General features: G+C 47.9%; 7 protein-coding genes and 3 non-coding genes across 13 annotated transcripts; 7 read left to right on the plus strand and 3 right to left on the minus strand.

Moving 5' to 3' along the window:
- Positions 1-3,298: 3,298 nt before the first annotated feature.
- On the plus strand, positions 3,299-64,643 carry Nlrc5 (NLR family CARD domain containing 5). The gene is made up of 48 exons (XM_036188172.1): positions 3,299-3,350; positions 6,355-6,456; positions 11,991-12,294; positions 12,910-12,969; positions 13,646-13,714; positions 14,733-16,395; positions 18,190-18,273; positions 18,411-18,494; positions 20,105-20,188; positions 20,296-20,385; positions 21,078-21,137; positions 22,374-22,439; positions 22,858-22,941; positions 25,196-25,279; positions 26,148-26,237; positions 27,110-27,178; positions 28,043-28,111; positions 28,836-28,928; positions 29,285-29,368; positions 30,796-30,885; positions 31,612-31,656; positions 32,356-32,445; positions 33,487-33,570; positions 36,889-36,972; positions 39,829-39,918; positions 40,068-40,130; positions 41,769-41,852; positions 43,155-43,238; positions 43,954-44,043; positions 44,292-44,357; positions 45,385-45,468; positions 45,552-45,635; positions 50,201-50,287; positions 50,863-50,943; positions 51,681-51,764; positions 51,994-52,086; positions 53,843-53,926; positions 54,707-54,790; positions 57,799-57,882; positions 59,964-60,047; positions 60,319-60,402; positions 60,527-60,604; positions 61,245-61,328; positions 61,412-61,483; positions 61,739-61,822; positions 63,047-63,130; positions 63,452-63,535; positions 63,961-64,643. Exons 3-48 carry the CDS (start codon positions 12,003-12,005, stop codon positions 64,061-64,063), a joined length of 5,517 nt encoding a protein of 1,838 aa, XP_036044065.1. The 5' UTR covers positions 3,299-3,350; positions 6,355-6,456; positions 11,991-12,002; the 3' UTR covers positions 64,064-64,643.
- Positions 64,644-70,101: 5,458 nt separating this feature from the next.
- On the plus strand, positions 70,102-109,253 carry Cpne2 (copine 2). Its single transcript, XM_036189057.1, has 16 exons — positions 70,102-70,658; positions 86,678-86,892; positions 89,165-89,344; positions 89,725-89,799; positions 91,413-91,484; positions 92,681-92,764; positions 92,991-93,080; positions 93,554-93,652; positions 94,010-94,096; positions 95,218-95,277; positions 96,105-96,238; positions 97,748-97,802; positions 100,451-100,502; positions 101,614-101,747; positions 107,286-107,522; positions 108,706-109,253. The coding sequence occupies exons 2-16, from the start codon at positions 86,713-86,715 to the stop codon at positions 108,811-108,813; spliced, it is 1,647 nt and encodes a 548-aa protein (XP_036044950.1). The 5' UTR covers positions 70,102-70,658; positions 86,678-86,712; the 3' UTR covers positions 108,814-109,253.
- A 4,385-nt stretch (positions 109,254-113,638) lies between these two features.
- On the minus strand, positions 113,639-144,747 carry Psme3ip1 (proteasome activator subunit 3 interacting protein 1). 3 transcript variants are annotated; one of them, XM_036188780.1, is made up of 8 exons: positions 144,528-144,747; positions 132,160-132,243; positions 131,620-131,757; positions 130,855-130,953; positions 130,220-130,341; positions 124,268-124,398; positions 120,591-120,658; positions 113,639-114,507 (listed from the first exon to the last, which is right to left on the minus strand). In XM_036188780.1, the coding sequence occupies exons 3-8, from the start codon at positions 131,744-131,746 to the stop codon at positions 114,290-114,292; spliced, it is 765 nt and encodes a 254-aa protein (XP_036044673.1). In that variant the 5' UTR covers positions 131,747-131,757; positions 132,160-132,243; positions 144,528-144,747; the 3' UTR covers positions 113,639-114,289. The 3 variants fall into 3 exon arrangements, with proteins under 3 accessions (XP_036044673.1, XP_036044672.1, XP_036044674.1); XM_036188779.1 differs by having other exon boundaries at positions 144,524-144,747; XM_036188781.1 differs by lacking the exon at positions 144,528-144,747 and adding an exon at positions 144,224-144,442.
- Trnad-auc lies at positions 131,826-131,899 on the plus strand. The gene has a single exon. It is a non-coding gene; the product is annotated as a tRNA-Asp (tRNA).
- Positions 144,748-144,980: 233 nt separating the features above from the next.
- Positions 144,981-196,395, plus strand: Rspry1 (ring finger and SPRY domain containing 1). The gene is made up of 15 exons (XM_036188161.1): positions 144,981-145,468; positions 159,079-159,580; positions 164,816-164,868; positions 165,490-165,602; positions 169,032-169,158; positions 169,896-169,954; positions 172,011-172,077; positions 173,204-173,335; positions 174,901-175,016; positions 176,366-176,509; positions 182,600-182,711; positions 186,964-187,066; positions 187,352-187,504; positions 190,343-190,447; positions 194,786-196,395. Exons 2-15 carry the CDS (start codon positions 159,231-159,233, stop codon positions 194,880-194,882), a joined length of 1,731 nt encoding a protein of 576 aa, XP_036044054.1. The 5' UTR covers positions 144,981-145,468; positions 159,079-159,230; the 3' UTR covers positions 194,883-196,395.
- Positions 196,396-201,992: 5,597 nt separating this feature from the next.
- Positions 201,993-209,528, plus strand: LOC118583468 (ADP ribosylation factor like GTPase 2 binding protein). 2 transcript variants are annotated; one of them, XM_036186810.1, is made up of 7 exons: positions 202,221-202,290; positions 202,526-202,599; positions 202,963-203,024; positions 205,289-205,395; positions 206,268-206,353; positions 206,918-207,014; positions 208,013-209,528. In XM_036186810.1, exons 2-7 carry the CDS (start codon positions 202,595-202,597, stop codon positions 208,112-208,114), a joined length of 459 nt encoding a protein of 152 aa, XP_036042703.1. In that variant the 5' UTR covers positions 202,221-202,290; positions 202,526-202,594; the 3' UTR covers positions 208,115-209,528. The 2 variants fall into 2 exon arrangements, with proteins under 2 accessions (XP_036042702.1, XP_036042703.1); XM_036186809.1 differs by lacking the exon at positions 202,526-202,599 and having other exon boundaries at positions 201,993-202,290.
- An 865-nt stretch (positions 209,529-210,393) lies between these two features.
- On the minus strand, positions 210,394-230,014 carry LOC118583467 (plasmolipin). The gene is made up of 4 exons (XM_036186808.1): positions 229,767-230,014; positions 214,284-214,457; positions 212,156-212,278; positions 210,394-211,206 (listed from the first exon to the last, which is right to left on the minus strand). Exons 1-4 carry the CDS (start codon positions 229,899-229,901, stop codon positions 211,090-211,092), a joined length of 549 nt encoding a protein of 182 aa, XP_036042701.1. The 5' UTR covers positions 229,902-230,014; the 3' UTR covers positions 210,394-211,089.
- An 8,554-nt stretch (positions 230,015-238,568) lies between these two features.
- On the plus strand, positions 238,569-238,651 carry Trnal-cag. The gene has a single exon. It is a non-coding gene; the product is annotated as a tRNA-Leu (tRNA).
- Positions 238,652-238,927: 276 nt separating this feature from the next.
- Positions 238,928-239,010, minus strand: Trnal-cag. The gene has a single exon. It is a non-coding gene; the product is annotated as a tRNA-Leu (tRNA).
- A 33,291-nt stretch (positions 239,011-272,301) lies between these two features.
- On the plus strand, positions 272,302-276,654 carry Ccl22 (C-C motif chemokine ligand 22). The gene is made up of 3 exons (XM_036186841.1): positions 272,302-272,461; positions 273,532-273,655; positions 276,573-276,654. The coding sequence occupies exons 1-3, from the start codon at positions 272,389-272,391 to the stop codon at positions 276,652-276,654; spliced, it is 279 nt and encodes a 92-aa protein (XP_036042734.1). The 5' UTR covers positions 272,302-272,388.
- Positions 276,655-284,733: the final 8,079 nt, after the last annotated feature.

The raw sequence follows: 284,733 nt of genomic DNA on the forward strand, positions 1-284,733 counted from the left end.
AGTCTGTGATGCACACCTGTCTCCTCTCGCGTCCCCCCATTTCTTTTGCACTGGGCTGGGGGTGGGGCGGTAGCGAGGAAATAGCAGCAAAGCTAACAGTGAGAAGTTAGCAGGGGCATTATTCTCACACAGCAGGTACCATGTCAGACAGGACATACCTCACAGCAGCCTGACCAAGAGCCTGGAATGTGACCCAGGGGTAGAAACTACTGCCCACGCCTGCCACATCCATGGCACTGGGCTGCTCACGTCTGTACCTGTCTTCAAAAGGTGACCCTTAGCTGATGGTCTCACCTCACTAGAGAGACCTGATGCCTTGCCTTCCCTTAATAAGCCTGCCCAGAAACAGTGACTGACCTGGATGTCCACGAGCCTGTGTCTCCTGGCAGGAGACACCCCATATAGAGTCAGGCTTTCTCCCACTCTTTTGCCTAGCTTCTGTGGCCACCCCATCCTGTTTACCTCACCCTTTCATAAACAACTTCCATAAGGACCTGTCTTGGGCTCTGCTTCTAGGAATCTGACCTATAACATCCCCCAATTGGCAGAATAAGACATTGAGATTCCAAGAAGCTGAGGAACCCAGTCAGTCTCACAGCTGGTGCCGACCAGACAGAAGTCTAGGCCAGTACCAAATGAGCAAATCGTATAGCATAATATGAATAATTAAAATATCAATGAAAGATTATCTTTATGAACATAAGAAGTAGCAAGTACCACCATAATGAGAAAAGAACACAGCAAAGTTCACTGCGTTAAATGTGAAGGCTTGAAGTGATTCAGACTCACAGGAGCCATCAGCTTAGGAGGCTGAGACAGTGAGCTTGTGAGTGTGAGAATAGCCTGAGCTTCTTAATGAGAATGTCTCAAACAAAACAAAACAAAAAACTAAGTAAATAAAAGAAAAGGCAAAATTTTGAGAAAATGTCGCATACAACTGTGTACCATACTAATTTAAATATCCCGAAAAAATGAGCAATTATTAAAAAAACAGAAATTGCTGGACATTAATTGAAAATAAGTGGAAGACAACCAATACAAGGAGAGACGTTTTTATTTTGTTTTTGTTTTGTTTTTTTGGAGACAGGATTTCTCTGTGTAGTTTTGGAGCCTTTCCTGGAACTCACCCCGTAGTCCAGGCTGGCCTTGAACTCACAGAGATCCACCTGCCTCTGCTTCCCCAGTGCTGGGATTAAAGGCGTGTGCCACCACCGCCCAGTGAGACACATTTTTTAAAAAGTCGGTGTATTTATTTTATTGTGTATATGTGTGCGTGTCTGAGTGGTGCATCTGCATCCTGGTAAGAAGGTGCTGAATCAGTAGAAACTGGGGTTGCAGGTTAGTGTGAGCCACCTGCAGAGGGTGCTGGGAATTGAACCCAGGTCCTCTGGAAGAGTAACCAGTGCTCTTAACCACTGAGCCATCACTCCAGCCTCCAGTGTAGGCTTTTTGTTTTGTTTTGTCTTTTTGTTTCTACACAGGCTGTCCTGGAACTTGCTCTGTAGCCCAGGCTGGCCTCGAATTCAGAGGGATCCACCTGCCTCTGCCTCCCCAGTGCTGGAATTAAAGGCGTGTGCCACCACCTGGCTTCAGGGTAGTTTTAATTAGCATTTCTCTGCTGGTTAAGGATGTTGAACAATTTTTTCATGCTTATTGGCCATCTGAACCACATCTCTTGGTCGAAGTACATAATAGACTCAAAATAAATTACCTTCATGAGAAATAAATAATTTTAAATGGAATACTGAGAATTAAAAGAGGTAATCTCAAAGGACATTTGCCTGGTGTTCAGCAAATATTCCCATGTTGTTCATCTGCATTTGTCAACCTCATTTCCAATGAAATATAGTATTCTCTCTCTCTCTCTCTCTCTCTCTCTCTCTCTCTCTCTCTCTCTCACACACACACACACACACACACACACACACACACACACACACATTACAAGTAGAATAAAGTATTTTCTCAATAGGTTTGAATTATTTTTTGGTTTAAATATTCATTCCTAGTCAGTCCAAATTCTTATCTCCATCACTACCTTCATATATGCATTTTAAGACTTCCGTGTTTAGGGGACTTTTTGTTTTGTTTTATTTTCGAGACAGGGTTTCTCTGTATAGTTTTGGTGCCTGTCCTGGATCTTGCTCTGTAGACCAGGCTGGCCTCGAACTCACAAAGATCCGCCTGGCTCTGCCTTCCAGGTGCTGGGATTAAAGGTGTGTGCCACTGCTGCCAACCGGCCAACTCTCAGCATTTCTTAATTGCCTGCAGTTCTTCATCTGTGTCCCTGTGAGATCCTCCTTCCATGTTAGCATGTCTGTTGGTGGTGTGACTTGTTCAGGTCTTGTTTAGCGGCCATGTTGTTGAGATAGCATGGCTGTAGCGTCCCTGTCATTTCCAGGAGACACAGTCTCTTACAATCTTTCCTCCCCCTCTTAGTCACTGCTCTATTGCTGTGAGGACACACTGTGACCAAGGCAACTCCAGTTTCCTAGAGTTAGTCCATTATCATTATGGCGGAAAGCAGACCAGCATGCTGCTGGTGCTGAAGGGGGACCTGAGAGCTTTATATCCTGATCTACAGGCAGAGAGAGGGAGGGAGGGAGAGGAGAGAGAGAGAGAGAGAGAGAGAGAGAGAGAGAGAGAGAATGAATCTGGGATTGGCATAGGCTTTTGAAACGACAAAACCCACTCCACTCCCCCCCACAATGGCACACATACTCCAACAAGGCTGCACCTTGTAATCCTTTCCAAACAGTTCCACTAACTAGGGACCAAACATTCAAACATACAAGCCTCTGGGGGGGCTGTTCTTGTTCACCACAGCCTTCCTCCACAATGTTCCCAGAGCCTTAGGTGTGACAGTTGTGTTGCAGATGTATCAATTAAGTCTGGGCGCCGTACAATCAGTTGTTCTATACAGTTTGACCAGTTATGTAATGGTCTCTGTCTGCTGCAAAGAGAAGCTTCTTCCGGATGACAGCTACACTCGTCTGTGGGTATGAGGAGAAGTATTTAGAATGCAGGTAGGAGTTATGCTGGTTTAGTAGAGCATACATGAGGTCAAAGCTTTTTAAAAAATTTTTATTTCTTTAGCAGCCATGACTCATCCAGCGATGTCTTTCGGGTCACTGCTTTATATGCGTGCATCATAATTCATCTCCTGTTGATGGACGCTGGCCTTTCCCTCAGTTCTCAGATGCAGGAGAGCAATCACCATGCTTGTCGGTGTGTACTGGAATTCTGACAACCTGGACTCCAATCCTTTCGAATCGGGACCAGCTATTTAGCATCTTCCCCTGTTTCCAGCTGAATGACACGTTGTGAATATTCACCTTGAAGTCCAGCTGGTGAGCATTCTGTCCCTGTCCCTGTCCCTGTCCCTGTCCCTGAAAGTCCTGTTGCTATGTGCCAAGGACAGTTCAAACATTTTGCAGGACAGCCTGTGTGCCCTACTGCCTCCTAATAAGTGTAAGTCACTAGTGACGTTTTAATTTTTGCCCACCACACACACTATGTGTCTCACAGCGGCAGTGCTACAAAGCAAACGCTAAGTGGAGGAGAGTTTGGCTATCTGCGTTGCTATCCGAGTTCCTGTTCTGGTTTGGATTCCTTCATGAGCAAACCTGGAGACAAACACAGCTCATTCACTTAGGAGGTGGTCCCAGCAAGCACTCTGGGGACAGGAAATGGAGGCAGGGGAGGTCAGGCATCTCAGGGGCCTGTCATTGATCAAGTTCGCGCTATGGGTCATGGGAGCCTGCCCAATGAAGAGGAAGTTGGGTGTTTACACATCAACTCTCAGCATTTTTTTGCCTAAGGGAACAAATTAAATCCTCAGCCTCCAGCTGAGGCACACGTGTAGGTAGTCAGATGTGAATCAAGTACATGTGGGTGAAGCTGGGGGACTGGGAGGGGCCACAGGGTTTTTAGGACATCCTCCAAAGGAAGGAACCATAGACTCACCCATCAATGGAGGACAGGCAAGTTTGTCTCAGCCATCCACTTTAGAGAGTGTCAATAGCCCCTGGGGCCTGTGACCATGTGACTAGGGTAATTTACTTGTAATGACCACTTACAGACCTTTTCCCTGGAGTACTTTTAATAGGTCTCTATCCACAAACATAAAGCAATACTGTCATTGCTTGTCCTTGGCCGTATTCTTGATGTAGTTGTTAATCTTTTCCATGTTTTGCTAGTCATTGGTCTATTAGGAAAATCAGCTGATTCTCATATGTAACACCTTTTCCAGAGTTTTGCTTTCAGTTTATCATTGACTTTTTTCCCCACATAGAAAATTGTGGATGATAAAGAATGTATTATTGTAACACATTTTTTTGTATACATTGTTTTCAGTAACTTTATTCAGGTGCAGAGCACTTCATTATGAAAATAATCAGTCCTGGTCTGAGCATTCAGGGACCAGTTGTGTGGGGCAATATTTTCATATCTCTTGGGTCTAGACCTAGGAACGGCATACCAGGGTTTATGGTCAACTCCCAAACTGGTTTCCAAAGTATCATTCCTGCTAGCAATCTATGAGAGCTGCAGTTTCTCCAAATCCCCATCAACAGAGCCCATCTTTTTCCTTACAGCCAGCCTACATGGGTGTGAAATGCTGTGTTCCAGGCTTGTGAGCGCCAAGCAGTTTCTTAAATTATTATTTATTATTAGAGAGAGAGAGAGAGAGAGAGAGAGAGAGAGAGAGAGAGAGAGAGAGAATTTGACATGTGGGGCCATGGTGAGCACATGGAGCTCAGAGGACAACTTCGCAGAGTGGCTCGCTCTCTCTCTCTACCTTTATGTGGGCTCTGGAATCAAACCCAGGTACTTGGCAAGCACCTTTGCCTACTGAGCCATCTCCCCAGTCCTAAGCAAAACACTTAAAATTCACTTAATTAAAAATAATTATTTAGGAGCTAGCAATGGGTTCCATGTTTAAAAACATTTTTCGCTCTTATAGAAGATCTGAGTTAAGTTTCCAAAATTCATGTTGGGAAGCTCACTAATGCCTGTAACTCCAGCTCCAGGGGATCTGAAGCCCTTTTCTGACATTCAAGAGCACTCTACATACATGTACACACACACACACACACACACACACACACACACACACACACACACACAAATAAAAAGCAAAATAAATCTTTAATAATTGTTCTTTAATGGACTGTGGTGGCAAATACCATTGATCAGTGAGGTTTGTGTGAATAAGAAGCTCATTTGGGCTCTATGCCATTCCTTTGGTCATTGTTTTCTAGTTTTGACCCAAGTTCCTTACAGTGGTGACCACTCTAGAAGATGCTACACTATATTTGGAAGCTTTCCAAACATACCGGCTGCCTATCCCCCAAATGGCCCTTTGATAAAATTGCCTTAAGTTCTTCTGTCTTGTGTGTTCCTGTGAATTGACTCCAGGATCTTGTGTTTGCTAAATACACGCATACATGCTGCACACAGAGCTGCAGCCTGAGCCCTTCACTGTCCGGTTCTAACTGAAGGTGCCTTGCACCGTTGCATTTACACCCTATAGTCACATCCGGTTTGCCTTTTCAGTTTCCAAATGACTGTTCTTGTCATCTCATCAAGGACTCTGGTGTGGCCAGATGGACTTTAAGTTGCCTTCTGCCTGATGCAATGTAGAGATTTTTTTTTCCCTTCTACTTTCTGTGGTTATAGGCAGGTGTGTCTTAGTCACTTTGTGTGGCTGTAACAGAATATCACAGTCTGGGTATCAACTGTTGCTCACACTCTCAGAAGCCGGGAAGATCCCGATCTGCATGCCAGCACATCTGCTGTGTGGTGAGGGCTCCCAGCCACTTGCTGTGTTTTCCTGGGGAAGAAAGAGACAGTGGCTTCCTGCATCGTCTTACAGGGACATTTGAAGATCCACCTTACAACTTCCTTACATCTCAGTAGCCCCATCTCTGAGTCTCCTCCCAGGTGTTTTGACGGCACCCTGTGCATTGGAGAGAACATTAACTTTGTATCACAGTAAGGTATACTACCATGCTCAGGCTTCACCCTCCCGCTCTTCTTTTAGACAGGGTCTTATGTAGCCCAGGCTGACTTTAAACTCACTCTGAGGATAGTCTTGAACTCCTGACCCTGCTGCTTTCACCTTGCAAGTCTGGATCACACACATGCACACATCACCATGCTCAGGACTTTCTGATGATTAAAACCGTGAAAATAATAAGAAAGAAGGGTACAAATGCTGACCTCCTGGGGACTTTGTGGGCTGTGTCCTCAGAGATATCTCTAAGGCAGGGGCTGGGGCTGGAGTCCTCGACACAGCAGTGTTCCTCTTGGCTTTGGAAGAGGAGGAGAGCACCATGTCTTCTCTCCCCTTAGGACCTGCACTATGGAAACAGGCTATAAACGGAAGGGCAGAGGACAAGGCACAGACCTTCTGCATGGGGACACTAGACCATCTACCATGATCCAAGAAGTCAGGTAGGTGTTTTTCCTCCTCTTCTCTCCTTTCTTTCCCCCTTCTATCCATTCCTTCTCTCCCTTCCTGTGGCCAAAAGTGTCATGTCCCACATCCCTGTGTCAACAATCAGCTGTACCCTTTGGATGGTAACCAGGAGTGGGCTAGCAGTTCTGATAACGGGGGCAGTCCCAGGCCCTAGAGCGCCGGAGATCTCTGGACAGCGCTTAGAGCTCCAAGCCCCAAGAACTGGAGCATTAGGAGCCAGAGACTTAGAGTCTATGTGTTCAGAGTAGAGGCTTTGGCTCTGGGCTTGGGCGCCGGGTGCTAGGCAGCTGGCGTAGCCCTCAGCCCTCAGCAGCAGCTGGGAGCAAGTATAGTTGGTGTCAGTGTTAACAGTTCTGAAAGTGTCACCTGGCTTTCAGGCAATGTTATATATAGTCCCCGAGCCTCAGACGTAAGGACTCTTGGCCAGTGTTAGCATTCCCAATTAATCCAGAGCCAACAAACTTGCCCTTGGGCACCATTCAGCATGAGAATGAAAATTGTTGGCTCAGACTATATGGAGGAGCTTCCAGCTTCTAATCTACCCATTTAGAGATGCTTGGTAAACTTACTTTGAGTCAGAGGCGGGACACTATCTCACGCTGCCCCCCGTATAACATTAGGCTTCAATAAAGGCTTCCCCGGAGCGACCCTTTCTTGCCTACATGGTAGTCATTATCATCGGTAGAGAGATCCGAGCCAGTAGCACGGAGAGGAGATATGGCAGCCAGATAGACGTAGAGGTGGCAGCCGCTGCAGCCTTGGTGGACATCAGTGACAGCAGAAGTGTTAGAAGGCTACTGAAGAGTCCCAGGCAGAAGCTGGGTCAGAGACAGCAGGGTGCAGAGACGACAAAGGACCGTGGAAGCAGCTGTGGCTGGAGCAGGAGCTGGACTACACTGTCCTCCAGACGTCTGGGGAGTTTTCAAGCAACCAGGCTTCCATGATGGCAGTCCTGCTGGTCGCCAAGAGGACTGCTCAATAGACAGGTTCCAACGCAAAGCAACCAGGCCCTAGGAGGAGCCTGACAATCGAGGCTCTCCATCCACTCAGCTTTTTTTTTTTTTTTAAAACATTTATATCCCTTTCCCCTCCTTTTTAAAATTTTTTAAATTTATTTATTATGTATAGTGTTCTGCCTGCATATATGGCTGCAGGCCAGAAGAGGGCACCAGATCTCATTACAGATGGTTGTGAGCCACCATGTGGTTGCTGAGAATTGAACTCAGGACCTTTGGAAGAGCAGCCAGTACTCTTAACCACTGAGCCATCTCTTCAGCTCTCCCCTCCTTTTTTTTTTTTAATTTAATTTTTTTCATGTATATTTGATCATGTTTTTCCCTCCCCCAATTCCCCCCAAATCTTCCCCACCTCCCTACCCACCCAACTTTGTGTTCTTTCTCAAAAAGAAAAAAAGCCCACACAAATAAAATATCAAAATAAGCAAAGACCAATCAGACAAAAAAAAAAATTGCAAAAACAAAACAAAACCCCACTTAAAAAATACATAGAGTTCCTTTTGTGCTGGCCAACTACACTGGGGCAGGGGACTGCCCTGGGATGTGGTTGATATACTCAGTGACACTCCATGGGAGACAAGGGAGTCTTCCTTTGCCAGCAGACACCAATTGGAGATAGTTCTTGGTTAGGGATGGGAGCCTGTGTCCATTTCCCCTCTCAGTGCAGGGACCTTGTCTGGCTTGAGCCAGCACAGGCCCTGTGAGTTCATATAAGTACCAGTCCTGTTGTGTCTGGAAGACAGAGTTTCCTTGGAGTCATCCACCACCTCTGGCTCTTACCATCTTCCCACCCCCTCCCTTTTTGCATAGATCCCTGAGCCTTGAGGGGAGAGGTTTGATGATAACATTCCATCTAGGACCAAGTATTCCAAGTCTCTCATTCTCTACACATTGTTCAGTTGTGGAACATTATCATTCTTTTTTTTTGTTTGGTTGGTTTTTTCAAGTCATGGTTTCTCTGTGTAGCTCTGGCTGTCCTGGAACTCACTCTGTAGACCAGGCTGGCCTTGAACTCAGAGATCCACCTGGCTCTGCCTTTTAAGCGCTAAGATTAAAGGTGTGCGCAACCACCAAAGGCTGAACATTAACATTCTTACAATACTTAACAAAGTGTAACACCTGGCCAAGTACCCTTATGGAGAGTTGAGTACTGACTTCTGTCTGAACTGGGTTATCCAGACTCAACAAACTTGTCCTTGGGCACTATTTAGCATGAGAATGAAAAAATTACTGGCATAGAATATGAGCTTTGAGATTCTATTCTACCCATTTATAGATGGTATGACTGAGGCATACATTTTGCCATGTCTTGCACAGCTTGGTCCTGGAAACCTAGGGCAATGCAGGAATGAGGAAACCACAGACACATACACATAGAGAAGTCAGGATCTGATGGGCTATGCTTGCTCTGAGGGAGGGCACCTACTATGCAATCCAGAAACTTGGCTGTGTTTATAATGCATAGCACAAGAAGGAGAGGTTAACTAGTCTTAACGGGAGATCACTCTAGGGGTGTTATCTAAGTCTGTAAACATCCAGGAGGAAAGTGTGGTCTATGCTTTCATACCATCAACGTTTATATTCCCATCAGGAGGGAAGGCTTTGCCATTTCCCTGGGTCTCAGGATTGGGGTGCTTGCCATGTCCATGTTCATGTCAATAATACATATTCACCCAAGGCTTCCTCCACTCCCCCACAACAGACAAAAGAAACTAGATCAAAGTTGCAGTGTGAGTGTGTAAGCTAGGTTCTGCTGCGGTAACAAATAGCTTGCCCCAAAGCGGCATTTCCCACCCTTGCTTTCTGGCTGTTGTGAATGGAAGGGAGCTCTGGTCCACATTGTCCTCTAGCCCAGACTCAGGTTAAAGGAATAGCCATGATCTGAAATGGAACAGCAGAGCAGACATCAGGGCGAGTCACATATTGGCTCTTGAAACATCTATGCAAAATGTGACCTATGCCATTTTTAACATATTTTACCAGACAAATCGAGTTTCACAGCCACACCTAAATGCAAAGGGATAGTTTCCTATGATATCATCAAGGGCCCAGAAAGAGGGGAGCAGGGCATCTGTAAATGCCCCCAAGGCCTATCAGGGAGAATTAGTAGTAAGCTGGGCCAGTAATCATCTCCTGGCTCTGGACCATGGATCTTTGGACTGAAATCATGTCCCAAAGACCATTTCCCACAGAAGTCACCATGTCTATTAATGGTGAGATGAGCCCTGTTTCCCATCGAGGTTGCTTAAAGAGCTTGGTGTCTTATCTCAAGAGCTGGGACCCCTATAGCGAACAAAGTCTCCATGTCAGGCTGATGTGAGGACAAGGAACGGCCCCAGCGTCACCTGTCTAGCCCTTCTTCTCATCTGTCACCCACTGCCCTGGGTGATCCTTTCCCAGGCAGCATGACTGCTGGACAGGAAGGAAGCCATGCTCTTGTGTGGACACGTCCTTAGAACAAAAATCACACAAAGTCCTTGTCTCCTGCTACCGGAGGCTCCAAGCTTTGGAAGCTTACTGACCTGGGAGCCAAAAAAAAAAAAATCTTTGTTCTGATCCTGCCTCTGCCATGAACTTGACATTTGGCCTTGGGTACCTCCTCCTCTCTTCCTTGGCCTGAGTCATTCAGTCTCCAGAGACAATTGTCTCAGCCTAAGGATCATGGATGTAAGCACACTGCATGACTTGTAAGTTCTGGCACAAGTGATACAGGTCTAATGGAGGAGAGGAGCCTGGGAGGAGCTGGCACAAATGCCCAGCCAGCCCCTGCAAGTGCCCAGGATATACAGTGGATGTAGCAAGGCCAGCTCCTGGTTGGGCCTTCCACTCCTTCTGGAGTTAGAGGTGATATCTCAGCAAATGTGAGGATTAGCTAACCTATAGTACATCCAGAGAATATCATACCTAACACAGTATGTACTTTGTGAGTGTTGATGGAGAAATATGCCCCAAACAGCTTATTTCAACATATAGACCACCATTTAATTAACCCATCTGTTTGCTACTCATGTTACTTCTGATTTTTAATTATTATGAATAACCGTACCATGAACAGTTTTATAATTAAAAAAAAAAGTTGTGTATCCATGATGGCTTCCTACTGCATATGGAATTACTAGATCAGAACCATTGCTCATTATTTTAGGGTTCTGCTTTGTAAACACCCTTTGCCTGCTATTGGAACTCTTCCCAGCAGGCTTTCGTAAGCTTACATCTAGAGGGGGGAAATTGGGCTAGAGAGATGGTTCAGCAATTAAGAGTTCTTGCTGTTCTTCCACAAGACCCAGGTTAGATCCCAGCACCCACATCAGGCAGCTTGGAACTGCTTGTAATCCAAGGAACCCAATGACCTCTTCTGGCCTGTGCAGGCACCCACACACGTGTGGCATACAGTCACTCAGACACATAAATAAAAAATAAAATTTGATCTTTGGAAAGAGAGAATTAGCTGAGAGAGAGAGAGAGAGAGAGAGAGAGAGAGAGAGAGAGAGAGAGAGATGGTTTGTAGTAGCTAAGACTTGGGTCCACTATACGCAGAATTCCTTAAGTGACAGTATTTTGAACCAAGTAAAAATGATTTCTCAGTCACATAATAGAGGGCTAAAGGCACAGAGTCCTGGGAAGGTGAGCAACTTTAGCCACACATTCCTCAGCACTGGCTTTCCTACCTTGTGACCCAACATAGCTGCCCAAGGTCTAGCCATCCTGTTAACATTCCAGCCACCAGGAAGAAGCAAGAGAAGGCAGATAACATTCCACTTGACCCCACTGTCCAACCCTACCCCCATGATGCGGCTGTGTCTAACTATTAGGGGGCAGGAGGTGCAGTCTATTCTGGATAATCAGGGACTAGCAAGGAGTTTCTGGTACTAAGAGAGGAAGGAGAACAGAGTTAGTGATGGCTAGATGTCTCCGTCATGAAACTAATTCAGACTGAAACAGCACATATGGTCCATGGGAACAGCATCCTTAGAGCCCTGTATGCTTTAAAGAGCTGGTAGACCTGCTTAGCTGGGGTATAGTTACAGATGTGGGAGGGTATGGAAGCAGCCCTGTCTCTGAAGCTGATCTGCACAACGTGGAGAGGCCAGGTTGCTTTCTGTTGCTGTGATAAAAATACACCAACAACAAAGGTAAAATATGCTCACAGCCCAAGGGTACAGTCCATCACTGGCAGCAGGAGTGTGAAGTTGTGGGTTACAGTCACATCCACTGTCAGGAAGCAGGGAGTGACCAATGCCAGTGCTCGGCTCCCTCCCTTCACTCTCTACAGCCCAGGATCCCAGGGAATTGTTCCATCCACAGTCAAGATGGATCCTCCCTATCATGTAGTGCAGATAATCCTCCACAAGTATGGCCAGAGGCTCATCTCCCAGACGATTCTCAATTCTGTCAGGTTGCCAGTTAACACAAATCATCACAGACCACTTACTCCAGCCTGCTGCCCCCCACTCTCCTACCCTCAAACTCACCATTTCCCCTCATGTCCACAGGCCTGGCTTCTGATGGACCCTGAGAGCCTTCAACTGGGCACTGAGAACCTGTGGGCCTGGCTTGTGAGGCTGCTGAGTGAAAACTCAGAATGGCTGGACGCCCAGCTTAGGTTCTACCTCCCAACCACAGACCTGGACTCCAGCAGCAAGGCCCCCGATCCTGAGATCACTAGTCGTCAGCTCAGGAGGCTGTACACCCAGGGCCTGGCCACCTGGCAGTCTTTCATCTATAGTCTGTGCATGGAGCTTACTGTGCCTCTAGACCTGGAAGTACCACTGCTGAGCATCTGGGGCCAAAAAGATGGTAAGAGCCCACATGGGAGGTACGAGGCTGCCAGCACAGCCTTGTGACCTGCAGAGCTTCAGTGCCACCACCACCCCCCCGTGACCCATCTGGTCACACAGAGAGGACATAGAAGGGCCATACGTTCCAAATGCCTGCAATGACCAAGAGACTTCCTTCTACTGTTCAGTCAGAAGACCTCAGCCCCTACTAATAAGCAGGGGATTGAATATTCCATTCAGCATCTTCTTGAGCATAGCACTGAGGAGGAGCCCTTGGATAGAAAGTGGACATTCACCCATGAGCTCTACCAGTGTGGCGGTGGGGACACAAACTCGTGCACACACGAGAAGACTGCACATACACACATGTGAACACATACACACACACAGATATGTGTGCAGACATACATCCTCACTGACATGTGCACTTGTATATATACATGTATACATCTGTACATTGCTGCATGCAGAGTGCACCACCTGCTTCCCTGGCAGATGGCTTGAGTATCAGTTTTTCATCTCTGGAACCTACAGCTGTCCCCAGAGCAGACACCACTCAGAGCTAGCTACCCAGGCACCATCATGACACTGTATCCCACATCCCTAGTGGCATGCGTTCTGCTCTGTCTTACAGAATTCTCTAAGCAGATAGGAGCTGGTGAGGATAGCTATCCTGGACCTCTGCTGCACCATGGTAAGATCTGGGGCTAGGGTTTGGAGTGCCAGCTGATAGAGGCTTGGGGTGCCAGCGGATAGGGGCTTGGGGTGCCAGCTGGTAGGGGGTTGGGGTGCCAGCTGATATGCTCAGTCTTCACCTTAAGCTAGTGCTGGCTAGTGACCACCATTTCTTCCTCAGCACATAGACTGAATCCCACTTCCTCCTTCTCTGTGGCTTTCAAGACCTGCCCCACTGTCTTTTACCAGGGTTCTAGTTTGGGGCCCCAGAAGAGACTGAGTGTGGCTGACCTCAGCCCTATAGATCCGCTGTCAGGTGTCACCCAGGGAGCCTGTTCTCATGTCCCTGTCCCCACTTCATGAAATTATAGGAAGGCAGGGATCATGTCATGGTGTTGATGTGTATTAACAAGGACCAGCTGCAGGCTCAACCAAGCAGTTGAAAGCTTCACTGTCACAGAGCCTGCCCCTCCCCTAGTGGACATGGGGCTTAGAATGCCCTGCTGTGGGTCTACTCGCTTCATCCTGGACCAGAGCCTGAAGCTTGCTGGGGAAGCTATGGAAATGGCCTTCTCGTAATCCTAGGGTGTCTCGTTCTTCTCTGCCTGGGCCCACTTGCGGAATAGAGCACCCCAAAGGTGTTGCCTGGGTCCCCGTTTTCTCCCCCACCCATGCCCTTACTTCTCTCTTTGCAGGTGTCAAGCGCCCTTCTCAGAGTTGTGGGTCCTCGCCCCGCCGGAAGCAGTTCAGGAAACAGCAGCTAGGTAGGTTACAGGAGTAGGGAACCCCACATAAGACTGGGTTCCCCGAGGTTGATCACAGACAGATTCTGGGCCTTGCCCCTGGATGAGAAGCTTCTGAGGCCTGGTGGCTTATTTTCCAAGCCTCCAGGAGAGAAATACTAAAGGTCCTGAGTGAACAGGGGAGGAGACAGGGTATCTCAAGGACAGGTTTGTCACCTATGCTCATCCAGACTGTCCTCAAGGTTGTGCAAGCACCAGGGTGGTAACCAGTGTGACCTCAGGCCTGAGCCCTCAGTGGCCATGTTGGGGGTGAGTGAGGATGGAGGTGATGAAGGTGCCTGGGAGAACCCCCAGATAGAAGGTCCATGGAGACACGGGGCACTGGGGCTAGGCCATGGGGAAGAGGAGAGGGGAAATTTCCTTCATCCTCTACCAGTGGTCCGGAATAGTCCTTGGCCTAGCTCTCACATACACACATACAGTCCACCAGCTGTGGGCATAACTAGAAAATTCACATCTGCGCAAAATAGGCCACTACTTCAGTCCTTCCTGGAGTAGGGGTGGGGGGCTGAGTCTTCCCAACGATCCAGGAAGAAAGTAACACTTGGCATAGCAGGAGCCCAGTTCCCATGGTCTGATTGATGGTTACAAAGTCTGTAGTTTGTTGGTGCCCACTTACTCTCAAGGGAAAGATGCAGTTGCTTCTGCCATCTTAGAGCTGGTCCCCATAGATGTGGCAAAGTGAGCAACCTCCCCTAGTTGACTGAAAAAGACCTCACCTGTATTGCCCTGGAAGAGAGAGTTGTAACCCAAGGGCCCATCCCCACCTCCCTGGGTAAGTGGCTTCAGAGCTGGTGTTTCTGTGTATCCACTCCTTCTGGGAGTATGGATGGCCTAAAAACCTTCACTGTGCCCTTGACACTTGACCCCATGCACACATGGCTAGGGCTAAAGACAGTAACAGCCTGATCATGGGGTCCCAGGACATGTATCAAGTGTGAGAGATCCTGCCTTCATGCCATTACTGTGCCCCTTGCAGAGCTGGCTAAGAAGTACCTGAAACTCCTAAAGACCTCTACCCAACAGTACCATGGTGGTGTATGCACAGGAGCAGGGCATCCTCAGGCCTCCCCACTGGCCTACGTACCCCCAATTTTGCAGTGGAGCCGGGCTACAGCACCCTTGGATGCTCAGGAGGGAGCCACTATTGCAGACCCCGAGGCAGTAGATGATGTTGATGTGAGCATCGAAGATCTCTTCAATTTCAGGGCCCCCAAGGGACCTCGAGTGACAGTACTGCTGGGAAAGGCTGGGATGGGCAAGACCACTCTGGCCCATCGACTCTGCTGGAAGTGGGCTAACGGTCAGCTGGACCGCTTCCAGGCTCTGTTCCTTTTTGAGTTCCGCCAGCTCAATACAATCACACATTTGCTGACACTGCCCCAGCTCCTTTTTGATCTGTATCTGAGCCCAGAGTCAGAGCCTGATGCTGTTTTTCAGTACCTGGAGGAGAATGCCCATCAAGTGCTACTGATCTTTGATGGGCTGGATGAGGCACTCCATGCCGGTTCTATGGGTCCTGACAATGCAGGCTCGGTCCTCACCCTCTTCTCTGACCTCTGCCGTGGGACCCTTCTGCCAGGCTGCTGGGTGATGGCCACCTCTCGTCCTGGGAAACTGCCTGCCTGTGTGCCTACAGAGGCAGCCATGGTGTACATGTGGGGCTTTGATGGACTGCGGGTAGAGAAGTATGTCAGCCACTTCTTCAGTGATCTGCTGTCGCAGGAGTTGGCTCTGGCAGAAGTGAGAAGCAATGAGCGTCTCCGGGGTATGTGTGCGGTACCTGCACTGTGCAGAGTTGCCTGCTTCTGCCTCCGCCGTCTGCTTCCAGGAAGCCCCCCAGGCCAATCTATGGCCCCGCTGTCCACAGTAACCCAGCTGTACCTGCAGATGGTGGAGACTTTTAACCCCAGTGGGACTCTGCCTGCCGCATCCTTGTTGGACCTTGGAAAGGTGGCCCTTAGGGGACTGGACACTGGGAAGGTCATCTTCTCTATGGCAGACATCCCTCCTCCCCTGATGGCTTTTGGAGCTGTCCACAGCCTCCTGACCTCCTTCTGTATCCGTACCAGACCTGAGCACCAAAAAATAGGCTATGCCTTCGCCCACCTCAGCCTGCAAGAGTTCTTTGCTGCTCTGTATCTGATGGCCAGTGACTCAGTGGACAAAGACATGCTCGTCTACTATGTCACCCTCAATTCCCACTGGGTACTGCGGACCAAAGCTAGGCTGGGCCTCTCCGACCATCTCCCTACCTTCCTGGCAGGCCTGGCATCCCGCACTTGCCGTACATTCCTTTGCCACCTGGCTCGGCAGGACGAAGCCTGGGTGGGCTCCAGGCAGGCTGCTGTTGTTCAGGTGCTGAGGAAGTTGGCTAGCCGAAAGCTTACAGGGCCAAAGATGATAGAATTGTGTCACTGTGTGGCTGAGACCCGGGACCGGGAGCTGGCGAGGTTCGTTGCCCAAAGCCTCTCCTTCCAGCTTTCTTTCCACAATTTCCCACTGACCCGTGCAGACCTGGCTGCACTGGCCAATGTTCTGGAGCACAAGGCTGCCCCCATTCACCTGGATTTTGATGGCTGCCCACTGGAACCCCACTGCCCAGAGGCTCTGATAGGGTGTGGGCAGGTTGAGAATCTCAGGTGAGTCAAATCAGAAGGGAGGAGGTAGGGAAGGGTGGGGGAGGGCACTGTGCTCTGGGAAAGCGGGAGGCCAACTGGTCCCGAGAGACTGGATTCAAGTCTTGACTCTCTGAAAAGAATGTCCCATCTTCATCCAGGGTGTAATGCTGGTGGGGTAGCAGTGCACCTTGACCAGGCTTCTGGAGTCCAGGTGTACCTTTCTCTTGCTTGTGGCTCCTTGACTCTCATATCTCTCTGTCAGTCAGGGACTGGAGTGCTGGATCTGGGGTATGCTGCTCAAGGCTGTTTCACCTTGAGCAAGTTATATATTACCTCCCTTGATGGTGTTTCTCCATACCTGCAATGTGTACACAAGTCACAGGGATATGGGAGAATGGGATGGGATGATGTCCAACAGGCTTCTCAATACGGCATCTGGTCCAGAGCCAAGGCTCTGTATCTATCAGATAGAAAGAACAAAGGTGTAGTCCCAGTGCAAGCCTCCTTGGATACTATGGGGGTAGTCCTGTTAGAGTGTATGTCTCTGTGATGGACAAGTCAGAAGTAGGTGGTCCAAGTTGGTAGCTTGCTCTAGCCTATGTGGTCATGCAGAGACCCCGGTCCTTCTTCCAGCATCCCCTCAGACATACTAGCTGTAGGATCAATGCTGAACCATGGGTGTCCCTGTGCCCTGACTTGGAGGAAGGGAAACGGTGACCTTGGAGGGATGTGTTTAAAGGTCACCATGGAAATAGGACACATCCCTTGCAGTCACATTGCATCACTGAGAACCTAGCCATACAGTCACTTTGGCCTGCAAGAGAAGCTGGAAATGTCACTTCTGGCTGGTAAACTACTTCCTGCTAGAGCTCCATTTCTTGATTTCGTCCTTCAAATCAACACCAGGTTTCATTTACAAACATATTATATGTGTCAATAGACTGAAAACACTTTATACATTTCAGTATATAATAGTAACACTGTAACAAGGCAGTCCAGCCCTCTGAGTTACAGTTTTATCACTTAAAAATCTTTTAATACAAACCATATTTGAAACACTGAACACAAGAAAGAAACATGAACAGCATGGAAAACAAAATAATCAAGTAAAAGGATACCCCCCATTAAAAAACCTCACTAAATAATTTTTTTTTAAAGAAAGAGGCTAAAGAATGGTGATAATCTTGTTTTTGAAATAATATAAAATTGAATTTTTTAGACCCATTTGTGAGGTGAAATTGTAACTCTGCTAAAGTCTCTACCCATTTTGATAATTAACTCTTCGTTGTTGTTTCTTTTTTCTAAAGAAAGTTTCTTGGGTCTGGAGAAATAGCTCAGTATCGAAGAGGGCTTGTTTTAAAAGCAACAGGACCTGAGTTCAAGTCCCCAGCACCCATGTAAAAGCTGAGCATATCTTCTCATGTCTGTAGCAGTAGAGTTGAGGGGCAGAGACAGGTGGATCCCCAGAGCTCACCGTCAGCCAGCCCCCCCCCCCCAGGCTACAGTGAGTTTCTGGACCAGTGGGAGACAAACAAACAAAAAAGTGATAAGGACCTCTGACTGCCACATGTGCACATGAGCAAAACATGCACAATGTTTTCTTGCCATGATTTTAACTATATATGACTGTATTTCTATGGGTGAAGTGGAGAATTGATTTGGCAGATAGAGAAGCCAATGGTGTAAGCAGCTACTCCAACAACTACAGCGATGACTCATGCTACTATGATGCCCCCTCGGTCCCCATGGACACTGCCAATGACATCCTGCCAATCACTAAGCCCTGCCCAGCACTGACTTGCTTCTCTCCTGCAGCTTTAAAAGCAGGAAGTGTGGGGACGCCTTTGCAGAAGCCCTGGGCAGAAGCTTGCCTACTATAGGGAGCCTGAAGACCCTAGGGTAAGCCAAGGCTTGCAAGCAAGATATGCAACTAAGGATGTCTGGCACACTTTTGCCTGCTTAGTTCTGAACAGACAGATTCCTGGCCAGTCCTCTTCTCCATTCCCATTCCTCTACCATCTGTGCTTGTCCTGTAGGTTAACAGGAAGTAAGATCACAGCCCGAGGCATCAGCCACCTGGTACAGGCTTTGCCCCTCTGTTCCCAGCTGGAGGAAGTCAGGTGAGTGATCTCTGGAGGGCTATCTTGCCTGGGAGAAGGGTCATTTCCCAGCTCTTAGGACACCCCTGGGGCCTGCATATTCCATTGGGGATGACCAGAGAGAGAGCCGTCAGTCCAAGAATGAGGTGGGCCAAATCCAAAAGAACTCCTCCCAGACTCCAGCAGGGCACACATTTGGGGTTATCTTCCAGGATTATGAGTTTGGGGCTCCCTCCTCTCATTCTGTAACTCTAGGAAAGGGGATTGCAGTGTCTAGGCAGAAGGTAGGTATTATGGGGATACATTAATACATACAATGTACAATTTCACGTTCCTACACTTGGGTACACACTTGCACAGACATACACGCTCATCTAACTCAAGGGTGTGTCACATGCCTTTTCACAGATGGGTACATGTGTGGCACACACAGGCACACTGAGATACAGTACACACTGGCTGAGCACACCTGCACAATACACCACTTGCTTGTGTCTAGAATTGATTGCTTCAGGGAAAGTGGAGCCAGGGACCCTCTGCTACAATCTTTTAAAGAATATTTTTAAAAAAGAATATTTTTTATTTTATTTTTGAGATTATAACATAATTACATCATTTATCTCTTCCCTTCTGTCTCTCCAAACTCTCCTATACACCCCTCCTTGATCTCTTTCAGATTCATGGCATCTTTTTTTCATTAATTGTTACTGTATACACATAGGTATTCTTAAATACAACCCACTGAGTCTATAAATGTTACTTGAATGTATATTTCTAGGGCTGACCACTTTGTATTGGACAACCAGCTGATGTGCTCTTCCCTGGGGAAGACTATTTCTCCCACTCTTAGTATTCAGTTGTCTATAGTTCTTGGTGTAGGGTTTAGGTATCATGGGCTTTCTCCCATCCACTTTAACATGTCTGTTGATGCTGTCCTTGTTTAGCTCATGTTTAGGCAGTCATGTTGGTGAAACTTTATGGGTACAGCTTCTGACATTACTAGGAGACAGTCTCAGCAAAATCCTTGGTCTACTACAGTCTTATATAGCTCCTTCCTGAGATCCAGAAAGGCAACCACTGAATCTAAGAGGCTCACCCACAAAGTCGGATACAGCACTTCCAGGATGGAACACAAGCTGGCCAGCCCCTGCTGCTCCCACTGATGAGTGCCTTTGAGCAGTGGCCACTCTGGTTGAGATGAAGGTTTAAACCACTGATCTTATTAAAACTCTCTTTCTGGATTACTGAGCGATTTTAATCTTGGCCCCCATCACCCCTTTTATTTACTTATTTTTAATTTCCCCTGTTGCTCTCAACCATTCTCATCCCATATATCCATCTGTCCCTCCATCTGGGATTCCAGGTAGAGACAGTGAGGTCAGAGAGGTTGTCCTGGGCTCTGGGGAGCTGGGACCAGAGCTGAGACAGGAAGTAGAGTCTTGAGCCTCCCAGAGAGAGTTCACTAGTCCCCTGGGACATTAGTGAACCCAGGATGCAGGCACATTGTACATCTAAGCCCTGGGAGCAGCCTACTGGATCACCTCACCTCACTTCCTAAGACTGTTGCCCACCACCTGGGGCTTCCTAGCACCTGTCCCCACCTGAGGGATTGGGCCTTGATCTCCCTGCAGTTTGCATGACAACCAGCTCAAGGACGCAGAAGTACTGAGTCTTGTGGAGCTGCTCCCCTGCCTGCCGAGGCTCCAGAAGCTTGAGTAAGTGATCTTTACTCCCAGCCAAGCCCCTTTCCTGGCCCAAGTCACTTTTCTCTGCTGACCGTGTCCAGGGCATCCACCCCTGACACTTGGCCACCATTGTACAGCCTGAGCAGAAACAGCTTCTCCATGTCAACTCTACTGTCCTTGGTGAAGGTGGCCATCTCATGTCCCACTGTCAGGAAGCTGCAGGTCAGGTGAGCAGCTAGCTCTTCAAGGTCTGGGGAAAAGGGAAGGGGCAGGGAGTGAGGAGGAAGTCCCTAGCTCAAGAGATCTGTGTGTGCACTCCAGAGTCAGCTGAATTCACATCGAGACTCTTGCTCAGGTCTGGTGCTTAATAAGTAAATAAAGATGCATGCATGCATGGATGGATGGACAACACTGTGGAGCACCGGCATAGCCAAACAAATAAGCCGCGTGTCGCTCTCCATGGTTCTGAAACAGTGGTCCTTCATTGGCTCACATTGCAGGTTAGAGGACAGGCTTCCTAATCTGAATACCATTATAATTCTCATTTTTAAAAGCTCTCTGATTGCGTAGTGATGCACACCCACAACACCAGCACTTAGGAGGATTAGGAGCCCAAGGCTAGCCTCAGCCCCATAGTGAGTTCAAGGCCAGCCTGGTTTACATGATATCTTGTCTTAAAAACAAACAAACAAACAAACAAACAAAAAACCAGAACCAAAACAAAACTAAACAAAGACCCCTCTCAAGTTGTCTTCCTGACCTTACAAAAGCAGGCTCACTGAGTGGCAGAGGACTCTAGCCTGTACTGGGGCACTCTTTCCCTGGATGGTTGGGGCAGGTGGGGGTGATAGCTATACAAGTGGGGTGATGCGCTCATTTCCTGTTCCTGGATATCATGTCTTTGTGCCTGACCCTCTAGGGAATCAGACCTCATCTTCCTTCTGTGCCCAGTCACAGAGACAGCTGTGCAGCCATCAGGGTAAGTAGCTCAGGAGGCATGGCCCCAGCTAGTCCTGAGACGGTATCTAGACTGGGAAGGTGAGGGTGAGAACCTAGTGAGCGCTGACATGGGAAGACTCTCCTTACTGCTGTGTGAATCCCTGCTCAGGGTGGCAGAGTGTCCTCTCTTCCTCCCATGTGTCTGGACTATATCTGACCCCTGGCTAGAGAGCATCCCCAGGGCCTCAGAATGGGCCAGATCCGTAAGGAATGTGAAGATACCATGCACTGAAACTGAAAAATTCTCACACTGAAAGATAAAGGAGAGGTCGGTGATGGTCCCTACATCTTAGGGCTGCCTTGGGAATGGAAGGAGTAAATGCATCTAACATGCTTCAAACACTGGAACACCATCAGCACTCAGATGCTGACCACACATGGATTTCCACGTGACCCCTCATTGGTAGGCGAAGACATGGAAGCACTCCCTCTAAGAAAACACTCCTCCCACGTTCCCCACACTCCTCCCCGACTAAGCTCCCAGCTTCAATCTCCCCTTCTGTACCATGACCCAGTAGGGCCAATGTCACTCCCTGCCTACCCCCAAGATGTCTAAAGCTCCGACACCCAATGTGGTCATTATCAGTCACTGTGACAATGTAAATGAGGTAACTTTCGGTCTATGTGTTACATGTACCACCCTTCCAGGGCTCAGCAGTGGCCACTGGTGGCTCCCATGACAGATGACACAGTGGAAGAGCACTCTGTCATTGCAAAAGGTTCTGTTAGGCAATTCTAGTCTATAAGTTTATGGAAATTGGCTTATGGTATAGCCCAAGATTCTTTGAAGTCTCTGGCATTCTCCTCTCCTCTCCTCTCCTCTCCAGTCTGAAAAGGCTGTAGCTCCCCACTGCCTGGACCTGCCTATGACAATGCATGATCCCTGTCTTCTGGACCAAAGGTCACATCCAAGGGATACTATCATGGTGACCTTAGGAAGTAGAAACCAAAGAGTCTGATGGCTTATGTGACTTGCCAAAGACTGCACAGCCACATGTAGAGGAGACCACATTTGAATAAAGTCTCCCTTGGACCTCAAGCCCTTGCTCCCGCTGCTTCTCCAAGTTGTGTCTTGAGTGCCTTCCAGCACTCTCTTTGGACAAGCTCACCACGAGAGGTGCTGCAGGGTCTTCAGACTCTAGATGCCAGGCAAAGAGGTCCAGTCCATCTGGTCAGGCTCCTGAGCCCAAACTAGTGTGTCATCTGTTCTTTTCAGAACATCAAACCTACAGGACAAAGATAGCCTGAAGAAAGAAAGACAGAGCCGGAGCCTGGAACTCAGGTACCTCAGCAGGGCCCACTGCCTCCAGAAAATGGTAATAGAGGAAGGGTCTTTTCCCAAGGGAGGAAGAGCAGGCAGGAAGGAATACAGGGAAAGGAGATGGAGAGACAGGGGAAGGGCATGCATGAGCAACTGTGTCAACAAGAGATCCAGCAGAATGGACCCTTACTATATGTGGGACACTGCTCAGAAGTGGCTGGTGCCTTGTGGGAAGCCTTTTAGGACGACCCTCATGAATGATGCATATTACTCTACTTTGGTAGAGAAAGAAACTTAGTAACAGACAGAGTGAGTGCCTTGAACAAAACCATCCTACTACTTAGAGGACACGGATCCCAGGTCTGCACCCTCAGGACTCATCTGACTCAGGGCAGGAAGCACCGTGATTTTCCCCTGATCTCCTCCATTCCCATCCTAGGCTTCAGAAATGTCAGCTCAGGGTCCATGATGCAGAAACCCTCGTGGAGCTATTCCAAAAAGGCCCCAGGCTGGAGGAAGTGGAGTAAGTACCCTGGAAAGTGGGAGACTGGGGACAAGAACAGCTAGGGAGGCTGGGCAGGGCAGACAAGGTCTCACCTTCATGTGGGGGTGGGGCGTGGTGATAGTTGGCTGACTCCTCAAGAGTCTAGGGACATCCCAACAGTCAGAACATCCGCCACTGTGTAGTACTGTACTGTATCAAGTGCTTCGCTAGAAGCTGTTAGACATGTGTTTTTATCGTCTCCTCCTCGCTGCGATGTAACCACATTTTATAGAGAAAGAAATGAAGGCACAGAGTAAATTTGCTCAAGATCAAACAGGTAGGAACAGTCTAGTCTGAAGGTCCCAGCCCTTCCTCACGAGTCCTGCCACCACTTCCATAGCCATCAGTAGAGTGAGACTCCTCCTGTGCTTAGGATGACCCAAACTTTACAGGCTAACGAAGTTCCCATGATGCCTGGCTCCTGAGCAGGGCTGAAGAACTGGTGGTGGTCATTTCCTAGTGACAGGAAGGGAGCCCCCCCCCCCCACACACACACACAATCACAGGAAGTCCTCTAAGCGATGTGAAGGCAGAATGGTGGGGTACACCAGGTGGTGGTGGCAGCACACGCCTTTAATCCCAGCACTCCAGAGGCAGAGGCGGGCGGATCGCTAAGTTTGAGGCCAGCCTGGGCTACAGAGTGAGTTCCAGGACAGTCGGGGCTACACAGAGAAACCCTATCTTGAAAAAAAAACAAAAAAAAAAGAAAAAAATGGTGGAGTGCTATGAAGTATTTAGGGGTGAATTCACCCCACCTCAGGGTGTGGTACATACAGTGAGGGTTGACTGGGCGATCAACTGTTGGTCCATTACCTTGTTTCATTGGAAGACTTGAGGACAAGATTAACGCATAGCAATGAGGGCCAGCAAGGTAGCCCAGCAGGTAAGTGACAAGTTCACAGGGAGATGCACTTGTCACCACCTGGCCATCCAAGTCACTCTCTAGGACCCACGTGACGGAAGGAGCAAATCAGCTCCTGCAAGTTATCCTCTGACCTCCACGTGCGCCCCTCCCCACCACAAAAAATAAACATAATTTTAAAAACAACTCAAAGGTCTGGAGAAATGGCTTAGGGCTGAGTGCTTGCTGCCCTTCCAGCGGACCTGTCTTCAGTTTCCAGCGCCCATGTTGGCAGTTGCAACTGCCTGTAGCTTCACAGGGATCCAGAGCCTTCTGGCATTGGAGGGACACACACACATGGCAGACACTCACACAGATACACATTCACAACGGGATATTTCTAACCCTCTTGCCACCACTGAGCCTGCCCCTCCCCAGTGTCCTCACTTGTGACACAACGCCACCCCACCTAGTTAGAGGAATAAAACCTTCTGAGCTACCCAGCTTACCCTCATTGCCAGTCCAACTTAGACAGCCTCAAGCCTGTTTCTTCTCCAAGCTCTTCATCTACTTCCTCTGTTAGAACCTCCCACTTTTCACCTAGTGACCCCATTAGCTTCTGGTTCAGTTTTCTCAGCTTCCACCATGGCATTCTCTTCCTGGTAGGGTAGGCTGTGTTTCACCACTGCCTACACCCTTCACTCCCTCCCTCTGTTCAGGGTAAAACCCAAATCCTCAAACCTTGTGGGACCCAGAAGCCGACCTCAATCTCCCCAGCCCCTTTCACCCTGATACCCTAACTCAATTTCCAATCTAAACACACTGGCTTCCTCTGGATGCTGGTATGTGCTATGCCTCAGCGTCTTTGAATGTGCTGGTCACACTGCTAGGAACAATCTTCTCAAATCTCTCCCCGATCACTTACCTGTGGAACTCCTGGGATTTCCAGCAAGTAGTTAAAAAAAACAAAACAAAAAACAACAAACAAACAAACAAACAAAAAACAAGAAAGCCTCCCTGGCCCTACACTGAGTCAGATATCCTGGAATTATGGAGGTTATCACAAGAAGCGATTATGCACGTTGCAGCATACAGGAACAGGCATAGATGGGACCTTCCAGTCAGGCTGTCTGAGCTCAAATCCAAGCCCATCCTTGGTCAGGTCTCTAAGGACTCTGTGCCTTGGTTTACTCAATAATAAGATGAAAATATACTAGTCCCTGCTTTGTAGATTTATGAAATGTGCCACCAGTGTGGAAGTACCAATGCCATGGGCATGTATGGAGCTGGCAGCCTATCCCCTTTAGTTATTATTAAGGGCATTTACAGGAAAGATGCTCTGACTAGAGCTGGAGAGGACTGTGGAGTGTCTCCATGGTGTCTCTATCTTAGTCTTTCAGGGAACCATCTGGAAGATGAAGGCTGTCGACTTGTAGCAGAAGCTGCTTCACAGCTGCAAATTGCCCAGAAACTGGAGTGAGTTGCACCCCCCACTGCTGGGTAACAAGAGGGGCCATGGAGAGTCCCATCTGGTCCCTGCCTGCCCCGGTTCTCCATGTCCACAGTCAGCAAGAGTAGCACTGATCTGCCCAGCTTCCTCTCTCTCCAGCCAAGTTGGGCTGTTGACAATACCTTGCTCTTGCCTCTGCCCTGAACCTCCTTGCACATGGAAGGCATGTCCATGGCACATCTGACTCACGTGCCAGATAGTCCTTGCCACAGCTCTGGGAGGTAGGAGCCTTGCACTGAGCCAGTGGGTGAGTACTCTGCCACTGGGTCAAGGCTTTGGGGAACAAAGCAGTGTGTTTGCTTAGGGTGTAGGCATGGGTTGTTGGAGTGGTGACCCATGAAAGTAGGGTGTCTAATGGTGCAGCCCTGGGGCAGAAATGGTGTTTGGGTGGGTTGCGTTATGTCTTAGGGTCATTTGGGTTGGGTAAGGAGTGGCGAGTTATGGGAAAGTGGTTTGGGTTTCAGCTCTAAATGTGTCACCCCATAACTTTGAAACCCTAAAAAAGTAATAGAATGTCTCAGTTTCTCCATTTGTAAAATGGAGTTAAAGGAGACCATGTATGCCTAAAACCCTTGGTAAAGAGCCTACTAGTCAGCCCTCCATAGACTGCTGTTACTACATACACCACAAAACTGAGGCTCAGAGAGAGGAGAACCCAGGGGAAGTACTTAGGGCTTAAGCCAGAGAACTTGTTTCTCTGAGTGTGTGTATTTGGGGAGGGATGTGTAATACATCCCTTGACTCACAGAACTCTTTGAGGGACCCTGCTTGGGGACCCACTTGGGGGGCAGGAGCTGTCTGCCTGCTGACACCGCCTCCCTCTCCCCTCCACAGCCTCAGTGACAATGGCCTCTCCAGGACAGGGGTGATTTATGTGTTGAGAGCCATGAGCACGTGTGGGACCCTGGAAGAGCTGCACATCAGGTGGGCGCCACACAGGGCACCATCATCATACTTTCTGAAGTGCCCCATATTATTTCTGGCCTCATGCCTTAGGGACCCCCAGGAGCTGCTGCCTGAGCCCTGCCCAGCTGGCACAGTAGTGCAGCCACTGCCAGTGCTGTGGGCCTCCTCTGGAGAGGCGCCTGGAGCTGGTGGAGCCAGCTGGGTGTGGCAGTGTCAGAATGAGGGAATGACCCTGCGGCTCCTTGCTTCACTTGGTACCAACTATGCAGTGCCCTCTGTCCCCAGCTCCTGTGAGATCAGGCTGGCCTCTGCCCCTTCCAGCTTCTTCCTTCAGTCCCTTCCCAGCTTCTCCTGAGACCAATTTCCAAGTGACATGTGACCTCCTGTGCCCCTGGTCCAACCTCCATTCTCCATCAGTATGGGAAGCTGAGGACATGCGTGAGTGGAAGCCAATGCAGTTCCCACTTGGCTGCAAGCCTCGTTCTTGGTTCTCAGCTACATGGAGGGTCTCTGTTTTATGTACTCCTCCCCAAAAGGCTGGAGGGAACCCAGATCTCTCACAAGATAGATTAGGGTCCTCATTCACTATGATCACTGAGATGTGCTGCATATCATGGGAGACAGCACCCATATCCCAAAGCACTGCAAGTATCGGAGGAAACCCCCATCCTGTCCCACTGGAGCAGGCAGAGGGGCATACTACCACCTGACACACAAACAAGAGCAGAAGAGCCTGAAGCAGGCTGTAGCAGGAAGGCTTCCCACCTCATAGCCTCAGAGGAAGTCACAGGATGGGGCTTAGCTTGGGCAGGTGTGGAGTCTTGGTCCCACCAGGTCAGGGTTAGACAAGAGGTATAACTTCCCATCCCTTGCTTCTCTCTTGTCCATAGCCTGCTGAGCAACACTGTGGTTCTCACATTTGCCCAGGAGCCAAGGGAGCAGGAAAGGAGCTGCAAGAGGTAAGGACCCAGCATCCCTACATTCCTCCCTGGGATGGGACGGCACCCTCCCTGACCCAGGGAGACCTTGACAAGAACTCACAAAGCAGGGCTGGAGATGTAGCTTAGATAGTGGTGTTTGTCTAATATTGCATGAGACATCGGCTCAATTCCCAACATTGCACAAATCACACATGGCGCCTAAGATACATGAAACTCTATCTCAAAAAGTGAAAAAGAATTCACCAAGGGTCAGGCTGTGAGCAGCCTTGGCAGGAGACATAAGTCTGATGAGGAAGGAGCGGAGGGCAGACTACTGGGAGCCCAGTGATGTCGGATCTGGTGATATGCCAGGCTAGGCTGGGATAGCTAGACAATTATTCATGGGAAACTTGGGTTTTTAGCCTAAATATGGAGAGTAGCCTGGCACAGAGCTCTGATATGACCAGAACTTCTGTCGTCCTTTGGCACAAGGACCATTCAAAGGGGTGTCTGCATCCCTCCTTCAAGTGACTTCCAGGACATCGCTAAAGGCTTAGCTCTGTGCCATGTGTGTCTACCCACAAGCTATGGCACAGGGTCTGAACTCGGAATGTTGGTAGAAGGAGTGCTGCCGTCTCCAATGATGATAATGACAATGATATTAATGGTAGCAGTAACCAGGTGAACTGAACATTTCCTTATGTGTGCAGCAAGTGCTGGACTGATACAACTCACACATGCCAAATCAGTCCCAGAAAGAGGCCAGTCCCAGGTCACATATCAGGCTGAAGTCCCATCGACCCTGGCTAAGCACAGAGATTCAAAGCTGGACAGTGAGTTTGGGGATGGGTCCTGGAGCCAGAGGCAAGATGCTCAGCCTGGCCTCGCTATGTGTCCCTCCAGGAACACACCGCTTACCAGCTTTGTGTGTCCTGTGGCCTCTGAGATGTCCCGGAGCTCTCGAAGGATCAGGTCTGGTAATAGTCTCCTTTTCTTGTCCCCAAGCCTCAAGCCCATCTCATCGGCTTGCTGGAGGACACCACAACTTGCTGTGTCAAGGAGTAACAGCCTGGCAACTTCTTGCTCCTTACACAGCCCACCCCTCTGCCACCTCCCACTGTCTGGGCAGTCCCGCCTCATAGCTCCCTGAACCCTGGGCTGGGGAGACTCTGAATGGAGAAAAGAGGAGCCATGAGCCTCTGGTCCCCGATTCTGGGCCTCAGCCTGGGCTCACCTCAGCCCCGCATGTTCCCACCTACACTGTCTTCCTTTTGCTTTCCTGCCTGCCTGCCTGTCTGTCTCAGATTGTTTCTCTCTCTCTCTACAGCACTTAGTCTTATTTCTCATTTGTCTTTTCGCTTTGTCTCTCTGTCACTGTCTCTCTATCTGTCCCTCTCTCTGTCTCTGTCTCTGTCTCTACCTGTGTCTGTCTCTAACTATTTCTGTTGCTATCTCGACTTGTCTCTCTCTATCACTATCTCCACTTAGCTCTCTCTCTTTCCCTCTCCTCCCCAGCCCTATGCCGTGCTATTTTAGGCATGCCATGGTTCAGTCCTCCTGTCTATCCCAATGTCGTGTTCCACAATCCCTCCCTTCTGCCCACCCTCCTCTCTGCCTGGCTCTGGGGTTGGGGGACAGCGTTCTCCTGGGTCCAGTGTCTAGTGGTCACTGTGTCTGTGGGTCTGGCCCCTTGTAGGCTGACACACTGTGGCTTCCTGGCCAAGCACACAGAGAGGCTCTGCGGGGCACTGAAAGCCAACTGCCAGCTCCACCACCTGGATCACCTTGAGTGAGTTCCTGCATCCAGGAAGGCAGTGGTGGGGACAGCAAAGGCCGCTTGGTGACAGAATACCGGTGTCCTGTTTTGAAGTGTTTGGTTCATAGCTTTCCTTCTCCACTAACGTCAGAGACCTGGGGGAAAGTGACTTTCTTTCCAAGTATACAGCCCACACTGGTACCCTTTGCAGCCTCCCTGGCTCCCAGAAGACAATACTGGGGGGAGTGATGTGCCCCATGTATGATGTGCAAAAACATGACCTAGTGCTTAGGTTGGGGTCCCTGGTCCTGAGAACAGCTGGGTGACCACACTGTTACGAACGCAGAACCTGCTCCACCCCCCACTAATCTCTTCTCCTTCCTTTCCAGCCTATCAGACAACTCTCTGGGGGATGAAGGGGTGGCCCTACTAGCCCAGCTGCTCCCAGAACTGGGTCCCCTGCAGTCCTTGAAGTAAGCAACTAATCACCCCCCAGGCCTCTGGGTTGCCCTCAGTGGGAGGGTTTGTTCTGGGTTCAGTAAAAATGTAAGCAGGTGGTGCATATGAACGCCTTTCCTCCAGCACCACACAGGCAAATGCGCGGCAGGGGCCCAGCTGGTGTTCTGCTCACCCTGGCTCCACTAAGCTCTGACTGTCCTCACAGAGCTCGGTGCTCTAGCTTCTGCTTCCGGCCTTCTCCACGAAGTCCGCATGTCTCTCCATGGGCTCCCAAGGCACCTGGGCTATGCAGGCCCCTGTGGTAGCGGGGGACCGTGGGGTTCTATGGGAAGCATAGTGAAAGCAGGAGGAAGCCTTAAGTGACCACCAGCCACCAGCCAGCCGTTCTAGTACCTGGTCACCAAGAGAGCGGCTTGATGAAACTTGGTCTAAGTGGACAGGAAGGAGTTATGCTGGAGAAGACACCGAGCAAGGTGTCTAGGGCAGCCCAAGTGTTCTGACGACTTGATAGGGAGGTGCAAGGCATCTGGCGTGGGAGGAAGACCTTGGCAACAGGCCAAGATCCCCCCACACTCTGCTTACAGCCAACCACATTCCCGAACAAAGGCCTTGGGCATTCTTGGCTCTCATACTGCCCTCCTGTTCCCAAGCTTTCTTGGGCAGAAATAAAGGGATCCCGTGAAAGAAGCTGCAGACCCTGGGTTCTGGCTCTCTCTGCTGCCTTGGGAAGTTATGGCATAAACTGAAGCTTGGGTCAGTAAATGCATAAGAATCAGGTGTAGTCTCTGCCTGTGGCTATAGTCTCTGGGATGAGTCCTGTGGCCCAGGGCCTTTCTTGCTAGAATACTGTGTTCTGAGGAGGCTGGCAGAGAAAGAAGGTCGCCTCTGATCCTGGGGAGAGGGGGACAGCCAGGGGTGCTTACAGGCAGGAAGGGGGCCTTTCTTTTGCAGACAATGGCATGCAGGTTGAATTTGCTGGCAGATTCTTGCAGGTGTTCTTAACCTGGGTGACAAGGTACCTGTGAGGAGCATGCTGAGTCCAGTGGGACATTACATGGCAAATAAAAACCCCATGACAGGTGGACAGAGACTATGAGAGAAGAGAAATCTTTGTTCTTGCTTCAGGATGGGAGTCCCCTCCCCATTTTTACCTTACCCTGAACACCACCCTTCCTTCAACGGGTGGTGAAGTATAGCTCAGGGGTGCTCTGGGTTCCGATCTTAGCTCGGTCACCAACGCAGCTTGTCACTTGAGCCCTGCCTGTCTAGATCATCTCAGCTGTGTGGTGAAGTTGGAGGGTTACTAGCTGGTCACCTGGGGCTCAACAGGATCTGTCATCTGCTGTCAGAGACACTCCCATCCCTGGCCTTATGCTCTGACATGCAGAGGGCATGTCTGAGTCCATGATGGCTTCACCATTGTCGCCTGTATGATCTTCAGCCTCAGCAGGAATGGTGTGTCCCTGGATGCTGTGTTTGGCTTAATCCCGTGCATGTCTTCCGTTCAGTGGGTGTTCCACCTAGATGTCAGGTGAGTGACTGCCCTGTCCCCTCTCCCTCCCCTCATCAGTTCCCGCTGAGGCCCCTCTTTTACAGGTCACCCTGGGTCTTAGGTGACACCAGGTACAGTGAGCATGTGCTAGGAGCGCATAGAATGAATGAGTGAAAATTATGACCACATGGTCCCAGAAACAGACAAATTTCTCCAGGTTCTCCTTGGGACAAAAATCTTTCAATTCTTCCTTGCTCTCCAGATTGCCCTTAGACACTCCTAAGCAAGCTGGGAGCTGGCTGGTGGCCTTTGGGGCTCAGGGACTAGCCTAACTATGGCATCTCCAGAACTGATGAAGCTGGGAAGGAAGGCATCAGCCACCTCACAGCCCTGAATCCCTCCCCGCAGAAAGCCCATAGTCTGGGGAGCACTTTGCCCCATTCCTCCTTCTCCGGGAACCCTAAGAATAAAGGTGTGGTGGCAGGTGGACAAGCTTGGTGTAGGTCCTTAGCGTTCTTAGGGCCTTTAGCCCCCATTTGATTAGAGCACTGAAGCCTGCTTTCTCTCTCTCCTGGTTCACCACGAGAGGGCGCTGAAATAATGGGCCTTGAGCCCTACAAGAGTCTTGGATAACCATAGCGGTGATTTGATTCATTGTTATTATATTGTTATTCTCTGAGTGGCATCCCACCTCCAGGTCCCTAAACCCTTCTGGGGAGGGGACCCTTCGCCTTTCTCAACCGGCTGCCTCCTCTTCGCTTTCAGCCTTGAGAGTGACCACATCCTCCTTCGAGGAGCTGGGACTGGCAGGTAGGAGAAGTCTGGGCGGTCTGGCTTGTCTGTGGCTCTGATTCCTACTTTCTGTGGATGCCCCATCTCCATCCTGACACACACAGCCATGCCCAAGAATGACCCTCAGGACTGGTGTGATCTCTGGGGCAGCTGCACTATCTAATCTGCAAGTCCCTGAGAAGCCGGGCGAACTCCTTAAAATAAACCAATTTAGCACTTTGCGAGTGCTCCCAGCTGCCCCCTAGTGGCAAAAGGCGTCATGGCCTTGAACAGTGGGGCCTGTCCTCAGAGTGGGGCCTAAGGAAGGGCCAGCTGGATCTCACTACAGATCATGTGCCAGGCAGTCTGAAGCCAGGCTAGTCCTAGGCTAGATGCTCTTGGTTCCCAAACTACGATCTCTGTGGAGAGCCTCTGGAATCCAAAGACAAAAGAATTGAGAAACAGGGAGGCAGATTGTGCTCCTGTCAAGTTGGTGGTCAGGGGAGGGACTCTATTCTGGCTCCACTTACCTGGCAGCGGCCTGACCTGGACAGGTGTGAACTGCTGATTTTCTTTGCTCTAGCTTCCCTTTTGAGAGTCTCAGTTTCCCCACCTGAGCAATGAGGGGCCCAGCTGGGGTCAAATCTCCAGAATCCCATCCAGTTCTGCCTCTAGTACGGAAGTCCTGAGGGTATGGGAGTCACTCAGGTGTGGTTCAAGCTGTTTCCTCCCTCCAAGGGATGCACTAGCTGGCAGATGTGGACCAGAGTTCCCGGCTGGAGTCCCGGAACTGGAGTTCAGTCCGCGCCACCGCTCCAGGAGCTTCCGGTACTGTATCCCACTTTTGATCAGGGGTGAAGGAATGGGCAGAGCCAGGAGGTCAGGGCTATAAATTAAGGTGGACGGAAGAGAGTTTGAGAGATGGGGAAAGAAAGAGGCCAGTGCTGGGGGCTTCTGGGACTTTGGGTCACCTCAGTGGGGCCAAGGCCTGAGTTCTCCTTACAGAAGACGTCATATCTGTGAAACACACTGGAAACCCAGCCTTTCCCTGCCCTGGCTTGCCATCTGCTTTTGAGACTTTCATTTCTAGAAAAGTATGGTCTGGGTAACTCCCAACTGTACCACAAGGGGCTTAAGACCCTTCTATGGCCTGATATTGTCCCCGAGGAGACACCTAAGCCAGCGTCAACAGAGCTACTCAGAGAAAAGTTGTCATGCCCCAGGCAGGAGAGATAAGGAGCAAAAACCAGGGTGAGGGCATGTTTGGAAGCATTGCAGTGTAGCCGGAGAGCACAGCAGGGCATTCATCTTTGGCTTAAAGACCCTAGGGAGCCACTGAAGGTTTTAAGCAGTGGAGAGGCCCCGATAGATTGGAAATGTTGAAAATAAGACATGGACTGGAGAAATGACTCAGTGGTTAAGAGCACTTGCTGCTCCTGCAGAGGACCTGGGTTCAGTTCCCAGTGCCCACACGGTAGCTCACAACCATCAATAACTGCAGTTCTAGGGGACTGACACCCTCTTCCATGGGCACCAGGCCTGCACTTGGTGCATGTATATACATTAGAAAGATGAGACCCTTGGAGGGTGATGAAGGATCATGAGATCAAGAGTGGAAACCAGGAGGTAGTAAGTGATCCAAGCGAGTGAAGATGGCGTCTGGGCTCAGGCAGAGGCACTGGATGGAAAGGCCTTGATCCACATGGAGCAGCTTTAATGTGGATGTCATAATGGTGGGCACAGGAAGGGGTTATTGGAGAGGTTGGGGAGGGGAGTGTGCCCTGCAGTGCATAGGAGAGGAGCCTGAGGCCTGCAGTTCTGGGGGAGGGTACACTCTAATCCTCTACCCTGTCCCCTGTCCCTTCTCAGCCTTCAGGGGTGTCAGCTGGAACCCTGGAGCCTTGCCTGCCTCTGTGCCACTCTGGAGAAGTGCCCAGAGCCTCTGGGAGTCCAGTAAGTGACAAGACCCATCCCTGAGGGACAGTGTGGGTGGCTGTGTAGAAACCTGGCAGAGGGCTGGCAGGGGGACTTGAACCTTTCCTGGTCTTCTTTCACCAGACCCATCAGCCCCATTCTGGGAGTTATGAGGCCCACTGAAGGTCAGCCATCTCTCAGGAGCCCTAGCCTCAAGTACTGGGATGCCTGGGTCCTGTCCCAGAGCCCCACACGAGCTTCTCCCCCATCCTGCGTCTAGGGCTAAACTCGTCACCTTTGAGCCCCTCCCTTGTCCCTGGACTAGCTCACCCACTTCAGAACAGCCAAGTCTGTGGCCAGAGACCAATCCCATAACCAGGAGTTCCTCAGCCGCTGGAAGCCAGCTGACTCTGGCTTTTACATCCCCGGACCTCAGTTTCTGCTTCCGTGGAATGGACAGTGAGCCTTTCCTTGAGAATCAGTGTTGTGATTCTTATACAAAAATAACCTTTAAAAGACTCCAGGCTGGAGCCCCTCACTAAACAAACGTTCATCTCTCTGAATCATGATGCCATTTTGTCACAGTCCGGCCCTCTTCTTGCTCACTGTATGCTCTGTTTTTACTTTCTGATTGCATAGCTTTTATCCAGGATGCTCGGGTCTGGGAGGGTTTTGGATTTTGGAATTTTCTTTAGATTTTGGAATGTTTGCATATGCAGAACGAGGTACCTTGGAAAAGGGAATCGGTTCTAAACACAAAATTCATTTGTTTCATGTAAGCCCATAACCTTCAAGCCATAGTCAGTGTCTATAATGAGCCTGCACTTGGGGGCTGGGACCTGTCAGGACTGGAATTTTCCACTTGCAGTGTGGTGTCAGTGCTCCAACTCTTCCAGATTTTGGATTTGGGGTTTTCAGATTAGGGCCTCTCTGCCGAAGTCTGCAGTCTTAGGCAGGGGCAGCGTATAGTCTCAGCACGCTCACGTCTGCTTTCCCAGTTTGCAACAGTCTCATGTCCCCACTCTGGCTCCACCTCAAATCGGTATCAGCCCTTTGGACAATCCATGTAGAGCCCAGTGTGTGTTTCCTATGCTCTTCTCCATGGCCAACACACCAGGACGGAGGGGTTTGCATTGTCTGACAAGAGGAGATCTGGCCATGCGAGATCTCCCTGCATCTAGTCACTGTTCAGTGACAGTGACAGTGTGGCTTTCCCTGAGGGTCAAGTCACGTGAGGCCAATTCATTCTATTACATTTTGTTCATTTATGATGTGGGGAGGGAGTGTATGTATGTACATGCTACAGCATGTGTGTGGAAGTCAGCGGAGGAGTTTCAGGAGCCAATTCCCAGGGGTTGATTTCCGGCGTGATGACCAGGGCCTTTACCCTCTGAGCCATCCCACCCACCAGTCCTCGTTCATTTTTGAAAGGTTATTATGTTTAGTTTGTGTGCATATGTGGGTGTGCATGTCATGATGCTTCTGTGGAAGTCCGAGCAGCTCAGTTATCAATTCTCGCCTCACGGTGTAGATAGATCCCAGGGAGCTCCCATCTCACTGGCCCTCAATTTGTGAACAAACCCCTTTAGAATGATTTTAGACTATGTTGCAAAAAAGTTGCATAGGCCTGCAGAGAGTCAATGTCTCTTGTTACATAGTGTTTGTCACAGTGAGGACACCACACGTGACAGACAGCTGTTGACTGGAGCTTGATCGCTCTTTCCACCGAGACAGAACTCTGCACCACCAATGCGGTCCAGCGTTGCTCCTCAGTCTCCCCTCTCTTGGGAAGCTTGCGGTTCTTTCTCTGTTTTCTACATCCTCCTTGGTTTTGAGGGCTCCCAGGCAGGTATTTGCTGGTTGAGTTTGGCTGTTTTTCTCCAGGTCTGGACTTGGGGGAAGCATCCACCAGCCCAACTACCTCATGGTATCACTTTAGCGTGGCATGCTGTCATGCTTACATCGCCTTTGACGACCTGACCAAGGCAGTGTCTGTCACACTTCCTCACTGTGAGGATACTCTGTCATTTTAATAACTCTTTTATTCTAGAGAGTGCTGGTACATATAAAATTAGAGAAAATGAAGGACCTTAGGTCCTCCCCTCTCTCCCAGGAGTGATAGGCTCCTAACCCACCTCTTCTCCATACACCACAGCACACAGTGGAGCACAGTGGCACCTGCCTGCCATCCCAACACTCAGTACTGAGGCAGGAGTATTGGGAATATAAGGCCAGACTGGGCCACACAGCTAGTTCCAGACCAGTTAAGATTACACAATAGCACCCTGTCCCAAAACAAAACAACAAAAATTCTGATGCACACACATGTATGCATACATGCAGAAATACATGCATACATGCTCAATGATTTTGAAGTAGTTTCCAGACACTTTATAGTTTTATTTGTAAATATCTTGGTATGAAAAGCTATATTCTTTTATATTTATTTATTTATTTATTTACTTGCTTACTTACTTACTTAAATTTTTTAAGACAAAGTCTTACTGTGTAGCTCTAGCTGGTCTGAAACTCACTTTGTAGGCCAGAATGGCCTTGAAATCACTCTCAAGTACTAGGATTAAAGGTGAATCCCATCATGCCCCATGCTCTTATTTTTAATGTAACCATAAAATCTTATCAAACAAACCTCCTGCCCCTCCACTCCTCACCCACATCAATGCTGTCCTACCCTCTCCTCCCAGCCAACCAATGAGTACAGCAGGATTGAGGCCAGAAGCCTTCAGGCACAAAGGGAAAGAGACAGAGGAGAGAGTGTAGGGATGGATAGAGGGGTGAAGGCAGTTGGGAGATACAGCCCAAAGAGCTCTGGGGACAGCAAGTGATTCCAGACCTAGTGGAGGGCCCTGGGATTCTCCACATAGTCAGGATACACAGTGGTCCAATGGTAGGTGCTTGGACTGTCTCCTGTGTATGCTGGATTTGTCATATTATCTGTACCCTTGATGCGGTGATTGGTGGGTTTGGATGGGCCACAGAAACCCACATCTCTCCAGTGGGATGACAACCCACAGGTTCCACCTGCTTCATCACTGCTGTGGTGGAAGTAGTTGATGACCTCTCCATTCACAATTCTGCTAGTTCATGGAGTTTATAGAGAGAGTCTCCTAGATCAGGAGTACCTTGGAAATCCAAAATGCCCAGCAGCTTGTTAAAACCACACAGAACAATTTCATTTGCTCCATCTAATGTTTCTAAGATGCGTCCGACCTGTCCCAGTCTTGAGAGGGGATGCTGTCAGCAACACATCTCTTCATCTCCTGAGGGTTCCGGCTGTAAAGCTGTGCTGCCCACTTTCTAGAAGGTTCCCCAACCTCATTCAAATCCTTTGCTTCACAGCTTGTCCTGCAAGACCCTGAGTGATGAGAGCCTGAAGACCCTGCTAGAGTGGCTGCCCCAGCTGCCCCAGCTCAGCCTGCTACAGTAAGTCTGGATTTCCAGTCCTTCTGCCAGCTGACCATGTCCCCCAGGCTCTGTGTGACAGGGTTGTCCTTCTTATCCCCTCCTCCTCTCCTCTCTCCCACCACTACATCTATTCACCCCTCACATCTGAGACCCAGATCATCCAGGGTCACCCTGGTTCTTTGTCTCCTGGGGATCTCAGTTTTGTGTTCTGACAATGGGGTTCACATCACAGATCTTGCTCTAGGTTGGGACTCAAAGAGGCCATGTGCTCAGAAGCTCATGGAGCATGGGAGGGGTGTGGCCAAGAATCTGTCATGCTTCTGCTGCCTATGGGAAGGTCACCTACCCCTACAAAGGGCCCAAGCAGACGTATGTCACATGCGGTGTTTCTAAAGGTCACCCTCTAACTCTGTCAAAGGGGAGGAATTTAAGCCGTATCCGTCAAAGTATTTAAAACTCAGTTTTCTAATTTCAGTGCAGACTGGTTAGAATTTAAAAAGGATTTACTTTAAATATGCTTCTAGCAGAGGGGGTTGGGGAGAAACATCCACAGCTGAGATGGGAAAAAAAATACAACAGGAAATTAAATCATAGCATTAATAGCGGCACCAAGAGCACTGAGGCTGAGCTCTGGATGTGTCTAAGGCTGCTTACATTGCCTCTGGGCCCTGGCTTCTCTTCTGATCCTGTACGGAGTGGGGAGGGAGACATGCAGATGTGAGATGGTCAGAGACAGGATGATTAGTCACACAGCATCGGTCCTGATTCTGCATCTGCCTTTGGGCCCTTGTTCCATTTGACTCACCCTCACTGCTGTTGACTCGGCACAGTCTGGGGAGCTATGGGCATGGGAAATTAAAGCAAATGACTAGGCCCTTGCTTTCTTGGTGTTTGCCAAGCAAGGAGCACAGTGACATCAAATGATGCAGCCAGGTGGCATCAGACAGAACCCAAGCCCTGGGGAGGCTGAGGCAAGAGAATCTCAAGTTCTTGGTTAGCCTGGCCACAGAGTGAAATCCTGGAGAGAGAGTGAGAGAGAGAGAGACCTAAACCAAACAGTATGTGAATGTAATCGATGACAAGGTACTCTTCTCTGGGTGGTAAGGGGCTGGAGAGGCAACACAGGTGGTGGTAGGGGTCTTAGTCAGGGTTTCTATTGTTGTGAATAGACACTGTGACCACGACAACTCATAAAGAAAACATTTAATTGGGTGTCTCGCTTACAGTTTCAGAGGTTCAGTCCTTTATCATCACAAAGGGGAGCATGGCGGCGTGCAGGCAGCAGTAGCTGAGAGCTCCACCTCATGCAGGCAACAGGAAGTCAACCGAGACACTGGACAGTACCCTGAGCTTAGGAAACCTCAAAGCCCGCCCCCACAGTGACACACTTCCTCCAACAAAGCCACACCTCCTAATAGTGCCACTCCCTATGAGGTTATGGGGACCAGTTACATCCAGACACCACAGTGGGCATAGTCAGGACAGCTACAACCAAGATGACAGGGATCTGGCTTTGTGAGCTTGTCAAGGGCAGGGAACTACATTCCAGGAAGGGAACAGCATGTTTGCAGCCTCAAAGCACCACTAGCTTGATGGGGTACAGGAGCAGCCTGGATCCACATGAGAGCAGAGCCACAGGCTGACAGGAAGAAGCCAGGAGACAAGATGGAGGGAGAAGTCAGGGCTGGTCACAGGACCTGAGAGCCAGAGAGAGGGTTTGGGTTTTCACTCCCAGGAATTTGAAAGACAGATGAGCGGTTTGAATTTTCCAAAGCTAAGGATGGCTGCTGAGTAGAGATTCAGGGACAAGAGCAGCAACAGGTAGAGAGGGAACTGTGCCCAATGCAAGATGCACCCACATCCAGGTCTCAAGGCCCAAGTGTGCAGCATGTGGTAATTTTGCCCCTTGGGTTGTCACTAGAATGTCTGTCTCTCCTCACTTCTTGCTGCCTTGTGTGGAAAGAAGACAGGTGGCCAAGCTGACTAGTGAGACCAGCCATATTGGAGAGTTCTCGCTTTAATGGAGAGACTGCCTCAAAGAATACTGTGGGGTTGGGGATTTAGCTCAGTGGTAGAGCGCTTGCCTAGCAAGCACAAGGCCCTGGGTTCGATCCTCAGCTCTGGGGATTTGGGGGGAGGAATACTTTGGGAGACAGAGATCAAAGAAGATTTGTGGTAGCAATCATAGTGTGTGCAGACACACACACACACACACACACACACACACACACACACACACACACACACCTGCACCCACACACAAGAACATGCACACACCTGAGAACATGCATATGTATACACATGCATGAACACCACACACAGAAAAGAAATAAATGTAAGGGGCTAGAGATGGCTCTGTGGCTAAGAGAACTTCTTGCTCTTGCAAAGAACCAAGTTTGGTGGGTGGCACAGGAAATGGCTAACAACCACCTATGACTCCAGCTCCAGAGGATCCGATGTCTTCTTCTGCACACTTCGGGTACCCTGTCTCCTCCGTACACACAGGTGACAGACACCCACACAGACACACACTCAGAGACATATAAACACAAATAAATCTTTAAAAGAAAATTTAAACCATGGCAAGCCAGGCAGGGTGCCTGCTGGAGAGGAGAGAATACCACAATTAGTCCCGTTTGCCCCATAAGGAGCCTGGGACTCAGAGGCTTACTCAAGGTCACACCGCTAACAAACAGAACTGGAACTCAAACCTATCAGTCTGCTCCTACCCCTGCCCCCCACCCCCATGAGGCCCTGTTGTCTTCCATGTCACCTCACTGAGCTGGCAGCCAAGATATACTCCTCTTCCTGCCCCTCCAGCATAGTGGCTTCTTGACCAGTAGCCCTGCTTAGCCCCGCCCCTTTCTTTCGCAGGCTGAACAACACGGTCCTATCTTCACGGAGCCCCTTCCTGCTGGCCAATGTCTTCAACCTGTGCCCGTGGGTTCAGAAGGTCAATCTCAGGTGGGCATCATGCTGGGAGCCATAGGCCTAGTCTTGGAGGGTGGAACCTGGTGTTTAGAGGGTGTGGGTGAGCAGAAGTACCTTAGCCAAAGTCTGGGGGCTCCCTGAGGCAATGGCCAAGGGTGACTGAGTGTTTACTGTCACTACAGGTCCCTCTGCCATACTATCCTGCACTTTGGCTCCAAGGAGGAGCAAGAGGGTGTGTGCTTTGGGTAAGTCCCCTGAACCATCCTGGACATCCATGGGGACTAGGGATGAGCAGACCTGGGGCCAGGGGAAAGTGCAGGAAGCCTGCTGCCAAATGTGAGCTAGTTCCTCCAACAGGGAGAATCAAAGGCCCAGAGAGGGCTGGGCTGGGTCCAGAGGCTGACAGAGAGCCTGTGTCCAAATAGGCTGGATCTGCAGAAAGGGCCTCACAACCTGCCCACCATTCCTGCTATCAGACCCAGTGGCACCAGGGCCTGGGGCCTGGGGCAAGCTGCTTACCCTTTAACTCTTGGCTTCCTCAGACATAGTAGGAGCTACAGAACTGCAGAACATCTGCAAAGCTGCACAAACCAACATGTAAGGCACCAGGCATATCCAGAAACCAATGACCCTGCCCTGCTGACCCTGCCGTACTGAAGGGCAGGAGGACAGCCTTTGAAGGCAGAGGCAGATGAATGCCGCTCGCTCTCTGTGAGACCTTGGATCTATCCCTTTGGGTTGCCACCTTCTCTGCTGTGAAATGACAATCAGTGACTAGCTGGCACTTGCTGGGCACCGAAGTGCAGTCATAAAGTGGGAAGAAGTGGCGGGCTCTGAGCTCTGGCTGCTGACTGCTTCAAACCCAGAGGCAGACACAGTCTTTCTGCAAAGGGCTAGATAGTAAATAATGAGGTCACACGTGATGGCACATGCCTGTAATCCCAGCACTCAGGAGATGGAGGCAGGAAGATCATGAGTTCAAGGCCCCCTGGGCTATATAGAAAATCCATATCTTAAAAAAAAAAAAAGAATGTTTTGCCGGGCAATGGTGGTGCACACCTTTAATCTTAGCACTTGGGAGGCAGAGCCAGGTGGATCTCTATGAGTTCAAGGCCAGCCTGGTCTATAGAGCAAGATCCAGGACAGGCACCAAAACTACACAGAGAAACCCTGTCTCAAAATAAAAAAAAAAACTAATCAAGGATAGTAATAATGATTTTTAAAAATTAGGTAGCAATTTTATCAACTCACTTAAGAGCTTGTTTTTTTGTTTTTTTTGGGGGGGGTTGTTTTTTTGTTGTGTGTGTGTGTGTGTGTGTGTGTGTGTGTGTGTGTGTGTGTGTGTGTTTAAAGATTGCTGGATGACCATGGCCCTTTCATTTAACTATGAAATTTCACTGTAGGCCTTTTAAAAACAGACCGGCCTTTTAAAGTGACAGGCCAACTGTCACATCACATCCCAGCCTTGGCAAAAACAGATGTCACCCTTATTCTCCCTCCTCAGTCTGAGTTTTCTTACTGGAGGGAGAGAGTCCAGTTATTAGAATGATTTGGAGGTCTTGAACTTGAGTTAGGATCTCCTGACCTTGGTTTGGAGTTTCTGATCTGTAGATTTGGTGGGGGACCCAGGAGTCGCATTCCGAGTTCCCGAGTGACTCTGACTGGTTAGGAACCACTTGGAGAAGCGCCCCTCCCAGAGGGGTACATAGGCACCCAAACGGGCCGCAGGGAGCAGGAGAGACGGGTGCTGGGTGTATTCAAAGGGTTCCAGCTTTTGTAAGGACCGCTGGAGCTCAGAGACCAAATGCAGAGGAAGCTGATCCAGAAGTGTTCTGAGGATCTGAATGTTTCTTCTCTTTCTCGTCCCCAACCCAACCATGCAGGTTTCCAGGATGCAGCCTCAGCCAGGAGCACATGGAGCCACTGTGTGCTGCACTGAGCAGGTGCACAGTCCTCAGCCAGCTTGAGTAAGTTGAGAGGAGGAGGTGGAGTGGAGCACATCTGGATGGGGCTGGACAGGTGCAAGAACATGAGTCCTTAAGAGCAGGCACCCTCGTGTGCCCCACTTCAGCACTAGGGACTAGTTGTTGGGGGATGGGCGGGACTCTGGGCTTCCTCTCTGAGTCTCCCCAGTCTGTGTTTTCTCTTCTATGCTACTCCCACCAAAGCCAAGTTAGTTTCTTTTCTCATCACTGTGTGACAAATACCTCACTGAAGTAACTTAAGGAAGCAAGGGGCTTATTTTGGCTTATGGGCTATTTGGTTAATTGGCTTAGGTTTTAAGACAAAATCCAATGTAGCCCAGATCGGCCTCAAACTTGCTATGTAGCCAAGGATGGTGATGAACTTTGGATCCACCTGTCACTACCTCCAGGGTGCTAGGGTTACAGGTGGGCACTGCCCCACCTAGCCTCAGCTCCTGGTTTGAGTGAGATACACTCCCATGATGGAGAAGGCACAGTGGTGTGATGGGAGCATGAGGAAGCTTCTCTCCGCAGCTAAGCCTCTCTGGAAATGCCATCACAGACATGCCCAGGGGAGTGGCTCCTAGGTGATTCTAAATCCAGTCAGGTTGGCCATGAAGATTAACCATCGCATCCTGTAACTTGGGCGCTCTTAAGAGGAGGTGCCAGGACCCCCTCAGCCATGTGCTGGCCCAGTGCATCCAAGCTTGCAGTAGATGTTGAAGGGTAGGGTGGCTAATGGTTGTTAAGAGCACTTGCTGCTCTTGCAGAGAACCCAGATTGTGTTACCAGAACCCACATGGCATGGGAGTAGGGATGGGATTCAGGTAGTTTCTGATGATGTTGGATTCCTAAATCACAGGAGGACCTCCACTAGGTGATTACAACCTCCAAGCAGTTGTCCCTTCCTCTGCTCATTCTTGCTGGGAAATTGTGGATTCTAGCCGGCAGCAGCCAGGGGCAGGGGAAAACTCATCAGTTTTTCTCTAACTCCCAAAAGCCTGCTAGAGGAAGCTGAGCCCTGTGATGCCGCAGATAACGGAGGGAATGATGAGGGCACAGTGAACACAGGTTTACTGTGGTGCTGGTGAGGGGACCCGTGGGGATTGTAGGGCTGCTGGTGTAATGCTCACAGTGAGGTGATGGACACGGTAGCTCAGCATGGTGCTGGTGCCGCGGTGGTGGGGCTACTGGTGCCATGGTGATGACAAGCAGCTGTGGCAGCCAATTTAGTGGCTACGAGGACCGTGAGGAGAAGGCAAAGCTAGAGCTTGGACCGCTAACACTCTTCCTTACTTCTTATAGCCTCACGGCCAACCTGCTGAATGACAGTGGGCTCAGATGCCTTCTGGAATGCCTGCCGCAGCTCCCCATCTCTGGATGGCTTGAGTGAGTGAGCCTTGGGACAGCCAGGGTGTGCCCCGAGAACATCCGAGGAGGCTGCAGAAAGAGAGCCAGTGATGGGATGGGGTGGCTCTTACCTGGACCTGTCGCTGACAACCTTCTCCCTCATCCCCACCAAGGGCAGATCCTGTGTCAGACACTCAAGATAAGTTAGGGCTTGTGCTACAATAGACCTTCCCCTCCATCATGTACCCTGCAACAAGCTGGCTTGAGATGGGAAGCAAGGCCATGTCTACCACGTGATGTGGGGCTGCAGCGGCCAGCTGCTGGTTATCCCACTTCTGAAACCCCTCTAACTCCATCTGTGGGGCACGGGTGTGGAAAAGAACCTGCAGCAAGGGACAGTTCTCAGGGAGTCATCCACCCTCTCCATCTCCTCATACAGCCTGTTGCTAGGCAACTGAATTTGGTACTCTGGGAGTCTCTGGCCTTGCTAGGGATGGGGTGCCTGATCAGGCTTCTCAGTGTCCCATGCCATGGGAACTGCAGGCTCAGTAGGGGCATCTCTCAAGGACTCAGGGCCAGGTGCCTTTCCTGTGCAGGGTAGTATCCCTTCTGGGTCTCTCTCTCTCTCTCTCTCTCTCTCTCTCTCTCTCTCTCTCTCTCTCAATGAGAACATTTGGAGAATGGGTGCTTGGACGTTGAAATGGGAGGGGGAGACAGGAGGCAGGGACCCTGCTGAGCTTTGCTTCTCTCCTAGCCTCAGTCACAACAGTATCTCTCAGGAAGGGGTCCTGCGCCTGCTGGAGACCCTGCCTTCCTGCCCTCATGTCTGTGAGATCTCTGTGAGGTAAGCTGCTAACCACTGGCTGACGGTGGGGGTACAAGACCCCCACACTGCAGCTTTATGTTGTATGGTTTGAAACTGTCCCTGATGGGGTGCCACCAGGGTGGAGAAGGCCAGGTGTACAGAACCTAGTCCTTGTAGAATGTGTGGCTAAGACCTGCCCTGTTCCCTGTGCTGTCTCTTCTGCACCCACTCAGTGACCTGGGTGCCCAGAGTGCTAGCTGATGTCTCCCTGCCCTCTTTTCTCACAGTCTGGGCTCCAAACAGAGCTTCCGGATACGCATGTCCAAAGAGGAAGAAGCCAGGACAACACTGAGGTAATCCTAGGTGGGGTATTGAGCAGGACAAAGGCAGGGAACCCATGACTTCCTCAACTGGGTTCTCTCCTAAGATGTCCTGCTTCTGTCTTTCAACCCAGGTTTGGTCTCCTGATGAACACTATGTCCCCATTCCATCCCCAACATGACAGAAACTACATTATACCATATTATACAATACAGAAAGTACACACATGTACTAGATACACAAAATGCACATACCCTACACATACTATCTCACATATCACACAGACTATACACACAAAATATACACTACATACATATACACTCTCATGCAATGCATGTGCGTGCACGTGCGCAAGCGCGTGCACGTACACACACACACACACACACACACACACACACACACACACACAACCTTTGCTCTCTCTCCATCCACCAGCACTTCCTGTCTGATGAGGCTTTCCTGTACTGCTCATGACAGGCCCTGAGTCTGGCATTCTCTTCTCCCGCTGTTTCTCAGAGAAAATTCTCCTAACCCTTTAAGGCCAGCTTACATGGCAGCCCCTCCTGGTGGCGCCCTGAGGCAACAGTGGCCTGATATCAAAGTGAATGTTTTTGGGGGTCCTGCAGTCCCTTTTCAGGGACAACAGACTTAGCTTACCTGTAGGTGGTAGAGGGCAGGGCAACAGCCAGTGCCCAGGCTCACCCTCCACACAGGAAGCCTGAACTACCCCGTTAGTCACAGAGTCAGGCTGACCCTGCCAAAAGCCAGCTTTTCCTCCCCAGAAATAACCCAGCAGCTGTGTTCTGGGGTCAGTCAGTGGCTGCCTGTAATGTACCATGAGATCTAAATGAGCTTTGTAGCAGGCAGGCACCCTGTGCCTGGAGGCTGGTGCTGTGTGCCTGCAGCCAGGCTCCACAAGAGACTGACTCCCAGCTCCTAAGACAGTACCCAGCACCTGTGAGTTTGCATAAACCCCAACCCAGGCCTGTGTCCTCTGGGGAGCTGGAGAAGAGAGGCCAGCAGCTGCAGCCTCAGGTCTGCCCTGCCGTCTCCCCTCAGGCTATGTGAGTGCAGCTTCAGTCCAGAACACGTCTCCAGACTGGCTTCCAGCCTGAACCAGGCCCAGCAGCTGTCAGAGCTCTTGTGAGTGACAAGCCCAGCCGGTGGGGTCACTGATAGTGGGACACCCTGCCTGAGCCATACCAGTAACTGAATTCTGTCCCCAGGCTGACCAGGTGCCACTTGGACCTGCCACAGCTGACCAACCTCCTGAATCTGGTGAATCGACCAGCAGGGTTGCTGGGCCTCAGGTACCCTCCATCACCGGGAAGGGGAGTGGGGAATCTCAGGAAGATGGGCCCCCACAGTCACAGCCTGGCCATTCCCTGTACTCAAGAGCCTGCGTCTCTGCCCCAGAGCCATTCCAGGCACACAGGGAAACTGTCCCTGCGGGAAGGGAGGCTGTGCTTTGGGGTTTAAAAAAAAATAAATTATGCTTTTTGTGTATAGTTCAGTTGATAGAGTGCTTGTCTAGCATATACGAAGCCCTGGATTTCATCTCAAACACTACAAAGGAAGTAATTAAAATCAATTAAAAATAATTGAAGAAAGCTCTGAAGGACACCTAATGGAACATAAAATAAATATGCTTATATGTTTGCCATAATGTAAAAGCATTCAGAAAAATAACCTACTAAAAAGGAGAGAGAATAATCTTCAAAAATCCACATTCCATTTCCTGGGTCTGATAATTGCTCATTTTCTTCCATATTTACTTCACATTCGTTCGGCTAAAGTATTTTAAAGTAAAACACAGATCTCAAAAAACAAAACCTCTTCTAAACATCTCACTGTGAATCTCTTTAAAATTAAGGGTCGGGGACTGGGAGGTGGCTCGGTCGGTGAAATGCTTGCCTTGACGCACAAAGACCCGAGTTCAAACCCAGAACTGAAATCTCGTGAAAGAAAAGAGGGGTGCAATCCTGACATTGAGGAGATGGAGATGGGAGGACCCTTGGGGCTCCTTGGCCAGCCAGCCTAGCCTACTGGGCAAGCTTCAGACCAGTGAGACCCTGCCTCTAAAAACAAGATAGATGGTCCTAAGGATCAGCATCCAAGGTTGTCCTCTGGTCTCCAAATGCCGGTCTGCACATGTGCACATGCACTCACCCTCACACACAAATAGGCACACACTGGGACATGAACACACATGTGTTAGTTACTTTTCCTGTGGTAATGATAAAACATGACCAAAGGCAACTTTGAAGAAAGAGTTTATTTTGGCTCATGATTCCAGAGGAATAAGAGCTCATCATGAGCCAGGTGGTGGCAGCACATGCCTTTAATTCCAGTGCTCAAGAAGGCAGAGCACTGGATCTCTGTGAGTTCAAGGCCAGCCTGGTCAACAGAATGAGTTCCAGGACAGCCAGGGATACACAGAGAAACCCTGTCTCAAAAAAACAAAACCAAAAACTAAAAAGGAAAAAAAAAAAAAAAAAAAAAAAAAAACCAGTTCATCGTGTCGGGTACGCGTGGCAACAAGCTGCAGATGTGGTAGTTCCAGGAAGCTAAGATATCACATCTTGAACCACAAGTACAAAACAGAAAACAAGAACTTTGACCTCTCAAAGCCCACCTCCAATGACATCCTCTAACAACGTCATACCTCCTAAACCTTCCCAGTGCCAGCTGGAGATGAAGAGTTCAAATGCCTGAGCCTATGGGAGACACTTATTCAAGCCACCACACAGAGGAACATAAACACATACACTAATAAACAAGGACTGTAGTTCAGCCAGGACACCTAAGGAGTCTAGTGGCAATCCTTAGGGCCATGCATTATCTGGTTTAATGTGAAATTCTCACATGGTTCTCACATGGAACAGCTGACTGTGGGGTCCAAGTCCACACAGGCTCCTGGACACTCCTGGTCCATGGCTCTGGGCTGTGCCTACACATCACAGGCAGGGCTGTGCTTCTTCACTTCCTTATGTGCCCTGGGGCCAACCACCAACTTTCCTAGAGTGGTAGTTATGTCAAAAGACTTCATGAGATGAGCTAACAAATCTGTACCCCCAAACCTGGCTTCATGGGCAGCACTACACCTCACTGACTATAGCCCAAAGAAAGGCACATAAGAGCGGATTATTCTCTTTATCTTTTTTAAGATTTAAAAAAAAAATCACATTTCAGGGTTGAGGATTTAGCTCAGTGGTAGAGCGCTTGCCTAGCAAGTGCAAGGCCCAGGGTTCAATCCTCAGCTCAAAAAAAAAAATCACATTTCTTAAAATTATAGTAAAATATAGCCATGAGTCTGTAATTCCTGGATCAGAGGATCAAGGACAGCCTTGACTACCTAGAGTGTTCAAAGCCAGACTGGTCTACATGAGACCCTGTCGATAGATAGATAGATAGATAGATAGATAGATAGATAGATAGATAGATAGATAGATAGATAGATAGAAAGATAGATAGAAAGAAAGAAAAAGTGAAATACCAAAAAAAGTAAAAGTAAAGAAGAAATTGGCCACCATAACACAGTTAGGTGCACAGCTCAGTAGTACTAAGACTTTCGCCCTGATGTGCAGTCTCCATCCTGCAAAACTGAGGTTCTCTCTCCAGTGAACAATTCCTCATGTTCCACTTTCCCCAGCCTCTGGCAAGAACAGTCCGTGAACCGGACTCCCCCCTTGCTTCTTGTCAGTAGAATGTGACTGTTGTGTTTCACAGGGCGTGTCTTCCAGGTTCTCCCATGTTGTTGGCTGTGAGAACTTCCTTTGTAGGCTGAGTAGTAGCCCAGCCTATGGGTCTACCACAGTTTACTCCTTCATCTGCTGATGGACACTTGGGGTGCCTCTGCCTTCCAGCCAAGAGCTGTGATGTGGGTGCACAAATATGGCTTTGTGTCCCTGCGTTCAGTTCTTTTCTAGACCACCCAAATAACACCTTAAAATTAAACTTTCCAAGCCCAAAAGTAACGTTTTAAAAAATTGGCAGAAAATCCAGACTAGCATAAAGGAAAACAATGTTTAAAAAAATAATGCAACCGAAATGAAACAGGAATTTTGTTTTGTTTTGGTTTGGTTTTTTGTCTTGTTTTGTTTTTCAAGACAGGGTTTCTCTGTGTAGTTTTGGTGCCTGTCGTGGATCTCACTCTGTAGACCAGGCTGGCCTTGATCTCATAGAGATCCACCTGGGTCTGCTGCCTGAGTGCTGGGGATCAAAGACATGCACCACCACTGCCGCCGCCACCAGCAGGAATGTTTTAAACAACTCTTTTTCATACTACTAAATTCATTTGTGCATTTTGTACAAAGTTTAGAAAATGATCCAGGCAGTGGTGGCACACACCTTTAGTCCCAGCACTTAGGAGGTTGGAGGCGGGCGGATCTCTGAGTTCAAAGCCAGCCTGGTCTACAAAAACATAGAAAACCAAAATTGAGGGCTGGAGAGATTGTTCAGTGGTTAAGAGCACTGGCTGCTCTTCCATGGGACCTGGGTTCAATTCCCAGCACTCACATGACAGCTCACAACCATCCAGTTCTTGGAACCCAATGCCCTCACACAGACATTCATGTAAGCAAAACATCAATGCACATAAAATTAAAATAAATCATTAAAAAAGGAAAATCAAAATCGAAGTAAAATAGCTCATGAAAATTCTACCATCTATCCAATGCCAAGGATAGTCCATACATTTTCCTTGTGTCCAAATCCACCTCTTTCTCTTTATACGTATTTTCCCTCTTTTAAATACAAAATTGGAATTATAGTTTAGGTGTGTTTAGGTTTTGTTACCTTTACCCACATAACAACTTGTGTTAAATCTGAAAAACATTATTTCAAAAAAGTATTTGTGGGCTGGGGAGATGGCTTGTAAACATGAGGGCCTGCGTTCAGATCTCCAGATCTGTGTAAGGCTGGTGGTACTGTGCATCTGCAATCCCTGAAATCCCTTCCTAAAGAAGACGGGAGCTGGAGACCAGAGCATCCCTGAACACTCTGCTTAGCTAGCCTGGCGTATGGAGTGGGGAACACCAAAGAGGTCCTGTGTCACACAATCTAGAAAATGAGGACTGTTACCTGAGGTTGTCTGCTGACCATCACACCCCCCAATGTGTACTGTGGCATGCTCACAACACAAGAATACGCGCGCGCGTGCGCGCGCGCACACACACACACACAGAGAGAGAGAGACAGAGACAGAGACAGAGACAGAGGCAGAGACAGAGACAGAAAGAGAGAAGCTCATAAACAAATATTTTTGAGCCAGGCCCGGTGACAAGCACCTATAATCCTAGCACTTGGGAAGCTGGAACAGCAGGGAGGTTATTTCAGGTTTGAGTCCAACCTGATTTCCACAGAAAGACCATGTCTCAAAAGGAAAAAAATCATTATTAATTAAAAAAGAATTCTTAAATTAATCTTTTATGTTTTATTAGCATATATTAATTATTATAACAATAGGTTTCATTATAACATGTTTATAATGTTTTTATTCATACCCCCATTATCTGGGTTTTTTGTTTTGCTTAGTTTTCTAGACTGCATTTTATATATACCAGGATAACTTTTAACTCCTGATGCTCCTGCCTCCACCACCTGAGTGGTGAGATGACAGATGTGCACCACTACTCCTGGTTTTTGTGGTGCTGGGGACAGAACCCAAGGCCTTGTGCACTCTAAGCAGATACTCTACCAACTTAGTACATCCTCAGTCCCAATTTTATAATTTAAAAATCACACACACACACACACACACACACACACACACACTCCTCCAGGCTCCTGGTGGCACTACCTCCCCTCCCCCAGGTATTCCCCAGGTTTAGATTGATGCTCACCCCGTGGTCCTTGTCTGTCCCTTCCATGACAGGTTGGAGGAACCCTGGGTGGGCCATGTCAGCTTACCAGCTGTGATGGAAGTCTGTGCCCAGGCCTCAGGATGTCTCATTGAGTTAAGGTGAGTCCCGAGAAGAACCCCTAGGAATTTGCCTTCCTATGACCATTGAAACCTTCCCTTACCCTCAGTCTTCTAGACACTGGTGTCTTGTCCTGTAGATCAAGAGCTTTGTCACTGGCAAGGACTCCAGGGCATGTATGAAGAGCTACACACATTTGTATAATATATAATATTTGTATGGTACGTACATATGGCTATACATATTTGTATAGTCTTGTGCAGGCCACAATGGCTGAAGAAGGAAACTCAGGGTTCAAGGCCCAGGCAGGCATGGCTGGGAATCCATACTGGTTACCCAGAAGTGGCCCTGGGGTGCAGTAACGTGTCCTATAGATAACAGGGATGGGAGCAGTTGGGAGCAAGGTCTTGGTTGGATCGTGTGTGGTAACAGATTTCACCATGGTGCCAGCTGCTCTCAGAATCATGTCCCATTTTCAAGTGTTCTTGCCTTTGTTTGAGGCTGGAGGACCCACTGTACCATGATCCGAGTCAGAGAGCAGACAGACACAGGCTTACCCAAGCTGCCAAGATAAGCTGCTGCCATGTGTCTCACCCCACCTGTTCCTCTCCCTCAGCCTCTCTGAGACCCAGCAGCAGCTGAGGCTCCAGCTGGAATTTTGTCACCAAGAAGACAAATCTGAGGCCATGGCAAACAGGTGGGACCCAGCGGCAAGGAGCCTCGAGGGAGTGGCCCTGCTTGGGATCAGTGCTTCTCATGCCCCTGCTCAGCATCTTTTGATGTTTGGTCTTCCCACGTTCTGAGAGTCTGCTCCTTCACTCTCCATCCCCACTCCAAGCCAACAACCCAACTTATCCCCATCAACTTCCAATTCCTCAGACACCACCTTGCCCTGTCTGACCTCAGGCCCTTTGCATGGGCTCTTCTTTCTATCCAGAATGGCTTTTCCTTGCCTACTTTCTTCCTCTCTTATCTGGTTACACGTTTTCATACTTCACGTCTCAGCTTACATGCCTCATCTCAACTGGGACCCCTGGCAGCCAAGACTTGGCCAAGTCCTCCCACTTTCCACCCTGGGAGATGCCTAGATTTGTGACCTCTCCATCCAAATGTCATATTTTTGGAAATTAAAGTGCCACCTCTTTTGAGTGGACACAGCTCTCCATGCATACATTCTGAGGACTAGAGCATGTCTGTATCTCAGCTCTGAGTTACCTGCTTGTCTGCATGCCCATCCTCATGTAGTCCACGATCTGCCTGGACAGGCCAGCTGCCCACCTGGCCATCCTTCCCAGGGGTGATTATAACTGGATCGTAAACTCGGACTTTCTTTAATCAACATGTATTTACCCTATGCCATGAGTGTGAAGGCAGGGATGGGACCCCATGGTGAGCCAGGAGCTCAGAAACTGCAGCTGCCCTCTCTGCTTCCAGGTTGGCTCACTGTGACCTGGGGACTGACCACAGTCTTCTTATGACACAGTTGATGGAGACGTGTGCCAGACTGCAACAGCTCAGGTTGGCACTGCCACCACTTGTGGTGGCTTCAAGCTCACTAGTTACTCCAATGTCTTCTCCGGGCCATGTTCTCACTTTCCTGGGGTTGGGACTCATACTTGGGCCAAGGGCCAGAGACTCAGGGTTGTCCAGGAAAGCCCTTAGAGGGTCCTTCTCTCTCCCTCAAAGTGTTGGACCCTCAAAGTGTGTCCAACCTACAGTCTTCTGGAATATTCTTGGCCCTTTTTAGCTTGTCTCAGGTTAACTTCAGTGATGATGACGACACCAGGTCCAGGCTGCTGCAGAACCTCCTGCTGTCCAGCTGTGAGCTCAAGAGCTTCCGGTATGTGGACTTGTACTTGCATGGAGCCCCCTCTTGCCTGCCCACCCTACCTGATCCTAAGCTCCCGACCCAGAGGATGCTGGTCCCACCCTGTGCTCAGGCCCCAGGGTCCTGGACATGATACCAGGGCTATGAGGTCCTAACTGTGACCTTAGGGACACAGCCATACATCCCAAAATGTACTCCCTTCTCCATAATCTGTTTTTTTTTTTTCTGTTTCCTTCTGGAATAATTGCAAATAAAAGGTTGCAAAGCACTTGGAAGGCTGAGGCAGCCTGGAAATCTTGTCTCAAAAAGAAAGTTGTAGGGTTGGGAATTTACCCTAAATCTCTGTTAATATTTCCACTTTGTTCACTCCCCTCTCCTCCTTTTATCCTTTTTTCTTTGTAACCATTAGAGGTGGTTCAGTGAATCTCCCAAGAATGAGAGCGTCGTTTGCTATAATCTAGCGAAAGTATGAACTTCAGGAATTTAAACACTGAATACCAGCTACTATCTTCTTTCTAAAAAATGAGTGTGTGTGTGTGTGTGTGTGTGTGTGTGTGTGTGTGTGTGTGATTCCTCCCACTGCCTTTCTAGACACTGTCTTTGACATCTACAGGCAGGCATCTCTTTAAGCCTGTGTCTTAGCTCTAGAGCCTGCATTGATCACAGGAACATCACCTCAGAGGCAAACAATGGATGGGCCTTTTTATTTCGGACACTGTGTCACCTGGTAAAGGTGGTGTCTGCCATGTTCCTTCAATTGCAAAATTATTGTTTCTCTTTGGGACTGACACACGCCTTGTAGAAAGATCACTTCAGACTGTCAATATCCAGTTCTCCAGACTTTCATCCACAGATTTTAGCCTCCATTGGTAAATCTTGCCTGAGTTAACTATCAGAATGAAGACTGCAGAATGGAGCTTTGGTCTGGTTGGGTTGGGTTTGATTTTGAGACAGGGTCTCAATATGTAACCCAGGCTAGCTCCAAACTCTCCATCCTCCTGAACCAACCTCAGATTACATCAAGAAACTCTCAGCTGGTGAGACAGGTCAGTGAGTAAAGGCCAGGCCTGAGTGAGGAGTTCAATCGCCAGGAGCCACATGGAGGAAGGGAAGAACTCCCCAAAACTGTATTCTCACGTCCATGTTCACACACCATGGCATGTGCATGCATACACACAGACACATCCACACACTAAATAAATCAATAAGTCATAGTTTTGAAACAGTAGAGAAACTTGGTATTCCTCCCCTGGAGCCTCCCCCATTCTCAGGGGGTTTCCTTACTGGCCCATAATAATTTTTGTAAATAAATACATAGAATGACAGGAAAACATTTCAAGTGGAGGAAATTTTTAAAACAAGTAAAAAAACGTCATGAACTTGAGCTCAGGTCTGTGGCTTACGCCTTTAATCCCAGCACTCAGGATGCAGATGCAGGTTGATCTTTGTGAGTTCGAGGCCAGCCTGGTCTACACTGTGAGTTCAGGACATCCATTGAAAGACCCTGTCTCAGAAAAGCAAAAACAAACAAAGCCTCTTTGGAGCTCTTAGACTTGGACATTGTCAGCTGGTTATTCCCATGGCAACCAACTGTGGCTAAGGGGGACTGGAGGACAGCCTACTGCCTCCAGCACATCCTGATTTAGTTAGTCCAGGGCAGGTGTCCCCTACCCACTGTCCCCAAGAGCCACTCCCAGCCTCTGTCATCAGTTGCAGACCTCCTGAGGCCTGGGCTCTGCCTAACCTGCCTCTCTTTGGTCCCCAACAGGCTGACCTCCAGCTTTGTCAGCACAGAGAGCCTCACCCACCTGGCATCTGGTCTGGGGCACTGCCAGCATCTGGAAGAGCTGGAGTAAGTTGGGATGGCTGGCCATGGGCAGGACTGAGAGGACAGCTCTGCCTCTGGCAGGGAGACAGAGGCTCCTCCACCTGTCTCTGCTCTCCTCAACCAAGCCTAGCAGGCCCCAGGCTGAACACTGTGTTCCTAGTCTTGCCTTTACCCTGGACCCATGGCGTATCTCTGGCTAGATTTTTCTTCTTCCCTGGGTTGGGACTGCACATCTGTCAAAAATGGGACTTGAGGGGCTGGAGAGATGGCTCAGAGGTTAAAAGCACCAACTGCGCCTCCGGAGGTCCTGAGTTCAATTCCCAGAACCCATGTGGTGGCTCACAACCATCTGTAATGAGATCTGGCGCCCTCTTCTGTATACAAAATAAATAAATAAAATCAGAAGAAGAAGGAGAAGGAGAAGGAGAAGAAGGGTTCAAAAAATGGGACTTGAATCTGCCCCTGCCTCAGCTGGTGATGAGTGCCAGGGCACAGAAAGCAGAGAGGGGAAGCAGAGTCCTTGTATGTTTGCATGTCCCTCAGCCTCTCTGGAGCCTTCACCTGGCATCCTCCTTATCCGATCCAGCCACCCCTCCTGCAGGGACCCTAGAGCTTGGCCTTTGGGGGCAGGAATGCCCCCGGGGCAGAGGCTCCACAGAAAACCTAGCCTATTATCTGCAACCCCAATCAGCCTCCCCAGGGGCAAGGGGCAAGGGACAGGTAGAATGGTGTCTCTCCAAGGCCTGGGGAAAGGGCCTGTGGAGGGCTCTTGACTGAATGGAATCTTCTGCTTGGTCCCCACAGCTTCTCTAACAACCATCTCTGTGAGGAGAACGTGGAGCTGCTGATGGGAACCCTTCAGGGGACCTGCAGGCTAAGGAAGCTACAGTGAGTGAGAGGAGAGTGAATGGGCCTTCACGGGGTGGGGGGGAGTGGGGTCCATGCAGAGGAGTACATGAAACATGCTCAGGACTCACTGCCCCCCCCCCCCCGCCCCGAATGTACCTGTGAGTCCCTGGATGACTTCCTCCCATCTTTTGCTTCCCTGTCCAGCTGAGTGTCATCAGGATGTTTGGTCTGTGGAAGCAAAATCCCCAAACCAAAGCAGCCAAGGCAGGAGCTGGCTGGCTTCCTTGTTTTTTTTTGTTTTTTGTTGTTGTTGTTTTTAAGAAAACTACAAGGCAATTAACTAGAGGTGTGGCTGGATCCATTGGCTAGTTACTTACTGGTCTGTGTTCTCCCACACAGCACCCTTTCTTCTCTCTTAGTGGAAAGGGCGCCCATTACTCCCCGTGCTCAGTTGGAGATGTACTGAGTGAGCTCAGGTCACATGCCTGCCCCTAAATTCTTAGTGGACTCATTGGCTAAATGAGACCTAAGGCCTGCCCTGTCCTCTGGACTTAGAGAGAGTGACAACTTAGATTCTGTTACAGAAGAGAGGACGCAAAGAGAGGAGCCCCTTCCTGTGCTCCTGGTATCAGCACGGTCCCTTCCTCCCTTCCTTCCTTCCTTCCTTCCTTCCTTCCTTCCTTCCTTCCTTCCCTCCCTCCCTCCCTTTCTCCTTTCCCTCCAGTGTGTGTGTGTGTGTGTGTGTGTGTGTGTGTGTGTGTGTGTGTGTGTGGTCATATGCCATGATGAAGGTTCAGAGGCTGAAGAACAACTTTAGGGAGTAGCTCTTTCTTTCCACCATGGAATTCAAGGACCAAATTCAGGTCCTCAGGCTTGGCAGCAAGCACCTTTGCCTACTGAGCCATTTTGCCAGCCACAGTAGCTCACTACTTTTACTTTCCCTAGTAATTTGCAATCATTAAATTCATAGAGATGCCAGAAACAGCCCAACCCCCGTCCAAAAAAAAAAAAAAAAAAAAAAGCCCCATCCTGTGTAGACCCGGCTTAGGCAATATCTTATGAGCACATTTAAAATTCATTCTCTGCTTTGAATCTGTTTTTCTGATGACCCAAAATACACCCTGGCTATAAAAAGCTCCATAATTTCAAAAATATGTAACAAAGAGGGTGAAATCCCCTGGAGATGAGCTCCTTTAGAAAACTTCCCAGAAAAGTCAGTCTGTGAACTGTTTTCCAGACTTTTCTCCACATATGTGCTGCACATAGTTGAAAAACATCCCCTGTCTTTCATCTCATAGCTATGATGTGCCCCCAGTCTGTCCCTCCTAGCTCATCTAGGGGGAAATGGTGAGGATGGGAGACACTAGGAAACCTTGGACCATTAGGAAACCAAGCCCTGCCACCACACACCTCCATCTTTCCATGGAGCTACTGCTTGGGATTTCCCAGGTCCTCTCTGATTGCTCAGCCTTCTGGAATCTTTCAGAAGCTTTATCTGAGGAGTTAAAGACCCAATAAGGTTAAAGGTTAAAGATCGTCCATTGGATCACTCATCTGTGTGGCCCTGAAGCCTTGGCCAGGGCTAGAGGGTTGGTGGTTCTGCAGGATGGACCATCCTGCCCATCATCCTTGGTCTTGAGTCCCAGACACTCAGGCTTCTTCTTACCATGTCTTTCCTTATTGTCTGGAAGAAGGGGATGGGTCCTCAATGTACAGATCTATCAGTTCCATGTTTTCTTTCACTGGAAGCTGCCCTCAAACCCAGCCAACTTCTTCCAGCGGTCTTCACTGCCTTCTCAGGTTAGGGGAGTGGACCCTGGGCAGGCCACACCATCAAGTACGGTGGATAGGCTCTAAGTGGACCCTGGGCAGGCCACACCATCAGGTACGGTGGATAGGCTCTAAGTGGACCCTGGGCAGGCCACACCATCAGGTATGGTGGATAGGCTCTAAGTGGACCCTGGGCAGGCCACACCATCAGGTACAGTGGATAGGCTCTAAGTAGACCCTGGGCAGGCCACACCATCTGGGTTCAGTGGATAGGCTCTAAGTGGACCCTGGGCAGGCCACACCATCAGGTACAGTGGATAGGCTCTAAGTGGACCCTGGGCAGGCCACACCATCAGGTACGGTGGATAGGCTCTAAGTGGACCCTGGGCAGGCCACACCACCAGGTACTGTGGATAGGCTCTAAGTGGACCCTGGGCAGGCCACACCATCAGGTACGGTGGATAGGCTCTAAGTGGACCCTGGGCAGGCCACACCATCCGGGTACAGTGGAGAGGCTCTAAGTGGACTGTTGACTGTCTTTTTTGGCTGAGGATCTGTCAGCTTCAGCACTGATTATGCGCCTTAATAACCCTGGCTCTAGGAAACCAAGGCAGTCGGCCAAGTCCTGCTGCCACGTTGCCATGCTGGTTTGGGCACGCTCTTCACCTCTCTAGGCTAAGTCCTCTTTCCGAGCTTTGATTTTCAGGGATCATGAGGATTAAGTGAAATGATGCGTGCTGAGTGCTGTGAGCAGAGGCTGGCTGCATTCATTTGGTGGAAGCCTGGCTGAGATTGCCACTCTTCCCCTCTGAGCTCAGGCTGGAGGCCTTGGAATCACCAGCCAGTGGGTAACACATGGCTGGGCCCCTCAAAAGGGGTCCTGAGGTTCTATCTTGCTGCTGCTGCTGCTGCTGCTGCTGCTGCTGCTACTGCTGCTTCTTTATCCTGTGACCCCAAGTAGGCCCCCTTCCTCTCTGAGCCTTAGTGCTTCTCATCTGTAGAATGGGGATGGTAGTGTACCCACCTTTCGAGAAGGCCTGAGTCCAGTCTTTGGCCACTGTTGTGGGATCTCTTTTATTGCTCAGTCTAAGCATGTGGTTGAGAACACAGAACCACTGGCTGTGTGACTCAGTGATCCATACACAATTTCTGGGCGCCATTTCCTTTACATTGAAGGGCTGTGGGTATGCTAACCACGGAGGCCTCACGCATCTGTCTAGACGGTGCCTCTGTCTGCATCCCAGGGATGCTAAGTTCACCCGGCCTCCTCTTTCTAGCCTCGGTCACTTTCCACTGGAAGCCTCCTCTCTGGCCTTGCTCATTCAAGGACTAAGCCACATGACCTTACTGCAGCACCTGAGGTGAGTAATTAGTGACCACTGCTCAGCTATGTTGGGACACCAGGGAAATGCTGGGCACCTCCTCTGGAACCTGGTTGACTCCCTCTGGGGTCATCCCTGTGCTCTTTGGGGTTAGCGCTCATTGTCCTTGCCTCCCAGTGCCACCAGAGTCCTCCTGGATACAAAGGTGACCTGGCAGGGTGGGCTTGGAGTCCCACAAAAGCCCTGCACATGCATAGGATTCTCTGTAGACTTGTGTTAAAAAAGGGGATGGGAACTGCACAGGTCCAGGTGCCCAGATTGTGTTTCCAATGAGCACTGTAGTGATGACAGCCAGAGACCACACTTTGTGAAGTGAGGGGCTGGACTAGATCTCACTTGTGACTCCAGCCCCTGCTGCCTTGTCGAGAGCATGCCACACTCTCTTGTGACATGGTTTTCCCCAAATACAAAATCTTGTGACTAAAACAAACCCCGGCTATGCCACGGGCATTTGGTTCTGTCACAGAACCACCTGGCTCTGGCAGGACCTGCAGTTAGCATGCAGAGAAGGATGTGGCAAACGGGATCCCAAATCAATCTACTGCAAGGTAGTTGGCTGAACTTCAGTGTGTGAAAGAAAATGGCCCTCATAACAAGAGGGCAAAGCATTTCCCTGGACAGTGCAGTTTACACTTAGTTTAGCTCAGCTCTTGCCTCTCACACAGCAAGACCAGTCAAGTGCAAAAAAGGCAGCAGTGGTGGAGGTGGTGGTGGTGTGGTGGTGGTGGTGATGGTGGTGGTGGTGGTGGTGGTGGTGGTGGTGGTGGTGGTGGTGATGGTGGTGGTGGTGGTGGTGGTGGTGGTGGTGGTGGTGGTGTGGTGGTGGTGGTGGTGGTGATGGTGGTGGTGGTGGTGGAGGTGGTAGAGGTGGTGGTGGTGGTGTGGTGGAGGTGGTGGTGGTGGAGGTGGTGATGGTGGTGATGGTGGTGGTGGTGGTGGTGGTGGTGGTGGTGGTGGTGGTGGTGGTGGTGGTGGTGATGGTGATGGTGGTGGTGGTGGTGGTGGTGGTGGTGATGGTGATGGTGGTGGTGGTGATGGTGGTGGTGGTGGTGTGGTGGTGGTGGTGGTGGTGGTGGTGGTGGTGGTGGTGATGGTGGTGGTGGTGGTGGTGGTGGTGGTGGTGGTGTGGTGGTGGTGGTGGTGGTGGTGGTGGTGTGGTGGTGGTGGTGGTGGTGGTGGTGGTGGTGGTGGTGGTGGTGGTGATGGTGGTGGTGGTGGTGGTGGTGGTGGTGGTGGTGGTGGTAGCAGTAATAATATCAGAGAAAGCCTGCGTTCAGTTCAGATGCCTTTAACTGGGAACCCCCACGAGCTTGTCATCCTGCCAGACTCGCCTGGGGAACTGTTGATGAGGTCAGGCAAACACGGCAAAGCTGAGGAGTGTATGTCTGTTGCAGGCCAGGAGCTGCAAAGCATCACCCCTTGCCTACAGTCACTGGGAGTCTCTAGCAGCTCCGTTTTCTTACCTGGGATACTGGGAGCAGGCATTGCCACTCTGCTTGCTTTCCTCCAGAGGCTTTATGAGTGACATACAAGCTTCTGGAATAGTTTTGGCAGTCTGCAGGGTTCTGCACACAGCATCTGCAGAAGCCCTTGTGCTCCGCTGGGCCTGTGCTCGGTCTCCAGGCTGAGCAGGTATCGGTGATGAGGGCTGATTGATGCCTTTCCGACACTTCAGAGCTGCTGACAGCGAGGAGGAGCTGGGACAAGTTGCCTGCCCTTCCCCCGGATTCCAAACAACTCCGTTGGGGAACAGTGATGGGGAGAGGGGTCTCTTCAAGAAAGCCCTTCACTTCTTAGTGTGTCCTCTTCACACACTTCCATACTCTAGGGAGAGCCTTGGACTCCCAAAGATGGTGTGCAAGAGTATCAGGAAAGATTTTAGGAAACAGCAAGGGACTATCCTAAACAGACACAAGGAAGGATTGGGATCCCATCCAAATGTGGGGTGATGAAACTCGTACAAACTGTGGCCTTTCTCTGTGTGTCTTAATCAGGAGGGGTGTGGGCAAGGTGAGATGGCGGCAAGCTGATGGCACTTCATCTTTGCTTTTCTCCCCAAGCTTGAGGCACAACCAGATTGGAGACGTGGGTGCCCAGAACTTGGCTGCCATCTTGCCAAGGCTTCCAGGCCTCAGGAAATTAGAGTGAGTCGTGGCCCTACTGAAAAGAGCCTGCAGGGACCACACCATGCTCCCGGGAGACATAGACCCCTGACCCAGGCCAGCACTGGAAAAGGGGAATCTCTCCCAGCCTTGGTGCCCAGGAGGGGAATTTGTGATCTCCTAGGACCTGTTCTCTGGGTCTTGGTGTTCCATCAGGAGGGAGGCACGGCTGCATCTCTTGTACAAATGTAGTGTACAAATGTAGTGGGGGAGGGGGAGGGAGAAGAGGGTCCAATAACCTCGCCTTCCACAGCCTGTCAGGGAACAGCATTGGCCCAGCTGGGGGAGTACCACTGGCAAAGTCTCTCACCCACTGCAGGTGCTTGGAGGAGATCATGTGAGTATCTACCCAGGTGGGGTACCCCAAAGGCCCCCTGGCCCACTTGTCTCTTCAGAACAGGGCAGCGTGGGGATCCTGAGCAGGCTGCCCATACTCATGACTCCACCCTTTCTTCTTTCAGACTGGGCAACAATGCTCTGGGGGATCCCACAGCCCTGGGGCTGGCTCAGAGATTACCTCCACAACTGAGGGTTCTGTGGTGAGTGTCCTCCTGCCAATCGTGCATACAAAGCGGTGGAGAAGGGACCCAGGAGCAGTGGGAGCCAAGCCAGCCATGGGTTGAGCAGCCCAGCCTGAGATCAGCATGGCCCCTCTGCTGCCTGCCACCACCCGCCCCAAGTCCCCAGATTAAACTTGCTATTGACCCTGCACATTGTCTTTGGAACCCCTCGTCATGTTTCTGCCCCTTCTGAGCCTCAGTTCCCTCATTTGTAAAAAGATGTCACCAAGCCAAGCTGTCCTGCTAGAAAGCAAGTCTCTGAGCGTGTTCAGATAAATGTCAGTAAAAGGCCACACAAAACTGCAAGTGCATTGTTCCATTCTCTCCAGGTCAAGTCCATGGCTTCCCACGGAGCCTTGGGGAAGAGAGCAAAGACTAGGAACAGTATGGAAAACTTGACTTCCTAATACACAAAGAAGCCAAGGCTGGGACTTAGCGTCTCAGACCCCTAGGTCAGGGAGGGCCCTTGGCATCCACTGGGTCCTTTTTGGGCAGGGACAGGGTCCAAGGCCAGCTAAGGTTGCTGCTATAGTCTGAGGCGCAGTTAAGAATGTGAGGCTTAGGGAAGGCTCCCAGCCGCCAGAGCTGATCCAGGCCCCTCTCACCTTTTCCTTCCCAGTCTGCCATCCAGCCATCTGGGTCCAGAGGGGGCCCTGTGCCTGGCCCAGGCCCTGGAACAATGCCCACACATAGAAGAGTTCAGGTGAGGGGAGGCCCTGCCTGGACTGAAGAACAGGATGGGGAGGGTCTGGGGCAGTTCTGACTTGTATCTACCTTATCCCACAGCTTGGCAGAGAATAACTTGGCTGGAAAGGTCCCACATTTCTGCAAGAGTCTCCCACTGCTCAGAAAAATTGAGTAAGTAGCCTTCCCCGGTTGTCTGGGGCCCTGCTTTTGAAAAAGAGCACAGCTCTTATTCAGGGAAGTCTTATACCCAGGAGAGTTATTAAGTCCCAGACGGGACTTAGGGCTGGGGGGCGGGAGGATGGTTTTCTAAGACTTACCCCCTGGTCCTGGTCAGGCCACTCTGGTTCTTCCTGCTCTCACTATGGGAAAGGGGGTTCTGCTAGTGGTGGCCCCTGTCTCAGAGGGCCATCACCCTTCCTGTCCCAGCCTGATTTCCTGCAAAATTGATGACCAAGCTGCCAAGCACCTTGCCACCAGCCTCATGTTCTGCCCAGCCCTGGAAGAAATCTTGTGAGTGCTTGGGAGGGCCCTGAGTTGGGAAGAGCAGATGTCTCTGGGGCTGGCCCTGCTACTGTGTGCTGGAGCTGTCCCTGCCTCTCAGCTGGTCCTCCGCTCTGGAGATGGGAAGCCCTTTCTTGCCCCACAGTCTTAATCCCATGTGCAGAACCACTCCCAGGACAGAGTCGCTGGTCCTACCCTGCCAGTCTCTCTCCACCTGTGGGGTGGAAGGGAGGTGGGCCACATGGTCTGCAAAGGGTTTTTGTCTTTCACCTTCTCTTCTGGGTACTTTTCATGGTTTATGGAGACTACTTGTGAATAGCTGTTGATAATGCAGACAATAGACAGACAGACAGACAGACACACACACACACACACACACACACACACACACACACACCCCACACCGGCTGTGACCTCTTAGACCATCCCACTGCCTCAGACCTCAGATTCCGGCAGCACTGTGAAGGTGTCAGACCTGACTGCTGGCACTTGAGGCCCTGGGCATTGAAAAGAAGAAAATTCGAACTCCCCAAGTACCAGGCACAGAATGCAAGAGGATTTCTAGATCTGCATCCTAAAGAGTTTGGGGACATTTGTTTTTTCTATCTTGGGGACAGAACTCATGCACATCAGGTGAGAATCATGCCACTGAGTGACACCATCAGTCCTCACCATCCTCAGCTCTTAATCTGCCTCCCTGTGCCACTCACTGATTTTGACCCTCCACTTTTAACCGGTGGGAACAGAGCAAGGAGCTGAACACCCTGGGTCCCCACTGGAAATTCTGCCTTCAGCACCACGGTCTTCACTGTCTTCAATATTTTCCCTTCCTTCCCATGGAGCTTCCACAGACAGTAGAGACATATGCTTCTATTGAAGATTAAGTTCTTAAAGCAAAAACAATGAAGGGGAGGTTTAAAAATACGACACACACTATCCCATGGGAAGCGGACGTTCATGGGGAAGCGGACGTTGCAGCGAGGTGCTTGCTTGGTGCACATTGCATCATGTTGTGGTTTCTGAGGAACATGTTGTTCAGGAATGGTGAGAGGGTGGGGCCAGGTAGGAGGAAGGAGCTGCCTGCGCCCTGAGAACTCTTCAGGGGTAGGTACTGAAGCACCTGGCGGGTAACACCTCTTGTACCTGATGCTGCTGGCACCTGGTGCTACCTCCTGCTGTCCTTTGGCCTCGGTGCCTTCCTGCCTCTGAGTCTGCCCCTCTTCCACTTTGCAGGCTGTCCTGGAACCTCCTTGGGGATGAGGTGGCTGCTGAGCTGGCCCAGGTCCTGCCGCAGATGGGACAGCTGAAGAGAGTGGAGTATGACACCCTTGGGTGGGGATGCAGAAGGGACCCTCCTCCTAAATAAGCCCAGAGGTTACTGGGCTATCCTTGCCTCCCAGAAATCTGTCCAGTGTGTCGGAGCACTCTGGCTGGTGCTAAGCCCCTGCCAATCTTAGTTCTTCCCGTGCTCAGGTCCTCAGCCTTTCTAGTGTCCTGCCAGGACTCAGAGTCCACTGCCATGTGCTGGCAGTGCAGGAGGAGGCGACCTTGTCTTGCTAGCATGGGATGGAGAGAAGGAGCCCCCAGGCTCATTCTTGCCTCTCTTCTCCTCTTCCCCTGCCACTGTCCACTGCAAAGCTTGGAGAAGAACCGGATCACAGCATGTGGAGCCCAACTCCTGGCACACGGGCTGGTCCAGGGCTCCCGTGTTCCAGTCATTCGGTAATGCGGCAGAAGGCCATATAGACCCCACAGTTTGAATCAGCCTCCTGTGGGCAGAGGCAGGGCCTGGGCTAAGGGTTACCCAGGGAGACTATTCCACTAGGAATTTAGTAGCCAGTGGACCTGGATCAAATCCCAGCTCTGCTGTTTGCCAACTGCATTAACTTGGCATCTGTAACTTCATGTCTCTGAACCCCAACTTCCCTGCCTGGGAGGGTGGAGAGGACTAAATAGTGGATGGGGTACAAAGCCTGGGGTGCAGCTGACTCCCGTTTGGGGGCCTCATGCTCTGGTGTCTGCACTGGTGTGTACTGCCTCCACTGGGTGACATGGATGCCTCTTCAGCTTTAGGCCTTGATCTTTGACCCTGAGGGTAGGGAGATGAGGGGCAATTCTGGAGCCGAGGCCCATGTCTATACCCACAGCCTCTGGAACAACCCCATTCCTGCCGATGTGGCCCAGAGTCTACAGAGCCAGGAGTCCAGGCTGGACTTCAACTTCTTTGACCAGCAACCCCAGGCTCTCTGAGGAACCTGGTGGGCTTCTCAAGACTCTTGGGTCCAGCCCAGTGATGACCACACCACCCACCGGGAAAGTGGGCTCAGAAGAAGAACCTTCAGTTGGTGCCCAGCATCCTGTGAATGCCCCAGGAGGAAGAGGGAATTTGTCTTGTCACAGTCCTTAGGGAGAGCTTTCCTGGGAACTGAGTGCTTTGTTTGGCCAAAAGAGGATCATACATCATACATGACATGTGTTACCAGTGGGACACTGGCACAATGGGAGTACTATGATGTGTGATATATGACAAGGAAGGCTATGTATGGTGCGCTAGGACTTTGGCGTAGGAAGGTCATGACAGAATAGGTCATATGTGGCATTATATGGAACTTATAGTGTGACACCTGGTCAGTGGCTCTTAGCACTGTAAATGGCAGTATATGGGATCAGGAATCCACCCATGACATGCTGTCCATATCACATAACACTCAGCTTGCCAAGGGACCACAGGCAAGTCCAAGACCTAATTTATTACTATTTTAAAAATATGAAGCTAGACTAATAGTATAGGCCTCATAACTGTTCGGAAATCTGAGGCAGAGGGATTGCAAGTTCAAGACCAGCCTGGGTAATTTAATAAGAGCCTGTCTCAAAAGGTCAAAAAGGGCTGGGGATACAGCTTAGTGGTAGAGTGCTTGCCAGCATGTGTGAAACCCTGTGCTGAATGCTCAGTACCTTTCTCAAAAGTATTTATAATAATATCTGGAGCAGCTAAGCCAGGGCATATTTCTGCCCTGGACTGGGATGGGAGAGCACTGACTGGCCCGGTAGCCTAATGGTCAGGGCTGTGGGACATACCGAGGACTCAACATGAGAGCCTCAGTTCTCCCCTGTTAATTAGGTAGCCCTCCCTTCCAAGAACTTTCAGCCCAGGCTTAGGAGCTAGTTTGATCCCGGACAGTTCAGGCTCATCTGTTCTTTCCTGGTATAAGGAATGAAGCCACGCCTATGGGCTCAGGGATGGGTACTTCAGGACATTAGGCCAGGCCACTGGGCCACCCACTACCTCAGCAGGACTCTGAAACCCCTTGAGACTCCATGGCTTTTGTGACTTCCAAGAGGGGAAGGATAGCCTTACACTCTAAGCCAAGTGATCAATAAATGGAGACGGTCCTCCTGCCTGCGGCTGGTATCTGATGCATTGCTTGCTACTCCTCTAGGTCAGAAGTGCCCCGCCTCTGCACTGTGGCCTGGAGAAGTGGGGAGGTGACAGAGGTGTGCTAGGATGGACAGTGGAAGCTGGAAGCCACTGGTCACGTGACCACGGGCAACCTGCCACGTGCAGCTGTTATCAAAGAGGTGATAGAAACACGTTTGTTTGACCCACATAATACTTCACCTCTTTTCTGAATTAATGATCAGTATTTAAATTTGGGAACTTGTACATAAAAAAAATCCCAACTCTGACTTCTAAAGCCAGACATGGTAGCTCATGCTTGTAACCACAGCCCTTGAGCTACACAGGGAGGAGAATCAGAAGTTCAAGGTCCTTCTCTGTTACATTTAGAATTCCAGGGAAGCCTGGGCTATGAGAGACTCCATTGGGTGGAGGGAGGGGCTAGCCCAGCCCTCCCACTTGAATGTACAAGGTTACTTTGATGGAGCCACATGGATGTGACCTTTAGATGGGGCACACATCTCTGGGGCTGCTACAATGCCTCCCCTGTCCTCTTGACACCATACCAACCATCCTCCTTCGCTTTTTGCCTGGCCAAGCGTGTGGCCCATGTGCAACATGGTTGAGAATGAAACGTGACTTGTTCTCTTGCTACCTATCTTGGAAGGTGTGAACTATTTCTTCGGGTTACACACACACACACACACACACACACACACACACACACACACAATGTATGCACCTGTATGGACACAAGGTCAGGAAAGCAAGGTGAGCAAAGTAAGTACTGATTACATGATAGCTCCCTTTCTCTTTTAGAGTTGAGTGTGGTTAAGGGTGCAGAAATGCCCCAAGAGACCGAAGGCACCTACTCTCAGTGTGTACAAGTCCTTCCTTCCACTACATTGTGAAAAGCCAGGCCAGGAGGGTGCAGTTATGGCTCGGGGCCACTAGAGGGCAGGCTGGCCCACCAGAGATTTCCCGATGGCTCTCACCAGGAAGAAGGCCGTGCCACCTATAGGAGGTTAGGTGATGCTGGAGGCAGTGCCCATTTGGAGCTTGGGATATCAAAGCGTACTTGTGGCTTACCAGGGTGACTTGGCCCTGACCTTTTGGGCCCTCCACGTTGTCTCCGGCATCCCGCCAAGTAGGAGGAGAAAGTCCTCCCATCGAGTGCCAAACACCCATCCATCGTACCAGGACACCCTTATCGGGCTGGAATCAGGGCACACCTGTCACCACCCATCATGACCATGGGCAGGAAGATAGCAGGTAGAGGATTCAAGAAGTTTACCAAGAAATCCTGGGTCTGCATTCTGTTTCCCTTTCCTGGGACGTTGCCAGGTCAGCAAGCAGTAGTTGTGCTGACCCCTGTCTGACCCAGACTGAAGACAGAACAGTTAAATCTGAGAAAGAACCGGGTACACCCACCAAGAGTGCCAGGCCAAGTGACATGCCAAGGGTGGTCCCCAAGGACATGGAGCCCAGAGCACGGGGACACGCTTCCCTTTTCAGCTCATTCTTTTGCGGTTGGCTTTCTCTCTTTGACTCTGCCCAAATTCTAAACTCCAAAAACCTCACAACAGTGGCCCCAAGACACACCACGGGCCGATCGGCAATGCAGAGAGCCAGTTAGGCACACCTCAAGCCTGTATGCCAATTCCTTGTTCTTTTCCTTGAGAAACTTCCTTTCCTGCCGCCTACCTGCTTGAGAGCCTTGGCAGGTTTTCATCTCAAGCTAGTGGGGCCCCATGTCCCTGACAGTTTCTTCCCAGAGTAGGCTCAGTTTAAAAATACAGAGAGAAGCAAATGTAATCCAAAGAGGTGGTAGGCCAGTGAGGAGTGTGAGGGCCTTCTCTGGGATGTGAGGATTGAGGCCCGGCCTGGAAGCACCTACAGGCCTGCTTGGCCCTTGCTCATCATCGTAGGGGTTCAGATGGAATGGATGTCTACCCTCCTGATGGGAATCATAGCTACTCTTTCTGTCTTAGACCTGAAGCTCTCCTGCTTTGTCTGTCTCCCAGCACACACAGCTGTCTGGAAGCCAATGTTCCAAACTGCCTTGGGGAATTGATGAGAAAGCTCCCTAGAAAGGTCCAGTTACATTTGAGGAAAAAAAAAAAAAGCCTCCGTATGCAGTGAATGTGAGGGTTCAGCTTCAGCAAGCCTGGGCCTCCTGCATTTCTAAGAAGCCAAAAGAGAATCTGGGAGTAGTCCTAGGCTGGGGATTGAAATAGCTGGCTGCTCCGGGTATTCTCCAGACAAGGGTCCCCCCAGGAAGTGAAATGGTCCTGCATCCCTCTTGGGTTCTGTTTTGACCAGCCAGATCAGGTCTCACCCAGAGTTTACAGGAAAGACTTCTCAGTGGCCAGTGTGCTGAAGATTACCAGGCAGCCTAGGTCAAACCTCTAGTCACCAGTGGGTCACACCTCGAGTCAGTCACCAGTGGGTGGGCAGCTGTCATCAACAGTGGAGGAAAGCCCTCCTTTGCCCATGGCCACACCAGCCTGAATGTTCCTGATCTCACCTGAGCTTGAGAAACTTTCCCTGTGACTCTGACCTGAACGGTTGGAGAACCCAGGCAAAAACTGCCCTCACTGAGCCCAGGTGATCTCAGAACTTCAGGGTAGTGGTGCACACATTAAAATCACAGCTCCCTCAGTCCCCTCCCTTCACACACCTGAGGCCCAGCCAGGTCCTGACAGCAGGATGCCTTTGACTCACAAGCACAGGGAAGGGAAGGGTGTGAGCAACCTGGGTCACTCTGAGCAGCTGGTCCAAACAACCAGAAGCTGAGAAACAAACCCCAGGAGCATGTGCTGTTACCAGCACCCGCAGAGGCCCCTTAAGGGGCTCAGGCCTCCAACTGCACAGAAAACTCTCCAGGCTCCCTGTGCAAGGCAATTAATTCTTCACCCCCACGTTTCAGTCTCGCACCTTGCATGCGGTGTATGACGCTGAGCTGGGACAAACCCTTGACTTGCGTTTCCTGACCTTGGCTGGAAAGCAGCTTTATTGAGATCTAACCAATGTCTGACACTTGCCTTTTAAAGCATGCGTGTCCTTTGGGCTTATGTAGTAGCACAACTATTGTCAACTTTTCATCAATGGGACTAAATACTTGAGATCAGCAAAAAGAGGGACTTCCTCTGGCTTGTGGTTTTGGCTCACGGTATGCTGGTCCCATTGCTACTGGACATTCTAGGAGGCAAAAATGTCACACCTCATGATGGTGAGAGAAGAGCAGCATGGTGGGGAAGCCATTGCACCAGGGACAAAGGGAGAAGACACCCTCAAGGGCGTGACGGGGTGACCTTCCTCAAACCAGGCCCCACCTCCTAAACTTTCTATCACTTCTCAATAGGGAAATGATTTACAGACTAAGTTTTCAACATACAAGCCTCCGGGGACATTCCAGATCCAAATCATATTCTAATTTTGAAACTTTTTTTTTGTCCCTCTAAGAAACCCTGTATCAAATAGCAACCACCCCTGTTCTCCCCCTAAGGCCCTTTCTGCCTCTGTGGAGATGTATCTTCTGGACACTCCCTTATACAGCCTGTGGCCTTTTATGGTGGACTTCCTTTGAAACCATCCCTACCTACTGCAATGTTTCAATACTTTCCCTGGGTGAGTAATATTCCACCCTGTGGCCTGTACACTGAACTTTCCCTTTCCAGCAGTTGATACACACTGGATCCTGGCTCTTGTGAACCATGTTGCTACAAACATTCATGCTCAACTTTCTGTGTGCATATACATTTTCATTTCTCTTGGGACCTAGGAATGGAATTGCTGTGACCCCTGACCTTGATACTCTGTCCTCCCCACCACGGCCTAGTGACCCGCCACACACACACACACACACACACACACACACACACACACACACACACACACACACACACACACACTCCGATTCCCTTATTCTTCCGGGTTTAGAAGCATGCTGGTCAAGTGCCAAGGCTGAGTTGGGTCTCTATACTACTTGCCTTTACCCTGAACTTTTCATCCATCTGTTTGTCTCCCTGGACCTGGCATTTCTTCCCAGAGTCCAGCAGCTTGAGAAGATTATCCAGTCCCCACTTTCTACCCCAGTGCCTAAAGGCCAGTGAGGTGCCAGGGACTAACCAGGACAATCAAGGAAGGCTCCCTGGAGGAAGTCCGGCTGGAGTGGGCTCTAAGAGGCCCCACAGGTTGCTTTGTCCCAGAGCTGAGCAGAGAGCATCAAGGACCTTGGGGACAAGAAAGCTGAGGAGCTTCTGGAGAAAGGCAGGATGCTCCAGGGACAAGCAGACAGAGAACAAAGCTCTATGCCCTGGGGCTGCTTGGTGGGGGCCCTTCTAAGGCTGCAAAGTGCCTGTGACTCAGACCTAGAGAGAGTTCATAGCTGCAGCGTGAGTCTCCGAGTTAACCCTCCTCTGTCTGGAATAGAAAAACCTACAACCCAAGCACCAGGCTTTAACCCTTAGCCGCGCAGTCTGTCCTGCACACCAGGGCCAAGGGCTTTAGCCATGCCTATGAGATCTCCGGACGACCGTGCCCCCTCCACCCCCGTCATGGATTCTGGTAAAAAGAGCTTGGGCCCTGATGTCCAGTGGTTAACATGCTCGGAGGGTACAAAATACCACTGAGTGGCCACCAGCTGCCCAGCGACAGAATAGTCCCTTCAGAACTTGTGCCTCTTCTGGGTCAAAAGCGGACTGCACAGAGGGGAGGCCTCAGCTCCACGGAACTGCTCTCCCGTTGAGCCCAAACCCCACTCCAAACGTCTTTATCTCGTCGTCTTTGTCACGGGAATATGTGTCATCTTCCCAGTCTCTGGCGGCAAGAAAACGCTATTGAAAGGAAAAAAAATAATAAAATAAAAAAAGAAGAAAAACACTGCGGTTCTAGTGCAGCCCCAACAGCTCGGAAGCAAGCCCTGGGCGTCTCCCCGAGGGCTCCGAGCTACGCCCCGCACGCTCTGGGGTGGAAGCCGCGGGCGGTGCCCCGGGGTCCGGCGGGCCGGACGATCGCACCACGGGTTCCCGCGTCTTTGGCCCGAGAACAGCGCGCGCAGCTCCGCCGTGCCTGACGCCCAGAACGGCGGGCCCGGGGCTGGGTGCGAACCCGCGGCGTCGCGCCGAGTGGCAGCCTGCTGCGTCCAGGTCCTCGCGGGCCCCAAGCCGGGAGCGGGACAGGTTCCCGTGCAGCCCGGAGAGCCGCCCCCTCCAGGAAGCGCCCGCCTCGCGCCCGCTTCCCGCCCACATCCTCCCTCGACAGGAGGGAGGAGCCCGCGCCGCAGCCGCGGCCCGAGGAGGGCCGGCCCCAGCCCGGGCGAGCGCACGAGTGGGCACGGCCGCGCGGGCAGCGCCCTGAGCCTGTCCGGCGTCGCCGCCCGGCCGACAGCACAGCGCGCGGGGATGCCCCGGCGGCCCGGAGCACGCTGAGGCTGCGGGACGCGCGGTGAGTGGGGCCCGTGGTGGGCGCGGCGAGGGCGGGCCGGGCACTGCGTGCGCCCAAGTTCGGCCTGGGGCTCCGAGGGAAGCGGGTTCTGCCGGAGGGACTCCGAACGTCCGTGGCCGCCGCCCCCCGCAGCACGCCCGGGTGACTCAGCTACCACCCGACCACGCGGGGGCGCCCGTCTTCGGGGGGCCGGTGACTGGGCGGCCTCGAGAACACTGGCTAGCTGTTTGGGGAGGACCCTCTGCCTCCGTTAGATGTCCGGAGGGCGTCTGGGGATGGCATCCCACTGCCACCAGCACAGCCGCGGGAGGCGAGCGGGCCGGCGGGCTCTAGAAGGGCGCACCCCTTGACCCCACCCTGACCCTGACCCGAGCCCTGCTCAGATCGGCCCTAGGGCCGACTTCCTGCTCCAGCCGGAGAGAAGAGATGGGGAATTGTGCTGGGCGGCTTTCCAGAAGTCGGAGTGTGTTTGCAAACTAGTTTTTGCGCAAAAGCTGTCTGGCACCTGTGTGTTTCAAGGGGTGGAAGAGGAAGCGAGAAGCCTTCTTCTTCCTTCCCTCCCATCCCCGCAGCGATGCTTCTGGGAAAAATAAAGGAGACTAATGCTCTTCTTTCCTTTTCCTCCCCTCCCCTCCCGGATCCTCATCCTACCTTTGGTAGGCAAGCTAGTCTTTGGATAAGGGGCTACCTCAAGGAGTGGGGGCTGGGAGTGCCCAAGGTCACAGGTGCAATAGCACTCCCGAAGTGGGTGGCCCTCCAAAGATCTGCCTTGCATTCTGATTCTTCCTGACCCATAAATATTCCGGGGGAAAGGTAAAGATCTTTGAGGATTAGCCCGGCTGCTCTTTGTTTTGCCTGACCATAGATCTCCATCATGTAGGGGTGTGGATCTGGCACCCAGAGGTGGGAAGGGGTATTATTCTGCCCTCTGAGGCATCTCCAGCTTCTGTGGTTAGTCGCATTGTTGTCAGGGCAGGGTTTCTGCTGAGAAGTCCCTAGTCCAGGGTCAGGGTCCTGCCTGCCTGGGAGATGATTCCCTCCCTCTGCCTTCTTCCAGGCTGCTGAGGTAGTAATATAACTTCCAGAAGAGAGCTCCCTCACCTGGAGAGCATGGCCTCAGAGGGGACTTTGTGTGGCCTGGTCAGGGCTTGGTCATCCTGCTATCTTGACAGGGTAGCTGGAGAGGGTAACCATCCAGACATGCTGTCCAGGTGACTCAATGTAAGGTCCCCAATGCTTGAGGATTGAGCCAGGGCCCAGAGGTGCCTCCTGGCTCCTGGTCCTATGTTCTCTGCCCTCTGGTCACCTGGCTGTAACTCCTCCCCTTGTGAGGTCAAGAACACTGCTGTCTGAATTGGAAGAGAGCCCTTCCCTCACAGGAAGAGAGGCATTTTGGTTGTCTGTCATGTCTGGTGGCCAGTGGACAGCCCCGATAAGGGAGTTTCGAGAGACCTGGCCTTGAACACCTGTTTGTGAGGAGAAGTGGGATGGTGGCCTCACCTCTCCGTGCCTCCAGTTCATCTGTAAAGTGGGTTCATCTCCAGGGCCCCTTGGAAGCTGACCAGGCACAAACAGGAAGGAATGAGTTTATTTATTGCCACCCTGGCAGGGGGCCCAATGAATTCTGGGGCTGTCCCGAGGTGGTGATCCAGCCTGCTGGAGTGGGAGGGTTCATCAGATGCATTTCTGCATGGAAAAACCAGGACAAAGGCTGTGGGTGCTTGAGTTCTCCTGGCTTATGTCGCTTCCTGACTTCATGCCTTCACACACACACACACACACACACACACACACACACACACACACACATGCCCCTTTGGGCCTGGGTGTTTTTCCATCTGTGAAATGAGGCAAACTGCAGTATCAGCCCATTTTTGGAGCTGTAGGGAGGCTAGGGCCAGGAAGGGGCCTAGGACTCCTGAGTCCTTACAAGGTGGGGGGACCCTTCAGGAGGGTCTCTGGTTATTTTTCAACCCTCCCCCAATGGCGTGAGCTTTAAAAACTCAAGGGGACTACATGACAAAGAGGGTCAAAATGGGGCCTCAGTTTCTCTATCTGCGTAATAGTGAGGTGTGCACCCTCTGTGGTCTCTTTTCTTTCTGGGTAGTTGTGTGTTTCCTTAAAGAGAGTTGTGAGGATCAGTTTAGGTGGCAGAGGGCTGTGTGCCAGCCTGTGGCTGGTACGGGAGGCCCTGGGGGACAGCTGTCACCCCCATTGTTCCTGGGAATATTAGTACACTTGATTCACATAACTGCATCCAGGATCCCTTTGTGGGGAAGGGGGGGAGAGGGGGCTTAACCACTTCTCTATGCAGAGGCCAGTCCTGGAATCCAGACATTGTTGGCTCTTCTGGGCTGTTCTGGGGGCACAGGCCTGGGTCAGAAGGTTCTGCCCTGCCAAAGTGTGAAGAACACTGTTTGAGGTGGTGCATACCGTGTGGGTTCCCCATTTCCCACCTGGAACTGACCTCACTGGGCTCTGAGGCTTGGACAGAAGCTCTCTCTAGTCACTGCACTCCCGTCTAGAGAGGTAGCGTCTCTGCCTGCTGAGAAGCTCCTTGCTGTTCCTTCCTTCCGGCCTTAGGCCCTCTCCTCCCCTGCAGCCTGAGGCCACAGAGGCAGGAGCAGAACCCCTCTAGAAAACAGCCATGCTCCTTTGCAGCACATGGCTTCAGAAAGGTCAGTGCGGAAGCAGGAGGCTGGGTCACCCTGCCATCCAGGCAGGGCGGCTGGAACCGGTGACCATCCGACCATGTTCCATCCCTTGCCATCCAGGAGAGACAGTTTAAGGTTCCCAGTGCTTGAAGCCTGAGCCAGGGCTGGAGGTGCCTCCTCTGTCCTCTGCTGTCCTTTGCCTCCTGAACCTGGCTCCTGTGGAGGTCAAGGAGGCGACTGTGTAGTGTGTTGGAGTGCTCTCTGCCTGTCACCTACAGCCACACTGCTGTCACCTGGAACAGGAAAGGAAGAGACTAGAAGGAGAGGCGTATCCCTGTCCCTTTACCTCACTCTGTTTTCCCTAGGGTGTTTGTATTTGTGCATCAGCTCCTACCTACCCCTTCCTCCAGTGGGCACTGAATAGGCTGTGCCTCCATACTTGAACAGTGTGCCTGGAACATAGTAGGTGACCAGCAAAATGCTGTGTGGGGAATCGGAGACTACCTTTATCCCAAATGAGGTCCTGAGTGTTGGTTGACAACCTGGAAGAATTATGAGCTTGCCACTCTGAGTCCCTGGAGGGACACTGGGTGCCAGGGATTTGATGTGGAGGAGGGGGTGTGGAAAGGTGTTTGTCAGAACAGGGCAGGACTTCCTGGCACAGAAATCTGGGAGTTGTGGGTAGCCACTATTACTACTTGCTACCATTGCCTGCCTGCCGGTGGACTGAGGGATGCTGGGAAGTGTCCCCATTCCCCACTTAACCTAGACTGCTCAATCAACTGCTCTACCACTGAACTCTAACCTCAACCCCTGACCTCAGTTTCTTCATCTAAGAAATGGGCAACCTAAGGGCAGAAACTCGCTCTCCCCTGCACACAGTTAGCTGTTCGGCTACTTAGCAAATGTGTCCCAAACAGTTCATCTGGTAAGGGACTACCATATGTCAGTGGTATAACCGTGGTCGAGCCAAGCTCTGCCCTGAGCTGGAGAGCTTAGGAAGGATAAAGGGGCATCTGTAGCCACACCCCCAAGACTCAAAGGAGGCTTGGCCATACCTTGCTTACTCCACAGTCAAAGAAACAGGTACAGAGAGGAGAGAGTCACACACAATTAGGCAGTGCCTAGTTGCCCCATGACACTGCCCTGGTGGGTGTGAGCGCCATAGTGGGGGCCAAAGGTTGAGCCTAATCTCGGAGTGAAACTCTCCATTAGTCAAGGTTCTCCCTCTGGCCAGACTCACTCCTGAGGTCCCCTAAGTGCTCAGAGCACAGAGCACTCAGCAGCTTGGAGAACAATGTGTCCATTCCTCAGCTTCCAGAGAGGCAGGCGAGAGGCATGGTACCCAAGCCTACTTTGCAGATGAAGTGCAGAGACCCAGAAGGGTGGAGCCGTAAGAGAAGAACCTGACAGGAAAGGCTACCACCTTGCTACCTGATGACCACTTGGCCAGCCCCTATAGTAACCCTGGGAAGACCCTAGGTAGCTGAGTTGCACATGGAGCCTGTGGGTCCTGAAGATGGCCTCCCCAAGAGCCAGAGCTTAGTTGAGACTTAACCAGCCTCCTTCCCAGTATGGCCTGGCCCAGTGTAGGGTCCCAGGAGAGCATCAGTGCCAAGCCCTGTCACAGCCCTTGCCTGGCTGTCTTCATCTATATTTATCCCTGTAATGGCCTGGTTGCCTGGCAGAGTGTGGTGTCTTTTAAGCACAGCACCCGGTGCCATAGCCAAAGTAGAAAGTGGTTTGTGTGCAGAGCTCCCCAACCCTGTCGCCTTATCCAGAGTGAGTGCCAGCCTACTCCTGGGGGCTCCATGCCACTTGGCAGGAGCCCCACAGCCACAATGCACAAGAAGGGCTCCTGGGAGTAGGAGTCTTGGCTTTGAACCTCTCCTTCCCCAACAAGCAGGGATGTTGAGGTGGTGGGACTGAGGTCGGCATTCTTATATGGCTGGAAGGTGAGACGTACTGCAGCCTTTTAGCCCAGAGTATCAAAGGACTTGTCACACTAAAATCCCAGAGTTCAGCTAGGTGTGGTGGCACACATCTTTGATCCCAGTTCTCGGGGGACAGAGACAAGGTAGATCTCTGGAGTTCCAGGCCAGCCTGGCCTACATGCATTCAGGTTAGGCCAGCCGGAGTTGCATAGTGAGACTCTGTCTCAAAAAACCAAGAGCAGGGCTCAACAGTTAAGAGCACCTGTTGCTCTTGCAGAGGACCTGGGTTCGATTCCCAGCAGCTCACAACACCCATAATTCTAGTTCTGCGGGATCTGTGGGCACCAGACACACATGGTGTACATACATACATGAAGGCAAAACACATAAAATAAATAAATAATAAAAAGAAACTCCAAGAATTCCCAGGCCCAGGAACTTTGTGAATCTGTGGTCCTAGGCTTCTGTGATTCCATTTTCCTCTTCCTGTCATGTTCCTTAATTTGCTCAGCTCCTGTTCCATACAAGTCATCCATACAACGGGGATGATAATGAGGCTGAGTGTGGTGGTGTATGCCTATATCCCAGCACTCAAGAGTCTGGGGCAAGAGGATCTCGGAAAGTTTACAGCCAGCCTTGTCTCCATAGCAAGACCCGCTGCAGCACTCCACAGCGGAGAAAAAAATGATATCATTGGCCGCTCAAGCCAGTGGTTTCAGTTTGGTGATATCAGACTGGTTCTCCTTAGTGACCGGCAGGCAGCCAGGGCCTTGTAGAGGCGCGCGCGCGCGCGCGCGTGTGTGTGTGTGTGTGTGTGTGTGTGTGTATTATTGTGCTGCCCCCCACACACACCTGCTTAAACACTGTATTGTGAGTTCCTAGTCTGCCTGGTTTATATAGCAAGACCCTGTCTCCACATCAAGAGGGCTGAGTGCGTGGCTTGGTGTCAGTGAACAGGGCCCTCAGTTCAGTCCCCAGCACCTCAAAATTGAAAGAGAATCACCCCCAACATAGGATACCATGACAGAGCCGTGCATCTGGGCTAACAGCAGTTGGGTCCAGAAGTGGGAACGGGCAACCGCAGCCTCCTGCTGTCCCTTCTCACCCGTGTCATGTCGCTGGCTTCCTGTCACACCACTGCCATCACCTTCAACAGCACAGGTTTCTTTTGTCCACACTTAACCTCACGTAAGGAGACCCGTGGGGGTGGGGTTAGATCCTCTATCGTGCTCCTTCAACCAGTGGTCCGTTCCTGTTGCTGACACACTGATCCCTGATCCTGGATCAGGGCGGCGGCTCATTCAGTGCTGCGGTGGGCATCCTCACATGTGTCTTTTGGTGAGCGATTATGTCGAAAGTTAGCTTGCAGGCGCTGCCAAGTAATTCTCCTGAGTGGTTTGCATGAAACACCGCTGCCTCTGGCAAACTGTAAGAGTTCTGGTTGCTCTGCATTCTTACCAACCTGCCGTGCGTCAGCTTTCTACAGTTTTGACCATCCTAAGGATCGTGATGGTTGCGTTTTGGTTTTACTGAAGCTGAATGTGAAGAATCAAAGGAGCCAAGTCAAGAAAGAAAGTGCATTCCAGGCAGCTGGGACAGCAGGTGCAAAGTCAGAGATACACAAAACAGTACCATTTGAACCTCATGTAGTGAAGAGCACAGTAGAGCCATGGTGGCGAGGGAGAGGACCATGGAAGCCCTACCGGGGGACTAGGGAAGGGAGCCTCCAAGAGACGCTTATTATTGTGATACAGAGCTTTCAGTGTGTCCTGGCGTTTCTATGAGTGAGAAAGCAGATGTAGGAGGCTGGGGAGAGGGATCAGTCAATATCGTGCTTACATGGCGAGCACCAGAACCCAAGTTCAGGTCCTAGAATCCATGTAAAAGTAACCCCAGCTGGGAAGACAGAGAGGTGAATCCATCCCTGGGCTCAAGGACAGCCAGCTTGGTCTTGCCTGGGAAATTCCAGGCCGGCAAGAAACACTGATGAGCTGCAAGATGGTGCTGCAGCCTTTAATCCCATCACTCAGGAGGCAGAGGCAGGCAGATCTCTGTGAGTTCAAGACCAGCCTTGTCTGCAGAGTGAGTTCCAGGACTACCAGAGCTACACAGAGAAACCCTGTCTCGGGGGAAAGAAGAAGGAGGAGGAGGAGGAGGAGAGGAAGGAAGGAAGAAAAAGAAAGAAAGAAAGAAAGAAAGAAAGAAAGAAAGAAAGAAAGAAAGAAAGCCGGGCGGTGGTGGCGCACGACTTTAATCCCAGCACTCGGGAGGCAGAGTCAGGCAGTTTTCTGTGAGTTCGAGGCCAGCCTGGGGTACAGAGTGAGTTCCAGGAAAGGCACAAAGCTACACAGAGAAACTCTGTCCCGAAAAACCAAAAAAAGAAAGAAAGAAACCCTGAGGAATGACATCTGAGGTCCTCTCACCTCTATTCTCTCTTTCTCTCCCTCTCTCTCATGTGTGCGTGCACACACGTACACACTCGTACATTAGAAAGAAAGAGAGAACAGATACAGAAGTAGATAGGTAGCTTGTCCAGGGTCCCATCAGTCTGGAAGGAGGATCCTGTCTGAGACCCAGAGAATGATATCAAGAGCATTTATCAGCCTGAGAGCCAGAAGACAAGAATGGTTTAGGCAGTCAGCCAACCTCCACTGACAGTGGGTGTGGTCACCTGGTCACAAGGCCTTGAGCAGAGGTGTCTGGAAGGTAAAGCTCATGGTGCACTCAGAATGGGATCGGGCCTTGCTGTGACTTTCCTTTATTCCAGTTTTGCCTCTGTTAGGGTGGCCATACCCACCTTCCCTTTCCATTCCAGTTGACAGGTGGTCTGGAGCTCTGTGTGAGAAGTCAGAGCCCCACACAGGTACCCCAAACCTGCCCATCCAAACTTACTGTCTCTGTGAATTTGGCTGGGCTATGGTGACCAGTTGTTTGGCCAAATACCACCGGTCTCGATGTTTCTGTGAAGGTATGTTTAAGATGAGATTAACATTTAAATCAGGCTTTGGGCAAAGGTGATTAACCTCCGTGCATGGGCTCCATCCAGTTGGTAGCCAGCCTTCAGCCAAAGACTGAGCTTCCTACAAGATGAGGTCTTGGACCTCAAGACCACAACACAGAAAAACCCTTCTGTTTCCAGCCCATGCTGCCTTAGGATTACCCCTGTCATTGTCTTATGAACAGATTCTTTAAAAAACAAACAAACGAAAAAAGAAAACCTTCTTTAAAATTTACCTTATGTACACTGGTGCTTTGCCTGCATGTATGTCTGTGTGAGGGTGTCAGAAGCCCTGGAACTGGAGTTACAGACAAGAGTGAGCGGCTCTATGGGTGCAGGGAATTGAACCTGGGACCTCTGGAAAAACAGTCAGTGCGCTTAACCGCTGAGCCATCTCTCCAGCCCCCAGTCTCCCTTCCCCAACAGATTCTTTAAAAACCAGCCCCTTGCAATGCCAAGGCAGACATGCTACCATCTCAGTTTCTCTGGAGAGTCCTGATGATGTGTTTGCTCTCCATGTTCCTGGACTTTGTCATCTGATCAGTGGGGTGACCATGCCCTTTAAGTCCTGTCTCAGGGCCAGCAGGCAAAGGGTGACTGACCGTTTAGTTGAAGGTTCTAGGTAGCGGAGAATTTCTATCTAGACCAGGCAAGGTAGGGCTTGTATGGAAACCAAGTGTCACATCTGTTTGACTAGGCTATATGGAGGCCAAGCTAGAGCCATCCCCAAGGCGTGGCACTGGCCTCAGGTGTCTGCCTCCTTGTTCCCATCACGGTTAAAGGTAGGCTGCTTCAAGCTCCCTCTGGGGAGCGTGTCAGAAACCGCACCTGACTGCCAAACCCGTGGTTTGTGTGTGCTTGGCCTCTCTGCCTTGCCTGCAGGGCTTGTTCATACACGGGTGGTTAGGTGCCTCCCTAGGGCTTCTGATGGAGCAGGTCTGGGTGGGGCCAGATGGTAAACTTCTGATACTTTCTGGGAGCCATGCTTGGAGCAGGAAAACCCTGAGCTTAAAGCTACATGCCTTTGAAGGTGGTGCCCACTCATGTCCTGTGGCTTCTGTGACCCTCATGGTCTCAAGGCCAGAGTTGGCTGGAAACCTCAAGGATTGTCACCATGTCCCAGGTCGGTTACCTCCTCCCTGGCCCCATCCTCTACCATTGGCCTAACAGGCATGGTGCGTTATGCCCACAGCAGGAAAAGGCGGTAGAGAATCATGTGGCTCAGCCAGTCTTAGTCCCTGGCCCTCTTTGTTTGGCCACACATTCCGATGTTTTTGGGTCTGCTGTCTCCACCCTGGAGATTAAGAACCACGGGTAATAGCAAGTTTGCTTTATCTTAATCCTCACAACAACCCAGGAACAACATACTTTATTGCCTTCTTTTTACAGAGGGCAAAACTGAGAAAGAGAAGTTAAGTGTGTCACATGCCTGAGGTCACACAGCAGAGAAATGGCAGAACCAGAGGCTCACACTGGGTAGGATACTACATCCAGAGTCTGTGCATTTCACTACCACTCGGTACTGGCCGGAGGACCAAGTGTCCAGGCGACTGCCACTAGCAAGGCTTTGTAACACTTTGCTCCTTATAGTTTGCATTGAAAACAGAATTTTTTCATCTCCCAAATGTCAGGTTGGACATGCAGTTGTGTGGAGGTCAGAGGACAACTTCGGGTATTGGTCCTTCCTTCCGCCTTGCTGGAGGCAGGGTCTCTCTGTTGTTTGCCGCTGTGTACACCAGGCCAGCTGGCCTGTGAGCTTCTGGAGATGCTCCAGGCTCTGCCCACCATCTCACCACAGAAGCTCTGGGCTTACAGTCACACACCGCCACACCTGACCTTACCTGGGCTCTGGTGAGTCAAACTCAGGTCCTCATGCTTGTGGAACAAACCCTTTACCCTCTGAGCACCCTTGGGCATGCTGTTTTGACACTGCCTATGCCTCCTACTAAGAGTCCTTATTGGCGGTCCCACAGGCCCCCTGTCCCTAGAGTGGCCACGGCCAAGAATCTTGGGGCTGAGCTGCTGCCACTGGGCCACCTTATCTGCCTTGCCCACCTTCTACTCTGGGTCCCCAGGGCCTCCAGCAATCCATCGTCTACTAGGCCTGCCTCACTTGGCCTCTCCTGTCACTACAGTCTCAAAGTTGGGGTCCTGCCATCTGGCTGAGCTCCAGAGTCCCCTCAACTGCATCAAGTTCCTATGTCCAGAGTCAGTGGGCCTTGATTCCATCTATCCCTTGCCCCTTCCTGGGCCTCAGTTTCCTGGACTGTAGGACTGTTGCTTCTCTTTCTGATCTTTCAGAGGGTTATGAGAGTCCAAGGTTGGAGACGTGGCTTTCGCTCTTGAGTGATGGAGAGGAGCAGCCTGCTGCTGGGTTCCTGGCTCCTCATGCACTTATTACATTTGCTGGGTGTTCACAATATTCAGATCTGCATTCGTGTTGGGGGTCAGTGCAGGGGCCCCCTTGAGAACTCACGTTATGGGAGCTTGTGGAGGAGCATGTGAGGCGGTTATATGAGACAGTGATCACTGAAAGAGATGGCGTGGAGTAGACACAGATCAGGCTGACTTGAGTGGTTGTGGAAGGCCTCTGAGAATGCTAACAACTAGGACCCTTCAAGAGACGAAAGGCATCTGTGGTGAATGGGACAGCAGAGGGCTCAGTGCAGGTGAAGGGTGGGCGTGTTTGAAGCCTGTGAAGCTTGGCAGAGAACTGGGGAGGATGCCATGAGAAGGATCAGCTCTGCCGGGCAGTGCTGGCACACTCCTTTAATCCCAGCACTTGATCTCTGTGAGTTCGGGGTCAGCCTGGGCTACAGAGTGAGTTCCAGGAAAGGCACCAAAGCTACACAGAGAAACTCTGTCTTGGAGAGAGAGAGGGAGAGAGAGAGAGAGAGAGAGAGAGAGAGAGAGAGAGGGAGAGAGAGAATGAGAGAGAGAAGGATCAGCTCAGCCCGGCTCCTTCAGCGTGGAGTGGTGCAGGGGGTTGTGTGGTCTAGAAGGAAAGACATTAGAAGATTGTGTGGTAGCATTTGGACTTACACAATTAGAGTCCCTCTGCTCTGGCAGGGTAGGGCAGAGCTGCATGGGCTAGGCGTTGCTGAGCAGGAGATTTTGTAGCCTGCCCGGCCATGGCAGGGGAAGTGGAGGTATGAGGCTGATGGTGGCCTCAGGTGGGAAGAGGCTGCCCATGGGATGTGGGAGAGGGAGGGCAGGGAGTCATCGGCCATGGATTACCAGAGTTCTGGCCAAAGCCACAATACTCTAGGTGTGTAGCTTAGTATTAGTGTCATCAGAGTCCATTCTTCTATCAGGAGCAGGATGCCTGGTCCTGGCGGCAGTGGCCACAGTTCTGAATCATTTTTTTATGTTTTCTTTAGAGTCTCACTGTCTAGACCAGTCTGAACTTGAACTCATGATCCTCTTGCTTCTACTTCTGGGTACTGTGCCAACCACTACCTGCTCTTCAGTGCTAGGATATACACGGAATGTTTGTTGAGTGGATGTGTGACCAGTGACAGGTCCGTTTGCCTCTGCTCATCTGTAAACGGGACTACTAATTTTGCATGCCTGACTCCAAGCTCTTTCCCGGGGGCCTGTGCCCACCTGTGCCAGGAGTCAGGATCAACCTTGGAACAGGCTCTCGCTGCCTGCACCCCCTCTTCCCCCCAAACCCCAAATTACCTGCAGATGGAGCTGTCCTGGAGCTTTCCCATCTTGCCCAACGTGCACACAGACCCAACCCCCCCCTTAATGACACCTTGCTGCCTTCTGCTGAGGGAGGGGAGGGGGCTGGCCTAACCAGGCGGCGGTTTCTTTTTCCATTGCGTCAGGCCTCAGGGTCCGGATCCCTGCCCTGTTGCGGGGCTGCCACCAAGGGCCACTCTGATCCCCTGCCCATCCCAACCTCAGACACCATGTGCTCCCCATTTCGGGGATCCAGGAGCTTCCTGCCAGAGGGTGAGTTGGAGATGGGAGCCCTGCCCCTGGTTGGGGAGGAGTCCACTTCCCCGCCCACCATTCATAGAGCTCTGTTTTTCTTCAGCTGGAGCTGGAGCTGACCCAGGTGGAGTTGTAGTGGGCTTCCCTGGACCAGGCCCTCCTGGCGATGCCCTCCACTAGTTAGAGATGGGATGTTAGTGCAATAACAAAGGCAAGATTCTGGGTACGTGGACAGGTCGGTGACTGCTATGAGGGTGTGTCTTCAGAGTGTGGTCATATGAGCTTAGGCCTTTTTATTTGTCCGTTTGAGTGTGTGTGTGTGTGTGTGTGTGTGTGTGTGTGTGTGTGTAGGTGTGTAGCGTGTGTATATGTGACCACATGTGCTGCACCAGAAAGTGTATCTGACTCCTTCCAGGTAGGAACAGAACTCTGGGCTATCGGGGTCCATGCCTAGGATGCATGAAATCCATTGTAGTGGGCCGGTGTTGAAAACAGGAGGTGGGTGAGGCTGACATGTCAGTGTTGGGGGTGGGGGAAGACTATGAGGGTGTGGATAGGGTGACACGGGAGGAGCTAAGGACTTGGGTTCTGGGTTCTCATTAAAATGGGGAGTGGGGCCTGTGGTGATATTGTGTTCCCCAAAATATTGTGCACCCTAATAAACTTATCTGGGGTCAGAGAACAGAACAGCCACTAGATATAGAGGCCAGAAAATGGTGGCACACACACCTTTAGTCCTAGCATTCCAGAGGCAGAGATCTGTCTGGATCTCTGTGAGTTCAAGGCCACACTGGAAACAGCCAGGCATGATGACACATGCCTTTAATCCCAGGAAGTGATGGCAGGAAGCAGAAAGATATATAAGGCATGAGGACGAAGAACTAGAGCCTGGTTAAGCTTTTAGGCTTCTAGCAGCAGTTCAGCTAAGATCCATTCTGGATAAGGACTTAGAGGCTTCCAGTCTGAGGAAACAGGATCGGCTGAGGAATTGGCAAGGTGAGGAAGCTGTGGCTTGTTCTGCTTCTCTGATCTTCCAGCATTCACCCCAATATCTAACTCTGGGTTTGTTCTTATTAATAAGACCTTTAAAGATTCATGTTACAGGGGCCAGCCTATGGGCACAGGCTTGCCATTCCACCTACTTGGGAGACTGAGGCAGGGGATGGCAAGCTCAAGGCCTGCTGGGCTACAGAGTGAGTTCAAGGCCAGCCTGGGTGACTTAGTGAGACTATGCTCTCAAATTTTATTTGTTTGTTTGGTTTTTGAGACAGGGTTTCTCTGTGTAGCCCTGGCTGTCTTGGAACGCTATAGACCAGGCTAGCCTCAAACTCAGAGATCCACCTGCCTCGGCCTCCTGGATCTGTCTCAAAATTTAAAAAATACATTAAAAGAAAAAGAGAAAAAAGACTGGGAATGTAGTTCAGTAGAGCATTTAGCTCACATGTAGGGAGCCCCAGTTTTAAACCCCTATCACTACAAAATACATACAAACATACATTAAACGAGCTTGTCTTTGGCTCTCCCGCTCTGCTGCCTCTTGGTCCCAGGCTCCCTGGTCTCATAGGTTCCCAGGCTGTCCCCTCTTTGCCCCACTGTTCCCCAGGTGAGAAGGCCCAGCACTGGCTTGGGCATGAAGAGATGGTCTCACAAGCAGCCTCTGCTTGTGAGGATGGTGGCCCTGCGCAGTGCCTGGTCAGCTTCCACTTCCTGTTCCTCCATTTCCTGTCTGTAAAGTAGGATGATGATCCTGCCCATGCCCACCCCAGACAGAACAGGAGCCTTGGGTGCCCACTGGCCAGCTGAGGCTTTGCTCTCCATCCCCAGCTGCTTACACCACAAACATGGCTCCCTAGCCTTTTCTGCAGAAACTGATTTTTACTGACAAGAATAAATCCTACCGGCAAATTGCAGAGCTGTCCTGGTGCTTTGGGGACTGTGACTGTAATGAGGTTCTAGGGACAGCTTGTAGGAGGGGGGAGCTGAGGACTGGCTTCTTCACTCTCCATGTCCCCTCCCTGCCAAGAGGTCCCTGGGCAGGCAATGCATCCTGTCTGCAGTGTCCCTCAGGAAGCTGGCACTGGGGAGGGACTTCAGTCTTTCCTGGCCTGCTGTGGGTCAGCAGCTGCTGCTCCTTAACATGACAGCTGGCTCAGGCAAAGTGATCATTTGAGAAGACCGGAAGACAAATGTGTTGGTACATGTAATCCTAGCAGGCAGCAGACAGAAACAAGGATTATAAACTCAGGGGCAGCCTGGGCTACATAGTGAGATCCTACCTCAAAAAGGGAGGAGAGGATGATGGCTTAGTGGATGAAGTTCCTACTAGGCTTAACAACCTCCATTCTTCCCTGGGCTTCTCTCCTTCTAGGAAGGAGGGAACTGATTTACAGGTTGTTCCCTGACCTCCATGTACACAAGGATGTACACTCACCCATACCCGCAGATAGATATAAACATTTTAAAGGGCTAGGAGACGGCCCATGTGCAAGCATGAGGACCAGAGTTCAGTTCCCCAGCAACCGTGTAAATGGCAGACCTGTTGATGTGCGCATGGAACCCCAGTGCTGTGGGAGGCAGAGCAGGCAAATCCCTGGAACTCGCTAGCTAGCCAGTCTAGCTGGATAGGTGAGTTCCAGCTTCAACAAGAGACCCTGTCTCCAAAATTCAGAGAGGTGGCTAGGTAAGGAAGGGTGCTTGTTCTGTAAGCAGAAGGCTCTGAGGACTTGAGTTTGAAGGCCCAGAATCTGTGTAAAAAGTCAGGTATGACTGTGGGTGCCTATAACCCCAACATGGAGGGGAAGAGACAGGAAGATTCTCAGAGCTCACTGGACACCCAGCCAAAAAGCTAGACAACCTGAGTTCATTGAGAGGCCTTATCCAAGGGAGTAAGACAGAGAGATAGAGGAAAGACACCCGGCATCTTGTTCCGGCCTCTGCCTGTGTGGCCATTGCATGTGCACCCTTACGTTCATGCACACCTCACACACAGCGAAGTGGAGGGCTATTGAGGAAGATGCCGTGTCAACCCCTGGCCTTCACAAATGTACACGCGTGTGAATGCACACACAAAGGGCAAACGAGATGAGGCCAACTGTGCTTCTGCTTGCCGACACTCTCACTATGAAGTCCAGCTGCTCCTGGTGACGCAGGCTGATACAGTCCCTGTCCTGTGTCCTCACTGTGTTTTGGCCGGGGTCTCTGTAGGATCTCTAGCCCCAGAGGTGACCAGAACTCAAATGTGCTCAGGAGACTGCTGGCAGGCCTTGGGATGAGACGGGTACTCAACAAACACAGAACCAATACACGAACCTCAGTTTCCTCCCCTGGAAAATGGGATAGTACTATTATGTACCCCACAAGACGAAGATAGAAAACAGTGGGGTCTACGGCGCAGGGATATAAACCCCCTCCTGGGGAAGATACAGGTCAGTAATTCATTGAGCAGTGAGGGGACCAGATATTAGCGGAAGCCCTTTGAGGTGTTTGTGAGCTAGGCTCTTCCCCTGGGAATCTCAAAGAACCAAGGTAAGACAATGTGTTGGCAGATAGGAAACAGGCACGGAGAACTTTAGGCTTGTCTGCAGGGCCAGTGACAAAGGGGTCCCAGAACTACCTCACCTAATGGAGGTAGTCACTGCACTCCTGCACATGGACACCTTGTCCTCTGAGGAAAACAGAGCCACTGACGGCAGGATGTGCAGCTCAGTACAGGTGCACTGGTCCTGAGCAGGGTGCCTGAGAGTGTCAGTTTTGTCCTCCTGGAGACCAGGATCAGCTCAGACAAGACCAGAGGAGGGAAGGAGGGTGTATTTGTTCGCTCATCTGGGCACACCTTCATATACGCTCTGAAGCCTTCTGTACTCCAGCCACGAGCTTGGGGTAGAGATACAGGAGGGACATACCAGGCAGTGAACGCGGTCCAGTTTTGAGTAAGTTACCAGAAGTTCACTGCCTTGTGGCCAAAGCAGCAAGGGAAACCCAAGCCATCATGCACTGCATGGATGCTGACCCGTGCATTTGCTCAGGAGAAGCCCAGGTTTTCTGGCACAGTGCATGTAGGATACCCATGTCCGCTATGATGCCCTGTGATCCTACATGGGCAACACAGGTCTGTGTATATCTCATGGGTAAGGGCTGACCAAGGCAGAGAACAGGCATCAGAGCCAACTCTCCCCTCTTGGCACTCCTCATTCCTCCAGGTGTCTTGCATTCTCCCTCCGACAAGCCTTTGCCCATGTCTTACACACACATCATCTACCATCTCACCATCTACTTCTTTGTTCTACTTCGAAACGGAGTCCTGCCCTATAGCCCAGGCTAGCCTTGAAACTCAGCCTTCTGCCTCAGCCTCCTGCATGCTGGGATTACAGGCTTGCCCCAGTGTTCCCAGCCGATAGCCAGATATTGAGGGTCAAGTGCTGAGGTCTCCCTGTGATGAGGCAGCCTGTGAAGAGTATCTGTCCCCTCCTGATGCTGACTCCTGTTCTCCAGACTGCCAGGAACTGCTGCTGCCGCCGCCAACCCCCATGGCCTATATTCCAGATGGGGGTGCCCCCGCCACCGGGGCCGTCCCCTTGGGCTCCCAGTGCTGTGTGTGTAAAGTGGAGCTGTCAGTGAGTGGCCAGAGCCTGCTGGACCGGGATGTCACCTCCAAGTCTGACCCTTTCTGCGTCCTGTTTACAGAGGACAACGGCAGGTGGATGGAGGTGAGGCGAGCAACGGTGTCTGTGATGGGCCAGGCCTGGCTGGGCTGTGCAGGGGCTCCTCCTCCATCCAGGGAATGCTGGGGTCCTGCCCTTGGGATGAGGGCTGGTGGTGGGAGGTCACTTAGAAAACTGTCACTTGTTACAATCAAACTTTAAGTGTATTTAAAATATTACTTACGCCAGTGTGGTGGTACACACCTGTGATTCCAACACAAAGGCAGGAGGATCACAAGTTCCAGGTCAGTCAGGGCTACATAACAAGTCCCGGTCTCACAACAACAACAACAACAACAACAACAACAACAACACCTAAAATAATACAGAGAGAAGTAAAATAAGTACTTTAAAATATATTTCTGGCTGGTGTGGTAGTGGGGGGGGGCATACACCTATAGTACCAATACAAGCAGAGACAGGTGGATTTCTGTGAGTTTCAGATCAGCCAAGGCTACATAACAAGACCCTGTCTCAAAAAAAAAAACCCAAAAAACCCTATAAATAGATATAGATTTATAGCTAGACTTCTGTCTAAATTATCACCCACAGATACATAATTATCATATTTATTATATCCTAATAGTTTATATGGCTACAGCTAGGCAAAGCTTCTATAGTTTTGTACAGACTTGCTTCCTGATTTGTGTCTAACCATCACCCTGTTGGCCAGAAGCAAAGAGAAGGAAGTCGCTCAGACTTGAGCCCCAGGGATGGACCCCTGCCCACCAGTGCTCCTTCCTGCTGTGTGGTCTCGGGTGAACCCCTGTCCCTTGCCCTCACCTCCAGTGACTAACCTCGGCACTGGGGACTTGTGAGCTGGAAGACTCTGGCCTGAGGGTTGTGAAGGGCTGTGGTTTAGGAAGGTGACCGAGAAACTTGAACTGCTCGTGTTAGCAGCCTTCAAAACTGGCTTTGGTTCCTATTACAAAGGAGGCTGTGTTGGTTGTTTATCAAATTCAGATTAACCTGAGGAAGACAATCTTAAGAATTGTAGACCTGCCTACCAAGGAGAATCCTAATCACAGTTCAGTGTCTCATCTTCCAGAACATTCTACATGCATGTGTCGTTCCCAAAATATATATTAGCATTTTGTTTTATCTAACATTAGGTAACCTAGAACTCCTGGTTCTTCCTCTTCCACCTGAGTGCTGGATGGCAGGGGAGCGACCACACTGAATTCCTGTTTGAGCCGGGCAATGGACAGGCTTCAGTTACAGTCCTCACAGATACTGGCTTCTTGTGATGAAAACTAAGTCTTTTAAAAGAACTGGGATTGTTGGCCCATTTACAGAGGGGAAGCGCGGGCCCCATAGCGTGGAGGGTTCTGTGTCATCCAGTGTGGTGGTAGTCTCGCCAACAGAGGGCGATGTGGCACTGGGTCAGCCTGGGAGTCCAAGGTCAGTCCAGGCCTGTAGGTGCTCATCCCCTCTGAGATATCTCCAGAACCCTCCCTCCATGCTCCTCATGGAGTGGTGTCTCCCCAACTCATGACACCCCACAATCTCTGCTATCCCCAGATTGTCCACACAGGCTAAAAATAGTTTAGGTCAAGGCCTCTTCTGATCCCTGCTGCTCCTGTCCTTGGAAGCCTGGGTGGAAGGAAAAACCAACATAGCCCAGGTCTCAAAATAGACTGTCACTCAGGCTCTGCTGTGTGTGTGTGTTCTGAGGCCAGGAGGTGCTTCCTGCCCAGACTACCATGTGCCCACAATGCCCAGCCCTGTTCCCACCCAGGCTTTGGTGTCCAAAGCCGGTGGGCATGCTAGAGTCCAAAAGTCCAAAATTCTGTCCAAGTCATGAACACCCCCACCACCCAAGCCCTTGACCCCACCTGCCTCTGCAACCTGCCTCCTCTCTTAGTAGCGTATACAGTGTGATTTTGAGAAAAGGGTTTTCCCAAAGTAAAACAGGAAAGATGCATAGTCAAAGCCCTTTGTTTTACAGAGGTAGAAGCAGGCCCAGATGGGGACAGGGATTTGTCCCCTGTCACTTACCCAGTCCAGGCTGTGGCCTGAGCTCTTGCCCTGGTTCCTGGAAACAGAGAGGGTTTGGAGAGTTAAGAGTGAGGTTTCTGGAGTCAGGACTGGGCTCCGATCTTAGATCCTGCCTCCCTTTGACTTAACGTCTCAGAGCTTTGGTATCCTTGTCTGTGAGCTGAGGCTCATGAGCTATGAGCGCCCATGGGAGGTGCTCAGTAGGAAGGGTGCCAGCAGCTAGCTAGAGAGGGAACCTGGCCACCCTGACGCTGCCTCCCATTATCATGTCCTCCGCCAGTATGACAGAACAGAGACCGCCATCAACAACCTCAACCCAGCCTTCTCCAAGAAGTTCGTGCTGGATTACCACTTCGAGGAGGTACAGAAACTCAAGTTTGCCCTGTTTGATCAGGACAAGTCCAGTGCGCAGCTGGATGAGCATGACTTCCTGGGTCAGTTCTCCTGCAGCCTTGGCACGGTGAGCCTGGGGCTCCCAAGTGGAGTGGGGTACACACAGGCCTCAGAGTCAACCTCTGCTCTTGGGGTCAGGCAGCCCTCAGACAGGATTTCCCATCTCCCATTTCCCCTAGCCGATCTTCCTGGTACACCCGCCCCCCCATCTGCCATGCATACACCCCAGGACCCAACAGGCCCCAAAGTGGTGTAGCTCAGTGAGTTTGGGGGACAGTCAGAAAGCTTCCGCAGAAGGAGCAACCAAACCCAGTGCCAGCCACCTGCTGCCGCAGGGAAGAGGGGGCAGTGTGTGCATGGTGCCGTCACCGTAGTCCTGTTTTTTACCTATTCCCGAGAGCCCCTGCTCTCGCCTCTGAACTCTCCCCTCTGTCTCTCCCACCCCAGATTGTCTCCAGCAAGAAGATCACTAGGCCTCTGCTGCTGATGAATGACAAGCCTGCAGGGAAGGGCTTGATCACGGTACCTGCCCTCCTCCCTGCCCTTCACATCCCTTCTCTGTCTCCACCGCCGCCCTCCCCCATCAATGGACTGCTTCTCCAGCAGATAATCACCAGCTTTGTTGGGAGTAAAAAGGCCCAACTTACAACTTAGCAACAGGTCTCTTAGCAACGGGCTTCTGGCTCTACAGATGATGCACTGGGGGCTGCCTGGCTGGGGGACTATCAGAAGGCCCTCCACAATGATGAGCGGCTCAGGGCCAGGAGCCTCCTTATCATTGGAGGGAGGGGTGTCCAGCGCCCTCACAGTATCCCCCACCAATACTAGCCCCTGTAGCTTCCCCCCTGGGTGTGTTTCACCAGCTCCTGATGCATACAACACTGCCTCTCAGTGATTCCAGCAACTGCAATGATTCCCCCTGCACCTTGCAGTGATTCCAGCCGCGTGCAGGTTTTTCCTACGGATGGGCCTCTTGGTCCTCAGAGGCCTAGAAGGCAGGGCAAACCCCATTTCATAGATGAGGGAAGTGAGACCCAAGAGGAGCAAGAGTGTTCCACTAGCGAGATTCCCCATACAGCCTGTGATGTGCTGCTGAAGGTAGCTCAGACTTGTGTGTGCACTTGGGCCCCTCACGCCCCACCCATGGCTCCCTGCTGCCTGTGGAGTCTTTCATTCAAGCTGCTTTGCTTCCCTGCCTCAGTAGTTTCTCTTTTCTCCTGATGCACCAAGTTCAGGGCAAGCCAAATCCATGGCATGTCTCAAAAACCCCCAAGATGGTGCCTAGGCTGTTGCTGCAGCCTGAAAGGCACCTCCCAACTCTCCCCACCCCTCTCAGAGTTTACAGTTAGCTGCCAGGGCAGGCTTCCTTGCCCTCAGATGCCAGCAGGGGGAACCCCACTCAGTGTTTGTCCAGGATGCCCGTGGCTCCACCCTAGGCCTGGGTTCCTTCCTCTGGAAGATAGGACGATAGACACCATCCTGTGGTCTAGGTGAAGAACAGGGAGGGAGAAAGGGCCCCAGGGCTTGGTCTGTGGTGCAGGGGCCAGAGGGCTGGCCAATCTCAAGTGAGACTGTTCTTAGGTAAACCCATCTTAGAGGCAGGGCCATGAGTCCATCTGTGGGGAGAGGCCACAGTGGACTTTGGCAGTTGTGCTGAGGTCTGAGGGCGTGGCTCTGGGGAAGACATGAATAGATGACATGTGTGAGGCCTCCACCCTCCCCTGGACCTCAGTTTACTCAGCTGCGTGCCGCTGGCTGCTTGGCAGTTAGGAGCTCTCGGGTTGGAGAGAAAGCTTGAGGCCTATGCTTCCTGAGGAGGCCTGTGCTCCCCGGTGTAGAGCCTCTCCCTTGGGCTCCTGACCATCTCCCCTGACTAGTCCCCATGTTACCTGCCCCTCAGGGTCCCACAGCCGCTCTCCTGAGCCACAAGACTCACTTGCTGAGTCTTTATAACAAGTCTGATCATGACCCCATTCTCCAGAAAACAGAAACCAAGGTGTAGAAGTCAAGAGGCTGGTGCAGCCTTACCTGGCATGCACTCTTCCCTTCGCCCTGCACCTAGGCCTGGAGAGTTGGGTCCTGGCAGGGTGGAGGAGGGGAGCAGCAGACCCACTCTCAGAGCCTCAACCTTTCAGATCGCAGCTCAGGAGCTGTCAGACAACCGCGTCATCACACTGAGCCTGGCCGGCAGGAAGCTGGATAAGAAGGTAAGCCAGGCAGGGAGGGCCTCCATCACCAACAGATTCTTCCCCAGCCTAGGGCCCAGGGGCCTGCCCTCTCTGGCTATACCATTTTCATTTCCCACGAGGGACAGCCTAAGTACTGAACTACTGGAGTCACTGCCATTTAGGAGGCCAACCGTGACTGGAGCCCTCTCATTGAGGTCCCCTTCTCTCGCTCCCCCACTCTGCCGTGACCCTCCAGGGTCCGGATTCTTGCCCTTCCCCTTCCTCTCCTTTGGCCACCCGGTTAGACCAGACCCTCTTGCTTTCCTCCACTTTATTAATTTTCTCATTTTCCAGGGCTGAGGATGGGACCCAGCACCTCACATCCGCTAGGCCAGGGCTCTGCCATAGAGCTGCAGCACTGGGTGCCCAGGTTAAACCGGGCACCCTCCCATCCCAGGCCCACTGAACTCTCTTCTCTCTGCCGAGACCCTCTTCTGTGAACATTGCATGGTGCTCTTCCCACATTCTGACTGTCCTTCTGTAACCCCCCTCTTGGGGACAGACGTGACAATGGCCTTCAGTCGCCTGTCATCTCTCACGTTGCCTGTCCCCCTGATGCACACTGTTGTCATGTACATTCTTATCAATTCACTCTGTCTCCTCCCCTTCTGTGTAACTTCTTTATAGAGTGCCTTTTTTTTTTCTTAGCTTACATAAGTGAATTTCTAGATACCTTCATGCCCTTTGGTGACGGCCATCATAGGTTTATTTACTTTTCACATTTGGAGGGCTTCACACGGTCAGAGAACAGCTTCTGGAGTCAGCTCTCTTCCTTCTTCCTGTGGATTCCAGAGGGCGAATTCAAGTCATCGGGCTTGATGGCAAGCATCCTCTGCTGAGCCATGCCACTAGCCGGCACTGTAGGGTTAGGTTTGTGATCTCACTAAAGTCCTTGGGTCTGGCCTTCCGACAGGCATGGCTTCTTGAAGTTGTGTGCTGCTTCAGCTTCTGCACCCAAGGCTCTATACACGGAACCCTTGCCTCACTGTGGGGGCGTCTCATTTCTCAGGTGGAAGCACCAGGCCTCTTGAGGAGGCTGGGAGAAAGATGAGGGACAGATTGGTTGCACTGTAGCTCCCACCAACCCTGAATCAGGGTGTTTGGCTGGCCTACACTCCAGCCCCACTGAATCTGGTAGGGCCATGCCCTCTCACACACACCCTGCCTCCCCACAGGACCTCTTCGGGAAGTCAGACCCATTTCTTGAGTTTTACAAGCCAGGGGACGATGGCAAATGGATGCTAGTCCATAGGACAGAGGTAGGTAAAGGGGGCCTTGCGGGGGGGGGGGCAGATGTCTCACGACTTTTTGGTTAATCAAGCTGACAGTAGGGGGTGGCCTGTGCTGCCCTAGCCATGTAGATCACACTGAAAGGGCCACGGGAACATTCTATTCCAAAGTTGGAAGCATGGCTATGGATTTGCCCGTCTCTTCACACCCATCTCTAATGGGCCTATGAGTACACTGCTCCTCCCTGTCTCCCAGGTGATCAAGTACACTCTGGACCCTGTGTGGAAGCCGTTCACTGTGCCATTGGTGTCCTTGTGTGACGGGGACCTGGAGAAGCCCATCCAGGTTAGTGACTCTGGGGCCATGTTCCCCACTCTGCCAGCCCCACCTCCTACTCCATCCCAGTGAGGCTCCTAGTATTTGAAACTGGGAAGAGCCCTTTTTTATGAGAAGACAGGGGTCCTAGGTTCAAGGCCTGGATCTGCCTGGCCCTTAGGACTTGGGTAGGATCCCCATACCCAAGAGCCCTGCTATAATCCGCCTGCAAGGACTGCAAAGTTGCTGGATAGGCTTGCAGAGGGTCGGGGCCCGGCCAGGGAAGAGCAGATGCCAGGTGGGTAGAGTAGGCAGCACAGGCTCCACCCTTGGGTAATCAGGGAAAGCTTCCTGCAGGAGACAGCTCGGGAGCCCCAAGGCTAGACAGACCAGACCATGGGAGGGAATGCCCGCACAATAGACATGAAGCGTGCTGAGGTGTGAACAGGCTGAGAGCACCTCCTGGGGACAGCTCTGGGGTGACCGTGCTGAACCTGTCCCAGGTTATGTGCTATGACTATGACAGTAACGGAGGCCATGACTTCATCGGCGAGTTCCAGACCTCCGTGCTGCAGATGAATGAGGCGCGAGATGGCGTTCCGGTAAGATGGGCATATGTGCTGTGGTCCCCAGGTCTCAGCAGTGACCACAAAGAAATCCAGGACTTGGACCCAAGCAGACAGATGCCCAGCCACACCTCTTCTGCCTATATGACCTTGAGCGAGACAGTCTCCCTGAGCCTCAGTTTCTCCCTCTGTCTATGGGGTAAAGGTTCAGGGTATGGATGAAGTGAGAGCAGCCCCCAAAGCCTGGGTACCCGGAGAGTGGTCTGGAGGAAGCCACCCAGGGAACCTCTCTGGGGAGGCATCTGCCCCTGGGTCTAGGTTGTAGAGGGGATTCTGGGGCTCTGGGAGGATGGCCCACTCCAGCTGAGCTTCCCTTCCTTCCCATGGGGCCAGCTGGAGATGGAGTGCATCAACCCCAAGAAGCAGAGGAAGAAGAAGAGCTACAAGAACTCGGGCATCATTATCCTGAGGTCATGTAAGGTGAGCGGAGGGTGCACAGAGAGAGGCCTTGGCCTCCTTGTCTGTAGATTGGCTGCGTCAAAAAGGTAGCGCGTGCCACGGCTTAGTCTCCTGTTCCCTTCCTCTGCAGAGCCAAGAAGGGTATGAGCTGCTTTCCCCGGTGACTTTTCTACCTGGGGAACTACAGGGAATCATTTCTGCCCACCCTGGAGGCTCACTCTGTCCCCTTGGGGCAGAGGCTGTGGGACTGAGCACCCTGGCTGCTGGCATCAGTGAGGACCCAGGCAGCTGGGGTTTCCCTGGTAAAATGAGGCCACCAAGGCCCAGAGCAACTGTGGCCAAGCCATGTTGGCAGACAGGACAGTCAGGAGGCAGCACGAGTGGACAGTGCCCCGGCTCAGCCTGAGGTACAGGAGAACATGGCCTTGCTGCCTGCTGAGGCCTCCCCACCCTAGTCTAGAGGCCAGAGTGTCACAGGGTCACAGAGGCCTTCAGTGCTACAGACAGTGCTCTGTAAATGCCAAGCTCGATTCTGGGTCCATTTCGGCACTTGCCTGGCTGTTTCTTCCACTGCAGCCCAATTTTAAGCTGGTCTGCTTGTGCAGTCCAGTCTGGCCTCTAAGATGTCATCTTTCCAAGCGCAGGCATGGCAGGTGTGGGAGAGGGATTCCCCTTTAAAGTTTTGCTTAATTACATTTCCCTTGGAGAGATCCTTGATGCCACTGACTGGGAAAGGCCAATGTGCTTTGCTGAGAGGAGGCAGAGGCTTAACGGCAGACGTGGTGTCTCTCGGGAGGCCTTGGACGGGCATCTGCACTTCGTGTGTGTTAGTGAGGGAAGCAGGGAGGGCTGGGGATGTGGCTGCCCAGCACCCAGTGAGTGGTGAATGGAGACTTTCTCTGTTGGACGATTAATTGGCAGGTGTGACTGGCTCTGGAAGCTGGTCCCTGCCTAGAGTGGCACTTGTGCTCTGGGGTCCTCATCTACTCCTTACCTTTGCTGGAGAGCTTTGGAGTCTGTTGTGATAAGACCAGGCCCAGCTGTTGCCTCCGGCCTCCTCCTGGGGCTCCAAGGCACAAGCACCAATTTCTTCAGGGATGTTCATAACCAAACAGGACCCACTGACTCACCCATTCTTCCAGATACACCGAAACTACTCATTCCTGGACTACATCCTGGGAGGCTGCCAGCTCATGTTCACCGTAAGGCCCTTCCGCATCACCAGCCCATCCACAGTCTTCCCTCAGGGCTCAGACCTCTGCCACAGCACCAGGGACTTGTGATAGACTTTAGCAAGGACTTCCTTGGGGCAAGGGATGCAACTGGCCTCAGAGGAGAGGGCATAGGGAGTTTGTCCTGGTGGGCGGACTGAGTCAGGCTTGGCTGGGGCAGAGCAAGCTACACAGGCTCTCCCCTCCCCCTGCCTGCCCACCTCCCCTGCCCAGTTGCTCTTGCCTTTGTCCCGTTCTTGTGAGCCACACCTCTGTTCCTGGCTGCTCTCTGCCCACCCGAGGGCTTTGCACGTCCCCTCTGCCACCTTCTCCGAGACCCTCCCCTGGTGCTTCCTGTCCTCTGACACATCTGGCATTCTTTGTCTTGTCTGAAGGCATCTTAGGAATTTTCCACTCATCTGCATCTGCCTCTCCCCTAGACTGGAAGTGCCCTGAACGCAGCACTCTATGTTGTCTTTCTCCTCCTTCCTCAGCTTTATTACACAGCCCCTGGCACACAGTGAGCACTGGACTGTCTGTCACTTGTTTACAATGAAAAGCCCCTTTGCCTATGGCTGTGGTGTAAACTCCAAATGGCCTCAGAGCCCGATTCCCGCTCCTCACCCCAGAGGGCTGCAAGCCATTCCTGCCTGGGTGATGGAGCAGAAGAGTAACACTATCAGTTTCCAGGCTGCAGCCATCCGTGATCTTGACTAGAATAGACTTCCTGTGTCCACTAGGCCCTCCTAGTCTCTGAGGCTGTGCTGGGCATCTGGGGTGGGTGGCCACACTGCTTGGCATTTTTCCTCCTTCTGTAGGTTGGAATAGACTTCACAGCCTCCAATGGGAATCCCCTCGACCCTTCTTCTCTACACTACATCAATCCCATGGGCACCAACGAATACTTGTCAGCCATCTGGGCAGTGGGACAGATCATTCAGGACTATGACAGGTATACTTGGAGATGACTCTGAAGGTCAGCTGGTGTCCCTTCCAACTGGGAAGCTCAGCTTGTCAGAGCTAGAAGGGACCCAGGGGTCTGCAAGCCTAGTTATGGTGAGCAAGTGGTGTACACATAGTTAACGTCCCTTCCGGTCCCCAAGGTAGACATTGCCAATCGATTTCTGTACACCTACCGACCAAGCCCGGTTCAAACTGGAATCTTTCTATACATGATGAACTAATCATCCATTAAGAAAATGAGTTAGGACTGAAGATGAAGCCCAGTCTCTGTTTTCACAGTTAGGGAACAGGCCTGGGTGGGACTTAGTAAGTGCCCGACTGCACTCAGCACTCCGGAGACAGAGGCAGGCAGGTCTGTGTTAGTTTAAGATCTACCTGGTCTACAGCATGAGTTTTAAGCCAGCCATAGTGAGACCCTAGTTTTTATCTTTTCTTTTTAAAATGTGTCTGAATGTACACAGCCGAGGACTAGGACTTGGATGGTCCAGTTTCAGGGGATTGGGCCTGAAGTGTGGCTGTGCTTCCAGGTCACATTAAGATACACACATTGTGCAGCAGAGCAAGGAAGGCTTCATGGTCAGGCAGAAGATCCTGCCATCCAGGGTCATCCAGGCCCTTCCTTGGCATTCGGGCTCAGTAAAACCCCAGTGAGCTGGGACACCCGGTTGGGGCCTCTGCCTCTTGCCCACCTCCTTTGCTGGTCTCCCTCTCTGCCCTGGACTTGGACAGTTCATGTCCTCCACAGCAGCCAGAGTACCTATGATAGAAATTTAAATGAGTTAACAGATAAGACATTGTCCTTGCATTTAGGAAGCTCTCATCATTAGAAATCTTAGGATTCAGAGACACCTGTTTACATATGAGGCAGAAGTCATGGGAGCACCAAAGAGAGGCGTTATGTGGGTCTCAGGGGCCCCTCATAGTCAGAAGGAGCCGTTTTGGTTGGGCCTTGGAGGATGAGTAGGAGTTTGCTAAGGAAAACAGATTTGGGGAGGGCTATTTCAAATGGAGCATAGTGGCTGAAGTTGAGGTAAGGTGTCCTGTATATGGGAGGAACTGTGAGAGGCCGGGGCGGGGGTGGGGGGTGGGGGGGGCAGGGGGGCTCTCCAGGACGGAAGAAGAAGGGAAAACTAGGCCCTGGGGCTGATGAAGGCAGGCCATGGGTATCATTTTAGGGGTGTTTTCCCCAACTATAAATGGGAAGTCGCTTCCACTGTGACCTTGCTTTAATGAGAAGGATCGACAGGGTGCTTCCAGGCCCACTGGTCAAAACTAAGCATCAATGTCTGCCGTGGGTACAAATGTGTTAAGCCATGTTCAACTGCCACCCAGACACGGGCTTAGGCTTGGGGTTAGTGGGGAATAACTCTAGAGGGGTGAATTTCTCTTCTCTGTCCCTGAAAGTATTCAAAGCTGTGGACAAGGAGGGAAGAGTGTGGTGGGGGGCGGGATGGGGAGGGCTCCCCAAATGTCTCACATGTTCTCTCTGTCTGGTCAGTGATAAGATGTTTCCTGCTCTGGGGTTTGGGGCCCAGTTACCGCCAGACTGGAAGGTGAGTGAAACGGACCCTACCTCCTTTGGTTGAGATGGGATGGGGGCTGGGGTCACATCGGGGTGGAGGGCTCCCGGGTTCTGTCTACTGTGCACTCAGCAGACTACACTTGTGTCTTAGTCCTGTTCCTCTGTGAGTGAGGCCAAGAGTCCAGGAGAGGATGGTCTGGAACTCAGGGCAAAGGGGTAGACACCTGCTTCCGGGCCAAGATCCACTCTGGGTGGGATGGAGAGGCAAGGCACATGGAGCTGGCCAGGGAAGCAGGTCTGAGCTAGGGGGCAGGAGTGCAGATCAGGGAGCAGTCACAGCCTGGAAATCAGGAAAGGCAGGTCAAGAAGCAGTGTTCGTTTGTTGGCTCTTGGGGCGCTTTACATGCAACTACCTGACTGGCAGCTTCGTTTCATCCTTACCACAGCTGCAGAAGGCTGCTGTGGTCCCTCTTCCACAGTGGAGGAGGCTGGCAAAGGGAGTTCAGGGAGGATAGAGTACCTAGTGGCCTGAGTCACAGGGCAGGGAGAAGGACCCTCAGCCTCCCTGACTCCAGTGGATGGAAATAGTGGGAGACCTGGTTGGACATGGGGTGGACCATAGAGATGAAGTACTGGGGAGGGAGTCGGGCTGGGGCAGGCAGTTCTCAGATGCTGGGAAGGAGACAGAGGAGGAGAAAGAGATCCTAGATGCCCATGGGGTGGCCTTGGTGGAGGGTAGGTAAGGATCTCACATACGGCAGGAGGAAACTCTGGGTGGCCCAGCTTGGGAAGTCACTGAGAACACAGACCACAGAGCTGGAGAGCTTCTGCAACCACAGCCATAGAACACTATCCCATTTTACAGATGGAGCAGCCAAGGCTCAGAGCTTTAATGTGGCTTGCCTGAGGTTACCTTCACTGCATGGGCCTGGGATCCAGGTGGGCAGATGAACAGGTGGGATCACGTCCAAATCTGTTGCTTCCTAGAGGAGGAGCCTGTGGGGACAGCATACCCAGCTCAGCCAATTCCTCCCTGTCTAGTCTGCCCTGCTGTGCTGCACACTTCTAGAACAAGTATGGCCTCCCATCCTCTCAGCTCACCTCAGGGCTCATCCGGAGCCTCTGAGTGGCTCTGGGTCTGACACAGGAACAGTGGACATCCTGGCCCTGCACAGCATGAGGCAGGACTCTGTGGGACCCAGGCTGGGCTTCTGGGCAAGCATAGACGCCATGGTGGGAGCAGGGGGAGCCAGTGGCCAGACCCAGCAAGAGCTTGTTGCTAGGACAACAGCCAGCTTCCAAAGAACTCAGCTGAATGAGATATTTTCTTGAGCAAAAGCCTTGGAAATGTCACAGGGTAATGCTGGAGTGCTGGGGCTTGGCCAGGCTAAGCACCTAGTGGTGCTAAACCACACACTGTAAGAGGCCAGGAGAGCACAAGATGCTCTGCCCCGTCTCCTGCACTGCCAGGGTATAGCAGGCCTGGCCCTCTGGGTCCTTATCCTGCCACCTTACCCCTGTCCTGTGAGCCTGCCTTCCTCTCTCCCTTCCCACCTCAGGGCCTTTCCATGTGCCCTTCACCTTTGGCTCCTCCCCATTGACTCCCTCCTTCCACCATGCCCTAGCTTCACCGTGCCCCAGCCTCACCATGCCCCAGCCTCACCATGCCCCAGCCTGGTGCCTCTGCTCCCTGGGGCCCCTGGCCTATGTTGCCCACACTCACATGGGGATTGGCTCTCTGCCCTGGCACTGTTCTCACAGCACCCAGTGATGTACTTGTGTTCTCTGTGTGAAGGCGCTTGGTTCTCCCCTGCTGTGCTAGTACCTGGCACACAGTGGATGTGAGGTCTTTGTGACAGAGTGGATCTGGGACCCAGCCTAGTGGCTCAGCAGGTGCTGGAGCAGGCATGGCTTGACTCTAGAGCTTAAGAGGCCAGCTTTTGTTTTTTTTAAAAGATTTACTTTATTTTTAAGTGTGTGTGTGTGTGTGTGTGTGTGTGTGTGTGTGTGTGTGTGTCAGAGGGAGGTATGCATGTGTGACTGTAGGTGCTGGCAGAGGTCAGAGGCTTTCATTCATCTACAGCTGGAGTTACAGGTAGTTGTGAGCTATCAGATGTAGATGCTGGGAACTGAACTTAGGTCCTCTACAAGAGCAACATGTATGTGCTCTTTACCACTAAGGCCACCCTCCAGCCCCGGATTGGGAGCCAGGAATTGTGACAGGGATGCAGGAACAGGGCCTTGGGTTGCTGCACAGCTTGTGTGTGACCCATCCAGCCCCATTGCAAGGTCTGATCCCTAGTTTAGCAGTGAGCGGTGGTCAGCCGAACCCAGTTGTATGCAGTGTGAGGTAGACTTCTGTCCAGCTCCCTGCCTGGTGCTGAGGTTGGAAATGCCTTCAAGGCCCAAACAAGTGGGAAGAGCAACAGGGGCATTCCTAGGGTTCCAGGACCCCGCTGCCCCTGGGGCCATCTCTGTCCCATTTGGGAGGTCTCTTGTTTGGCAAAGGAGGTACGCAGCAGCCTGGACACCCCCATGCTAAAGCGCAGTGGATGGCATATAAGGTCTCAGTTTCCCTATTATGAAGTAAGGGAGGCAGACGTGGGATCAATAACCTAAATATGGCATGGTAAAGGTGTGGGCAGGATGCTGCCTCTCAGCCTGTCTTCTGCTTTCTAGGTGTCCCATGAGTTTGCCATCAACTTCAACCCTACCAACCCTTTCTGCTCAGGTGAGTGTGGATCCTGCCTGCAGAGGGAGGGGACAGGATTCCAGCTTCTGTCCTTCCTGTCTCATCCCTGTCACACTTACTCAGAAGGACAGGTGAGAGGCTTGGAGTGTGGAGTCATACAGTCCTGAGTTCAGGGATAACTGCCCCCTGTTCCTGGCTGGGAAGCCCTGTGGATGTCACTGCCCCTCTCCGGGCCCTTACCCCCTGTCCAGCCTCAGGGAGGTGTGATACCCGCTTAGCTCATTTGCCTGGGTGAATGGGGATATAGATGAGAATTGGGGAGACAGGTGGCAGAACAGTGTGTAGTCCAGGAAGTCGCCATTACACACCTGTGCTCACTTCCTGCCTGTCCCTCCCCTTTGATGGAAGAGCCGTGATAGCTAAAGATGGACAGTGGCCTGGCGGCAGGGCACAGGAGACCATGGAAGTGCAGACCCACCCTTCCCCACATGTACCTCATGACAGTTCAGAAACTGAGAGGAGAGAGGATGCTAGAGGGAATGAGAAGGTCTTCCACTCCCTTTGGGGGATCCTGAGGCTGGAACAGGATGTCACGGCAGGGCTGTAGCTATGACTTGGGAATAGAGACTTGGCCGTAACTGAGGTCTGGTGCTCCCTGGACTCGGGTCCTCAAAGATATGTCTAATTGAGGTTGGTCCACGCCAACCCCGGCCAGAGGCCTTCTGGCCAGGAACTTTCATTGTGAAGTGTTGGCTGGTCATGACAGCAGTCACTTGCAGAGCACCTGGTATGTAAGGAGCTGTTCAAGCCCCGCCCCCACCAGAGCAGCTGCCAAGAAATGTCCAGGATGGATCTCCAGATAGTTCCCCATGTCACCTACTTGTCAGACCCCTTCTTGGTCTTTCGCCCACAAGGAGAGAGAGAGGCTCAGAAAGCATAAACAGCCCACCCCAGGCCAAAACTCAGGCCTATCTGATTCACAGCCAGGCTCTACTCCACGACCTTAGCCCTGCCCTTGAGCGCTCTCTGTTTCAAGGCCATACTGGCAATGGCAGGGACGCTCTGGGGAGCATGAAGCAGGTGCCTCGTCAGTAGCAGGATAAGGACAGGAGCCCAGAGGCACCGGGCTGATCCAGGTCGTCTTCTGCAGGCGTGGATGGCATCGCCCAGGCATACTCAGCCTGCCTGCCCCACATCCGCTTCTATGGCCCCACAAACTTCTCCCCTATTGTCAACCACGTGGCCCGGTTTGCAGCGCAGGCCTCAGAGCAGCAGACAGCAACGGTAAGTAGGCAGCAAGGTGATGTGGCTAGCAGTGGCTGGCACCCTGCCCAACAGGAGGGAGATCAGATTGGGATGTGTGCTCTTATCTCCCTGCCAGGGAGGGGCTAGAGGGGGAGATATCCCCTGGCTCCCTGTCCAGGTGAGATGCAGGCTCTCTCTGGGCTGCCATCCATCGGTTCTGAGGCTGAATAAGCCTGGTTTGATGATGCACCTTGCTTCCTAGAGCCCTACTCGGGAAGCAGCGCCGTTAGAGCATAGCAAGAAGTGAGCCTTTGTCACCCCGGAAGTCTCCGAGGGAGGGGCTTGCTGCTCCCTGATCCCTGGGGCTTAGAGGCTGGTCCCTTTGGCCCTTTGGTCCAAAGCCATACAGGGAAGGCTACAGACTGTCTAGCCCTGTACTACCTAGCTCGGTAGCAAGATTGCAGTGTGGGGTATGTGTCTGTGATGTGGCAGGCGACCAGCCTGGGCATCTGCAGCCCTGGTCATCTCATCACCTTCCCCGGCCACGTGCCAGGGCTTCCACGTGCCAGGGCTTCCACGTGGACTTTTTTCCCACAGAGCATGGTGACTCACTGGTCCTGCAAGGCCGTCTCCTTGTGCTCCTACTCCGTCCAAGCCGTTCTTGCCTCTGTTGCAGCTTAGCAGCCTCGTGGCCACAGGTTCTGCACCTGTTGGTTCCAGATTCGGTCACATGAGCCAGGGTTCTCTGCGCTCTCTTCACTGTAGGCTCTAAACCTGGCCCAGGGCCTGGTGGGTGACAGGGACACAGTGCTCCGTAGATAGATGGGATTCGGTCAGTGAGACCAGGCCACTAGCCTGTCCCAGAGGGAAGGCTCTACACAATGTACAAGGGGACCACTGTGGGACTGGTCGGAGGAAGGAGGTACCTGGTCACGGAGGAAGCAGAGGTTGGCTTTCCTGAAGTAGCAGCAGAGAGAAAGGGAGGGTAAGGCACTGAGAAGAGGACATGGGGTTAGCTCTGGGAAGAAGCGGGTCTGTCCTAAGTGTCTTGGAGGCAGACGCGGCTCTGGGGATGAAGCCCATCCCAGTCACGGGTGCTACCCTTCTTTCTGTGCGCCTGCCTAGAGCAGGTCAGCGCCCTGTTTGTGTCACCAGGGAACGTGCCAGACTGCCTGAGGAGGTTAGCATTCGATAATCTGTGGTACCCCACTCCAAGGCCTGAAGGTAGGGGCAGCCAGGAAGGGGCTAGAGATCTGTGTTGTGCTAGACGAGTCTCTCAGTTTAGCCCCCTGACTGCGGCAGCTGAGAACTGACGCCCGCTTTTCTTGAAGCCCATGAGGACGTGCTGCCCCCTGTGGTGATGTAAGATGGGGTGACCAGAATGGACAGCAACTGTGTGAGGCCTGGCAGGGATTGTGTTTTGTTGTTGTTTTCTTTAGCTCCTGGGGGGTGGAGGGTGGGTTCTGAGATAGAATAGCCTGGATAGGGCAGAGTAAGGGGCAGCCTTCAGGTTCATGAGCACATTCCAGCAGTGTGCCAGGGCTCCGACTCCTGCTGCCAGTCAGGTGTCAGCTGGGCAGGAGGTGGGGTTTGGAGACAAGTGGCTTCATGACTGAGGGACTCCAGGTCTCTGGGTTCATGTCCACCCCCCACTTCACCAGTGAATGCTCTAAGCAAAAGGATTTGAGACCTGTGTGCAGACACCTGCTCTGACCCCTCTGGCATGAGCCCTGTTTTGGTTTACTTACTACTCCAAGCTACCCTTGGCTTCCTGGGGTAAGCTGTTACCCCCAAGGCCTTCTGACTTCAGATGATACCTAAGCATCTCTAGCCGAGAGAGAGTAGGGCCTGGGCTATCTACTGACCCTCCCACTCTTAAGGCCCAGGAGTAGATACAGATTTTTCTACCACTTGCCTCCACCCTCTCCACCTGAGGAGGTGTGCGGTGGCTCAACATCAAGGGGAAAATACCCTAGTTCAAGCCCCACCTCCCCAGCTTCCTGGTTGTACCACTAGGACAGGCAGTTTAAGCTCTTTGAACTTTGGTTTTCTCCCAGAGCACTTTCCTTCTGTAAGTGCCACAGGATTCAACCAAATGTGTGTGTGCGCGCATTGTTCAGCCTGGCACCTGGCACACGCAATGTGTTGGTCTCAGGAACGTCCGAGGGCACCGCTCAGGTTAGCATTTGGTAATGCTGTGCACAGTGAGGCCCACAGCACTGGAAGTAATTGGTGGATTAGCTGATGCTTCTGTTTAGCCACATTTTGGTGCTGGGGAATCTGAGGTGACTTCACCCTCCCTCATATTGTCCGCTCACATTGGCACACACAGCACACCCATGTGCGGGAAATGGAGAGCAGGTGGTGGTCTCTCTAGCAGGCCTCACTCTCCCATCCATTTGTTCCTTTCTGAGCATTTCTGTGTAACCTCAAGGATACCTGGACAAGTGAGGTCCAGCTTATAGGCTAGTGGGAGTTAGCTGGGAGGCCACAGCCACAGGGCAGTGTGACTAAGCCTGGGATGGTTACAGTACAGGACCACACAGGTGCTACGTAACTGACAGCGGACCCCAGGCAAGGCTGATGCTTAGAAGGGGATGTCCAAGCTTTGACTAGAGAGATTCTTTAAGAGTTACTTCATAGGTGTGTGTGTGTGTGTGTGTGTGTGTGTGTGTGTGTGTGTGTGTGTGTGCATGTGCATGGGTGAGTGCATGCATATAATGGCCCAGCATGGGGAACAGCATGTGCAGAGGCGTGGGGTGTGGGTATAGCGGATAGAAGGCATGGGTAAGGAGACTAACAGAGTAGGCAAGGTTGAGAAGTCTGGCCATGTCCCACAGGACCTTGGAAGCCATCAAGCGCTCTGTGTGGTTTCCTCCTGGGAGCAATGGGGAGCCACTGGAGGGCATGTTTGAGTGGCATTAAAGTGCTCTCTGCTTTGGTCAGTAAGGCCTTGTTTTTTTGTGGCCCATTCCTGGTTGGTGGCCTAGGCATCCAGGGTTGGAGTATAAGCAGCAGCCACCACCGCCACCCTCCCACCCCACCCCACCCCACCCCCCGCCCAGAAATGGCTCAAACTCCCATCCCAGGGCCTTTGGCAGGCAATTTTTCAGAAACTATCATCAGCCTCCCAGACTCTGCCTGGGACTGTTGCAGTCAGGCTAGTTCCTAGAATCCATCCATCAGTGCATTAGGAGAAGCAGCTATGCACAGTCCTAGCACCCTGAGGCATGCCTGCAATCAGCAAGAGATACTCTACTCTTTGGATGTGCTGGGAGTTGGTTCAGGGACTCTCTCTGATGATGTGGCTGTTTCTGAGTCTCGATTGGGCTCCAGGCCCCTGACAACCCAACACATATGTGCTGGGTTGTCAGGGGCACCTTGGGTGTAGGGAAGGAGTGTAGGGACCTCCTGTGGAATCATCGTTGGCAGTGGAAGCAGAGGGCACATTTGATTGGGACAGAGGATTCGACACTCAACAATTTACAAGCTGTGGCTAGGAAGGGTATCAGAAGAGACCAGCACAGTAGGGACACCAGGACTTCAGAGTCCCTTTCCTCCCTCCTACTCCATTCTCTCCCTCCGGGGGCCTCAGGAGTGGTGGTTTGAACCTCCAGTTTGCCATGACCCTGGCTTTGTCCAGGCTGGCTGAGGCACCTAGGAATGAGGGTTAATGGACTCTGCCCTAGGCTACTGTCCAGTCATTCATAATCTCCAATCCCAGATTAATGGGTAACAACAGAGCATTTCCCTGGCAGGCTCACCATGCCCAGCTACCAATACAGTGGAAAGAGCCCCGACTTTGAGGTCAGGCAGATTTGGGCATGAACCTAGAACCTGTCAGTTACCTGTTATGGGACCTTAACAAGCCATGTAACCCCTCTGAGCCTTCTGGCGGTCTCTAAGCCAGACTCACAGTCGGGTTGTCTGCCAAAGGGCCTGTGTTTTCAGGAACTCCTTGCCCCTCATGCTGTACCCACAGTCCTGCAGGAACCCAGGCCCTGCCTTTCCGCTCTCATATCCTTGGGGAGGCAGACAGCAGAGAGCAAGAGGGCCACAGGGAGGTGGGGCCATGTGTCTGAGCTGGGCGGGGCTTGAAGACAAGTGCTACCTTTGACTGAGCAGCCAATTAGACCCTTCTTTCCTCCGTGTCAGGCCCCTTCCTGCCCTCCTTTCTGCCAACTCAAGTATCCCAAGAACATTGCCCTGAACTGCCTGGTAGGTGAGGTTAATGTGGATTAAAAAGCCAGCTAGGGAAGGGACCCTCAAACAGCAATTGGCAGTGGCAGGGAAAGGGTCTAGATGGACTGATAAAAACCAGGGCTAGGGGCTGGCAGCAGCCCTCGACTGCTGAGTTCAGGCTACAATCTCCATGGCAACAACTATCCCCAGCCAGGGGATTGGTCTCTTAAAGGCACAGCACTGGAGCTGGGGTGAGGAGGGTGGGGCCAGTGTCTGCACCAGCCCACCACACCCTGACCTGTAGTTTGTGCTTTGGGATAGAAGAAGCAGGTTTGTATCGTCTGCAGGGTGCACAGCTTTGCTAGGTGAGAAGGTGCCCTCCCCACGCTTCATAGCTTTCTCTTCTGGCAATTAGGAGTCAGATTAGAGGACATGAGCCCCCACAGTGAATCAGGACATGGCTTATCTGTTTATCATGGGTAGGGCAGAACCCTGAATTCCTCTGAACAGGGCTCCAAGATGGCCAGGACAGCGCTGAGGTGAAAGTAAAGTACCAGCTAACTCCAAGTCCAAGGCCCATTTGTTGGATTGTCCTGTGAATTTCCAGAATGTCATCTATCCTCTCCATACCAAGTCATCCTGTGTGTACTTTATCCTCAGATTACCCATGTCCACTATTCAATATATTCTAACTGAAATCATTTATAAAATGACAGTTTAGTGCCACTTGCCACAAATAGAGGCTAACAGGGAGACACAGAGCAAACTGTCCAGTGGTGTTAGGGTTGAGCTGGAGCCCATGCTGCCTAAAGCCCTGAGCTTCCTACCTTCTGTTGATGAAGAGGGTCCATGAAAGCCAGAGGCCTAAGACACGAGTCTGCACCAAGACTGCCTGCCTCCTGGGCACTGTGTGTAGAACAGGGTGACCACTGTACACCTCCTCCTCCGGCCCCAATTCTGACACTGTGACCTAGATCCACATGCCAGAAGTGATGGCCCAAATAACCTGTGCTTAGCCCCTGCAGGTGTCTCTGACTGTGCTAAGTATTGAGCTAACAGATTACAAGTTACGAAGACCGAGGAGGTAGGCCAGCCCCAGAGACGGTAGGCTAGAATATGTTCCTGTGCAAGCCTGGGCCTGTCGGGCAGCTGACACACAGCTCTGAGCAGTAATTCTCAGCTTAGAGATGATGAAACTCAAGGACAGCAGGTTGAGTCTTAGTGGTCCAGAGCTGTACTGCATAGCAACTGGCGGAGCCAGCCTTGAGTCCAGGGCCCAGAGCAGGGAATGTCCCTCTGTGTGGGCAGGTTGCCTCCTTCAGGCCTTGGGGACTCAGAGGGGAGGGGTGTCAGGGCCTCACTCTCACTCATCACCTGGCTGACTCTTCCTTACAGCAGTACTTCATCCTCCTCATCATCACTGACGGGGTCATCAGTGACATGGAGGAGACCCGGCATGCTGTAGTGCAGGCCTCCAAGCTGCCCATGTCCATTATCATTGTGGGTGTGGGCAATGCCGACTTTGCAGCCATGGAGTTTCTGGATGGGGACAACCGTAGACTGCGCTCACACACTGGCGAGGAGGCAGCCCGCGACATTGTACAGTTTGTACCCTTCCGAGAGTTCCGCAATGTGAGTGTGGGTGCAGGCTGGGAGGGGTGGCTGCAGAATCTGCCAAGAGCTCAGTCCATGACGGGGATCTGGTCATCTCAGATTCTTCCCTCATATTCTGTTGGCTTCTGAGGGCCCACGATGAGTCAGGTGCTGTCACCCTTGCCCAAGACAAGGCCATTGTGACATTGTGAACACTATTTCCACAAACCAAAGGAACCCAGGAGTGGGACCTAATCCAGATTATGACTCTTGGCAGTGTCCTGCGTAAGAACTATCCTGATGGGCAGAACACTGAGGCAGGCTGAGGAGGGAGCCAAGGCCCAGAGCTGGGCCTTCCTGTGCTTTCCTCAACCAGCTCCTTACTCTGCAGATGGGAAGCCGAGAAGCCCCTCCTTTCTTTCCTAAAATATGGGGGAGGTTAGGTGATAGTGGTGGTAGCCAGCCTCTTCCTGGAAGTGGCTCTGGCCTTATTCAGATGACCCGTGAGGAGGCCAGGGTTGGCAGAAGGATCTTGAGATGCTCTGTCTTTTGGATGGATCCTGGTTTTTGGGTGGCACCACACATGGCTAGCCTAGGCTCTAACCTAGGGATCATTAATGCATCGCATGGCCTTAGGTAAGCCATGGCCTTACTGAGCCTGTTCCCTCAGCTAAAGCCTGTGGGGATGCCAGGACTTAAATCCTGGAAACCAGGCTCAGCAAGTGGTAGCCCAGTGGTCATCATTTATCTGCCTAGGAGGATTTTGTGCCTTTTTCTGGCTTCCTAGGACAAATGTGGGGCATCAGTCATCTGTTGCTATTAGAGACAGTGACTTGACATTTTGCTGTGCCTGGCTGGCTGCTCAGTAGTGACCATTGACTGCTGCTTCTCATAGTCGACTTGTTGGTCAGGAAAGGTTTCCAGCTGAGTGGGCTAAATAGCCATTTCTTCCCCGCTTCTCCCCCAAATCCAGCCTCTAAGGTCTTCCCCCAAACACCTCCAGCCTTCGAGGGGAGAGCACTTCACCATCAAGGAAGTCACTGCTAGTGGTGGGCTCAGGGTTTGGGCTGGGATGAGGGCCACTCATTTCAGATGGGCCTGACCCTCAGTCCTAAAGTCCTCCATGGCCCCCTGCTATCACAGCTCTGGGATAGTGAATCTCCCAACATCTGCTCATTAACCCTCCCCCTCTTTCCTTTTTCTCCCCACCTGGACCCCACAGGCAGCAAAAGAAACTCTGGCCAAAGCGGTGTTGGCGGAACTGCCTCAGCAAGTAGTGCAGTATTTCAAGCATAGAAACCTACCCCCCACCAACTCAGAGCCTGCCTGAGCCCGTGCCCAGCAGCAGCATGCCAGCTGAGCCCCCAGCACCCCCAGGAACATGCACGTTCACCCTGCTTCCTCGTGGGTGGCCTTTTTTACCAGTCCACATTTTTATTTTTTACAACCGGACCTCCGCCCCCAACTTCCCCCAGCCCAGCTGGGCTTCCTTTGTCAAGAGTCGACAGATGATGCTTCCAGGACAAACCGGCTTCCTCTCCCTGCCCCCCTGCCACTCTAAGTATTGAATGTACTTTGTATAATTTTAGTGGAATTATTGTTATTAAGGAGAATAAACTTTTTACAATCATAACTGGCTTTTCCTAAGTAACTAGCTGCAAGAAGGAACGTGCCCCTAGTGCATACTTTGTATGGTGGCCTCCTCTGGTTTCATACTGTGACTGTGCTCTACTTGTTCTACTCAGGGTAATAAAGGAGTATCAGTTGTTGCCTGTCGGCTCCTTCCTTAGCGGGGGTCAGTGGGTCAGTCTGCAAATGGAAACAAATACTCTTACCCCACCCCACTCTTGAAGAGTCAGCGTGATCACTTCTACTTGGGGACAGGCATCCCCTGTTGGCAGTAGTGATGTCTGTGGAAGTGGTACAGGGCATGGCACCCTCACACACTGTACAGACATGAAGAGACTCCCGGGCCCAGCCGACACTGGATGCTCCTTTAACTCTTGGCCCACACTGTCTCCTTTTCACTGCAGCCCGACAGCAGCAGCTGCCACCCACTGCCAGCTCTGGATGTCCTAGGCAAGGTCTTCGGCTTCAGGACCCTCCACAAGGTTCCATCTGTCCCTGCTGTTTCTGCTGCATGCCCTCTTAGCACACACCCCTCTTCTTCATGAGACTTACCCCAGCCCTCCTCCCCGTTCCTTCCTTAATTCCACGTAACGTGTCCTCTTGCTGAGTTCTAGGCCTTTAGACAGGCTGACATGTGACTCTAACAGCGGATGTTTCTACTGAGCACCACGTTTCTAGCTCCCTGTTCCAGCACTGTTCATGAACCTTCCACAGCCCGACCATGACCCTGCAGAAACAGAACCACACCATACCTACTAGACAGGCAGAATGTGGATGGAATTGTGGCTGACCCTTGTGCATGCATATCCTACTATACCCAGCATCCCCTCAGCTCTGCAAGGGGCTTTCCCACTCAAGCTGCTAATGACCTTACACTACTCCACGGGCATGTGAACCAGGTCTCTGTGCCTTCTCCCAGGCTAGTCCTTCCTAGCTGCTGGAATTGGGCAGCGCTAGGCAGGTCCCCATCTTAGGAGCCATGGTGTATATGGTGGGAGTGAGGAGCAAACTTCTGTGGCCATCAGATGCTTGTTTTGAGACAGGGTCTCACTATGTAGCTCAGGCTGTCCCAGAACTCACCATGTAGGCAAGGCTGACCTTGAACTCACAAAGATCATTCTGCTTCTGTCTCCTGGGAGCTAGGACAAAAGACGTGTGCCACCACGCCCAGCTACTAACTGCTCATTTACTCCTGGCTCGGCCAGCTGGGGAGTGTGTTGCCTATAGCTCCCCGGTAGGTAACTGTGTACTAAAAACACAGGCCAGGTGGTGGCGGCGGAGCACGCCTTTAATGCCAGCACTTGGGAGGCAGAAGCAGGAGGATCTCTGTGAATTTGAAGCCAGCCTGGTCTACAGAGTGAGTTCCAGGACAGCCAGGACTGTTTCACAGAGAAAGCCTGTCTTGAAAAGCCAAAGAAAGAAAAGAAAAACACGGAAAGCCAGCCTTTAGGCATAAATAAAAATCCTGGTCTGTCATGTAGCAGGGCAAGTCATGGGGCCTCTGAGAGTTTGGGGTTCTCCTACAGAATGTCTAGAAGGGCTGGCTTCAGATGGCTTTTTCAGAATGAAAAACACAAGTCTAGCAGGCTTCAGTGGTGTCACAGAAACAGAAGACTAGCCTGTCTCCCAGGGGGCCTTTCTGTGTCTCCTCTCCTGCTGGGGCCAGGGCTGCCTGTTCACGCTGTTCCAACTCCCTCGGAAACCATTCCTCTAGCAGGTACGGGAACAACGCCAGCCCACAGCAGTTCTGCAGGTGTGACTGTGCAACCTGTGACTACAAAAGCGTTGACAAGATTCCAGCCGAGCATCGAGCACCAACTGCATTCCATTCTGGCGTGTCTAAGTAGGCTGGGCATGCCAGGATGCCAGGAAGCCACCCGAGTCCAGCCAAATAGCTGTGCGGTGCACTGCCACTGAGCCCGACTTGTTTTCCTGAAGGGGCCTAAGATGACAGCTGAGTCACATACCCACAGCAAGGACATTCTAGCTAAGGAACCCAGCGTGCCTAAGCAATTAACATTTAGAAAACTGGAGCTAACGCAGCCGCTGGTGAAGCTGGCAACCAGCTCTGACCCTCCCAACATGTTATTGTTCTAGCTACAACAGGTGAATGCCAGCGCCATTCAAACCTGTGTGCTGCATGTTGATGGACTCGACCCCTACCCAGGCACGGGAGGAAGCTGGTGTCACCCCTTCCCCCTAGGGGACGGGGACGGGGCAGGTGAAGGTCCTTTCTGCCTGTATGCTGTCACTATGGCTTATCTGCAGAGGGTGGGAGAGGCTGCTCTCAAGAAGCTGAGCAGCAGACCTGGTCCAGGCAAACCAAGCTCTTCCCTTGGGTGAAAAGGAAGAGGCCGAAAGGGAAGAATTCAGGAGCTGGGAAGCAAAAGCAAGAAGTGATAAGGACTAGAGTCGCCTCTGATAAGGTACTTGACTGAGTAGAGGGTGCTCCTGGGGGCGGGGGTGTCTCACCTCAGTCTGAGGAATGAGCTTTCTACTGGGTCCTGGCACCTCTGGAAGCTGTACAGGCAGGGAGTCAGCTACCTGGCTAGGTCCAGTCACACCAGCCGCTTGCTTTTTATAGAGGGAAAACAGGTGACTCAAATTTCAAGTCTTTTTCTTCCGCATTCAAGTGGGCAAAAGGCCTCAGGTAGACAAATGACAGGAAGTGACTACCATATGGCTACAAGTCAGACAGTCCCTTGCCTCCCAGATAGAGCCAGCAACCGAACACAGCTGGCTCTCTCCAAGTGGTCTCGGAACCGTAAGAATTCTGAGATAAGGTACTTTCTTACCTGACTGTAAAATCCCAGTTACTCAGGCAGCAGAACGTCTGGTGGGACTGGTCCCCAGATTCTCCCCGAGGTCACCACCTGAAGATGCCCGTCCTGACTGTAAAATGGTCTGTCTGCACAGAATCCACTCATGTCTGCCTGCATACTTTTAGTCCTTCCTAGCTTGCTTACTCGATTTACATCAACTTAGGACGCCTACAGCAATGTGATATTCTAGAAGTTGTTACTCTCTTGTTTCGGGAATAAGAAAAGCATGTACATGTTCAGCAGAGGGAAGGCTGGCTGTGTCTGAAGGCTGAAGGGACGTTGCCTTCCACGTCTGCGCTTTCTGTCTTCTGCGGGGGAACGGAGGTCTGCCCTGGCTGCTTCCCTTGTTGCTGGCCACAGAACTGGTGTTTCAGTTTCAGGCCTCTACACCATTGGGCACAACAAACTATGGCAGCAAGGCCACCGGTGTGACTCAAGCTTTCCTGAGACACCAAAAGCAGGGAGCAGACCAAAGTTGGGCCTAGAGGCACTCATCAGTGACCCCAGCACTTGGGAAGCTGAAGCCAGAGAGTAAGTTTGTAGCCAGCTTGGACTACACAGCAGACTCCATCAGTCAAAAAGAAAAGAAAACCCAAGTCTGAAGACCGTTCAGCGCGGTCAGCTACAAATGATGGGGGAGCTGGAAGCGTGACATGTGGTACAGAGTGAGAGCTTGCTCTGACAGGTTTAAAAAGCGGAAGTTAGGGACAGTTCTGAACCTCACAGCCCTGTCACCTTTTTCCAACTTCGACAGAGTCCATGAAGTACACTAGTGGCCTCTGAAAAATCAAGCTACATGAAACTGATGCCTGATGTCTTGGTGTGCCTCCTGAGCTGGCTCAGGGTTGCTGAGGGTGCGGGGACATGCTGCAGGAAGGACAGCAGTCACAGGAACAATGACACAAAGAGGCAGGAGGGGCTTGCAGTCTTACCCAAGTCTCGTCAGGATGCTGCAGCTGACACGCTTGACTGACAGGCAGGAAGGATTAGTACTGGCACTGGGAGGCTCTGAAGGATGGCAGCACTCACAGGCATCCACAGCGGGTGAAGGAAAGCCACCATCTGCTGGTGGGCACCAGTGTCAATACACTGGAAGGGGAAAGGATGGGCTGGACGAGATCCAGGGCCCTCTCTGCCCACGTTAAAACCGAGGAGCTTCCTCTGCCTGCCAGTGTGTCAGTGCCAACACGTTTGCTGTGTGTCACTCGTCTCACACCCACAGGAAGGAAGAAACAGAATGGACACTGGGACCAGGAAGTGAAAACTCAGGCTCATTCTGGAGCAGGAGCACACAGACGTAAGATACAGCTGTCTCCCAGCCTGAGTCCTGCACCCCTGCTCCCTCCCTCCTCCAGGAGACAGAAACAGGCAAGACCTGCTGCTTACCCAGAGCTGTGGTTTGGGAAGCCTGGGGACAGTGGGGGGGGGGGGGAGGGGCAGAGACAAAGGGGTGTTAGCGGAAAAGCACTGAGGCAGCACTTAGTACTGGAAAGACCTTCACAGTCAAAAGCTGAAGACGACTCCACATGTACAAACAGCAGTGCCTTCGTGGAGTAGACTCCAGCCGTAACAGGCACGTCCCACTAGTTTGCAGTCTGAGGATTCCAGAAACCGCTAGGCATTAGTCATCTCTTTAACATAGCTATCAGCAGTTAGTTTCTGGCTGAGTCAGTTAAGTTTGCATCTGTAATGTTTAGAATTTTAAACTAAATTTTTATTTCAAAAACAAAATCAAAACAATTTTCCAGGAAGAGAAGGTGGGGAGATGGGCATGTCATCATTACCAGCTCCTTCCTACCTCCTCAGGTGGGATGGAGAGGGGAGAACATGGAAGAACATCACCTCAAGGGCTGTGGCTGGCAATCTTTAGTCATACGGGGCATCCAGGAAGGGTTAGTTCTAGGGCAGAGCTTTGTCATCCGCTAGTCAGCCCTCCTCTGTGCCCACACACAACACGGGAGAACCAAGCGGCCCCCTCACCTACAACAGAGTATCGAGATGACATCTGCCTTTGCTTCCTGTGCCACGAGGAGAGGAGAGAAACGAGAAAGCAACAAGGTACAGTGAAGCCCTGGCAGCCAGCTGGTGCCTGTCCTTGCTCCGTCAGTGGCTTTCTGAGACTTGCCTGAACCCCAGCCCTCCTATCGGGGGACAGGTTTGGTCATCTGCACTGGAGTATCAAGAGAAATCGAGCAGAGTTTGAGCCACAAGTGGACTGCGGCACACTTCTGGGTCAGGTTAAAATGACCCGTGTGCACAGGAAGCAGGCGAAGACGTTTTTATGAGGGAGGTGATGTCGAGGCAGAACAGGTATCTAACTCTCTGGGGAGATGCTCCCCATGGTCATGTCAGGAGCTAGGGTGCTTCGAGGAAGGTGTTGGTTCGGAAGATGGAGGAGACGATCTTCCCTGTAGCGTTGATGGTGCCTTCGCTGTCTGAACTGGACTCGGAGTCACTGCTCCCAGAGTAGACACCCAAGCCAGGGAGGATGCCGATGCAGACAGCAGCAGATGGGCAGTGGATGGAGGGTCCACTTAGAGAAGAGCTTCCAAGAGACACGCAGGATGGAGCCTCTGCAAAAGGGAGGGCAGGAGTCAGTCATCACGCTTCCTAATGCTGAAGGGTCAACCCACGGGTGCTGGACACCATGCCAGGGCTTTCTACAAAAAGCGCCGGTGCTGCACAACAACCTATGCAGTCCCAGGAGGCTCTGGACATCTTTGTGTTACAGGTGAGGAAGCCCAGAGAAGAGAGAACAGAGCTGGGACTTGGAGTCTGCCCACTCTCTCGCCCCACCAGTTCTGAGGAGGTCACCTATCATAGTCTGATTCCCTGTCTTCACAAGTGATGGTTTTACAGTAAGTGTGACTCAGGTCTGATGTCTTCCCTAGCTACTCTGTGGCCTGCAACTGGAGGCCAGATAAAGAGACCAACTGTGCGCGATACGAACAATTTTATGATGCCATATTAGAGACCAGCATGCTGACTAGCAGGGATCAGCCATACAGTTATGCTCTTTATGGGGCATTTTCCCAGGATGGGGAGATGAGCACCTTAGAAATTGATTTATCACTTTTGCTTTTTAATTCTTTTATACTGAGACCCATTGAAGGAAACATTTTAAAACAATATGCAATGCCACCATGTATATGGGCTCTTCTTTCCAGGAAATGCACAGTGACTCTGCTACTCCAATGACAAAGGCTTCAACTACAACATGCAAAACTTGACAATTGCCAGGCGGTGGTGGCGCACACCTTTAATCCCAGCATTCGGGAGGTAGAGGCAGGCGGATCTCTGTGAGTTCGAGGTCAGCCTGGTCTACAGAATGAGTTCCAGGAAAAGGTGCAAAGCTACACAGAGAAACCCTGTCTCGAAAAAACAAAAACAAACAAATAAAACAAACAACCAACAACAATAAAAACAAACAATTAAATTGACAATTAAAGGGAAAGTTAAGTGCTCTCAAAAAGGACCCAAGTTTCGTCCCCAGCCCTCACATCAGCCAGTTCACAACCTGTAACTCCCACTTGGAGGATCCAGAAGCCTGATGGCCTCCATGGCCCTACATTCATGCATATACACCCAGACATGTATTATATACACAGTTAAAAACCAAAATCTCTAAACCTAAATTGAGACAGGCACTCCATTCTTTCTTCCCTCTGAATGTTTCCAGTCTCACTTAGTCACTGTAACAACAACTTGTATGGAGGTGTTCTCCCCGCTTACTGATGAGGGAAGTCAAATACACTGGTAAGTATACAACACTGAACTAAGCCAGAAGACGCTACACTAAGTGATGCTCAGTGGAGCAGAAGGCCCAGTTCCGGAGTCACTGCCTGGGGCTGACAAGGACATCCCTTTGGGGGTTTGCCTTCCATAAATCTACATTCACTTATGCAGATACCTCGAGAGAATGCAAAAGGGACATTGACTCCAAGGCTATCCTGAGAAGAGTTATCAGCTGTTGGACACAGAATTCAGCTCAGGGTGCCCAGTAGGCATCAGAGAAGCTGCTGGAGATAGGCAATGCTCAAACATCTCAAAAAGCACTATGAGAGCAGTGATGGCAGACAGCAATAATGCTGACAAGGAAGCAGCGGCAAATGCTTGCAACAAATACCACAAAAGCTGACAGCTCTAAAGATGTAAAGAGCCTTTCTAGTCTGTTAAAGGAAGAAAACAAGCTGTGGGGTGGGGAAGTGCTTCAGCAGCAGGCGCCTGCACTTGCCTAGGACGTACAAGGGCTCTGGGTTTGATTCTCAGCACCACAAAAAAAGAAAAAAACAAAGAAGCAAGCAATCAACAACCAAAAAGCACAAAGAGCAGGGTATGGCAGTGCACACCTAGAATCCCAACACTTGGGAGGCCGGGACAGGAAGACTGCTGTGAGTCCAACACCAGCCAAGACTGTAAATGATGATGATAAAATAATAAGTGGGATAACCTGGGATATAAACTAGAGCTCTTGTCTAGCATGGTATGAAGTCCTGGCTTTGATCCCCAGCACTGCAGAAAGCTTGGCATGGTAATTGTGCTAGACAGTTTTATGTCACCTTGACACAAGCTAGAGTTTTTTGAAAGGAGGGAGCCTCAATTGAGAAATGCTTCAGAAGATCCGGCTAGAGGGCAGTTTCTTACTTGGTTATTGAGAGGGGAGGACCCAGCCCATGGTGGGTGGGGCCATCCCTGGGCTGGTGGTGCTGGATTCTATAAGAAAGCAAGCCAAGCAAGCCAGTAAGTAGCACTTCTCCATGGCCTCTGCATCAGCTCCTGCCTCCAAGTTCCTGCCCTCACTGCTTTTGGTGCTGAACTGTTATATGGAAGTGCAAGTCAAATACACCCTTTCCTCCCAAAGCTGCTTTTGGTCATGGTGTTCATCACAGCAATAGTGACCCTAATTAAGACAGTAATGCATGCCTATAATTCCAGTACTTGGGAAATAGAGGCAGGAAGATTAGAAGCTGAAGGTTATCCTTGGCTACACAGTGAATCTGAGGCCGGCTTGGCCTATGTGAGACCTTGCCTTAAAAAAAAAAGGACACCAGATACAAGCAGTACAATAAAATCTGAGTTCTAAATACAGGCAAAGAAATGATTATTAGGAAGGAATGTGTGAGCAACAGCTCAAGAAAATCTGGCAATGACCTCCAAACTTAACCAACTATTGTGGAATGTGGTTTTTGGAGCACAATAACCACTGTCTTCATGAGACCAGCTGTGGCCACTGCAAGAGACCATCCCAATCAAGCTCGCTTACTGTTTGACATTCCCTCAGAGAAGGAGAGGATGGAGGGGGTCACTGGACTCCCCTTTCTAAAGATGAAGAGCCATTTCTAGGCCCTAGGAAGGCACAGTACCAAGGCTTTCCCTGAAGAAGCCCCAGCACAACATAACAACCCTGATAACCACAGGAAGACTCAGCCACTCCTCCATCCATCTATAACTCTGCCCTAATTACACCTGGGGTAGAGTGTAGGGTATCGTGGAAGGTGCTAGAGTACATAGGCTAGGGAAGGTTAGCTGAGGAGAGCTCCATCTATGCAGCTAAGGGAAACAAGCCATCATCCATGCTGGGTGAAGACTCCCCAGTATGGCTGCTTTGGGATCTCCCATGCTCCTGCAGTAACCTCTCACCTATGCTCTGTACGAAAGCCCAATCATACACTGACTATCCAGGATGAATTCTGGTGGATTCTTACTCTGGTTGGTTGCTGAGGCCTTATAAGAAGGGGGCAGATGTTTACATCTCTACAGGGAAGGACTTTTCACATTAGTGATGTTCCTGGGAACTGTTTAGAGCAGGAAAGAGGAGGTGTCTACAGAAGCAGTGCTGGTCAGTGTTTGCCAACTTGGGACAAGCTGAATCACCCGAGAATGGGGAATCTCAACTGAGGAATCTCAACTGTCTGTGGGAGATTCTCTTAATTAACAATAGATGTAGGAGGGCCAAGTCCACTATAGGCAGTGCCACCCCTGGGCAGGTGGTCCTAGTTGCATAAGAAAAGAGGCAGAGCAAGCCATGGCCATCAGGTCAGGAAGCAGCGTTCTCCATAGCTCCTACCTTTGCTCTTGCTGAGTTCTTGCTCTGACTTGCACAGTGATGGACTGTGAACTACAAGTGTACAATAAACCTTTGCCTCCCAAGGTGTTTTGGTTGGGGGTTCATCACAGCAGCAACCAAGAAGCAAACTAGGCCAGGAGGTAAGTGACTAAGAATAAAGACCCTCGGGCTGGAGCAGTAGCTCAGTGCACTCAGCACAGAGCACTACCCTCATATGCACACAGTTCTGGGCTCTATCAACAGACTGTGGGGGAAGAGGAAAAGAAACAAGTCTATCTTCACTGGAAACGAATGGTCTCTAAGGCGTGCTAAATGAAAAAGGTAAGAAACAGAGCAATATATGTAATTTGGAGAGAATCAGAAACATGCCTATGCATGTATATGACAACCCCCGCCCCCCCCCAAAAAAAACAAAAAACCCAGAACATGAAAACCTGCAGTAGCATATGGCCTGGGAAGAAACTGGTGGCTAGTGAGCAGAGGAGACTTACTTTTTTACTGTATTCTTTCTAAATTATTATATACATATATTACTCATTCAGACATTGTTTTTAAAAAGGCAAATGAATTCAAAGAGCATACTGGCCATAACATCAGAGCAGAAGAGTCCCATCACCCCTCTAACCCTCCAGGATATCCTTTAGTAAAGGGAGAGCACTGCAGAAGCATCAAGGCCTGCTGAGGGGGCAGGATGCTCATCTGTACTTCCCACTAAAGTGAGGGCCCCTGGAAGAGGCACCTACCCCACCACCACCCTGAGACATACTCTGGCATGGCAAAAAGTAGGCCAGAATTTATGATGGGAGTCACGGTTAATTTGGGGGAGGGTGGGGTGATGTTAAAAATCTGATGGTTTTAATATTTGAGACATGACAATAAGTTGTGTAACTCATTCCTTGAGCGTTCGTTGTATTATTATGCACCACACAGAATGCTTTCAGAAGCAGAGAATAAAAGACTCAAGTTCAGAGTGCCTAGGAGTGCTGGCCTGTGGAAAGATGGGGCTAAGGACAGAGCTGCAACAGGAATCTGGACCACTGTGACACTGGAATGGCTTAAGGGAAAGGACCAGAACCTCCAATTATCTAGGAAGTTTCAAGAGAAAAGAGACTGCAGCTCTGACAAATTTCATTCCCAAAGCAGTTCACTCCCCACAGAGAACAAAATGGTGCCCTCTGATCTCACCATGTGGGGATGTTTCCTGCCAACTCCTGCCTTCGCTGGACCACATTGTCATAGCAAGTTAGAGAAAATTATGAATAGAGAATGTTCTTGGAATGCAGGCAGATGGAGAGAGTACATAGGCCACCTCACATGTTTGTTGGCTCTGCTCAAGATAATTTTCAGTGAGAGAGCTCAATTTCTGTCAGGGTTGAAGTTCCCTTCTAGAGGACCAAGGCAAAGCCTTCCCCTGCAGAGGGCAAGATTGAAGCAAACTTCAATGATAGCCAGTCACTTCTGGGGGCTCTTCTCCTAGCAAAGGAAGGTATTTCTTTTTTTGTTTGTTTGTTTATTTTGTTTTGTTTTGTTTTTTGAGACAGGGTTTCTCTGTGTAGCTTTGCACCTTTCCTGGATCTCACTCTGTAGCCCAGGCTGGCCTTGAACTCACAGAGATCCACCAGCCTCTGCCCCCCCCCCCCCCAGTGCTGGGATTACAGGTGTGTGCCTCCACCACCCGGCTTTTTTTTTTTGGGGGGGGGGGGGGTTGGGGTATTTCTTATCTAGCTTGTACAAGAATGCAGGGACAGGAAGAAGATGTTTAGAATGACAAATATAAACTGCTTGTACATATGTAGAGTAGGCCTGAGTGGAGACATAAGAAATGTACAATGGTGTTTCTCTGTGGGAATGCACGTGGTTGGAAGTGGATGGATGAGGGTGTGGGAAGAAGAGACTCTTCACTGATAATCCTTTTTAAAGGTACAGGTACCATCCCTGGTACTGTGGAAAAACAACTGAAAAAGCATTCATCATTTGTTCGAGAAAGAAACATAATAAAATAATATAAGCCCTACTTTACAGATGACCAACTGAGTTGGATTTAGATCCTCGATCCCACAGGTGAAACTAAAAACAAACTCTTGAATTCCTTATTCAGGCCCAAGAACACGTCCCTTTACTGACAATTCCATGCCACCTAACACAGAGGCAGAGTCCATCACATAAAGTCACCACCATCAAGGACAATAGACTGCTGAACACCAGTAGACAGTGGCTCAATCCAGTCCAGCCACTAGCAGGAGCAGGGCATTCTGTCTCCCACAGGTGAAATCAAGAAACCTGACCTTTGGCAAGACAGAGAAAAACCTTTTGTGAGCAGAGGTTATGGGACCAGGGCTTATAGGCACTCCTGGGAGAACACAATTGTTATTTATCGGCTCTACTGGTTTATAACACACTTCTTTTGTAGGGCAGCTGACACATTCAAAGTAGGAATTCTTGCTTAGTATAAAATAGTTTGGCAAATTAGATGAAGGCAGGCTTATTTAAAGAAACAATGCGCCCCTTTATGTCCGATGCAGTGAGTCCTGTCCTTCCTCCAGTCCTCGTCCACATGAGTAAGCGGAAGAACGGAAGGACCACACCCACCTGGAGGAGCCTTGTCATCTGGGTCGGGGTCTGGTTTCAGTCTTTTCACACTACTGCCACTCTCTGAGCTGTAACAAAAAACATGGTCATTGAGCTGTGTTGACTCTGAGCAAGCAGCACTGAGGCAATCAGAGCAGCAGAGATATTTAGGAGAGTCTGGGGCGGTCTCGAGGGCTAGGATGACTGAAACCATAAGCTGTCATTTCACTTCCAAACCTCCCAAATATAAAATCTACCTCCTGATAAACCCAAGGGCAGAGCATGCCAATTTTGGCTTTCTGTTAACATTCATCCACTTGGGTAGAGCCACTGATGATTTCAAGAGCATTTCTACAATGACAAAAAGTTCAATTATTAAAGGAAATACTTGTGATGACATGCAGAGTCACTGGAAAGATCTTCACTAAAAAGTATCTAAAGAATATGTTTCGGGGTTGGGGATTTAGCTCAGTGGTAGAGCGCTTGCCTAGCAAGTGCAAGGCCCTGGGTTCAATCCTCAGCTCCAAAAAAAAAAAGAATATGTTTCAATGGAGAAAGACATTATACCAGAGGAAGAGATGGGGACGTAAATTTAAACAGGTATCCCGTATTTATGGGCTACAGTCTAATTTGTACCATGAAATACAACAAAGTCCTGGTCAATAGTAGTATACAGAAAAGAGTGAATGTAGAACAAAATCCGAAGGTCCCTTTTGTGGGAGGGGTTGTGCTGGGGAGACTGTACCCACAGCTTCTCAATAGCAGGCAAGTGCTTTAGTACAGAACTGTAGCCCCAGCCCAAGGTCTTCCATTCGCATAATTTTTAAGGAGGTAAGATAGCTATTTATATGCCTACCTGGTAAATTTCAAGGTCTATCACTAGAAGAATAGAAACAAAGTATATATCATGGAAAGAAAAAAATATTTTAAAGTCTTACTCATTTTCCCCCTAAAAGCAAGAAGATAAGAAAAAATATTTTAAAGAGCAGAGAGAGGATGTGGATGTAGCTCAGTCAGGTAGACTGTGGCCAATGCCCTGGGGAAAGCTGTGGATTCCATCCTGACAACTGCATAAATTGGGCATGCTGGCACACCTTGTAATCCTAGTATTCAGGTGGAACAGGAAGATCAGAAGTCCAAGGCCATCTTTGGCTGTACACTGAGTTTAAGGCCAGATTGGAATCTATACATCCTGCTCTATAAATAATAATAAATATAAATGAAGTAAAAAACAAAAGTAAAAAGAAAAGCACTAAGATGATGGATATAATATTTTAAAATCTGAACATAAATCACACAAACTAGTGTGATTTATTTATTTAAAACAATCATTTAAAGGTACTTACCTAAAAAACTTAATAAAAGAAAAACAAACCCCCCAAACTCAGTACCCAGAAAGATTCAGAGCGGGAGCAGGGATCAAGGAGACCAAAGCAACAGCAGCATGAGGAGCGCTCTGTACTGACGGCCGCTCTTCACCGTCAGCCTGACTCCATCTGGAATTGAACAAACCCTGGTGTCTTACCACTGCTCTGTTGCTGTAAAGACACCAGGACTAAAGCAACTCTTAGAAGAAAGCATTTAATTCAGGCCTTGCTTATAGTTTCAAAGGTTTAGTTCATTATTATCACTGCGGGGATTGTAAGAGAGACAGGCAGACAGAGAGAGATAAACAAGATTTTCCTCAAAATCACTTAGAACATTAACTCTAGGAACAAGTGACACAGTCTAAAAACAAAAAATCAGGATGGCAAGGCACGGTGGAGAACACCTGTAATACTAGCACTAGGTAGAGGCAAGTATAGAGAGTAGCCTGGTCTACACAACAAGTTCTAGGTCAGCAGGGCTACACAGCAAGACTCTGTCTTAAAAAATAAACAAACAAAAAACTGTGATATAGAAACCACAATACCACAACACAATTAAGTTAGAAATTAGTAAGGGAAAAATAAATACCAAATTTCATAGCTTCTAAGATACTATGATTATAAGGTGTTAGTAAAGTCTGTGCGTCAGGGGAGGCATATTAGAACCAAATGAAGTATGGAGAAGTTACCTCAATATTGAGAATTTAACACATATTTCAATATTTCTGAGACAAAGAAGCAATCCCAATGGTAATTTTAAATACATAGTAGGAAATATAAAACTACTTGATGAGAGCTGAAAGAAGAAATAGCATTGAGTGAAGACTGAGAAGAATGAGCATGGGTATTCCACAGGAGTTTAAAACACTAGACACAAGAATGAACCGGAAAAAAGCAAAGATATGAAACAGGTTGTTGGGTTTGGATGCTCCATACACACCCTGGGGCTTCCAGATTTTCACAGGGGTCCGAACCGTCCATGCAACTTCAACAACGAAGGCCCCCACACTTCAAATCTACTCTATCAGTGAAGCCCAGAGTCCACAGCACTGACAAACTCTCAGGTTATTTTGAAGAAACTGGGGGGGGGGGGGGGCAGAAACTCCTGCCCCAAGAGGTTAATGTGTCACCTTGCTACAGAAGCAACATTAAATGATGTACTCTGAAAACCCAAGAGAGCCTCTATACAGATCAACAAATAAGCTAACAGAACCCTTCCTGAATATGATATAAAGACTAATCAAGGGAGACAGTTGAAATACCCACTTGGCAACAGCAAGAACACCCAAGAGTTAAGTGCCCACCTGGAGAGCTCATCAGACTGGCCCAGGTCTTATTCCCGAGAGCCACTGAATTTTGAGAAGCTTACACAGGGGTTAAAAGATCCATGCGTTTTTAAGGTTCCTTCTCAGACCACAGATCCTCCCCGCGTGCTGCTGTACCACGATGACATTTTTACATGTGCTCAGTGTTCCTAGGAACATCTGCAGCAGATAGATGTTGTGCCAAACCGCAAGACTGCATCAATACACTCTATTCAAAACATGTGGCTGGTTGCCAATACACCATATTGATTTTCCTAATAGACTGCACTTAACATCATTTCGCCCACGGTCTGGCTGGTCAAGCTGATTCAATCACTCTGGTGCCATTTCAGGATTTGAAAAGGGAAGAGCAAACATGACAAAGAACTTATCAGAGTCTATGGTACTGCTTCTATCCTGCATCAGTCACCAGGCGCTGGAGCCAGGTCTGTAGCCCTGGCACAGCTGCCATGTTCTCCCAGTGCCTTTGTGGCAGCTCTTCTCTCCATTTCCTCCCTGGCCTGCCTGCGAGAGCCCTGGTGCCCTACCCCATCTCCAACTTCCTCCTCCATGCTGTCACCGCTCACCAACAACAATCCTGAAGCACTGCTGCCTCCTCTGCCTAGAGACACAAAAACTCAAACACTGAACTCCTGCTTTATGACTATATGACCTTGGACAGAAGCTCTTCATCAGCCAAGTTGTCTTTCCGTCTGTAAAACAGGGGCCATAATAAATGATGCTCTGTTTACTGGGGAGACGAATTTGTGAGCTCATTAGAGGAAATCTGACACGCAGCAGGTGCTCAGTGAAGAAGAGCTATAAGTCAGCTATATGAGTGAGTGATCCAGTCAGTCTAGGGTCAAAGGCTACAGGGACACAGATCTGGCAGGGGAGAGAAAGGCAAGCACACTGACAACATTGTCATAGCAACATGATGAATAACCATTTGTATTGGGCACCATTACAAGTGGCATTTCAGAGTGTGTGGTCAGAGGGAGATTTGCACGTGTGCACACTGGCTGACCTCTTATGCTTCACAGCTCCTGCCAACAGCTTTGCCTGAGAGAACTTGTTCTTGGTTTCCACGGGTTTCACAACCAGCTTCTTCTCTACTTCCTTATTTTCTGCAGAAATTCCAACCTTGTTGAGATTACTGTGAGTTACAGGTTAAGGGTCAGATTCAGCAAAGGAAGAAATACTACAAAGCAAAGGTAAATCCAGAGGACAACAAATATGACCCACAAGCCCCTTGGCAGAACTTAACGAGACCCTCTTGCCTTGACTTCCCAAGTTGTTGAGATATAGGCCTAACCAGCAGGTCCTGGGTTTTTGTGCACGTGTGTGCGAATGCGGGCATGTCTGGGTCACTTGTGTGCATGTGGAGGCCGGGACAACCTCAGGATTTGCTTTCGAGATTTGTTTCATTAAGTAACCTCCTACCTCAAACTCCTGAATGTGCCCAGCCCTGCTTATGCTCTTGTGTTATGTCTGCAGACATCTCATTTAAAATCTTCTTACTGGAAGTACTCTGAGGCGCTGCACCAGCAGGACAAGCTGGTCCTCACAGTTCACAAATGAATGTCAGCGACAGTCATGAGATAGTCTGCAGAACTCACTTTCACCCTTGGGAGGTGAGTCTTACTTCTAAGGAAGTCATATATAATTTTCAATTTCCTTTATATGCCTTAAGATCTCTGTTTTGTGGCTGGCAAGATGACTCAGGGAGTAAAGGCACTTGGCACAAGTTTGAGTTCAATCCCTGGAGTCACATGGTAGAAGGGAGAATAGCTGTCCTTGTGCACGCACGTGTGCGCACAGGGAGGGGGGCAGGCAGCTATTTGAGAGGGTAAGGCAGGAGGATCTCAGAGTTAAGCTCTACCCCAGGTTACAGACTAATCAAGCCAGCCTGGGTGAGTTAGAAAGATCCTGCCTCACACTAAGAAGCAGACAAAAGGCTGGGAATGTTGTTTAGTGGTGAAGAGATTGCCTAGCATCTGTAAGGTCCTGGGTTCATTCCTCAGACCACAAAAAGGGAAAAACGCCCTGCGCAGAACTCTTGTCCCATCATGTCCACTGCCAGCTCACAAGGTCTGTCTGCCTCTCCACTGGCACCATGCTCCTTCCGTTCTGTGCTCCCCTTCACGACTTACTGAGCAGGTAAAGACTCTGACAAGTACAAGCTGTTAGGATGCAGTAGTGCCTTACTGGACAACAGTGACATCTAGTGCCCAAGAAATCTAAGCAGCAGCCTTTGAAAAATGGAGAGAACCAGGTACCAGACATAGGTCATCAGGCTAGGTGGCAAATGTCTTTACCAACTAAGCCATCTTGCTAGCCCTCAACCTTCATTTTCTTAAAATTATGCTTAGGTGTGTGCACACGCACCCCACCCCTTACCCCTCCCCACACACAATGCACATTTCCAGGCAAGTGTATGGATGGAGGTCAAAAGATAACTTTCAGGAGTCAGTTCTCTCTACCATATGGATCTCAGGAATCAAACTCAGGCCATCAGGCTTTAACCACTAAGCCCATCTTGTCAGCCCTAAATGTTCACTTTTATAACTTCTCATTTTTAGGAAACAAACAATTTTCCTAGGAAAAATTGTCAAAATCATTAGCATCTTGTGGTTCTATAATTCTGTCATTAAGGCACAGAAGCTATAAAAAGAAAGAGAGAAGCCAGGCGGTGGTGGCACACGCCTTTAATCCCAGCACTTGGGGGGCAGAGCCAGGCGGATCTCTGTGAGTTTGAGGGCAGCCTGGTCTACAGAGCGAGACTCAGGACAGGCACCAAAACTACACAGAGAAATCCTGTCTCAAAAAACCAAATAAAAAAAAAAAAGAAAGGAAGGAAGGAAGAAAGGAAGGGAGGGAGGGAGGGACAGAGGGAGAACAAAATATTAAGGGCTAAAATGTGGAAAAAAAATAAGCACATCAAAACATACATGTATTTATAATAACTAGACACAGATTTTTTAAAAAATTAACTTTTCTTTTTTTGGTTTTGTGAGACAGGGTTTCTCTATGTAGCCCTGACTGTCCTGGAACTCACTCTGTAGACCAGGCTGGCCTCGAACTCAGAGATCCGCCTGCCTCTGCCTCCTGAGTGCTGGGATTAAAGATGCAGAGCACCACTGACCCACTTATTTTTCATTTTTTTAAAGCAGAGCTTTCTCTGGCCATCGAGATGGCTCGGCAGGTAAAGGTACCCGCTGCCGTGCCTGACAGCCCAAGTTTGATCCCTGGGATCTACACGGTGGAAGGAGGGCAGCGACTCCCACAGCTGCCTTTGACCCACCCCACATGCATGCTCCATCCTTCAACTAACAAGTGTTCTTAGAAGTTAAAGAGAAGATCCAACCTTCACAGAGAGAGGGCAGTCATGTTTTTTTATTCACATTCAAAGCCCAGGATATTTTTCTTCATAAACCTTTCTCCCTTTCAAACAAACACATCCCAAATTTTTCAGGCTATTAGATGAGACACTCTGTGTGTGTTGGGGGTAGATCATAGGAAAGAACATCAGGTATCTTTCCTCTATCATTTTCCACCTTATTCCTTTGAGATAGGGTCTCTCACTGAATGCTGTTTCATTCCAAAGCTAGTTTCAGCCAGATTGTCTGGCCAGCAAGTCCAGGGATTCTCTGGTCTCATTCTCCCAAGGCAACCATAATTTTTTTTTTTAAACATGGGTGTTGGGGAGTAGAACTCAAGCCTTCATGCCTGTACAGAGAACACCTAGTACACCACCCACTGAGCCACTTTCCCAGGCCCAGGTAAGGCTTTTTTTAAAAGTTTATTTTTATTTAATATGTATGTGTGTTTGTCAGCCTATATGTCTGTGTACCACAGGTATGCAGCATCTGTGGAGGCCACAAGAGGGCGTCCGATCCCTGGGACTGGAAATAGATGATTGTGAGCTATCACACGGAGCTGTGAACTGAACTTGGGTCCTGCCAGAGCAAGTCAGCAACTGAGCCACCTCACCACCTCCAGATAAGGCATTTGTAATTACAACAACTGAGCCATCTCACCACCCTCTAGATAAGGCATTTTTAATTATACAATTTTGAATATGCATAATTTTGCTAACTACTAGCATAATCTTGAGTGGGATCAACTGAAGCACTACTGTTCACATGACACAAATCATAGATCACTTGTGTTCACAAGTATTCTGTTATAAAATACACGTTAGAGCAAAGCCAGGAGTCAACATCTGATCTAGAGTACTCATAAATAAATATACAACCCCACCAGTCCTGTCTCTACGTATCTGGCTACTTGGGTGTTTGGAATCAGTATTATATATCTTCAGGTAAAGGGCCTGCTTTTCTTCAGTTTTGCAAGACATCATATCAGAACTTTCCCAGTTCCCAACTAAAGCCAACACCCCAAAGTCTTCCCAATTCTCTACTTCTGTGTCACCAGGCAGAAAGTTTCTGGGTCTTTCCTTCCTTTAAGTTGAAAACAGAAGGGCATTTTACATTCATAGCACAACCCTCTAGAATCTCTGATGGACATTTATCTGCTAGTCTGCCAACCTAAAACAAAACAATTTATGTGGAAAATGTAATGTATTTTCTTAGAAGAGAAAAGCCTGGTGTCTGAAACATGACACAGAAAGATCTGCCTATCTCCACAAATGTGTCAGCTCATAATAGTATTCTGGACTCCTCAGGGAAAAGGTGGGGGTTCAGAAGAGTTAATCTTAAATCTACAGTTGAAACTGAGGGTTAACTTTGCATCAACTCTCAGCCTCAGACTGTACCCCCAATGCCACTAATACAACCAAGACTGGCAATCCAGTACTTATACTCTCAGTTCTGACTGACATTAAGTCCCAGAGCATCTGCCCACATTTCCTCCCACGTAACTCTTCAATGGACCTACTGTCCACTCTCTGCAGGAAAACACTAGCTAGCAAAAATATAAAAGCCTAGCCGGGCGGTGGTGGCACACGCCTGTAATCCCAGCACTCGGGAGGCAGAGGCAGGTGGATCTCTGTGAGTTCAAGGCCAGCCTGGTCTACAAAGCGAGTTCCAGGGCAGCCTCCAAAACTACTGTCTTGAAAAACAAAAACAAAAAAAAACAAAAAAAAAAAGAAAAGATATATATGCCTACCATCAAGCTGGGCATAGTGGCACACACCTTTAAGCATTGGGGAAGCAGAGGAGATGGATCTCTGTATGTTAGAAGCCAGCCTGGTCTACATAGTGAATTCCAAGCCAGCCAGGGATACATAGTGACACTGTCCTACCATCAATTCACAGATAAAGCCTATTCAAACAGAACAGTGAGTTTACTCAACTTACATGCCTAAAATATCCAAGTAAGCTTCCTTAAAGGAGGGAAGGTTAGGGGGTTCCTATGGGTTATTCACTCATTTATTTATGTATTTACTGAGAATTTACTACAACCCTGGCACTGGGAAAATTAGTCATTCTGGTCATTACAGAACTTAGTTTACATTCCATCAGTAAAGAGATAAATTGTGCCAAAGCAAACCAATGAAAATTTCCCCTATTTAAAACAAAATTATGGGGCTTGGGGTATAGCTCAGTAGTAGAACATGTGCTCAGAATGTATAAGTCCCTGGATGCCACTCTAATCCCCAAATGGGATTACGGATGGCAATCCAGAGCTGCAACCACACAGGTGCTTAGGGAAAGGAGTGCAGATCTGAGACCTAAGACATGAAATGCTAGCCTTGGGAAATCCAAGGGAAGAACATGTCAGGTTGAAGACCATGAATTTGAGGCCTGGAAATGGAATCCATTTGATGAGATGGGAACCTAAAGGCCAGAGGCCAGAGTACAGTGGACATGAAGAGTGGCTACAGAACAAGGGGCAGGTCATCTACTCCAAGTCGTGTAGAGTCTTGTAGAGTTTGATTAAAGAAGGCTGATACAAGCCAGGCATGGTGGTGCATGTCTTTAGTCCCAGCACTCAAGACAGATCTCTGTGAGTTCAAGGCTGGCCTGGTCTACAAAGGGAGTTCTAAGCCAGTTAAGTCGTTTTGGTTGAGGCAGAGTAGAGGAGACCAGGAAGATCAGGAAAAGACTCTACCGTGGCATGAACTGAGAGCTCTTCATCAGCTAAGTTACATTTGGAGGTGCATGTTAAGTCATTCAAAGGCATGTGGTATACCTCTGTAATTCCAGCACTCAAGGCACAGAAGGATCACAAATTTGAGGCCAACCTAGTCTTATACAGTGAGACCATCTCAGGAAAAGAAGGAAAAGTTAAGACAAGTAGAGCTTCCCACAGGCAATATCAAGTCAAAGTAAAATGACCTCATTGTTCCCTGAGCCTGCTGCAGGAACAGTTCTCAGGGTATGGGAGGACTGTCTACTCTTGCTAAAAACAAGAGAAAGAGGAATATTTCTAAACATGCCTTTTTAGATCTGTGGAGATGGCATAATGAGTAAAACCACAGTCTGGCAAGCACGAAGAGGACCCAAGTTCAAATCCCCAGCACTTGTGTCAAATCCAGACCTGGTGCAGACAGGCAGACCTAGGTGTTTACTGGCCAGCCAGCTTAGGTAGAGCAGCAGGACTCAGGTTCAGTGCAAGGTCCTATCTCAAGGGAATAAAGCAGGAAGTGAAAGAGCAGGACACTGGAGGTAATCGTCTTTGACTTTAGCAGGCATGTACTGTGCACACACATGCCCTTTTAAATCTCAGGAGCCAATTCCTCCCCAGTGAGTTTGACTACACTACCCATCCGTCTAAGTCTAACCCTACAAGGCAAGAACATCCTGCTGCAGACTATGAGAATGTGTACCTGGTAATCCTGGCAAACATGGACTTGGATTACAACAGACATGCACATGCACACAGGCCACGGTCCCAGGCCATTGGTCATTCAGAGTTACAGGGACATCAGAGCGGACACACTGGAGGGACTAGGTACAAGGCCACTGTCTGTCCGGGAGAAAAGCGAGTTGCTCCCTCCAAGTACAAAGGATATTCTGTATTCCTTCAGCTCCTCCAGTTCTTCTTCTCGCCGCTGCTTCTCTATCAGTTCCTGCTGCCGAGAAACCTCATCAAGAAAGTTGGTCTCATCTTCATCCAAACCTCTTACCATGTTTTCTGAAGAAACAATTGAACAAGGGATATTGAGAAGACTAAGAGGAACATGTAGTCTTGGTGTGTGTCACACGTGCCATGGCACATCCATGAAGGCCAGGGGACAGCCCTTGGGAGTCAATTCTCTCCTTCAACTGTGGGATCCAGGGATCAACACACAGTGTCAGCCTGCACTTGTACCCACTGAGCCACACTGCTAGCCTTTCTCCTTTTGAAATAAGCAGCAGATTCTTCAGGCAATTAAAAGAAAGAATTGTTAAGCACCATGGCTTTTTTATAAATAGCATAAAGTCAAAGCATTTCTCCCATTACCAGATATTAGCACAGAATTCAAATGGTATCTTAAGCTCTAAGTAAAAATGTCCAATGAGGCTTAGAAGGTCTTTCTTCCACCGGACTAGCTTCTGGAGGCTGGACAATTAAGATAATTCTATTGCTAGTAATGAAGACAGTTTCATGAGGCCAAAGTACATCCCAGGCCAGTGAGTCTCTCACAGGTGACTTCCCGAGGCTTACTGAATTTGAACTGCTCCTCATACTCCTGCTGCTTCCTGTCTTTCTGTTCCTGTAGCCGCTCATACAGAGACCGGGGGTCATAAGCCTCCTCTGGACATTCTGAAAAGAAGATGAGATAAAGCAGACACTGAATTGAGGTTGTTTTATATTACTTTGGAATCACAAAGAGTTGGATAAATAGTTACGTCTCTATATGGTTGAGGGTGAAAATATCAAAAAGAGCATCAAGTCTCTACTTTCCCTTCGTATCTCAGTCAGAAAGGGGCAGGTGGTTTTCAAAGGCAACTATTAATGTCACATTGCTAACTGGATGAGCAGCCAGTCCAAACCTCAGTTCAAACTGTGCCTCCCCCTGTAACAATGGATGAGATGAGCAGAATCTCCTGGAAGACACTGTGGTGGAAAGAAGAGGCAAATATGGAGTACTCTGGTTCTACTATGGAGCCTTCAGATAGGCGACCGCACCCCGTGAGCTCAGTCCTTAAACTGTAGCAAGGACAATTAGCACCTTCTTGGCAGGATTTTCCTAGGATTAAAGAGTTAAATGAGGGGCTAGAGAGTTAGTTCAGTAGTTAAGAGCACTGGCTGTTTTTCCAGAGGACCCGGGTTCAATTCCTAGCACTCACATGGCAGCTCACAGCTGTAACTCCAGTTTCAGGAAATCTGACACCTTCAAAGAGATGTACATGCAGGTACAACACCAACGCACATACAAACAGACAAAGAAATCATTAGGAAAATGTTGATAACTGAGTGTCTATGTACCTTGTGGGTCTTCGGGTTTTCGAACTTTCTCCCACTCTTCTTGCCTCCGTTTGCGCCTCTCATCTAGTTCCGCCTCGGACACAAACCTCTTTTTGATGACAAGGTTACCATCATCCCCTCCATCCATATTGGACTAGTCTACAGGAAAGAAAAAAAAAATCTACAACTTTTTGAAGAACTACAATTCAAATTCTGAAAAGAAGGGCTGGGGATGTAGCTCAGTTGGTAGGGTGCTTGCCTATCATGCAGGAGGCCCTGGGCTCAATCCCCAGCACCTCATGTGCCAAGTGGAGCCTTCCAGGTGGAGGCTATCCTGGCTCATCAGTAAACATGTTTTCCAGTCAGTGAGAGGTTCTGGAATCACTCTTCTGACACGGTGTTCCACAGTATGTCACACTGAAGGTATCTCTGTCCTGCCACTCTAGACAACTGGGCCTCTGGCCGCCACTTGTTCTCAGCTGTCTCCTGCTCTCTAGCGGTGGCATCTGCCACTGCACCTTCTTTCAGCAACTATTCAAGAGCATGACACTCTTGATTTACCTGTTCTTGCTTCCAAAGCAGATTCTAATGGAGAATCCCAGGGAGTCCAGTCCAGTGTGCACAGCAGGGAGGGAGGTGACAGACCTAGGTACACAAAACACAGGAGTGAGACCACAGGAGCCAGCTGGCCCGACCTTCAGCTCAGCACTCTCTGCTATTAACCAGCTGCTGCTGTCTGTCCTGCCCTTCCTCCCGGTGGCAGGGGCCACATCTGTGCCACCAGGACTCTGACTTCAGGCCTTGCTTTCTTTTCTCTTTTTCAAGATAAGGTTTCTCCGTGTAGCTCAGGCTGTCCTGGAACTCGCTCTGTAGACCAGGCTGGCCTCAAACTCAGAGATCCACCTGCCTCTGCCTCCAGAGTGCTGGGATTAAAGGCGTGCGCCACCAAATGGGCAACTGGAGATCTTTTTCGCTCCTGCAACCCAAGCCCTTTAAGCAAATGCTGATGTGGAAGATATTAAACCTCCTTTCCACTCATTCTTTCCTGAACCCTTCAGAGAAGCCGGGAGAAGGAAATACAGATAGGAAAGTCTATTTCCTTCTCAAAGTCAACATTCCGGAGCTGGGGATATAGCTCAGTGGATAGCACTAGCCTAGCATGCGCAAGCCTTGGGTTGCCGGCTTTTTTTCTTTTTTTCTGAAGAATTATGGAATTAATCATCTACTCTGACATGTTTTATCTACAGCATTACTAGAGACACAAACTCAACTCAATGTCTATTCCAAGATGACCTTTGACAACCCAAATAATATCATTAGAAAATAAGTCTTGCTGGGCGGTGGTAGTGGTGCTTGCCTTTAATCCCAGCACTCGGGAGGCAGAGGCAGGTGGATCTCTGTGAGTTCGAGGCCAACTTGGGCTACCAAGCGAGTTCCAGGAAAGGCACCAAGCTACACAGAGAAACCCTGTCTCAAAATAATAATAATAAAAAAAATAATAATAATAATAAAAATAAATAAAATAACTAAAAAGTCTGGGGCTAAAGAGAGGACTCAGTGATTAAGAGCACTGACTGCTCTTCCAGAGGTTCAGGGTTCGATTCCCAGTCTCTACATTTTGGTTTACAACTGTCTGTAATATTAGGCCCAGAGGATCTGACATCTTTTTGTGGCTTCTTTGGCATATATGTGGGACACAGACATATATGTACACAAAACAACCATACACATAAAATAATAACACTTTTGAAGCTTTTACCATGTGTTATATATTTCTGATGTGCATTAACCCAGAGCCTATGAGAGATACTCTATAGATGAAGCTGAAGCCCGAGTTCAGTCACTGTTCAAAGCATCCACGTAGCATGGTAGAGTTGAGAATCAAATGCAAGTCTGACATCTAATTTTCATACCCTCAGCTAGATGTGGTGGCATATGACTGTAATCCCAACACTCAAGAAGACTGAGGCAGGAGGATCCTGAGTTTAAGAAATACACAGCAAGTTAAGGCCAGCCTGAGTTATAAAATGACATCCTGTCTCAAAAAAAAAAAAAAAAATCATATTCTTACCTACTTCATCACCTTAAACAAAGACATGGCTGGACATGGTGACCAATACCTGTAATGTCAGCACTCAGACAGAGGTAGGGCAGAAAGATGGGCTAGAGGTGATATCTACTACACAGTGAGGCCTTGTTTCAAAAGCTAAGGGCTGGTGTCTTACTATTCTATTGCTGTGGAAAACACTATGATCAAGGCAGCTGGTAGAAGAAGGTTGTGATTTGGGGTACAGGGCTCCTGAGGGTTAGAGCCCATGAACATCGGGGCAGGGAGCATGGTAACAGGCAGGCAGGCACTGTGCTAAGGCAGTAGCTAGAGACCTTGCATCTTGATCCACAGCACAAGGCAGAAGGAGAGCTACCTAGGAATGGAGAGGGGCTTTTAAAACCTCAAAGTTCACCCCCAGTGACACACCTCCTAATCTTTCCCAAACGGTTCTACCTACTGGGGACCAAACATTCAAATATATGAGCCTCTGGAAACCATTCCCATTCAAACCACCAGCTGGGAATGTAGCTCAGTGTACTGGACTCTAGGTTCATTCTTCAGCGCAGAGAGAGACACATGAGAAAGAAGGGCATGTCAATTTTAGCTATTTTTCTATATCGAATGTTTTTGTTTAGTAAAGATAAACAACAGAATCTGGGCAATAAACCCAAACATTCAGAAGAACAAGAGAAATCATCTTAGCTTGAATCCTACTGTGGAGGTGTAGTTCGATGTAAAAAAAAAAAAAAAAAAAAAAAGGAGAATTGTGAAAATTCCTAGAAAGAAAACTAAGTCAGCCGGGAGCAGCTTTTACCCCCATCTGGCCCACAATGGACCTTTCCTGATGTGGCAGCACTGAATGCCTCCAGCCAGATGCTTAGAAAAAAGCAGGACAACCCTATCTCTGTGACTTTGCAAAAATCCCTCAAGCTCTTTGGAGCAATTTCTTAGGAAACTGGAGCCAACAGTTTACAAAATGTTCCCAGCAGAGAATGTGCACTATGCAGGTGCTGGTGGAAACTCACTTCCCCCTGCTTCCCCATTCCTACCGTTTGCTGTAGCTCTCCCTTCCCACCCTGTATTAGCTAGCTGTCTGCTTCCCTCCCCTACTCCTATTTCCTAGTGAATAACTCCCAACAGGACAGGTCCTAACAGCCTCTCTCTCTACCTGGCATCAGAATCCATCACACAACAAAGAGAGAAGCAACAATTCCTATTTCAGACCCTCAAGATGGGCCACTGTACACCCTTTCCAGGCAGCCAACTACCTCTCAACCTTACAGCTCTTGCTCTGAAATCTCTATTCTATGAATTTCACATACAAATTTAGTCCACTGAGATGAATCTTTTCCAATAGGACAATGTTTCAATTATACGAAGATAACTCCTACTCTCCTCTTAACTTGCTACTTTTCCAAGGCAAACATCCAGTATTTTAATCCTACAAGATGGACAGAAACGTCTTTCACAGCAGTGAACTTGCCTGGCCTGATGGCACATGTATAACTATAATCCTGGCACTTGAGGTAGATACAGGAGGATCCAAAGTTCTAGGCTGGCCTAACATATATGAGAAAACCTCAAAAACCAGGCCAGCCTAATGCCTCAGAGAGTAAACTTGTCTGCTGCTGCCAAGCCTGATAACCTGAGTTCAATTCCCAGAATCCACACAGTGGAAGGAAAAATGGACTCCTGAAAGCAGTCCTCTCGACTCCACATATGAGTGTGTGTACACAGACACACATTTAAAAAGTAATGATGAATGAGTAGCAAATTCTGTATATTCTGTAGAATATTCATAAAATTTCTCCAAATATGTTCAGCTAGTTCAAGGCTCACAATCTTCTTTCACAGTCAATAGTTACAACCATGTTGGTCGGATGTGATGGCTCACACCTGCAATCCCAGCGCTAGGGAGGCTGGAGCAGGCAGATCACAAGTTCTAGGTTTCAATACAAATAAATAATACTGCAGGGCAAGCGAGCTTAATTTTAGACAGCTTTCAATATAACCTACTTAATTTCGACCACTCATCAGCAAGTACCTTCTGTTGTGCTCTTATTAAAGTGGCACAGGCAATGATAAAGACCATGGACTCTGCCAGGGTAAGAACTTGGTATGACACTGAGCCAGTCACTTAATTCTTCTGAGCCTTGATGTCCTTATCACCAGGTCCCACTCACCAAAGGTGACCAAGACAGCACAGTACAACATGAAGTCTTTGTGTGAGAAAACAAGACAATTCACACAAAGCACCTGACACAGTGTTTGGCACATTTCAAGATGCTTTGAAAGGCTTCCCGTTACCATAAAGAACTATGGGCATGGTACAGTAGTGAGAGAAACTGTGTGTACTCAAGAATGGGAAGAAATCAATCATAAACAAATATGACCTTGAAGTGGAAAATCAGACTGAGGAGTTAGAAAACACATGTAACCTTAATGTGCACATATCTAATTCTCTCTACATGTAAGCTGGTAATTCTACTATTTGTCCAACACTGGACTAGACTTTATGAAGTACACAAAAGGTCAACCATCTTGCATTTAAACTAATATGCTACATAATAAACCACCAAAGTGAACAGTACAAGCAGAATTGAGAACTGCTGGACACACATGGATGGATGGTTTCCCAGGCTCAAGCCTTGGACATGCACCTACATTCTTTCTCATTCTTTATACCTTTATAGCCTGCCTGCCACCTAGTTCTGCTGTTTTTACCTCATAATGACCTCTCCTTAATCTACTCTATTCCTGTTGTGGAGGTGGGCCCTTCCTTTCTAACTCTTTCCGGGCTCCATCTTGCATGGACTACTTTACAGGTGTTCCACAGGTACTTTCTATCCTAGCCCCCCTTCAATTCATTCTTCCCATTATCATCTAACGGTCCTTCTAAAAAGTAAGCCTGCCTGTTACTGTCTGCTTAAAATGCCAGTTTACCATCACCACCAACCCATACACAACAGCATGGAAATCAAGATGCTAAATGACATTGCCACAAACACCTCTTGTGGGTGAAATTACTTTGGAGTGGAAAACACTCTATCAGAGCAAAGTCCATTTTCATTTGTGTGATCCCCAACTGTCTCACTCCCCCAACTTCCTAATTTAATTTACAATAATCCCTCCACATATGGCACTGCAGAGCCATGCTGCACATCTTGCAATCTGTCTCGCTTCTCCGCACTTTGCCCAGGCTATTGCCTCTACCTTGCTTCATCTTTGAATGTCTCTGCTCAGACTCAGAACGAAGGTCCCACCTCTAAGCCTCCCATGTCCTTGTAGAGTAGTGGATGCATATTTCTTTCCTGTATCCCTATTATATAACTAAAAACTCTAGATAGCACCCATTAACTATGCTTTACCACTGCTAAATGTTGCAACAGCTCTTTACCCACACTGCCTATCAGTGGAGCATATATCATGTATACAATAAGTATTTACTAAATAAACCAACCACTAGGCGGTAAAGAACTGAGCAGGGAAAAATGAATTCGCCGACTATTCCCAAATACTGTCCAATGTTAGGTTAGGCAACAGTGGTCATTAGTCAAGGACTTAATGCAGTTTCAGGCTCTCAAGGAATTCTGTTCAAATATCAGCCAACTTTGGGCAACAGGAAACACACAACCAAAGTTGAAACAACTTTGTTACACAATTGAAACCATCTTTCAAAAAAATAACTCTAACGATCTTTCTTTTTCACTCAGTGTTTCTCAACCTGTGGGTTATGACCCCTTTAACAAAATTTTACCTCCAAAAATATTTACATTATAATTCCTAACAGTAGCAAAATTACAGTTACAAAGTAGTAACAAAAATAATTTTATAGTTGGAGATCACCAGAACTTGAGGAGCTGTATTAAAGGGCCACAGCATTAGGAAGGTTGAGAACCACTGAAACTGACTGAAAACACTTGGATTGGGCCCCCAGGGAGCTGGCTTAGTGGGTAAGAGAGCTTGCTATGCAAGCCTGATGACCTGAGCATGATTCTTGGCATTCAGATGGAAAAAAACCAGAGTTGTCCTCTGACATCTGCATGCACTCAATGCATCTGCACCCTCACACCCACACCTCTCTCTCCACAATTAATTGGCAATATTCAAAGTTGTTTTTTTTTTAATTAAAAACTTGCATTGAGAGATGGACCTTTTTCTTCAGAGCCCACTAATTGTTTATTCTGCAGAATAGAAGTGGCCCGTACCCACAATGTACTGACCCTCTTCTCAGCTACAGAATTTAGGGATTTAGATGGTATTGACTGCTGATTCTCACAAGTTATACTTTCTCCTTTTTGTTTGCTAAAATAAATAAAGATGAAATACAAGCAGACAAAGAGCCCAGGATCATGGAGAGCTAACTATCGAGATCAACATAGGAACGACACAGAGGATTCACAGTGGAGGTTTATTTTGTTGAAACTTTTGTGTTCAATTTTAGGAAGACTAAATAAACCAGGTGTGGTAGGGCACACCTTTGATGCCAGCAAGCACTCAGGAGGCAGAGGCAGAAGGATCTCTGTGAGTTCCAGGTTAGCCTTGTCTACATGATGAATTCTAGGACAGTGAAGGCGATCCAGTAAGACTGTGACTCAAGGGGGAGAGGGAGGGAGGGAGGAACGGAGGGAGGGAGAGAGAGAGGCTGATTGAATAAGGTCAACGTTCCTTTACTGTAGATGTAACTGTCTTGTTAAATATGAAACACAGAGCCAATTGCAGAGTTAAAAGCCAAGAGGTAGAGCAATAGCTGAGAGCTGAAAACCTCACCCTTCACTGCTGCACTGTCTTTCCTCTCTGCCTGAGCTATTCTGTGGGGCGTTTACCCACTAACCCCACACTTTACTTAACCAGTTTTTATTTTTCAAGGTAATTGAAGTTCAACTATGAAACCAAATATTCTTTTTCTGTAGTGCTGATCAAACCTAGAGCAATTTACAAGCTGCTGAACTACATACCCAGCCCAACATTATTTTTAAAAGGAATAGTCAATGTTCTTCAATACAAATTTTGTAGAAAACCAAAATTACTTTATTTAAACTTTTAAAAGTTTAGAAGATTGAAATGTGTGAGGCCAACTTGGTTTGTTATATAGTAAGACTTCTATCTCCAAAAACAGCCATGGCTTACAAATTTGTTTAACAGCCAAAAAACAAAGATGCTTCAAGGCAGAGTAACTGTTACACACTGCACTACTGTGTTTCTACTGCAGACCGTATTTCATTTCCAGGCTGGTGAGACAAAATAGGTGGGATCTGAAATAGCATAGTCTGCAAATTCTAAAATACACAACTTACAAAGTAATTGCTATCCTAGAACCGAAAAATTACTCCACTTAAGAGTGTCATGATACAAGTTAATGAGATTTGTTTTCCTATGGAATTGACTTTTGTGATGCAGACTAAGTTTACATCAGGCTGGCCACTATATCCTTCTAAAATTAGACCCTACATGTAGAAACACACTCAGGGATTCAGATTTCTATGTAATAAGGCTTTAGTTAGGGTAGCATAGATAAGCCAACTCATTTTCTTCTATCAGTTGACTGCTTTCCAATATTTTTATGGAAAAAATTATTAATATGTAAGTCTTCCTGTATTTCAAAACATAAAGGAGATGGAGAGATGTCTCAGTAGTTGAGAGCATTTGCTGTGCAGTCTGAGGACCACCACAGTTTGGGTCCCATCTTTCAAGTAACAAGCCACGAATCAGGCATACTTCTATAAGCCAAGCTATGACAGGGTGGAGACACGAGGCTAGCTCAGACTTACTGGCTTGCAACCAATCCGCAACCACCGAAGTCCTAGGTTCAGAGGGAGGCTCTGCCTCAAAGGATTAGACGAGAGTAACAGACGATACCCAGCACCCTCTTGCACCCTTCACGTTCATAGATGGGCAAGTATGAAGGTACAAGCAAGTATGCACGCACACGTGCTTGTAAACACACACACACACACACACACACACACACACACACACACACACACGCATGCACGCATGCACCTAGATTATTTTTCTTTTTTTAAAAGAAAAACAAGATGGAATTAAGAGCAAATTAGCCCTGCTAGATAGTCCAACTGAACTTCCACAGAGACTACTTTCTGGCCAGAAGACACTTCTACCAAGCAATAGTAATTTAGATCAAGCCAACTTCTCCTTATTATAAAACTTCTTTAGAGAATGACAATTACTTAACAAAGAATTCTGCTAATACTTCTTACCAGATAAAAGCAACCAGTGGGCAAAGTAACATCAATCTTTCAACACTGAAGCTCATTAATAATATACCATAGTAGCAAGAGATCTAATGAATCAAAATATTACAGCATAAGCGTTTTCTTATATTTTTGGTTGTGAGCCTAGCCTTTAACGGCTGAGCCATCTCTCCAGCCCCAGCACAAGCATTTTAATCTATATTAAGATGTGTATTATAAGCCAGGCGGTGGTGGCGCACGCCTTTAATCCCAGCACTCGGGAGGCAGGCGGATCTCTAGGCGAGTTCCAGGAAAGGCACAAAGCTGCACAAAGAAATCCTGTGGGGGTGGGGGGCTGTGTATTATAAAGGGCAGTTTGTAATACATTTTGAGGCATCAAAGAAACATGAAATTGTATGTCAAATATTTAATGTATTTATACACACACACAAAGCAAAAATCTTTCCACAGCACAAGGTCGTAATCTCTTCTTATATACATTGAATTCATCTCTTTACACTAAAAGAAAAAGGGAAACTAATTTAAATATTCGCTCCTTTACTGGTGCTCAGCTCTATACTTCACACTCTAACTCTCAGAATATAAACAATCCCTTCACTGTGTGGGATTCTCATTTGACTTGTGTTTTGCTACATAACGTGAAAAGCGAGTGAAAGGCAACGACTTCATCAGGAATTCAGGGAAATCAAAGCAGCAGTATCTTTGGTCCTCTCACCCGACTCGCAGCCCCGCAAACTGGGAAGACACAACTGCATTACAGTTTTTCAGCATTAGTCTTCAACGTGGTGCCTTTCTGAGAATTGTTCAAGGGGAGCTTTTTTCTAAACTATTTTGGTGTCTAGGTTGCCTTTAGACCCAACCCACACACCAAATTCTACTCCATCTTCTGCACACCCATCCTTAACACTACAATCAAACTGGAAAAAAGGAATTGGCCTGTGTAATACTAGTGGCAAAAGGCTAACCAAGCCAGCTTTTAAAAGTTGTTTTATGTTTTGGTTTGGTTTTTCTGAGACAGATTCTCACTAGTGATATTGGCTGGCTTGGAACTTGATCAACAGACCAGAGTGGCTTCAAAGTCAGAGAGTCCCCTACCTGTAAATAACGGCCCACCACTCTCCAGCCAAGACAGTTTTTTTCCAAGGCAAATCTTCTCAAGGCACAGTGCTAGATACTAAATAGGCGCATACAGTCAATGCAATATTGTAATGACTATGGCACACAAGCAATTTAAGGAAAAGCAGGCCACAGTTAATGCTATCGGATTAGAAGCTAAGCACTAAATATCCCCTCTGCCCCCTCTGGTTTTTTGAGACAGGATTTCTCCTTGTAGCCCTGGCTGTCCTAGAACTCTCTCTGTAGACCAGGATGGCCTCGAACTCAGAGATCCACCTGCCTCTGCCTCCCAAGTGCTGGGATCAAAGGTGTGTGCCACCAAGCCCAGTTTAAGCACTAAGCTCTTTCAAGAAAACTAGAATAAGGCACCAGAGAAGTCTAATTCTTATAGCTGCTGTGACACTGCAGTGAAAATATGGGACATTTTATGTAGAAACATATTTCACTTAATAGTACTGTAAATCACAAACTTCAAATTCCAATATGAAAACCAAGGGGTGAGAGGTTTTCATCTCTGGATAACTTGTCCTCTACTTTTATGCTTCAACAGCTGAAAATGTAATAATAATAATATTAATAATAATATTATGGGCTGAAAGATGGCTCAGTGACGAAATGGTAGCCAAGCAAGCATAAAAATCTCAGTTTGAAGCTCCAGAACACACATAAACACGGGACACTGTAGTTCAGGCCCGCAATCCCAGTGTGCCTTCCTGGACACAGAAGGCAGACACAGAAAAATCCCCAGAAGCCGTGGGCCAGCTGGCCAGATAAAGGCAGTGGTAAACAACTAGAGCCCCTGTCTCAAACAAGATGGAAGTCAGGGTTAGGAGAGATGGCTCAGCAGTTAAGAGAGTGTACTGTTTTCTCACAGCATGAGTTCAGTTCCAGGTACAATACAGGCTCACCATTGCTGTAACCAGGGGATCTGGTGCCCTCTTCTGGCTTCCTCATGCACCTGTACACACATGGTATATATACACATACATAAACACACACACACACACACACACACACACACACACACAATCTAAAATAAATCTTAGAATAAAAATAAAAAGTAGAAAGACCAATATCCAAAGTTGTCCTCTGATACAACATGCAATGTGGTGTGTAAATCTACACGTACACACATACAAATATATGTACATACATATCAAACACATCACATTCAAAAGTAAACAAAATAGTTAAATAAAAGCCAAAAAGATGGCAAAGACTTTGGACAAAATCTAGAAGGTGGAAACCAGAAATTAAACCCAAGGTTCAAGTAGATTTGTTTCAATCTGAGCATTTCTCTGACCTCAACGTTCTCTCTAGGAGTACTATGAGGAGGCCACAGAACAGGCAAAGCCTGCTCACAGGCTGTGTTGACAATCATTTCCCTCCCCATCTTAATCTGGTACCCAAAGAACTATACCTTGAAAGGAAAGGGAAATAGGAAAGAAAACAGCAAGAGAAACAGATCCACAGGAATTAAATACATGGATCACACAAATATGCTTACGATGTTTAAAATAAAAATCAAACCTTGAAATTAGTAGCAAAAAAATATGAAACATTCTTTAAAGTGACAAAAGAAAACAAAAACTTCAGGAACTAAAAAACGGCAACAACTGAATTTAAGATGTCAGTGTTTAAGAGGGTCACAGTGCTGCATTCATTTATTCCCAGCAGGGGGGAGGCAAAGGCAGATGGATCTCTATGAGTTCCTGGCCAGCTTGATTTATATAGCCAGTTCCAGGACAGCCTGGACTAAATAGGGAGACCATATTTCAAAAAATGAAAGCAAACAAATAAACAAAACAAAAAAGATAACTGTGTAGGAAAAGAAGAGAATTAATGAAGAAATTACCCAGTCTGGAGGGAGGATGAGGCAGAAATCTTGAATTCTAGGCCAGCATGTGCCACAGAGCAAGACTCTGTCTCAAAAAAAAAAAAAAAAAAAAAAAGGCAAACAAACAAAAACAGCCTAACAGGGATATAGGGTGAAAACATCTATGGAAGTCAGTAAAGAAAGAGCCAGGAAGAAGCAATATAGCAAATATAAGTGACTAGAATAAATCCCTATTTCAAAGTCAAAAGGCTACTTAACACTGCCAAATGTAGTAGCATGCACCTGTAATTTCAACACTTGACAGAAAAAAATCAGGAGCTCAAGGTCATCTTTCCATACATATCAAACCCAAGGCCAGCCTGACTACATGACCATCTAAAAACACAATCAAAAAAAGTCATATACTAAGACAACTGAAAGAAAACAACTCATAGTTTGAAGCATTATACCTGAAAACACAAAACAAAGGCAAAACACTCCTAAAATCACTGATCATTTAAGAAAGTGATCATTTAAGAATGAAGACAAAGCTGGGCAGTGGTGGCACACGCCTTTAATCCCAGCATTCGGGAGGCAGAGCCAGGCGGATCTCTGTGAGTTCGAGGCCAGCCTGGGCTACAGAGCTAGTCCAGGACAGGCTCCAAAGCTACAGAGAAACCCTGTCTCGAAAAACCAGAATTTCCTCTTAAAGGCATTAAGACTTCAACTTCAAAAGAATTGGGCCGTCCTACTTCCAAACCCTTAGGCATTATTCACAGCTCATCTTAGGATCTAATTCAAACACAAAAGCTGCCTTTATTTCAACTCAATTCCTCCTATCAAGGAGAGCTTTACAGATTCCTTTCAATTATTTCAGAAGCAGTGCCCTCCAAACCATTTTGTTTGTTCGTTTATCCTGCTTTGTTTTCTGACGGAGTCTTGCTATGTCGGCCAGGCTGGTCTCCAACTGACCACCTCCCAAACCCCTAGCCTCCATGGACCTAGGATTTCAGTATCACCATAGTGAGATCCTCCAAATCATTTTATGGCTCTCTGGGGACACATCAATAAATCAATTAACTTAACCAAGGAAACCTGTCTCACAGGTTTACACACAAGAAGTCGCCGTAAATCCTAAACATCAGGTTCGTATCAGCCTTTCGGGTTCTAGACTTAAAACCAATCAGACTACCTAAGAGGTGAGGTACAAGATCTGTATTTTCAAATGTTTTCCTCTAAGAAACACTTCTATGAACAATAGGTCTCCTCTCCCCTCGACGTGGGTGGACCGTCCTAGGAGCACCAGCTCTTGAATATGTGTTTCCCACCCCGCAACTCCACTCGGGGCTTCAACGATTCTCACTCGCACATGCCACGTTTTCTAAGGAGCGTGGAGCTGCTCCGAGTGGGACAGAGGCGGCGGCTTACTTGAGGCCTGGATGGCTCCAGCTGGCAGAAAAGTGCTGAAGGCAGCAAGAGGCCTGGCGAGCAGGAAAGGGTCGGAACCTCCCACCGCGACCCACACGCCGTCCCGCGGGCTGCCGCGGCTCCGCTCAGGGTGGCCACTGCAAACTCCCAGCCCAGGAGACTCAGGACACAGGGCACGGGCAAGGACGCGGACCGAAGACAAGCCTGGGCCCTAACCCTAACACCGGCCGTAGTTCACCCTCGCCTCGGCCAAGAAGAGACCTGGTTTCGCCTCCCGGCGCGGACCCGGGCCGCACTCACCTACCAAAGCGCGGGAGGCTCGCCTCGCTCCGGCGCCTAACCCAAACCGCTGCCGCCGCCGCCGCCGCCAAGGCCACTCGCTCTTAAAAAAATAGCAAAGACAGACAGAAAGGGCAACGGCTTAACGCAAGCGAGCAGACTTTGCATTTGTATTCCTTTTGACCCTTCGGGGCTTCCTGTACCTCACCGCCACAACACATTTCCACCCCGCTTCCGGCGGCATAGCCCAATCAACAGCTCTCTCCCTCCCCGAGCGCCTCGTGGAAATCCGGTGCTCCAACACCGGATGGAGAGATCTGATTGGGCCATTCACCCTTCGGCAAGGGGATTAGCCAGTTCATTCCAGGGTGGCGGGCCGAACCGCGGGGTCACGTGATTCCGCCCTTGAACGGTGATTGGCTGCCGGAGAGAGAGGGCTTGCCACTGAGGAAGGGGCGTTTCCTAGGGGACCGAGGGAGGGCCCGGGCGGTGCGAAGCGGGGGTGGGCCCTGCGCGTAATGGCAGTGCCGTGTCCTCGCGTCCATCTTTACCGCTCTCTTGGACCTGTCACAAAGGAGTCGCGCCGCTGCCGCTGTCCCCTCCCTCCGGTGGGCCCGGGAGCTAGTGAAAGTCAGTGCCACAGCCCAGCCTCGCTGCTCTGGGGAGCCCCTTGGGGACGTGGCCGGGGAGGGAGCCTCCGGGCTAGGGACGTCTGTGAGGGAAGGGAACAGCCGCTAGAGCCTGGGTCGGAGAGACCGGACTGGGGCCGCGGCCGGCTCCGGCCAGGGGTCTGGGAGAGGCTGGCGCTGGGCAGAGCCTGGGAAGCAGCCGGAACGTTCTCCTCCGAGGCCCGCGCTGGAGGCGCCTGAAGCGGTTCCTGGAAGAGGGTGTTCCCCTTTGGGGGATCTTGACCGGAGGAGGTCCTGGGGTCACCCTCCCGAGGAGACTGCGGCTAACTGGGCCCAGGTGAGAGGCAGGTACCCCCTGGGGAGGCTCCCGGTGTGGAGGAACGCTCGCCCAGGCTGCTCGGAGCAGAAGGGGTCGCGGGGCGCACGCCGTGGGCAAGGGTTCCTTTTGGGGAGTTTGCGTTTCAGTGGGAAGCAGACTTCCCCTGGGGAGGTCTGGTGGTGCCGTGGGGTGGAGAGTTGTGCATGGTGGAGAGAGGTTGTGGAGAGTTCTGTGCCGTAAAGAGAGGCTGGAGGCGGGAGCCCAGACCTAGCGGATTCTCCTCCTCTCGAGGCCTGAGCTAAAAATTGGGTAAAACCCTGGGGAGGGAAGATTTCTGGGCAGCTCTTTGCATTGGAAAGCCTGAGTTCGGGATAGTAAGCGGAAACGGGAATTGCCAGGGTTCTTCCCTCTCTCTGGAGATTGACCAGGTGTCCTAGACAAGGATTCTGCTGCCTCTGGGCTCAGCGCCAGAGTGGGACGCGGGAGTCGGCCCACCAGCACCCCCTGCGAACCTCCAAATTTGGCATTACTTCCTGCCTGCTGTCTGCCTCGCTTTCCCTGTTCTTACAGGAGACCTGGGTAGAGCTGCTGGGCTGAAAACGCTGAGATTCTTGTGTAGATGTCCGAGTGAGGCTGCGTCCCCTGGAGTGTTGTACTTTGAACTTTTAAAAGTTGGCAGTGTCTGTTATGGCCCGAGTAGCGTCCTGCAGTCTCCCAGGCCCCTCACTTAACATCTGCTTGTCCTTGGTTGAAATGACTTAACATCCTCAATAATCAACGCAATGTGTGAAAGTAAGGTAGTGTAATGGATTGGTGTTGGGAAATAAAGGGTTTTCTAGCCTGTAAAACAGTTGGTGTAAGAGATTAGCATAATAAATACAGGTGTTGATTATCTATAGCTCTGAGAACCACACCTTACTGAGTGCTTCAAGGGTTCCAGCTTCTTAGGTGATGTTACACTCTAAACTCTGCTTCCTTGACAGGAAGAGGTTTCCAGTTTTTGTTTGCAGAGTTTGCCTTTACTTCGGACTTCTGGTGGTGCTGGTAGGAGTTAGCACTTCCTTCAGGGAGTTTTTCTCCAAGAAATTTGTTCTCAATATTGTAGGCCCACTTCTTGTATGTATTCCTGGCCTTTGGATGGCTATACGAAGTGAACGCAATGCTGCCTCCTTCAATTGTAATTTGTAAATAGGCCTGCATTTTTCCTTCCAGGAATTCTGCCTTGTGGTACCCCCAGAGTGGGGATTACAAAGGCACTTCTTTTAATTTTCCATTTTCTGTAGAGTTTGCATTTCTTGGGGGGTGATAACTTGCTTTGTAGATCCCTGTTATTATGAGGTTATAAGAACCTATGTCAGTGTGTGACACTTCACTAACCTTTGCTTAATGGTACTTGTTAGAGCTGCTTTGTTAGGGCTGGTGTCCCAAAATTTTAGTGAGTTACTTGTGGTTTTTGTTGTTGTCTTTTTAAAATAGGCTTTTTAAAAAGTTGACCTGAGTTTTCTGTTTTTTTAATATTACATTTCATGATTGTTGTTTCGTTATTTTATTTTATTTTATTTATTGTGGTGATTTTTGTGAGAGTCTTGATTTCTCAGGATACATAGTGTCCGGGGCTTCTGCTTAATATCTTTGTAAATTCTGCTTTTTACTATTTTTACAAGACCTTCATTTTTTTCTAGACTCAATATTTTTAAGCTATTGATTATATAAAAGTATTCCACCGTGGCCTATGTAGTTTTTTATGCTTTGTCAGCTAAATAACTTTTTTTAGTAAGTATCAAGGGAAACTAAAAGCTTACTTAGCATTGTATATAATAGTGTGTTTTTCTGTACTGAACAGAGAAGAAACAGTTCTCTCAGCTCTGAAATACAGTCAGCAAGTTTAGTAACAGTAACTGTGTTTCTGAAGTGTATTTAAACAATCTGTTTAAACTCATGATATTAAATTAGTATTTGAGGATTATATAATTTTTTTCTAACAAAGTTTTTGTTTTGTTTTGTTTTATGTAGGCAGGGTCTTAACATGTATCCTAAACTGATCTGGAATCATTGGTCCTCTTGCCTCAGCTTTGTGGGTACTAGGACTGCAGGTGTGTACCCTACCTGGCTTTTTTTTTTTTTTTTTTTTAAACACAAGGTCTCCGTATGTAACCCTGGCTGGCCTGGAACTCACAGAGATCACCTGCCTCTGCCTCCAGAGTACTGGGATGAAAGGTGTGCGCCACCGTATTCAGTGAGGTCGTTTTTTATGATGGAGAATCACCTTAAAGGTTTTAAAATACAACTTTCTTTAGTACTCTAAAATCTGTATAGCTTTAAAAAATTATTAGGAATTCTTTTTAAAGAATTTTCTTGCTAAGCAAATTTTAAAGGGATTTATTTTTATTATTTTTAATTATGTATATGTGGAAGAGAAATATGGTACATGTGTGCAGGTGCCTCTGGAGCTGGAGGTTTAGGCAGTTGTGAGCCAGTTGGTGCTAGGAATAGAACTGGATGCCCTTAACCACTGAACCATCTCTCCAGCCCTATTAGGAATTCTTGAAGTTGGTGATCTCTATTACAAAACACTAAATGGGAATTTTTCTGTATTTTAGGGTCAGATCCTTGTAAAGTAAAACTTAATATTCATCATTAGATTCTAAGTGTAAGGGGGAAGTAAGCAGGCACCACCAGTAACCAACTGAACCAGTAATTAATTTCAATTGTTGGTTTGTTTGCTTATTTAGTTGTTTTTTTTATTTTCTTTTTCTTCCTCCTCCTCCTTCCTCCTTCTCCTTCCTCTTCTTTCTCCTCCTCTTCCTCTTCCTTTTCCTCCTCCTCCTTGTAGCTTTTGGCATTTTCAAGGCATTTGCCATTGAGTGGGATGAATATTTTTTTCTGGTATTCAAATTGAAAAGTTGAAAAACTGAATAGTCAGGAAGTAGTGAATGCCAAAACCTAGGCCACAGCCCTTAGGAAACTTTTACAACTTGTAGTGGGGCAAAAGAATGAATATTTTCTTCCTGGAGCTGGAGTTACAGGCACTGGTGAGCCATGCAGCATGGGTGCTGGGTCTTCTGCAAGAGCTGTGTGTGCTCTGCCCGCTGAGCAGCCCCTCCAAACCCTGCTTACCTGCCTTTTTGTGTGAGCTTTGAGCACTAGAAAATACTCAGATAGCGAGAAGTTGATGTACTCCGACAGCTTGGCAATGAGTGACCTCTGCATGCAGCTGTTCTCCTGCTTGACAGTACAGTACCCGGGCGTAATGTCATGGGTCCTCAGCAAGTGTATTATTACTCTGTAGTTTATGTTTCAGAGTTGGTTTTTTCTTACTTCTACCTCCTAAAGAATTAAGTTTCCTCTCCTTTGTTCCCTGAATGCAGTATTCTCAAAATATGACTCCTGCTCCACCCTTCCTCATGGGAAATACAGCTCCTTTATTCAGTTCTTATTGCTTCATCATTGCTCATAGTTACAGATGCCTATGAATTACATATTAATAATTTTCAAAGTCAGTGTTTAAGGCTTGCTAAGATATTTGTTACCTCAGACTAAAGCAATTAGAATTTACTGCAATTGGACTGGGGAGATTCAGTGGGCAAGGGCATTAGCCATAGAAGCTGAAGGACCTGAGATCAAATCTCCATAACCCATGTATAGCCATGCGCAGTGGGGTGAATCTATAATCCCAGTGCTCTTACATGGAGATGGGAGGCAGAATTGATAGGATTTCCATAAGCTGGCAAGCCTGGTGTACATGGCAAAACAAGAGACTGCCTCAGTCAAGATAGGAGGCAAGGACCAATGCCTGAGGTTGTCCTGACCTCCACATATATATAGTCTGTGCCTCAAATCACATGTGAACATGAACACACAAGATTTTTTTTTTCAAAAGAATTTATTGTAGTCTCTAGTACCTTTTCCCTTAGGTGGTCTGCCCTGGGACGCTTTTTGCACCCATGCAAAACTCCTCACTTACCAGGTGCAGAGTGTGGATTCCTGCAGTATTCAGAAAGGGTTTAACTTGGGGTACAACATCCATATTGCTCTCATTGGATTTCTGATCTTTGTTGTTGTTGTTTTCATTAAACTTACTGTTTAGCCTTAGCTTTATCAATTTAATTTTTAAACTCTCTGTTAACCTTTCATGGTACGGTTTTAAATTTCTGAATTTTTAAAAATTTATTTTTGTGGGCTGGAGAGATGACTCGGAGGTTAAGAGCAGTGGCTACTCTTCCAGAGGTCCTGAGTTCAATTCCCAGCAACCACATGGTGGCTCACATCTATCTGTAATGAGATCTGGTGTGAAGGTACACACGCAGGCAGAGCACTGTATACATAATAAATAAATAAATCTTAAAAAAAATTTATTTTTGTTCTCTGTGTGTGCATGTATGTGTGGAGATCAGAGAAGGCCTTTGTTTTCTCTTTTCCCCCTTCCATGGATTCTAGGGATTGAACTCAGGTGGCCAGGCTTGTGTGGGAAAGCGTGAATCTTTACCCACTGAGCCATCTCACTGGTCCGCACTGTGATAATTTGAGAGCATGTTGCAATGCAGTTGCTAATGCTGATTTATAGTCTTCTAAGAACTTGCCTGAACAGAGATACTTCAGAGTGGTCAAGTTCCTTTTCAACTAGTGGCCAACAGTCTCCTTCCAGTGGCTCTCATGTATGACCCATAGGCCTTGTTAGGGAGTTAAGTGTGTTGTCTGTTGCTGCCCTTCATCCCGATCCCCAGCTCCCTTTGCCAAGAGTACACGGACATTTTTCATCCTTGTTCAGTACCTAGTACATACTTATTGAATGGTGATATCACAATTTTTAAAGCTTTCAACACTTTGTAAAATTTTCTGTTTTTTAAATATTTTAACACTTTCTGGTTTTACAGATTTTAGAATAAATTCACCTTGGTATTTATGACTCTATTAGATCTGATGGGCATACAACTGTGTGTACAATCAGGTGTTTTAGACAGCATTTTAAACAGATATTAGTAAGGAAATGTTTGCCATTTGGGCCACTTATACATTTGTTTACTTTTCTTAATAGCATAGAATTTTTTCAATAGAAAAAAATTTTCTTTCAAACTTATATGTATTTAGATAATGTAGCAACATGCTTCCTGGTATTTGGGTCTTCTGGGGTGAAACCTTCAAGTAATCAAGAATATTGTTTGTTTTCCTCCCCTCTTCTGCAGCCATCATTAACACTTACCGCAGTTCTTACTTGGAATTTCCTTTTTGCATATAAGGCAGATACTTGTTCATCCTTAAGACTTACTCGAAGGATATTTACTGTTTGTTTTTTCTGTTATTTACTTCTGAAAATTCCTCGTTCTAGTCAAGGCCTAAATTTTATTTTTATTATTTACTTATATGTTTTTTTGCCTGCGTATATGTGTGTAGTGTGTGTGCATGTGTGTATTATGTGTTTCCATGTGTCTGGTCATGTGTGTTTGCACATGCATGTAGAAACCAGAGGTTGACATTGTCTTACTCAATTGCTTAAGGCAGGGTCTCTGGCTGAGGCCAGAGTGCATCTGTTCAGCTAGTCTAGCTGGCCAGCTTGCTGTGGGGATCCTGTCTGCCTCACAAGTGCTGGGACTGATTGTGGTGGTCCCCCATGCCTGCCCAGCATTTGTGTGGGTCTTTGGGATCAAGCTGCAGTCCTCACACTCACACAGCAAGCACTTGACCCGTTGAACCACTTTCCAGCCACAGTGTGTTGTTGTTGTTGTTTTGTTTTGATTTGATTTTGATTTTTCCAAACAGGGTTTCTCTTTATAGCCCTGACTGTCCTGGAACTCACTCTATAGACCAGACTGGCCTCAAACTCAGAGTTCCACCTGCCTCTGCCTCCTCTGCTGAGTGCTGGGATTAAAGGCATGCACCACTATACCCAGCCAGTTTTATTTTTTAACCTGTGGTTTTGAATGCTAAAAGGTTTTTTCTTTTCTTCTTTGTGATGGGTAGGTCAGGATTGTGTCTATCATTCCTTCTGCCATAGTCTCACCTCCTTATGTAAGTTCTTGACACCAAATGTTACTGCCATTGGATTAGAAACGTTCAGTATTTTAGGTGAAAATTTTTTCAGGTACTCCTTCAACCTTAGCACACAAGAGGAGAATCATCTTGTGCTTATCCCAACCACTTGAAGTACAGTCTGTGGGATAATAGTCCCCTGTGTAACCTAGACCTCAAATGCTCATCAACATTACTGCTGACATAGTTTTGTACACTTGAGTGCCATATAAAAATACCTTATCAAAGCTGCTTTTCCCTTTGGGTGTAAAGTGAAATTCCAACCAAATCCAGTCTGCAGCTCTTGATATTCTAGGGAGACTGGCTCCCCAGGTCTCCTACAATACCAAATTCATAGATGCTCAGCTCCCTTATATAAGATGGCATAATGTTTGCATATAACCTACATGCATCTTCCTCTGTACTTTTAAGCCATTTCCACATTACTTACAATACCTAATAAAAATATAAATGCTATATAAATAGTTGTTAATCACTTATTGTTTAGAAAATAATAGCCCAGGAGCAACCTGTACATGTTTAGCACATTTGATTATTAAGTTTCAACTGTCAATTTGACACAACCTAGAAGCACTCCAGTGTCAATGAGGGATTGTCCAGATCAAGTAGGCCAATGGGCATGACTGTAGGGTAGTGACTTTATTATGTGGGTGGCACCATTCCCTAGACTTAGCAGAAGGTGAGCTGATTCATGCATTCATTGCTCCGTGTTCCTGGTTATTGATGTGATAGACCAGTTCCCTCAAGCGCATGTCTCTATGACGTCCTTACTATGAGGGACTCCAGCCTGGAACAGTGAGCTGAAAGAAATCTTTTCTCCCCCAGTTGGGGTCTTTTTATTACAGCAACAGAAAGGAAGTTCAGTCATTTTTTTCTCAAGTATCTTTTATCTGTAGTTAGTGGAACCTATGGGTGCAAGATGGGTGGAGATGGAGGACTATTTCTGACTTTCCCTTTTCTCCTCCAACTAAATATCAAATGCTTAGGAGGTCTGGAGAGATAGCTCAGTGATTAAGAGCATTGGCTGCTCTTTCAGAGGACATGGGTACAATTCCCAGCACCCACATAGTGGCTAACAGTCATCTGGAACTCCAGTTCTGAGGGATCTGACTCCTTCTGGCCTCCTCTAGCACAGACACATGCAGGCAAAACACCACACCCAAACACATAAAACAATAAAAAAAAAACCTAAAAACTTTAGGTATTTTCTATTTCAACTAGCATGTGAGCTCTCAAAATATATCTGCATTTATCTTATTGCAATACTAAATAATCAGTCTTGTTACTTTGCTTTCCTCCATCCAACCTCAGTAATTAAAGAAATTATGCTCTTTGCATATTCTACAAAGTATTTTCGAAGAACATTTATTTCTATGTAATGTATCCTATATTTTTCTTTTCTTCCTCTGTGGTTACGGCAAGTGCCCTGCTGGAAATGTACCTATCTTGATAGGGTTTGAAGACAAAGATATATGTGTTCAGCAAAACTCAGCATTTAAATATTTAAGGTTTGCATGATACATATAAATTTAGCTTCTAAAAACATTGAAGTCTAACTAGTAATAGGTATGCTGAATTATTGGAGGTATTCTAAAGCACGCAGTTTACTTCAAAATTTTTTAAAATGTAGATAGCTTGATGATGGATAGAGTGATGGACAAATTCGTGATAAAGCAAATACAAAATGTTAGTGGCAGACTAAGTGGTACGTATATAGATACTGTTTGCAGTGAATTAGTTCACCTCTGCTATATGCTTGAACATGCTCATCATAAAATTTTAGTTGAGGACAATAAAAGATGTTGCCAGAAGCCATTGCCTGAGACACACTATATTGAGAGAAAGTCTAAAGCATTTCCTAATGGGAGGAAACCACTGAAGCAGTACATAATGTGGCCTTGCATGCTGTTTGGTTTAGCCTTGAGGGTGAAGGCTAGAAAACATCCTGTGTCTTGTAACACTGTTTTGGAATGATGAGGTAAAGATCATATTAAGTGGTATTGGAACATAGTGACTTGTTTTCTGTCCTTGTGACCATTCACCAAGCTTCTCCATTCTTGACAGCATTGGGAAAGGAAGTCCCTTCTATCATGTGCTTAATAACTGAATGCAAGCGAATATTTGAAGAGATGAATCACTGATTCCTGGACAATTTGTTAGAGAGGGTTAGACCAGCTGGCCAAAACCTCGTGTCTGTGGTGAGCTGGCTTTGACTTTTTGAGGGTAGAGGCTTATGTTTCTTACTGACAGTCAGACAGTGAGCACTGATTTAACATGAAATTTACTAAGATCTGCTGAGCTTGTTGGTTTTCTTTTCCCCCTTATAGGAATTTTGAAAATTTTAAATATACAAATGTTATAAAAAAGGGCCTCACTTCAAATATATGTATTTATAAATGCTGTATTATCTGTAATTGTCATCTTGCAGCAAAATAATATAAAATGGTTAATGGTTTAAATTGTTGTCATTAAGATGGTGAGAAAAATATACTAAGCACTGATTGATATTCAGTGATAAGAATTCTCTTTGACTCAATTGAGGGCTGCCCCAGTCACAGATAGAATAGCTGTGTCTACTTAAGTGACCAGCACTTTGTACTTGTTTTTTGTTTGTTTTGCCTTAAAATTGACTAATGGTGAAAAGATAATGTTGAAGTTTATAGGCATTAAAAGTGTATTGCCTTTATATAATCTCTAGTCTCCTCAGACTCTGGATGATAGTACCCATAAGCAGGATACCATCTACTTTTTTATGATGCTTCACAGGGTAGATCTGATGGAAAATACTATACAGAGCTATTTTTATTGTTTTTCACTAATAAAAGTATTTCATTATGAAATTTCTATACATGCAGATTGGAGTGCTCCTCAACCCCCACAATTTTGTAATATGACTGCTTTCTAATAGCTCTTTTGGCTGTCATCTCCAAGCATTCAAAAATAATCTGTTTATTTTTCTGGAAGGAATATTGACATATTTGGCCTCACAAGAATCACCATTTAGTATTTCAATCTGTCCCATAATTCATTCAGTAGGTACTAGGTTCTGTGCCAGGTACTAATAGTGATTTCTAGACTTGGCTGCTGTCAAATTCACCTAGGGAGCTTTTAAGAAGTCACTGGCTTGGGCCACATCCTAGAAATGTGGATTCTGACTCTTCGGAGTTAGTTACTCTGAAGTAAGAATTGTTACTGTGTTCCCTTTTGTAAAATGTGTCACGGTCAAATTCATTAGTGTGCATGCCAGTGAATATAGCAGGGCTGAGACTTGTACCCAGGTCTATCTGGCTGTGATGTCCCTGTGCTGTGCTTGTGCTGTAGGAGGCCTCTGGTTTCCTGTGCAGAAGCTGTAGCTGGGGGTACTGTCTTGAAACTGTGGTCTTTGGCAAGTGGAACAGAACACATAAAGCCTCTTTTCTTTAGAGACAAAACAAAGTTGTTTGAAGTGTAATTGTTCAGCCTTATCACCCAAATAAACAGCAGTCACAGCTTCTTTCCTATGTAAACATGCTATGGGTAGCTCCTATTTCTAAGTAAGAAGCTATGCATTTGTAGTACTGAATGAATCTGAAGGAGTTTATACTTTGTACATGTATGTGCCATGGCTGTAAGCTAGAGAATATGGCCATTTCACAAACTCTTTAAAAATGACTACTGTAGTTTTTATTGGTGTATTTCATGAGTGATCCTCTGTGTAACATTTCATGACTTCTCCCACCTACGTCACACCTGGTCGTTATACATTATAGCTTTTTGTTAAGAAAAAGTCTCTAGCTGGGTGTGGTGCTACACATCTTTAATTCTAGTGCTTGGGAGGCAGAGGCAGGAGGATTTCTGTGAGTTCAAGGGCAGCCTGAGTTCCAGAACGGCCAGAGCTACCTAATGAGACCCTGTATCCAAAAACAAAAACAAAAACCAATAAATAAAGGAAAAAAAGAAAGTCTGTCATTAAAATAATTGAAAACTTTAAAAAATGTGTCTCACTAGGCTGGTAGCATCATGCCTATAGTCACAGCTACTTAGGAGGCTGAGGCAGGATGTTCACATGAGCCAGGAATTCAATGCTAAACTGTGTCTGGACAGCTTAGTGAAATTATTTAAAAAACAAAGCCCCCCTCCCTCCCCAAAAAAATAACCTCCATATCCTTCCTAAGAAATTTATGATGGACATCGTTTTCTGGATTATTTAAGGAAATAGCTCTTTTGGAAGGCATTGACCCAAAATGCACTTGACTTCAATTCAGAAATAGAAAAAAAAAAATTTTAACATTGTTCTTTTGTCTTTTTGAAGATTTATTTATGCCATATGTGTTTATTTGCATGAGTTTATGTGTACCATATTGCTTGCAGGAACCCTTGGAAACTAGATTTGCTGGAACTGGAGTTATAGGTGGTTATGAGCAGCCATGTGGACGCTGAGAACCAAACATGTTTCCTCTTAACCTCCGACCTATGTCTTCTGCCCCTCAATATTGTTTCTTGTAAATGATGCTTAATAACTTTTTATCTGTTGCTATTAAATTATCATTTTTATAGGACCTGTTCTTCCTCCTTCATGGCTTTGTTTTGTGGGACTTAAGCTTACTTTGACATTCTGAGATCATTACAAGTTATTTTTAGTACCAGACTGTCTACCTTGCTCCAGTGTGCCTTCCTCAATTTAATGTTTCCGGTTAGACTGAAGCTGTTTGTATCTTGTGTCCCATTTTGCTTTCCATACTGATGATGTGTAGGCTCTAGAGTGTTAAAGAAGCCAGTGAAATCTTTTCTGCTCTGGTGACATTGAGCATAGTCATGGGCTCTGACCTTTAGGAGGAAGTAGTTTGGAATTAGCATTTCTGTGGGCATGATGCCTTTCCTTAAAGAACCCCCTGTGTTGGATCTTGGACCACTCCCTTCCAGCATCCACAAAATGTTAGTAGATTTAGCCACCAATGTTTATACCATGATGTGTAAGAAACAAGGATCACAATCCTCTTGCCTTGGCCTCCTGAGTACTAGAATTGCAGGCCTGGCTGAGAGCATGCATTCTTACACGCTGCTTGGTCTTTTCAGAAATCAGCATAATTTATATAAAACCCCTTTAACTGTGTAAAGTTATTTCTGGTTTCTTTCTCCTCTGTCCTTTTAAGCACTGAAAACTCTTGATTATCTACTCTCTAGAGGGAATTGTGCCCTGGCCTTCACAGTAATAGGAATGTCTTGCAACTTTTTGTGAGTTTAGTGTGAGTTTTATGTTAAAAAACCTATTTCCAGCTGCATCCTTGCGTCAAGTTCTTACCTATATATTCTGTTACATCCTTTTAAGTACAAGCTTCAAATTTTAAAGGCAGCCTCACTGGTTTGGGGAAACCAAGAACATTTGTGCTATTACTTGATTGAGCCCTTGCTGTCTTAGTAGTCTGGGGCAGATAATATCTGTCTGTCCCATACCTCCATTCTCCTCCCTGGTACTAGGTGAAACTATGTACACCAGTATATGTATATGTGTTTGTTATGTATGTGTGTATGTATACATGTATATATGTAAACATTTTATTTTGGCATTCTCTACAAACTGCCATGAGGTTCTGCTGGGTCTGCCCACCTCTCTGAAAAGTTCAGCTCTTCTTTTTTCTGATCCTGGCCAGAGCCTAAGTATGCTTTTTCTGGTACTTCAGGTTTTCTTACTCTTTCTCAAAGTCCTCCTTCCCACCATGTGGCTGGATAACTCAAATGGCACGGGTATTTTTCTTTTCTTCTTCATTCTTTTCCCTAAAGTAGCCACTGAGATTTACAGGTTTCCTGCCCTGGGATGATTCTTTTAAACTCTAATAAAATTAAAAAATAAAAAACCATAAAGAAAAGAATTCTCATCTGCATTGTTTTTGTTTATTTTTGAGGGTTTTTTTTTTGGGGGGGGCGGGTGTTTTTGTTACTTTATTTTGTTTTTCTGAGACAGAGTTTCTCTGTGTAGACCTGTCTGCCCTGGAACTCACGCTGTAGACCAGGCTGGCCTCGAACTCAGCTCCACCTGCCTCTGCCTCCAGAGTGCTGAGATTAAAAGATGCTCCACCACACCTGGCCTATTATTGTAGTTTTTTATTTGGTTCATTTTTACTTTTAGCTACCATCCTTTTTTCTATATCCTACTTCCAAAACTTCTTTTCAGAACCTAATCACATGTTTTCAGATCAATGAAGAGCTGTTTCCACCATTTATGATGGTAAACACATTGTGTGGGATGAGACTAGCCATCCATGGATTCGTGTGGAGTGCAGGAACTGTGCCTTCCCTGTTTTCATCCTTAGTCTCAGCCTGGTGCTTGGCAGAAGTTGCTTGGAGTGTTTCAAGCAGAGATAATCAGTACATTTTACTCTTAACTTTGTAGCAACAGACTAATCATTGTGAAGAACGTAACTTTTCATCATGAATTCATGTTTTTCTGAACAATCTTCCTTATGTAACAGAAAAAGTTTGTGTATGACCATTTGCATGATTTCTATAAATTCTTCCTCTCTCCTCCCTACCTGTGTGTGTGTGTGTGTGTGTGTGTGTGTGTGTGTGTGTGTGTGTGTGTCTCCCCGTCTCCCCCCTCTGTGGGTATATAGAGGCCGGAACAGAATGTGGACTGTCTTTCTCTATTGCTCTGTGCCTTACTGTCTTAAGATAGAATCTTGTGCTGAACTAGAGGCTGGCCATTTTAGCTAGGCTAGCTACTTGGGATCTACCAGGATCTGGCTCCCAATGCTGGGTTTACAAGCACATACTGCCATGCCCAATCTTTTCTGTGGGTGCTGGGGACTTGAACTTGGGTCCTCATGCTTGTAGAGCAAGCACTCTTACCCACTGAGCCATTTCCCTAGCCCTGAATTGTGTAAATCTTAAGTGATCCTCCTTTGGGAAATTGATGTAGTTTCCTTCATTTAAGAGAAACATTCTTTTATTATTAGATAGGAGCTATGATATTTGTATCATAACTTTTTCAACAACAGACATATGTAATTAGATGTTTTATTTGAAACATTAAATTGTCCCATATGTTTAAATAAAGAAAGGACGTGACTCATTTTTTATCACAGAAGGAGCCTTTAAAAATGTTGCACAATTTGTCAAATGTATTTCTGTAGAGATAAGAACTACATACATGGTTTTTAAACATTGATTAGAACTCCTGTGGCTTACAAGGGTATGGTTTAGCAATCAATCAACTTTATGTTTAATGAATGATAAAAAGACATTCCTGGTGCTGGTGAGATGACTTAGTGGATGAAAGTACTTTCTATGCAAGCATGATGATCTGGATTCGATCCCCAGGCCCCATGTGGTAGGAGAGAACTGACTTCTGAATGTTGTCCTTCGGCCTCCTTATGTGTGCTGTGGCATACACGTGTTCACACTCACATACATGCAAAATACTCGTGTTCATTTTTTAATTTAAAAGGAATTGTTGATTGTTCTGTTATGGAAAGATAGCTTTATGGTGGGAACCTATAAAAATAACCAAGAATTCTTCATTGTAATCTGAATGCTATTAAAACCACACTAGCAAAATTTGAGTAATTTGAGTAATTGAGTGGCCAAGATCTTGTTAATTTCCTTCCTCTCTTTCTGTCTTATAGAACTGCCAGTGCATGGCCAGCATTCCTGGTGGTTGACGATGTTGGAAATCAGCTGTTCAACCTTCTCCAGCACTCAGTTGTTAAAAATGAATAGAATGCAAGTGCGGCTCCACAGTATGAAAACAGTGCTCGGAAAACTGGAAACTAGCTAAATGATTGTCTTTGGTTGGGCTGTGTTCTTAGCAAGCAGAAGCCTTGGTCAGGGTCTGCTGTTGACTCTCGAGGAGCACATAGCCCACTTACTGGGGACTACAGGTGCCACTACTACTATGGGTAATTCCTGTATCTGCCGAGATGACAGTGGAGCAGAAGACAGTGTTGACGCCCACCAGCAGCAGGCTGAAAACAGTGCAGTCCCTACTGCTGACACTAGGAGCCAACCTCGGGACCCTGTTCGGCCTCCAAGGAGAGGCCGAGGACCACATGAGCCAAGGAGAAAGAAACAAAATGTGGATGGATTAGTGCTGGATACACTGGCGGTAATACGGACTCTTGTAGATAAGTAAGTATCTGACTTACCATCGCCACCAATGTCACAGAAAGTTCTGCCAGGAACCACCACTTTGGAACTCCTTCCATTCATTTAAGATACTATTCGCCAAGCCTTGTGCTCCTAGGCTAAGAGAGAACACTTATTTCTCCTCTGATGGTGGAGTAAATAAGGTTGGATGATTTTACTTGCTGTCATCTACTTCTGTCTGGAAAAGTTTGAATGTTTCTGTACAGAAAACTCATTGAAAATATGGTCTTGGAGTAAATTTATGTTAATTGCTGAAGTAGGAAATTAGGAAATGATTTCTTGAAGATCCATTACTGTTCTTGCCAACCTGTTCTGCAGACCATATATTCAAGATGAATAGTCTTACCAAGAGTATGGCTGCATGCAACTCCTGTGGGCAGTTAAAGAGAGTTTTACCCCTCTCTCCTGGTTATTATTTCTTTTTTAGCCTATTAGATCCATTTGAGGAAATTGTAAGTTGAAACTGCAGGGCACACCTGGGCCTGAGTTTTCTTTCTCCTGTTTTGTCTAAAGACAAAAATCTCAGTTTGAATGACAGTGAAATTAAAGGATATTGTTCAAATTGAGAAAAGTACAGCGTAGGGTTTATTAGGTGCTTAAGTTTTAGACTACAAAGGACCTAGATTCAGATTCTTTTTTGTTACTAGCCTTATGACACTGAGCAAGGTACTTCTCTAATCTTTTTTTTTTTTTTTTTTTAAGTAAGAATTATTATTCTGGGGGCTGGAGAGATGGCTCAGTGGTTAAAGAATACTGGGTTTTCTCCCCAAGGACCCAGGTTCAATTCCTAGCATCCACATGGCAGCTCACAACTGTCTGTAGCTCCAATTCCAGAGGATCTGACACCTTCACACAGATATATATGCAGGCAAAACACCAACGCACATAAAATAAATCTTTTTTAAAAAATCAATAATTAAAAGAATTGCAGGCAGTGGTGGCGCACGCCTGTAATCCCAGCACTTGGGAGGCAGAGGCAGGTGGATCTCTGTGAGTTCGAGGCCAGCCTGGTCTACAGAGCTAGTCCAGGAAAGGCTCCAAAGCTACAGAGAAACCCTGTCTCGAAACAAAATAAAACAAAAAGAATTGCTATTCTTCTATAGTTTGTATAAATGGTCTAGTTTGGTACTTTATATTAGAAAAAAAAGAAATGCTCAAAAGATAGCAGTCATTTTTTAGCAGTCATTTTTAGTTTCTACTTTAGGCCAAAGTAGTAAGTATTTAATAATCACACTAATAAAAGCAGTTTTGTTTAGTTCCTTAAACATGATAAAGAAAAAAACTACTATGCACCTAAAATATACAAGCAAATCCTTAGAGTTATATTAGAGTCTTCTACACAGTCCTGAAGTGTTTGTTGATCTCCAAGAATAATAATTCTGGGGGTTAGGGATACTTCACAGTAGTTAGAGCACTTGACTAATATTCATTACACTCTTAACTAGATTAAACAAAAAAGAATCTTCCTTTTAAAAGTTATTCTTCATAGGGTATAATTATAATAGAAAATTATCCTTTCCAAATAAGGAAGTAAACCACAACAATGTTAAATTAAGCACATTGGAGGAAAAAAAAAGTGCAGAGTAGGTTTTGCTGTATTTTAAAGGCAATAGGAGCAAGCCTTAGTTCCCAGTTCTAAGCAAACACTACAAATTGTGAGTGTTGGTATTAATCAAGCTTCTAATTCACATAGGAGAGGCAAGCGTACCTTTAATCCCAGCAGAGGCAGTTGGTAACTCTCTCTAATCCCAGCAAGGGCAAGAGAATCTCTGAGTTTGAGTCCAGTCTGGTCTACAGAGCAAGTTCCAGAACAGCCAAGGCTACACAGAGAAACCCTGTCTCTAAAACAACAGAGAGAGGGAGGCAAGTACTATATGCTTGAGTAACAAAGTGACTTTTACTTAAATTTGTCTCCATGGAATAAGTATAATTCCTGAGACTGGAAAAATAAAGCAGGCCTTGAACTTGCAATCCTCTTGTTTTGGCCTCCAGAGTACCTGGGATTACAGGGGTGACCCAGCTTTATTTTATTATGTTTTTATTATTCTTTTTTATTATTGTGTGTATGATGTGTGCATGTATGTGTGAGTGCAGGCACATGCTTGCTATAGACATGGGTGTGGCATTCAGAGGACAACCCGGGTGTCTGTCCTCACCCTCTACCTGCCGTTGAGACCTGCCTCATTTGCCGTTCTCACTGCATGCACCCGGTGAACTGCTCTGCAGCCTTGGAGGACTGCTGTCTCTGCCTCTCATCTCACTGTAGAAGCTCTGGGCTTGCTGCACCAGACTTTTATGTGGGTTCTGGAGACTCAAACTCAGGTCCTCACAGGTGGGCTTTACCCACAGTGCTATCTCCACAGTCCTGTGGCTTGATTTCAGAAGATAGTAAAGGGTAATTTTATAGCTTAGAAAGTTCTTGAGGTTGTCAAGATGCAGTGTGAAGGAGAGCTAGGAAGGACAGGACAAAGGGATCTAGCAAGAATATATCTAAGTCTGTTACAGATGCAGATGGCAGTTAGCAAACAGTCTCCTCATTGTATTTTCTTGTTCACTTAGGAAGAGATGCAACTGATAGGAGAGACAGCCAGTGCTCCATAGCAGAGAGGAGCTATGGAAGAAAGTTTTTATGCTGTTGGTTTCTAGCTCTCCACAACTTTATTTTGAAATAAACTACCTAATTGCCCCATGCCTTTTATACCCAGAACTTTTCTTGTTGTGGCTGTTGATTTTAATCCTTTGTATTTTGTTCTTCAGTTCTGGAAATTTCTCAGCTATTATTTCTTTGAATATTTCTGATATTCAAATTGAATCCTTCAGTATTTTTTCAAATACTGCCCCCTTTTTGAGACAAGGTCTTGCTGTGTAGCTTAAGCTGACCTCAAACTCAGGATTTTCTCCCTGCCTCAGCCTCCTGAATGCCAGAGTACCTACATGCCAGGCATGTAGAACCACACGTGTCTGCCAGTGTTCTCTGCGAACTCACTCAGTTTCTCTTTCTGACATATCTGAATTCCTTTTGTCTTTCCTTTTTTACGTCTGCTTCTTGGATTTTGTCTTGTTTTCATGCCCTTATAGCTGTGGTTCCTGCAAATACACTTATTTTAAAGTCATTTGAAAGTTCTTATTTGCTTATTTTGAGTAGTGACTAAAATAACGCTAGGTTTGTTTTTTTTTTAACATATTTGGAAATTTAATTTACAGATTCCTTTTTTCCCCTCTCTTTTCTGAGACAAGGTCTCACTGTGTAGGTGGGGCAGGCCACACTGTGAGGTCTTCCCATTTCAGCCTTCTTAAACTACTGGATTACAGTAGGCCTGTGCCATCATACTGTGCTGCAGATTTGCTCCTGGGTTTTTCCTCACCTGTATGTATGCTTCATGCCATGCATATTCAAAGGAGCTAATGTGCTCCCCCAGTCTCCAAGTAAACCTAATTGAAATTGGTACTTCTGAGTTTCCAACTGTAAAAAGCTAAGGCCTGCAGCATACATTTTTTATTTTGCCTTTTTTTTTTTTTTAATTTTTGTCCCAGGAGACTTGTACTTTATGCCACTTGTATCTGATTATCATCTAACTTTCTTAACTCCTTCCATTGGGAGGGGTCCATGCTCTAGATGTACTCTGTGCCACTCTTCTGCCCTTCCGTAGATGAGGCTTTGTCCCATTACCTTGCAAGCAAAGCATCCTCAGTCCTCAGTCCCTTTTACAGCCCACAGCTCAGTAATCCTCTGGCATACCTTCTATCTGCCATCAGAAATGTCTGCTCTGTTTCTGCCTCGTTGGGCATTTACCTTCTTTGAGCAGAGGGATGTATTTGTGTCCTTTGTGTACCCCCACATAGAATTACAATAGTCCTTTTCATTGTTGATTGCTGGCTCCTGTTGCATTTTATTATTTTTCTGCTCTTCTTTAATTTTATTTTCTTCATCACCTATATTCACATATCACATTTGCTTGCATCTGTATCAGAAGAATATCTATAGAGAGAATTTGGGTAAGGATTTTAAAATGTACATAATCAATTTAATTATACAAACCTTTAAAAGAATTTCTCTCAATATTATGTTCTGGATCTATTTTCTTCATCACCTATATTCACATATCACATTTGCTTGCATCTGTATCAGAAGAATATCTATAGAGAGAATTTGGGTAAGGATTTTAAAATGTACATAATCAATTTAATTATACAAACCTTTAAAAGAATTTCTCTCAATATTATGTTCTGGATCCCCAGCACCCATGTAAAACCTGGGTGCATCTGTAACCCTGGCACTGGGATAGTGAAGACAGGTAGAGCCCAGGGGTGCTCACTGGCTACCCAGTATAGCTGAAATGGTGAGCTCCAGGTTTACTGAGAGATACCGTATCAAAAAATAAGGTGGAGAGTGATAGAGGATGACATCGATCTTTGCGCGCGCGCGCGCGCACACACACACACACACACAAATACGTACACACAAATGTGTGTGTGTGTGTGTGTGTGTGTGTGTGCAAGCGAACACACAACAAAAACAGAAATCCAAAACTTAAAACCAAAAGGTGAGTTCTTAAGCAATTTCAGTTATCATTGTTTGGTGGAAAATGTTTTAGCACTGACACTCCCCTAAAACAAACACCTCTTTAGAATTCCTGGAGTGACATTGTGAAAACCCTAATAGACATTTAATTCCATTTTAGAGAAGTATCTATCACTAAAAAATTCCTCTTGCTTTCATTTTTGGATTCTTCTGTTACCATTTTATGAAGTTTGAACAAATAGTGCTATTTTTTCAGAATAAGTCTTGTAAGCACAGTGTGTCTACAGGCCCTTGATTCCTAAGGCCTCTGTGGAATTACCATCTCCCATCTAACATCTGCTTAAGAGAAACGTGAGGCCAATGCTGTTGACCTGCATGGCACATGTCAGCTGGCACTGGGCTTTGAGAGAGTGAGCAGAAAGTTCGTGTCTAGTTTTAGTACCATGCTTTTCCTTAGGTGGCATGGTGGGCTTGTGTGTCCCTACGTACGCTCTTTCCTTGGGAGCCGGCACAGTGACTGGAAGCAAGCACACATGGCCTCCACTTGTTCTTACAGTTGTTTATCTGGTTGTCTCTTCATCTCTTTCCTTCACATTAACTCATGTTGATTTCTGACTATTTTGGCCCCATACTTCCAGTTTGAATTTTATTTGGGATTAAATTCAAGTCTAATGTCTTAAATGTTTGCTTTTCAGTGATCAGGAACCTCCCTATTCAATGATTACATTACATGAAATGGCAGAAACAGGTATTTTCAAGTTTTTATTTTTAATACTTCCTAATGAATTAAAAATAATGAAAAATGTATGACCACTTTTTTAAAGATTATAAACATAGAAAAGTTATGGGTGTATGTAAGTCCCCTCTAAAAGTCTAACAGGAACCATATATTGCATCCTCAATATTAAACTGCACATCTGAGTGATGGTTGTATCTCATTTGAAATTGAGATAAGAAAATTTATTTTATTGGTGGTTCTTTGTACTTGTCCTAGAATGGGGAGGATAACTATTTGTTGTTCAACATCCTTAAGTGTCATTCCAAAATAGAGCCAAGTACTGAGTTTATGTAGTTAAGTCCTATTTGACAAATGAGATGCTTAAAACTATTTTAATCATAATCTGAGAATCAAGGTCATAGCTTAATTTTCTCCAATTAAAGATGCCCTTCAGTCACCAGACACCTGTAACAGTATTTTGGCTCCATGATGACGACTAGGAATTTATGACAGTACCATGTTAACTTCTAGCTTCTTAAAGCCACCATATAAAGGCCAAAAGTGTTTCTTTGTTAAAGTAAAGTCCTTTTGTATGTTTTCATGTTTCCAAAATAGTGACTCCATTACATAATCTTCTTGGTTTGCCCTTAGATGAAGGATGGTTGGATGTTGTCCAGTCTTTAATTAGAGTTATTCCATTGGAAGATCCATTGGGACCAGCTGTTATAACATTGTTACTAGACGAATGTCCATTGCCCACTAAAGTAAGTTAAACTGATCTTCATGGAATTGTCATCTGTGCCCTATGTGCACAGGATGAATAATCACAGAAGCATTTAATAGACTTTATGTACTTGAGATCTGTGTTATTCGGTAGTAACAAGAAAATTTTTATTGTTAATGAAGTATTGTATCCTCTACCAATAGGTTTTAGTTTAGTGTTTTTTAATGTTTAAAGTAGAAATGTTTGTTTCTGCATGGACAGTCTTGGCTTGAAAACTAGAAGAAAATGAGCTGATTTTATCTGTCTCTCAGCAATTTCCTCATAACAAAGATTTTCTATTAAGAGGAAGTACTGTACCGAAAGCCCTTTTGAGTCTACTTAGCACATTAGAGGTTTGCATAGCCTTGCTTATGATCTAACTAGGACACAAATGTTCACATTTTCATTGCTTTGGCCTCCACCTTCTACAGGCTGCCTCCATGCACACGTTTTATTTTGTTTTGTTTTGTTTGAGACCAGGTCTCACTATGTAGACTTTATAGGCCTGGAACTCACTTTGTAGACCAGGCTGGCCTCAAACTCATAGAAATCTGCCTGAGTGCTGGGATTAAAGGCATGCACCACCACGCCCATACATACTTTAAAAAATTTGGATTCTGATATATTTTATTTGTATGTTGAAGCCTTAGATACTTGAGCTCTCTAATAGGAAAACATGAACAGATAGAAATGTCTTTAGCCTAGTCATAGTTAGCTTTACCCATGCTTATAACTATTTCAGTTTTTAGTTTGCCTCAAAAATTGGTGGGATTTGTTTTTGCCTAATAGAACTTTCCTTTTTTTAAGATTTATTTATTTTGTATTTTGTACGTAGTGTTCTACCTGTATGTCTGCCTGCAGGCCAGAAGAGGGCACCAGATCTCATTATGGATGGTTGTGAGCCACCGTGTGGTTGCTGGGAATTGAACTCAGGACCTCTGGAAGAGCAGCCAGTGCCCTTAACCGTTGAGCCATCTCTCCAGTCCACTGATAGAGCTTTTTGTAAGCCAAGCATGGTAGTACATGCCTATAATTCTAGCATTCAGGTAGAAGTAGGAATTCCAGGAATCCCAGGAAATGCCTTGGCTACACAGTGGGTTTAAGGGCAGCTTGGACCACAGGAGAACCTGTCTTTAAAAAAATAATGGCCAGGCAGTGTTAATGCATGCCCTTAATCCCAGCACTCAGGAAGCAGAGGCAGGTGAATCTCTGTGACTTCGAGGTCAGCCTGATCTACAGAGCAAGTTATAGGACAGCCAAGGCTGCACAGAGAAACCCATCTCGAAAAACCAAAATAAATAATAGATGAATGAATGAACAAATAAATAAACAAAAGTGGGTGAGGTGGCTCATGCCTATAATCCCAGCATTTGGAAAGCTGCATAGAGGATTGCATGATCTCAAGGGCAGCTTGGGCTGAACTACTGAGCCCTTGTCCTGGGGGAGAAAGTAATTTATTGAATTACCTTCAGGTGCCTGCCCTGAGGAGATTTCTCCCAGAGTCCTGGGGAAGACAATACAAGTGGCTGGGATACTAATCTGAGCACACCGAGCTCATTAGTCCATTCACTTTATTTTTCTAAGTCAGCCCTATCTACAGAGCCTCTTTTCTGTTCTCGTACTTAGCTCCTCTCTGTCCCTTCTGCGGTTCTCTCAGTTCTTCTTTCGTTCTCCCCCCCCAGCATGTATAAATATCCATTCATTAATAACTTGTTAGTAAAGAACTACAAAGTAAGCTCTCAGGAGGAAGTATTCTGATAAGCACTTGGTAAAGGCTTGGTCAGCTTAATTGGTGATTGACAACAGCTGTAGGTTGTAAAAAGTTCTGGCTATCTCTTAAAGGGATAGCTACAAGGTTTACAAGGAAAGAAACCAATAGAGATTTAAGGAAAAAGCAAAGAAGATGTGTACTATTTTATGTGATTAATAATATCCAGACATGGTTAGTCAGTTAATATCCTTTTTCTATTAATCACCTGAATCTCAGGCCTATATATAATTAATATACTAAGCCTAAAACCTTGCATTAAAAACTGGTGTAGAAATAAATACAAAGTGTTAACTGTTTTTTGAATCAGAGTGGGGATGTGCCGGTGGAGGAAGCTTAGGGTAACATAGGTGCTGTTGATCTCTTGAAGGACTAAGATAGACCAAGGCCAGACACCTGTACTATCACTTCTAGTATGCTATAATTCTTCTGAAGGGTTTTGACCTAACATGGCCAGGCACCTGCAGTTCACTCTGTGAAAGTTCTATGAAGACACTTTGTCTGGCTTATTTAGTCTAGTCAATGGCTAAGGATGGAGAACAAGACCTCTAAGTGTCTACAGCCACATGGAACAATAGACTAGTATGAAGCATATTTTAGTATGTTTCTATTCATAAAAATTGTACAGTTAAATAAGAAACGATCTTCTTGACCATCCACAATTATGTGTGCCCATAAGATTGAAATATAATCATGAGATTACATGTACACATTATATGGAAATGTACGGCAAGTGGGAAGATATCATAGCTGTTATTGCACAAGTTTACAACAAGAAACAGCCAATTCATTCAAAAGGCAGTAATTCCATAACACCTTGCATGATGATTTCCTCCAACAGAACCCTTGATTCTGATAGGTTGACCTTCTGAACACTAGTTGTTAACCTGCTGTATATACCCATAGTCTTTTGCTACCAGCAGCTCTCAGTAGTAACTTTTTATTTCAATATCACTAGGTCATAATTATTTTTGGTTTTATGTTTTGGAATTTGTTGTTTTAAGTTAGGGTCTCACTGTGTATATTTGGTTTCTTTTTGAGACAGGGTCTCGCTGTGTAATATAGGCTGGTCTTGAGTTTAGCCTTGGTCTTACAAAATCCATGCCTCAGCCTTCTGAGTCCTGAAATTTTAGGTATGTTCCACCATGACCAAGTTACTGTGATTAATCATTGTTGACATTTGAATGGGTTTAGTCTGGTCAATGATTCAAGATTTTGTGTGTATGTGTATATGTGTGTGTGTGTGTGTATAAAAACTGGATGTGGTAGTGCATACCTATAATCCCAGCACTCAGGAAGCTGAGGCTTGAGGATTGCCACAAGTTCAAGACCAGCCTGGGCTACATAATGAGTTCCAGGATGGCCTTGGTATATATGGCTATATGTATGGCTATATATACCAAAACTCCATCTCAGAAACCAAAAGTGTAAAATACGTATTGTCTATAACTGGTACATTTTGAATAAAGTGAAATCTGGCATTGAGAAAACTTAAGGTTGGTCAGATATTTTCCATAAATAATAATGATACCATTGGAATAATTTTATGTGATTATTCCAAGTTCATTGAATACCTTTTTATAGTTTTGTTTCCAGGAATTCCCTCAGGAAAATAACCTGCAGAGTGTGTATTCATCAAATCTATGTGTAACTTTTTTATAGGATGCACTCCAGAAATTGACTGAAATTCTCAATTTAAATGGAGAAGTAGCATGCCAGGACTCAGGCCACCCTGCCAAACATAGGAACACATCCGCAGTCTTGGGCTGCTTGGCTGAGAAACTAGCAGGTAACTCTAGCACACACCACCCAAGAGCCTTACTTGTTTGACATTGAGACCTTTGGGCAACCTGTTATTGCAGAAAGAAGCTGAGTGGTGGCACACACCTATAACCAAGGCACTTTAAGACAAGAGGGCTAAGAGTTCAAAGCCAGCCTCCCCTGCATAGTGAGTTAGAGGCCAACCAGAACTATGGGAGACCCTTTTTCAAAACAAACAAAAAACAAAAAAGAAATGAACAGAAATGGACTAAAAGGAAGAAAATTATTCAAAAGACACAATTAAATGCAGTCTAATTTAGCTTTATTTTTTCAGAGAAATTTAAGATAAATCTGTTATATTTATTTGCTTAAGACAGGGAAAAGGCTAAATTAGTATAATAAATAGTTATATGCACTTAGAGAAATGAATATCACCCATTTTAGAAATATTAACAGCAAATCACATGAGAGTGTCTCAGCCAGTTTATATATAGTGGAAGAAATAATGGATTGAAAATCAGAACATGTGGGTACTGACTCAGACTATCATGGCTCCCCAAGAGCCCTGTAACTAGTCTCTTTATGGTGGACTCAGTTGCCAAGCTGTGAAATGGGGATGATAGTAGGAACAGCCTGAGAGAGGAGGCCCGAGTAATGTGCAAAAGAGTATAGAATTCAAGCAAAATAATTTGGTTGTTGTTAGTTAACTGATTTAAAATAGTGTGACACTTTTAACTATGTCCAGTGTTTGCTGTGTTTGTCTAGGTCCTGCAAGCATAGGTTTACTTAGCCCAGGAATATTGGAATATTTGCTACAGTGTCTGGTAAGTAAGACATCAAAGCTTATTCTCATCATACAGATTGTCTGTTTTTCTCAAATCACTAACATAGTCCCTGGTGCAGAGAATAGGGTGAGTTGTAAATTTTATGTACAGGTGTTTCCTAGGTATTTGTTTATCACCTCCTATGTTTAGAGACAGAAAGGAAAGAGAGAGAGGTAAGTATTTATTACAAGCAAATAACAATTGAATTGGTCTGGTTTTAAATTTAGTCATAAGATAGCTGCTAGGACTTTTTGTGTGTTAAGTAATGAAAAATACAACCACCACTACCACCCCACATACATACACACACACACACACACACACACACACACACACACACACACACTGTAAACAAAATTCATGGCATTCCAACAACAGGCCCGGTTCCCAGAGTATATAAATCTCTACTCCTGCCCACCCTTCCCTTTACAGTTAAAGCTGTCACTGTAGGAGTGTTTGATGTGTCACCCATGAAGTTGTGGTTTGCTGAAGCTGTGTCTCCCTGTCACTCACAGCACTTGCCTGCAGTCTGACAAGCCTGTGTTTCTAAGTTATTTTTGCAAGCCTAGTGAACATTGGCCTTTTTAAAAACTATATTCTAAAAGAATTTATTTGTTGGTGCCTACACAATATGTGATTAAAATAACCCTTTTTTTTTTTTTTTTTGGTGGAGCAGAGGATCGAACCCAGGGCCTTGTGCTTGCTAGGCAAGCGCTCTACCACTGAGCTAATTCATCAACCCTAAAATAACCCTTACACTGCTCTGAATGAGCACTGGTAAATACCAAAGTAGTAGGAGAGTCACTTACAAAGTTCACTGTAACTTAAAGGAATAGAACCACTCCGACAACAGCTGACTTACACCGACAGGGTGGATCAGGAGCAAATCGCTTCCTGAAGACTGAGTGCTGTAAGAGTGCTGAGAAGATGAAGGGATGGGTGAGGTGAGCGTGTGATGGGGTGACAAGGGGCCTGTGGTAATCATGAAAGACAGACTTCCTGATGTGGGGGTTAGCTAGCTTATGACAAGGTTAAGATGAGGAACTCACAGTGTGTTTCCTGCAGCATGGCAGAAGCCTAGTGACCGAGGTATCTGATCAGAGAAGGCAGTGTTCAGAGATAGGAGGACATGAACTGGAGTAGCCAGGTGGAAGGTTTGGGGCTGGAAGAGCCAGGCAGGAGGGTTAAGGATGTGGCAAGGATAAAGGTGCTGAAGAGGCTTTACAGCAGGGAGAACAGGGCTTCTAGGAGTTGTGCTAAGCTTCAGCAGGCACCACAGAAATGCATGGGAACTCACTGGTGTTCTAGAACTCTCCGAAGGCTCCCAACATACCTGGGAGAAAGCAAGAATGTAAGAAGATAAGATAATAAACATACAGGCCTGATGAGTGGGAACTGATGTGATGTAAACTCAAATGTAAGTTAAGTACACTTCTTGTCTCTCTCCCATCATCATCAGCATCTGTAGAATTCCCTGCAGGAACTAGATTAAAACTAAGATCTTGCTGGGTGTGGTGGCTCACGCCTTTAGTCCCAGCACTGGGAGGCAGAGGCAGATGGATCTCTCTGAATTCGACGCCAGCCTATTCTGGGACAACCAGAGCTACATAATAGACCCTGTCTCAAACAAACAGACAGACAAAAAACTAAGATGCTAATTGATAATATCATTATTTATAAGTCTGGAACTGGTATTATCTCTTTGGGGGTACTAACGGTCATTTTTAACTATAATTCTAGTTTTCTTTTTGGCTTGTTTTAATGAGTATAAGCATGAACATTATTTTAGTTAACAGAGCCCTAATACACGTTACTAAGTCTAATAGCATAATGCATTTTTAATGAAACACTGCTGAAATGTCCATATCTATAAATTAACTCAATAACTATCTTGATCCTCCAGTATTCGAGTGGACAACTGAGATTTTGAATGAGGGAGACTTTTTCTGCTGTCCCAAGTATATAATCTGGCATGTATGAAGTAAGAATATGAAATTGATTCCTTACCGATTCTGCAGTGGTGTGACTTTTGTCTTTATTTATTGTTGTCTTTCAGAAGTTACAGTCCCACCCCACAGTCATGCTTTTTGCACTGATTGCACTGGAAAAGTTTGCCCAGACAAGTAGGTATAGTGACTTCTTGCACTAATAGTCTTTGGTTATAAACGTGAGCCTACATTTTGAACTCCATCAAATGTACATACATTCTGGTTATAAGACCAGCAGAGTATATCAGGAACAAAAACAAAGATTGTTCTCAGCTAAGATTCCAAGCATGGTGACTATAATTACTTTAGAGCTAAAACTTTCGTGCTCAGGGGACAGAGAGATGGGTCAGCAATTAAGACTGCTTGCTTTGCAGTCATGAAGACCTGAGTGTGGATCCCAACACTCATTAACAAGCCCAGCACCTCATGAAGATCTCTGAGGTAAAGAAAGACAAAAGGGTTGCTGAGGCTTGCTGGCTTCCAGCCCAGTCAGGAAAATAGAAGCCCCCAATTCAAGGAGTGTTCCTGCCTCAAAAGGAATGGTGTTGAGAAATAGATAAGGACATCCATGCTCTCTTCTGGCTTCCACACATGCCTTACACATGTGTGCATATATTCACCCAGACATAAACATGTAACTCACACAGAGAGAGAATTTAAAAAAATAATTGCAGGGACATGATGAAGCTGGAGAGATGGTTTGGCAGTTAAGAACACTTGATGCTCTTCCAGAGGACTGGAATTTGGTTCCCAGTACCAATATTGTTTGGCAGCTCACAGCCACCGATAGCTCCAGCTCCAGGAGATCTGATACACTCTTCTGGCCTCTACAGGCACTCAGGCACATGGGGCATACACATTCACTGACTCATTTGCATATACATAAATAAAAACTTTAAGCTGGGCATTATAGTGCATGCCTTTAATCTTAGCACTTAGGACACAGAGGCAGTTTGAGTTTGAAGCCAGCCTGGTCTAGGTAGTGAGTTCCAGGACAGCCAGGGATACACAGAGAACCCCTGTCTCAAAAGAACCAAAACAATAATAATAAATAATAAACAAATCAATCTTTTAAAAATAGTGATGAAATTGTAGAAAGTAGCCACAACTCTTTGACTGTGTCATCCCTAGAAGGAAGCATAGAAATCTATTCTAGTCTCCAAATTCTCTCTTGTGTCTCCTCATTCCTTACCACCACTAATCTGTCCAACACATCCTCCTCCTCTTCCATTGTTATTGAAAGATTTCATCCTTCCAACAGGTGAGAATAAATTGACTATCTCTGAATCCAGTATTAGTGATCGACTGGTCACCTTGGAGTTGTGGGCTGATGATCCTGATTATCTGAAACGTCAAGTTGGCTTCTGTGCCCAGTGGAGCTTAGACAATCTCTGTAAGTGGGAGTTGTCCTTTATTAAACTGTGTTTCTGCTTCTCTATATTAATATTTTTATTCTATTTATGTTGAGTTGGGGGGATGGGTGTGCACATATGTAGAGGCTAGAGGACAAATTTCAGGAGTTGGTTCTCTTTTTCCGCCATGTGGGTTCCATGTCATCAGGCAAATGCCTGTACCTGCTGAGCAGTCTCAGCAGCCAAAATTTGTTTACATTTCTAAATCCCGGTCTTCAATAGGATCAGTAGCCTTCCTTTTACTGTGATGAGTGGGAGTTCTTAATAAGCTTCCTACTGCAGGGTGGATATACTCTAAAAGAAAAGTGTCTTAGGCACCTTTCAGAGGAGAGTTCAATGGAATGTTTCTAGTGCCAGCATTCTCCAGTTCACAGACCTTTACTGACACATGCTGAGTCAGACTCTTAATTATAGAGCTCTGTCTAAGAACTTGCCAACACACACTTTCCTCACTGCCCTCCAACTAGATCCAGCTAGCTCCACTCTGGGCCTGTTCACACCTGCACTTTCTTTGTCTTTTCTTTTTGTGTGTGCATGTGTGGTGTTTCTATTGTCATGTGACAACGTCTGACATAAACAACCTCCTGGGAAGAATTACTGATTTGGGTTCATAGTTTCTGCTCTCAGTTTCCATGGCAGGAAGGTGGGAAGAATAGTTTCCTCAGGGAGGCCAGAAAACAAAGGCAGAATGCCTATTTTTTTCATTTAGTTTTCAGCGCTAGGAACATGTTCTAGAACCTTGTTCATGCTAGGAAAGCATTCTGCCACTGAGTTATAGCCCCAGCCCTGTTACCTTCTTTGTACTCTTCTCCTGACCTTGGATGGTCTCTACAAACCCAAACTAATTCTTAATTACACGGTGGAGTTATTTTTAACTTTTTCTCCTCCAAAGGCTACTAGAATACAATCCAAGCTCCTGTACCATTCCCTGTCTCTATTACTAGCACTGTGCGAATGCACAGTTAAACACGTAACCTCCAGTTCTTTCTCTAACAGCCTATGTAGTGCTAGTTAAAGAGTAATTCTGAGTAAATGCAATTTGGAAGCTAGCTGGGAATGAAGACAGATAGCTATAATCTTAGCATTTGAGAGGCAAAGGCAGGAGAAACGAGTTCAAGGTCATTCTCAGCTACATAATGAGTTTAAACCCAACCTGAGCAACATTAGGCCCTGCCTCCAAAACAAAACAACAGACTAACCTGTGCATGGTAGCACACACTTTTAACCCTGTACTCGGGAAATAGAGACAGGTAGATCTCTGTCAGTTCAAGGATGGCCTGGTCTACATGACAACTTCTGGGGCAGTCAGAGGTACACAGTGAGACCTGCTATTTGGATTTTGTTTCATGCACTCCAGTAGACACAGAGAGTAGAAATACCACGCCCACAGTGCCTCCTCTTCTGGCCTTTGCTTAGACCATGTAACAGATAAGATGCTAGGCCTACCAGTTCTCCATTCTTGTATGGCAACTGGAGATGACCATTTCCCCTTTTTTCCAAACCATCGGAGCCTGCCCTGGAAACATGACCACCTTTTCTTTTGCAGTTTTAAAAGAAGGTAGACAACTAACCTACGAGAAAGTGGACTTGAATAACATTAGGGCCATGCTGAACAGCAATGATGTCAGCGAGTACTTGAAGATCTCACCTCACGGCTTGGAGGTAAAACTTTCACAGACCTTCTGAGGGCTAAAATTATTTTCTTCCCATTTTTCACACTCTGATTCAGAACAAAAGCTATGTCTAACAGAATAAGTAGATGCTTTTCTTCTATCTGAAGAGTGGTTAGTGGTAAAAGTGGTAGGGATAGAGAATGCTTTGGGGTGTTATCCATCTGTTACATCCCACATGTTACCGCATCTGTTGTAGCATTACAGTGCTTGTTGACTGGTTCAAACATGTCTGAGTTGTTTGTAGAACTCACAGTTACTAGTAAGTGCTCCACTGCTAAGGTACAACCCCAGCTAAATAGATGGTTTTAAACATTTAAAATATGTTATCTTATGTATATGGATATTTTGCCTGCATGTATGTCTACATACCATTTCCTTGCCTGGTGCCATTGGAGGCCAGAAGTCATCGGATCCCCTGGATCTGGAGTTACAGAAATCTGTGAGCTACCATGTGGCTGCTGGGACTCAAACTCACATCCTTTGTAGCCAATGATCTTAACTGCTGAGCCATCTCTCTTACCTCTATATCTGCTTTTAATCTTTGCCATTTTGTTCAACTGAAAGTATGAAGACAAGTGTTTCCCAGTGAAACCTCTCCTTTTGCACATGCCTACATAGCCATTGCACTAGACCTGGTGCTTCCCTTCCTCGTGCTGGATATTGCCCATTGTAGAGTGCAGGTTGATGTAAGAGGCTGATTTCAGGGTTGAGTACAATCTGACAGTGGTTGCCAAATCCCTTCTCTCATTTGTTTTTGCTGTGAATTATAGGTAGATACCCTGTCTTTACCCTTCCCTATCTTTGTCTGATGAAGGCAATGTTTGCATTTGTAAAGATTCTGATCTCAAAGCAGACTCTCTAAGTACTGAGAAACAAAGCCAGTAGCTTTGACTACTTGCAGCTGCAACCATCTTTGAAATCCTAGAAGTCAAACTGAAGTCATAATAGGGTTGCTTCACTCAGTTTTGGTTTTTTTTTTGGTTTTTGGTTTTTTTGGTTTTTTGTTTGTTTGGTTGGTTGGTTGGTTGGTTGGTTTTTCGAGACAGGGTTTCCCTGTATAGCTTTGGAACCTGTTCTGGAATTCGCTTTGGAGACCAGGCTGGCCTCAAACTCACAGAGATCCACCTGGCTTTGCCTCCTGAGTGCTAGGATTAGAGGCGTACGCCACCACTGCCCAGCTGCTTCACTCAGTTTTATGCTTTTTTAAATCACTGAAGATGAACAGTGGAATCACACTAGGGGCTTTAATAAGGAAAACTCCATCCCACCTTCCCTAGGCCAGTTACTAGGTGGCCGTCAGGCACTGATGAATTGATTTGTACTCCTTGGTTCTGCCAGGCTCGCTGTGATGCCTCCTCCTTTGAGAGTGTACGCTGCACTTTTTGTGTGGACACTGGGGTGTGGTACTACGAAGTAACAGTGGTCACTTCTGGTGTCATGCAGATTGGCTGGGCTACTCGAGACAGCAAGTTTCTCAACCACGTGAGTACTGGGGCGTGCAAACGAAGCAGCAGCAGCTTGCTCTTCTGGTGAGTGGGTAGAGATGTCAGATGGGTTCAGCTTTCAGATAAGTAAGTCAATAGCTAGGTGGTCCAGGTTTTCTACCAGGCTTGCTGTACTGCCATAGGAATATGACACAAATGGAAATGCGGGTCAGCCTCAGGTGCACCTCAATTCCCTACCTAGAGGTGTGTTCTTATGGCTTTCCTATGGACCCAGGCATCAAACTGTGACAAGGGATGGTTTTTTGGGGGTTTTTTGTTTTTGTTTTTGAGACAGGGTTTCTCTCTGTAGCCCTGGCTGTCCTGGAACTTGCTGGCCTCGAACTCAGAGATCCACCTGCCTCTGCCTCTTGAATTCTAGGAGTAAAGGTGTGTGCCACCACAGCCTGGTTGGCAATGGATGATTTTACCTTGAGATTAAAGTTTTGGGAACCTTGTAGGGGAGTGAAGAGATGACTTGCCTGCTCATCTCAGAGGACCTGAGTTTGGTTCCTAGTACCCACATGAGGCTGTTAACAACCACTTGTAACTCCAGCTCCAGGAGCTCCAACAATCCCTTCTGGCCTCTGTGGCTACCCACACACATGTGGCACACACACACACTAACATACATATAAATTTAAAAAGAATAGAAATGCATCTTTAAAAAAAGGAACCTTTGCTGGGAGGTGGTGATACACACCTTTAATCCCAGCACTCAGAAGGTAGAGACAGGAGGATGGATCTCTGTGAGCTAGAGGCCTGTTCTATAGAGTGAGTTCTAGGACAGCCAGGGCTGTTACACAGAGAAACCCTGTTTCGGGAAGGAAAAAGAAGGGAGAGAGAGAAGTAGTCCTGTCCCAAAGAAAAAAGGGAACCTTGTATAAATTCTCTTTCTATAGCATTAAATATTGACTGACTTTTCTCATTTGACTTTACCTTGTAATTAATAAGCACATTTATTTTCAATGTGTGTTTATCTTTTGTTATAGAAAGTGCTGAAATAAAGGGAAGTCTAAATCGGCTATAGTAAGCAGGTCTGGGATACCACTGGTGTGGAAGTGTCATGGGTCCTTCCTACAGATGGATACTTTTCCTTTTGGTCTTGCTAACCTAGATCATTATATATGGCCTAAACCTCAAACTCATGGTGCTCCTCCAACTTCAGCCTCCCAAGTGCAGGGATAGAGGCGTGCACCACTACACCTTGTCTAGACAATACCCTTTAACACCTAACCCAGCTGGCTTTCCCTGTTAGTCAGATTGTACGATATTTGAGCTTTCTTCTTGGAGAAAACATCAAATGGCTGGTGATGCCAGTACGGCAGGAAGGCCCTCAGTCCTTGGGAGGCCTAGCCAGCTTCCGTGATAGGACTGAGTCATGGTCCAGGCTGCAGGGTTTGTGGCGATAAAGCCAAAGACAAGGAGTAAATCCCCATTACCAGGCTGGGCTCCCTGGTCAAGGACATAAAGATCTAGTCCCTGGAGGAGATCTGCCTGTTCTTCCTGCCCTTTAAGGAATCCAAGATTATTGACTTTTCCTGGGTACATCCATAAAGGATGAGGTTCTAAAGATCTTCCAGGGCAGAAGCAAGAAACTGCTGGCCAGAAGACCAAGTTCAAGGCTTTTGTCACTATTGGGTAGTACAGTGGCCATGTTGGTCTTGATGTTAAGTGCCCCAAGCAGGTAGCCATTGCCATCTGAGGGACCATCATCTTAGCCATGCTTTCCATCATTCTTGTGTGGAGATGCTACTGGGGCACAAGATTGGCAAGCCCCGCACCATCCCACACAAGGTGATAAGCCACTGTGGCTCTGTGCTGGTGTGCCTCATAGAGGCAGAGGCACTGCATCATCTCTGCTCCTGTGCCCAAGAAGCTGCCACTGACAGCAGGTCTTGATAACAGCTATACATCAGCCAGGGGCTGCACTGCCACCCTGGGCAACTTTGCCACCTTTGATGCCATCTCACAGCTAACCAACTTCTGATCTCTGGAAAGACGCTGTTCATCAAGTCTCCTTATCAGGAATTCACTGACCATCTTGTGAAAACACATACCAGAGTCTCCCCATTCAGAGGACCCAGGCTTCAGCTGTGGCTACCACTTAAGGTTCTTATACCAGAAAAATAAAGTGAATTAAGTCTGGGAAAAAATAAGCTATTTGAAACCAATTCAGCTTTGTCCAAGAATATTTTATAAAACTCCTGGACTAGAGAAAGAATAGTTGTAAGAAGAGGGCCGGTGGGCAAGGCAGGGCAGGCTGGACTCCTGAACTGTGTGAACTCCACTCTGCTACTGTTTTTGTTTCGGAACCTGTAGTAGGTGGAAGCCTGAGATTATTTTGAGCTGCTGTGCAGTTAGAAGTTACTAGGTCTGGAAAACAATTCCATTGTCTAGTTTCTGACACTGATTTATCATTTCTATGGAGACTAGTTGCCTGTTCCAAATAGAGTCCTAAAAAAGTGATTTGTTTTCTAATATTAAAAAAATGTCGGGGTTGGGGATTTAGCTCAGTGGTAGAGCGCTTGCCTAGCAAGCACAAGGCCCCAGGTTCGGTCCTCAGCTTTGAAAACAACAACAACAAAATCAGCAGCAGCAGCAGCAGCAGCAGCAGCATCTTGAGCTATATGTAGTAGCATATGCCTTTAATCCCAACACTGGCAGAGGCAGGTGGATCTGAGTTTGAGACCAGCTTAGTCTACAGAGTGAGTTCGAGGACAGTCAGAGCTACACAGAGAAACTGTGTCTTGAAAAAATGAACAATAATAATAACAATAATAATCTTGAGCTGGCATGCAGCCTCAAAAACCACCTTCTTTAAGTCTGACATCTGATTTCTACAACCTTTTCTTAGGTGTCTTTTTTTTTTTCTTTTCACAATTTCCATTTCAAAGATGAGAAAAATTGGTACTAAGAAAAAGAAATAAAGGATAGGACTGAATTCATTCCTATTTTACAACAGATTTTTACTTTATTTCTAAAAATGAGGAGAATCTGAAAGGATTATCTAGTCTCCTCATTTGAAAGTGATAAAGTCTTCCAGAAATAAAGAAAACAGGGATTCTAAAATGGAGGTACCTTTTCTCTCTGTTTTTCTACTGGAATTTTCTAGCAGTCACACTAACAATGAGGCTTGTACTTTTTTTAATGGTCAGTGAAGCTTGTGGCTAAAACTATTTCCGCTGTAGAGCTATAGATATTTGACACCTCAAATTAAGACTAAAAATAGTTTCTTGCCCTCCAAATTGCGATAGGCTTTTGGTTTTTTAGATTTACTCGCTGTGTGTGTGTGTGTGTGTGTGTGTGTGTGTGTGTGTGTGTGTGTGCGTGCGTGCGTACACGCAGGAGTGCACATTCATGCTGATAGATTTGGAAGCCAGAGGAAGACATCAGATTTCCTGCAGCTGGAGTTAAAGTCAGTTGTGAGTCACCCAACATGGTTGCTGGAAAACAAACTCAGATCCTCTGTAAGAGAAAACACTTTTAACCTCTGAACCACCTCTCTAGCCCTGATTATTTTGACTCTTTTTTTTTTAAGAAAAAGGAAATAAAACAGCTAGTGTTTGGAGAGACTACTCTGTCTAGAGTGCACAACACTGTTACCACAAATAAGCCCTAGTGGGGTAATGGGGGGGTCTGTAGGAGGGGCTACCAGACCCTAGTGACTCTTAGTCCACTTGCAGAGCAGGAGTCAGGACACAATCTTCTCAATATGCTGAGCAATAGGAAGGTTTTATCAGGGGAAAAAATGACTTTCTGTTGTATGAGGAAAGGATTCATACTAGTCCATTGGTGATAAGCTATAATAAACATTTTTAAATTGCTTCTATTGCTATAATATACATGACTAAGAAATAAGAAATTTAAGAATACCAGAACATCAAGCTAGCTACTCTATTCTCCTAGGGAATCTGACATTGCCAATGGAAACCAACATTAACCCTAAATGTTTTTAAGCTAAAGAATTTACTCTAAGATGTAAGCTCATTGGGCATCTACTACTTAGCTCTACAGAATTTGATCTGCGATTAAAATGGAATCAGAGTTTCCCCTTGTCCCGTAGCTTCACCCAGAGGGTATTGCAAGGGGATGGCTTGACCTCCTAGCAGTCATCTAGGAATGTCTTTCCAATGTCCTGTCAGAGACCACTTAGGTCATCAGAAAGTAAAGATGGACGGGGCGAGCAAGACGGCTCAGCACTGAAAGGCACTTGCTGCCAAGCCTGGAGACTTGAGCTCAATCCTGGAACCCACTTGATGTAAAATGAGAACCAACACTCTCCTCTCCTCTCCTCTCCTCTCCTCTCCTCTCCTGCCCTCCCCTGCCCTCCCCTCCCCTCTCCTCCTCCTCCTCCTCCTCCTCCTCCTCCTCCTCCTTCTCTCTCTCTCTCTCTCTCTCTCTCTCTCTCTCTCTCTCTCACACACTCTCTCACACACACACACACACACACACACACACACACACACACACACACACAGAGTTTAAAAAAGAAAGTAGCCAGGCAGTGGTGGCGCATGCCTTTAGCACTTGGGAGGCAGAAGCAGGCAGATCTCTGTGAGTTTGAAGCCAGCCTGGGCCACAGAGTGAGTTCCAGGAAAGGCACAAAGCTACACAGAGAAACCCTGTCTCAAACAAACAAACAAAAAAGAACACATTGATTTGGAGGGGGGGAGGACAGAGGAATCCATAGCTGATATGTAAAATTAAATTAATTATAAAATTTTTTTTTTTAAAAAGTAAAAGTAGAAAAAAATTGTTTGCCTTTGTCTATTTCCCAACACTCAAATTTAGTGTTTTTGTTGTGTTTCGGTTGAGTTTTTGAAGCTGAAGTCTGAGTTCCCGGGCCTCTCTTTTTCTAAGTGTGTAGATTTTAACTTACTGATTTGTTCCACTTCAGGAAGGGTTAGCAGATAGTGTAGCAGAAGCCAGAGGCTTCAAACCAGACCAATGACTAATAACAGTGAACAAACAAAGATGAATGGACAAAAGGGTAAACTGACTCACAGAGCAATATTACAGCTTCCACAATGAAATTCTTTTCCTTTTTTGGTTTTGTTTGGTTTGGTATTTGGTTTTTCTTTTAAGTTTTGCTTTATTTTAGGGGGGCAGTTGCATGGGCAAAGGGTCATGCCAGGGGATGGGGAGATAAGTGAGATCGGATGCATGATGGGAAATCCACAAAAAAATCAATACAAGGTAAAAGAATAATAATAATAATAATAATAATAATAATAATAATAATAATAATAAAAGATCTCACTTGCCCTTTCATTTGTTGAGACAGAGTCTCATGAACCCTCCAGGTCCTACCTCAGCCTCCTAAGTGCTAGAATTTATAGGTGTGCCTAGCTTCCATTCACCCTTGTATGTTAGTAACTAATTCTGGGCAATAATTGAAAGGTAGCAAGTAATAAAAGAAATTGTTGAGAACCTATAAAATTTTCAAATTGGACTGTTACCGAAATAATATTGAGCTAAGTATCCATTCTTTTTTATTTGGGGGTGGGGGGGGTCGAGATAGGTTTCTCTGTGTAGCTTTGTGCCTTTCCTGGAACTCACTCGGTAGAGCAGGCTGGCCTCGAACTCACAGAGATCCGCCTGGCTCTGCCTCCCGAGTGCTGGGGTTACAGGCGTGCGCCACCACCGCCTGGCAGTATCCATTCTTAAAATCTGAGGATGTGGGCATTTTGAATCCACCACATTCAAGAAAGTTCTTTGCTTGGCCACAAAGAATTGGCGAGGCTAAAGTTCTTAGAAGTTTGGTGCAAACTGAAACCTGCTTTTCTTAGACCCAGTCTACAAGGAAGCCGCCTACCCTTCAAGAGTCTGTCTCCCTTGTGGCGCTCGTGAGAACCAGATGGACTAGCAAGCGTGAGAGTGCCTGCAGCACAGGACGCATGCGCAGGCCGCTATTGGCGATGCCAGTATCTGTTGACCTGGAACTAGGCTTCTGGGTCAAGTTGGTGGTGTCTTCCAAGTACCATAGACTTTCCCTTCATCCAAAACAGCTTAGGATGCCACATGCTAGGTCTCCCCAGGTTAGAGTAGGTAGAGTCTTGTTAATCTTCTGGGCCTTGTCTCTCCCCAGGAAGGATACGGCATTGGGGACGATGAGTACTCCTGTGCCTATGATGGCTGCCGGCAGCTGATTTGGTACAATGCCAGAAGTAAGCCTCATGTGCACCCGTGCTGGAAGGAAGGTATTCATTCTTCACTTGAATTTGTCACCGGGTTAGGACAGCTAGTTCTTAGCAGGCATTTACTATGACAGGCTTTAAAATATCTTCATAGGAGACTTAGTATCAGTATCTCTGCCAGGATTGTGAATGCTATTCCCTGATAAACTTACCTATTGTGGCAACCCTTCTGAAGCAAAAACATTTCAGAAAATACATTCTTAGGGTCTGGAAAGATGGCTCATGTGCTGCTTTTTTAGAGGATCTGAGGTCAGTCTCCAGCACATACATTGGGTGGCTCCCAAATGCCTCTGACTCTAACTCCAGAGGAATCTAATACCTTCTGGCATCCTTGGGCACCTGCACTTGTGTGCTATTACTGTGAAGAGACACTATGACTGTGGCGACTTTGACTCTACTAAAGAGCCTGCTTTCAGATTCAGAGGTTTAGTATATTATTGTCATGGTGGGAAGCATGGCATGCAGGCAGACATGGTACTAGAGAAGGAGCTAGGAGTTGTTCATCTGGATGGACAGGCAGCGGGAAGAGGGAGTGATGGTGGGTCTGGCTTGAGCTTCTGAAACCTCAAAGCCCCCACCCCCCACCCCCCAGTGACGTACTTCTCTGACAAGACCATACCTATTCCAGTAAGGCCGCACCTACAATAATATCATGCCCTGAGTCTATAGGGACCATTTTCATTCAAACTACCACAGCATAATTTAAAACAATAAGACTAAATCTTTAAAAAAAAAAAAAAAAAAAAAAGTGGCACGGTGGCACATGTATTTAATCTCAGCACTCCAAAAGGCAGAGGCAAGTGGATCACTGTGAGTTCAAGTGCAGCCTGGCCTATATACCTAGTTCCAGGCCAGCCAGAGCCACATAATGAGCTGTCACAATGTAAATAAATAAATAGTGGTTTAGTGGTTAGGAACACTTGCTGCTGCTCCTGAGAAGCTAAATTCAGTTCCTAGTGCCCACAGGAGACTTAGAACTGCCAGGAACTCCAGATCTGAAGGATCTGACTCCCTTTTCTGGCTAATACTGGCACCTATATTCATGTGGCTTATATTCACACAAATGCACATACATACACACAAAATAACATTAAAAAATCTTCTGAAAAATAGTACAAATTAGAAAAAAATAATGTAATTCTTACTGAAAAGAAAAAAAAAACCCAAAAACAAAAACACAACCCTGGGGTAGGAGAGATAGCTCAGAGGTTAAGAGCACAGACTGCTCTTCCAGAGATCCTGAGTTCAATTCCCAGCACCCACATGGTGGCTCACAACCATCTGTAATGAGATCTGGAGCCCTCTTCTGTATACACAATAAATAAATAAATAAATAAATAAATAAATAAATAAATAAATAAATAAATAAATACACCCCCCAACCCTCCTACTCTAGTGCACACAGCTGTAGAAGTCACTCTGTACTAGTGCTAGGTTGCAGGTGCAGATTTCTCTTCCCACCTGCTCTTACAGTTAAGAAAGGGCTGTTTGTAACTCAATGTGGAGCAATTGCCTACTAGTCATGAGAGCCTGTTTGATGCCCAGTAACACACACACAGTTGCTGTGAAGTCTAGTTTCCTCTTTGTGTTTGTGTTTGAAATAAAGGGGCCATGGATATGTTAAGGATACTGGAATTGTTGTGACACTAAAACGAGGATATTTTCAGAAATAAAGTGGCTAAAGAATAGGAATTTGGTAGACACAGGCCATGCTGTAAGTAGGGTCATATGGAATTATGTCCTATACATAAGTAAGAAATGGAACCTCTTTCTTCTCAGGACTGGAGCTACATAAGGGAAGTAGCCTAGCTTTTTCTCCATGCATCCTTCTCTCGTTTTCCTACACCAGTCAACATATTGGTGAAATTATTAAGGCCACTCCACGTAGTTAAAAGGGAGGTTTATTTTGTGGGGTAGCTTACAAATGAAGGGGTAGGTTGCAGGGTCTGGCAAAGGTATGGTGCAGTCCTGCAGTGTTCTCTGAAGAACTCTGCTCTGTCTTCCTCCAGCGTCCAGGGTCTCAGAACCAAGAGAGACCTCTCCTCTCAATCCTGGGTCTTCAGCTTCCTCCCTCAGCCCTGCCTTGTGGGCGTGACCATCACCGAAGCCTCAGTGGGGCTTGGAACTTCCAGGCCAATGGCTACCCACTACATCAACATTATAAACAGACATGTCAAGCATGTTAAGAAAGCAGGGGTTTGACCACTCACATAGAACTAAATTGATATTATGGAAAGGAAATGAATGAGTCTGGAAAAACTAAAAGGGTACCCAGGTTTTTTTGTTTTGGTTTTTTTGTGTGTGTGTGTGTGTTTGTTTGTTTGTTTGTTTGTTTGTTTTTTCAAGGTAGAGCTCACTGTTTAGTCCTGCCTGGGCCACCATGCCTGGCTTCTTAAAAATAAATCAGAACTTAAGGAAATATTTCTGAATGCATTTATTATTTTAAAAATTGAAAACTAGAAAATTGCAAAGCAATTTTAATTCCTCTCTCTTTCTCCAAACACACACACACACACACACACACACACACACACACACACACACACACACACACACATACACATTTTAATTAGGGTTTCTATTGCTGTGATAGAATACCATGGCCAAAATCAACTTGGGGAGGAAAGGGTTTATTTCATCTTCTGCTTCCTGAAGGACTAAAGCAGAAGTCATGGAATGCTGCTTCCTGGCTTGCTCAGTAGCTTTCTTATACACCCCATACCCCCTGCCCAGGAATGGCACCACTTACAAAGGCTGAGCCCTCCTACATCAAAGAAAATGCCCTATAGTCTTGCCTACAGGCCAGTCTGATGTGTGCTGCTTTCTCTAGTGAGGTTCCTCTTCCCAGATAATTCCTAGTTTGTATTGTCAGGTTGACAGATTATAAACCAACTAGGACACACACGGACACACACACACACTGTGTGTGTGTGTGTGTGTGTGTGTGTGTGTGTGTGTGTGTGTGTGTAAATAAACATATATAAATGTGTGGGTGTTTTGCATTCGTGTATGTTTTTATACCATATGTATGCCTGGTGCCTACAGAGATCAGAGGGGAAATAGAGCTACAGATGGTCATGAACTACCATGTGAGTGCTGGGATTCAAACTTAGGTCCTCTCGGGAGGGCGGGAGGGGAGTTTCGAGACAAGGTTTCTCTGTGTAGCTTTGGAGCCTGTCCTGGAACTCACTCTGTAGACCAGGCTGGCCTCGAACTCACAGAGATTCCCTTCTAAATACTGGAATTAAAGACATGTGCCACTACCGCCTGGCACAGCCAGTGCTCTTAACTGCTGAGCCATTTCTCCAGCCCTAGAGTTTTGTTTTTGTTTTGTTTTTTTTTTAAGCACTTAAATTGGTATGTATGTATTTTCCATTGTTATGCTTCAATTCCTGAACAGGTTTCTAGGTTATGAAAAATAACACTACTAGGGCTGGAGATGTAGCGAAGGTGATAGAGTGCTTGTCTACCACATATGGAGACCCTGGGTTCAGTCTCTAGCACTGAGTAATCCGGATATAGTGGTGTACTTGGTAGTCCCAGGACTTATGAGGTAGAAGCAGAAGGATCAAAAGTTCAAGGTTATCCTCAGCTACATACCAAGTTCAAAGCCAGCCTGAGCTAAAGACACTGCCACAAAAAAAAAAAAAAATCCAGAACAACTAAACCTGATTGGCTTGGTATGGTGGGATGTCCTATAATCCTAACCTTTAGGAGGCTGAAGCAGGAAGGTTCCACGTTTGAGACCATTTTGGGCTCCATAACCAGTTTGAGGCTAGCAAAGGCTACATACAAAGATCCTGTCTCAGGAAATCCAAAAACAAACAAAATAACTTTTAATGCTTTTTGATATTTTACTATAAACTAGAACAAAAAAATCAGATCTCGATTTAAAATATCAGAGCAAATGTATGCCTTCCAAACACAAACATTTTTGTAGTTGTTATCTAGAGAGTTTTAACTCTTGCCTGAGAGGCAAATCAGCACATAATTTTATCTTACCCAGCATGTACATTTTCTTTTTTCACATTTTAGCATCTTGAAATTAGGATGCATCTTATACAATTGATGCTTGTCATGGTTTAATGGAAGCTTTTTTCTTTAACGATGCATGGACATACTGCTCTGTGAGGGTCAGAAAAGCCGCACAGGAAACAAAGATAAGTGTATTGAATATGTGGCTTAGTACAGGGCCATTGAGGCCCTTTCAGGGTCTGGGTAGCACAAGCCTAACAGTGTTTGATTTATCTTCTAGGAGACACAGTAGGGTTTCTGTTAGACTTGAATGAAAAGCAAATGATCTTCTTTTTAAATGGCAACCAGCTGCCTCCTGAGAAGCAAGTCTTTTCATCCACCGTGTAAGTAGCTCCTTTCAGTGAAAGATTGAGTAGATTCATGGAATGTACTTTTCTCAAGAATGAAAAACCAAACACCTTTGTTCATTTATCCAAGCAATTATGAGAAATGGGTTTATTTCAGTTACTTAGGACTCTATTTGGTGGGTCCTTGGTGTCCAAGAGTTTGATACAGAAAGATAAAGGTGTCTCCCCTGGCTCACAGACCTGTCTAGGTGACTTCTCACAGGGACTCTGTGTGTGAACTTGCTTTTATAAATCCCGCTGACCTCTGCTCATTGTTTGTAGATCTGGATTCTTTGCTGCAGCTAGTTTCATGTCATATCAACAGTGCGAGTTCAATTTTGGAGCAAAACCATTCAAACACCCGCCATCTGTGAAATTTAGCACTTTTAATGATTATGCCTTCCTAACAGCTGAAGAAAAGATCATCTTGCCAAGGTAAGAGTCTGCCCAGGCTCCTTCCAGACCCATCTCATGGAAAATCATAACAGCTTATAGGAGATTTTTTTTCAGCATTTAACAAGTAATCTCACTAAAAAGGTTGACTTTTTGGGAAATATAAATTAATAAAACAGATCCCAGAAAGATATATATAAACACCAATACTGACCAGGACATAATGTAAAGTTATTTGAAAACAAAAATGGAAAGCTTTTTCTGACAAAAGCAGGTGGTTTCACAAGATCTCCCTCTGTCCAGTTGTGAGTGATAGCTTCATTATTATTTAAAGCAGCAGTTCTCAACCTGGGGGTTAAACGACCCCTCTATAAGGGTCACTAACACCATTGGAAAATGCAGGTATTTACATTACAATTTATAACAATAGCAAAATTAAAGTTATGAAGTAGCAATGAAAATCATTTTATGGTTGGGGGTCACCATAACATGAAGAAATGTATTAAAGGGTCGAAGCATTAGGAAGGTTGAGAACCACTGATTTAAAGTATTATAGAACCAAGAGAAGATGGAGGAACATGTCCACATTCTTTTTATGAGTTAAATAATGTTACTGTTAACAGATTTGATTATTGAAACCAACTCATTTGGGTTTAAACTGCATAGCAAACATGCTAACACTGTTCTACAGCCATTAACACAAGGAAAGCCATCTCCGGTAAAATTTCATTGCCCTTATTTGACAGAAATTGACATTGGCCTTGTCTCCCTGAGTGAATGTCTGCTTGTCTTCCTTATAAGATGAATATAGTCTGTTCCTTTAGCTAGGGAGAGACTCCAGTGGCTTCCCGGTAATCACTGCATGTTGAAGCCTGTTACACATTGTGAGTCAAAGTTTATCATTAACAGGGCAGCTGCCTGGACCAGTATGGGGTAGGAGATTCATATTACTAGTGTTATATCAATAAAATAGACACTCATCAGTGGATCATACTGGCCGGGATGTAGCTTATGTTAAACCATATGTAATACCCATAAATGTAACTTACAATGCAGTGAAATCCTGGCTTGTATACCTTGTACCCTGTCTTAGTGACTCAGCAGTCTCAGAAGAATAGAGCCTGTCTCAGTAGGAGTAGCAGAGCCTTAGCAGTATTCTAAGACTTTAAAGGCCACTTGCTATGTGTTCAGGCATCCGAGATTTGTTCCTTAGGGCTTCTGTGCATTTTGTCTTGGTGCTTGACAGAGAGCGTGAACTTTGCTCTTGGTGAAAGTCTGAGGTGACACTCCCTCCATCTGTCATACCTCAGTCCTTTGTTTGTCTGCCTGCTTTTTCCTGGAGTGAGGCTCATCATTCACCTGAAGGGCACAACTGATCCATCTATGAGTTCCCCTGTTTCTTCAGGGTTAAACTTCCCAGAATAGGGCTGAGAAGTCATCTTTTATGGCCAGTTTATGCTAATCAATTTGGTGATTGAATATTCATAGAACACAGAGTTTGTCCTGTCTTGACTAGGAACAACAGATTACAAGTTAGTTCAGTTCATTCTGAATCTAGACTTTGATATCCCTGACAGTGACACAGAGGAAGTTATTGATAAAGGCTTGGCTGTGCAGTCCTATAATCTGAGCTACTACAGAAACTGAAGCAGGAGGATTGCAACTACTACCTGGAATTTTGTTGTTTATATTATGTTTATTCTCTATCCTCTTCATGTATTTTATTAACCTCTTTATTATGCTAAATTCAAATACATACAAAATTTTATGCTAAATTCAAATATATACAAAGTTTTAAAAGAATCGTACAGTGAAGCACGTACATCCTTAGCTACGGTAGTGAGCCACAATGACCACTGCTTCTCCTGCGGCCTTTGCTCATCTATCTGTTCATAACCCTATTTCTATTTCCAGTTTCTCTGTTGGCTGCTGCCTAAAATGTTCTCTCTAGACAGCAAGGCTCAATTCCCCCATGCCCTCACAAGTCTACCAAAGTTTGCTTAGTGAGGCCCTCCTGGGCTGCCATCATCCTAACCCCAATGTCTCTCAACCTGTGAGCACCCTTCCCTCTTCCCCAGTTGATTTTCTGTCGTGGTATTCATCAGCACTTAATGTCCTCATTTTTAGTTCTGTCCCCCCACTGCCACTGTGGAGCTTAGGCTCGATGGAAGCAGTTCTTCTTTCTGTTTGTAGGTGGCTATTTTTTCACCCTGTGTGCTCTAGAGTCCAGGTTGCCCTGGTCTCATGGAGGTCCCTACCCTAGCTTCCCAAATGCTGATTCTTGCTGTGTGCCACCATGCCTAGCTAAGGAAGGACAGTCATTTGGTCTCCTGTTCACTGGTGAATTGCCCACACTTGCAATAGTGCCAGGAGCAGAGCATGCCCATGAGTGAACTTGAGGGGAGCAGTTCTTCCTGTCTGCTTTCCTGTCCATGCTCAATGGGAGTATAATGGAAGAGTTCAAACTTCAGGTGTCTAAAAGTCATGGATCACTTGGCCTTGTGTGAAAACTGTGGCTGTTTTCCCTGGGAAAGGCTTGTGCTTTTCACCAAATTCTCAATAGTTTGACTTAAACAGTTGAAATTTGCTGGTAAAAGAACACTGGACTTAGAACCAAAGGATTTGAATTTGATTTCTGTTTATTAAGTTTTATGTAAATCATCTCATTGAACTTTTTTTTTTTTTTTTTTTTTTTTGGTCTATAAAATGACAGTCAAGCCTCCTTCACGCTGCTAAGGCTGAAATGTGTGAAAACTTTATTGAACAAAGATTGTGGGGTGTATTTTCCCTGTGTACGGCTTTCTGGGAGCATTTCATGTGCCCCACTGCTAACTGACTCCTTGTTGACCAAATGAATCTCATACTGCTTTGTCTGCTCAGGCACAGGCGCCTCGCTCTGCTGAAGCAAGTCAGTATTCGAGAGAACTGCTGTTCGCTGTGTTGTGACGAGGTAGCGGACACCCAGCTGAAGCCGTGTGGACACAGGTGAGAGGGCTGCTGCTGATTGGGTCATCTACAGGTCACAGTCGGCAGCATGTCACACTGCTCTTGAGTGACTTCTGGGCTACTAGCAGGTCCATACTGTTCACCAGGATTATTAAATTATTAGCACTACAATGGGCTGAATGAGGAATTAAGTTGCCAAGAAGGATCTGCTACCTTCCAGAAAGTACCTGGAATAGAACAAGCTATTTGATATGGAAAGCCTAGTTTTTTAATTTTTGTTTTTTGTTTATTCAGATAAACACATACACACAAATATATTGGGCAGGAGGATGTTCAAGACAGGCTTTCTTTGTGTAGCTTTGGCTGTCCTGGAACTTACTCTGTAGACCAGGCTGATCTTGAACTCACAGAGATCTGCCTGCCTCACAGAGCTCTCCCTTGTGCCTGGATTAAAGGCATGTGCTACCAAGCCTGATTTATATTTTGTATATAATTTTGGCTTTACAAAATGTGAAAGGCGCCAGGCGGTGGTGGCACACACCTTTAATCCCAGCCCTTGGGAGGCAGAGCCAGGCGGATCTTTGTAAATTCAAGGCCAGCCTGGTCTATGAAGTGAGATCCAGGACAGGCACCAAAACACCAGAGAAACCCTTGTCTTGAAAAAAAAAAACAACAACAAGGGGTTGGAGACTTAGCTCAGTGGTAGAGCACTTGCCAGGCAAGTGCAAGGCTCCAGGTTCAATCCTCAGCTCCAAAAAAAGAAAGGAAAAAACAAAAAATATGAAAGGCTTAATGCTATTTGTAAGCTTCTTAGAAAGTTACTTAGAGGTAACCTCCTTACCATCTTTTTACTCCTAGCCATTGAAAAAGTGCAGCTTCCATACCATCTCACCAAATTTCAGCTCTATGTCCTATAGGACAGTGTCTTAGCATCACCAGGGCAGCAAATAAGCTGGTCTTTCCTGAGAAAGCCATCCTGGCCAATATTAGAAAAGTGTGAATAGTATAGCAGCCTCGGCCTTTTACTCATGCTGACAGTGCAAGCTTCTTGTATCCATCACATCCCAACACTTTGTGTTTCTGTGGTTTTTGACAAAACTTTGGTCACCTTATTGCCCAGGTGTCTTGATCCTAGAATTATGGACCACAGTTTGCCATCACAGGAGTGATTCAGCCTGGATCGTTGACCTAGGGTTTTCTGAAGCAGGTTGTCCCTAATAGACTATTAGAAGTGCATGCAGTGCAGTGTGTTTCTTTTCACCCTTAGTTATGCAAGTTTCTCTTCTGTAGCCCAGAATTTCTCAGATTGAACACCTTTGCAGGATTTAGTTATCAGAGCCTTACAGATAGATACAGAAGTTACCATCTTTGTTTCCAGATAATAGGATCTTCCTTCATCTTTGAGCCCTTTGGCCCTTCCTATGGTTTGGGGTTTTTTTGTTATTGTTTTAAAAGATTGATTTATTATGTGTGTATGCCTGCAGTTGAGAGGAGGGCACCAGATCTCATTACAGATAGTGTGAACCACCATGTGGTTGCTGGGAATTGAACTCAGAACCTCTGGAAGAGCAACCATCTCTCCAGCCCCTTTCCTATGTTTTTTGTTTTTTTGTTTTGTTTTATTTATTTATTTTGGTGGAGCTGAGGACCAAACCCAGGGTCTTGAGCTTGCTAGGCAAGCACTCTACCACTGAACTAAATCCCCAACCCATCCTATGGTTTTTTTTTTTAAACACAATTTAGGAGTCATTGATAAGGGCTAGTATGTAAAGACTTAGAACTAATTATCCTGAATATGTGGTCATAGTTTCTACAACACCCAAAACAGAGTTGAAAAGAAAACTAAAAGAATTACAAGAGTATTTAGCTCAATCCAGTCCGATGGCATAAAGGGTGTACCTTTTCAATACTAGGAGTGTAAAGAAGTTAAACTAAATATTCTTATAGCTTAGAGTTGAGGGTGATGGTGAAGAAATCAGGATAAAATAAATGATGAGACCTGACCTCTAGTAGAGACTGAAAATGAAACCACTCCTCTTATCTAGGAAATGGTATGGTTATGAAGTCCACCACTGCCCTTCCTCCCAAAGGTGCTAAGCCCAGATAGTTTCACTGGTGAATTTCTTAAAATTTTCAGAGAGAAGTAGTCCAAATCCTTCTAAACTTCTCTTGGTCACAAGCAAAATAAATCCACAGCACTGTTTTTCTAAGCCTGCATGGCAACACACTAAAAGCTGAGAAAGAAAACATGTGGTGACTCACAGCCATCTGTAGTTCCAGGAGATCCCACACCTTCTAGCCTCTGAGGGCACCAGGCATGCAAGTGGTGCACAGAAATATGGACATACAGGTGAAACACAAAAAATAAGTCAATCTAGGGGATTTAGCTCAGTGGTAGAGAGCTTGCCTAGCAAGTGCAAGGCTATGGGTTCGGTCCTCAGCTCAAAAAAAAAAAAAAAGGTAAAAAAATTAAATAAGTCAGTCTAAAAAAATTCCTAATAAATCAAATAAGAATAGATAGAAATTTCTCAAATTCCTTGAAATTTTTTCTGGCTAAATGCTAGCATCTTTTTGCGTTATCTTTGGGTTGTACAGGGATAGAACCCAGACCCTCACACATGCTAGGCACTGAGCAATGCCTAACATTTTTCTTTATTTCTTTTTTCTCTTGAAAATGTTGTTTTTGAGATGAGGTCTTGCTATAGAGCCCAGGCTGTTCTGCCTCAGCTTCACAAGTGCTGGCACTGTGCGCATGGCCACAGAGTGACAAGCATCTTTTTAATAGTGACATGCCAGAAACATTCTAAGATGGTGGGGACAAGAAGAAGATGCTTGTTCCTGCCACTTTGACTTAGGACGTAAGCCAGAGCCTTTTCTTACTGTGTACATAGGCACCCACCTGTTTGTTGATCCGTTGAATGTCCTTTTTATACTAGCTTAGGAAAAAAAGCAGAAAACTAAGAATGCAGCCGAGAAGTTTGTTGTGCTTCTGTAAAGAAAAGCTAGGAGCCGGGCGGTGGTGGCGCACGCCTTTAATCCCAGCACTCAGGAGGCAGAGCCAGGCAGATCTTTGTGATTTCAAGGCCAGCCTGGTCTATGGAGTGGGATCCAGGAAAGATGCAAAGCTACACAGAGAAACTCTGTCTCGAAAAACCAAAAAAAAAAAAAAAGAAAAAAGAAAAAAAAAAGAAAAGCTAGGAGGGCTGGAGAGATGCTCAGCAGTTATGAGCACTGGCTGCTCCTCCAGAGGATCCAGGTTCAATTCCCAGCACCCACATGGAAGCTCACAGCCATATGTAACTCTAGTTCCAGGAGATCCATTGCCCTCTTCTGGCCTCTGCTGGTGCCACACATAGTACACATACACAAAACATTTTTTTTTTAAGATTTATTTAATAATTATGTATACAGTGTTCTGCCTGCAAGTATCTTTGCAGACCAGAAGAGGGCACCAGATCTCATTATAGATGGTTGTGAGCCACCATGTGGGTGCTGGGAATTGAACTCAGAACCTCTGGAAGAGCAGTCACTGATCTTAACCTCTGAGCCATCTCTCTAGCTCCCACAAAACATTTTTAAAAACTGACAATCTAACTGTGCAATGGTGGCGTACACCTTTAATCCCAGCACTCAGGACACAGAGACAGCTGGATCTCTGAGTTTGAGGCCAGCCTGATTCCAGGACAGCCAAGGCTGTTACACAGAAAAACTGTCTTTTTCTGATAGGAGGGTTTGTGCCTAGTCTTATTGTAACTTCTTAAGCCATGTTCACTTGATTTCTCTAGGAGTCCTGCTGTTTTGTTTGTTTTTTTTTTTTTTAAGGGAAATGGAGGAGGGGTGGATCTGGGGGGCGCAGTTGGGGGAAGGGACTGGGAGGAATGGAGGGAGGGGACTGCAGTCAGGATGTAGTGTATGAGAGGAGAATTTTAGAACACTGAGAGTCCAATATATAATAAAGGCATTTATTAGTCATTATACATTAATTTATCAGTCACATATTATATAATACAGTAACATCTGTGGTAAAAGATATATTTAGTAAATATTACTGGGATAATGACTAGCTGATAGGGGAAACAGCATATGTCCCTGAACATACACACACACACACACACACACACACACACACACACACACGCTGTGTGTGTGTATATATAATTTGTGCATACAGATTTTCTTGAAAAATGAACTTTTTATTTAACTCACAGAGGAGGAATATTTAATTTTATTTATCTATTTTCTTCATGTCATTTTCCAAACCATGCATAATATATACACTTTCTCTAACAGACTTGTTAACATTTTAGATTTAACTGGCAGGTAGAGTTTGGCCTTTTAAAGCATTAACTTAACTGGCATTTGTATCTTTTTTTCCAGCGACCTGTGCATGGATTGTGCCTTGCAACTGGAGACCTGCCCATTGTGTCGTAAAGAAATAGTGTCTAGAATCAGACAGATTTCTCATATTTCATGACACATGTGAAGAGATATCATGGACATATTTCTACTCAATTCCAGCAATGTTGAAAAGAAAAGGAAAAAAAAAAAAAAAACACAAACATCTCTAACCAGTTGTACGCACATTGAAACTTATAGCCATGGCCAGATTTTATGCTAAAATTGGTAGTTTGTCAAAGACAAATTCTCTTAGAATCTAATCCAACTTGCCAGCCCTGAATTCCTTTTGAAGCCAAGGAAGGCTGAATGTCAGCAACTGGGCCTGTGGTACGTCTATGAAAACAACAGGTGACAGGGGTCTCCTGAGTGCTGAAACCACGCCGAGATTCTTCATGTTGGGTTCATTTGATTGTTTAACACAAGGTGTTCTGTGTCTTAGTCTACAGTTTTATTTTGGGTGAAGTCCTTTTGGAGAAGTAATTGACAGCGTGTCTGGGTTAAGCGTCATTGGTCAGAGAAACCTGATGTGTTAAGCATGGATATTGCACTGCAAGGCTTGAATCTGTAAACGTAGCTTCCCACAGGTCATTACTTCAAGCAACATGGAGATCCTGAAAGAAGGTGCACAGACTGTAGGGAAAAAAAAAACAAAACAAAAAACAAAACAAAAAAAAACAATTTTTTTTTATATTTCAGTGATTCCAAAGAACATTCTAATTTTTTTAAACTACAGAAAATTGGTGGTATTTTCACATTCATGGTGTTTCTATCCAGTTTCAGTACCCACATTTTGTGAGGAAATGTGTTTTATCAATGCAGGAGGAAATCTTCAACCAATTGCAATGTTAGACTGAAGAAAATTTGGTAGTTGGTGTATCTTTGAGGTACCATCAAATCAGGTTTTGTTGGTTTGGTTTTTTTTTGTTGTTGTTGTTTTCTTTTTTTTTAAATTTTTAATCAGTATTGTTTTTGGAAGTAATATACTTTGAAACGCTTGAATTAATAGTCTCTAGAGAACAGCCTGAGAACACAGATCCTGTTGTTTTAAATAAATACATGTTTTTGAATAGCAAGTTCAATCATGAATTGTTGACTCTGTCTTCATCAAAAGTGTTTTATATCCCTCTCAGGGTCTCTGGTGAAGGCCTTCAAGAGTTCACTTTTTTCTCCCAGAAAATTGGAAGGTAGAATTGTAAATTTTTAAGACTTATTTCATAATGGTGTACCTCAGCAACTGCCTTTCAATTTATGCCAAGTCCTTACTGAGTTTATACTTGAACAGTAGACGTCTTCTGAGTTTTACAGTGTCTTAAGCTCACTGCACATTCTTTTCCTTCCCCTCTTTCTTGTTTGTAGTTCATCAAACCTCCTATCGCGGAGGTGACTTCCTTCCTGGCTGTACTTGCTGGGGTGCTGGATTTTTCCATGTCTTGCTAGTCTTCCATAAATCCAAATATATATATATGTGTGTGTGTGTATATATATATATAAGTATATATACAGATAGTTATGTGTTCTTCTCTTCAGCTTGTGGTGAATGCAGTAATTTGCATTGAAGAATAAAATATCTGTTGCATTTTTTACTCTAAGACTGCACAGCTGTCATTGGTGTCTTCTACTAAAGCTTCTACTCTTGAATAGGAGAGAAACAAGTATAAGAACTAAGGGAGAGGGCTGGAGAGATGGCTCAGCGGTTAAGAGCACTGGCTGTTCTTCCAGAGGTCCTGAGTTCAATTCCCAACAACCACATGGTGGCTCACAACCATCTGTAATGAGATCTGGTGCCCTCTTCTGGTGTGCAGGCACACATGCAGGCAGAACACTGTATACATAATACATACATAAATCTATTTAAAAAGGAAAAGGAAAAGAACTAAGGGAGAAAGTCAGGCCTGTAACACCAGCACTGAGAAGGCTGAGACTGGAAGATTTACATGAGTGTGCAGCCAGCCTAGGCTGCTACATAGTTCCAGTCAGGGCTGTATAGCCCTGGATCTTTAACTTGGTGGTAGATTACTGCCTGGTGTGCTCAAGGCTCTGTGTTCCTTCCCCTTTCCTTTTCCTGAGAGGAAAAGAAAATTAAGAACTAAGTTTAGCCAAGCATGATGCATGCCTTTAGTCCCAGCACCTGGGAGGCAGAGGCAGACCAGTCTCAGAGTTCCAGGACAGCCAGGACTATATAGTGAGATCTTGTTTAATTACATATCCATCAAATAGCCCTTCACTGATAGGCTACAGTAGGTGCTTTCACTGTGCCTGTGTGGCTTGTCAGACATCTGCTTACAAAGCAACAGCAGGAAGAGGCAGTGTAATTTCTTTGTGGTGTGCTAATTTGCTAGTGCCATGAAGGAAAAGAATATGCTGCCCAGAACAGAAGTGTGTCGTTATGGGGAGAATGAAGCTGAGCTACTGTAGATATTTGGCTAACGTGGGTGGGGAAAGTTGTCAGAAGAAAACTAAGGGAGACATAAGGATGTAGCCAGACAGAGGGTCTGAGGACAGGCTTCTAGGACTGGGTATCTAGGTGGTCATAGCATTGTGGGCAAAGGTCCTCAGTAAGAAAGAAAGCTGGTACTGGGAAGACAGGACATGGTGGGAATAGCATGCTCTGCTGCAGGAGGTCGGGACATGCTCGTCAGGTATGCTGAGGCTTTGTATTTCCTCCTGAGAACAATGAGAAGGCAATGGTGTTTATCCAGCTTGGAAGTTCTGCATAGTGTCCTTAGAGGATGGCTCTGCCCTCTCTTTGGGAATGGAATAGAAGAGTAGGTGGGGTGGAACTAGGGAAGCAGAAAATCTAAAACAACAGGGCTGAAGGACTGCAGGAACCTTCCAGCTTTCTAGAAATTTCCCCTTGAACTTTGCTCCTAAGGGAGCCTGCTTTTCCAGTTTTTAACTTTGAGACTATAAAACAGAAGAGCTTCAGTAGTGAACTGATAAACCATTCAGGATGGAAGCAAATTTATCTTGAAGCTACTTTAAAAGGATACATACTGCTCATAGTATGGACTGGTAAGCCACATGCAGATACTGAATCAGAGGGGGAAAAAAGACTTGTTACAGCATTTCCCCAGTGATTCATTGGGGAAGTTTAGAGTTTGGCCAGAAAAATTAGTGAATTGCCATCTTCTTTTTGGTGATGTAAAGCAGGAAAAAATCCTGGTGCCATTTGCAGAGTTCCAGGAAATAGTGATTGAGCCACAGAAACTGAAGATTTCAGCAGTAGAAAATGATTTTGTTGTTGTTGTTTGTTTGTTTTTGTTCTTCAAAACAGGGTTTCTCTGTATAGCTTTGCGCCTTTCCTGGAACTCACTTGGTAGCCCAGGCTAGCCTCAAACTCACAGAGATCCACCTGGCTCTGTCTCCTGAGTGCTGGGATTAAAGGCATGCACCACCACTGCCCGGCCTAGAAAATGATTTTTATGATTTCGGCCATCTTGAATATGTATCCTTAAACAAACCAGCTTTTTCCAATAGTATCCACTCTCTATCTTGTGCTACTGCTTATTCACTTAGGAAATATATATATAATTTTTCATAAGTATATATAAACTTGCTCCCACTGGACTGGCCTAGGACTGGCTATGTAGACCAGTCTGGCATGGAACTCAGAGATCCCTTTGCCTCTGCCTTCAAAGTGCTGGAATTAGGGGGCTGGAGAGATGGCTTAGCGGTTACGAGCATTGGCAATTCTTCCAGAGGTCCTGAGCTCAATTCCTGGCAACCACATGGTGGCTCACAATCATTTATAATGGGATCTGATGCCCTCTTCTGGCATGCAGGTGTAAAAGTGTACATGCAGATAGAGCACCATATACATAAAATAAGTAAATCTTTAAAAAAAAAAAAAAAAGTGCTGGAATTAAAGGTTTGTACCACCACTCTGAGCAGGAACAGTTTTTGTGTGTTTATTTTTGTTGTTGTTGTTGTTGTTGGGTTTTTTCTCTTGTTATTTTTGTTTGGTTGGTTGGTCTTTGATAGGGTATCACTATGTAGCTTTGGATGTGCTAGGACTCACTCTGTAGACCAGGCTGGCCTCAAACTCACAGATATCTGCCTGCCTCTGCCTCCCAAGTGTATGCAGAAATAGTTTTAATGTAGCTAGTTGTGGCAGCTTATACCTATAATGCCAGCATTTTAGGGACAAGAGGTTTACCATGAGTTTATAGATAGCCTAGATTACATTGTGAGTTTCAGGCTAGCATAGGCTACAGAGTAAGATCCTATCTCAAAAAAAACTAAAGATGGACTAGAAAGATGGGTCAGCAGTTAAGAGCACTGGTTATTCTCCAAGAGGACTTAGGTTTGATTCCCAGCACCCACATGGTATCTCACAACCATCTGTAACGCTACTTCCAAGTGATCCAACACACACACCCTCTTCTGGCCTCCTCAGCCAACAGGCATGCATGTGGTGCAGAGACATGCAAGCACAACATCCATACACATAGAATACATTTTTGAAAGTTATTTTTAATGAAAAAGTGCTGGCAAGATGCTCAGTAGGCAAAGGCACTTGCCGCCAGGCCTAATGACCTGAGTTTGATCCCTGGTATCCATATCGTAGGAGAGAACCAGCTCCTGCAAGTTGTCCTGACCTTGTGCATGAATACATATACAAATAAAATGTAATTTTTTATTAAAGGAAAAAAGCAGGGATTTTTGTTTGCTGGTTTTTCTTTTAGACAAAGTCTCACTATGTAACCATGAATAGGCCTTGAACTCACAGAGATCCTCCTGCCTCTGCCTCCTTGGTGCTGAAATTAAAGGCATGTACCACTCTAGTCAGCTTTTTTTTAAAGAAAGGGATGTTGAATATAGAGCTAGAGTTCAAGGTGGTAGACAGCTACCTCATATGGGTGCTGGGAACTGAACTCTGGAAGAGCATAAAGTACTCAACCTGTGAGCCATCTCATCTCTCCAGCCTGGAAGGCTGGTTTTATTGTTTTTTAAGATTTTATTTTATGCAGGGAGGTGATCACGAACACCTTTAATCCTAGCACTTGGGAGGCAGAGGCAGGCAGATCTCTGAGTTCAAGGACAGCCTGGTCTACAAAATGAGTTCCAGGACAGCCAGGTCTACACAGAGAAACCACAGACTTTTGCCCAAACCTTCTGCTTCCTGTCTCTTGGAATATTTGTGTGTATGTGTGTGTGGGAGGGGGTGTTTTTTGACAGGATCTCATATAACCTGGCTGGTCTAGAACTCCGTAGACCAGACTGGCCTCAGAGATCTATCTACCTGCCTCTGCCCCCCAAGTGCTGAGATTAATGGTGTGCTTCACCATGCCCAGCAGAAATACTTGCTGTTGTGTGAGAAAACCCAAACTTCTCCAGAAAGCCCATGTGGAAAGGAACCTCAGCAACCTCACCCACCCCCACCCTAGTCCTCACAAACTCCTATCCCTGGGCCACCACTAAGTCGCCTCCTACCTGAGGTCTGTGAGAGGCCTCTCAAGCTCCATTGCAACCCTACTAAATGACACCAGATGGAACAAAGGCTAGTTGTCCTTGCCAAGCCCTTCCCAAAACAGATTAATGAGTAAAATATCTGTCCACTAGGTTTCTCGGGGAAGGAGAGGTGATACATAGCAACAGGTAACTGATAGAGACAAAATTAAATTTCACTCCTTTCCTGCTTGAGTCCTGAAACAACAGCAGTTTGTGTGCCACAGATGGAAGTTGATTAGCGAAAGTGTGTAATAGGACCTTGGATTTGACCAGTGATGGATTGTAATGGGTCTTTTTCTGTCCCACCAGCCAGCTCCCAAATGATGACACAGAGACTTCTTAATTATGAAAGCTCGGCCTTAACTTAGGCTTGTCCCACCAGCTCTTACAACTTGAAGTAACCCATGTACATTAATCTACATTTTTGCCTCATGGCTTTTTACCCTATTTCCATACTGCCCATCCTGCTTTTCCATGTGTCTTGCCCCTGGTGGTCACACTCACCACCTCCTCTTTCTCTGCCCAGAAGTACCACCTATACTTCCTGCCTAGCTATTGGCCATTCAGCTCTTTATTAAACCAATCACAACAATATATCTTTACATAGTGTACAAATATCACAGAACAGGTTGGTGGGACAATTTTTAGATGCTTGTCATCCTAGTTTATCAGAACTGAGATAAAATACTGACCAAAGCCAGTTTGGGGGAGGAGAGGGTTTATTTTGCTTCCACTTCCATGTCACAGTCCATCATTGACGGATGTTGGGACAGGAAGTGAAGTAGGTAGAGATAAGGAAATGCTACTTCCTGGCTGTTTCTCTGTAGCTTGCTCAGCTTCCTTATATAAGCCCACACCTGCCTACCCACAGGGGACTGGGCCCTTCCACATCAATCATGTCAAGAAAAGAATGCACAATCAAAGCCAGGCAGTGATGGCACACATCTTTAATCCCAGCACATGGAAAGCAGAGGCAGGTGGATCTTTGAGTTCATAGGCCAGCCTGTTCTATATAGTGAGCTCCTGACCAACAAAGGCTACATACTGAGATCCTATCTCAAAAAATAATAATAGTAATATGGGAAAAAATAATAGTAATATGAGAAATCCATTTTCACCGTGTGTCAGTTTTTGAGGGGACTTTTGCCAGAGCAAAGTTATTTAATTTCTGATTATTTGGCTTCAAGTGGTCGTCAACGTTTTTTGTGCTGCATAATTATCCAAGAAGCCATTTACTGTAAGTCTCTCTTTACCTAAGCTGACAGCAAACTTTGTAGCTGAAGCAGATCTTGAATGCTTCTAACCGCTTGCCCCCACCTTCCAAATGCTGGGACTCCATGCTCATGCCATCACTCCCTGCTCTTGCTTTTGAGTTAAGATTACAAGTTAAATTACAAGACATCCATTTAATGCCCTGGAACCTTTCATATTTCCAAGAAGTAACTTTCTGGTAAATCAGACATCTGCTTTAACCGGGGCAAAATGAGAGACTGGCTTTGGAGCAATTTAGTCATCTCCAGCGCTCTTAAAACACGCTTTCAACAACATAATCTTTACAACCCCTAAGTTACAAGTGAAGAAGCTGAGGCTCTTCGCTCCCACCGCTTCATCTACCAACCAGAAACAGCAAGCAAGAGTCGACCCACACAGACGGCCACCATTTTGCAATCCTCTGCGTGAGACCCGAGAACCGGAGGCTGTGATTGGCTGCTAGAGCCGCGGGGGTAACCATGGTGACGGAAGGCGGGACTGCGGCGGGCCGCGGGCCCTAACAGACTGGCGGGGTGGCCCCGCGAGAGGCGGGCGGGCGCAGGGCCCAGCCGGGAGCCTCAGCCCCGGCCTCGCGCGATCGCCGGGCGGGGCACGGGCGCGGCCTCCTGCGGGCCCTTGATGCGGTTGAGGCGGCGCGGAGCCCGGCGGAGCCCGGCCCGGCGGCGGGTGCGGTAGGAGGCGGCGGGGCCGCGGGCCCGGGCCGGTGACTGCGGCGCCCCTACGATGGACGCCCTAGAAGAAGAGAGCTTCGCGCTGTCCTTGTGAGTGACGCCTCCGGGGTCGGGCGCGGGCGGGCGGGCCGGGGCTCCGCTCTAGCCCGGCGTTTCTCACCCGCGGCCTCCGCGGGGCTGTGTCACCGATTACCCGGGCTTCCGTCACAATCCTCTGGCCTGAATCTTGGCCGTCAACAAAACCTAGGGCCCTTGAGCTGCCAGGACTGGCGGCGGCCTTCCCGCCCGTCTCAGGCCACTCCTGATCCAGTTACCTACCCTCTAGGCCGGTGCTCCTCCGGTGGTCACACTCACCACCAACAGATAGACAGACCTCTCTGGCCTAAGAGCCAGGATGCGGTGAGTAGATCCCGGTGGGTAATAAGTGCGGAAGTCTAAAGATGCGCCACGCCAGCCTCCCCTCCCCTACCCTCCCCGTTTCTTTTGATTGCCATACCTAGGGTTTGGTCACGGGTGTTTTGACTGTTTGAATTTCTAAGCGAGACAGTAATCCTTGACTGCTGAAACTGAGTGATGGGTGGTTCATCTTGCGATTCTTTTTATGCACGTTGGAAAATTTACATTAAAAAAGGTCGTGGGCTTTGTTGCTGTGATTACCTGTGATGCACAAGGCCTTGTGTACAAGCCCCATCCCCACAGAAAACATAAATTCAACTTGGAAAATACTATTTGGACCAGTACCTAATCCTGATGTGTTTTTAGCTCCTCCGCCTCAGATGCAGAATTTGATGCTGTGGTTGGGTGTTTAGAGGACATTATTATGGGTAAGTTTCCACACCATTAAGTGACCCCTCTAGTTCCTTAATTCTTATGTAGATAGACCCTTGCTTTAAAACAATTTTTTTAATTGTATTCATTTATGTGTGTGATTGGGGTCAGGGAGTTTCCTAGGCCACTAGGCACAAGTGGAGGTCAGAGGACAACTTTGTGGAGTTGGTTCTCCCCTTTCACCTTCATGTGGGTTCTGAGGGTTGAACTTAGGTATCAGGCTTGTATAGCAGTGCCTTTAGCTGCTGAACCATCTCAACAGCCCAAACCTTTGCTTATAAGAACATGCAAAGAAATAAAGTTGATGAGTTAATTTTTAAAACACAAAACATCAAGATACACTGAAATTTTAACACAGCACAATGTAATAGTAAGCAAGCCATACTAAGATTTGTCTTAGAAACAGGTAGGGTCAGCAAGATGGTTCAGTGGGTAGAGGCACTCACCAGCAAGTCTGACAATCCTTGTTTAATCCCCAGGAACCACAAGGTGGAACTGGCTCCCGAAAGTTGTCTTCTGACATACATACACAGGCTGTAGCAGGCATGTGCCCATGCACAAACAAAATAAAAATATAATTAAAAAAGAAAGAACCCAAAACCTAATATGTAGCGCATCCCTATTATCTCAGCACAGGTAGGCAGAGGCAAGAGAGGTGGGGGGCGGGGGGTCCAGGTCCTGACTCTGCTCTGTAAGATCCAGTGCTTTTTAAACAATAGCCATTGATTCAAGGTCTCGGAGGAGACAGATTCTGAAAACCTACCTGGGTAGGGCAGAGCTCTTGGCAAGGCTTCAGGAAATATTAACCAACTTTATTTCACATATACAGTAAGGGCAGTTTTGGATTGTTTTGAGCTTTAACATTTTCATGCTGTAGAACAGAACATGAACCATGACACTATTGCAACACTTTTCCATGCAAAAGACAAGGCGTCAAATCTCCTTGGATCTCTGTTTAATTTTCTTGTTGCTGCTGCTGTTTAGTTTTTGTTGGTGCTGGTGTTTTTGAGACAGGCTTTCTCTGTGTAGCCCTGACTGTTCTGGAACTCACTCTATAGACTAGGCTAGCCTCCAACTCCGAGATCTGCCTGCCTGGGATTAAAAGTGCCACTACCAATGACTAGGGTCTCTATTGTCTTGATGTGTTTTGGTGGTTGGTTTTGCGTCGAGAGTTTTGCTTTTAGGGTCTCACGTGCAGGCCAGCCTTGAGCTTACCATCTTCTCGCCTCAGCCTCTCTAGTGCTAGGATTACAGGCCTGAGCCAACATACACCCTGTTTCCTTGCATTCCTGGTTCCTGTTTCTGCATCCCTTTGGGCATCTGTCTGTTCTACTAAGTGACCAGAAGGCAGTGAAATCCAAAGTTGAAGGCAAGTAGGTAGGAGGGGAAAACTAAATTGAACAAAATGTTGACAATTTACCAATTTTTCTAAGCAGTTAGGAAAAGACCCTGCTGTCTTATTTTTAGGTATGTGGCTTAACCTGGGTTAGTCTGAAAAACCACTAACAACACTTTCGAACCTTTACCTCCCATGTCTCACCAGAAGCTCTCTCCTGATGAGTTTTTAGTTGTTTTGTTCACCATGGGCATCCTGGCTGTGGTGGAGAAATGAGCTTCCTTAGGTCTGGGTCACTTTTGAAGGTGTCCTTCTTGTTGTAGAAATGCTAGTGGGTTCCATCGTCAAAATTCCCTCCTCCTCGACCTCGAGTGTTTGTTCGAATCTACCTGGACTCTCCTCTGAATCTCACCTAACGAGCCCCTGTGATGGACACATAGTTGAGGAGATTGGGATCTTCAGAAATAAGGTCACGTGTCCAAGACCACACAAAGTATGTGGCTGAGGAAGGGTTTGAACCCAAGCAGTGGCACCTTGCAGGCCTACCCTTTAACCTACTGTATGCTTTGCACTGCTGCTAAAACGATAGTGAAATGGAGACCCTCAAAAGCTGGAGAATTGAATACTGCAGAGCAATGCGAGCACACCTAAGCTGGCAAACTGTGTTTAAAAGGTTGAGGTTTTTAATTTTAGATCTAGCTTACTAAATTTTTAATTGGTTTTTGTGTGTGTTTATTTATATTTATGAGTGTTTTGCCTGAACGTATGTAGTGGAGCATGTGTGTGCTTGATGGCTGTGGAGGGCAGACGGGCGTCAGACTCCTGGGCACCTGGGAACAGAGGTGGTGAGCTGCGGTGTGGTTGTGGGAAAAGCAGCACTGTGGCACCACACCTCATCACAAAGAATGAACTTCCTTGTGTCAGATGACGAGTTCCAGTTACTGCAGAGGAACTTCCTGGACAAGTACTACCAGGAGTTTGAAGACACAGAAGAGAATAAACTCACCTACACCCCCATTTTTAATGAATATGTAAGTAGATCTGTTTCTCCTACCAGAAGATTAAGGTTTCTTTAAAATTTGAACTTAGATCCCTTTTATATATAACTAATATATTCTATCAAGAAGTTTGGATTAGAATCAAAAGATGTTGCAAAGCTTGGTAGCACATGTAAACCAGCACTAAGGAGGCTGAGGCTGGAGGATGACTGCAAGTTATAAGCCTGCCTGGGCTACCTAGTGAATGTCAAGTCAACTTAGGTTGTTTCGCAAGATTATTTCTTTTTTTAAAAAAAGTTGGAATTGGCTTACTTTTTATGAGTGCTAGCACGGCCAGGAGGACTGCTGATGAATTTGGTCTAGATCACTTTCTCTTGCCAGACCTTGGAGCTCTTTCCAAAAGGGCATTCGATGAGCTTGCAACGTGTTGTTTACAACAGATTTGCATTTACGTACTCTTGTCCTCAGCTGTGATACCTTGTAGTTGTGTGCTGTGAGAAATAAACAACGGGGCCAGCAAGAGATGGAGGGAGAGAACTGAGTCCATAGACACTGTCCTGTGACATCCACATGCACATTGGGGACATGATGCCCACTCATACATGCATCATACACCCAATAATGATAAATAAAATAAAAAACACAGGGCTGGACAAGATGGCTTCCAGAGGACTGCTGATCAGTTCCAACACCTACGTCCAGTGGCTAACAACTACCTATAACTCAAGTTCTAGAAGATCCAACACCCTCTTCTGGCTTCTGCAGGCATCTGCACTCACTGTCATATGTGCACACGCACGCACGCACGCACCATCTCAGGTGATGACTGCCCAGGATAGATGGAGGCTCTGCAAAGTCTCACTTCTTCCCAGAGGGCCCACACATTCCTGTCTCCACTGTTGCAGATTTCCCTGGTAGAGAAGTACATTGAAGAGCAGCTGCTGGAACGTATCCCAGGCTTCAACATGGCGGCTTTCACAACAACACTGCAGTGAGTTGAGTTGACTCTGGTTCTGTGCTGCCCATCTTCCTCCCCTGCACTGAAGAAAACTCACTCTTCTTTTCTTCACTGAGAGCCCTGGGTGGCTGGGTCCTGAGTGGGAGGCCCTCTATGCCTTTGCAAGGCTTTTTTTTTTTTTTTTCATTTTTATTTTTGAAGAGATTTATTTATTTGTTTTTAAATGTATGTGTATGTATATGAGTCTGCATGAATTTATATGCACCATGTGTGTGCAGGAGCATACAGAGGCCAGGAGAGGGTTTTAAGTCCTCTAGAACTGGAATTACAGGCAACTGTGAGTGGCCACATGCATGCTGGGAATGACCCTGGGTCCTCTGCAAAAGCAGCAAGTGCTTTTAACCACCAAGCCTTCTCTCCAGCCCCTATTTTTTTATTTTGAGACAGGATCTCTTACAGCCAAGGATGGCTACAAGCATGATCCTTCTGCCTCAACCCAGGAGCTGACAGGCATGCTCCACCATGCCTGGCTTGAGCACCTTGAAAGGGAGTCTGTCTTCCTGTTGATTCACAAAGCCAGTACTCTGTTCTTTGCAGGCACCATAAGGATGAAGTGGCTGGTGACATCTTTGACATGCTGCTCACATTCACGGATTTTCTGGCTTTCAAGGAGATGTTCCTGTACTACAGAGCAGTAAGTTATGACTGCTCACATACTTAGCCACAGTGAGCCTCATGGAAAGTAAGAGGTAGAGCTGCAGAGACAACTACCTGCCCTGGACCCTCTATCTTTTGTCCCCCTTTAAGATGGCTAGTATTAGTTTGTTAGCTTTTGAGGAATAAATAAATAGAAGTTGCTGCTCCATGCTGCCTAGGACCTTTCTATGTCTTGATGAAACTTGCCCAGTGTTCCCAACAAAGAGCCGGTCCCACTCTGTCTCTCTACTGTGCAGGCTCCTTTAAATGAAAAACAAAGTTTCAAGCAGTCAGCAGCGGCCTCACCTGTTTATGAATGTATTTATTGCGACAGTCTTACTGTTGTATAGAGTGGAATTTGCTATGTAGACCAAGCTGGCCTTAAATTCAGAGATCCTCCTGCCTCAGTCTCCTGAGTACTTGGATTAAAGGCGTGGCACTACACCCATTCCCAACTAGAGTCTTTTGATTATTTGTGTGTTGAAATGGGGCTTCTCTGTGTATTCCTGGCTGAATTGGAACTCACTCTGTAGCCCAGGCTGGCCTTGAACTCACAGAGATCTGCCTGCCTCTGCCTCCTACCTGCTGGGATTAAAGGTGTGCACCACCACCACCTGGCCAGTCATGTTTTTTAAACTTACTGATTTTTTTATGTGCATAAGTGTCTGCCTGCATGTATGTCTGTGCACCACATGCATAGCTGGTGCCCATGGAACTAAAGTGAAGAGACGATTATGTGGGAGTCAGATCCTGACCTCTGGAAAAGCAGCCAGTGCTTTCAACCAAGTCATTTCTCCAGCCCAAAAGTCCCCCAGCGTGTCTGAGGCCACAGTTGAGAAAAAATGGAAGTAACCTGATGCCTGTCCCTCCTGTGTGCTTCTTGAGAGCTCCCATGCCTACCCTGCTGTCCCCACCGTTCTGCAACCCTAGTGGCTCCTGAGTTAGGGAAGGTCTTTCCATTCCTAGCGTCTCAACATTCTCTGCTTTCTCCTGTAGGAAAAGGAAGGCCGAGGGCTGGACTTAAGCAGCGGCTTGGTGGTGACTTCTCTGTGCAGGTCCTCTTCTACACCAGCTTCCCAGAACAACCTTCGACACTAGGTCCCTCCTTCAGACATGAGTGTGATCACTGGTCACCTGCCCAGCCGGCCCAGGGAAACATGGGCTGCTGAGGACAGATGCATCTTCGTTCATGTGAAGTTTTGATGAGTCCTGGAAAACATGACCGACGCTCCTGGCCCTTGTCCAGAAACACCATGTAGTCAGTAACCTTCATGTTCATCCCTCCAGTCCCAATGCAGGCACCTCCCCCAGGTGCTTCAGAGTGACTCCTGGAGCAGGCCCCCTGTGGCCACCTCACCTGGGGGCCCTCCCCCAGCAGCGTGGTAGTGCAGTGTGTCAGCAGTGTGGACAACACACCCTCCTGAGCCTTCATCCCGGCAGACTTTACATGAGCCCTTGTGCGCCTGTTTTTACATGGGTCAGTTTCAGTCCTCAGCCTCAGTGGGGTTTTTGTTTGGGAGTGTTTATCTAGGGACTTCCTGGGGCCAGCTGTCCTGATTTCTGAGTCTCCTGTGGTTACAGCTTGCCTGGCTGTAGGAATCAATGAGAGATGTCCTCTATCCCAGTGAAAAGGAACTCCCATCTTATATTCACATCCTTTCCTCACAGTTCCGCTGCCCTTGCTGCAGGCCCATCCTTCCTCTAAGTCTCTAAGCATTGTTTTCAAGAAACATTTTTATAGATGAAAACTCAGGCTAACCTAGTGAGTATGATCTTGGAACGCCCATGATCAACCACTTCAAAGATCAAAGTATTATATGCTGTGTGCTTCTTAGTTGTGAGTGCTGTGCTGTGAGTGCAAATCTGCTTTCCGATTAGTGCCCCTCTTGGGTGCCAGTGCAAACAGGCTGTATGCTAGAAATAGGCTGCAGCTCTTCACAGCAGCGTGCTATGTGTGCCTGTGCGTGCTCGTCTGCAGTCCTGTCACAGCGGCGTGCTAAGTGTGCTGTGCATGCTCATCTACAGTCCTGTCACAACAACGTGCTAAGTGTGCCTGTGCGTGCTCGTCTACAGTCCTGTCACAGCGGCGTGCTAAGTGTGCTTGTGCGTGCTCATCTGCATTGTGTAGGCCAGTGAGCTAGGTTTTCTGGTGGGAGACTAGGTTGTCTGCAGTTTGTTCCTGTAACAATCTCTCCTGCCAAGGTGATGCTCCCCAATCCAGCTCCGCCTGGGGGAGGGGCAATACAGAGTTTTTCTGTCATCTGTCATCTGTGATGGACTGTCACCAACCAGAAAGCATGTGTGTCACATCTCTAGAAAGAAGAAAACAGTTCAAATCCTAATGTACACTTTTTGACTTTAACTTTTATAGTGAAAATAAGAATCCACACTTCCCATGTGACCATTCTGATTTTACAGGATACAAGCTAAGCATTGTGTTTTTCTGTAGCAATGTGTCATTTAGTGCTCTTGTAAAATGAGTAAAATTTGAGGTGTTTGGCAAGAATCATCATTACTGCATTGTCTACTTTAATGTGACTACTGTCATCCAGTGATTGTTACTTCGGTCATTTGAGATCAAAGGCCCTTGTGGGGCCAGCTCCGTAAATGTCACCCCTCGGCTGGCTTCCCCTTCCTGCTCCTTTGTGAGCAGGAATGTTCACTGCAGGCAGCATGCTGAATGCACTCGGTAAGGTTTGTTGATCAGCTTGCGTGGCTGAAGAAGGCAATTGGACAAATACAGAAGCAAAATACTCTTGGGGCTGGAGAGATGGCTCCGTGCTTAAGAGCACTTGCTGTTCTTGTGGAGGACCCTGGTTGATTCCTAGCACCAATGGCAGCTTCAGGGCCTCCTCGGGCACCCATATGGTGCACATATATGCATGTAGGCAAACAAAAGACCCAGAAGGCAGGCAGACTGCTTTGTGCTTGGCCCACAAACTTGAGCAGATACAAGATCCTTCCTCGAATGGTGCTGGGTCTGGCCCATCATTGGGAGCCTGCCTTCTTCCTCACCCATAGGAAAGCAGTGCCTACCTGAGCAGCAGAACCTAGCATGTCTCCCTAGATACGCTGTGTTGGGCCATGAGATAGTGGATAGGACAGTGAGCTCTCTGGCTTGCTGGGGTTTTACTTTCCTCTAAGCCTCAAAATGGGCAGCTCCTCCTTGAACCCTAGCTTTCCTCAGGGTTTAGTCTTGGAAAAGAGAGATTTCAGAGTAACCAAGACAAGTATGAGCTGGAACCAAGAGCCAGACCTGATCCCTCCTCTAACAGTAACAAAGCCCCAAGTATTTAATTACATCTTAATTGTTGACATTTTTTCTTAAAGGACCAAAAAGTAAAATGTTAACATCTAAGATTATGAATGATAACACCTTTCCAAATAGACACTTCTATTTTTATTTAAATTGTAAAAAATAATTCCAAACAAGAGTCACCACCAACCCCATGACAACTCACCAGGCAAGGCCCTGCTTCCTTCTCCCCCCTCTTTGAAGTCCCTTGTGCCTAATCAGCAGCCTTGGGGAAGCACCCTGAGCTAATGCCAGCTTTCCCAAAGGGGGTGTTCCACATCAGGGGAGAGACTTGGCAAGGCTCGCCATCATTGGAGACTGCTTGAAACCAACTGAAATAGTCCAGTCCAAAAATCCCACCTCTTTTCTATAAAAGTCTCTACAGGTGACACTTTGGCTTGGGGCATGGGAGGACAGAGTGAGACCAGAACAGCCTGTGGGCTTGCTTAGCTTCTCCTGGAACAAAGATAATCTGTTGTTTGTTAGGCTTATACTGTGTCAGGCAGGTCGGAGGCTGAAGATCTGTTAGTGCATTTAGTGCTGGTGAGAAGGGTGGTCCAGCCTGGGATACTGAAGTCCATGAGAGCCCACATCCCCCGTCACCTTTTGATGAATAAGGGGGGTGGTGGAGGGAGGATGTCCCCACTGCTGGCTCTTGGCAGCTCTGCTGTGCGTGCATGGGCCTGTTCCTCAGGAGTGCTAGAGAGCTTGAGTCCGGTAAGATGGGGGTGACCCTGTGCCAAAACCCAGCCACAGCTGAGGCCACAGCATGGCTGGCCTAAGAGTAGCCCCCAGCCATCTGACTGGTGGCGGCATTGCTGCCCACTCCTCGCCAGGCCTGGAAGCTGAGGAAAGCACTCACTCCATAAGCAATCATCACCAGGCAAGCGAAGAACTGCAGGGGAGAAGAGAAGAGGCCAGAGCAGTGGGTCAGAGGGCGCAAGGGGGCCATGTGGGGACAGTGACAGCAGACCAAGAGGGTCTCCTTAGGTGGACTTGGGGGTAAAAGCTTGAGCAGCAGCCCCTTGAGTTAATCAGAACCCCTTGTTCTGGCAGCCACACCCCTTGTGCCCAGCCACACACACCACACATCTGGCATTATGTTCTAAGGGTCGGGGGACAACCACAGACCAGACCTATCAGGTGGTACCCGGGCAACCAAGAGTGTCCAACTGCTCAGTGTGATAGCACTGACCATGGGGTAACCTCACACACCTAACAAGGAACACTCAGGGCTGGGGATGTGGCCCAGCCTCACAGGGCCCTGTGGTTCTAGGCCCAGAATTGAAAACAAAACAATAGAACAAAAAGTAATAATACTCAAAAGGAGTTTTCTGAGCCAGTTTATGCAGATGTGTGTTTTCTGCAGCTTAGGTCCCAGTTCCCAAGAGGGAGGTCACTAATTTTAAAACCTCTCTTACTAGGAAGAGGGAAGACACCAAGGGTTGCCCTGTCCTGAACATGAATACAACTCCAGTTTCCTTGTCTGAAAAAGAACCCATAGCTCTAACTCTAGGGCAGAGTGTACAGGGCCTTGAGGGTGAAGTGTGGATGGCCATTTGACACAGCCCAAGCTCGGGCTTTTTGTAAGAGAATACAAGTCAAAAATGCAGATAGAATGTAGTGATTAATAGCCACCCCAAGGTGATGTGAGTATGGCACAGCAGAGGTCCACAGTGATCCCAAGTGTTTAGGTCCCCCGGGTTCTGCTGTTCACTAAGGAAGACTGAGTGAGGCTGAGCCCACTGAGCAGACAGTGGCCACTCAAGACAGGAGCCCGGGAGCACACAGGCCTGGGCCCGTGGATCTCCTGGAGAAGGCTAGAGCCCTGCGAACATACTTACAGAGGCAGCTGAGCGTTGGTTATATGGTCGGGAGCCTTTCAGGGATGTCAGGTCGACTGCGGCAGCACACGCGATAAAGGCAGTGATATAGAGAACCGTGGCAGCGACAAAAAAGATCATTAACTGGGGGGGAGGGGAGAGAAGCTGTAAAATCCACAGGGACCATCCCCACCCCTGAAGCTGAGTCAGAAAGCCCTGCAGGAAGGCCTGAAGTGTTGGGGCAGGGCAGTGCCAGGCTACCAGGCAACCTCCACCCAGCTAAGCAAATGCAGCCACTCCATGTGTGGCACGTGGCCACACACACACCCTCCCTAGGACCAACTCAGCACCTGGCCTTGTGGCTGGCCCTCGGATGGGGCCTCACACCAGTGGGAGAAATCCAAGACTCCTTTTGGCATTACCCTAAACTTGAGGGAAAAATCCCAGGGCCAGGACCTCAGGGAATCTCTATATAACATCAGGAGGACTGGATGTGAACCCTCAGGTGGCAGCTGGGCCCACTCCATATCCCCAGTTCATCCATTGTGCTATACACTTTTTCTTTAATTGCCAACATTTAAAAATTAAATTTCACATGAAAACAAAATTTTCATATTAAAAATGTTCAAGGCTTCTGAGCATGATGGCACATACCTGTCAACCCAGCACTCAGGAGGCATGGGCAGGCAGATCTCTGAGTCTGAGGTCACTCTGGTATACAGAGCAAGTTCTAGAACAGCCAGGGCTACAAAGAAACCCTGTCTCAAAAAACCCAACCAAATCAAACAAATTAGTCGAAGCTGGGCATAGTAACTTAGGGGCGCCAACCTGTCCAGACACAGAGCAGGAAGACCATGAATTGCAGGGGTCAGCCCAGTCTACACATCAAAACTGTTTCCAAAAAGAAATAACCATCCTCAGGGAGGGGCGTGTATCTCCCTGGTAGAGCATTTGTCCCGGCTTTGTGAGGCCCTGAGTTTGACCCTCCAGTGCCACCAAAACAACAAACAAATACCTCAAGGCTTGGCACCAATACTGCATCCCCTCAAGGCTGAAGCTGGACAGAGGCAGCGCCTCAGGGCCAGGTTCATGGAAGGTTTCTGGAACCTTCCTGGCCCAGTTCACTAGCCCATCTTGCCTGGCCCTTTCAAGATCTGGCAGTCTCTATCCCAGAGTTGAGGGTCATCACCCAGCTCCTCTCCCAGCTCAGCCTTCCCTCCCTTGCTGTTAAGAGTCCGGAAGCACAGGTACAGAACCCAATTGGCCTCCTTCATGGAATGCTGTGCTGGAACACAACTTGGCCTCAGAGCCAAGTCTCCCACCCTGCAGGACTCTTCCTTAGGGGCCCAGGGGTATTCAGAGGGGGCTAACCCTCATCCAGGAGTCCAGCCGATACCTCCTCAATCCCAAATTGTGTCCCCACGGACAGTGGCCACCGTACACCCTGCCTGGCTCTGGCCAGTGACACAAGATCTAACAAGCCCATTCTGTCCCTGCATGACTCACGTTTCCTCTAATTAAACAGGCATTGAATTGTAAACAATCGCTGCCTAGTCCCAGCCTCGCTCTCCTTACAATCATGTGCCTCTGTGCTCACTAAAAGGCTCAAACCCAGCTGCAAGGGTTTTCCGGATTCCAGAAAAAAAAAAAAAAAAAAAAAACACAGCCATTTGTGTGTGTGTGTGTGTGTGTGTGTGTGTGTGTGTCTGGCCAGGGTGCTTCCTCTAGTCAGAGGAGGCTGGCCTGAGACAAACCTGAGGCACCCATCCTCTCCAGGGCCACCCATCCTCTCCAGGGCCGCAAGTTGGAGGCAGCTGGTATCCATGCTAGGCCCCAGCCAGCAATTGACACCCTCAGACCTCCTAGCTCAAATTCTGACCACCCTCAAGAAGAGTACAATATCTGTAATACCTGCCAGGGTATCTTGTGGACCTACTCAACAGCCTCTTGCTGCTGGTCTCTTCCCAGGGCCAAAGTCAGACACCTACTTCAATCATTAACACATCTGCCCACCCCAGCTCTTCAAGTAGCTACGAGGCAGGAGGATCTCTACCAACTCCCCCCTACTTCACATTTCAGAAGGTCAAGGGTCACTCACAGGCAAGAGGGCTCAGCCTAGAGCCACACAGTACCCCTGCCCCAGACTCACCACCAATGGCCACGGCACCATGTACAATTTCATGTGCAGCTGAAACAGGTAGATGATGAAGAAGACGATTGTCACCAGCCAGAGGAAGACAGCGACAAACATGACCCAGCCATAGGCAGGATACAGGTGGTATGGAGTGTCAGCAATCAAGGCCCACACCAGCAGCCCCAGCACCTATGGAAAAAACAGGGGGAGTCTCTCAGAGCCCCACAGCTCCAGCTGGAGGCCCAGGCCTTGGCATCCTTTCTTGTTAACTTAAAAAATATTGGGCTAGCAAGATGCCTCAAAGGATAAAATTCTTGCCACAAGCCTGACAACCCGAGTTCAGTGCCTGGAACTCAAAGGCATAGAGAACTGGCTACCAAAAGTTGTCCTCTGACCTCTTCTCACATGTGATAAAAAAAAAAAAAAAGAAGCTTTTTAAAAGAAACCTTGATTTGCCTACTACTGTACATCTCTGTGTTGGGCATCTTGTCTGGCCACGCTTCCCCTCTTCAATCCCCATTGTGCTGTGTGACATAAGGCCCTTCCCCATGTCCCCAGACACTAACACCCAAGATGGGAACAGTGTTTCCCCCCTGGAGTCTATGATCCTTACACCAGTACTGTCCACAACAGTACAAGACCGTGGCTTTGTTACAGGTGCAGGAAAAAAAAAAGACACGGAGGACAATACCTGTAATCCCAACACTGGAGGAAAAAGCAGGAGTCTTATGAGTTCAAGGCCAACATCTACCCAGTGAGTTTTAGGCCAGCCTGAGCCATGGGAAGCTGTCTGAAAACAAAACCCCTGTCTAAAATGGGGGGAGGAGGGGCTTCAAGATGGCTCGTCAGGTAACAGTAGTTATTGCCCAAGCTTGAAAACCCGGATGCCTGACAGCCTGAGTTTACCCCCAGAACCCACAGTGGAAAGATAATGCTTGGTCACTCCCAAAAGTCCTCCTCTGGGGGCTGATGAGATGGCTCATCAGCTAAATGTGCCTGCCGCCAAGTTTGGCAGCCTAAGGTAGAGCTGGGGCTTCCACACTCTCACACACGCATACACACTAATAATAAATTGAATTTTAAAAGCCTTGGGGGGTTGTTTTGTTTTTGAGACAGGGTCTCATTATGTAGCCCTGGCTGGCCTGGAACTCACAGAGATCCTCCTGCCTCTGCCTCCTGAATGCTGGGATTACAGGCGTGCGCCACCACACCTGGCTTTAAATAAAGTTTTAAATGAGAAGAGCCTGAGAGATGGCTTGGGGATAAAGGCACTTGCAACCAAGCCTGACGACGACCTCTGTTTGAATGCCGACTCCTGCAAGTCGTGATCTCATACAAGCAGGTGCACACAAGAGTGCTTATGTGCACATACAATGAGTAGGTGAAATAAAATGATTAGATCCCTTACAGGCCCTTTCCTCCCTCCCTTGAGCCAGGGGGCCTTTGGAAAAAGAAAAAAAAATCATGTTCCCAGGACATCCTCCATACAAATGGGAACAGTCTACGTGTGCCTTTCTTGGCTCAGCCCAGACATCTCCAGGGTTCTGAGTCCTCAGGCCTAATGCTCCTCCCCTCCACCGCCGGGAACTCTGTTATCTCTCCAACAGGTGTCCCCAGCCTGCCTCACAAAGGGAGGCTAAGGGACTGTGTGGCGGGATGGCGGGTCATCCCCGACTGCATATGCTGAGGGGAGCAGCATGGACTCCGTTGGAAGCCTGTCCCTCCCCCCCCCCTCCCCGCCACCACACACACACCTGTGTGACTTTCTGCTCACAGCTGCTCGGGTGCTTCTGCACCTCATTCTAACAGGGACCTCGCCCACCTCAGGCGGCTCCTCAAAGCCGGTGGGTAAGCTCAGTTCTACACAGGGGCGTGTTTTCTCCCCCTGGAGTTCCGCCACACAGCAGCAAACCCAGAGAGTTCCACACAGAGGAGCAGGCACAGTCCAAGGAGCCTGGGGAAGCCCAAAGGGAAGTGCATCCCTGGGGCTGTCCTAGGCCTCCTCTTTGCTGGCTGAGGAACACCCACCCTCCTCTGGTCTGGAACTCTGCCACCAAGGTGAAGTCTACTGTGGCCCCTGAGAAAACCTCCTTTGCTGAGGGAGACACAGAAGGGTTCACACATGGAAGCCAGCAGCCCCAGCCCAAGGGTGAGACCATGTTCGGTCAGATTGTAGGAGCAAAGTTGTCCTCTGGAGGCTGCTCTTTGGGAACAAGTCCCCGCCCTTGGCTGCACACTCTGCCAACAGACCACTTGCAAGATCCCAGGCATCTAAAGAGAGGTCCTCACCAGAGGGCTCATGACTCAAAGCTGGGGCCCTGCCGGCCACCTTCTCCCCAAACATCCCACCAAAGACTCAGGGAAGTTTCTTTGGTTTGGAATATGCACTTGGAGGGTAAGGCCAGAGACAGCCTGTGGCTGAGCAGGCCAAAGCAGGCTCTATACTCTCTCTCCCCAGCTAGGGTGAGCCCTGGATACCCCATGTCACACAGCACCCTTCTTCCATCTGTTCTTGCCTCTGACCCTCACAGGCAGGCCCGGGGTGCTGGCCCCTGTCCAGCGAAGAAGATGGATAGGACAGAGTAGCAGGGCCCTCCTAGCCTGTGGTCATATGCCAAACCGGGAACAAAGCCCTCATTTAATTACAGCTCAAGGGCAAGAGAGGTAGGTCAGCAGGAGAAGGTGCTTGCCACCAAGTCTGACCACCTGAGATAGACCTCCAGAACCTCCGTGGTGGGGGAAACTGACTCCTGAAAGTTGTCCTCAGACCCCACATGTGCACTTTGGCATGCTCATGTCTACAAGTACACAAAAATACACACAGACACACACACACTCAGGGCAAGATATCTGGGAATAGGCCCCACACGTCACACGTACTCTCCCCCCCCCCCCCCCCCCCTTTCTCTCTCCACACCCACTTCTCTTTCTTATCAAGGTCTTATTAGTCTAAACACCACACCTGGCCTACATACACCCTTTACTCCCCACCCCAAATCACCTGCCTGAAACAGACAAAACTTCCCAAGCAAAGGTATGAGATCTCAAGTGCTGAGATTGAAGGTGTGTGCCCCCACTACCTGACTCTGTTCCCTGTGTGGCCTTGAACTCACAGAGATCCAGACTGGGATCTTTGCCTCCCAAGTGATAGGCTTAAGGGTGTGTGCCATCACTGTCTGGCCTCCATGTCTAATTTGGTGGCTGGCTCTGTCCTCTGATCTTCAGAGAAGTTTATTAGGGTACACAATAGACCACCACACTAGAAAGTCCCAAACCCCCAGAACTGGGTATGGTCATTTCTGTCAGGAGAATGAAGACTCCTTGGAATAACATCTCAGGCAGGCAGCTTCTCAGTTGAGAAATGGGAAGGCAGGCCAGCCAGGGACTACCAGCTCTTATGTGAAGCAGGTTCCAGGTCCCTCACTCTGCCACTGGGTTGGCTGGTTCCTACTGTCTGAAAGGAAGTTAGAAAAGGCATCTGAGTGACAGCCGAGAAAAGGCCCGTGCATGTTTACACTCATGCTCTCCTCTTTGCAGGCTGTCTTGCCAAGTTTCCCCAAATGATCAGGAGCCATACTGCACACTGTAGGTACAAGATGGCTGAGCCTGGGACCCAGCTCTGCCTTGCTAGAGAAAAAGGAGTTGCTGGGGGATGGATAAAGCAAAAGGTGTTAGCCCCTTCCAAGGGCAGGGCTGTAGGAACTCAGGTGTCCCCACCCTGTCCCACTCCACCCCTGTTTTCCAGATCAGCAAACATGTAATGGAGATAAAGCAGTAGACAGGTGGGGGAATTTGTGACCCTTTGGGCTGTCATGCCTGGCCCCGAGCCCAGGCAGGAGACTTGGTTTCTGCCCTAGAACAAGGAAGGTCCATTCCTCTTTTAGAACCCAACAAACTGGTTTCTCTTGGTCCTTAAACCATCAGCCTGGGTGTTTCACTGACCCCGTGACTGATGTGGGGGTCCTGCCAGGGAAGTTCCAGAAGCTGCAGGACCCCCAGGACTCACTGAAATGCCACCTGGTGCAGATCCCACTCCAGCTGAAGCACCGGAAGCCTTGAGGGGCCCTTCTTTGGGGGTAGCAAAAGGCAGCAGGTCGCTGGGAGCAGAGAATCAGGCCAGAGTCTCCAATTCTACTCCCTGACCCTGCAACCTCGACCAGAACTCTGGGAACAGAACGTGTCTCCTGCAGTTCACAGGTCTCTCCAGCATGACCTGCCCCTCCCTGGGTGCCTCTCTTCACAACCCTCCACTGTAGCATTTCTGTCTCAGGGTGCCCCCCCCTCAAGGTGCTCCCACACCAGCAAATTGGACAGACCAATCGCATAAACTGCTCAAATAAGCATGCTCACAGGGTGAGTGCTGTGGGAACCAGTTCAGGTGGGAGAGGGGCCAGGAGGATCAATTTTGGATATAGGGCAGAGGAAGATCTCACTAGTAAAGGAACCTGTGATAAGGATTAGGGAAGTGAAGGAGGAGACAGAGAGAATCATGGGGAAACTCTAGAAGGGAATGCAACTCTACCTCCCACAGTCTGGTCACCTTGACCTCTGTGTCCATCTACCCTCTACTTTGACAGCAGTGTCAGACCCAAGTCCACTCACTATGTGGCCTTAGCTAGAGACTCACTTCACCTTTCTGGTCTAGGTCCTCATCTGGGGCACATGAAGGAGTTTTTTATTGGGTGAGGTTCAGGGACAGAAATGCCTACCCTGGTTACTGTACAGGTGTGCCAGGCAGGTGGGCCCTGGGGCCACAGTGAAGGGGGTGTGGTTATGTGGTTTAGTTAAAACACAGGAAAGCAAAGGCAGAGAGGGGGCTTCCAGCCAGGCAAGCAACTAGCCCTGCAGGTTGACACTAAGGTCCTAAGATGGGCCACGCAGGTCGGAGAAAGGGCTGAGCGAGGCCTCTGCAACAGGAAAGCATGTTGCTGGTGGAAACCCAGCCCTGGGGAGCTAACGGCTGCTGAGTGGAACTGCACACGCTAGGCAGGGGCTATATCCAGAGCCACTCCCAACAGAGATGCTGAGTCTTGAGGGGATGCTAGAAATTGCTTGTTTGTTTTTTAAATTATGTGGCATCTTCAGTATTTAAATGTTAGCAATTAAGCCAAATGTTTTTAGAAAGAGCGAGGGCCAGCCCTCCAAAGGTGAATAGTGCCAAGCCTTTCACAGCCCTCAGCAGCTGTTCTCCACTACAATACCAGGAAACTGAGGCCCAGGGTAGACACATGACCCTTCCTGGGGTTCCCCCTCACTTAGTGCACAGCTAGGCAGCTGAGGACACACACAACTTGGCCTAGCCTCGCCTGGCCTAGCCCAACCTCCACCCCCATCCTGGCCTTTCTCCCTACACTGAAAGGGACTTTATGAGGACAAAAAGTCACCCATTGTGTCACAGGAGACAAAGGGGCAAGAGACAGAGGCTCCAGGCGCCTGGGCAGGACATACCACCACCACACACCACCCCCTCTGTGCCAAAGGAGGGCTGGGGGAGGCACCTTGGAATTCCTGCCCTAGATATGAAACATTCTAGAACACTGGGGCCATCCAGATCCCAAGGAAGACCAGGAACCACCCAGCTGTCCCTTTCTCTATCTGAAACGGGCACACAAGGAACCACAGAGTCACCCAGCCGGTGCACATTCCTAGGGCCAGTTCTGTGCCAGGCTGTTCCAGGTCCATGGTAGGCAGCAGGGTGGTGGGCAGCTGGGCCTGGCCTGCAAGAGTCCACCTGGGCCTTGACTAGCATCTCAGTATTCCAGATGCAGCCTTCTCCATGCAACCTGCTCCTCTCAAGTCCCAGGTCTAGAACAGACTGTTTAAATCCCAGAGGCACAAGCATTTACACACAAACACACGCTGATGGCTGAGTCATGTGGACCTGAAATATATTTAACTACACGATCCCCAAGTGTCCCCAGTATTTGAGAAAAAAACTTCCCAGCCATTCTGATGGTACCCATCTGTAACCCTGGCACTTGGGAGGTAGAGGCAGGAGGGTTGCCACAAGTCTGAAGCCAGCCGGGACTACACAAGACCCTGTCCTGTCTCAATAACAACAATAACTAACTAAATTTATTATATTTTATATAGCAGGAAATAGAAATATATTTATGTAATTATATAAATAAAATATAATATAAAATTTTATATATGATTATTTAGTAGAAAAATCTACCTAACGTGAACTCAGACTATTTCCTACATAATCCCAGCTAGAGCCCCATGCGGCCCTCTGCAGCAGCCTATGTGGGTCTCTTTCGGGTCACATCCAGGCACATGAGGCAGGTGGAGGCTCTGTGACCTCCCCACCCCCCACCCGCAACTCAATCTCTTCTGGCTCCCCAGCAAGTGGCAATGTGCCTGAATGGGTTTCAGAAACTTACAGCACCCAGCCTGCCCCACTCTTTACCCTTCCTCAGGGGTCGCCAGAATGCCTGCCTGGGTCTTCCCAACACTAGGATCCCTCCAGCCATGAAGGGCATCTCAGGAAGTTCCCTTTCTGCTTGAGAAGGCCCAGGTAGAGCCTCTGTATTCACTGCTCCAGTCATACTCCAGCATCCAGCTGGCCAGGCCTCACTTCCTGGGCCTTCCTCTCTGGGCCCAGCTTTCTCCCAAGAGAAGTACTCAGCCCAATCCACAGATGGAAAACTGAGGCTCTTTTCAAAGACGAGGATCTGGCCTAAGGACACTCGCAGGAGGGGTGCTAGACAGACCAGGGGTAGACTTCCTAGTACTGACTCCTGGGAGGTGGGGACATTGTCCTGGAGACTGTCACTGCCTGGATGCCAGAGCTGGGGAACTATCACAGCCTGTGACTCTCAGCCCTGTAAAGCCTACAGATCCGGCTGAGCAGCCAGGGGCAAGGCCTTTCTCATTCCCTGGGGGTGGCCTGAGCAGATCTGCCATCTCCATTCCCAGGAGGGGCTGGTGCCACCCCACACACACCCCAGGCCTGCAGAAGAGAAGTCATCTGGTGTCAGACATCATCCAGCCCTGTCATTCAGAGCTTCAGAGCAGCCTGTTTGCTGGGTCCCACCTGACCTTCAGCCCAGTCCTCTCTTGGAGACCCCGGTGTGCCACCCTGCCTCTCCTCCCTGAGCAAACAGGAGGAGCTCACCCTGCCCAGCAGCAAAAGCCAAAGCCCGGTTCTGTCAGTTCCAGGGCTGGGTCAGCGGCTGCCAAGGAAAACGGCCCCCGCCTAGGTTCACAGCAACCACAAAGAGAAGGTTGACATAGTGCAGCCACCACAGCCCGAGAGATGGCAACTGCCTGATGCGCAGGATGACTTTGCAAATGTGAGCTGGTCCCTTCCTGAAACAGACTTTCTGCTTACAGATGACTAGGAAAAACTCCCAGCCAGTACTAGTCCTGCACTCACTGCTGTGTGGCCCTGAGGAAAGTACCTTCCCCTCTCTGGTCCTCATAGGCATCCACACCCCTCACAGCTTTGAGCATAGCCACAAACTATGTGTAATTCCTTACTTTCTAACATTTTCATTTATCATTTTCCCCTCCAGGTTTTCAAGGCAAGGTTCCCCTGTGTAACTGTCCTGGCTGTCCTGGACCTTATTTTGTAGATCAGGCTGGCCTTGAACTCACAGAGCTCTGACTGCCTCTGCCTCCTGGATGTTGGGATTAAAGGCATGAGCCACCACTGCCCAGTGGAAAGAATTCTTTTTTTTTTTTTTAAGATATAATTTCTTTTAATATATTTATTTATTTATTATGTATACACTCGCCAGAAGAGGGCACCAGATCTCATTATAGATGGTTGGAGCCAACATGTGGTTGCTGGGAATTGAACTCAGGTCCTCAGGAAGAGGAGCCAGTGTTCTTAACCTCTGAGCTATCTCTCCAGCCCAAAAGAATTCTTAACGGTTGTTAATTTTGGTTTTTAGAGACAGAGTCCTATTACTTAGCCCAAGATGGCTGGTATATCCTATGTAGCCCAGGATGACCTTGAACTCACAAATCTCCTTCCTTAGCCTACTGATAGCTGGGACCACTGGCATGTGCCAACATGCCCCACTTGTTATATAATTTGGAGTAAGTATTATAGGGCTGGCAAGATGGCTCTGGGTAAAGGCACCTGCCACCCACTCTGAGGACGTGAGTTCCATACCTGAGACCCACATGGTGGGAAGAGAAACAACTCCTACAGGTTGGCCTCCGGCCTCTTTCCTCGTGTAGTAGCTTGCCTATGACTTACCCACACACACAGAAATAAATAAGACTTAATTTAAGTAATAATAATTCATATTATTCAGATACTGGTTTTGGTTCTTGAGACTAGGTCTCACTATGTAGTCTTGTATGGCCTGGAGATCACTCTGTAGACCAGGCTGGCCTCAAACTCACAGAGATCTGCCTGCCTCTGCCTCCTGCGTGCTGGGATTAAAGTAGTATGCCCCACACCTGGCCTAATTTACAAGTTTTAAAAATCTTTCATAAAAGCGTGTTGCTACCAAAAAAAAAAAAAGTGTGTTGCTACAATTATTATTGTTAATCTCTTGCTGTGTTCAATTATAAAGTAACCTTTACCACAGCTGTGTCTGTGTGGAACTGTACCTAGGACTCAGCCCAGTCTCAGAATGTGTCCTTATGGAAAGAGGTGACTATTGTATGTTAGGCCACTGGGAAAGTCGCCCAGGCCATCTCCTTGACATACTCTCTGGCTGTGATTAATGCAGACGGCCAAGCTCAACACAGACCTTCTTAATGACATTGAATTGGGGGAAAGTCTCAACTTGACTCAATTTCCAGAAGCCAGAAAGAAAAAGGCGTAGGGGACCCTCAGTAACAACAAAATCACACTTTGAAACAAGCATCCTGAGAGGGCCAGGTGTGGGGGAATACCTGGGGTCTGTTTGGGAGATGAAAGCAGGAAGGTCAGAAGTTCAAGAGCAGGCTCAACTACACAGCCATGTCTCAACAAAACCCATGAACAAAGTACGGTAAGTAAATAAATACAGACAGACAGACAGATAGATTGATAGATTAATAGATAGATGAATAAATAAATAAAACCAAGCAGGAAGAACTATCTGTAAATCTTCTAGAATTTCTCCAACAGGCCAGAGGAAGAACAGCATTTCTGCAGAGGACACAACACTGAGACAATTTCTCTTTAAAGCCGTGCCCACCCCTAGGAGGATGGGGACAGACTAACGCCACACACTGACCTGCCACTTCTGCCTATCAGATTGGGGTGTGTCCAGTAGTATGTCATATGACTGGCCAGGGTGGCCATGGGAGCAGGCACCTATTGGAGACAGGACACAGCTGTGACCTCTGTGGAGGGCACTGGGCATTCTCCATCCCAATCCCAGATGCAGGGTGTGGTGGCGCAGGCCTGTCTTCTTGGCTACTAGAGAGGCAGAGGCAAGAGGGTTGTAAGTCCAGGTCCAGCCTAGGCTAGGCTACAAAGTGAGTTCAAGGCCAGCCTGGTCATCTTAAGGACACCGTCTCAAGATTGAAAAGAGTAAACAGAAGGCCGGGAGTGTGTTAAAATGAAACACAACACGTAACTGTGAAAACTGCAGATTGGTGAATAGACCAATCTCCACCTATCACAGCCTGGGCGGGGTGGGGATGGGGTGCAAACACACTGCACATGCCCTCTGACCCTGGGATCTCACGGAAACATGTCACACAGACACATCAGCGGCCTGTTCGAAGTCAGGCATGGCAGAGGAGTGTAAAATACAAAGGAATGGGATGTGCCAGGGCCCAGCTGCACCAGGAGCTGCTACAGAAGCCAGGAGGTGAGTATGTTCCCTCACAGATGAAGAGACAGCTGTGCTCTCATGCTGATCCTTAGCCTCCTGTCAGGGTTAGGGATTTAGCTCAGTGGTAGAGCGCTTGCCTAGCAAGCGCAAGGCCCTGGGTTCAATTCTCAGCTCAAAAAAAAAAAAAAAAAAAAAAAAGAATCCCAGTCTCATCTCTTCATACACATAAAAGAATCTGTAGCCTGACCCTTGGGGGTCAATTAGTAGCTTAGCATCTTTAATCCCCCAAAATATAAAATATATGAAGATGAAGGTTTGAAAAAGCCCAAAATACACTCAGCTTCCTGTGCCCAGAAGTAGGACCCATCTCTGTGGGATGGGGGTGTGGGTGGGCATGGTCCTTGACCTGGGACACCACTCATCAGGATCCATGGGGCTTTTCATTGAGGCTGGAGTTCTGTGTCGTCATGCACTGGTGAGAACAGTTGGGGCTTGGCCAGATATGAAAAAGGCCACATTTTATTGATTTCTCTTTGTACCATTGGGATGTTTGCCTGTACATCTCATTTTGTTGTTGTTGTTTTTAAAGAACAAAAAAAAAAAATTTTTTTTTTTTTTTTTTTCCGAGACAGGGTTTCTCTCCCTGACTGTCCTGGAACTCTCTCTGTAGACCAGGCTGGCCTTGAACTCAAGATCTGCCTGCCTCTCCCTCAGTAGTGCTAGGATTAAAGGCAGGATCGAGCTCCCACCGCCCAGCTGAACAAACATTTTAAAAATGCAATGATTAGGGCTGGAGAGATGGTTCAGAGGTTCTTCCAAAGGTCCTGAGTTCAATTCCCAGCAACCACATGGTGGCTCACAACCATCTGTAATGAGATCTGGTGCCCTTTTCTGGTCATACATGCTGTATACATAATAAATAAATGAATCTCTAAAAAAAGATGAAATGATTAGTCTGTAGAAAAGTTGAGCGTAGCCAAATGAACGGAGGCTGCAAAGACACCACAGCCAGCTAAAGCAGAACTTGGCACAAGTAACAGACAGACGGTAAAGCCATCGCCGGTGTTGGAAAGCTGCACCTTTACTCATTGAATTGCGTGTGTACACGTGTATACGCATGGGTATTCCCGCGCCACGGTGCCCTTATAGAGGTTGGAGGGCAAATTGCCAGAGTCGGTTCTTCTACCATGTGGGGCATCAGGCTTGGTCACAGAAGCTGTTGTCTACTGAGCCATCTCACTCCCCAACCCTGCTCCCAGACCATCAGTGTTCTTTAAATGCACAGAAAAGGGATGGGAAATGTTCTAAAATATCTGCCCTGGTAGGGAGAGGGAGCTGGATCCAAGGACAGCTTTAGCAGCACTGTTGGCACATTTATGTCTTTACTTTTTTTTTTTTTTTTTTTTTTTTTTTGGAGATAGGGTCTATGTAGCCCAGGCTAGCCTTAGCTGCCTTCGGTTTCTTTGGTCTCCTGAATGCTGGGTTACATATACACACCACACCTGGCAGGATTTTTATTTGTTTGTTTTTTGTTTTTCAAGACAAGGTTTCTCTGTGTAACAGCCCCAGCTGTCCTAGAACTCACTCTGTAGAACAGGCCTGCTTCTGTCTCCAAGTGCTGGGATCAAAGGCGTGGGCCATCAAGCCTGGCCTTGTTTTTATTTTTTAAAAGAGAGTATATCCATATGCTCAATAGGTAACTACAAATAAATTCCCAAGCTATCACACTCTTGCCCAGTGAGTAGGAGTGTGGCAGGCATTATCCATGCAGGGCACTGTGGTTTCTGCACAGGAACCTGCAGGCTCCATTGAGACTACCAAAGAACTTCACTCAGATCAGTGCTAAGGAAGCCCCCGATACTGTCACCCCAATTCCATCCGCCACTGTTCACATCTGCTCCGAAACACAGCAGGCCCTTCTTGGAAGTCAGAGCTCTTTGGGCCTTGTCCTGTCCTTCCATGGAGAAACCAGCCTGCCTGTTGGGACAGACATAGAGCCAGAATCACCAGGAAGGGCTTCCTCATGTCCCCAAGAGCAGAGGATGAAGGAAGCCTTGAAGGTTGAGCTCCTAGTCCCCAGAAACATTCAAGGTTGCCTACGAGCCCTAGCATCTTAGGGCCCAGTGAATCCTGCCTTCATTCCATCAAGTGCCAAGCTAAGCCCTTGGCAGGCCCCACTTCTCCACCATAACCATTTTACAGACAAGGGTATGGGGGTCGGGTGGGGAATTAAGAACTTCTCTAGGATCCCACGTTGAAGGAGACAGAATCTAGATTTGAACCCAAGACCTCTGCTTCCAGGTCTACAGTGTTCTCAAAGAAACCTTGGAGCACTATGACAGCAGGGGAGGCCTCTAACCTGTTTGTTTACTTAAAAACAGAACTGTGTGGCTGCTCCCAATCCCAGGAGGAAGGCTAGGAAGTGCTCACTACCCCCACTCCCTCAAGACATCCATCACATAGTCCCCCTGTCCTGAGTACTGGGGCTGAATCCATGATCTCTCCTAAATTCCCTCCCCCAAAACAGGGTCTTACTGTTTAGCTCAGGCTGTCCTCAAATCTACCATCCTGTTTCAGCCTCCCATTCACTCACAGAAGCACCAGGGTTACAGGCCTGTGTGTCATCACACCCTGTTAGAACCTTCTGAAACCCCATCTATCTTAGACTCTAAGAGCTCATCTATGCCAGGAAGCCCTCTCCAAAAGCCTGGGCAGCATTCCTTCCTAGTGTAGCCATCCCAGACCCCCCAAAACAGAAACATAGCTGGAGCCAGGCTTCAGGTGGTCAGATCTGAGTGAAATCCTACCAGTGGGCAGCAGCCTTGCTGCAAGCCACGCCCCCACCGTGGTCATGTGACTTTGTTCTAGTGCCTCTGTGCTTATCACTGGGTAAGATCATTCTTTGTCCCAAAGCTGGGGCCGGGAGAGGTGTTAAAATTAGCAAAAAGACGGGCACTTCACTTCCATATTCTTCATACTTTTTCTAAAGTCGTTAGGACGCACCATGGGTGCATACACATGTATCATCAGCCACATACACAGTATCCATCCACAAAGAACTGTAGCACAAGGCACTCTGGTGCTTCAGGACTAGAAGAGTTATTTCTGGGACACACTTGCCTGTCTGTTTAGAAGCTAGCCACGAAGGTTCCTGTTTCTCCTTTTGCTTACATGACTAGGAAGCTCAGCCACGAACCAACAGTTTAAACCTGCAGGCTTCCTACTAGGCAAGGTCTCTAAAGTCACATTCTCTCTCCTAAACATCAGGTTTTAGAAATACACTTACTCTTCTGATTTAGCAATTAACAGCACCATCTGATATTTGTTCTGGGACTGGAGGGGGATGGGTAAGGTTACAGAGTACAAAAGACCATCAGACATCTGTACACTGAGGTGGGTTCTGATGGCGAACTACCATGCCAGATGATGAGCGATGCTTGGCTTCCTACTCACCCACCTCATCAGCATGGCAGGAGACTCTACACCCTGGGGTACAGAGCAACCTGGGCAGCAAGGAGCATCATCCCCTCAGTTACTGCCTCCTTCAAGGGGCAGGCATTAGGCATGGGGGCTCTCCCACATCCTCTAAAGTGTCACACCCACACACTGCAAGAGCGAACCAATCTAATAATAAAGAGTAGTGGCCAGAGAAGTCAGAAAAACCATTCCAAGGAAGTGAGTGATTAGAAAAAAACTTCTGAGCCTCTTTTTTTTCTTCCATGTTAAGAGGAGAAAATCAAGCCAGGTGGTGTGGCCGCGCACGCCTTTAATCCCAGCACTCGGGAGGCAGAGGCAGGTGGATCTCTGTGAGTTCAAAGCCAACCTGATATACAAAGGGAGTTCCAGGAAACAAAACACAAAGAAAGATGCCTAACCAAAAGGTCTAGGCTAGCCTCCAGTGGCTTCCCAGCAGATATAGTGCAGGTCTGTGCCCTTCCCCCATCTTGGCCCCAGGGGAGTAGTAGGTTGCCACAGAAACGTCTTAGGAAACAGCGTCTCAGACAAGTCAACTGGTACAGTCTCCAAGTGAAGTCTGTGGAACTAATATGGGGAAAGAAGCTAGGAAGTAAAGGGAACCTATCACGTCACACCGCGATGTCACGGTGCTCCCAAACCTCCGAAGGTCACCAAGACCCCAGCTCTGGCCCGAGGTGCATAAGATGCAGACCAGAAACTGATGCTCAGCCTGTGAGCCAGCCACTCTCCTCACCTTCACTCAACTCTGTCATCTGCAATCCCCTCCACCATTCCCTGCACTGCCCCAGCCTCCCATTCCAGTGAAGGCCCAGCTGGAAAGCTAGCCTTCCCGGGGAAGCCTTCCCAGAGCAGACTAGACCTCTCTCCTCTCTGTCCCTGCCACAAGTCACTTAGCTCCTCCCAGGCCAGCCCAAAGCTGACCCTCAGGTGTGGGGGTCAAAGAGCCCAGAAAGAAACCCCTGGTGTGCTGGTGCCAGAGAGTAATCCAACCCTTGGGAAGATCTAGTTCAAGGCTAGCTTCGGCTTCACAAGGAGTTTGAAGCCAGCGTCAGCTACAGAGAGAATTCAAGACCAGTCTGGGCTACATGCGACCCTGTCTCAAAAAACAAGAAGTAAACCCGATAAAACAAAACAAAACCAATCAATCAGATAAACAAATTACCAAGAGCCCAACACTCCTGGGTTGACAGTATCTACTGCTGCAGATTTAAATTGGTCCCAGAAGCGGGCATCATGCCACCCGTCCCCAATCTCATCAAAGTCAAACAAGACCCAAAAAAGCATTCCGGGAGATTTTTAAAATGCAAATTTCTTGCTGCACTTCCGGAGATTCAAAGAACAATTTCACTTTTTTTCCGGGGGTGGAGCCAAGAATCTGAATTTTAAACAAACCCAGGCAGGAGATGGAGGAGGATGAAGGGTGAGGGCTCACGAAGGAAGATCAGAAATCCCGAAACCAAGGCAGCAGGCCCCAGGTGGCCGCTCCCCTGGAGAGCAAGGAAGACCTGCTCTCTGCCGAGGGCCTCCAGGCTCCCCAGCCTGGCCCTGGCAGCCTGGCTCGATGTGCCCACCCACTGGAGGGTTGGTAATAGAATGGATTTAATCTTACTTCCAGTGCCACCCTATGCCTCTGCCAGTGGACCTCAATTTTTGGAGACCGCTCCCCAGGGGTAGCCACAGGCCTCCAGAGCCTCACAGGAGGGTACTGTGAAAAAACAGCTGACATCTCAGCACCCAGGGGGAAGGGGCACTCTTTGGGTCCTTAGCTAGGGCCAGCAGAGAGATCTGGAGGTGGCAGGCGCGTGGCTTCTGGCCTCCCGCGAATCTCCACAGCCCAGAGCAGGAGACTGGACCCGCGGGCCCTGGGCAGGTGCCCCGGAGGGAGCGCTCGCGTCTGGGCCACCGTCGGGGCCACCGATGTGTTGTCCTGCACTGTCCGGGAGGGCTTCCGGGCTGCCTCACTGAGCGGCTGCAGCCGAGTGAAGAATTGGGCAGTGGACTTTGCCCGGCAGAGAAGGCCGTGAGCCGGTCCCAGAGGGAAAGGGGGCAGGGCAAAAGGAGAGGAACAGACTGGCGGACAGTTGTGCGCGGCGATCTAAGGGGCGGTTTCGCCGCGGGAACCACCCAGGTAGGGTGTGGGGTCCCCTCCTTATGAGTCTTACTGCGCTCTCAGTGATGCCACACGGGCGTTCCGAGGTGCAAGGTTCCAGGCGATCTCCGGGGCGTGCGTCCCGGGGAGGGTGGTGTCCCTGGAGAGTCCCCCATCCCGTCACCGAGCTACCCCGCTCACCAGCTGCAGTAGCGCTAGCACCCCGAGGGCGGAGCGCGCGAAGCCCAAGTCCGGGCGCAGCGCTGACACCGACGCTCCCACGCCCTGCGCGGGGCTGCTAGTCCTCGTGCTCACTTTCGACGGGAACTCGGCCATGGCCTTCGGGAGCCCACGACGCTCCGGCCGCGCTCCCGGCGCTGCTCCGGGGCTGCGACTGCGGCTCCCGCGGCAGGCTCTGCCTGGGATCCCTAGGCAGAGCGGACAGGTGCGCGACGCCCCGCCCCGAGACGCCAAAGGCCCCGCCCCTATCTGGGGCCCCGCCCCTTAACCCTTGGCTGGCCTCGCTGCTCTGGAATAGCAGTCTTGAAGTCCTGGTCCGCAGACCAATCTACCAGCTGCCTCGCTCTCTCTCACATAGTCCTAGGGTGCTGTGTATCCTTGGGCAATCCCTTCCGCCCGCTTAGGAGGAAAGCGGGTCTCTGTGAATCAGCGTCCTGGAAAGGTCCATCCAGACTAGGGGTACGCAGTGGAGGACTGTCCTTTCTAGACTGCAGGTGGGTTCCTTTCTAAAGAGATAAAGCAAACCAGGGAGATGGCTTACACCTGTAATCTCAGCGCTCAGGAGGAGTGGAGGAGGGAGGATCTCGGAAAATTCTTGCTGTATAATGAATTCCAGGCTTATCTAAGCTACAGGGTGAGACCCTGCCTCAACACAAGCAGGGCCTGCCTGGGCTACAGAGTAAGCTCAGAGCTAGCCTGGGCAACTTTCTGGGCTGCTGTTTCAAGATTTTGTTTTGTTTGTTTGTTTTTTTTTCGAGACAGAGTTTCTCTGTGTAAAAGAGAACTCTCTCTGCAGACCAGGCTGGCCTCCAACTTGTAGAGATCTACCTGCCTCTGCCTCCCAAGTGCTGGGGTTAAAGGTGTGTGTCAAATTTTAAAACTACAAAAAAGGTTGGGGATGGAGCTACATGGCAGAGTGCTTTCCCTAGTATAGCGGTGCAGGCACAAGTTCCTGGGTTCAGTCCTCAGCACTGCATATAGTGACTATCTAGAACTTAGAGATGGCTGAACATTGGCTCCTCCTCTGTTCTACAGCGCACACTGGTGCTCACTTTGAAGAACTATTTGAGGAGAGCAAATGAAATGTCCTGTGGAAACGAGCGACTGTGTCAGGGAGGGTTGCCCTGGAGGTGGGAGGTGATGCTGGATTTCACTGCTGTGGCGTGCACAGACATGTCGAGTCACAGAGGTTTGCACAGACAATATGTGCATTCTTCATCTACAGCTAGACCAGTCCTTCATGGGTCCCACTGTCTATGTGGGACAAGCAGTAAGTGACAGGTGATGGGCCAGGAAGGGAAAATTAATTCAGGCTGTGACAGCGCTGCTGTGTCTGAATCACACAGGGATGAGACAGAGTGAGCAGCAGATTTTTAGATAGGATGGCTAGCTTAGTTGGGGTTTCTGTTGCTGTGATGAACACCATGACCAAAGCAACTTGGAAAGGGTTTATTTGGCTTGCATCACGTTCATCATGGAAGGAAATCAGGACAGGAACTCAAGCAGGGCAGGAGCCTGGAGACAGGAGCTGATGCAGAGGCCATGGAAGGGTGCTGCTTACTGGCTTGCTCCTCATGGCTAGCTCAGCCTGCTTCCTTAGAGAACCCAGCACCACCAGCCCAGGGATGGCACCCACACTGGGCTGGGCCCTCTCCCATCAATCACTAAGAAAATGCTCTCCGGGCTTGCCTACAGCCCGATCCTATGGAGGCATTTTTTCAATCAGTTTCCTCATCTCATTTGGCGTGTGTCAAATTGACGTGAAATGAGCCAGCACAGTGGTCAAGGAAGACCTATCAGAAGCAGTGATGCTTGAGCAGAGACCTGAGTCTATGAGTAGGAGGAAACCTTGGAAGTTTGTGCAAAGGCCCTGTGGCAGAACCAAGCTAGGCAGTTGGAGAAATAAAAAGCAGGTCCCCAGTGGCACTGGGGCAGAGCACATGACGGGGAGACTGGCTTTATGGGTAAGGCCAGGTCACAGAGGCCATGTAGATGACGCTACCATCCTGTGGCTGCCATGACAACTTATCACAAGCTCAATGTCTTAACGTCACAAAAATGTCTTCTTGGTTATGGAGGCCAGCTATGCAAAAGCAGAGTCTAAAGGCACAGTCATGGCGTCCTGGGCCCAGCAGCCTCTGGAGTTTCTACTCTTTTTTCACTTTTGTTTTGAGACAGGGTGATTGATTGGTGCCCAGACTGACTCATCATCCTTTTGACGTTCCTCCTACCTCAGGTCCCCACAATCTGGGATTCCAGATGAGCCATCAGTGGGGTTCTGATAGCCTAACTAGCCCTGCTTTTCTGGGGTTCAACTATCTTATGCATAGGATTCCCCCCTGTGTGTATGTGTGTGTGTGTGTGTGTCTTCTGTAAGGATGTAGTCATGATCCATCACATCAGATAATAATAAAGTTCAGTCTCCTCAAATCAGGAACCTTAAATATTCCATCGCCAGTTACTTAACCATCTGCAAAGATCCTTTTTCTTTTTCCTTTCCTTTCTTATCCCCTTCCCTCCCCTCCCCTTTTTCTTTTTCTTTTTTCTTTTTCTTCGAGACAGGGTTTCTCTGTAGCTTTGGAGCCTGTCCTGGACTAGCTCTGTAGACCAGGCTGGCCTCGAACTCACAGAGATCCGCCTGGCTCTGCCTCCCGAGTGCTGGGATTAAAGTTGTGAGCCACCACCGCCGGGCTCTTTTATTTTCTTTTCAAGGCAAAGTCTTGTGTAGCCCAGGCTGGTCCTGAACTTGCTATGTGGCGGAGGATGGATTTCTGGCCTGCTTCTACCTTTCAAATGCTGGGATTATAAACACCAGTTTATGCTGTGCTGAGGACTGGACCCAGGGCCTTGAACATCTTAAACAAATACTCTAACACCCAGCCACTACACACCATGTGCAACACACTACACCAGTGACTCTTTTATTTCTCAAAGTTTGTTTGGAATAGTGGTTCTCAACCTTCCTAATGCTGTGACCCCTTATACAGTGCCTCATGTTGTGGCGACCCACAATCATAACATTACTTCATTGCTACTTCATTACCTGTAACTTTGCCACTGTTATGAATTGTAATGTAAACATCTGCTGGGTAAGCCCTGGAGGGGTCGCGACCCACAGGTTGAGAACCTTTCTTTTGGTGGTTAGAGTGCAGCTGCTCAGAGACCCGCAAGAAAAGGGTAGTCCTTCAGGGAAGGGTTGTTCTCTTCCACTGAGTGTGCAGCAGGGGCGTGCATGGAGCCCTGAGAAAAGAAGGGGACACCTGCCCAGCCAGCCATATCAGCTAATTCTACCCTGGAGACCAGTGGGATGGCGGATAACACTTTCTTTCCTTTTGGCTTTCTTGAGACAGGAGCATCCTGCAAGGTTGCCCAGGTTGGTCTCAAATCTGCAGCAGACTGGATCCTCTTCTATCTCTCTAGTTCTGGGAGCTGCCACACCTGGAGGTTTTTTTCTTCCTTCCTTCCTTTCCAGACAAGGTCTAACACTAAAAGTCCAGGTTGGCTTTGAACTCACTACGTAATTGAAAATGACCTTGAACTCCTGATATCCCTACTTCTGTGATCCCAGTGACTGGACTACAGGTGTGTGTCATCATGCCTGGGTCTATCCTTTTTCTATTTTTTTTTTTTTTTTTTTTTGGTCCAAGTTCTCTGTATAGCCTTGGCTGTCCTAGAACCCGCTCTGTAGACCAGACTAGCCTCAAACTCAAAGATGTGCACCACCACTGCCCAGCTATCCTTTTTCTTTATAAAGTAAGCCCACAAATTTTGAGGACTAGAACAAAGATATTTGGAATATCATTGGCTGGCCATTACTCAGCCCTCTGAAACAATGTCTGCAAGGTTCTAAACTGGCACAGTGGTGCAAGCCTGTGAGACCCTGTTCCAAAACACAAGACAGGAGGGTTTAAGATCTTTGACAGAATGTATGGTTGATGGTGGCTTAACCCTTTACCTACTCAAGCCCTTCTCTCCAGTGAACCTGGGACGCTTAGCGCGCGCGCACACACACACACCATCTAAAGCAGCTACTCTGAAAATGAAAAGTACATTTCAGTACTGCAAAACTGTAACCCAGATACCAGCCCAAGTTGAGAACAAAGCTGGGGTGGGCTCGTCATTTTACCATGACCCAGAGAACAATGAGGGGATTGTTTCCAAGGCGGATTCTAAAACAGTGGTGTGTTTTTGTTTTGCCTTTGGTCTGCATTCTGCCGTTTTGGTCAATCCCACTTTCATTCCTTTCAAATGGCATCGTGGGGCTCTCCGGGCCAACTGCAGCCACCCCCAGCAGAAACAGTGGGAGGGGATCTGAGCGAGGCTGGAACCAGCTGCCCACCCAGAGCCACACTCTGTCCGGCAATGAGAGCTCTGGATTGCCGGACCATACAGCAGGGACAGACAGACAGCTGAGGGTGGGGAGTCACTGGCTTGACCCTCTTTCCAGGGATGGTCTCTGCTCACCCCAGCACTGGTGGGTGCTCCCTGTTCAGTTTGCACAGGGCTCTATGCTGGCAAAATTCTGGGCCTGTCAGGATCGGAGAGACACTGGGATTCTTCACAGGACAGATGGACCTGAGTCCAGGAGCCAGGCCTAGTCATGAAAGGCCCGTCTTCCCTACTACTTGAAAGACCGAGGCAGGGGGACCAACCTAAGTTCCAGGCCAGCCTGCCTGTACAGAAGGACCTTGTCTCAAAAATGTCAACAGGCTCTTCCTTCTCCAAATGTCAACAGGCCCAGGAATAGTGGCCCATACCTTTAATTTCAGCACTCAGGCAGCCGAGGCAGGCAGACCTCTATGAGCTTGAGGCCAACCTGGTCTACATAGTGAGTTTGAGGCCAGCCAGTGTTACTTAGAGAGATCCTCAAATAACAAACTCAAAACAACAAAACCCTAATTAATTGTTAATTAAAACAGAGAGACTAGGGTGCTGGAAAGATGGCTCAGAGGTTAAGAGCACTGACTGCTCTCCCAGAAGTTCTGAGTTCAATTCCAGCAACCACATGATGGCTCGCAACCACCTGTAATGAGATCTGGTGCCCTCTTCTGTCTTGCAGGCATACATGCAAACAACACTGTATACATAATAAATAAATAAATCTTTTAAAAAAATCAACAAGGGCTGGGACTATGATTCAGTGGGTAAGAGCACCGTGCGAGCATGAGGACCAGGATTCAAATCCCTTGCATCCAGGCAACAAGCTGAGATGGCCCTCGGTGACTGTGACTCCAACGCTGGGGGGGGTTGGAGACAGGCAGATCCCTAGAGCTCATTGGTCTATCCCAGAAACAGGCTCTGGTTCAGTGACAGATTCTGTCTTTTTTTTTTTTTTTTTTTTTAAGCTGAGGACCGAACCCAGGGCCTTGCGCTTAGGCAAGCGCTCTACCACTGAGCTAAATCCCCAACCCGAATTCTGTCTTAATAGAAGAGGAAACGGATGATGTCCTGCTCTGGGCTCCCCATATGGTGGTTCACCGGCACCCTTCCGTGCATGTACTGTACACCAGGCACACACAACAAAAACAAGAAGAGTGTTGAGAGATGCTGTGAGGAAAAATAATACAAAACAGGTCGCCAAAAGATGCTAACACTATTTTAATGAACAATTCTAAGAAGTTTACAGGACACTTCCTGCAAGCTTGTTGGTTTCCAGTTTGCACATGCTGTCAGAACTATCTCATTCTTGTGCTGATGCTGTGGGGTGTGTTCTTTCCAGTTCAATTATTAATTAAGTTAATCCATTCATTCACTTGTTTTGTTGCCAGTCACAGCTCCCTCTGCAGGCTCACTCTGCCCTTAATTAATTAATTAACTAATCGGGTTTTTCAAGACAGGCTTTCTCTGTGTAACAGTCCTGGCTGTTCTGGAACTCACTCTGTAGACCAGGCTGCCCTCGAACTCGCAGAAATCCACCTGCCTCTGCCTCCCAAGTGCTGGGGTTAAAGGCGTGCGCCACCACCGCCAGCTTCTAACTCTGCCCTTTAATTAAAGTCGGTTATAACGTGGGTGAATTTTCTCAGATCTTTTTCTGTGTTTTTTAAGTTTTCACTGATGTGTATATGTAGAAATATAGAGACCTGAGTGTGTTTATGCAAAAACTTTTTGTTTACTTTAACAAAAATGGGGTTATTTTACATATTGAAACATTTTTAACCATTATTATTTATTTTCTGTGTGTGTGCTTTGCCTGAGAGTACGTCTGTGTGCCACATGCATGTAGTGCCTGAGGCGGCCAGAAGAGGGCTTTGGATCCCCAGGAACTAGAATTCCAGATGGTTGTGAGCTGGCATGAGAATCCTGGGACTCAAACCCAGATCCTCTGCAAGAGCAACCAGTGCTCTTAGCTGGTTGTGTTCGCGTGTGTGCGTGCGTGCGTGCGTGCGTGCGTGCGTGCGTGCGTGCGTGCGTGTGTGTGTGTGTGTGTGTGTGTTCGCGGATCAATCACATGGCACAGCACCTGTGTGGAGGTCACGCCTTCCACCTCAAGGTTCTGAGGCTGCTGAGTGTTCTAGGCTAGCTGGCCCCAAAGCCTCTAGGAATTCTCCTGTCTCTCCTCCCACTTCACTGCAGGGACACTGGGATCTCGACAGAGCTCAGCTTTTCACAGGCTCTGAGTATTAAAACTCAGCTCCCAAATCTGGCAGTGGTGGTGCAGGCCATTAATCCCAGCACTTGGGAGGCAGAGCCAGGTGGATCTCTGTGAGTTCAAGGCCAGCCTGGTCTACAGATCGAGATACAGAAAAAACTCCAAAGCTACATAGAGAAACCATATAAAAGTAAAGTTTGGAAATACCAAGAGGCTCTTCACTCCCTTTGCTGGCATGATAGTCCATTGGGTGGCTGACTGGTCTTTTCTCAGGCAGGCACTGACTGCCAGGCTGGTGCCAAGATTTCTTTCCCTTTCTTTCTTTCTTTCTTTCTTTCTTTCTTTCTTTCTTTCTTTCTTTCTTTCTTTCTTTCTAAGACAAGGTCTTGTGTAAACCAGGTTAAATTTAAACTCACTAGGTAACTGAGGTTAACCTTGAACTCAGGATCCTCCTTTCTTCACCTCTCCACTGCTAGAGTTATAGCCATCACAGCTGCCCTATTGCTTGACATTTTAAATTGAGAAACAATTCAAGTTACTTTTTTTGGGAGACAAGGTTTCCTTATGCAGCTCAGGCTGGCCTAGAAATTTCAATCCTCCTGTTTCAGTATCCCAAGTGCAAGGATGACATGCACCATCACACCTTGAATATTTTAAACAGAAACAGCCATTTACAACTAAAAATAGAAAGAAAGAAAAAAACCCAGTAATATATTTACAGGAGAAGGATGCAGCTGAGTTGATTAAATGTTTGCCTAGCAGGCATGCAGCCCTGGTGCCGGAGCACATGTCTTCAGTTCCCTCAGTGGGTGGAGGCAGGAGGATCAGAAATTCAGGGATCAGGAGTTCAAGATCGCCATTGACTACATACTGATTTTGAGGTCATCCTGGGCTATGTGAGACCTTGTTTAAAAAAAAAAAAAACACAAAGAAACAAAAAAACCACACACACACACACACACACACACCAACACAACAACAGAATAAAAAACAAAACAACAAAAATCCACAAACACCAAAGTCAGAAGAGTTTGAAGTAGGAGTTCTTGTTTACTGGTGGTGGGACACAGCAAGGAGTTAACGGTGGTGGTGTTTCCTTGAAAAAAATTAAGACAAAACCAGGCTTGGTGGTTTATATGCCTGTTTATAGTCCAGCATTCAGAAGTCTGAGGCAGGAGGATAGTGAGGTAGGTCCAGGCTAATCCAAGCTAGGTAGCAAGATCGTGGTCAAAGGCAACCAACCAACCAGCTACACACACGAGCAAGCAAACCGTGTTGTTTCCAACTGCTGGGTTTGTAGTAATTTGTTACAGCAGCAATAACACCTTCACTGGGTGACTGTCCAGCTTTGTCGTGCATGCTTCTGGCCACCGGGCCGTCTACTCAGATGTCCTGTTACCTTACCCTCAAACTCTTACAGACCATCACCCGCAGGTCGGGGCCCCAGGTCGACCAGCAAGGACTGAGGACACCTTCAGCTTCTTTGGTCTCGGAGGGTTTCGAGGGCAGATGACAATTCTCTTAAGTTCTCCAGTTGCTCAGAAGCAATCCCTGCTGCTGGTCACCCTCAGCCCGGCCGCCCTGCTGAGCAGCGGCCGCACCCTGTGGCCCGGGGCCAGCTGTCGTCTGGAATTCAGTTTCTCGTCCTTGTGTTTACGTCTGTAGTTCTTTTCTATAGAAAGTAAGAGAAACGGGTTTTCCGTGTTGTTTCCAGTGAAAACAACCACACGTCAGTTGGAGAAGTGGGCGGGGGGGTCTTGGCAACCGTGTGTGTGTGTGTGTGTGTGTGTGTGTGTGTGTGTGTGTGTGTGTGTGTGTGGTTGTTGTCTATTTAGTTTTTTGGGTTTTTGAGACGGAGTCTATCTACTCCGTAGCCCAGGCTGGTGTGGAACTCGAGGCGATTCTTCTGCATTAGATCACTGCGTGCTGGAATTACAGGTGAGGGTCACCGCGCCCTGCTGCTACCGGTGATTTTTAACCCTGGGCGGACCGGACTGTAGAAGTCGCCCAGAGCGGGAGAGACGCTGGCTGAAGGTACCAAGCGAGCTCGTGCCTGTGGTGGCTGGGCATGAGGACCACAGTGTGGATGCGAGCGGGAGTAGGGATGCAGGGGGGCAGCTTAGTGTCACAGAGTGCCAACAACTAAAGTGAACATGAAAGCCTCGGCGAGGCATGTCAGGATGGCCGAGCGGTCTAAGGCGCTGCGTTCAGGTCGCAGTCTCCCCTGGAGGCGTGGGTTCGAATCCCACTTCTGACAATATTTCCATTTTTGCCTATAATCCTCCCTGAAACTCGAAAGTAAATTTGAAAACGGGACTTCCATTGGTCGGGCCAGGGTGGGAATTTTCATTTTTTTTTCCCCTTTCCTGAATTCGCTTTACAGTTTCAAAGAACTATGTATTAGGAAGAAAATGGTTTTAAAAGGTGGACGATGGCATTTAAAAAGACGAAGACGAGAATATTATGAAACGTTCGTCGGCGGCTACCTCCTTAGTTTATTGACAATGAATCGTGAGCAAGAAAAACAACAGTTTGTCAGAAGTGGGATTCGAACCCACGCCTCCAGGGGAGACTGCGACCTGAACGCAGCGCCTTAGACCGCTCGGCCATCCTGACAACTGAGGATGACGTGTCTAGTCAAACCTCTTTGTAAGAGTCTCTGTGTGCGCATGCGTACCGAGTGTCAGCCGATGCCTGGCCCTCTGCTCGGGGCGGAGCAAGAGCCCTGTGCAGTGCGGCGCAGTGGACAGAAGAGGGCGCTCGCATCCCGCTGGAAAATGCGAAAGGCCCCGGAGGTTCATTCAGAAGAATGCAGATGAACTTGGTTTCCAGCGGATCTGCCAGCAACCTTGCTTTTCTTTTCTTTCCCCCCCCCCCCGTGCCTTTTTGGCACGTGGCAATCAGGTCCGTATCCTAGTGACAGCTAACAGTGCTTAGCCTCTGCTACCCAGACCCGGTGACGTCCTAAAGTCCCGGCCCTGTTGCCCAACAGTGGTCTAAGCCGCAGCTTTCCATTTGCAGGGTTACTGGTTTGCTTCAGACTCTAGCTCAGATGAAGCTTGGGGAGGCACGGTCGGATCCAGGCTCTGGCCGTGTCCCCAGTACCCACACGATGCCTGAACACAGTAGGTGTGCAGGACAGGCCTTCCCCTACCCCACGCCGTCACGCGTCCGGTCGTTCTGTGACTCATCGCCCCTCTCAGCCCCCGCGTAGCTCCTTCTTCTGTTCCTTCTTGTCCCTTCCCAAACCTCAGACTTGGCTCACGGGCACCAGAAAAATCTCAGCCCCAGGTGCCTCTCCCCACGGGATTTCTAAAGGTGTAAGGGCACCTTCCTCCTCCTGGGACCTCACGTCTGGGCCCTAGGCTCCTCGAGGCCCCAGAGGCACAGGCGGGGAGACCGGAGGCCTGCCACTGATTTGCTGTGTGACGATGGCCGGTGCTTGCTCTCTCTGTGCTGAGAGTCTGGAAGAGGATCTGAAATGAGTTCTTTGAGAAGTCCAGGGGTCAAGCCCGGAAGACATGATCGCTAGGGTTCTATTGGTGTTCCTTGGAGCCCTCACATTTGCCTGAGATTGTGTAGAGAGGACTGAGGGAGAAGATAGTTTTGCCCATCCCTGCCTCAGGATCCCCAGGACTTGGGATAGAATCTGAGTGCGAAAACAGAGACCCTTGTTACTATTCCAGATGCTACGAGACTCCCACTTCCTTTTCCCGGTCCCCAAAGCCCCGCCAGAATCGGTTTGCAGTGGCCTTTCCTGAAATGCAGATTGCCCCGACAATGTAACCAAACCTGGTTCACAAACTTTGAGCTCTTGATGTGTGCCGGATTCTCCCGCATGGAAACTGAAGGCCCTCCCTCAAGCCTGTTTCGTCCGAGGACAGAAGAGTGTGTTGGAGAGTCTGAAGCAGGAGAAAAGATGTACAGTGGCGGGCGTACCCATGCAGCTAACTTCTCCATTTGTTTGTTTTAAATAAATTCATTCATTTTTTTTTTCTTCTGTATGTGTGCTTGTGTGTGTAGAGGTCAGAACACAACCTTTGTGAAGTTGGCTCTCTCCTTTCACCTTCCCATGGGCTCAAACCCAGGCCACCAGGCTTACCCGGCAAGCATCTTTACTGAGCCATCTCACTGGACCCTTTGACTATTTACCTATTTATTTATCTATTTTGAGACGGGGTCTCCCTATGTGACTCAGACTGGCCTTGAGACTCGGAATTCTCTGTCTCCCAAGGGCTGGGATAGCAGGTGTTCTAACTTGCTCTTCTGAGGCTGTGATATCCAACCATGACCAGATACAACTGGAGAAGAAAAGGGTTTATTTCATCTAAATAGTCCATCATTGAGGGGAGCCAGAGTAGGAGCTTGGAGCAGGAACCACAGAGGGAGATCTCGCTGGCTGGCTGGCCCCCAGCTTCTGGATCAGCTGTCTCTCTAATACAGTCCAGGCCCACCTACCTAGGAATGGTACTGCCCGCAGCAGGCTGGGCCTTCACTTATCAAATTAGTGCTAGGCCAGCCCTACTGATTTCAGTTCCTGGAACCTTGTAAAGGTGGAAGGAAAGAACCAACTCATCTGTACACACACACACACACACACACACACACACACACACCGATAATAGTGATAATTGTTATGTGATGGCGGTAATCCTTTGATTGAGGTTGCCTCTTCTCAGGTGTGTCGGGTTGGCAACCAAAGTTAGTCATCAACAGAGGTGGGCACCACCAGGCCCTGCTTCAGTGGCTGACAGTGTAAAGGACCTCTGCCTTTCATGCCTTTTTCGTCAGTGAGGAATACAACCGGCTATTGTTCTGTGGGCACTAAGCAGATTCCTACCCATTCATACATTCATGCCAGCTTTCTCGATTGGCAGCATGCACGGCTTCCAGTTCTCCTTTAAACATTAACATGGCACCGGTTCCCACACTGATCAGGAAGGTAGTTAGAAAGTCAGTTAGGTATTGTGCTGGGATGGGGCCCAGGGCCTTGACACACTGGGCAAGTATCCTACCCGAGCTGTGCCACACAGAGGTGATCTTTATTTAATCATTTCTGTTTCCTATGTGTGTATGTTTGTGAGGTGTACATGTGTACACAATCATGGCAGCCAGTATGAGCTCAGGGGCTGCTGCTTCTCAAGCCCTGGCCATCTGTTTTCAGACAGGGGCTTTCACCAGGATGTGAGATTTGCCAATTGTGCTATACTGGCTGACCAGTGATATGCCCATGGGGCCTCCTGTCTCCACATCCCCAGAGCAGAGATTACAAGCATGCATGAGCACTGTGACATCCATGGTCAGGGACCACACACACCGTGGCACACAGCTACTCCCCACAATAATAATAACAATAAGTAAAATTTAACAGACAAGCAAGTGATTGGGAGCCACTCCTAGTGATGTACACCTTTGATCCCACCACTCAAGAGACAGAGGCCAGTTGGTCTCTGTGCAAGTCCTGATCTACATAGTGAGTTCCAGGCTATCCAAGGCTATCTAGTAAGATCCTGCATCAAACCAAAAACAAACAAAAACAGTGCTTAAGAATGGTTAGGGGTTGGGTTGGGGATTTAGCTCAGTGGTAGAGTGCTTGCCTAGCAAGCACAAGGCCCTGGGTTCGGTCCTCGGCTAAAAAAAAAAAAAAAAAAAAAATGGTTAGGGGCTTTTACAAATAGTGGGTAGAGAAGGCCTGGTAAGGTTTCAGTGAGTTCAAAAGGAAAGACACAAAATCAGTGTTGATGAGGAGGGTAGGAACACTCTAGATGGGAGACATAGCGAATGCAATGGTTCTCAGGCAAAGACAAGTATGGTCTCTTGAGGAGGAGGGGTATGTCAAGGTCTGTTCGACACTGGAATTAGGTGGAGGAAGGCTTAGGTTTGTGTTACACCAGGCTGGGTCTTAGGAAAAGGACTTTAGCTTTCCATCATCTGTAATGTAATCACCAGAGTGCTTTCAGTGGGGTGTGGTGGGTCCTGAGGGCCCTTTAAATGATCCCTTTAGTTGTCCATGGAAAATAGGTGGCCGTTGAAGAAATCAGAGAAACTTGGCTGGGAAGGTCAGACAGGCTGGAGGCTGCCTGGCCTGTGTGGAGGATGTCAGGTTACAGAGAGAGGCTGCCTGGCCTGTGTGGAGGATGTCAGGTTACAGAGAGAGGCTGCCTGGCCTGTGGGGGATGTCAGGATACAGAGAGAGGCTGCCTGGCCTGTGTGGAGGATGTCAGGTTACAGAGAGAGGCTGCCTGGCCTGTGGGGGATGTCAGGTTACAGAGATAGGCTGCCTGGCCTGTGTGGAGGATTTCAGGATACAGAGAGACGCTGCCTGGCCTGTGTGGAGGATGTCAGGTTACAGAGAGAGGCTGCCTGGCCTGTGGGGGGTGTCAGGATACAGAGAGAGGCTGCCCCAGGAAGTCATGAAGATCACAGAGGGTCCCCAGCTCTCACTCCACTTTGAGGCAGATGCTTGCAGGCAGATATTGAAGTTACACTTTCAACCACATTGCTCAAGGTCCCCCTTGGTGCTGGGGCCCATCACTCCTGGAGTCACCTCATCTTCAGAATCCCCAGCTTACCTGAGTGCACACCACTTCAGACAGAGCCGGCAGGTCCAGAGCACAAGTTGGCCCGCTGCAGCTACCTTCCCGGCCTGTAGGGATGAACACTTGCCAGGTTCAGCCACATCTCCCACTGTGACCCCTGGTTCCTTCTAGGTGACCACTTTCTGGTCCAGAGGAGGCTTCTTACAGCCTCATTCCAACCTGAGCTCCCCAAATCACAATGTCTTCCTTCCTCTAGTCAGCACCCTGAACAGCCAGAACAGCCTGAGGAGGGGCAGTCCTCACCTCTCCCTCCTGGTCAGGAATTTGTCCAGCTTGGAAGAGGAAAGTCCCCAGGCTGACTGGAAAGTCCACCCGCAGCAAGGGAAGTCCCCATGTGGCTCCTGAGGTGCTGGGCTCTGATCACCAATGGAGTTGAGTGGTCACATAGGGAAACCTGGTGATCATCCAGCAAGGGCCCGAGGGGTAGACTTCCAGCTTTCCTGTCACACTGGCTCTTGCCACACCCTCTTCCAGGGGAAAGGGTGGCAGGAAGCCGAATTTTGGCAAATGCCTTCTTCTTCTCCACTGTGGACTTCACTGTCCTAACAGCACCACAATGATTTATGTTACCAGAGAGGCAAGTAACTCATTGATAGTCAGACAGCTAATAAATGCACCTGATTTATCTGCATCAAAACTCCCTCCTTGGAGGATTGAGGCTGGAGACATGGCTCAGTGCAGAGGAGTACCTGAGTTTGGTTCCCAACACTCGCGTGTCCAGGAGATCCCACGGCCTTTCTGGCCCCCAGTTCATGGCAATCCTCTGCCCCAGCACTGGCATGAACTTCCAAGGCAGATCGTTGGGGGTTTACCCTCCAGTCCTGTTGTACCTCTTGACTCTGCCTTATCTTTTTCTTTTTTAAATAAGTTATTCACTTTTATTGTATTTATTCATTTTTATTGTATGTGCATGTATGTCTTTGTGAGGGCGTCAGATCTTGGAATTACAGACATTAGCTGCCATGTGAGTGGGTACTGGGAGTTGAACCCGAGTCCTCTGGAAGAGTCATCTCTCCAGCCCCTACCCTGCCTCATCTTGGTCTCTTCCCATTGCCTCCTTGGGAGGAAGAAGAGAAATTCAAGCCATGAGTTTGCTGAGTCAGGTGCAGGCTGGACCCGGAAGGGCCGTTTTTTTTAGCACTGTTTTCATTATTGGAGGAGACTAAAAGAATGGATAGGTTTTTCCCAGCATGACTATGCCAGTGGTGTAGCCAGGCTTTTGTGTTCCAGGCTCTGCTTTCCTTGGCTGAAGGAGGAGGGCAGACACCATCAGGCGCCAGGGATGAACTTGTGCCAAGGCCCTGGTCTGGCATCTCAGCCCCTGTGGGAAGCAGAACATTCTAAGGGGCAGGAAGTCTGACAATGAAGTGGATGAGGTAGGCAGAGTCTTTAAGGCAAGAGGTGAGGTCCATCAAAGACCTCTAAGGCTAACCCCCACCCAACCCACCCTCCGTGACCCAGTTTTTCACTTTGAATAGGTCACATGGACAGACCTGTGTCTGTGTGACCAGAACGGTATCAAAGCCATTTTTTACTTTCAAGTTCTCTGGAATGCTTAGCATGGCCTGAAAGCCTTTGATCATGCTAGAAAGATGCCCAGGAACAGTGGAGACTCTCCTGGTTGCTATTCTGTGGTGCATGGGGCCAGTTTTAGCCAGAAGCATCAGGACCAAGAGAGCATGTGGGCTGGGGACACTGGGTCCACAGCTACCTCTGGAACTGACTCAGCTACAGCTTCCTCACCTTCAAAGGTGGGTTCTGCAATAGAATCTGCGGGGAAGTTAGGACAAGCTGAGCACTGCATGGCCCGGCACACAGTGCTGCCTGTAAGGGGACCCAGCATGGCAAGCAAGGCTGCATTTCTCCACCTGGTGAGCACTGTGGGGCAGGTTCTGAATGCCAATCACTCCACAGAGAGGCTTTCTATAGGCCACCCACCGAACCCCAGGCTGTTCTGCCTTACCCCGAAACTTGTCCAGTATCCCTCCCATCTACTCATCTCCAAACCCTTCCCCTCCCCCCCTTTCTGTTTCCCATCTCCTTCTCTTCCTCTCCTCTCTTCCCTCCCTCCCTCCCTCCTTGGTGCTGAGGATCAAACCAGGGCCTTGTTCATGCGAGGTAAACACTCTGCTACTGAATTACATCGCTAGTCCCCGCTACGCCACCACCTCTTTGTTGTTGTTTGGGACAGAATCTCACTAGTTAGCCAAGCTGGGCAATTAACTCATAAGCCTCTTGCCTCAGCCTCCCAAGTCGTAGGCATGGGCCTCCACGCTCACTGGATTCCCTCTTTTCTGATCTCCCACACAGAGTGTGTTTGCTCCCTGTGGCCTGTCTCGAGCCATCTTTTCCCAGATCACACAGAACAGGGTCTGAATTTCATCTTTCCCATGGCAGTTCAAATGTGTCTTTGTCGTGCCCTGGCTAGCATGGTTCCGCCCTCTTCTCTTCCACTGCCCAGCCTTCCTGACCCAGACCTAATTTGTTTGTTGACTGTGTTTCTTTCCTGCCAGGCTCAGCTATGGCAAGCCGGAGACCTCGCCATGTGCTCTCTCCACCAGGAAGGGCTGGTCTAGAGGCTTGGTAAGTAGGGACAAATAGATTGTGGGTGGGTTGATGGGTGGACAAATGGATAGACAGACAGACAGACAAATGGATGGGTACAGCCCAGGAAGTTGGAGGTCCCTCTGCTGAGGCATCCTGGCGCTTTCCTTCTCTTAGAACCTTTATTGCTGAACCTTGTTGCCTAGCCCTCTCCACTGGCACACCAGTCCTTCCCTCTGTCTGGCCTGGGAACCTCCAGCCTCCCTGTTTATATCGATTTTGGTTTATTTATTTATACATGTTCAAGGATTATTAAAAACTCACATGTTGTTTGTGAGTACTGTTTCGCTGCCTCTCTGGTCTAACAGATTTAATTAATTAGTGTGTGTGTGTGTGTGTGTGTGTGTGTGTGTGTGTGTGTGTGTGATGGTATGCTACATATGTGCAGTGCCCACATCAGCCAGAAGAGGGCGCTGGATCCCCTGGAGTGCTGGGATCCAGTGTGGGTGCTGGGAAGGAAGGACGTTGCTCCTCTGAAAGAGCAGGGACGCACCTGGCCACCTTCCTAGCCCCGCTAATGAGAGTTCCCCTGCTCTTCTTGCTACTTCAGAGCTTTCTCAGGAGGCTGTGCCCTTAGCGTGTGGCATGGGGACATGTCTAAGTCTAGAACATCTGGGCATTCATTCGTCTTGGTGCTTGTTTGCTGGGCTAAAACCATTAAACAGAACAAACACTACTACATTACATGTTAAAGAGTCTCCCGTTCCCTGCCACCACATCCCTGCCACCTCCACCGTCAGATTACTTAAAAGTAGCTATGCAGAGGTGGAAGTCAGCACAAAAGGCTTGCTCTGGCCTTAGGCAGGACCATATTTATTCCTGGGGAGGGAGCATTCTTGTCACCCACATGTGCAAATGGCTAAAACACCTATAGAAGATGGGATGCAGCCCCTTAGAGGGGTGGAACTGACTTCCCTTGTCCGCAAGGGAAGCTGGGAAGTGTAGTCTTTCTGCAGGAAACTGTCATTGTTCCTTAGTATCCCTGTCCCCTCTGCTGTCCTTAGTTCTGCTCAATCTATCCGTAGGCCTTCCCTTGCACAAAGGCTGTGGTTGTCTGTTTTCGTTAGCTTGTGTAATGCGAGTTGTCTTAGTTAGAGTTTCTATTGCTGTGATGAACACCATGATCAAAAGCAAGTTGGGGAGAAAAGGGTTTATTTGGCTTGCACTTCCATATCATTGTTCATCATTGAAGGAAGTCAGGACAGGTACTCAAACAGGACAGGAACCTGGAGGCAGGAACTGATGCTGAGGCCATGGAGGGGTGCTGCTTACTGGCTTGCTCCTCAAGGCTTGCTCAGCCTGCTTTCTTATAGAAGCCAGGACAACCAGCCCAGGGATGGCACCACCCACAATGGACTGGGCCCTCCCCTCCCAATCACTAATTAAGAAAATGCCCTACAGCCAGATCTTATGGAGGAATCTTCTCAACTAAGGCTCCTTCCTGTCAGATAACTCTAGCTTGTGTCAAGTTGATACAAAACTAGCAAGGATACTACTAGTCACATCTTTTTTTAAAATTCAGCCACTGGGGAAGAGGTTGTTGCCTCTATGGCGGGTGCCGTATTTCTCCTGGACAATACTGGGATACCTGGCTGTAAACAAGAGGTTAGATCCCCCTGCCAATGGGGAGCACCAAGGATGCAGAGAGGAGGGAAGAGCAAAGGAGGCAGAGGAGAAGAAGCCGCCAAGAGGGAGGGAGGGTACTCCAGGTGGGGGCCCCAGAGTGATCAAAAGCCCTGGGGTAGGACAAAGAACAGCCAAGAGTAAGGAGACCCCCAGCTGGGCAGAGAAGCCTGAGAGTAGAGATGGAGCATGAACTTCTCTGGGTAGCTGGGGTCCTGGGGATGTACAGAGACCTTATCCCTTTGCACTTTGAGTGTGTATCACAAGGCCCTAGCAGGCAGCCACTTTCCCAGCCTTTCAGGGTCTGCTCTCAACCTAACAAGCTTGGGTCCACCAGTATCACCAGCTCTCCGAGGCCCAGCCCAATCTAAGTAGGACTTCTGAGGAGAGAAGGGCTGTTGTTTGAATCTTAAATGGTCTTTTAATAAAAAACCCAGAGCCAGATATCAGGGTGAAAGCTGAAAGATCAGAGAAGCAGAACAGCCAGCCACTAGTTCTTACTTCTACGACATCCTCAGCCTAAAGCGCTCCTGTTTCCTCAAGCCTTATGTACCTTTCTCTGCCCTGCCATATTACTTCTTGAGATTAAAGGTGTGTGTGCTTTCCGAGGAAAGGCATGAGATCTCAAGGGCTGGGATTAAAGGTGTGTGTCACCACACCTGGCTCTGTTTCTCTCCTATACTGGATCAATCTCATGTAGCCCAGTGTGGCCTTGAACTCACAGAGATTCAGAGGATCTCTGCCTCCCGAGTGATAGGATTAAGTGTGTGCGCCACCACTGCCTGACCTCTATGTCTAATCTAGTGGCTGACTCTATCCTCTGATCCTCAGGCAAATTTATTAGGATACACAATCTACCATCCCAGGGCTGTGGCTCAGGGAGGGAAAGAGAGCAGGAACCCATAGGCTCTGAGCCATTGGACTTCAACATTTCCTCTTTTCCTCCACACAGGAGTCCTCAGGCTGGGACTTGATCCTGTGGGGAATGTTCAAAGAGCTGAATGGGTAGAAGGAGATCTCCTCCTCAACAGCCAGACATTAAGTGGGGAGAGTCCAGTCCCAAGATATAATCCCAAGAAAGGAACACAGAGACCCAGTCCTTGGCTGCAAACACCCATGAAAGAGTCTGAATTGGAAGTGTATTCATCTGCTCAGTAATGAACATTCCTAGGATTCCTACAAGGTCCCCGGTGGGGCGGGGGAAGTCCAAACAGGCTCTGCCATGTGGAAGGCATTCTATGGTGGGGGCATCTATAGCCAAGGCTTCACGGAAACAGCCACACGTGTATTGAACAGCCTGGTGCGCTAAGGGTACAGAACCCAGGCTGGAGGCCAGGGAGGGCTTCTGGCTGTGTGTGGGGGGTGGTGCTGGTGCTGGTGCTAGTGAACACTTTTAGCTGGATGTAGTGATTCATGTCTGTGGGTCCAGCTACTCAGAGGGGGAAGTGGTAAAGTTGCTCTAGCTCAGGAATTCAAAATGAACCCAAGCAAGATCAAACAAACAAACAAAAACAAACCAATAAACTAGACCTATAATCCTAGTATTAGAGATGCTTGAGAAGGCAGGAGGACCTCAAACTGGAGACTTGCCTGAGTACTACACCACACCACACCATACCATACTATACTACATATAATATGATATAGCAAGACCTTGTCTCAAAGAAACAAAACCAACAAAAGAAGCTGAAAAGCAACATTTGTGTTTTGGAATAGCCCACTGCCTCTCTCAGGATGGCTGGGGAGATGTTTGGGGTCCAAGAGAACCAGAACCACTGTGTCTGCTGCCAAGGTATGTGTCTGTCTGGCAGCCAAGGTGTGAGGCTGTCCGCTGGCAGGACTTCTGGCCGGGCAGGTTCCAGTGAGGCAGTTGGGGTGTCCCTGCCTGGCATGGATGAGACAAGCATGCTGCTTCCAGAAGCCCCTCGGGTTTGGACACCAGCCTGGCGCCTGGAGCCCAGCCAGCGACTGGAGAGGACAGTTACCTGCAGAAATGGCTGTCACATGCCAAAAGCTAGGGAGATGGGACTTGGCACTGACAAGCCTGTTTTCCTTCCCCTCTCTCCATTTAAGGGCGTGTGGTTCTTCCTCGCAGTGAATTACACAAAGCTCCTGGCTTCTATCTTATTTCCTTTCCTCTAGGTGGAGGCCGACAGCTTTCACTTTCCTTTTAGACCTTCACCACAGTGAGACTTGAATTTCCCTTCTCTCTCTCTCTCTCTCTCTCTCTCTCTCTCTCTCTCTCTCTCTCTCAGATTTTAAAAAGTATCTTATTTTTAGTTATGTGCATGTGAGCGGGGTGGTGGTGGTGGTGGTGGTGCACACCTTTAATCCCAGCACTCAGGAGGCAGAGCCAGGTGGATCTCTGTGAGTTCAAGGCCAGCCTGGTCTACAGAGCGAGATCCGGGACAGGCATCAAAACTACACAGAGAAACCTTGTCTCAAAAAATAAAAAATAAAAAATTATGTGCATGTGTGTGTATGTGTACATGGGTGCAGGTGCCCCAGGAGGACAGGGGTACAGGATTTCCCTAGAGCTGCAGTTACAGGCAAATGTGAGTCACTTGGTTATGGGTGCTTGGAGCTGGACTAGGGTCCTCTGCAAAGGCAGTACCTGCTCTTAACTGCTGAGTCCCCTCTCTACCCCCCTTTCCTCCTTCCTCCCTCCTTTTCTCTCTAGATTTTATTTTGGTAGGGGAGTTGGTATGGTCTCACTGTGTAGCCTTGGCATAGAACTCACTATGTAGACCAGGCTGGATTCGTAGAGAGCCTATCTTTCTTGACACAGTGTCTCACTTTGTAGACCAGGCTAGCCTAGAACTCACGATCATCCTCGCTCTAGGTTCTAGGTACTGAAATTATAGGTGTGTGCTAGCATGCCTGGCAAGGTTTGAATTTTATAAACACCCATATCTTTTTTTTTTTCTCTTTCTGGCCATGTTTTCCCTTTTCTGGTCAGAGATCCTACCCTGGGAGGTCAGAGGTATGTAGAGGGGTGAACATCACTGTGTTAAAAGGAAACCCCAACTACCATAAATAAGCTTTCTAACTTGCAAAACTCAGCCAGTGATTGGCACTTAATGCAGCAGAACCTGGTGGCACTTAATGTGGCAGAACCTGGTGGTGGTCTGAGCCAGATGGTGGTTCCCCGAGCACTGAGCAGCAGCTGCTCATCCTGTATGGTTTGCTTGCATGCTTTCAAAGCATCCTGCCAGGAAAAGTGTTCTTGCACCACTTTACAAATGAGGACACTGAGGCTGGGAGAAGCCGGGCTCCAGCCTATTGTCCTGTGTCTCTGTCTCCCTGCCTTGGGAAGTGCGCACTGTGACTGATTGTCCAGCCTCTCTGTCTCCCTGCCTTGGGAAGTACGCATTGTGACTGACAGGGTAAGTTAATAAACTTAATGATGATTCTCCCCAGTGGGGCAGTTACCAGATGGCTCTATTCAGGCTTGGGCAGGTAAAGTGGTATTTGAATACTAGTCTTTTATTACCCACAGCAGGGAAGTGACTCAACATTCCTATAGGACAGACTTGGGATTCTGGAAAGTCCCAACTGCCCAACTAGCAGCTCCCAAGTCACCGGGCACACAGCCATCCGCTGCGGGATGGTCCCAGGGGATCCCCCTGTGGGCGAAGTGGGGGCTTCCAGCCACCAGGATTGTGCTGGCTAATAGTGTCAATCACCTTGGAGACAAACCTCAGGTACGTCTATGAAGGAGTTTGTAGATTACATTAATTGAGGCAGTAAGACGCATTCCAAATGTGGGTGGCATCGTGTCATGCCTAAATAAAAAGGAGCAGACTAGCCTTGCACCCCACCCTCTGCTTCCTGACCTGGGAAACAGAAACTAATGCCCTGGCTTTCCTATCAAAGGGTTAAATGGAATGAAAGACGTTTCATCTTGGACGGGTAAGTAGGTTTCAGAGTCAGCCTAATCTGCTTTTTGGTGTTGTCTCAGGTCCTGGGGTCTCTCTTCCTGAGATCCATCTACCAGTTTATCTTCTCAGCAGGGGCCTGCCAACTCTAAGACAGAGCTTGGCCTCTGGGTTTAAAGGGCCAGGTCCATTACCTCACATGAACTGGTAAAAGATACCACCGGGCAAAAAAAGAAAAGAAAATTCCTCTTCCGGTTAGCATTGGTCCAAGATCAAAGCATGTGCTCAAAGTTGCATCCTGTTCTGGAAAAATACACTTTGCTTATCAGTTGCACCACTTTTAAGTTAGCAGATTGGGGTAAGACCAACCAAGGTGAGGGACAGGACCCCTTTGTATTAGGAATACAAACCCATCGGGACTCCTGGTAGGTGGGCTTGCCTGCTTCCGATGCAGCCACGCGCCCTTCCTCAGAAGTACAACATTTTGCTTTGCTGAAGTACTTTGGTTTATATGGTCATTTTCCTAAGATGCCCCCAGACCCATTTTAAACACTGTCTATGGATGCAAGGTGACCAGCTACTTCACACCCCTGCCGCCATGCCTTTCTTGGCTTGATGGACTGTACACTCAAACTATAAGTCCAAACAATCCCCTACTTCCTTGAGTTGCCTTTGTTAGATATTTTGCCACAGCTGTAAGACAAACAAAAAGGACCAAGCTGATAAAAAAAAAAAAAAAATCTCATTTCTGGAGCCCCAGAGAAGGAGAAGCCAAGGCATGAGGCCAGCATTTACCCAAAGTCTCTGCCTACGGCCAGTCAGAGGTGGCAAGCGCCAACCTGGCATCCTGAACTCACTTGGCACTGGCTGCAACACGCTGGAGGAGGCTAAGGCTGCCAAGGTGGACCGGGCCCAAGGTCTGCCTGGAAATGCTTCTAACCCCATGGGGAGTGAGGTCAAACTGGAGGATAGAGAGTACCTTGGGATTCTGTGTGTGAGTGTGCGTGTGCGTGTGCGTGCGTGCGTGCGTGCGTGCGTGTGTGTGTGTGTGTGTGTGTGTGTGTGTTTAGTGGGTATACAGCAGGGAAGGCTCTTGGATTGGGTCAAGAAAAATATGTTTAGCTTGGAGAAGGCAGGACAACACGTGACAGAAGAACAGGATGTGAGGCTCGGCAGGGGTTTTGCCCAGACTTTGTGAGAGGCTGTAGGATGTCTGATGGGAGAGCCTTGCTGTTGCAAACTGACAGGGTTTGAATCCTGGCTTCATGTCTCAGGACTGTGGACTTTGGCAAGCATACCAGCAGTCTGGCACCTCCATTCCTTCTCTGTAAAACAGAGAGAGGATAGGTACTCACTGCTAAAGGCTTTCAAGAGAATTCAATAAACACACTAAGAGGCCTGGAGAGAGGTGGGCATGTGGCCACTGGCCCGCAATGTACACACAGCTGGGCTCAGGAGGATGATGGCCTTATGGCCACAACTGAGTCTGGACTCTGGTTTCATGCTCTGCTGTAGTTGGCTCCAAAGAACACTAGCCCCAACCTCAGCCAGTGTGGAAGACCCCAAAGAGTGAAAGGAGGCCATCAAGTCCTATAGGAGGGCCCCATGCCCTACGGAGACCCCCATGCCCTACGGAGGCCCCCGTGCCCTACGGAGGAGGCCCCCATACCCTACGGAGGAGGCCCCCATGCCCTACAGAGCCCCCCATGACCTACAGAGGCTTCCTTACCTAAGGCTGCAGAGGAATAGCAAGCTGGAGAGGGAGGCACAGATTTATGACCCAGAAAGAATTCTGCCTGAGTCTGAGGAAAGACAGGGGATGCTCTGAAATGGCTGGGGTGGGATGAGAGATGGCAGGGTGGCCAGGAGGGACACAGCGGTCCTGTGAGCAGCAGTTTCTCACTCCAGCTTGAGAACCCTCTGTCCCTGGGACGGGACCTGTGCTTCCTGCAGCAGGTGCTCTGCCTTCTCTGTGACTTGCTTCTCTGAGGTGGTCTTCATCCTGTGACAGATGCTGTCACTCGCTCGTCTGCGTGGCTCCCTCTTGCCCACATCCTTTGTCCAGGCCCCTGATGTTAACAGGGAACCCTGGGGGTTCTCTTTGGGGGCCTCTTAGTCTCCTTTATAAAAAACAAAATAAAAACAGACTCAGAAGGACACTGGAGGACAGTTTTGTTTGAGTTTGAGGGATAAACAACAGTGCGGGCCATAAATCTTGGCAGCTGTTAGGAGGCGGGATCAGAGTAGAGAGAGACAGAAGTCATGCCATTTGCAATGGAGGTCCGTAGGCAGCTGTCGACAGAAGGGAAGCAGGGCTTCGAGGAACAGTGAGTAAGCCCCAAGTGTCCAGGAAAACATGATTAGGCTTGTGGCCTGCCAGTATTTAAAAGAAAAAGAGTAAATATGAGGCTCTACAATTGGCTGCTGAACGGCAGGGAGGCCATGGAGACTTTAGACACCTCCCTTCCCCCATTTCCCAGGTAACATTAGGGAGATAAACACCAGCTTTGCATTTGGTACAGTTCCTTTTCCAATGCTGCGATAAAACACTCTGACCAAAAGCAGCTTAAGGAGAAAAATGGTTTTTCTTTCCATTTACACTTCCAGGTGACAGTCTGTCACTGCAGGAAGTCAGGGCAGGAACTCAAGACAGGAATCTTGTTAGAAATAAGTTGGAGGTCTCCAAGAAAGAGAACACCACTCCAACTGAAGAGTCTGACAAGGCAAACTTGACACAAGATGGAACACATCTCTGTGCTTCCGGTTTTTATCCTAACACTCATGACTGTGAGTTCACACTGTGGCAGCCTGTCTCTGCCTCCAAAGCAGCTAAGTCATCACCTGCCACCAGCTGCCTTTCCACCTTCAGCTCTGTGACATGTGCACCCCTTAAAAGTGCCCGCCAGAGCACAGCCCACTCTCCTGGCTCTTGTCTCTCTTGCATGTTGGAGATGGAACCTCAAACCCCTGAAAAGCAACCATTACTCCTAAGCACTGAAGCATCTCTCCAGCTCCTTTACTCATTTTTAAGTAGCCAGGGTAACAAAAAATGAGAATTTAGGCCAGGAGGTGGTGGCGCACGTCTGTAGTCCCAGCACTTGAGAGGCAGAGGCAGGTGGATCTCTGTGAGTTTGAGGACAGCCTGGTCTACAAAGCGAGTTCCAGGACAGCCTCCAAAGCTACAGAGAAACCCTGTCTCGAAAAACAAAAAACAGAAAATAAGAGAGAGAGAGAGAGAGAGAGAGAGAGAGAGAGAGAGAGAGAATTTAAATATGCTTTTGTTAAATGGTCAAAAAAATCTAAATTGGAACCACTGTAGAATTAGCAAGGTAAAAATAGCTTCATTTGCAGAAAAGCAATCTTAGATTTAGGGTACTGATTTATTGTCACTAAACTCAATTGGCTCACAGCAGAACATGTTCTTAGGACATACATAATGTAACTCTGACAGACAAAACCACCAAAATGCTATTACAAAATGCTATTAGAAATTTTGTTCATATTTTTAGTTTTCAGATCTGCTTTGAATGAAACACAGTGGCTATCGGTATGTATATTTACAGTCTCCAGCATTATGTGACAATTTCAGCATCAACAATGCACTAAGGAGCTTGCCTTTTCTGCTGTTGGAGAAAGAAGTCTCATTTCTTCCTTATAGAACAGGACATCCGAACTTCCTCTCCATCTGAACACATCTCCCATTTATCTTTTGCTGTTCCCTTGATGTGTTGAGATGCTGTGGGATGTTTTATATGCTGTGAATATGCGTTGCTCTGATTGGTTGATAAATAAAACTCTGGTTAGCCAGTAGCCAGACAGGAAGTATAGGTGGGGCGAGCAGACAAGGAGAATTCTGGGAAGAGGAAGGCTGAGTCAGGAGTCACCAGCCAGACACAGAGGAAGCAAGATAACAAGACAGAACTGAGGAAAGGTACCAAGCCACATTGCTAAACATAAATAAGAATAATGGGTTAATTTAAATGTAAGAGCTGGTCAGTAATAAGCCTGAGCTAATGGCCATATAGTTTTAATATATAAAAGTTTCTGAGCGATTATTTCATAAGTGAGCCATGGGACTGCAGGTGCTGGACAGACCAGAGAAACTTTCAGCTACATTCAGACTTATGCCCAACTGTTGGGAATCTTGGTCTGCAACTGGACTATGTTGTTTTGTATGTTGAAACTATGATGCTGTGTTCTTACCTTCTGGTGTGTTCTGTGTGTTTCTGAAGGTCTTGGATAAACTTGAATGGAAACCCTTACTAGGAGACTAATACTTTATTTATTTTTAACTTGTTGGACTTTATTATTATTATTAAATGCATGTATGATGTGTATGTGTACATGCTCACATGTATGCCGTAGCTCATATACAGACATCAGAGGACAGGAATCAGTTGTCCCCTTTACCATGTGGGTCCCCGAAGGCACTCAGGTTGTCAGACTTGGTGGCAAACACTTTCACACAGTAAGCAATTTCATGAGCCCTTCTTTATTTAAAATTATTTAAGATTTAAAAAATTATTTTTATTTTGTATGCATTGTGTGTTTTGCCTCCACATATGTCTGTGCACCACATGTACACCTGGTGCCCCCACCAGCCAGAAGTGAGTGTTGGATTCTCTAAAACTGTAATTATGGATGGCTATGACCTGCCATGTGGGTGCTCAGAGCCAAACCTGAGTCTTCTACAAGAGCAGTGCTCTCAACTGCTGAGATGTCTCTCCAGTCCCAAGACATATTTATACATAGAGTTTATCTTAATTACCTATGTCCTTTCCTTTCCTTTTACTTAAACCTCTGAAGCTGAATTTAAACTCATCAGTTGTCCTTTTAAATAGAGCACCCAGAAACAGCTGTAGTTCCCTCCTCCCTTGTGCCCTGCTTCTCTAAGAGATGCCTCCCAGTAACTAGAATGAACCATTTATTGTTCTTGCAGAGGACTGGAGTTTGGTTCCAGGCATCTACATTGAACAGCTCACAATCACCTATAACTCCAGCTCAAGGGGATCTAATACCCTCTTCTGGTTCCTGAGGACACCTGCATGTATGCACACACAAATAAATAAATAAAAATAAAACAAATATTTTTAAAAATCAGACGTGTCTTAGTTAGGATCTCTGTTGCTGTGAAAAGACACCTTGACTACAGCAACTCTTTTGTTTTGTTTTTTTTTGAGACAGGGTTTCTCTGTGCAGTTTTGATGCCTGCCTGGATCTTGCTCTGTAGCCTAGGCTGGCCTTGGACTCACAGAGTTCTGCCTGGCCCTGCCTCCAGAGTGCTGGGATTAAAGGCGTGTGCCACCACCGCCACCGCCACCACCACCACCACCCAGCGACTACAGAAACTCTTATAAAGGAAACCATTTAACTGAGTGGCTTTCAGAGATTCAGTTCATTGTCATAATGAGGCCTGCAGTGTGCAGGCAGACATGGTGCTGGAAAAGGAGCTGAGGGTTCTACATCTTGCAGGCAACAGGAAGTGAACTAAGACACTGGGTGGTATCTTGAGCATATATAAGACCTGAAAGCCTACCTCCACAGTGACACACTTTCTGCTCCAACAAGGCCACACCTCCTCATAGTGCCACTCCCTTTGGGGCCATTTTCTTTCACATCACCACAAGATGTAATTCATTCTTTTAAAAATTCAAAATGTAAGCGATGGATGCCCAGATTATGTTTAATGTTTGATTTTTATTTCTCCATCATCCACAAGCTATTTCATCAACTGTGGAAAACTTCAGGGCTCCTGAGAAAAGTGCTGTCAGCTGTTCGCCCTTAAAGCTCACAATGAGTAGGTGCACATGGCTGTTTGAGGGTTGGTCTGTATATTGGTATTGTATAGTGATGGCTGTTCTGGCATCTTGAAACTCTATCCTCTATATGATGCTCTTGGATCTTTCTGTACTTACCTGGGAAAATTCATTTCTTTGACATAGATTTAGACTAAGGTTTAAAATAAAACAAGGGGGAAAAGTATCTCTCCCCTAATTATAAAAATCTACAGTTTGGAAAATAATAAACCAAGATTTGCTAATAAAAAATGTTGGTGTTCCACTAATATAACACTGACGTAAAACTAAAACCTAAACCCCTGTGTCTAACACAAGACATTCTTAAAGATACTGTTCTGCTCTTTCATCTTTCTTTTAAAAATTATATGTATGTGTGTGTCTGCATGAGTTTATGTGCAGCACAATATGCAGATGCTCACAGTGTCCAGAAGAGGGCACTGGGTCCCCTGGAACTGGAATTACAGGAGGATGTGAGAGGCCCCAGGTGGGTACTAAGAACTGAACTAAGCAGTAAATGCTTTGGTGGAGCAGTAAATGCTTTTAACCACTGAGCCGTTTCTCTAGAAGCTTCTACTCTTACTAACATTTTGTAACTGACTTAAAAGTCAAGATTTTATGTTGGTTTTTAAAGTTTTTTTGTTTTTTTGTTGTTGTTTTTTATGCTTCAGACTTTTGACTAAGAGATTGTCATTTTTAAAAAGATTCTTTGTTTGTGTGTGTGTGATGTATCTGTGTGAGTTTATGTGCATAGGTCACATGGAGACCAGAAGAGAGCATTGAGAGACCTCTATCCCGCTCTGCCAATGAAATTTTTTAAAAACTTGTTTGTTTAATCATGCATTTATTGTGTGTGTGTGTGTGTGTGTGTGTGTGTGTGTGTGTGTGTGTTGGTTTGAATAAGAACGACCTTGGTAGGCTCATATAATTGAATGCTTAGTCATCTGAGAATGACACTACTTGAGAAGGATTAGGAGGTGTGGCCTTGTTGGAGGAGGAAGTGTGTCACTGGGGGTGGGCTTTGAGGTTTCAAGAGCCTAAGCCAGGCCTAGTGTCTCTCTCCTCCTGCTGCTTGCAGATCTGGATGTAGAACTCTTAGTTACCTCTCTAGCACCGTGTCTGCCTGCACGCTCCCATGCTTTCTGCCACGATGATAATGGACTAACCCTCTGAAACTGTAAGCAAGCCCCAGTTAAATGCTTTCTTTTGTAAGAGTTGCCTTGGCCAGGTGGTGGTGGTGCACACCTTTAATCCCAGCACTCGGGAGGCAGAGCCAGGCAGATCTCTGTGAGTTCAAGGCCAGCCCCTGGTCTACAGAACGAGTTCCAGGACAGCCTCCAAAGCTACACAGAGAAACCCTGTCTCAAAAAACAAAACAAAACAGTTGCCTTGGTCATGATATTCTTCCACAACAATAGTAACTCTTACTAAGACAGTGTGTGAGCATGGGGGGAAAACATGGAGAGAGGGGAGGTCAGAGGACTACTTTCAGGAGACAGTTCATTCCTACCATGTGGTTCCGGGAATAAGACACAGGTGCCCAGACTTCCGGCAAGTCCTTTACCCCTGGAGCCATCTCATTGGCCCTGCCTATCCCTTCTGAGGCAGGGTCAGCTCCCGAACCTGGTACTCTGGTGTGTCAATTAGGCTGAGCAAGCCACAGCAACCCTCCTGTTCTGTTGCACTTGGATCTGGAATTATGGGAGTTTATGGAGTGCCTGGCCCGTCACATGTGTGCTGGGATGGCAAACTCCAGTCCTAATATTTGAAGCATAATCTTAATCACTAAGCCATGTCTCCAGCCCCAGGAAAATATCTTAATAAAGTCAAAGTTCACACAAGTGACTGTTTATGTTAAAACCCTTTGAATGAATGCTTTGTAAGCAGCTATTTTATGATGCTTTAGTACAGTTAATTTCCAAGGCATCTGCAACTAAAAAGAGAGTGATATGTCTAAACTTTACATACAATTAAAAAAAAACCTATAAAGTTAGATACATGAAGAGTTAGAGCATACAGAGAGACCCGTGAGCACACAAGGCCATTTCAGCAGCCAGATAACAGTGGCTGTGGTCACGGTAGAGCCAGCTAAGCAGTGGGCCAACAGGTCAGGGAACAATCCTGTTCCTCCTCCACTGTGGGCTACGTGGAATATGGAATCGCTTGGACAACCTCACTAAGAGTGGAGAAATGTAGACGCACCCACAGCAGCACCCCAGGAAGAGGAAGAGAAACACCTCACAGAGACTGAGGATGAGGCCATCTCACAAGGGAGCCCCACCCCATCCTCACAGCTGTGCCTGACTGCCCTTCTGAGGAAACAGTCCATACGAGCAATAGAATCTTGCAGGCTGTGTTGGACCTCGATGATGGATTTGTTTAAGTGTCCCCTTAGCTGCTGGTCCCTGAGAAAGGCAGCACTTGAGGTGGACATGGGTGTTGAGGAACACTGCCTACCCTCTGTAAAAAGATCTAGAAAAGCACCTGGGAAAATAACAAAAACAACAGCCCATAGTTTAAGAGGGGATCCTGCATGGAGAGAAAGGGCAGAGAGTTGCTAAATGTGCCACCCAGGCAATCCCACTATTAGGAACCCTGGCCTGTGTCTGCCTGACCTGACTCAGTATTTTTTATTGTATATATGAGATACATTTACACAGAAACAATAAATCTGCTTGTAGTAATTATTATAACACAGCTCTCTAAATTTGAACAAGGGCTAAAATTTTGATTTCTGTCAATATTGTAGATTCACCCTACTCAGCCAACAGTTCTAAATTTTGCTTCAAAGGTGAAAGCTGACCATCAACACAGCTGCCTAAACAAGACCTGAACAGTGATGACCCAACAGACATGCTAAATTGAAAGCGGCAAAACTCACGAGGCCGCAACCCTAGACAGAGAGCTGCAGGCAACTGAGGAATGCTGAGTGGGAAAAACAGTCTTCCCCAGGGAAGAGCACCAACTGGCTAGCCAGCACCATGTGGTCAGTCCTGAGATTATATATGTAACTGAGCAGGTTTTATATACACACACACATACATACATATATATATGAATAATTAAAGAAAGAGAAGTCATTAATTTGAGAGAGGGAGTAGGGGCTACATTGCAAGGGTTAGAAGAAGGGAAGGGAAGGTGGGAATGGTGTAATTGTAATTTAAATTAAAAAATCATTTAAAAAGTAAAAGTTGAAATTAATGTATGATGGCTTAGATGAGAATGGCCCCATAGGCTCATATTTGAATACTTGGTCTCCAGCTGGAACTGGGAACTGGAACAGCTTGGACCCAAGTTAACACACAGAGACTTATATTAATTAAAACTGCTCGGCCATTAGCTCAGGCTAACTATTGAGTAGCTCTTACACTTAAATTAACCCATAATTCTTATTTATGTTTAGCCACATGGCTTGGTACCTTTTCTCAGTTCTGCCTTCACGTCTTGCTTCCTCTGTGTCTGGCTGGTGACCCCTGACTCAGCCTTCCTGTTCCCAGAATTCTCCTCTCTGCTTATCCTGCCTATACTATACTTCCTGCCTGGCTACTGGCCAATCAGCGTTTTATTTATCAATCAATCAGAACAATACACATTCACAGCATACAGAACAGCATTCCCATCACTGTCCTCCACATTAGAATTATTTATGATGCTGTCCTTCTCCAGGTTTTGTTTGTGCTAGCTGACTCACAGCTCTTTTCTTGAGGCAGGGGTAATTAGACAAGCCCTAACTGTGTGCTTCAAGCTGTGCCTCCTAATAGTGAGGAGGTACTGGATGTTGGCCTCCTCTTCCAATAAGGCCACACCTTCTAATCCTTCCCAAACAGTTTCACCAACAGGGAACTAAATATTCAACCATATGAGCCAATGGGGCCAGTCTCTGCCACAGCATTACTTATTTATTTTTATTGTTTGACAGAGAATTTATTTTAATTAATTATTGTTTTTAAAATCTTATGTGTATGAGTATTTTGCCTACATGTATGTCTGTGCACCATGTGTATGCAGAGCACACAGAGGTCAAGAGGGCATCAGAATTCTTGGAACTTGAATTATAGTCAATTGTAAGCTGTAATGGGGTATTAGGAATGAACCTTGGTCTTTTAGAACAACCAGTACTCTTAACTGCTGAACCATCTCTTCAGCTTGATCCCCCCCCCCCTTTTTTTTTTTCTGAGACAGGGTTTCTTTGTGTAGTTTTGGTGCCTGTCCTGGGACTCGCTCTGCAGACCAGGCTGGCCTTGAACTCACAGAGATCTGCCTGATCTACACTCCCCCTCCCGAGTGCTGGGATTAAAGGTGTGTGCCACTGCTGCCCGGCCTCAGCCTGATTCTTATTTATTTTGTGTGGTGTGTGTGTGTGTGTGTGTGTGTGTGTGTGTGAAGTCATGATCCTCCTGCCTCCGTCTTTGGCTTTAGCATTTTACTGCTGACCTCCACCACAGCTAGCTTCAACAGGTCCTTATCACATTACTGCATGTTATATATGAGATTAATAGAGGTGTGTGCTGATAAAACGGAATCTGTCCCTGCAGTATCAAAGACCCATATAAACTTGTCTTGGAGAGTGGAAGAACTTGTCACATTGCCACACTCGCATCCTGCACCCTTAGAAAGACTGTGTCTGGTGGCATGGCGGTGTTGCATGCTGTTTGACATGCAGGAACAGGAGATGTGTACCTACACACACAGGACCTGACCGTTCTGGGGTAAGATGTGATGAACACAAACCTCTCATGGAAAAGAAGAAGATGGCTCATTCTCTAGGGTCTATATTCTTCCCTCTTACAAAGATTCTTGATAAGTTATTGCACCCCGAAGGCCTCTCTGCTGACACAGCAATCCAAATTAAACCGAATCAGACCCAACTAGAAAAGCCCAGGTTTAATAGATAAAGTGTCCCGGGTGATTCCCTGGCCCCTCATAGAGGAGACTGGGATGAGAGACTGGAAGAACCACGTGTCTGTTTTCTGGGATGCAGTTTATATCCCCCTGTGGGAGCGGTCTTGAGCCTCTCTGGGGGAAGAGCTGTACTTGGCGGGCTTTGAATGGGCGGGTTTAAAGAAAGAGATGGGGGAGGGGAGTTGAGGTGGATCTTCCACCAGCACGGTTCTAGTGAGGCTCCTCAGTGGTTTAACATTTTCACTGTGGTGGTATTTTACCTCCTTGGCTTGGTTTATTCCTACGTGTTTGTTTATTTAGACCACTGTCAGAGGCATCATTCTGTCTGATTCCTTTCTCAGCAAGTTTGTTGATCTATGGGAGAGGTACTTATCTTTGTATCTTGACTTCCCTACCTGCTACTCTGATGGCGGTCTTACCAGATCTAAGCACTTTCTTTGAAGTCGTCAGGGGATTTCCCCCATAGGATCCTGTGGGCTGCAAATAGGGACAAATTGACTTCTTCACTTCCTATCTGCAAACCCTTTTCTTTCTTTCTGATTGATCCAGCTAATGCTTGAAGTACTACATGAAATAAGAAAGGTAAGATTGGGTGTCCCTATCTGATCTTAGAGAAACCGCAGTGTTGGTTATAGCTTTGGTGTATGCTGCCTTCGTCATACTGAGTTGTGTTCCTTCTGTTCCCAGTTTATTCAGGGCTTTTATTATGAAGAGCTGTGGAATTTTGTTGGCCTTTTCTGCACCTACAGATAATCATGTCACTTCTGTCCCTACGTGTTATTTATGTTTGACCAGGACAGAATATGCCAGGAGAGGCTGTGGAAAGAACCGTGGGCCAAGGATGAATGTCTGGGGTTTTCTTTCTTCCCCTCATACCGTGATGATTTAGCTTTTCTTTGCTTCCCCTTTCTGCTTCCCTTCCAGAAGGATACCATCTCCTGACCTAATTTTAGGGAGCACCTCTTATCTGAGTGCTACAAGCTGGGGCTTCCCTGGGCCCAGCATCACTGCCTCTCCAGCATGGGTCTTTCCAAGGGTTATCCACACACTTCCAGGACCAGTGGCTATTGTGAATTGTGTGAGACCGAGAGCATAGAAGTCCTCAGTCCTCAAAACAACCTGGCAGCAGCCAGGGTCACTAACCCACAAGCCACACTCACTGTTAGCTGGGAGAAGAGACAACACAGCTGTGCTTCTGGGACTTGGGGCTTTAGCACACAGGTCACATCCTACGGGCTCTAACGTCCCTGCCATTTTTATGCCACACTAAAAACCCAAATCAGCAATCCATGCAACGCACCAAATTGTAAAAGAGGCAGGAGGAGTGTGAGGGCCGCTGGGCTTCTGAAGGGACTCAGACTAAAGCACTCAGGATTTTGCAGTGGGCCTTGCTTTAGAGACCCAGGCTGGAGCATAATGTCCCCTGTGGACAAGGTCCTGAAGTGTGTACCATTGTACCCTGTCCTCATCACTAATCACCCTGGAGACGATCTGGCTCTCATCAAACCACCTTCCTCTTCGGGCCCCTTCCCAGCCTTTGTGCATGGATGGAAGGTCACGTGACTGGATGTGATCAGGGCAGAAGAGCCGTCCATGCTCTGGAACACAGCACAGCACACCCAATGTTGTTCTCTTGCCCTAGCTCAGCAGCTGAGCACAGGAGAGCCACTTTAAACCCAGAGACCTGCACTGGGCCGGGAACACCCACTTCAAGTTTCCTGTGAGAAAAACCCCTGCATCTGACTGGGAGATGGCTAGTTGGGGAACTGGGATAAGGATGGGGCCAGCACGAGGGATGAAGGGAGGCTGTGGCCTGGGGCCAGCAGTTGACAAGATCAGTTCTTCCTTAGCTCTGCTTAGCTGCACCAGGGCAGGCACAGAGTTGGTGGGGATGGGGCCTTCCCTGGGGCCCTGGATTCTCATAGAAAGAGTGGGAGATATCGGGAACGCACATTGAAGGTATAGGCAAACACTACCTGAGGCAGAGAAGTTGAAGTAAGGACAAGATAATGAACATGGCAGGGAGCCAGGGACAAGAAACCGATTCAGCCCTTGGGGCAGGATGGCTGGAGTTCCATGGAGGGTGAGATGGGGATGGCTGTGGAGAGTCTGAAGTGGAGATCACGTTGGAGCAGCTACCAGTGCTGACATGGTCAAGGGCCTGACCGTGAGCCGCAGAGGCTGAGGACGGGAGGCACAAGTTCCCTGGAAGGGAGGGGGCTGTGGAACCAAGAGCAATGATTACTGAAAGTACAATTATGGAGAACCCTGTTGAAGAGAGTGACCATGGCTGGCAGCTATCATTGTCCCCAAGGGAGAAAGCAGGTGGTAGAGGGCAGAGGGTGTCGGGTGCCTCCCTGGCAAGGAAGCAAGGGCTTTCGGGGAGGGGATGGCTCAGAAGAAGCTGCAAAGAGCAAGGGGTGCCTTTCCCAGCCCTGTAGGGGACAGCAGCCTCTTCTCAGAAGGCTACAGGAGAGCAGAATCCTTAAAAAGACTCAAGTTCAGAGCCAAAGAACGAGAAGCCAGACACAGTGGACTGTGCCTGTGACTCCAGCACTCAAGGAGACCGAGGCACGAAGATGGTAGGTTTGAGGCCAACAAGAACTACATAAAGCCCCCAAAGGAGCAAAGAAACACAACACAGCAATACAAAACAATGCTGTGTTTTATTTACAAAGCTCAAAAATTATATACACATATTTAGGGAAGGATCCCCAGCGACTTTCAGGGTCCTGGTTTTGTGGTTACACACAATGAAAGGGAGAGGCAAAGGGTGAGGCAGGGCAGCTTTGGTTGTATCAAAAATAATTAGCATCCTAATGATAAAAAAAAAAGATACATAGAGAGCTGAACCAAAAGACAGTAAAATGTTATCTACTGCTTAACCTGGGCAGTGGGTCCTAACACTCTCACCTCTAAGTTTGAAGACTTGGAAATATAAAAGATAAGGCCAGGCTGGTGGCCAACACTTGTGGTGCCAGCACTTGAGAGACTGAAGTAAAAGGATTGTTTTTACTTCAGTAAAAAGCTACTGTGAGATTCTTTCTGAGAACAGAAGAAGAAATTAAATGGGAAAAACAAAGGAAGGGGAGGGGCAGAGAATAGAAGGAGAGAGAAAAAGCCAGAGGAGAGAATTACGATGCACCACAGTAATCAAGACAATGTAGTCTGAGAATCTAAACCCAAGTCCGTACATTTAAAGCAGCTGGGTTTTGACAAGTGTGCCACGACAATCTAAGGGGGAAAATAGTCTTTTCAGTAAGTACTTCTGGGGCTGGAGAGAGCTCAGTGATGAAGAGCACTGGCTGGCTGCTCTTCCAGAGGACCCGGGTTCAGTTCCTAGTACTCACATGGTGACTCATAAATCACCTATAACTCTAGTTCCAGGGGATCCAACGCTTTCTTCTGACCTCCATGGGCTTCTTCGCAACAGGTGGTACACATACAAACACTCAGGCACACACATATAAAGTAAATAAATATTTAAAAAAAAATAGATAAATCTTTAAAAAATATAATTGGTCCTAACAGCTGGGTTTGCAGACAGGTACACATATTATCAACCCAGATGTTTTAAAGAGCTGACCAGAGGAAATAACATTATAAAACTCCTAGAAGAAAACATGGGAGACAATGCTATGTCTTGTTCATAGGGACCCTGCAAGGCTATGGATTCAGCAATGGTTTGGTATGCCATGCAAACACAGGCACCAAATAAATAGACAAATTAGAGGCTGTCACAGTGAAGATTCCCAGCAAGTGAGGAGATAGCACAAAGAACAGAAGAGACCATTTGCAAATCACATCCATGATGGAGTTCTAATACCCACATCAAACGATGGTCAGACAGCCTGACTTTAAAATAGACAAAGGACATAGACAGTTTTGTTTTTTCCAAAGAAGATGAACAAATGAGCACATGATAAGATGCTCAACACCAGTACTCAAAACCGCAGGACACCGCCTCACACTCACCATGCTGTCCATAATCAAGACAGTCAAGGATGAGCGGTACCAAGCTGTTGAGGAACTGTAAAACAGAACTATCACACATTACTGGAGGAGATGGAAATTACCAGGTCTCCCTCGACACAGTTCTGCAAGCCCTCAAGAAGTCAAATATGGTTAGCATATAACCTGGAAATCTCACTCTTTCCTTTACCTACACCCCAAAGAATCAAAGATATGCTTATGTAGAAACATGTATGCAATATTCATTCAATATTCATATGATAGTCCTCATTTTTGTTAACCAGCATCTGTTGCTGTACCACAAGCCCACGTAAGTAATTTATAAAGAAAAGCGGTGTATTTTGGCTCACTGTTTTGGATATTTCATCTCCATTTGGCCCTGCTGCTTTGGGCCTGGGTTGAGACAGCACATATTGATGGGAATGTGTGCTGCAAAACCTGCCCATCTCCTGTCAATCAAGTCTTATCTCTTAAGGGTGGGATAGGTCATAAAAAAATGGCAGTGACTGAGGAGCCAAGCACATGAACACAGGGACATTTGGAGAATATTCTAGATCCAGACTGTATCACAGCTGGAATTACTATTAAATATCGTTACGGTAGTGATGTCATCTTTGGGCCAATTAGCTTCAAATGGCTTTCACTTCTCCATCACAGCCCTCTCTTTATCCCAGAGTTTCATGTCTGCTTCATTCCTGGTTGTCCCATGTGGTGTCTAGGCTCGACGTTAAAGCTTTGAGGCTGGCCTCCTCACTGGTTCTTACTGCTCTTTTGTTCATAAGGCCCCGGCTTTGCCAGAACCTGGCTTCGCTCCTGTCTCTTTCCAAAGTGTATTTTCCTTCCCTGTTCTAGAGTCAAACTGGGAAGCCCATCTCCTCCCGGCCAAGGAGAGGCACGACATGATGCCGGGGGAGGCTTCAGAACAGAGCACCATCACAGTCCTCTGCATGCATGGGGACCTCTCACCTGGGGACACCCCCTGCTTAGCTGAAAGGAGGAAGTTCCTGTGGCTGCTTAGGTCAAAGACTTTCTTTCTGAGTCGCAATCAAAGCAAAAGCCCAGACGCCTTACTTTTAGGAATTATCTACCACATGTCTTCCCCCTGGAAATTCGCTCAAGGAACTTTGGGCATTTTTATGTAAAGACAAAAAACTAGAAAACCCCCAATTTGTCTACCAGTGGGACATTGACCATGTGCCTATGTACACAGCAGAGAACCATGGAACTGTGAAGGACAATGGGCACAGGGGACTGCAGCCAACATGTGTTGTAGGTGAAAAGAAGCAAGGTACGTGTTTGCTGAGTGCCCCTCCCCTTCCCTTCCCCTCTACTCCCTTCCTCTTTCCTTCCCTTCTTCCTCCCCTCCTTCCTTGTCTCCTCCTCCCTTCCCTCCTCTCTTTTCTCTTATTTCCCCTTTCTTCTTCTTTTGGTGTGTGTGTGTGGGTGTGTGTGTACATGTGCATGTGGAGGGTTCAAGCCATATCAGGTGACTTCCTCAATCACTCTCCATCTTATTTTTTAAGAAGTATTTTTTGTCTTTGTTTTTGTTTTTGTGTTTGTTTTTCAAGACAAGGTTCTCTGCATAACAGCCCCAGCTATCTTGGAATTCACTTTGTAGATCTGGCTGGCTTCGAACTCACAGAGATCTGCCTGCCTCTGTCTCCTGAATGCTGGGATTAAAGGCATGCACCACCATGCCCTGCCTTAAGCTGTAACTTTTAATTTTTAAATTGTGTGTGTGTATGTGTGTGTGTGTGTATGTGTGTATGTGGGTATATGCACATGAGTGCAGTTCTCCAAAAGGCCAGAAGAGGGCATCTGATCTCCTGGACCTGGAGTTACAGGTGGTTGTGAGCCACCTGATGTGAATGCTGGGAGCTGAACTCAGATCCCCTTCAAGAGGGTATGCATTTTTAACAGCTGAGCCACCATCTCTCTAGCCTTCACCTTATTTTTTGAGCTAAGGTCTATCTCTGAACCTGGAGTTTATGGCTTTCAACTGGATTGTTCCTGCTGGCCAGCAGACCCCAAGGAGTTTCCTGTCTCTATGGCCCCAGCCACTGTTGCTAGCTTTTTACTCAGGTAATATGAACTTAGGTCCTCGTGTTTGTGCACAAGCACTTTGCTGAGTTCTCTCCCCATCTCCCTCTCCTCTGTCTGTCTGGAGTCTTGCTATGATGCCCAGGCAGATCCTTAACTCTCAGGCTTCAAGCAACCCCCCTGCCTCAGTCTCCTAAGCACCTGGAATGACAGGTACTTGCCACCAGGTTTTGCTTTACGGTTTTGATGCTGTTATTGTTTTTTTTTTTTTTTTTTTTTTTTCTTAGACAGGATAGCCCTTGCTGTCCTAGAAATCACTGTGTAGACCAGATTGGCCTCAAAGCCATGGAGATCCCTCTGTCGCTGTCTTTCCTGTGCTGGGATTAAAGGCAAGTACTACCAGCACTCCTGCTTTATGCTTTTAATAAATAAAAATTAATTTAGAGCTTGAAATGCTGGCACACAAATATAAATCCAATATTCTGGAGGCAGAGACAAGAGGACCAATGCAAATTTGAGTTCAGCCTAGTCTACATAATGACTGGTCTACAGAGGCCAGCTAGGGCAACACAGTGAGACCTTTTCTCCAAAACAAACAAACCTTAATTTAAACAAACAAACAAACAAACAAAAAAGAGGTTGGGACAAGAGGATTTTCTAGAAGATTCATACCTTGTAAGGTACAAAGTGAGGCAGTGTGACCACCAGGAGGAGGAAAGATCAGCCCCTTCATCATTAGAGACCCGCCCCATCCCTACCACTATTATTTGTCCTGGGGCTTTACCACACACAGCGCCAAGAATTCCCCCTCCTTCCCTTGAAAGCTCATCCCCATGCTCTGTGCTCTGACTGGGCATCAGGGCTCCTTTAATGCCATATCTGTTTCTCCTCCAGTCAGGGAGGCCAAGAGCCCTGGTAGTCAGAGGTTGCCAGGCTGCAGGTGTGCCCAGGGCAGGGAGAATGGGGCCAGGATGAGAGCTCTGGGACCTGCCAAGTCCCTGGGGACCCAGGTGTTCTCCAGGGGGAGACCCCCAGGCCCACCATGGAGGGCCCTGGGCCCTAAGAGGCCCCATAAGAAAGCCCCAAGGGTTACTTGCTTACACTGCTTTTATGATAGCCGTTGCTCATAGAGGAGTTTCACATGCAAAAATAATTCTTGGGCCGGCGATATGGCCCAGAGGGCAGAGGTGCTGGTGCCGAACTTGATGACTACAGATTAATTCCAAGAATCTACACGATGGAAGCATAGATCTTGCCCCCATATTCCCAGTAAATAAAGAAATAAATGCAAAAAAAAATGTCCTTTAAAGAAATATTTTTTTGGCTGAGGCAGAAGGATCACTTGAGTTCAGAAGTTTGAACAACATGACGAAATCAGTCTGGACAATATAATGAGACTCTTTTACACACACACACACACACACACACACACACACACACACACACACACACCTTTATTTTTGGCATGAACCATGGTGATACACATCTGTATTCCCAGCACCCAGGAGACAAAGGCAGGAGAATAGCTGTAAGCTAGAGGCCAGCCTGGCTTCACAGCAAGACCCTGCCTCAATATAAAGACAAAGCAAAGACAGATCTTTGTTTTTGTTTTTGTTTTTTCACTTTTTTTCAAGACAGGGTCTTATTATGTAGCCCAGGCTATCTTCAAACTCTTGATTCTCCTGCCTCAGCATCCTGAGTGCTGGGACTATAGGAGTGTACCACCAAGCTCAATGAGATACACATTTGCTGGTCAAGTGTGCTGTTAGACTAGTTCAGCATGTGACCACGTCCCACCATTGTTAGCGACTTCATCTTATCATTTTGGCTTTGCTTTCTCCTCTAGACACACATGTGTACATTCACATATACATCTCGGGCACATACTTATCTCGCACATGCATCTAAGTCTATACATGCACAATACTCTATCAATCTATGTACACATGTGTGCATTTGATACCACAGCCAAAGGTGTCACATACATATATTACATTTATTTTCCCCCAACTGTGAAATCATGATTCTCACTCCTAAATACCTCTGCATGCTGTCTGTAGGAACAAGACCATTTGTTATACACCTTGAGGTCTTCAATGCACGAAGCAAATCTACTCTAAGACACAATAGCAGCTGATACCAGTCTGCATTCCAGTTTCTCCAATTATTTCTGGAAGGTCTTTGGTTTTATTTTATTTTATTTTATTTTATTTTATTTTTGAGGCTGGGTCTAAATCTAGCCCATGCTTCCCTAGAACTCACTGTAGAGCTCTGACTGGCTTCACACTCATGATGATGTTCCTATCTCACCCTCAGATGTTGAGACTGTGAGTGAGGCACCAATGCCCGGCTTCCGAAGGTCTTTGATAGAGGTCAGTATCGGCGTTGGCACACGCCTTCTACCTTTTTTGTGACAGAGTTTCTTATTCATCACTTTGTGAGTCAGGTAAGCTTCCAGAGACCCTCCTGACTCCACTACCCATCTCATCATGGAGCCCTGGGATTGCAGTCATGTGTCTGACCTTTGCAGGTCTGGGGGACCAAAACTCAGGTCTTCGCACATGCACAACAGGCACTTTGTCCACTGAGCCATCTCTGCAACCCCAGCTTTTTGTTGTAGGGTCATTGACTGGTCTCAAACTCACAGGCATCCTCCTGACTCAGCCTTCTGAGTGCTAGAATTGCAGGTATATGCCACCATGACCAGCCCTAATTTTGAAGCATATAGTATACACACACACACACACACACACACACACACACACACACACACACACTATAAAATCTGGGACAGCTGATTTGAAGGGCCTTTGGGGCTTGGCAAATTGCTTCTGTGGGGTAACATCTTCTTGCAGTTTTTGTTGTTGTTATTTTGTTAAAGACTAGGTCTCACTATACTACCCAGATGGTTTTGAACTCATGGGCTTAAGCAACCCTTTTCTCCACCCTCCCCAGCAGCTCAGAATACAAGTGTGAGCCATCATATCCAATTCCTGTATTTTTTTATTTTCTCTAGAATGCAGAAATATTCTCTAGAAATAACTAGCAATTAGTGCTGGAAGCTTGGTTTGACTTGGAGAGGGCCGCATTTCTGGTATGCAATACACAATACATATTTAGAATTTCAAACCGTGTGAAGTACTCTCAGCAGCATTAGGCATGTCCAGATGTTTGCAACTATGGCTGCCATCCATCTCTAGAACTTTCTAATTTGCCGAATGTTATGTGACAAGACTTTACACGGGGAGATGCAACATATACAACTACTCACTCCAGACATGGAGCTCAAAGACAGACCAAAGCATGGATACCACTGAGGGCCAATTTGGTGAACAATGAGTTTTGGGGGGTTACTCACAGGAATATGGGTGAAAGGTTACTCACAGGAGCAAAAATGATTCAAAGACAGCTGCATGACCAAAGCCCACCCCCCAGTACAGGTGACAGTTCTCAAAACTGGGAACCTGGAGCCCACAGACAGCGGCAGACATCTCAACAGGCTGAGTACTGAGAACGATGACAGATCAGCTGTCCTGTGCTTGGGAGAAAGTCTCCTCTGGCTCCTCTTGGGCCACATTCCAGGTCAGATGGAAAATGTGAAGTCCAGAGTAAGTAGGCTTACCGAAGAAGTGACATTTCAAGCAGCCCTTGACGTTTGAGTAGGCGTTTCTGCAGTAGAGACGTAGAAAACGTCATCAGGGTCAGGCCACAGAACCCTTTGAGGAACTATTTAGTAGATTGGTGTGGTCCCTCTGACTGTGGGAAATAGTTTTGGAAAAGTGGCCCTAAAGGTCCTAGTCAGGAGTTTGGGTTCAGCGCTCAGGAGAATGGGGTGCCCCAGCAGGGTTTTAAAGCAGGAAAGGGCCACATGGCCCACTGACTCCACATGCTCACTCTGGCTGCAGCGTGCGGAGGGGAACCTGTTGGTGTCCACGAAGGTGATGGAGCTGGACAGGACTAGGGATGAGGGGCAAGTCGAGCCAGTGGGAAGGCAAGAGGGGGAGTAAGGTGGGCGAGGAAAGACTGAGAGGTGCAGGTTCTGTGCAGGCTGAGGAGCAGCCCACCTGAGCCAGGTGAGGCTGAGTTTTCTGAGAAACCCTAGAAGTCAGGCTATGGGACAAAAGCCTGACCCAAAGGGCTCATGGACTTTGTAAAGAGACTCTGATGCCCGGCCTTGAAGAAGGCATGAAGAAGGCCTCAGCTCCAGGCAACAGTCTGTCCTTGTCTGCTATCCATGTGCCAACAGCCACAGGGGGGCAGTGGGGCTTTGTTGGGCTCCCCATCTCTACCAGGAGACCCCTAGTGACATGGCTGAGGTCACAGGGCAAAGAGCCTCTGGAGAGCACTGCTGAGGGGACTTTACAGGTCTCTGGAGACCCACAGTTTGGATGAGTGGCAGTCCCCCTGAGTGGTTCCCCGCCCTTGGATCTCCCATCTGGGGAAGTAGGACTTCTTCTTTTAGGGCATGAATGTTGGGCTTGGTGGTGACTAAGATATCTGAAACAGTGGGTGGAGAGAGTGCTTAAGTACGAGGCCTCCCTGTCCTCTGGCCAGAAGACACCTGACAAGGACAGATACAGCATGGCCAGCCTGCGGACCCCGCTCCTCGTGGCTCTCATCCTTCTTGCTGTGGCCCTGCAGACATCCGATGCAGGTGAGCCTGGGGAGTAGGAGGGTGGACACCCGAGGGTCTAGAAAGAGTCCCAGAGCGAGCCTGCCATTGGCTTTTGTGGCTTTGGGCTAGCTCTGGCGCATCCCTGGGCTAGCGTTACTACTTCTAAATGGACCCATTTATAAAGTGGGTAGTCAGAACAGCTTGGCCTTTAGGGCCTGCCTCAGTTGGTATGGTTGTGGTATGCAAGGCCTGGGGACCCTGTTGCCCAGACAGCTCAGATATAGGGGCTCTTGAAATAAATACATGGCCTACAAGGTATCCATTTGAGTTGGGGAAAGTAGAGACATTCTTAGAGAGTGGGCCATGCCCTCCTAATATCTAAGGTTTGCTCTGGAGCCTGTGGTCAACACAGGGTCCTGACCCCTCTTTCCTATTACACTATCAACACCCCTGTTTGGGGCTGGGCAGGAGAAGGGTCTCCACAGTGAAATGAGGCAACTACAACCAACCAATTGTTGCTCACAGTGTCCAGTTTCTGGAGAGCCCCCATGTAAGTACAGCCCTGTGGAATTGGTATTCTTCCATGGGCCTTGGAGACAAGTGATTAGGGCCACTCAGGGGCAGAGTGGGACTTGAACCAGGTCTGTCATGACTGTCTTCTGGTTGAGCCTTGAGTCTGACTCTGCTACAGTCTCACTGTGACCTTGGATGCTTGCCTTCCCCTCTCTAGCCTCACCAGGGCACAGAGAAGAGGAAGATATTTCAATTCTGTGTTGTATGCATGAGGGTTGGTGGGTCTGGGGTAGGGTCAAGCATCTGACAAGCTCCTAGGAAGCAGGTGCTGTCTACCATGCATTGATCCAAGGTGACTGGGGCTCCTTCTGGCTTAGAGGGGCAGGATCCCACTTAGAAGCCTGCAGGTAGTCAGTCATTCTGAATCCACTTCCCAGAGTGTAAGACACTGAGCCCTCAGTGGCATCTCTGTATGAGGCCTAGAAGATATCCATCGGTGTGGAAGAGAATCTTCCCCCTATAGGTCAGTCTGTGATTATGGCTGGGGCCATAATCTCTGCACTCCAGCTAATGTGCCCTGGGTACCCCTCCACCAGGTCCCTATGGTACCAACATGGAAGACACTATCTGCTGCAGAGACTACATCCGTCATCCATTGCCATTACGTGTAGTGAAGGACTTCTTCTGGACCTCAAAGTCCTGCCGCAAGCCTGGTGTTGTGTGAGTAGGAAGCTGGGCCACGGGGCTTTGGAGGAGGGGCCTGACAGATGTGGACTTAGGGTGGGCAGGATGCAAGGAGGCTTGGCTGGATGGGATGGTTTAGGCAGGCTTGGGTGTTCTGAGTCCCAGAATGATGGTACCATTCATAGATATTGTTGAACATCTGTAACATGACAGTCCTGTGGATGGCAGCTGAATAATGGGTACCACCCCAGCAAGGCATGGACATGTGGGCAGTCCACAGCCACAGGCTATTGTCGATGGGTAGCAATGTGGGTGTAAGGGTACAAACAGCATGCCTAGAGTCACTCCCTGCTGAGACATTCTGAGTCCTCCCAGTCCCCTGGAATTCTTCCAGGTAGTCGTTTTGGTCAGAGACATACTATTAAGTGATGACACCTATAGATGGCTGCCCATGTGCTCAGGCTATTCTGAGCACTACCTATGTGACTCATTCAGTCTTTGAAGCAATTCTACAAGGAGGTTAGCTCATTTTGTAGGTGAGACCCACACTCAGCAAAGGGAAGGGGACTCAGGCTTAGCAAAGAGAAGGGATCCAGGCTCAGCAAAGAGAAAAGGACCCAGGTTCAGGAGAGGGAAGAGGACTTAGGCTCAGCAAGGCGAATGGCAAGCAGGCTCAGTACAGACGAGCATGGGGCAAGGTTTCCCAGGCTGCTCCTGTATTCCTGGAAGGAGTGTTCTCTTGTGATTCTTCCCTCTGCACCCCGACTTTCTCCACCTGTCAGGAAGACCCATCTTTTTCTGTGGTAGCCCATCTGGTTGCATCTAACTCCTTAGAGCCTACTTTCAGCCACATCACCTATTGGACAGTTCTTGGATTTGGGTCATGACCCCACCCCTTGGGCTCTCTATCTTCTTTCCCTCCTCCCACAGCTGACTCCCTCTCTTAGAGATGTCTGCTGGAGAAGGATAAAGAAGGGCAGAGCAGGAGCCCTCCCAAGGTTCTGGTCCTTCAGCTCTGAGACTGTTTTTCATCACTTCAGTAGAGCCATAACTCCCATTTCCCCAAGTGCAGAAAGATTGTGTCCTGAGCACAAGGCACATAAGCCCTTAGCTAGAAACAGCCCTGTGCAGCAATCACTGTCCGTCTGGTTCCCTTGCACACTGCCGAGGTGGCATGAGCTTAAGGGTCTCTTCAGCATCACAGGGCAGCTACAGCAAGTGGAAGTCACAGAGCTCTGGCCTGTAACACAAGAGATGCTCAGTGGAGGACAGACCTACTGATCCTTGGACTCTGAGCCTAAAGGAACTCTAGAAAGAATACAGCTTGACGGATGGGGAGATGGATGCACAGGGAGGGACCAGCCTTACGTAAGATGCCCAAGAAGCCAAGCTCAGGCTGACCGTGATGGCCCACACCTTTAATTCCAGCACTCAGGAGGCAGAGGCAGGTGGATCTCTATGAGTTCAAGGCTAGCCTGGTCTACATAGTGAGTTCTAGGACAGCCGGGACTATGTAGAGAGACCCTGTCTCAAAAAAAGAAAAAAGTCAAGCTCAGTGTTGCTGTCGTCCTCGGGCACTGTTTATTTGAGGTCTGTGATGCAAGGACAGGTCAGGGATGTGGGAGCCAGCAGCTCTCAGCTGGATGGCTGGACTGTTGGGACGCAGCTATGGAACAGCATCAGAGGTCCCAGCCAGCCTATACCAACCTTGCCAACCCCAGCTTCCATGCCCAGGCCTGGCCCAGTACTTGCTGTGGCTGCGCAGGGCAGGAGCCTGGGGCCACACTTGGTGGGCGTCTGAGTTTCTTTTCTCATTACTGTGATAACATACTCGGACAAGAACAGCTCAGGAGAGAAAGGGTTTGTTTTAGCCCACAGTTCAAGGTGCAGGCCATCGAGGGCAGGAAATCAAGGCATCCGGAGTAGCTGGTCACTCTTGTCCACAACCAGGAGACAGGGAGGGATGAATGCACGTGCTCAGCTCGTGTCTCCACTTTATCCAGGGTCTACTGGCCAGGGAGGAGTCCCACCCACAATTAAGATGGGTCTTCTCACATCACTTAAAGTAAGACAATCCCACAGGCATGTCCAGAGGTCTCCAAAGTGACCCTAGATATTGTTGACTGACAGTTAACTCTTCCATCACCACAGGCAAACCTATTTCTCCAACAGATGCTCTAGGACTCTCAAAGAGGCCTGTAAGGGACGTTCTTCAAAGTTACAGTCCATTCCCCACCCCAGACATACTTTACTCCTTACATTCGGCCAAATTTCTTTACATCTGTGAGTAGACTAGGGACATGTGGAGTTGTTGTAAGAATTAAGACAGCTATTATAAAAGGGGACGAGGAAATTGCTCAGTCAGTAAGTGCTTGCTAGAGGATCCTAAGTTTGGATCCTTAGCACTCATGCAAAAAAGCCAGATCTGGCAGCATGTGCCTGTAATCCCAGTGCTGGGGAGGCAAAGACAGAAATATTGCTGGGCCTTGCTGGCCAGCCAGTCTAGCTGAATTGGAACTTCAAGGTCAGTGAACTGTATTTAAAAATAAGATGGACAGCAAGTGAGGGAGACATTTTATGTTAACCTCTGGTCTCTACATGCCTGTGTACATGCATCCATCACACACACACACACACACACACACACACACACACACACACACACACCAATGTAAAAAGTTGAGGACATTTCCTGACACAATTATACAGCACCTACTATTTGCTGTGGCCCTTGCAGGCCAGTGTGTATTCTGATAGCTTCATCAAAATCTCAGGCAGCTAGGCAGGACTGTCACCCCATTTTATAGAGGTGGAAACCAGGGCTCAGAGAAGTTACCTGACTTGCTAATAAGGAGCAAAACTACAATCCTATCCAGATAGGCCAGCTCCAAAGTCCATACTTTTGTCTCCTGGCCTACTAAAGCAACTGCTTATTCCCTGGTGTCTCTTACAGTTTGGTAACCTTCAAGAACCGGGACATCTGTGCTGACCCCAACATATTCTGGGTGAAGAGGATTCTCTCCAAACTGACCTAGTGAGGAAGGCCTGATGACCATGGGCATGGCCACTCCAGGAAGGCTCAGCAAGTCCTATCCCGCTGCCCTTCCAGCAAGAGCCTCGCCAACAAAGCTGCCTTCGCTCACCTCCATGCCCTGGTCCTCACTCCGTCAGGCCTCTGGTCATTCCACCTCCCCTCCAGCCCCTCTAGCCCACCCTCTTCCAACATAGCAGCTGAGGGAGCACATTCTGGCCGGCCCTTTCCCAGCATCCCCTCCGCACTGCGTTAGCTAAGCTACGGCCCTCGCTTTGGTAACCCGGTCCTGCAGCTCTGGGTGCTTCCCTTTCCCCAGCCTAGGGAAGACCCGCATGCTTCAAGTCTGTGCTGCTCAGTTCCACTTCCTGGAAGGCTGCAGATTTCCGGAATATTATCCTGCCACTTGCACTGGTCCAGGGCCACTCACCTCCCAGGCTTCGATCAGTCCCGGTGGGCACCCGCCAAGCCTCATTCTTCAGACTTCCCCGGCTTCCGCCTTCTCTCAGTAGATTTCTCAGGATTTCAGGCTAATCCACCAGTCCCTGGGGTTAGGTAGGCCAAGGTCTCCACCAGAGTTCCTCCTGTCTCCTGGTCTCCAGCATGGGGCAGGGAGCCCAGGGGCATGGGGCAGAGAGCACAGGGCATGGAGCAGGGAGCATGGGGGCATGGGGCAGGGAGCACAGGGCATGAGACAGGGAGCCCAGGGGCATGGGGCAGAGAGCACGGGGCATGGGGAGGGGAGCACTGGGGCATGGGGCAGGGAGCACAGGGCATGGAGCAGGGAGCATGGGGGCAGGGAGCACGGGGGCATGGGGCAGGGAGCACAGGGGCATGGGGCAGGGAGCACGGGGGCATGGGGCAGGGAGCACGGGGCATGGGGAGGGGAGCTCGGGGGCATGGGGAGGGGAGCTCGGGGGCAGGCTCAGAATCAGAGTTCTGAAAGGAGCTGCAGACTCCATCAATGAAAGTACTACTTTCCCCATCCCTGGATACAGGACAGTTTCCTGTCAACAGAGAGACCCAGGTTGTTGGAAAGGGGCTGTGTATGTCAACTGTGAAACCCCAACTTTACTTCCATCCATCTTTAGCCATATGTTAGGTTTTTTTGCTCTTTCTTCCTCACTCTATTTCTCCTGACTCCTTGACTGAATAACTGATAACCAAATTCATGCTATGGTGTCAATGACTGCCATGGCTTGGTATTACAAGCTCTAGTTATATTTATATAGGAAAAGAGGATAAATATATAGGAGGCCAAATAGATGAACTGGAGGGTTTTAGGAACTGGACTCGGGGAGGGCCATGCATTCTTGTCCTCAGAAAGCAGCTGGCTGTGGTAACTGCAGTGGGTGGCATAGTTAAGGTAAAGAGCTTCGTTGGGAATTATTGTTGAGTGATTGGGCCACGCCAAGGGTTTAGGACTCATTTGTGCTTCCCTGGGGAGTGTGCTGGGGGATGGAATAAAGCTGCTTGCTTCTCTGGAGAGAATGTGGCTCAGCTTAGCAGAGCGACTGGATTGTGTGACCCTGAGGACATTGCTTTACCCCTCTGAGCCTCAGCTAACAGAAGATGGGACCATGGAGGGCTCAATCCAAACCAGGGGACTGACACTACCAGCCACAGCTGTGTCCGGGGCTCATGTCCCTCCAGAACCCAGGAGGAGCATCTGCCGACCAGGAGCACCATTAGTGCTAATCTGCCCACTGCCCATGCACAGAGCTTCAAGTGCCCTGAGATCCACCTCCTCTCCTACTTCTGGGAAAATAAATGTTCACCAACAGTGTCTGCCTTGGTTTCTTGTCATCTGTGTCACTGTAGAACAGGATGGGGCACCATGACCCGCACCACTTACTGGAGAAGGTTTGACATTTAAATATAAAGAGACTTAAGTAAGGTCAACCTATGGGTGGATACAAGGCTTGGGAGGTGGGTACACAAATAACAACAGAAAAGCCAGGAATTTGTCCCCAAGCTTCCACCAACCTGGCTTGGCCATGCACAAGATCACTGCTCATCCCCAGGACCAGAGCTAGGCATAGAATGTTCATTCAATAGGACAGACAGTTCCTTCTCATATAGGTACATCCAACGTTCTGATCAATGGACAGCCTCCCAGGTCCTGCCCTCCTCCAGTGTCTGAACCCCTCCGTGGAAGAGAAGGGAGGTTGGTGGGATGATGGAAAGAGTGTACACCCATTGTGCCATGTGTCCTTGGCAGGACTCAGTCACATACACATCCTAACTTCACAGAAAGCTGAGAAACAGAGTCACACTGGGAGGGGGAGGGGGTTCTCTGGAATTGGGCTGCTCAATTCTTCACGGGCCCAGCCCCTTTCTTGGGTCCTTGCACTGTCTTAGGGTTTCTATTGCTGTGAGAAGACACCATGACCACAGTAACTCTTATAATGAAACACTTAATAGGGGCTGGCTTACAGTTCAGAGGTTTAGTCCATTATTGCCATGGAGGGAAGCAGGGTAGCATGAGGCAGACACGTTGCTGGAGAGGTAGCTGAGAGTTCTATATCTGGATAGGCAGCAAGAAAAGAGTGAGACACAGGGCATGGCTTGAGCATCTGAAACCCCAAAGCCCACCCCCAGTGATGCACTTCCTCCAGCAAGGCTGCACCTTCTAATAGCGCCATTCCTTATGAGTCTTTGGGGGCCATTTTTATTCAAACCACCACATCCCGCTCCCTGGTCCCCAGCCATATCATAATGCAAATGCATTTAGTTCAATTTCAAAAGTCTTCATAGTCTTTAACAGTCTCCACATTGTCTAAAAGTCTAAAGTTCAAAGTCTCTTCTGAGATTCATGAAATCTCTTAACTATAATGCTCTATAAAAATCAAACCCAAAAAGTAGATCACATACTTCCAACATGTAATGGCACAGGAAATACATTATCATTCCAAAAGGGAGGAAAGGGAGCGTAGTGAGGAAGGCTATGGAACTGGACCAAAGAAGACCAAAACCAGCCGGGCAAACTCCAAACTCTGCCTCTCCATGTCTGATGTCAAAATGTTACTCAGATCTCCAACTCCTTTCAGCTTTGTTGACTGCAACATATTTTTTTTTTTCTCTTAGGCTGGTTCCACTTCCTGTTAGCGGCTTTCCTTGGCAGGTGTCCCACAACAACTTCAACATCTCTGACACTTGTGGTCTCCAAGGCAATTCAAGCTTCACCTTTACAGCTTCACACAATGGCCTTTCTAGGCCTCCATATAGGGAGACCCTGATGTCCTATTCCTGGCCTCAGTGGCTTTCCTTTGCTGTGGGATCTCTTTCTGTATTCTGTGACTGTGTGTGGCTCTCGTTGTATAATAAATAAAACTGTTTTGGTCTATGGCAAGAAAGCTTACAGCCAAGTGGAAAATCCAAGCAAAGATACAGAGAGAAGAAGGGTGGAGTCAAGAGAGACTCCAGCCAGCCGCTGAAGGAGCAACAAGATGCCAGCAGACCAGTAATGCTACAGCCACGTGGCAACATATAGATTTATAAAAATGGGTTAATTTAAGATGAAAGAGCTAGCTAGCAAGAAACCAAAGCCATAGGCCATACAGTTTGTAATTAATATAAGCCTCTGCATAAATATTTTATAAGCAGCTGTGGGACTATGGGTGGGATAGATCGTCTGGACTGTTGGGCAAGGCAGGACTGGAGAAAATTCCATCTACATTTCTTAGTCAAAGAGGGAGATTCCTTAACCTCTTTCTTCTATCCTTGACTCTAAAGCTAGAACCACATGCCCAAAGCTGCCAAGCTCTGCTCCTTGCTGGGGCTGTAACATGGCCCCCTCTTTCAAATACATTTTCACCCACTTTCTATTTTCAATGGTTTCCTTCACCACCTAAGCGTGGCTGTCCTGAAACTGGATCTGTAGACCAGGCTGGTCTCAAACTCAGAGATCTGTCTGCCTCTGCCTCTGGGGAGTACTAGTATTAAAGGTGTGCACCACCACCTCCAGCTCTAAACTTTTCTTTAATTCCTTTTCACAAGTTGGAAGCTTAGCTTGCTTAGGTGGACCCTGAGGTCGCCACTCACTTTATTCCATTTAACATCAGGATTTCCTTTAATCTGTTTACCTCCTTGAATGCAGGACTTAGCTCCATTCAACTTCCTGGTGCTCCCTTTCTCCTCAAACTGCACATTTTGTATTTTTTTCTTTCTCAGCTTGCTCTTTTTCATTATAGATCTGCATAAGAGTGAGGACTAATAACCACATGACAGAGTCAATACTAGGCTGTTTTGAAATTTCCTGGGCCAGCTCAATTAATCCAAAACTCTATCACAAGAATGGTCTCTAGGCCACATACTTCTCCTGTGAAACCTGTTAAGCCAGGCCCCCACAGTTCACATCACCCTCAGCACCACCGTCTTCCATGTTCCTACTAGGATGGCGCATTAAGCCTCACTTAAGCATTCAACTATTTTTTAAATTCAAAGTTCCAAAGTCCACATTCCTCCAAACAAAAGCATGAAGTCAGGCCTATCACAAAAATATCCCAGTTCCTGGTACCAACTTCTGTCTTGGTTAAGGTTTTTATTCCTTGAAGAGACACCATGACCATTGCAACTCTGTTTTTTGTTTTGTTTTGTTTTTGTTTTTTTTAAGTTTTTCAAGACAGGGTTTCACTGTGTAGCCCTGGCTGTCCTGGAACTCACCCTGTAGACCAGGCTGGCCTCAAACTCACAGAGATCCACCTGCCTCTGCCTCCCAAGTGCCAGGATTAAAGGTGTGCGCCACAACTGCCCAGATGTCCATGGCAACTCTTACAAAGGAAAATATTTAATTGAGGGGTCTCTTACAGTTCAGAGGTTTAGCCCATTATTGTCATGGTGGGAAGCATGGCAGCAGGCAGGCAGACATGGTGCTGGAGAAGTAGCTGAGAGTTCTACATCTGGATAGGCAGGCAGCAGGAAGAGAGAGACACTGGGTGTGGCTTGAGCATCTGAGACCTCAAAGCCCACCCCCATGACACACGTCCTCCAATAAGACCACGCCTCCAGTAATGCCCTACTCTATCAGTCTGTGGGGGTCATTTTCATTCAGAACACCACACACATATATCTCACACTGCCCAGGCAACAAAGAAGAATCCTTCAAGCTCAGTGTCTTTGTGATTTCTTGAGTGTAAGGATCAAGCATAGGCATCCTGAAGGCTCTAGCAGGCCCACGTTGGAAATCAGCTCTGGCAGACCTTGCCCTCCCCCATTCCCTCTTCACTTCTAAACTGTTAGATTACAGTCCTAAAGCTAGCCACCAAGGTCTGTTCCCTTATTTAGCTACTTCCTTCTCCTGAGGCTGTCTACCAAGGTCCAGCTATCAAAGCACTGAAGTCCAGCAATCAAATGCCCCTTTTGGCTCACCTAATTAACATGCTCAATTAAAACAGACCAACTCATGCTAACATGGAGCTTCCCCTTTCCCCTTTATAACTTGTCATTTTCCTATGGGCCACATCTGTCTCCTCTCTATCCAGAGGCAGTCCCTTGTCTCTCCAGGGCAAGTATCCTTTCACTCCTCCCCTGTTCCCTTCCCCTTCTTTGTCCTCTATCTCCTGTCTTTGTCTCTTATTCCTTGCCTTTGTCCCTCTGGGGCAAATAAATGTCCTTTGTGCTGAGAACTCAGCCTTGGGGTGTCTTGTCCCGACTCTGCTCCTTTCATATCCTCTCAACAAGGGTCCCTTCACATCTGCTTCTCTGGACTCCCCGGGCAGTCTTTGCAAAGGCAGAGCACTTGCCAGGAGGAAGCATCTGGAAAGGCTTATATCAGGGGTTCAGGCTGATGCAGGGCTTCTGAGGGTGAACCAAGATACTCTGCCATGGAGCCTCCATTCTCTCTGTGTCAGCAAGGAGGAAAACAGTGGGCATCAATGAGAATCTGAGAAGACAAAAAGATCCCGGCCACCAACCCAGTAACAAAATAGACAAGGTGTCAGCAGTGACAGGAACGGTGCCCACAGCAGTCTGAAGAGCTCTCAGAGCTCAACTCAGGTGAAATCAGAAGAGAATTTGGCACAGAAGAGAATTCCAGGACAAGTCAATGTGAAGCCGACTTGGAGTTCACTCAAAGGCGTTTTGAAATAGATTTTGAAGCAGGGGTTAATGGAGAGGAACTCAAGAGGTAAGATGAAGCTGAGCACATGGGCTGGGTGCTTCTCAAAGACAGCCCTGCCATGTTGTTTTTCAGCGTCTACCAGCCTGATGAGTTTTGAGGCTTTATCTTCAAAGGGTTGCTAAGAAATCCAGGTGGGATCCTGGGGTGGTTCCTGAGGAGCACCTGGCAGACCACACTTGGTAAGTCTCCATCACTGTGAACAAAGTTAGTGTTTGAGATTTCCCGAGAATGTCTGAGAGTGGAACAGACCCCTCCCCAAGTCATAGGCGCTCAGGTCTCAGGCTTGCTACTGCGCTAACATACAATGTCTGTTAGAAAGAATTACGGTTGCTATGTTGATTCCTCATGCCAAGGTTAATTATGCTGGCTAGAGGCTTCAACTAGTCTCTAGCCGGAGGGGCTCCTTTCCCTCCTGTGTCCTTTCATAATCTTCCCTGTCTCCTGTCTTGTCTTGGAGGAACCTGAAGAGACCTTTCTCCATAGAAGATACGCAGGTGGCCAAGAAAACAGATGAGAATATGTGTAACACCACTACTCCTTGGAATTTTAGGACATCACTCATCCTTTCTATTGTCGGAACAGAGGACAGCCTTACTTACCTCACCAGATTTAATTGTACTTTCAGAGTTACTTAATGAGAAAGATGTCCAACAAAGATAAGAGCTCATTGTCTCATTTCAAAGTTACCGCCTGTGCTTCTCATGTGCATACAGACAGGGCCACGATCTTTGCCTTGTACCTAATTAAAAAAAATAAGTTCTCTTCCACTCTCAAGCTCCAGAGGACACCAGGATCCACTGCCTTGTCACCAATTCCAGAGGAATAAGGTATCACCCCTTTCCCAACTAGGGCCACACAGGGCCAGAGGCAAAAGGGACCATCAAAATATCCAGGCGATAAGGATATAACAGTCTATCACCATTCAATACTCAGCAACTGATCATCTGTATAAATGCTAAACTAACAAAACAAACATGTGCCTTAAAAAAACCACCTGGAATAATGCTTGTCTCAGGTAAAAATCAAGCAGAGTATGAAAACATCACAGCCACCTTTTTAACACGTCTCCATCCAGACAGGCCAGATCTACCTCAGATAAATGTCAACTCCAAAAACAAAATAATAATGAGTCTTTTCTCTAAGCTTTTTATGTCACCAGTGTCCTGTCAGACAGAAGGTTCCCAGCCACACCATGAAGGACGGACAGCTGCAGGACAAGGCATGACAGAACTTCATCCCAGGACCAGCCACACCATGAAGGATGGACACAGTTGCAGGACATCATCCCAGGACTTCAGGAGCCAGCTTCCCCATCTCCCCCCAAGAACCAATCGATGTCCACCATTCAGCCTGAAGCAGTCTTTGAGAGAAATGGCGCCCCATACCCATCCATCTACATTTTTTTTTTTCTTTTTTTAAGAGCAAATGAGTCGGGAATGATAGAAAATTACAACATGTCCACACGGTTGGGCTTGCCTGGCAGACCGCCTAATTATTTCCAGGTCAGAACATCTCACGTGGCTAGGACTCCGTGGCTTTACATGGTTGCATAAAGCGTGTGCGGCCATGTAATCTACGTGCATGCATGGAGTAGCTACATGCTGTCCTATACGCATGCGCGGCCCACTCTTTAAAAAGCCGGCGCCATTTTGCACAGGTCTCTCTTCTCTTCTCTCTCTCCTCTTTTTCTTCTCTTCTCTCCTCTCCTCACTCACATGTGTGCTTCACACAGGCCTGTCGAGTCTCTTCCTATCCTCTATTAATAAACAGCTCTTCTTTGGACTTGTCGTGTTCGGGACGTGTTCCTCGCATGCCTAAATAACTAACAACTGTTACCTGCATGACCTCTGAGGACATTATACAAATGGAAAGAGATAACAAAGATAACTATTGTATTTTTCTGTTTGTAAGAGGATTTTTGTTGTTGTTCATTCTTTTTTGACACCCCGGGGATGATTGAAC

Source organism: Onychomys torridus, chromosome 5, assembly GCF_903995425.1.
Source record: "Onychomys torridus chromosome 5, mOncTor1.1, whole genome shotgun sequence".
NCBI lineage: Eukaryota > Metazoa > Chordata > Mammalia > Rodentia > Cricetidae > Onychomys > Onychomys torridus.

Excerpts from the sequence above, each read along its gene's own strand:
- Nlrc5 (XM_036188172.1), top strand. The coding sequence starts at position 12,003 with ATGGACCCTGAGAGCCTTCAACTGGGCACTGAGAACCTGTGGGCCTGG. Across the intron at positions 22,942-25,195 it reads CCCAGGCTGGAGGAAGTGGA|TCTTTCAGGGAACCATCTGG; the intron begins GTAAGTACCCTG and ends TCTCTATCTTAG. Across the intron at positions 50,944-51,680 it reads TCTGAGGCCATGGCAAACAG|GTTGGCTCACTGTGACCTGG; the intron begins GTGGGACCCAGC and ends CTCTGCTTCCAG.
- Cpne2 (XM_036189057.1), top strand. The coding sequence starts at position 86,713 with ATGGCCTATATTCCAGATGGGGGTGCCCCCGCCACCGGGGCCGTCCCC. Across the intron at positions 91,485-92,680 it reads GCAGGAAGCTGGATAAGAAG|GACCTCTTCGGGAAGTCAGA; the intron begins GTAAGCCAGGCA and ends GCCTCCCCACAG. Across the intron at positions 94,097-95,217 it reads TTATCCTGAGGTCATGTAAG|ATACACCGAAACTACTCATT; the intron begins GTGAGCGGAGGG and ends CCATTCTTCCAG.
- Psme3ip1 (XM_036188780.1), bottom strand. The coding sequence starts at position 131,746 with ATGGATGGAGGGGATGATGGTAACCTTGTCATCAAAAAGAGGTTTGTG. Across the intron at positions 130,954-131,619 it reads AAAACCCGAAGACCCACAAG|AATGTCCAGAGGAGGCTTAT; the intron begins GTACATAGACAC and ends TCTTCTTTTCAG. Across the intron at positions 114,508-120,590 it reads AGATGACAAGGCTCCTCCAG|AGGCTCCATCCTGCGTGTCT; the intron begins GTGGGTGTGGTC and ends TCCCTTTTGCAG.
- Rspry1 (XM_036188161.1), top strand. The coding sequence starts at position 159,231 with ATGATTGTCTTTGGTTGGGCTGTGTTCTTAGCAAGCAGAAGCCTTGGT. Across the intron at positions 159,581-164,815 it reads ATACGGACTCTTGTAGATAA|TGATCAGGAACCTCCCTATT; the intron begins GTAAGTATCTGA and ends TTTGCTTTTCAG. Across the intron at positions 182,712-186,963 it reads GCACCCGTGCTGGAAGGAAG|GAGACACAGTAGGGTTTCTG; the intron begins GTATTCATTCTT and ends TTTATCTTCTAG.
- LOC118583468 (XM_036186809.1), top strand. The coding sequence starts at position 202,253 with ATGGACGCCCTAGAAGAAGAGAGCTTCGCGCTGTCCTT. Across the intron at positions 202,291-202,962 it reads GAGAGCTTCGCGCTGTCCTT|CTCCTCCGCCTCAGATGCAG; the intron begins GTGAGTGACGCC and ends ATGTGTTTTTAG. Across the intron at positions 206,354-206,917 it reads GCTTTCACAACAACACTGCA|GCACCATAAGGATGAAGTGG; the intron begins GTGAGTTGAGTT and ends TGTTCTTTGCAG.
- LOC118583467 (XM_036186808.1), bottom strand. The coding sequence starts at position 229,901 with ATGGCCGAGTTCCCGTCGAAAGTGAGCACGAGGACTAGCAGCCCCGCG. Across the intron at positions 214,458-229,766 it reads TGCTAGCGCTACTGCAGCTG|GTGCTGGGGCTGCTGGTGTG; the intron begins GTGAGCGGGGTA and ends TTTTTTCCATAG. Across the intron at positions 211,207-212,155 it reads ACCAACGCTCAGCTGCCTCT|TTCTTCGCTTGCCTGGTGAT; the intron begins GTAAGTATGTTC and ends TCTCCCCTGCAG.
- Ccl22 (XM_036186841.1), top strand. The coding sequence starts at position 272,389 with ATGGCCAGCCTGCGGACCCCGCTCCTCGTGGCTCTCATCCTTCTTGCT. Across the intron at positions 272,462-273,531 it reads CCTGCAGACATCCGATGCAG|GTCCCTATGGTACCAACATG; the intron begins GTGAGCCTGGGG and ends CCCCTCCACCAG. Across the intron at positions 273,656-276,572 it reads TGCCGCAAGCCTGGTGTTGT|TTTGGTAACCTTCAAGAACC; the intron begins GTGAGTAGGAAG and ends TGTCTCTTACAG.